Raw genomic sequence first — 285,863 nt, forward strand, 5'->3', positions numbered from 1 at the left:
ATGAAAGTTTTGTTCCTTGTTGTTTAGTGATGATTATAACTGTACTGGCATGCATTTAACCATATGTCACCCATATGCATGATCCATCTATATAATATATATATAGAGAAAATATATGTTCGTATACCCTAAAATATATGTCTGGTCCTTTATGATACATGTTCATGCATGTCCATGTATCATATTTCTACAGCAGTGTTTACTGTTAAAATACTAATGATTCTTTTATCTCAGTGGTGAATAAAAACCTCAATTGTTGTTGTTAGAGCTTCCTTCTCGGTGTCCCCCCTGAGGCTTTGCATATAAGGTACGTAATGGAAAAATCTCAGTCACTTAAATCTACTATTCAGGCCCCTATGCACTCTGTCAGGATCTCTTTCCAAAGCGAATGCCTTTCCCTGGACCACGAAAGCACAAGGAGCCAAAAAAGAGAAAGAACAAAATAGGTAAGCGAACATCTTGGCAGCGTTCTGTGCACTGATTTAGCCTTCAAAGCTCTCTTCCACACGGCTTCACTCGGCGTTGCGAGGACGTAGTGCTTCTTCATGCCGTTGAAGCTAACGCGGGCTATACGAACGCCGAGAAGCTGGAGGAGATTCAGCATGTAGGTCGGCTGCTGCGACGACGAGGCTGCAGGAGGGGAAAGGAAACTTAAACGAAACAGCAGGCGAGGCTAAACTTTGCTCTATCGTAACGTGACTACAGTGAAAACTAGACTTTACCAAAATCCCCCTCCGCGGCTGACCCATCAGTCCACACATGAAACATGGTTTGAAGGATAACTCCACCAATTTTTCAAAATCTCTACACAGTTAAACGGTTAAAATATAAACGAAGCCTTTCGTGTTTGGTTTGGTTTCACAGTATGTTTTAGAAAAACTCACATAGGAACCAGGCGTCCACCTCTGAAAGCTCCCCCACGGAAAGTTATTACATGAAATAGTTGTGAATACGGTTTATGATAAAGTGTTGGGCTAAAATGTCTTAAACCCGTTATTTGAATCTAGAGAGTGCTGTGAGAGAAAGAAAGAAAACTTTCCAATAATTTTACTATCAGCATGCCATATAATGTGCAGGCTCACTGGTGCTTTTGGCTAATAAGTTAGATGGTTATAGTCTACACGTCCACGGTTCTCTACAGCGAACCGCTGTCCATCTAGCTACGAATGACCACCTCGCAGCGACGGAATTTGAAAAATGTGAAAAATCGACGGGATTCCCCTTTAAATGCAGCGGTTCTCGTTCTTGTTTTAATAAATCACATCCACCATCGCATCGACACTGTGCAAATGTACTTCAGCTCTGAGTTCATTTGGGCTCAGGCAACGTGACAGGGTCGTCGAGCTGTTTTTTGGTTCTCTGTGAGGGGAGCCAGGTTACTTTGGGTGAGCGAGTCGCTGTGGGCGGGAGATGGGACATGCTTGAGCATCAGAAGCCTCAGAGCAGATGTGCGTGAACGTCGTCCTCTCCAGCACACCGAACACAGGTAAGCGAACCAAACGAGCCCGTTTCGGCAGGCTTTGAATTACGGCGCTGACACGAAGCTCAAGTCAGCTTATTCCCCAGCTTTTTGTTCGAGTTTTACCGTTCCACCTTAAATGGTCCAGCAGTTACTTTCTGGCGCCTATTACATTCTGAACGTAAGGTGGAACGGTACAGCAACTCGAACGAGAAGCAAGCGAATAGGAAGCCGACTTCAGCCTCGTGGTGCTGACTTCGAATTCAGCCACGATACGTGACCGTTAACCATTCTACTCTGAACCTGATGTAAAGATCTCTGCGATGTTAGCTTGCCTTATGTGACATAAACTGATGAAAATGTAGCTTCCCATCTTTGGTCAGTTCATGAGCCAGCTCATACTAAGAGCCATTTAGGGTATTTCATTCTCGAGTTTTTGCCTCAGTGTTTAGTGCATGATGATGAAGTCGCTGTTATGTTAAGTGTAGAAAGGTCGTTTTTTGGGGCTGAGATGCACTTTGTGAAGAATTGTCTTCTTACAGACCTTCAAGTCTTGCCATGGTGTATTACATTACCTTTATTTGTTAGAACTCACAGATCTAAATGGAAGCAAATCTGCTGTATCGTAAATTCAGTGTATTCAGCTGAAGCTTACAAGGTCTTTTGCTGCAAACTTAATAGTAGGCTGCTAGAATTCAGGACTTTACGTGTTAAATTTGGTCAACTTCAGACTTTTCACTTTTTTGAAAACTGCTCCTGGGACAACAGACAGAGATGGTCATTGGCTGGGAAAATTCCGTCATTGTAACCCCATGTGCAGCACGTTTTTCGGAAATGCATCTTACAAAAATATAGTCTAGCCAATGTTATTTTTTGCAGTTGCTCAGTGTATAGAAGAGCCTGTAATCTAGACAGTCCTAATAAATTGGTACAGTAGCTTACATCTGCTCTTGGTGCATGCTGGTATGGTTCTAGAAACTCGTTTTTAAATTAGGCATCTGTTAGTACTAACGTTCTTGCTGCCAATCATTAGCTTAGTATACTGCAGGCTATCATCATAAATCAGCGATGGCAAATCATCATAAACAAAGATGCAACACGATGCCAGAGTGGAGTGTGCCAGGCCTTCAGAGGCTGATGTTGGAATTTCTTGGCTTGACATTTACTAATAGATCCTCACAGCCTGGTCAGTGGTCTTCGTCCATCTATGTGAATGGACGTGTGTTTTCTAATATCTGAATTTGTCTATCTGTTCATGCAAAATGATGGAAGTGATATTAGTTAACGTAAATTATTATGATTTTCTGTCATTTATGACTATCAGCACACTTTACATACAACAAAAGCTGAACAACTTTGCTAAAGTCGTTACAGGTACAGTGGTACACCTCCCTTCATAATGGTTATATGCTTATATGGTTGCTGACAACCTCTGGGTGTCTTCAAGCCAGATTACTTTATGAAGATCTCTGGCGTTTTGCCTGTTTGAAAGGATTTGAAGCTAATGGGCATGATTAATAGTTCGTTCAAAAATGTAATGGTTTTAGGGTCATAACAGCCTGCATATACTGTGTTAGTGCTAAGTAATAGGCAGGGCATACATGCCTTCTGTAGTTTTGTTTTAGACCCAGATATTTAAAACTAATAAATTAGCATTATGCTATCTGCATGTTGAGCTTACCAGCTAAAAAATTGGCACACTGTTGCCCTTAAATACATTTTTGAAGTTATACCAAAATAAATGTTAGGATTTTTTTGTGATTGTGTTGTTCTGTTTCATACGTAGTTGTAAATACTTTGCATTTGATGACCAGCTAAAGATATCACCAAACAATGGATGTCTTCCCTGTTGTTGATCTGTGAGCCGCGTAATGCAGCCATTTTCGGTTCCTGCTTCTTTCAAGAAAAGTTTACCTTCAGCCTTGTTTTTAGTAAGTGAAATTCATGCGCAATGGGATTCTGGTCAGATGATTTACTTGGTCAGTGAATAACATTCCACTTTTTGGCCCCCAAAAAACTCCATATATTCTTTAGCAGCATGTTTGGATTCATTGTCCTGTTGTGAGATAAAGTGCATTCCAATAGATTTTAAGATGTTTGGTTGGATCTTAGCAGTTAAGATGCTGTTACACTTTAGATTTCATCCTGCTGCAGTCATCAGCAGACATTTAATCAATGTAGACCAACCAATGCTACTGGCAGCAGAACATGCCTCAGCCATGACAGCACCTCCCATCATATTTCACAGATGAAGTGATACGTTTTCAAGAGCAATTGCTTCTTTTTCCCCCTACACTTCCTCTTGCCATAATGCTAACACAGGTTAATCTACCTCGTATCTGTTCAGAAACCTGTCCCAAAGTTCTACAGGCATATCAATCTTACCCGGCCTTTCTGCTTTTGAGGCTTACCAGTGGTTTCCATTTGTGATGAACCTTGAACCAGATTATGCTGGTGGATTTGTCTCATTAAAAACATCTACACTGTTCGCTTGATTGCACGTTTCTTTAAAGAAAGCTTTTTGGAGCAATAATGGAATATCAGTATTCTTTAAACTTAAAAAAACTTTTAATACTCACAGATTTTTTTTAACAAAAATTGTTCTATTTGGTGGTTCTTTAAGGAACCAAAAATAATTTTTTCTAGTGCATTGTTCCAGACAAACCTTTTGGCATCTTTTTAAAACTATTCTTAAGAGTTATACATGAGCTGGGCGATATGGCCAAAAATGTTATCATGATAAAAACGTTTCACATCGGTTGATATAGATACATATCGCGTTAAATGTCAGATCATTATTTCTTTCAAGCTTGAAGGCTGATGTTTGCTCCTGGGTGATAAATTGCTGTTTTAGTCTATGCTTTATGTTCAGAACATGACAAACACTCTCCAGACAGTGAAACATTATGCAGATCTGTCATGGGAGAGTAGGAGAAAATTTCTGGTTAGCTGTTTTTATCAGCTGTAAAAGCCCAGACGCAGTTTTCGTAATTGTTATAATTTAAGAAAGAAAGCTGACTTGGTAGGTCATGGATTACACCACCGCCTTACTGCTATCACTCCTACCACATCAGAGCATACCCACTATTTAGACGTTGCTAAAGTATATTTGGCGACTTGTTTTACTCATCGACCCCCCCCCCCCCACCAGTCACGTCAAAAACTCGTAAGTGTGCCCTTTCCTGGTGACAGCAGTGTCGCTGTAGAAAACACTGTCGCTAGAACATGGAAGTGTGAGAATGCTCTATTATATTGAACATTTATCAAGCATTTCTTACACCAATATCAAGGAAAGTTATATCGCGATGATTATCGTTATCTTTTTATCGGCCAGCCCTGTGTTATACCTATATCTTGGAATATGTTGTTCAATAGATCAGTCAGTACTGAAGCTCATTAGTCCATTCTTGATTTTTAACAATGTGCCAAAAAGTTCATTCTGACACTTGTAATACTTAGACTCTGTCTGATTGATAGTCTTCTTCATTATAGCCTGTGTTACTGATGTTGACCCTTCTGTGCTCCTAATGTTAACCCCTTAATTCCCAAGGACCTGCATTTTGGCCAAGATTGTAGTTCCTCACTGTCATACCTGTATAATTCACAAATTAATGCCATAGTAGTTATCGAACAAGTTTTAAATTTAATAACAGATCAATGAGCCTACTCAGAGAAAAAATGTCTTTCTTAATACTGTCTCAAACAAATAAAGCAGTATTCTTCTTCTATACTGATACACTCCTGAAAGAGTTCTGTGTTATAGAATAGAGCTGTACAAGAAAGTGATGACATCTTACACTCTTATGAAGATATTATTCAGTTAATACTGGGGTGAGATGAGTCAAAGACAAAACTGTTTATCCAGATATATGACATGTATTTTGATCAAAGTGATATCTAAGGGTTATTTCTCAAATTTCAGAAACATGAGAAAATGGCTTAAATCTCGCTCTGATTTCAACCGGGACTTAACCATGTCTAAGACTTAAAGAACCTTTTGCATGATTATAGGTTTCTTTGCATCGTGAAAGTGTTCACCAGATTGTTGGAGAATGTGCTGTAGATGGTTCCATTTAACACCTTTTTAAAAATGGTTCTAAATAGCACCAAAAAGAGTGCTTCTGTTGTAATAAGCCTGACAACATAACAATAGAAGAACACCTTCATGATGCAAAGAACCCTTTTTAATCTAAAGAACCTTTGAAGAACCATCATTTTGTAAGCATTTAGAATGTAATAGGGTTCAAGGGTTTAAAAATATCAACAGACTCAGGATGCCACATCTAAAGTCAGCTGTAGCCCTTGTAGCTTTCAAAGAAACAACTGAGCACCTATGGGTTTATGTTGTTTGGATCTCCTAAAATGGGTACACAGTATATAAAAAGAACTCTTAATTCCTATGTGGTTCACTTGATATGGACCTACATCCCGTCAAATTAAAGCTGGCTTAACTTCATAGTCATCGTTTGTTTCAAACTACAGTGCTGGAGTAGTGAGCCAAAACAACAAAAACAACGTCGCTGTCCAGATACTTACAGACCGCACTGTATGTGTGCTCTTTGTTGTATTGCTCACCGGGCACAGTTGCTAGGACCACATAATCTGCATAAGAATTCCACACACATAAGTGTAGAGTAAAAAGCTGTTAATAAGGGCGCCTGTTATATTAATCTCTGATGACATTTGCTTGCTGGTGAGTTGCTGAAGAGAACCATTTTTGTGTGTGAATGTTTTGAAGTTTTAGCCAAATTTTAGAGTATATGGATAGAGAGTTGGCCCAGAATTGAATCTAACTTGAATTGACATCAAAATATACCTGTCACACACACACACACACACACACACACACACACACACACACACACACACACACACACACACACACACATTACAGTTAGTACTGTAAATGGTCATTATAAATGATTCTGAACACATTGTTGCATTTGTGCCAACATAGTACAGTTAAATGGCCAGGGCCCACTGGCAGGCCCAAAGATTACATACTTCTATAACCTAAGAATAGCTCAGCCAATTTGCAATGAAGTCCCTGTAGTTTCTGATAACTACTAGTGATAATTACTAATTAGCCTTAGTATGTAAAAAGCCTGAGATTTTAAGGGTTTAATATACGAAGGCTGAAGGTTGCTGAAAGCTAAAGTAATTCAGCTTTTGCTACTGTAACAGGATACCCTGAAAAATAGTGTGCACAGCTTAGTCTAATGCTGCCAAATTCATTAAACAGCTTAATAAAAACACCAGAATTCTTGTTGCCTCTTTCTGCTAACTTAGCTTTCATGCTAACTTATTTTTGCTACCTATTGCAAAGACTTGGAAAAAACCCTGCATATCCCAGCAAAGAAAAGTCACCATTCTCTTGTAATCACTAAGCCATTTTACTGGCATTATATCAATTGAACTTAACCTGCTCAGCTCCTACTTCAGTCTAGAAGCAGCTGCTTATGCCTAAGTTAGGTGCTTGACTGCAGTTATTCAACATTTCTGCATGTTGTCACAGTTTTTCACTACAGTATCACAATGTCATTATGCATTATTGCACCCTGTCTAGTCATGGTTATAGCAAGTTTATTAACTTATTCAGAAGTAATGTATTCATATATTCATGTATTCATGTCCAGTTATAGTAAATATAGTATGTGCTCTTGTTTGACTGGCTAGATATGAAGCTGGCGTATAACAGTGCTCTCTGATCTTTGTGCTATGCAGTCAAGTAACTAAACTTCCATAACCTGGATCCTACAGTCTTTTAGAAACATTCAGTCTACCTGAATATATTTAAAATGCAGATCTGTTGTTAAGGGTAAAGATTAGTCAGGTTAGAAAGATTGGAAAGGCTTATAAAAATGTATCTGTTGTTGATAATGACAAAATAACTAAATGTCTTATATATCCTGTAATCATAAGCATTAAAAAATTACCCAAGATAGTAGATTATGCTAAGGCCATTCTAAAGTAGCTTAATGCTTTAAGCAAGTAATGAATAATGCCAAAATCAAGATCCCAGAACGCATGAATAATTATGAAGAATGCATTTTGGTGGCGAAGCCCTTCCTTTAAGTGTATTTGTTAGAGCAGCAATAACACAGGAGAGACTTCAGGACCAGAGTTGTGAACCAATGCTGTAGGCAGCCTGCTACTACAGTGGTGGACTAGGGATTAAATGTAGCGTATCCACACTCAGTGTTTGTTTGTTTGTTTATGTAAACAATTATTTTACTGTATGTGTACATGTAATGTGTTCATGCAAAACGACACTCATATCACTATGATATGATATGATATGGGGTAAAATGCCTCATTGATATAAGTTGGAAGTTGAGCTTTGAGTATGTTTATTGTTGATATGTAAGCAATGGAACACGAGAGGAAGTGTGTTATCGCAAAATAACATGGTGGCTGTGATTCGGTCATTTGTGATTGCTATTGTGATTTGTGGGCAGCAGTTCCTTCCACCAAAGTATAGTTCCTTAATGGGCAGCTTGTTGCTACGTCAGAGTAACAAGTGCTGCTCACTTGCCACATAGCTGGCAGTTCGTTCTCCAGCTCCTTACCAAATTACAGTTTCGGAATTTAGTCTAGCCTGATCTTCAGAGTCTGACCAAATCAGCTGTCGGTCAAATGTGATCTTCAAAATATCAATTTTCTGTTTGTGCGCAAAGTAAGAAGTAAAACGTTCAAATGGCTTAAGCATCTCCTATGGCTGTCAAAGTCTTTGCTTAACAATGGCATCTCAATAAAGTGATACAGTGTTGGTGAAAAACCTGTCAGAGGTCACACACTGATGTTGGACGAGAAGGCCTGGCTTGCAGTCTCCACTTTAATTCATCCCAAAGGTGTTCTGTTGAGTTGAGGTTAGGACTCTGTGCAGGCCAGTCAAGTTCTTCCACACCAAACTTGCTCATCCATGTCTTTATGGACCTTGCTTTGTCCACTTGTGCGCAGTCATGCTGGAACAGGAAGGGGCCAACCCCAAACCGTTCCCACAAAGTTGGGAGCAAGAAATTGTCCAAAATCTCTTGGTCTGCTGAAGCATTAAGAGTTCCTTTCACTGGAACTAAGGGGCCGAGCCCAACTCCTGACAAACAACCCCACACCATAATCCCCCCTCCATCAAAATTTACACATTGGCACAATGCAGTCAGACAAGTACCGTTCTCCTGGCAGTCGCCAAACCCAGACTCGTCCACCGGATTGCCAGATGGAGAAACGTGATTCGTCACTCCAGAGAACACGTCTCCACTGCTCTAGAGTCCAATAGTGGTGGCGCTTTACACCACTGCATTTGATGCTTTGCATTGCGCTTGGTGATGTAAGGCTTGGATGCAGCTGCTCTGCCTTGGAAACTCTTTCCATGGAGCTCTCTACGCTGTTCTTGAGCTGATCTGAAGGCCACATGAAGTTTGGAGGTCTGTAGCGATTGACTCTGTTGGCGACCTCTGTGCACTATGTTCCTCAGCATCTGCTGACCCCGCTCTGTCATGAGTTGCTGTCGTTCCCAATCACTTCCACTTTGTTATAATACCACTAACATTTGACTGTGGAATATTTAGTAGTGAGAAAATTTCACGGCTGGACTTGTTGCACAGGTGGCATCCTATCATGGTACCGTGCTGGAATTCACTGAGCTCCTGAGAGCGACCCATTCTTTCACTAATGTTTGTAGAATCAGTCTGCAGGCCTAGGTGATTGGTTTTATACACCTGTGGCCAAGTGATTGGAACACCTGAATTCAATGATTTGGATTGGTGAGTGAATACTTATGGCAATATAATGTATATTAATTGGCAGTGCATGATAAGAAGTTGATGATATTAGCTTGCAACACAGAGTAGGCTGATTAATCTATAGTTTGACTGATAAGCATTGCAATTTTAGAAGGTACATTATGTGAGACAGCTAAATGCACTCATGCTACATTTACTTGGTTTCCTGTTGCTACTTTGGCTAATAAAATGTGCGAGAAAAAGATGTACTAGGAATGGGCAATTTAATAATTTGCTGTTCTAATTTCAGTTTTTTTTAAAGGAAAAGTATTGACTGACTATCTCAATTCATCCCAATGAATGTTTTATGTTGTATCATTCATGTGAACCACCCTTCTTCACTTGTTTGTAGCACTGGTGGTGCTTCTTTGTTTCAATGTAATTACAGAAAATTCTCACTTGACAATAAAAGAAAATGTTTATTTTTAATTATTTGGGCTCTTCCGTGTATATTTTAGGAAGCAACCAGCAACTTTGTCTAATGTAACTGCGCTACCTAACTAATGCGTATAAATTAATTAACCACCAAAATCCCAAACTTATTACATCATAAGGCTTATTATTCAATGACTACGTGACTGCAGTGCAAACCAGCTTACTGGTTACTCTTAAGTTATAATCAAAGAACCCCTCCCCCCCTATTTAAAGCATATTTTAGTCACAGTCTTAAAATGTGACGCACCTTAACTGCATCTCTTCCTGTAACAGATTGGCTCAGTTGGGTACTCCACAAAGGTGCCAGTGTTGGGGATTTTACATCATTAGCGTTATGAATTAGCAGGGACTTTGCTTGTACGCTTTGCTGCACTGTTGTGATGTTGTACAGCCTCGTAATTCAATCTCTTCTTTTGACCTTGAGTCAGCCACAGTGAAGATTCAGTGTCATCTGTATGTGGCATCTCAACCTCCTTTATTCACTGAAAGCCTGATGTGATAGCATGCCACTACTACCTGCTTTCTTCATCCACCTTACTATGCTGTGTCATGGGATCCATAGGGCACTGTGAGTGCATGAGCCTTCTCTTATAGTTTACCTCGACTTTGATCAAAATCCACACAATATTGCTGTTGGTACTGCCAGCCCGCTGAGCATATCTTTTGCTCTTAACAATTGCTTTTGAAAATTAATAGAATAAAACAAGTGTTTTGGACTGTGCTTAATTGGTACACCATTCCTTAAGCAAAATAACTTCATAAGGGACATCTTTCTGTTGTGTTTTCCTGCCTCTGTTGTGATGATACAGCACTTTATTTTAAAGCAACCTGATCTGATTGCTGTCCTCTTTTTCAGGAGCTCATTAATGCTAGTAGGGAAGGAATGACGATGCACCCTAAACGTACCCGAATTGGCCAATCAGAATAAGCCATGTTCTCCAACAAATTTAAAAAATACAACGAATTGATGGCAATAATTGAACCAAGCTATTCTGTCAAATGTATGTCACTCATTCTTTATTTATATATGTACACCGAATATCTGTTTCAAAAACTAGCATCTCAGTGCTACTTTTTTTATCGCTAAAATTTAGAGTAATCAGATTGTAGCATGAGCAGTAGCAGAAACATTATCTAACACTGATGCTATGTGGCGATCACTCTCAGGTATTGTTTTATGTTGCCTGCCTCATCAATTATCAATTTGAGTAAATTATTCAACCTTCTTACTTCGACAAACTGACTTTTGTGGTAGTACTACTCAGTAAATTAAAGGAGTGGATCATTCATATTATGCCTAAATGATATGGAGACTTACCACATTTTTTAGCATTGTTAGGTTTTGATTTTGGCAGCTGTAACGTTTTGTCTACTTCCATAGTAATGCACTCTGCTCACATTGTAATTATTTGCTCTTTGCATGATATTTAAAGATGGTGTTGGAGTCATTTGTTAAATGAGTGTAGTTAACAAACTATGGGAAAATCTTGCTATTCTCTTTCGAAAGGAGGGGTAAAGAAGTGTTGACTGGTCATTTGCAGAATATTCCATGTTCAGTATCTCTGTCAGCCACCATTTCCTCAGTGCCTACCTTACATTACCTGCAACTTCCTATAGTTACAAATAATTGGAGGATAAAGCCCCTTGGTATAAGACAGGTACCATGGCAAGATTCCACACCAGAAATGTGGGCTCCCAAAATTGATTTTACATCATGTTTTTGACACTTGTCTTCTTTTTTTTTGGTAGAATAAACCAGGTGTATTCAATTATTGGCCTGGAGGGCTGGTGTCCAGCTCAGGGTGGTGTTTTCACTGCTCTATCACACCTGTTTCAACTTGTGTTGTAATTGTCTGGCTTAGTAGATGTGTTTGAGCAGGGGAATCACCAGACTTTGCTGGACACCAGCCTTCAAGGATCGGAATTGATACCTCTGCAATGAACCATCCATTATTTACTTCGCCTATGCGAGCTCCTCAGAAGCCTCAGCCTGCCAACTCACTGTAATTACGAGTTAATTTGCTTTGGATTTTGGAACATCATTTTAGAAAGATATTTCTTCCATCAGTCATGGCTAGTTTGTTTTTTTGTTGTCTCTTAAGTGTGTAGCATGACACCATGCAAAATATGACATGACGTTGGCTGACAGTAATTTTATTAAACATCACATCAGATTTAGTGCCATGTTTGCAGTGTGAAGAGATGGGAGCTGGTAATGATGTGCCACAACTTCAAAGCTCGACTATCAAAATCATATTGATCTTACTGACTTTTCTTTTTTACTGTCAGTTGTAAAAAGTATGATTCCTGTCATTTCGGTTTGGGGACTGTGCAGCTCTGCTGTCAGCTCGACCAGGCAGCCGGTTTGGTTTGTGGATTGGTACTGAGTGTTCTTACAACAGATTCTCTAAAAGAAATAAACCGATAGTTTTCCATGTGAATGTAATACCTACATGTAGTTCTGTAATGTCTTTGTCCCTCCTTTTTAAAGTAGTTTGCTGACTCCATTGTATTACAGACTGTTCTTGTGCTTGTGTGTTTCAGTCATGTGACCTTTTTTTTCTTGCAGTGGTCATATTAATGACCCTCTTCTTGATTAAAGTATTTAGCAGAACAGACTTATTCAGGCACAAACATACTGCTGTAAGTTACAAATACAAATTCTTTTGCGCAACTCACGCTTTACTGGCCTGCTGAAAACTTGTAATGTTTTCATACATGTAAGTATATTTAGTGCACAGTCCATACTCTTTTAAAAGCCTGACCATTGCTAAGAGTAGGCTACTTTGGTGCCGTCTGGGCAAGCAGTAAGAATTAAGGAACAGAAGAAGCTGTGTGTGGAAGGGAGAGTGAACGCGACGTTATCTATAAATGAAAGAGAAACATGCTTTTTTCCTGAATTTTCCAATGTTAGGTAGATTTGGTGAGTAAACTGTGTGGTTGGTCTGCAAGGTTATGTGTGGCGATTGTGTTAATCAGTATGATAAGTTCAGGTAAGTTTTGTATAGTAAACATGGATGTGATATTACTTTCTAAACTCTAACACAGAAATGCAGTGAAACTTTTAACGTTTGTTTTTCTGATGGCTGTTTTTGCATCAAACTGTACAGCACACAGAGTGTATCTTGATTCTCCCAGTCACGAAAATGACGGCACAGTTATACAGTGACTTTACATAAGACAGATGAGTAGACTGCCTCGTTTTGTTATTTTGTTGATTTCCATTGGTTATTTACCTACATTTAGGTAATTGGTTAGCTTTAAAAGTGTACAAAGAGAGCAAATATAACATTCATGAAATTTCTGTGTACAGTGGCGAGTTTATTTGCTTCTCTTTGTTCTCCAGTGTATTTTTGAGAACACTAATCTTCTTTGTTTTGCGCAGAAACAGATGCACGCACATTTCCAGTGTGTGATTTGCTCATTAATATACACATTAAGCCATTAAAGGGTGTCTGCAACATCACAGAGTTGTCTACATCATTGTATTTAGCCAAGGGCAGCCAAGCGTCAATGACCCTGTCATGCACACTACAGTGTGACTTACAAAATAACCCAGATTAAACTGACATATTTTCCATCTTAAAGGGCTGGTTTCCTGGACATGGATTAAACCTAGTCTTGGTTGCAGTGCAGTGCCAATGATGAATCACCATTGGGAACATTTTTTTAGTCTAGGCTTAGGCTTAATCTGAGTCTGGGAAGTTTTACAAGCATATAAGGCAGTATGTTAAACCTTTTTGCATGTAACACATAACTGGCACATAAATGTGGTTAATTGGCCTTTATGAGCATCACTAGACCACATCTATGTTTTGATATGTTATTAAGATACACCTCATAAACATAAATACAATGCTCAAGATCCTTTGATTGGTTGGTGTTGATGTATTTCTTATGACCGCAGTAGAATTTATTATTATTTAATCTGTTGTCTGACGGAATGTTTTTTGGCAGTGGAATGACAGATGCAACATCTTACTTTAATTACCAACCAACAGCATGTCTGTTCAGCAGGGAGGTTTCATAATCATATGTATTGATTTGTTTTTAAATGAGATTTCTTCTCAGCCGTTTCAGTCACTCCATTATGAAACTAAATGAGGAGTTTTGGTTTTCAAAATGGCACTTAGCTTTCTGGAATTGATTGGACATTAATAAGCAAAGGCAAACTGCAGTGGGACGTTTTCTCATAAGGAGAACTCTGACTAATGGACATTCAGAACATCTGAACGCGCTCGCTGTAGCCTCCTGTAGTATTGACATGGGATAGGCCAAATGTCACCCAATAATGATTAACAAGCAACGTATTGTAGAGATTTGATTTATTGGCTCTAAATTTCCATGCATGGAAACTATCTTTATGAACGTTAGTAAAGCCATTCATTTATATACATGGTTTTCATGGATATGAAAAACCTTTTTTCCCCTGTATAGTTTTGTAGGTTTTACCTACTGCTGCATTTTCCTCTTGCCACAGTCTCTATTTGATAACTGGCACTTTAAACCTTTTGAATTAATATTGCTCTTTGTATCAGAAGAACAAGAATCAGAATCCTGCCGTTACAGTCCCCTCCAGATCTATTGATAGACCATTGGAAACAAAGCGTGTGATTGCTTAATTAAATACCCACGCGCACTTGCGCAATTGCCGTAATGCCTATTCTCTGACTGTGTGAGTCTATTCTTAGTCTCTGAATGTCGAATGAATGACAAGGTACAAATCAGTTTGACAGGCACCTCGCCAGGACCTTAAGCAGGTGTGCCGCACAACAATGGGGAGAAAAATAGAAGCGTTTATTTCACGCCCGACTGAGGTGTGAAATTTAAGGAGATTACGCCAATCAAACAAAGGGCACGCAGCTATGGTTCACTTGCATTTTTTTCCTTTTAAAAAAAAACAAACTCCTACTCAGCGGCATCGGTGCCGAACATAATTTTCCATCTATAAGCAGGGGACATTTCAGTCAACAAATGAACAGCTCTGAGAGTGCATTTATCCAGAATGACATGATATGGAGAGAGCGAGTGTGTATTTGCAGAGGAGGATTTACTAGGACACTGGCAAACCTCTGTGTGTGCATTGCATAGCATTTAGATTGCATCCTTACGACAAACTGATGATCTGGTTTATTTGTCAGTTTGGTACACTTATAACCCAGCATAGATTAAGTTCTGGTCTATATTTCAAAGTACAGTACACCTAGAAAACTGCTGCTGTAGATCAAATGGAATGGAATGGACTTCGGTTAAAAATAACCCGTAAGTCTATTTAATATTTCTTTAGCGGGGAAGACTATTTTCACTAAAGTTGTTTTTTTCTTCCTAAATGTTTCTCATCATTTTCTTGGAGATGTTAACGCGTATCTGGAGCGGCTGCCTAGCACACAGTCTGTGCGTAAATGGTGTAGGCACAGCAACGTGGAACGTCTCTCATGGGGGGCGTTTGATTTGGCCTAATTAAATAGAACATCTGAGGACCAATATTGATGTAGCAGGTGGTTTGACTCCGTTGTAATGACTTGTTCCGGAGGCAGCTGGTGCTGAGCTGCATAACACACCTGATGAATAGTTAAAGTGAGAGGTGAGTTTGTTAGTACAGAGAGGGTCCAGCTGCTGATGTGTGGCCCTCGCATGGAAGGAAACGTCATCTCCCTGCACCCCACTGTCAGTCCAGCGGAAGATTAAAGGGACACTCCAGTGGACATGAAATAAGCCTCCGCCTTCTCTGATGGCGCTCCCTGGCAACTGGCCAAGTGGCAAGGCTCAGCTTTGTTTGAACGGACCTGTCGTAACAACCCCTTTGGCACCGCTGTTTTGAAGGTTAGCCTACTTTGAGCTTTTTGGGCGGTTTAAGACCACCCTTTGTTTTTGCCTATGTGCCCAGTAGCTTTTTATTTCAACGATAATCACTCCAGCAGCCTGCAGAGACTTCATTTTAAGAGGCAACAGGAGTCCTCCAACAATGCAGTCAGCTAATGGTCTATTACAGTGTAGGGCGAATGGGAGAAGGGCTTTGTAGTTCAGGGTAAAAATTGTGTTCAAGGCTCTCAGAAGGGGGCAGTATGAGCCCAAGGCCAAGAGGCCTAGAATAGGTTTGGGGAATGACTTTGGTTTCTCCCAGCCTTTGAAAATTAATCTTGAGTTAGATTTCTGTAGCTTCCTGAGAAACAGACCTCAAGTCACTTGTTAGAAGCCTGAAAAACTCAACTGTACTTGGCTTTCTATATTTTGATCACACAGTCTTTCCTCTTTTCTCATTCGTAGATTGAAAAGTCAGAATTTTGCAAATGCAGATGTTCAGTTTGACACCTGTAATCCGTATTTGTTTTAACGTGAATTGATATTCAGGACAATCCTGGCCTAAACATTTCCTAGAAGCTGACAAAAAGAGCTCCTCCTGATGTTGTGACATAAATAATTCGATTTCTGGGAATTTTATAACTAGATTTAAGCAAAGTAATACAACACAAAAAATCTATGAAATGGACAGCAAAAGCTCTAATATTAACAAATGATTTGTTTGTAATTTGAATAATAAGGCAGTGGTATATAAAATAAACACATACATGCCTTATACCTGCTAGAAATTGCATATACCCACTTAAAATGCACAGTGATTAATGCACAGAGGTGTGAAAGTAAACACGTTAATAGCAAAGTGGAAAGGTCCAGTTCCACTTGAACAAGTGTAATGTAGCGGTATGAGAGCTAGAGCCTACAATCACAGAGGATTTGAAACATTTACTTGAACAGTAACATGCAGTTTATGTTTTCATTGGTGATGAAAACTGGAAACTGCATTCACCCTGTTTTTGTGTGCACCCAGTGTTCATGTGATAGTCATGTTTATGTGACTCCTGCATTCACATGATGTAAATAATGTTATTAATTATTTCGAATATTAAATATATTCTGACTTTGCATATTTTGTCCAGCTATATAGCTATAACAAAATGTATTACTTCATAACTGGAAGAAGTTCTTTAGAGTCAAATTTGGGCAAACAACTGTGATTAATTTTGATTAAATGAATAAAAGAATGTGACTAATTGTGATCGTTTTAATCCTTTGACAGCCCTAACAATGATAGATATTTGGCCTTTTCTATCATTGTGTGAAGAACGTGTCAAATACCATAGAGATGCTAGTGGAAATTAGCCTTACTGCAGAGCTGAGCTGCTTATAAAACAAAGAGAGGATCTCTGCATCACATACCACTAAATAATGACATGTGCAGCATTATATTGACTCTTCTGATACATGCAGATACTGGAGTAATACATATTATTAAAAAAACTTACTATGCTCTTTTTATTGTACTTGCTTTTTCTTTAAATACATATTTATGTCTACTTAACTGGTAGATCCCAATTGCAAATATAACCAACAGAGAGATGCCTAATGTCATTTTATGCTTTGAACAATTTTGACTGAACGTTTTAGCAACAGTTTCTAGACTTATTGTACTGAACTGACTGAATTGCACTCAAATAAGAAGAAAAAATGAAAAGAAAGCTCTCTAGAGAGGATTACGTGTCATTGTGCAATTGTTTTTTGATTCTGTGCATTAAAATGAAGCCTCCCAGATATAATCATTTTACCTGTAAGAGTCGTGACAACTCATATACGTATTGAATCAATTTGCTGGCTAAAAATAGCAAGCTCTTCGCACATGGCTTTCATTATCAGCCACCAGGTCATTTTACCAATCTGACAAATGGTCATTCAGTTGTGACACACATGCTGTCCATACAAATCAGAGTTCCTTCCCTGCCATCCCACTATTTCCATTGGATAGTCTACATCGCATCAAAATCCATACCATATCGACTATATTGACTGGTCTTTCTGTGAGCCACTGGCAGTGGCCCGATATTTGAGTAACACCACTTGCACTTTGTATAATGCAGGCGGTTCTACTACAGAGTTTTACTACAGCATCAAATATAAACTGTTACATGTTTTTGGGCAGAAACCTAACTTTATAAGGATAGGGGTCAAAAAGGTGAATTGAGAGGCACAATATTACAAAGGAAATAGTCCTAGTTGTTGAAAATCAAATTAGCTTTAGCTTTTGAACATTCTATCCACGCTTCATGTTAATACAATTGCATTAAAGTTAGCAAGTCATTTCCGGGTGGGGGGCACAAGTAAGATTCCTTAAGAGTCTTTAGCCACGCATTCACTGTTTGAGTGGAGCGACCGGCGATCTGTTCTCTGTCACCAAGTGTGAGTGACGAGTTCAGTGGTGTTACTATACTGGCTTTAGAGTGAACTCACTTCTTTCTGTACATCCCAACAGCCTTTAGCAGCGTTAAATCCCAATCTTCACAACTACAGCGCTGTTACAGCGCTCAAAAAGTCATATTTTAGTATTAGTGCATTCCTAAGCAACAAAAGTGAAAGAAATGGCTTCATGTTAGTTACAGCCCTGATTTAAACGAGAGTAAACTGAGGAAGGCTGTGAGGCACTGGAAAGCGGGAGAGCGCTGTCTTTCCAGGCTAGCCATTTTTAGCAGCTGGCTAACTTGAAGCAGCGCTCCATCACTCACACAACACGGTGAATTGATGATACTGTAGATCAAACAAGACACAAAAGCACCGCTTTCAGTTTAAACATACCTAAAAGGAAGACTCTGTTTGTCTGGTGTTAGATATTTTGCGGTTCACTCCTCAAACTACTACAATAGTACACCGCGTTGCAAATTATTATGCAAATGATATTTTACCCTCATTTTCCTAAATGGTTGATGCAAATGAGTCAGTATAATAAAAGTCATCACCCGGTAGAGTATAAATTGAATTTTATTGAACAAACCTCCCACTGATAACAGTATGTTCTTCAAAAATAAAAAAAACTCAAAATGCACTGTCCCAAATTATTATGCACAGCAGAGTTTCAAAACATTTTATAGGTTGTAAAGAACTGAAAATGGTCATTTGTTGAATTTGCGGCATTAGGAGGTCACATTCACTGAAATCAAAAGCTATTTCATTCAAAAACATCCTAACAGGCCAAGTTACATGTTAACATAGGAACCCTTCTTTGATATCACCTTCACAATTCTTGCATCCATTGAACTTGAGTTTTTGGAGAGTTTCTGCTTAAATTTCTTTGCATGATGTCAGAATAGCCTCCCAGAGCTGCTGTTTTAATGTGAACTGCCTCCCACCCTCATAGATCTTTTGCTTGATGATACTCCAAAGGTTCTCTATAGGGTTGAGGTCAGGGAAGATGGTGGCCACACCATGAGTTTCTCTCCTTTTATGCCCATAGCAGCCAATGACACAGAGGTATTCTTTGCAGCATGAGATGGTGCATTGTCATGCATGAAGAAGATTTTGCTTTTGGTACCATGGAAGAAAGTGGTCAGTCAGAACCTCTATATACTTTGCCGAGGTCATTTTCACATCTTCAGGGACCCTAAAGGGGCCTACCAGCTCTCTTCCCATGATTCCGGCCCAAACGTGAATCCGCCACCTCCTTGCTGACGTCGCAGCCTTGTTGGGACATGGTGGCCATCCACCAACCATCCACTACTCCATCCATCTGGACCATCCAGGGTTGCACGACACTTATCAGTAAACAAGACTGTTTGGAAATTAGTCTTCATGCATGTCTGGGCCCACTGCAACTGTTTCTGCTTGTGAGCACTGGTTAGGGGTGGTCAAATAGTAGGTTTATGCACCACAGCAAGCCTTTGAAGGATCCTATACTTTGAGGTTCGCGGGACTCCAGAGGCACCAGCAGCTTCAAATACCTGTTTGCTGGTTTGTAATGGCATTTTAGCAGCTGCTCTCTTAATCCGATGAACTTGCCTGGCAGAAACCTTCTTCATTCTGCCTTTATCTGCACGAACCCGTCTGTGCTCTGAATCAGCCACAAATCTCTTCACAGTGCAATGATCACGCTTAAGTTTTCATACCTTGTCCAAGGCATTGCACTATTTGACGCTTTTCGGCAGCAGAGAGATCCATTTTCTTTCCCATGTTGCTTGAAACCTGTGGCCTGCTTAATAATGTGGAACATCCTTCTTAAGTAGTTTTCCTTTAATTGGGCTCACCTGGCAAACTAATTATCACAGGTGTCTGAGATTGATTTCAGTGATCCAAAGAGCCCTGAGACACAATACCATCCATGAGTTTAATTGAGAAACAAAAAAAATGAATCTTTATGACACTTCAATCCAATTTGCATAATAATTTGGAATGCGGTGTATAGAGAATCCAGTTGTCTGCTAATTGGTGTTTGAATACAGTGATGTGCTCTGACATGGCTGTGTTAGGACTGATGGCACTAAGACAGTGTGATCCATCACTGACGTACTGAGCCAGCTAAGGTTTGCTGTTCGTACTAAATTGACATTGCTGAGAAACTGTACAGTTTAGCACTTTTGATTGCCACTTGTTTAGCATTTAACAGGATAGCTGAGAATTCGTCACCAGACAGCTAAAATAATCTGTTTTCTTTCTTAAATTATGACTATTACAAAAACTGTGGTCGTGCTTTTCCAGCTGATAAAAATGGTTCACCCATTGTCCCATGGCAGATTTGTGAAATGTTCCACTGTTTGTTGAGTATTTGTCATGTTTTCAACATAAAGAATAGTTTAAAACACCCAGGAGCAAAAATCAGCCTTCAAAATTTAAACATTTATCATGATATGTAACAATATGAATTTTGTTTATCTTGATAACATTTGCCATATTGCCCAGCTCTATGCTGATGCCAGCAGTATCAGTAATTGTTCAGACTGGACAGTGCTTGTGGGAGAACTATGGATAAACCAATTAGAGAAAACTAACAAAAGCAATAGAAAGTGGAAAGTTCCAGTTTCCCTCAATATATACTCTCATTGGTTGGAACATGCAGCCACTGTTGCTCTCACTAGATGTCAATGCTGAACATTGGAAATAATAAATACATTCTGATTAAACTTGTTATGTCCACTTAATGCTGCTCGAAGGTTTGTGTGAACCTTTTATCATTTTGTGTGTTTGTATGTGACCTAAAATATGATCAGACATTCGTTTAACTCAACTACTCTATAACAGTAGATAAACAGAACCGAATTACACAAATAACCCCAAAAGTATATAGTTTTTCAATCATTTATTGAACTAAGAGATTTAGCATTAAATGTCTTTGCTTGCAAAAGTATGTGAACCTCTGCTTTCAGGTACTGATATGACTCCCTTGAGTAGCAATGACTTCAGCCATACGGTTCCTATCACTGTTGATCAGCCCTGGCCCCTTTCTCCTCAAAGAACTGCTTTGCCCCTGTTATGTTGCATGAGCGCCACACTTTAGGTTCTGCCTCAACGTTCTTATTGCGTTGAGGTCTGGACTTTGATTAAGCCGTTTCAAAATGCAACATTTCTTCTGCTTACCATTCTTTTAGCCTAGCTGGTGTTTTTAGGGTCGCTGTCTTTCTGCAGGACCCATCTTTTGTTGAGGTTTAGTTCAGGGGTGGATGCCCTAACCTGTAGATTTCCTTCATACAATCCAGAATTCATAGCTTCATTAAAAGTTAGCAAGCTGTCCTGGTCCAACAGCAGCAAAACAACCCCAGTCCTTGATACTGCTACCATCGTGTTTTAAAGTCGAGGATGAGGTTCTTATGCTGGAATGCAATGTTCAGTTTTGGCGACCATGAAGTCTCTCATATAAGCAATTAAGATAGATTTTTGCCTAATGTAACATTATTTTAGCAAACTTCTGGTTCATCCATATGGCCTTTAGAAAACTTTAAATATGCAGTCTTTTCAGAGAGAAGTGGCTTTCTCCATGATATCATTCCATACATACTATCTTTCAGTATTTGCTTGATGGTTGATGTTAGCCAGTGTAGGAAAGGCAGGTATACCCTTAGATATTACCCAGTGATTCTTTGTGATCTTCCAGAATATTATATGCTTTACTCTTGGAGTCATTTTTGTTGATGCCCACTCCTGGGAAGGATAATAATGGTGTTGAATTTCTTCCTTTTGTACACTATCTGCCCGACAGTAGACTGGGGAACTCCAGACTCTTCAAAAATAGTTTTAGAATTTCTTCCAGCCTAATAAATAATTTTTTTCAGGTCTACAGAAATCTCATTTCACTGAAACATGGCAAGCAGTAACAAATGTGCATGGTGAACTTTGAATGTAAAGATTTTTTAAATAGGGAAGGGTCAGCCACAATCACACCTGATTGTCATACCAGTGACTGAACCTCCTGACCCAAATTATCACCTATACCAAACTGATAATTCTAGAGGCTCACAGACTTTTTGCAACAAAGATGTTTAATGTTGGATCACTTTGTTCAATAAAGGGATGAAAAACTATTCTTTGTGTTATTTGTTTGCATGGGTTTTCTTTGTCTTACATTATGAAAATTGAAAATCTCACTGTATTTTAGGTCACATTTATGTAGAAATTCATGAGGTAATGAAGGGTTCACAAACTTTCAAACAGCACTGCACATAGCTATTGGTTTTTAAATGGGGAAAAACTTGCTTCAGGTCAAATTTGACTTTATTAATCATGATTAACTGTAGAAAAGCACATGACTAATCAAGATTCACTATTTTAATCTAATATAAATCAATGAATATGACTGAATTTGCATCCATCCATGGAAGGATGGATGGATGGATGGAAGCTTAAGTATTTTACTTCATATTAGATTTCCACCCATCAGAAAGTTAATAGTTTGTTTCTCAGTCATAATTTATAATTTTCCCACAGTAATTTATTGGCACTTGATTTGACAAATGTGTGTTGAGGGAACATGTTCCATTTCTTTGCATCAGCAGGATTTTTTTTTTGGCAAGTCTCTTTTGTGAGAGGGATGAACCCATCATGCGTCTCGTCTGCTTTTGGGGGGTGGGGTGGCAGACAGAAGTGACGGACAATCTATTTGCTATTAGACTCACGTCATGTCATATTGCATCAGCGTCTGGGCACTGATGCATTGCTGCCACAGCCATGGGCGGCAATTACATTCCTGTAGAATAGTATCTCTGTGTACAGTCGTTCATGCTGCCTGCTTCCTCAAGCTGTTTGAGCTTGGTGAAATTACTGAGGAAAACATGAGTTTTTGTACTGTACTGCTCCACATAGATATGCTGTATTTAATGGCAGCTTAGTCCATACATCATTTCCATATTCACAGCTTAAAGTCAGACAGTTCACAAAATAGGATTATGAGTGATGGATTCAGGAATTGTATGTTTTAGAGAGTTCCAGGTTTTGGTTTTCTACACAACCCACACACTCAGGTGTGCATTTTTGTCAGAATGTGGCTCTTGTGAAATCTTTAAGCTGGGTATCATGAAAATAGCATTTGGTCATGGAAGGTAATGATTACCATTATTATTAAAGACTGATTTGATGACGTATTTGTTTGGCTATAATACATTTGTGAAACAGACAGTTCATAAAATGATTGATAGCTGCTGGAATACAGACAGTGGGTAAGTAGAATACACAGTAATGTTAGAGAAAGAACACGGACAGTTCAGAGAGCCACATAATTCAGGCAGTGGGTTGACCAGCTGACAGTGATACAATCCTGTCTAGTTCAATGGAAGTGGATCTTATAATTCTGAGAACTGTTAAACCCTTAACCTCTGAGCTTATTATTCAGTTAATATTCAAGCTTATTTTTCAGTAACTACTAAAATGATTCAGTAACTAGCTACTGTGAAACTAATCTGTAAATTCTGTAGTTACGAGAGTGAAGAATGGAAGTCTGGATTTAAAGGGGTTAATGTGGAGTCTTTTTAGTCGAGCTGCAGCAACCAGCATTTGACAAAACAGCAACAGTTTATTATTGCAAGTTTGTTTTTGCAGACAGCGAGTATCTCAGAATTTTCATGGATGTGGGGTTCATCCAATATAAATGCAAACCATTCCACAAAACAAAGGGGAGGGACTTACTGGATCATCTGAAGATCAGATTTGCCGTCCAAACAAAACCGCACTTGTTTTTTGTCTTTCTGTGCCCAGCAAGTGCTGACAGAGCATCAGTGTTTTGCAGTCTGACGTCCACCACAGCAATCTGCCATTCGTTTTAATGGAATTCAAAATGCTGTATATTTTGAAATGCATGATGTGTGGATTTTGGGATCTAATTTTCTCACATGAATACCCACCACACAAACACATGCAATAGAATATCAGTATATTAAATAGATCATAACAACAACGTACATGCTTTTTACATTTTCTTCATGTTTTGGGGAAAAAAAACTTTGCATTGACAGTAAAATCATAATAAAAATCCTACATCAAGATGTCTTATACTGTCAGAGAAAAGGGTATTGTTCAGGCACATTTTTTTATCAAGGTACAAACAATGTAAATGCACCCTCAAAGGTACAGTAATGGTCTTACAGCCCAAGTAAGTTTCTTATTAACATATTAAAATAGAAAAATTAAATAAAAAGCCTAGAGGCAGTACAAGGTGTATTGAGTCAGTGCAACTTAAAAATATATGACTGCAATGGGATATTAGAGGTGCATGTGAGAGGTACTAATCCAGTGACAGTGTGGCACCTTTTTTCTGCTTACTGGTCACAGTAAAGTCCAAAGATTAGTGCATGGATGATGAGCTTGGGGTTCAGGGGGTGAATGCAAGACTTCCCAACATTTCTCCACCCTATACCTGAGAAAAAGTGCCATAAACAGCAGTACAGTAACAAAGGCCTATGAGAAAGTCTTGAGTCTCCTATTTAGCTCATTGAGAACTTTGGAAAGTGCATGCAGATCGCTAATAATAGCTGCGGTGGGAGGACAGGCTATATAAAGCCAGCGCAGCCTGTGGGAGATGTCCAACTCTAGCCCAAAGGCCATGGGAAGTCCGCTTCTCCAGTTGGCTTCACATGTCTTCTCCATTAAGACCTTAATCTCTGACGATAGGATGCTCGATCTAGCACTTCAGGCAGGGAGGAGGTCCATCCTGACCCCAACCCTTCAAATATTATTCTCCTGGAGGCCAGAACATGAACCAGGGCTGCGGTAGCAGTGAGGATATGGCTGTCCGCAAAGACGTTTTTAATGTGCCTGGTGGATGCTGCACTGGAAAGCACAAGAACAACGGGGGCATTGCCTCACTTGAAGCTTTTTGCCTCACTCGAAGCGAAGATTTGCGCATGGAACCAAGTGCCATGCAATGCGAAGTTTTAGCTATTTATTTCTATTTTTGTTTCTACTTTGGTTCAAATAAGGACAGTGCATTCCCAAATATCGCAACGAAGAGGACTTAACAAAGACTCAAACTCCTTCTAATATGATGAGATGCTTGATCGGGCACTTGCAGTAGTTATTCTCTTTGACTGGACAGTGCATTCCCCACAATCCCAAAGACGAAGATGTTCATAAACCCTCAAAAACCCCTCACATATGAAAGTTGACATCATGAAATGGATACGTAGGATTAGTTTCCACCGGCCCAGCAATTCTACAATCCACTTTGCCCAATAGTTCTGGTGTAATGACTTTTGAGACGCAGATTATGCCGGATTTGGGTGAGGATAATACAAAGAACTGTTTTGCCAGCACAGGCATACACTCCCTTGAGAGAAGAGCGAGAGAGAGAGAGTGAGAGAGGGGTTGGGGCGGGGTGGGGGGAAGAAAGACGGTGACCACGCAGTCACCTGCTGACGGAGCCCCACGCAGCTGTTCTCCCGCTCTGACCTTATGCGATCCGAGCACACTCTTCAGATCTAGCCGGGGCACGCTGCGCCCCGCCATTTCACCCAGAATGTCACAGGCCTCCCGCTCCTGGCTGGCAGGGCCTCCCCGACGTGCTCCTCTCATGACAAACGCATTGGGCGGCATGGAAAAGCGCCGACCAGCGCTGCCGCTCTACTATTTTTAGTCCCTCAGCAGCCACAGGATGTTCATGTAAATGGTACCATGGGTCTCAGATGCTCCAGAGTAAGTGTTTTCTTTATTTTTTTCCTGCCGAGTTGGACTTTGTAAGAGATTAGCGAGTTAATGTGTTAATATGTGTTCAAATCAGACTATTTTTCCTTCTATTAGTTGTTTGCTTTTGTTGCCTGTTGGCATTGCGCTTATGTTTTCATATGCACAAGATGTTTATGTGCAAAATTTGGTTGTATATGTATTCTAATGTGCTGAATGGAATATGAAAAAATCTAAATTACTTGTGAAGTGTTCTTAATCTTGAACTCATGGTATTATTTTATCATTGTTTTTCTGTATTTGTCTTTTTTTAGTTGCATTTCATAAGATGTGCTCTCAGGTGCTGACGCTTGCCCTTTGTTTTGCTTCTGTTCTTTATAATCCAAAATGAAATGACAGTAAAATTACATAAGATGCAAAGACAGGCAGTTTAGGTGTCATAACATTGCCTATAGATAAAGCTTTGTGTTGTAGGTTCTAAAACCAGCTATTTGGGGTGAGGGACAGTCTGTGAGAAATGACCCCAATCTGGCTATAACACGTGCATCTGTGAGATTTGTCTGAACGTTCTCTCGAGTGCATCCTAGGCCTACTGAACCTAACATTGAGGTCATTCTACAAAGCTAAACATGTATAAAGACAGAATGAAGACCTTTCGCTCTTAGGCTGTTCCAAATTAGTATGACTGTTTTCCTATTTGTATTTTTCGTGTGGAAATGAGTAGAAACTTTTAGTGGCAGCTTAATATCTTTTGACATAGAAATTAAATTTTAATGCAAGCCTTATTTGCTTAAAATGTTCTCAAGGCTTGATATGAGAGTTGTGGATATGACTGCAGACACTTGACTAATCAATCAAGTTCATTTAAGGCATTTTTAGGTTAAAGAAAATGTAACTAAATTATCTGTTTGAAATAACAAAAACAGCTGGTAGTGTTTTAATTTATTTTATGAATAATTTATTGATTTGTAACAGCATTTCTGGTTATATTGTTTGTTACCCCCCCCCAGGCCTAGTAAGCATACGACTCTCCTTGAACACGGGAACTCACACAAACGGGGCGGGGGTGTTTGGAGCCTATCCCAGCGGTCATTGGGCGATTTGAATTTGATCAGATTAATGGATAACTTGAGAGATTTATCTTCTTCTTGCCACTACTGATACACCAAAGTTACCAAAATGTGCAACCAGTTTATGGAGCACAGGCAGTCAGGATTAGAGTGGCCTATACAAAAACAAACAAACAAATAAAAACCAAGGCTACAGAGGTCAAAACTAGGCACTATGTGAAAAAAATAAAACAAGGAACTAGGAGCTGGCAAATAAGAGAACAGGGAACCAGGAATCACAAAAGTAAGTCTAAAAAAACAGGGAACTAGGGGCACAGCATATGACTCAGCATTGTAGGAAAGAGTGTACATATAAGACCTGCAAAGGCACAAATGATCACAATGATTTTGCATACCTGACATTAAAGCCACACAAAAAGTGATGCCTTGAATTTACTTCTGTCAAGTGCGTCCATTATTTACAGCTAAATATAACATAGTAACACTATTAGGTCTTTCTGTTTGCTTATTTTTTGCAGTAATTGTGTTGATGTAATATTTTTCATTCATGTAAAAAGTATATACACTTTATGCCCGATGATAGCACAAAACTTTTTACACTTTTAGTGGTCTACATGAAAACTGGCTTTGCTTCCTGCACATCCTTGAAAAGCACAAGTTGGTTTGATGAATGACATGCTACATGTTAAACTGTTGACTCGTGGTAGATCTAGAAAAATCCAGAAGTGTACTTTGTTGTTTCGGGTTGAAGAAGGAGTAAACTGTCTGTGCAATGCAGGTGTAGCCACTCCCCCACTAACCCTAAACAGTGCCAAAGAACTCTGTTAGATGTAGAAGAAGCCTAAAGACGTTTTATTGTCTGCAATAAAGCAGTTATTTTTCTCTAAAACCGAGAGTACGGGCCCATAATAATATTGCATCAACATAATGAAATGTCTTTAGCCACTCTGCTAACATACACTATATTGCCAAAAGTATTCACTCACCCATTCAAATAATTGAATTCAGGTGTTCCCATCACTTCCATGGCTGCAGGTGTATAAAACCAAGCCCCTAGGCCTGCAGACTGCTTCTACAAACATTTGTGAAAGAATGGGTCGCTCTCAGGAGCTCAGTGAATTCCAGCGTGGTACCATCATAGGACGCCACCTGTGCAACAAGTCCAATTGTGAAATTTCCTCGCGACTAAATATTCCGTCCACAGTCAGTGGTATTATAACAAAGTGGAAGTGATTGGGAACAACAGCAACTGTGCGTAGAGAGCTTAATGAAATGGGTTTCCATGGCCGAGCAGCTGCATCCAAGCCTTACATCACCAAGGTGGACGAGTCTGGGTTAAGCAGTTGACAGGAGAACGGTACTTGTGTGACTGCATTGTGCCAAGTGTAAAGTTTGGTGGAGGGGGGATTATGGTGTGGGGTTGTTTGTCAGGAGTTGGGCTCGGCCCCTTAGTTCCAGTGAAAGGAACTCTTAATGCTTCAGCAGACCAAGAGATTTTGGACAATTTCATGCTCCCAACTTTGTGGGAACAGTTTGGGGATGGTCCCTTCCTGTTCCTACATGACTGCACACCAGCGCACAAAGCAAGGTCCATAAAGACATGGATGAGCAAGTTTGGTGTGGAAGAACTTGACTGGCCTGCACAGAGTTCTGACCTCAACCCGATAGAACAGCTCTAGGGTGAATTAGAGTGAAGACTGTGAGCCAGGCCTTCTCGTCCAACATCAGTGTCTGACCTCTCAAATGCACTTCTGGAAGATTGGTCAAAAATTCCCATAAACACACTCCTAAACCTTGTGGAAAGCCTTCCCAGAAGATTTGAAGCTGTTATAGCTGCAAAGGTTGGGCCGGCATCATATTAAACTATGAATTAAGAATGGGATGTCACTCAAGTTCTTATGTGTGTGAAGGCAGACAATGTGAATCCTTTTCAAATTGCTAAATACAGTTTTAATCAACCTAGGCAGGGTTTATTGAGGGCTCCGAAATATTTATTGAACAAAACTTTTCAATTGCGATAGTATTTAAATTCAACAAAATGCTTTAGTTCCCCTGTTTTCTCAAAATTCGTGCTTAGTGTAACTCAATGGAACAGGATTTTTTCAGGCCAAACAATATCATTTTGGTGTAGCTTTGTCATAGGCTACCCAAATCTGTATTTATTATGATTGGCCCTTACAATCCCAGACTTGCTACATACTAGGGCTTATTGTTCACTTACATTACTTATTATTAACCAAAGGGACTTAAGTTATTCTTAGGTTATAGAAGTGTGTAGGAAAACGTTGGGCTTGCCAGTGGGTACTGGCCATTTAAGGGTTAATGTGAGACAAGATTTTGATTTTATTGCTTGTGCCTAATAAGTGCCGTGATGGGCATGACAGGCTTGGTTGGTGGAGGCCCCTGGGAAAACTCATGTCTCTATGGACATGATCAAGCTATCATGTAAGGTCACTGGAGGTACAATCAATATTTCCTCTCCAGCAGTTGACAGGGTCCCAGTGATGCAGTTAGATAAGAGTGCTGTAACACTTTTGTAATACACCCCATCTGAGTACCCAGAGGTGACATTGTAGTTACGTATTGAAACATTGTGATACTGTGCGCATAGTGCTTCCATACCTTGGCATGACCATTCACTACTTAGTATAGGTGTTAAGAAAGGAAAAGTGGTGATGTTCTGCCCACTTAGTGTTCCTTGCTGTAGTCATGCATTAAGCTGCGTTCATGTGCACTCAATTGTCCTGGGCTGCTTGGCATGCTTCTAGCACAGATTAACTCAATGGACCAGCAAAACTGCGCTACCCCTGGAGCAATTCACACTTAGTAAGACCAAGCAATGTAGAATGGTAAGATGAGTTGAACATAGTAGAATTTATGTATGTAAATGATTTCAAAACTGCAGGTTAATCCTAATATTTTATTAATATTAAAGCCAATACTGGATTGCTGTTGGCATTTGAATGAATGGTAGCTATAAGTGTATTAATAACACATGTCCATGGGATCAGTCCAATACCTATGTTTCTGCAGTTTATTGGGATGCTGATTTTTGTGAATGCTTTTCTTTAGTTTTCAGTGGGTAATGAAAATGAATGCAAATGACCCACTTAGAAATCAAACCATTTTTTTTTCAACTGGGAGGGTCTGTATAAAGAACATTTGTTGTATCTGGACAGTCGTGAATTGCTGCATGCATAGCTCATGGTGTCGAGAATAATGGAAAATCACAGCTAGCGGTTTCTGACATTCAGAGCAATGGAAAATGCAGCCCAGTGGAAAAGAGCCTTGGAAAGTAAATAACTTGATAATGCTAATGCCCGACTCAAAAGAACAGCTTAGAAAGCCATTAAAGTGCTAGATGCTATCAATGCAAGCCAAGCAGACAGAACTGAGGACATGGGAGCAACCCGCCTGCAAGTGGCCAAAAGAGGGCTGCCTCCTAATAATAGGACACCAGCAGTCCGCGCTCAGGGTTACTCGGTTCAATGCGAGCGTATAATTAATTGGCTGTTTATAATAATTACATAAGCACTGAAGTGGCACCCCGGGAGGCAAAAAGCTACATACTGCAAAATGACTTTGTGGGCCTTTAGGGACTGCCCTGATGTACATTAACATTATATTTCACATTAGCTCATTGTGTTGATTGTGTTGAGTTTCAAAGTAGATCATTGATTAGGGCTTTCAAGTTACATTTGAATTATTACCTCATTATTTCATATTCATATTTTATTTGAATATGTAATCTTCCCTGTTGTCTTGCTGTGTGTATATTGTTAGTAATGTCTTTGAGACATATTGTCTGGATTTAGGGTATGTATTACCCAGAAGCATCGATAAACAAATTCTTTCTTGTGCAGTTCACTTTATCATGTTTACCAAGGCAAGGTGTGATTTTAGCGAGACGTGATTTACCAGAATTTGAGATTTGAGAAGACACATTTGCATAGCTTGTTTACAAACCTTTTCAGCAGTGCTCCACTGTAATCCTATTTCACAGCGAAAACTTCTGGTCTAGTAGGCCTGTAGAGCAAAGCTGTAAAATCCCACATGCTTTGTAGCATCAAATAAGATCATGCATTGGAGAGTAAAGCTTGGCTGACCTCCCTCCATTGCTTGGGAGAACTCCTGCCATTACATTAATATGAATATGTCTAACAGAGAGTATATGGTCACTGGGCCTCATTCACCAAAGGTTTTTTTAAACTTCTATGTCTACGTCAGATTTATGGAAAAATTGTTCTTACCTTAGTGCTCTTTAGTACCTAATAAAGTGGCCGATGAGTGTATCTTATGCTTGCTGTGTAAAAGCATTAGCCGCAGTGTGAATCTCTCACACTAGACAAACAATATCCCCCTTTTAAGCATGTTTAAACTGAAATCAGTGTTTTTTTGGTCTTGTTTCTACATGTATCTATAGTATCATCAATCCGCTGTGCTGTGCAAGTGGCAGAGCTGTGCTTCACATTAGCCAGCTGCTAAAAACAGTTAGCTTGGGAAGCTAGCGTTCTCCCACTGTCCAACGTCACACATACAGCATCCTCATTTTACTTTAGTTTAAATCAGTGCTAAAATTAATGCACTAATACTAAAATATGTCTGAGGACTGTAACTGCGCTGTAGTTGTGTGGAGTTGACATGATTTAGCGCTGCTAAAGCTAATTAGGATGTTTGGAAAGAGGTTAGTTAGCTCTGGCCCAGTACAGTTATGCCACTTGTCGTTCACACTTGGTTACAGGAAAACCAATCGCTCCACTCAGACAGTGAATTTATAACTACATGTTTCAGACGTTGCCAAAGTATATTTGGCAACTCATTTAACTTTTAACTTGTCCCCTCTCTAATCATGTCGAAAAACACAGAAGTGTGCCCTCTTATGGCGACAGCAGAGCAGTGTTGCTCAGTGGTCCTCAAACTTTTTACCCAAAGGGCCAGCTCACTGTTCTTCAGTCCGTCAGGGGGGCCGGACTGTGGGTGAAAGAGGAAAAATGCAGAAAAAACAATTTACCATGTTATAATGGACATATTATTTGGGCTTTGAAAGTTTGTTCATAGTGATAACGCAGACATTATCCTACCTCATAGTCACTATGACATAGTGTTTCTCCATTAATCAGTGTGAACTGTGAGCCTGCTTTTGGCTGACAAGACAGCCAATGTCAGGTTCCATGTTGGTAACTCCCAGTCGTAACAGGTGATGCAAGTGTTCATCAGTGAGTCTGGATCTGATTGGAGATTTGATGTGTTTCAACCTTGAAAATGTCTGCTCACAGATGTAGGTGCTCCCAAAATGGTTGTCATTTTGAGTGCATGTTTTTTGAGACTGGGGTAGGTCTCATTGGGAAGAGAAGCACAGAAATCAATCAAAGCGCTTGACGTGAATGCGTCTTTGAGGCTGTCAACATTTTGTAATTTGGCCAATTCCAGCTGGTAAATTGGATCGACACAATCAATGTCTGCTGCAAAAGGATTCTGGAAAAGTCGGATGTCTTTGGTGTGGATATGAAGCTCTCGAAATCTCACCTGAAATTCACTTTGCAAAATATCCAGGGCCTCAGCACACTTTTCAGTTGGGAATGATTGAGATGGTTCCTCAGCTGCCAGTTTCTGAGTAGTGGGGAGATGGCAGAAGTTCCTCTCTTTCACATGTTTAAGGAGAAGACCCAGTTTTACTTCAAATGCTTTTACATACGAATGCATGTCGCAGATGAGTCTTCCCTTGCCTTGGAGCTGTACATTAAGACTGTTGAGTAGCTCGGTAACATCTGTCAAGAAAGAAAGGTGCCATTTCCATTCTGCATCGGTGAGTTCTGGCACAACTTTGCTTTTGGACCGCATGAAAGTGTTGATCTCGGGGAGCAGGTCGTTAAAACGCCTCAAAACTCGTCCCCGACTCAACCAGCGGACCTCAGTGTGGTACAGCACATCTCCGTAAGCAGCATCCAGCTCAGACAATAACTCCTGAAACTGCCTGTGGTTAAGAGCATTAGCTTTGATGAAATTAACACAGGATACCACGACTTTCATAACAGAATCCCACTTAACTGCTTTGCAGCACAGTGCTTGCTGGTGGATCAGGCAGTGTATGGTGATCGGACGAGGGTGTCTGCGTTCACTCATCTCTCTGTTTATGCGCACAATCACTCCTCTTGCAGAACCAACCATGCTCGGAGCACCATCGGTTGTCACACTCGTTAGCTTAGCCCAGTCCAGACCTAAATCTGCCACCGTTTGGCAAACTTTTTCGTAGATGTCCTCTTCCGTTGTCGTTCCTTTGATGCTTTGTAGTGCAGCAAGCTCCTCTGTGACCTTGAACTTTTCATTAATACCGCGGATGAAAATCAACAGTTGTGCCATGTCATGCACATCGTTGCTTTCATCGAGTGCCAGTGAAAAACAACAAAGACTGTTTGTCTTAGTTTGTAATTGCAGATGCAAATTGTCTCCCATTTCTTCTACTCTTCGTGTAATTGTCGGTGCAGACAGACTCACCGCACTGAACGAGTCTGTCTTCTCTGGGCACATCTCCATGACAACCGCGGTCAGGCATTGTTTCACAAACTCTCCTTCTGTGAACGGCTTTCCACTTTTAGCTATTAGCTTAGCCAATTGAAAGCTAGCTCGAACCGATGATATATTTAGTTGTTTCTGTTTTAAAAAAGAATTCTGCTGAGTTGTCAGTACATGTTTCAGTTTAGCTATTTTATCTGACCTCACCTGCCCCGTCAGGCAGTCAAATTTCTCCTTGTGGCACGAGTCGTTATGGCAGCGCCCATTGTATTACTTGAAAACAGAGATTGACTCCTGACATATGAGACAGACGGCCTTTTCCTTACACTGCACAAAAAAGTCATCCGAGGTCCACTGTTGACTGAATATCCTGCACTCTGAGTCAATTTTCCTTTTTTTCGACATCACATCAGGTATGCTGGTCTCAAAAAGTACACGAAGCGCATGAAGCGAACGCTAGTATCATTTATGTCAACGGCGGGAAAGAACCTCTTGCGTTTTTTTTTTTTTTTGTTTGGAATGCGTCTATGGAGACTCCATGTGGCCAATTTTGTTTTTTACTGTTTATTTTCCAATACAATACAATTAGTACTGTTTGAAGAAGGCCAGACAGCATGCACTGCTGTTGTAGTTAAAGGGGCCAGTAAAATGAAAGCAGCGGGCCGTAGTTTGATGACCCCTGCTTAAAACCCTTAATGCTTAAGCACAAAGTTGCATCCTTTAGATTAATCAGCTTGCCAAGCATAAACTACTTGATAAAAGACATCCATAAGCGTCATGGACTCTTTAAACTACTCCAGAAAACACCAACTTGTACTCTCAACTTGTACTATTTCAACAAAGATGTTTACAAGCATCTGTTCCAGCAAAGATGTCCATAAGTATTAACAACATGTGCTTTTGTTGCCTTTTATCACATAACAGTCAGGCGGCAAGGAGGCCCAGATTGATCTATCATCTGTCTGTCTTCAACTGCTGCCCTTAATCTTCCAAGCTCTTTGGCTCTCAGCACCTTTTAACGGTGTAACAGTCTGTACTTTCTGCATTATTGAGTGCAGCATCCTGTCCTAATAGTATCTCTATGCATTACCTACTCTATACACTTGTTTTGACAAAGTTGACAGCTGGCAAGCTTGGTCCTTTTCTGGCAAAGTCTGAAATTGAACCATTATGTTCATTTCTCGCAGTTTTTAATTGCTTTATGATTGACTAACTAGTGAAAGGAGTGCTAGACCTTAGGGTATAGGCCACATATGGATGCTAAATATAAATAGTTTGACGAGCCAGTCATGCCGTTATTCCACTTATTGGCGTATTGAGTGACATCTTCTACTACAAATCATTGCTGTAATTTATATATGCACTTTCCACATGTTCCTGTGACATACTGTATTATTGATATATTGAAAACCAATATATCTGGTTCCTTCACACCATAACATTTCATCTGGTTCTTAATGTGGAGATAAATAGTCATTATATTTCTTTTAATGACCTTAATATCCTGATTTATAAGTTTGCTAAACTGGACAGGTACGCTACCGATAATTCCCAACTAAATAGTCTTCTAATCCATAGGCATTGTGGTAAGACGCTGCTTGAATAAAGAAAATGACATTCAAGAAGTTATATGCTCTGTTCTTTCCAATAGATGCAGTTTTCTCTTTCTTCCTTTTGCCTAATTTCAAGCAGAGCTGTTGTCCTCTAGCTATTGTGAAGAATGAGCAGCTCAAAGAAAACACAGGCCTACTATTAATTTCAATTAAAAACCATCCACCTTGACTCCTAAAAAGTAGTGGGCGTGAAAGAAACGGGTAATTACATTTATTTTGCCTCTAAACACCAAGGGGGAGCCATTAGGCCTAAACTCTAGATGGGCTGTTTGGATGTAACAAGTCTCTGTTCTGTTTGTGCAGTGGGATATGGTATGCCCTTATGTTTGTGATGACATAGCAAATCCAGTAGCACTTGAGAATTTGTGATGCAGCCTGGTGCAGTTCTGTATGCAACAAATAACCAGTCCACCTACTACATATCAGTGTACAGTCACCCTGGAGCAAGAGTGTTTTTTGCAAATGTGCAGTAATCCCAAATGCCTGAGCTACTCATAGCAGAGTTTAGCCAGCATCTACGCTACATATCCAGTTATAGCTTTTAGAGAAGAGATGGGTAAGTGTGGGTGTCAAATCAGTGTTAATTGTCAGCAAATTTGATGTGGAATCAACAGAGATTTGTAGAGGTAGTTTTAAAAATGGAGTTGTAATGGCAAAAATGCAGCATTTTGATTCATTTAGACTGATTAACTTGTACTTATCAAAGAGTTTTCCCCAAGGGCTGTGACTGGTTCATGTCATATAGTGTAGGCGTACCTGCCAATGTAATTTCCAGTGGTAGATTACTTGAAAACCACTTTTGAACACAAAAGCTAAATTTAGGACAGTAGGTGGGAAAGCATCGAGGAAAGTACGGCAGGGGCCATTCAAATGTACTTTATGAAAACCTGCAGTTTGTGTGTGTGAATTTTAACGCTGTTTGGTGCACTGAGAGACTGACTAAATATTTTTTTTTGCCAGAGATTTATTTGAGAATATTGAGAGTATGCAAGAGGTATTCTGGGGAAACAGATTATTCTGCTAAGTAGGGCAGGATGGGGCATTTATAGCCAATGAGAACAGACCAGAGGAGGTCTAATTAAAAACTCTGTGAACTCAGCACAATTCGGAGTATGTGAATGGTATACCTTTTGACCCCATTTACACCTGGTTGCTTCATATTTCGGGTATCTTGATTGTTCCTGATAAGATTTTAGCCACCTTCATGTACACTTTGTATTCAAATGCATCTCCAGTTACTTGGACTGAAATCTGTTGTGTGGGAATATGCAGATCTGCTCATTACACTGCAATGAATTGCTGTTCATCCCCTTCCTATTCAGCCTCTTCTTATGCTATGCTAGTGATGGTTGCTGTGTTTGTCCGTATTGCAATTAAGCATTTTGTTTCATCCAGTCCATGGCCATGTGCGTTCTTCATGATCATTTCCTCGCACACACGGATCACGTGCCCACTGACAGACTACACGGGGAGGAGTTTTGGTTATACTATATAGAATGTGTTAACGTGGCTCAAACACGTCTCACATCATCTCCTGAAGTGCCTTGAGTGATCGGATCTGTATTTGTCACTTGTGTCTCCAGTCCAATTACCAGTCCTTGAGGCTGGCTATTTTTTCTATTCCAGCTCCCAACACTTATACATAGAGCAGAAATGTGAACTGTCTGGGGAAGATGCTTACATTACACATGATGAGGACACAGCAGGTCACAACAGGTTGGGTTGTTGTTGCCAACCCAAGATTAAAGTGAGTGGTTAATGAACTGTGGGCAAATTAAAAAAATGTTGCACATCTTTGCTACAGGTGTTGCAAACAAATAAGTCCTCCACCGTTACTAGCAGGTCTAGTCAAGTAGCTCTATTCTTATGTCCTAGCATCTCCAGAGGGTCTTTCTTTCTTAGAAGCGCATAGCAGTTACTTCCATCATATTTTTCATTTTGTGAACCTGCTTTGACTTGCACACCTTAAACTACTGAAGTTAGTACAGCCCCAATTCCAGTGAAGTTGGGACGTTGTGTAAAACATAAATAAAAACAGAATATGATGATTTGGAAATCCTTTTCAACCTATGTTCAATTGAATACAAAAGGGAGCATATATAAACGGAGCATTCCTGAAAGGTTCAGTCGTTCACAAGCAAGGATGGGGCAAGGTTCACCACATTGTGAACAACTGCGTGAGCAAACAGTCCAACAGTTCAAGAACAATGTTTCTCAACGTGCAATTACAAGGAATTTAGGGATTTCATCATCTACAGTCCATAATATCATCATAAGATTCAGAGAATCTGGAGAAATCTCTGCAAGTAAGCGGCAAGGCAGAAAACCAACATTGAATGGCCGTGACCTTCGATCCCTCAGGCGACACTGCATTAAAAACCGACATCATTCTGTAACGGATATTACCACATGGGCTCAGGAACACTTCAGAAAACCAGTGTCAGTGAACACAGTTCGTCGCTCCATCTACAAGTGTAAGTTAAAACTCTGCCATGCAAAGCGAAAGCCAGATATCACCAACACCCAGAAACACCGCCGGCTTCTCTGGGCCCAAGCTCATCTGAGATGGACTGACTCAAAGTGGAAAAGTGTCCTGTGGTCTGACGAGTCCACATTTCAAATTGCTTTTGGAAATCATGGACCTTGTGTCCTCCGGGCCAAAGAGGAAAAGGACTGTCCAGATTCTTTTCAGCGCAAAGTTCAAAAGCCAGCATCTCTGATGGTGTGGGGGTGTGTTAGTGCCCATGGCATGGGTAACTTACAGATCTGTGAAGGCACCATTAATGCTGAAAGGTACATACAGGTTTTGGAGCAACATATGCTGCCATCCAAGCAGCGTCTTTTTCAGGGACGTCCCTGCTTATTTCAGCAAGAGAATGCCAAGCCACATTCTGCACGTGTTACAACAGCGTGGCTTCATAGTAAATGAGTGTGGGTACTAGACTGGCCTGCCTGCAGTCCAGACCTGTCTCCCAGACTGTTGAGCAACTGAAGTTGTACATAAAGCAAGAATGGGAAAGAATTCCACCTACAAAGTTTCAATAAATGAGTGTTGTTAAAGGATGTACTTTCTGTTAGAGGATGTACTTTCTGCGGCAGCTGAGGAAAGCCAAACTGCCAGCGCAGCTGATGGTACAGTTCTACACGGCCATCATCGAGTCCATCCTCAGCTCCTCCATCACAGTGTGGTATACCGGGGCCACTGCCAGGGACAGACAAAGGCTGCAGCGCATTGTGCGCTCCGCTGAGAAGGTGATAGGCTGCAGCCTCCCATCTCTCCAAGACCTGTACATCTCCAGGACTGTGGGGAGAGCGGATCGGATTATAGCAGACCCTTCTCACCCCGCACGCGGACTATTTGATCTACTCCCCTCGGGCAGGAGGCTTCGGTCCATTCGGACCAGAACCTCCCGCCACAGGAACAGTTTCTTCCCCTCTGCCATTGGACTCAAGAACAATATATAATCACGTCACTTACCTCTTTATAACCCTGCCTTGGTCACTTTACTTGAATTGCACTACTCCACGTGCACTGTTGTATATAGTACTGTTGTACATGCCTTTTGTATTTTTATTTTTATTCATTCTATCTATATTTTATATTTGCATAGAGTATTTATTTATGTGGACTTAATTTTGCATGCCTATTACTACTTGTTTTTATGTTGCACCTTCATGCCGAAGCAAATTCCTAGTCTGTGAATCCTGTTCATTGACAATGGCAATAAAACTTCTTCTGATTCTGATTCTGATGTAACACAGTGGTAAAAGTGCCCCTGTCCCAACTTCTTTGGAACGTGTTGCATGCATCAAATTCAAAATTAGTGAATATATGAAAAAAAACAATAAAGTTTATCCGTTTGAACGTTAAATATCTTGTCTTTGTAGTGTATTCAATTGAACATAGGTTGAAAAGGATTTGCAAATCATTGTATTCTGTTTTTATTTATGTTTTACACAACATCCCAACTTCATTGGAATTGGGGTTGTAATTCAGTATCTTCAAAAATTGGACAGGAACAAAATAAATACTGTAACAATCAGTTTCCCAAAAGCATGTTAGTGTCTAAAGAATCTTTATGCTAAGTTACACACACACACACATATACAGTGGTGTGAAAAAGTGTTTGCCCCCTTCCTCATTTCCTGTTTTTTTGCATGTTTGTCACACTTAAGTGTTTCGGAACATCAAACCAATTTAAACAATAGTCAAGGACAACACAAGTAAACACAAAATGCAATTTGTAAATGAAGGTGTTTATTATTAAAGGAGAAAAAAATCCAAACCATCATGGCCCTGTGTGAAAAAGTGATTGCTAGCCACACCCAGGCCTGATTATTGCCACACCTGTTCTCAATCAAGACATCACTTAAATAGGAGCTGCCTGACACAGTAAAGTCCACCAAAAGATCCTTAAAAGCTACACATCATGCCGAGATCCAAAGAAATTCAGGAACAATTGAGAAAGAAAGTAATTGAGATCTATCAGTCTGGAAAGGGTTATAAAGCCATTTCCAAAGCTTTGGGAATCCAGCGAACCACAGTGAGAGCCATTATCCACAAATGGCGAAGACATGGAACAGTGGTGAACCTTCCCAGGAGTGGCCGGCCGCCCAAAATTACCCCAAGAGCGCAGCGACGACTCAACCAAGAGGTCACAAAAGACCCCACAACAACGTCCAAAGAACTGCAGGCCTCACTTGCCTCAGTTAAGGTCAGCGTTCATGCCTCCACCATCAGAAAAAGACTGGGCAAAAATGGCCTGCATGGCAGAGTTCCAAGAAGAAAACCACTGCTGAGCAAAAAGAACATTAAAGCTCGTCTCAATTTTTCCAAAACACATCTTGATGATCCCCAACACTTTTGGGAAAACATTCTGTGGACCGATGAGACAAAAGTGGAACTCTTTGGAAGGTGTGTGTCCCATTACATCTGGCGTAAAAGGAACACTGCATTTCAGAAAAAGAACATTATACCAACAGTAAAATATGGAGGTGGTAGTGTGATGGTCTGGGGCTGTTTTGCTGCGTCAGGACCTGGAAGACTTGCTGTGATAAATGGAACTATGAATTCTGCTGTCTACCAAAAGATCCTGAAGGAGAATGTCCGACCATCTGTTCGTGAACTCAAGCTGAAACGAACTTGGGTTCTGCAGCAGGACAATGATCCTAAACACACCAGCAAGTCCACCACTGAATGGCTGAAGAAAAACAAAATGAAGACTTTGGAGTGGCCTAGCCAAAGTCCTGACCTGAATCCTATTGAGATGTTGTGGTATGACCTTAAAAAGGCCGTTCATGCTCGAAAACCCTCTAATGTAACTGAATTAGAACAATTCTGCAAAGATGAGTGGGCCAAAATTCCTCCAGAACGCTGTAAAAGACTCATTGCAAGTTATCGCAAATGCTTGGTTGCAGTTGTTGCTGCCAAGGGTGGCCCAACCAGTTATTAGGTTTAGGGGGCAATCACTTTTTCACACAGGGCCATGATGGTTTGGATTTTTTTTCTCCTTTAATAATAAACACCTTCATTTACAAATTGCATTTTGTGTTTACTTGTGTTGTCCTTGACTATTGTTTAAATTGGTTTGATGTTCCGAAACACTTAAGTGTGACAAACATGCAAAAAAACAGGAAATGAGGAAGGGGGCAAACACTTTTTCACACCACTGTATATATATGCTGCTGGAGCCTATCCCAGCAGTCTTCGGGCGGAAGGCAGGATACACCCTGGACAGGTCGCCAGTCCATCGCAGGGCAGACAGACAAACACAGACAGTCACTCACACACTCACACCCAGGGGCAATTTAGCACGTCCAATTGGCCTGACTGCATGTCTTTGGCCTGTGGGAGGAAACCGGAGAACCCGGAGGAAACCCACGCAGACACGGGGAGAACATGCAAACTCCACACAGAGAGGACCCCGGTCACCTGGCAGGGGAATCGAACCTAGGCCCTCCTTGCTGTGAGGCGACAGCGCTACCCACCACGTCATCACCCAGGATCTGGTTTGGCTCATTAATACTTAATTAAATTAAATCAGATGTGCTGCTCATGGAATTTAACTAAATCCTGGGGTGGCTGGGGGCCCTAAGAAATCTGAAACCAAATCTGTGCTCAAAATGTAAAACGAATCAATTAAAGTGAATGTAAATTTTTTTTTGCTGTGTTAATGTTTGCTTGCTTTTTTCAATTTATTGTCTAAATGAATGGTTTTAAATGATTTGCCTTGGTGTCATTTGCACAGTATTATATATAACTATATATAGCCTAAAAACATGAATATGTTTTTAATAATTTTAAGATATTTTAATCTGATGCCTTGTGAATAATGAAGAGTAAAATATCTTAGTACTGTAACTAAATGTGTTTTTGCCTACAGAATTTTGGAAAGTCAATATTCTCAGTGAGCTTGAACATGCACTACTTGTTCTAATCAACTGGTCATCTAATTATCTGCAAGTAAAGAATGTGGTGACGCAGTAGGTAATAATGAAGAGGGTATAATGAATTATTGCAGTGAACAAGCAGAGATGATTTTAATTCACTCTGAGAGACAAACTGATTAGCCTGACAAAAGGTGAGCTTAAGAATAAAAGCAAAATGACTGTGTGTGGGTCACTACATAACTGTGGGGATTTGCTAAAGTTACCTAAAGCAGCATTATGTAATATTTTTGTTAAAACTGAAAGACGTGGCTTTAATGAGTATGGAGCAAAACGATCCCAGTATATTATGGTGCGTGTGCAATGCTGCAAGTCACTGTGTAAAACTGAAATAATCATTTAAAAGTCAGAGGTACTTTCACACCACGTCATATGTCTACATATTAACGTCACACGCAACAGAATCAAAGAGAAGGTCAGACTCAAAGTTTTGGTCTTAAATGCAAAATCAACATTATGCTGATGAAGATATGATGACAACAGTAGATAATTTAATCACATTCTCAGAAGACTCGTCCTTCGCCGAGTTTTGACTGAGTTGTCATTGAATACTTTTTCAACACACTCGAAAAGTCAGATTCACTTGTTTATGGGTGTCCGAAGCACAACAACGTTACAAAAGGCTCTTCTGTATGTTGCATGCAATTACAAATTTCCACCAGAGAGGTCCCCAAATCCCCAAATTCTACAATTTTGCTTAACATTTTAAAAATCAGATATGTCTTACATAACAGGATGCAAGTTTAGCAGGTGCAGGATTTTATATTTAGTCACACGTTGACTTCCCTGGCTGCATTGGACATGTTGTTTATTCTTGTTGACCATGAATATATTGGAATGTCTAAAATGAATTAACAAAACTGAACTGAGCCCTAGTGTCATTGTATATGACTATGTGCAAGAGCCGAGGGGGTGGGGGAGACTGAAGAAAGAGAGAGTCCTGGATTGAAAGCATGCTCTGGAGGTGTTATAACTAGGTCAGGGACATTGGGGGAGTTTTATATTCCTCTAAAAACAAAAGAGCTCAGGGTATTAACAATATTAGCTATTTATAGGCAATGCTGCTAATTGGGTCATTACTGCAGCATCAAATAACAGCAAACAATGTATTTATTTAAACAATGTATGTATTTAAGCACACAGAGACTTTAAATCTATTAGAATTATTACGGTAACCAGGAACAGTTAAGCTGCTTTTACTCTGAAGGCATTTCTAAGGACGCTGTCAAGTCATTCAAATTAAGCTACAGATGAGTAGCTCTAGTCACACGCTAAGTGTGCTAAATGAGATTCTGAAGTGAAATCCCCACCACAGGACTTTTGTGCTAGAATCACGTCCTAATATTCCTTAAAGACTGAACTTACTGTAGAAACAAACGTCAAACACCATGATTAGACCTTTAAAGTGCATTCTCCACAAGTGAGAAAAGAAAAAGAAACTGCAAAACACAGTATGAACGCACTACTAGCCTCCTTAGTGTATAATCAGCCGAGCTAAGACATTTAGAATTTTACTAGAACACCTCCCTTGTAGCACCACCCTGCTGGTGTAGAGTTACAGACTGTTGATGCGCAATTAGCCATCCTCTAGCCCAGGGGTCAAACCACCTTGACACAACAGTTTATGTCTAATTTACCATCTTGGCTGTAAGTATGTCTCAGTATGTGCTAATGTACTTGTATAGCATGTAAACAGGAATGTAGACTTTGCCCTGCTTTTAGTCTTTAGCTCAGCTATAGCTGCTTTTCTCTCATCTCTGGCAGGAAACCTTTCCACAAAAGTAGAATAGTTTCTTGTAAAATGTCTCTGCTTGCCATCTTGTTAACTATTAGCTATGCAAGACTGTTTTGCATTGCTATGGTGACCAGCAGTCTGCATGGCAGTCTTCAGGGTTAAGCGATGGTGAATTAGCAGTTACAGGCTACTTTAACTGTGCTAGACTAACAGTAGAGCTTTATTTTACTGCAAAGGAGAATTATTCCTAAAAATTAGTGTCTCTTTCAGGAAGGCCACCTCACAATTTCTTGTAGGTGGTGTCCTTCGGTCTTTACCTACATTATTTTTTATTAAGGATGAAGTGACCTCAGCCGCCTCCCTTACTGGCTGCCCTTGATGTGCCCCTGATCCAATTTACGGCTGCAGCAGCTCCGTGGCCCCAGCGGCAGCAGCAGAGGTGCTTGGCTAGGCTGCATCTGTGCGGTGAGCTCCCAGGCTCAGCTAATGCAGTGGGCTCCTGCTTTAGCATGCAGAGCAGCTACTTTTCCCCCACCGTCTCTCTTTAATCACACGCTCCATTGTCATTTAGGCTGCAGTGCTGCGCTTTTAGCCCCAGCCAGACTGCTGCGTATGAGCAGCTAGCTAAAAACTGCCTGTCATGTAATCTGCAGAGACAGAAGCCTATCTCATTTCTGCTACTCTTAGGGCTTTAAAACACACTCGACTAGTTTGTGCAGGATGGTCGTGTAAAGCACATTATCACCCATAAATGATACAGAAATGCCAAGGTACAGTTTGGGCAGTTTTTCCAGCTTCTACAAAGGTTGAATGGTTTAGCTTTACCCACACAAGTACAAGTATGGGATGATGATGGGGGAATATGTACCAAGTTGCACAACATGTCTTTATTTTCAAAGAGGTTGAATGTGCATGTTTATGCAATCGTAACTATAAGATTATATACTTGTACCTTGACTAATTTCCCTAATTCTTGATGTTCATGAAAGTGGACATCTAGACTAGACTAGTTCTTAATATTTATAAAAGTGAGTTTTATGAACACTTAAGTGTGGATGGTTCCGTAGAGTTCCATATTAGTATTACATTAGTAGCCTAATGTCTCAGATAGACTCCCAGGGACAGGGTGGCATGCACTTGATGGCACTTGAAAGTAATTTTATTACATAAAAAAAGGAATATATCTTTAGTATCTTATAATGGCGAAGTGCAAAAGCAAACAGCATCATGAAGTCCAAAGAACACACCAGACAGGTTAGGAATATGGTTTTGGAGAAGTTTAAAGCAGGCTTAGGTTATAAAGAGATTTCCCAAGCTTTGAACATCTCACGGAGCACTGTTCAATCCATCATCCGGAAATGGAAAGAGTATGGCACCACAGTAAACCTGCCAAGACAAGGCCGTCCACCTAAACTTACAGGCCGAACAAGGAGATCACTGATCAGAGAGGCAGCCAAGAGGCCCATGGTGACTCTGGATGAAATGCAGAGAGCCACAGCTCAGGTGGGGGAAACTGTCCACAGGACAACAATTAGTCGTGCACTACACAAATGTGGTCTTTATGGAAGAGTGGCAAGGAGAAAGCCATTGTTAAAAGAAAACCATAAGAAGTCCCGTTTGCAGTTTGCCAGAAGCCATGTTGAGGACACAGCAAACATGTGGAAGAAGGTGCTTTGGTCAGACGAGACCAAAATAGAACTTTTTGGCCACAATGCAAAACGCTATGCGTGGCGGAGAAATAACACTGCACATCACTCTGAAAACACCATCCCCACTGTCAAAATATGGTGGTGGCAGCATCATGCTCTGGGGGTGCTTCTCTTCAGCAGGGACCGGGAAGTTGGTCAAAGTTGATGGGAAGATGGATGGAGCCAAATACAGGGCAATCTTGGAAGAAAACCTGTTGGAGTCAGCAAAAGATTTGAGACTGGGGCGGAGGTTCACCTTCCAGCAGGAGAACGACCCTAAACATAAAGCCAGAGCTACAATGGAGTGGTTTAAATAAAGAATATTCATGTGTTAGAATGGCCCAGTCAGAGTCCAGACCTAAACCCAATTGAGAATTTGTGGCAAGATCTCAAAACTGCTGTTCACAAACGCTCTCCATCCAATCTGACTCAGCTTGAGCTGTTTTGCAAGGAGGAATGGGCAAGAATTTCAGTCACTAGATGTGCAAAGCTGGTGGAGACATACCCTAAAAGACTTGCAGCTGTAATTGCAGCAAAAGGTGGCTCCACAAAGTATTGACTCAGGGGGGCTGAATACTTTTGCACGTCGCACTTATTAGTTTTTTATTTGTAAAAAATGTTTTGATTCATGCATAATTTTCTTTCCACTTCACAATTGTATACCACTTTGTGTTGGTCTTTCACATTAAATTCCAGTGAAATATATTTATGTTTGTGGTTGTAATGTGACAAAATATGGAAAAGTTCAAGGGGTATGAATACTTTTGCAACCCACTGTAACATAGATGGGATTGTCGAGCTGTGCTGCTTGAACATGCTTGGCAGGATGGGTCAATGTCTGGCATTGCTGCAGGCAGACATCATGCATAAACAGACACCTTTAGTGTGGTGTACATTCAGGATTTATTTACAGACAACAAAGTCAGGTTTCAGACAGACAAGAATGACGTGTTGTGTTACGACTGGACATCAGGCAAATGGCCTCGGACTAAAAGGCGTCAGGGTGAATCCATTTGAGAGATGAAATAATTAATCGCGACTTGTCTGGCACTTGATATTCAGACATAATGGCTTATATCTTTATCCATTATTTCAGGACCTCTGATCAGCAAACATATTGAAAGAAAAGGCAAAACAACTAGCAACATGATGGAATACATTAGGACTGAAAGAAATACACACTGAGCTGGCTTGGCTTAATCATCAAATCTGTGTCTTAACACACCATCCATGTAATGTATATAAGACAACATCTCTGTTCAGCAAGCAGATAAGATGCAGAAATGAGGGAAGGCCATTGCAAAGTCAACAAATTAATCAATTAATATTTATTCATATTGATTTCAAGGACACAGTTTAGTGAGTATTGGTGGACTCAAACAGCATGGCCAGCTTAACACAAACCCTGGCCTGTATGATAATGTGACAGCTATTACAAACAGTAATGCCTGAGCAATATTTACATATTCAGAGTGACACTGGAGAACCTGATAAGATATTGAAAGGGTTTACATTTAGATCAGACAGCGATGTTTTATTACCAGGGCTTAAAAGCTTGTGTCACTGAAAAGTCATCATGACATCAGTTCCACTGAAAATGTGTTACAAATGTGAAACAATGCCAATGCAGTTTTCTTATCTAATTAGTTTTCTTCATCTTTGCAGCTTGAACAGTAAACAATTTACATACGCTAACAATGACAGATGGATAAATATCCAAAATTGATTTAAATATTGTTCTTTAATCTTCATGAGGCTTTGACAGTATGTATTTTTTCATACCTTAATACATTCCTGACATTTCACAGGGGTGTACAGTATATGAAAAGTCTCTGTTTTGGGTTTGCTGTCTCGCCTAGTGTTATTTCAAAATCGAAAAAGTAGTTTACATGACACGGTTGCCAAATAAGTGAGCACAGTGCACAATTTTCAAGCTGTCATTCAAGAAAGGTCAAACTGTCTATATAACAACTCATAAATGTTAAACAGTGCTGCTAGAAAGGAGCTGGTTAGTGTTAGCTTTGCTGTCATGGTCATGATATTTACTTATTTACTATTTACTTAATCATTAATTAACTGAGCTTTGGTTAGGCTTGATAGTTTGTTTTTTATAAAGCTGAAGTTTCCTTCTTGTTTGCCTGCTTTCTGTTCCAAATTTCCTGTTCCACCTTAAATGCTGCAGCAGTTACCTTTTGGCACTTCAGGCCTTAGAATGTAAGTGCTGCACCATTTAATGAGGTACGGTTCCAGCTTCATTGGTTTTCTGTGCTCTACTGCTACAATCCTACTCGAAGGTATTACAGGACAGAGCGCCCGTTTAGAGGAGAGTGCAAAGTCAAGTGTCTGGTGTTGGAGTGAAAGCTGATTTCAAACGTGTCATAATTTTGAAATACTGTCATCATTTTTTCTCTGGTATACTGTATTACTGTCATACCACCCAAGCCTAATCTGCATTTCTGTGAAAATATTTGTTATTTTAGAGCCAAATACAATTAGCATAATTGTATTATTGTAACTGTAATTTCAGTTTTGTAACTCAAAACCAACTTAAGGTCACTCATGTAAAATTTACATGCATTATTTTTTCACTGTAACAGTCAGTATGCATTAATTGTAATACTGTACAATTCACAAAAAAGGAAACATAAAATAATAGATTTTGTGCTTTAATTAAAGTTGGTTTTACATGGGCTTATTATGTTTGTAATGATGCATATTACAAATCTTATTTTACTGTTCGAAATTGTACTAGTTTATTGGTTTTTGCCTGATCTGAAACCTAGCAGAAGACCTAAATGGCAGGATGGTTCAAAGCTCTTTTCTTCATGTGAATTTGTATTAATTATTAGCTCAGTGTACCATTTAGAAAAGCGAGAGTACTGTTGAAAATAGGCCTAGCTAAGATCTTTTTGAGCTGTGCCACAAGCATCATTCACAATGCTGGGGCTGGCTTGTTGCTTAGCAACTGGAAGATTTTTTTTCCCGGCTCCGAAACCTCTCACCAGTGGAATGTGTCAAGCAGACACATGCAAGAAGTATGAAAATCCCTGCAAAATTTGTCACTTTTGTGGGGTTGTGCGATGTCAGGTGTCTCCCTGCTTTCTTAAGTGACGATTTGAACATTGAGCAGCAATGCTACCATGCAGCTGTAGAGCACTGCAATAGCCCATGATGTACATGCATTATTATCATACTACTGCCATCACAAGCAGATTGTAACATGAATCAAATGACTAGAGATTCAGAATGTTGGCCTTCTGGGCTTCTATGTTGTTGCTGTTTTGAAGGGCAGAACCCACAGCTGAGTAATGCACCAATGCAAGTACTTTGGATCTCTGTGGTCAATTCCCTGGCTAATACTTGGCAGAAGAGTAGAGCTTCTGTAAAAGCTTCCAGGTTTAGTGTGAATTTGCAAGAGGAAGCTGAAGTGGAGAGTTGTCTGGTAACATCCCGCTGTGGAGAACTGGCACTGCAGGCTATGATTTTCATCCAAATCAACAGAGGTCCTGGACCAGCTAGAATTGTTAGCCTATTTAGCAAAAAAAGACACAGCAGAACCCTCAGCCTTTTTCAGTCATGTCTGTAATAACACGTTCTTGACAGTGTGTTCATGTTCAGGCATTTCTTTTTTTGTAGTAGCAAATATAATTAATTGCAAAAAGATCGTATTTTACAGTTCTGGTAAAACATAAAATTGGCATCTCACTGAACTATTCCTATGCTTCCTGCTTCCTATGGTGAAACATAATGAAGGCCTGAGTGGTGATTCTGGCACCTTGAATGGTTGACCAAGTATTTGAGTATTTGTGCACATCCCTACTGCCTAAATGGTTTGTGGTTTGTAACAATCTAGAACATTTACATTATGTGGAGGTTCTTTAATCTTTAAAAAAGATTCTTTTAACACTCGCACAACATTTTTAGTATGAATTGATTCTCATGGAATATTTTACTTCATACATAAATAATCTATGAGTACAAACACATTTGCATTCCTAGTAATGTGCTAGCACTCAACTGATATATTGTAGGTTTTAAGAATCATGTTATTTGGGATTTGTGCGAAAATGTATGGTTGCTTTCCTGAGCATTTTGCCTCTGTATATGTCCTTGGAGGTGTTAAGTCATCAGTCAGCATGTTTCATATTATTGTATTCATTAAGCCTTTAATGTACTAGCCTTCAGTAAAGAGCAATTAATAAATATCAGGCAAACTGGCTGTGTAGAAATAGGAGATTGACCAATAAAGTTCAAGATCGATGCACTGCTGCTCTTATGGCATCACCTCAAAAAATCTGCATCATCATAGTTAATATTGAGAGTTTAGAATGCCCAGTTTTCTAAACTTGGACCAATGATTACAAGGAACTATTAATATATATATATATATATATATATATATATATATATATATATATATATATATATATATATAGTTCACAACCTAGCCAGATTTCTGAATATATGGGAACTGGATCCATTGCATTTAGACTTCCTTATTGGATTCAGGGCTGCACTTAGGAGAGTAGAAGATCTGGGCCTTTGACTTCTCTAATATCCAAAGTGTTTTCTGTCTTGATGCACAGGCTTTGTTCCTCAACTGACTCCACACTGTGGCTAATGAGCTCCTTAGGTACCGGGCCCCACTCACTCATCTAATACCTCCTTGTGATCGAGAAGAGTCAATAATATCTGAGAGGAATACGCATCAGTGCGAAGAAGAAATTCAAGTCATCGTTGTGTGGTGATCGTTTCCATCACTACAGCCTCCGGAGCCTGGCTGTCTTGTAGTTCCCTATTAGAACAGATTACAGAGTGGAGTTAGGATTAATGGTGCAGACGTAGAATTAAAATACTCTGATGGGATTTTGTTGGTTGCGTGGTATTATATTCCGTCAAATTCACTTAAAAGCTTCAGTTAAGTTTGCTTTGTGGTCTAAAGTACTGCTTCATGCAGTGGTCCATCATCTCTAATGAAGATCAACCATTTAGCCACAAACTAAGGAGGCATGCCTTTCAGTTGGAATCAGTAAGTACATCAGTTGTATACATGTTGATTGTATTTACAATGTAGCGCAGATGGAGAAGCAGAGGAAGTTGCGATAAAGTTTCAATTGTGGGCGAAAGTGCTGTTGGGGCCTTTGAGAAGATTCATATCTATGTAATATTTGCGATAAGGCTTGTAGATGACTTTGCTGTTAATCCTTAGAAGATATGCAGGTTATTTTTTAGGATGTGCATTCTGACTAATTTTGTTATTTATTTTTATTTATGAGTATCCACAAGAGTTGATTATCAGGTATTTGATTAACCATGGTGAAGAAGAAGAGCATGCCATGTGTTACCCCAGGAGAAGGAAGGAGGCTTGAGGCAGGGTAGATGGTTGCAGCAGACCAAAACTAAACCAATATTAAACGGAAAACTGCCACTTTTTAGTGGCCTTTTACTCCACCTTGAATTTCAAACCTTATACCAACACAAGCTTTTCAGCTGTCGCTTCTCCAGTCCACTGGCTGTCTTTTCTGTCTTGGTCGCTCTTCCTTTCCTCTCTGCTCCTTTTATAGGTGCCTGTGCTGCTATTGCCAAACCAGTGTCAGTTGGCTCTTGTTAGTGGTATCACGAGCACCTGAGTCGAGAGGGAGAGAGAGGGCTTGTTGCGCCGCTTCCCACCCACTCCTTAGCACGGCCAGTTAGGTTGGTTCAGCATCAGTGTAGCTCTGGAACAAGAGGCAGGCCCAGAAGATGGCTTTTGGTTTGGGTGCTGTTTGCCGTCTCTTCAGCTTGGGTTTTTGATGCTGCCCTCACGGCTCTGATCGGGGCTTGGGGCTCGGGCTCTGGCTTCACGGTGCCCCTCACTGCTGTCGTTGCCACCTAGCACCGACTGATATTATTGCATTGTAGCTCTTACGCACAATACACATACGGTAAATTTGAACAAACCGGCTAAAAAAGGGCAAGGAATATTTACCAGCTCATAGAGGCAAAGTATATCTCTGTAAATGGAGATATGTTTTATACTTAAACCTCTTGATACAGAATAAAATATACAATTAATAATGTAACACACTATGTATTTAATAATGTAATTGCATCTAAGTCTTATATAATGTACATGTAAATGTATAAAATGAAAATGTCTAAACCGACAACTCTGAAAGCATCTACACACGGAATGTAATTTACTCGTTTATTCATACGACAATAAATTAATTGTTGTGTATAACTGATGATGTCTTGCACATCAAAAGCAATTTTTGAATGGCGAAATTGCAACATTATTTGATTTGCCCTCTGTTCCATTTTATGTAAACTTTTGCAGGTGACATGAACTCATGAACCAATCACTGCTGTCTCTGGCATTAGCATGGCGTCAGCCAAGATGAAGGACTGGTCGTACTGTGTCCCAGCAACTAACAAATGTCAAAAGGATTATTTTGCCCTCAGCTTTGTCATGGATTGAGTTAGCGTATTCCAAAATAGTTAAAATGGGGCATACACAGAGCTATGGTCATCTGAGCTGTATGTGGAAGCACTCAAAGTTTGTTTTTGAATGTAGAGGTGAAGTTCTCTGCACTACTTTTACTTTTCCTAAATGGAAATCAGCCTGACTAGTGTCACTGTTTGTCACTGGCCTTAGGGGTTAAATATGTGTGATGTATCTTTAAGAATTATGGACTGAAGTGCTAAGAAGTGTGTTATGTATAATTTATGGTATACTGTCTAAAACAAAATCAGTCAGTGTGCTACACACCAACAGGTGATAACACAGTATTCAGCAGTACGACTCATAAATGTCAGTTAATGTTCCTCTTGTTTAAATGAGTGATTAAAACTTTTTGGAGTTCCCTCATTTCAGGGCTTCTGAGAAGGCTGTTTTGGTCATTCGTCAGCCACTGATTGTGACACGATTAGCGTCACAAATGCAGCTGAACGTAATGCCTGTATTTTGGCTGCCAAGTTGTTCTTGGAAATGTACCCAGCAGGCAGCATTTTGATCATTGCAAATAACAGGCTCTCCTCGGGTGAAATTAGCCCCACTGACAAGTTTGCAGAGGAGACCTTGGGAAATGAGGCGTAATAAGAGATTAATAGGTAGACGTTCTTGTTACCGAAACTTTTTTTTTTTATCCCCACACGGTTGGTTTGCTCTCTGGAGCACGCTGTCATGCTGTGTCAAAGAGCGTGTTGGAATGTTTGCTGGCGTTTGGTTATGAAGCTTAACTTCCTTTCTGCAGTGAAAGCACAGGCTGCCGGTGGTTGTGGAAAAAGGACTTTGCAAAACCAGACTTGACCAAAGGCACAGAGTTAGCGCACCCATTCACTACAGACGGAAAATCAATGTCACATGGCCTCTCGTAACTCTCAGTCAGAGCACATGTGCCGTCAGAGCTGTAGTCAACACGGTTCTGAGAAATGAGAGAGAGGGAGAGTGAAGGGGACAATAAATTTGCTAACAGCAATGCAGTGGTGCCACCTATGTTTTTTGGTACTGTATACTAAAAAAGTAAAGCACTGAATGTGTGCAAAATTTCACACTGAACAGTGAAGTGAGATTCCTATAGTACTAAGTTACTTCATTAAAGATTTGTGCCACAACTACATTTTTATATCAGAGTGAACACCTGTAACTGCCTGATCGTTCTCATTATCTGTTCCATGTTGACCACATGAATTAAAGTGAAGCCCACTATTGTGTTTGTGTGTCACTGGAAGGTGTTGCGGTGGCGCTTGTGCACTGACAGAATGTCATGTCGAGGACCCTGTCATTCGCCAGTGGATTTGACTTTCGCATTTGGCTGACAGCTCCCCTTGGGATGCTAGATAAAGTGGGCAATTGCAGCAGCGCTCATTTCCCCCACCCTGCCCACTCGTACAGTATCTCTGCCTTCAGCTGCAAGGTCAGAGGGAGCGCTGCGGAGGAATGGGATGGGATGGAGGGGGATAAAAGAGCACAATCCCGTCAGGCATCTTCACTGCAGTCGCCACTTTTAAACCCTCTCGGTTTCTCTCCCCATTCATGATGAAAACTGTGTGATCATTACACAAACCTGGCTGCTTTTAAAACTTCTTGAACTTCATCTCCTTACTCCCAACTGCCTAACTTACACATTTTCATAGTGTACATGTTTTTTTACAGTTTTCTCAGCAAACAATGAAAATATACAGAACAAACCAATATAATAACATAAGTGAATGATCTGAAATCTCTTTCCAAGCAATGCCGAAATAACAGCACCGCCAAAAATAGGAGAAAAATGGCGTCTGAACACCAGTCTGTACGTACCTTAATCTAAGGCAATACAGACAACGCTGCAGATACAGTGTAGGTTTGGCGTGGAATGTCGCAGCGATATATGACACCCAATGCGGCATACGGAATATTACCAGTAAGCTGAGTTTTTAGTTTGAAACAGAATTTTTGGATATTTCAGACTGTTGAGTTTTAATACAAATAACATTTTTATTGTTTAACTGTGAGCTGGATAATCTCTGTAGTACGTAATTACTGTGCTGTTCAGTCAAGACATGTTCAGAAAAACAAATGAAAGCATTTGAAAATCAAATCTTCACCTAAGAATCAAAACACCTTTAGAACCTGGAAATATTTGTGTAAGTACACTGCTACATGTAGTCCAACTGAAGTAAATGAATTTGGTCGAAATAGTGCGGACCAGTCTTTAACCATGACACAATATTGATTCTCAAATGCATTTTAATATGTTACAGTCATTTTTACACCATGTGTAAAAAGAGTAATCACAATAGTACCTTATGCACATAGGATTCCTATTGGATAATAAACCCTAAGATCGATAACAGAATATTAAGCCTGAGGGATTAAGGCTACAACACACCTACAGCAGTATGTTCACACATGCTGGCAATGGAAAAATCAAACTGTTGTTCTGTGAACTCAGGACACATTACTAGTTGAATATGCTAATAAGCTGGGACTCCTAGTTTTCATTGAGTGAATAGAAAGCATTTTTAGTTTGAGATTGCTGTGCCCACAAGTGACCATTTCTCTGTCTGACTTTTAATTTGAGTTGACACAATGGCCAGTGGTGTTTCAGGGTGAATCATGCTGTTGATTATATCTTACTGCGCATGCCACTATCACCGCTCAGGACAGACGGCTTAACTCTCGTTAATCATGGTTGTTGTACTGTGAAGCTGAATCAACAAGATGAATTATCAACCCACATTATCAACATTCAGAATCTAACTAGGCCCAGTGCATTAACACCATACTTTTACACACTGTTTGTCCTTCATTGTTAGTGACAGCTGGCTGGGTGTGTAGGACTGTGTTGTAGTTTGCATAGTTCAAATAAGGTTTTAAAATATGCTTCGTAAGGTTTGCTCATGGTCTGTCAGAGCTCCTCCTGCGGCTTCAGACTTTGTCATTCACAGTACATCATGAGTGCTTAGCATTTGCAGGCTTTATTTCACAATATTGTACTTTTTATTGTAAATTGTACATTTTCAACAGAGTCATTGTGCAATACAGGAATGACAAGGACAGCATGTAGTCCTGCCCCTAGCATGTATCTTTCAAAGCATGTCTTGTCAGATCTGTGGTCTCGACACTATGAATTAATCTTTCTTCTGAGATCTGCCAATGTTTAGATGGAGCTTTGCAGTGCCTGTGTTTCGAAAATTAGTTTTTTACTTTGAAGTGTTTATTGTTGATTGTTGAGTGGGTTTTTTATCTATTCTGTTCTTTCTGATAGACACTGTGAACAATGGATTGAAATACTGCAAACAGTCATTTTGTCAACAGAACAACAACATTTTGTCAACAGTCAACAGAAATCAAACAGTGCATTAAACTGAACTTTCCAAGATCTGGTTGCTAGTAGTTGGAACTATGAAAAATGTATATTTTGCACTGGGCACCACAAAAACTAACACTTACCTACAAGTTGTCACGCCTCCCTCTAGCCCGGCTGAAACTACAGCCAACTCGGCCGTTTTGGACTGCAATTCTCAAAACCCCTCACTCCATCACATGAATCAGGACTTTCCCAGATCCACCTATTACCGTTCTAATCACTTTCATCTGTCCAGCTGCATATATAACCAGTCTACTTGCAATTTCTCTTTGTGAAGTATCCTCCCCTTTGTTGTGCATGCTGAGTGTTTTTTCATGTCTGTGAACCTGTTCATGTGTATGACCTGTTTTCTGATTATGACCTTGCTCTTTGTCTCGGCCCTTTGCTCAATTTTGGATGTCGGGTTTTAACTCCCTTTTTTCTGTTTCATGGCCGTGTTGTGGGATCATCCTTTTAACATTGAAGCTAACTCTAGACTCCTCTGCAAGCATCTGGTGGCGTCTGCCACCGTTACACAAGTAAAATGTTGGACAAAAAAGAACAACAGCTGTATATTACGGAAAATAAACATTTTTGTTTCTCTATTACTATCTGTGATATTAATCATAATATAACATTGATGTTTATTTTATGCACAAAACCCACTCACAACATCTAATAAAGAAAAGAAAAGTGGTCTGTAATGTGTTTGGGAAATAAACCCTTCAGTTGTAGAGAATAGTGACAGAAAAAGTATTAGTTATGTGCTAAATGTACCGCTATAAATTGAGGGAAAGCACCACATTGATATACTTTGATTCATTTGACTCGTTCGTTTTACTCTTCCTGCACATTCTTTGCTGTGTTGAGATTACACAGAAAGTTAGGTTCAATATGTCCACCTTGTTCTTATCCAGCATGCTAATCCAAGGCTCAGAGGTACAGAAAGATTAGTTGGGATTTGCCATTTCATGAAGGAAAAAATGACTTTATGAATGCCAATTTATTGGCTGGATTAGTGTGAAACGGGGATGACACGGGACTCAGACAGCATTTCCATTCTTCACTGTCTCTTTCACTTCTTAAGCATAGCAGTGAACCCTCCAAAAACCTGGAGGCTCTTTGGAAGCCGCTGAACTCAGTTCGGTCCGATAATGCTAAAGGCTACATGCCACACTCCCATAAACCTTGCTCAAAAGCTGGTGGAGTGCAAGTGGGAAACAGCATGAGTTGTGTTTAATCTTGTGAGTTAACAGTGGACAGCCCAGATCTTTAGCACTTTAAATGGCACAAATCTTGCAACACCAACTAATTGGTCAGTAGTTTAGTCTTTTCTCAAATTAACCCTTAGAAGTTGCCTTGTGGAACTATTCCAGTGTAACTGTATATTTGACTGCACAGTGAGTTATGCAATCAATTATATTTAGTGGTAGTGGTTGGTTAGTGTAGTGGTTAACACCTCTGCCTTCTACACTGTGGATTGGGGTTCAGTCCCTCATCAGGGCAAGCGCCCCACGCTATACCAATAAGAGTCCTTGGGCAAGACTCCTGACATCACCTTGGCCTACCTGTGTAAAAATGATCACACTGTAAGTTGCTCTGGATAAGAATGTCAGCCAAATGCCATAAATCTAAATGTAAATTTACATAGAGCTGGGCGATATGGCAAAAAAATTTGTCATGATAAACAAAATTCATATTGTTCAATATTGATACATATTGTGATAGATGTCAACTCGTTATTTCTTTCAAGTTTGAAGGCTGGTTTTTACTTCTGGGTGATTAATTGCTGGGTGATTTAAACTGTCCTTTATGGTCGGAACATGACAAACACTCTCCAAACAGTTGGACATTTCACAAATCTCTCATGGGCCAGTGGGAGAAAGTGTCTGGTGAACTGTTTTTATCAGCTGTTTAGCAGCTATTAGTTAGCCAGCTGCTAAAAACAGCTAGCCTGAAAAGAGCGCGCTCCCACTCTCCAATCCCTCTCTTCCTCAGTTTACTCTCGTTTAAATCAGGGCTGTAACTAACATGAAGCCATTTCTTTCACTTTTGTTGCTTAGGAATGCACTAATACTAAAATATGACTTTTTGAGCGCTGTAACAGCGCTGTAGTTGTGAAGATTGGGATTTAACGCTGCTAAAGGCTGTTGGGATGTACAGAAAGAAGTGAGTTCACTCTAAAGCCAGTATAGTAACACCACTGAACTCGTCACTCACACTTGGTGACAGAGAACAGATCGCCGGTCGCTCCACTCAAACAGGGAATGTATAATTCCGCATTTCAGCCATTGCTAAAGACTCATCTTACTCGTGGCCCCCCCTCTAATCGTCGAAAAACTCGGAAGTGCACCAGCAGAGTAGTATCGCTTTCCTTTCCTTGTCCTCCCTAGAAAATGCCACCAAGGCTGTCGCTAGAATGTGGAAGTGTGAGAATGGTCTATTATATCAAAAATTGATCGAACCTGTCTTATCGCTCTATCGAGGAAAAGTTATCTCGTGATAATTATTGTTATTGTTTTATCGCCCAGCCCTATATTTACATTTTATTTGTATTCTGTATTGACTGTTCAACTCTAGATTAAGAGTCTTCTCTTTTACTTGTACAGGTGTTACTTGCGAGTGTGGTATGAATTGAAAGTTAAAAACCCACACTTTCAGTAGAATTGGTAGCTGTGAATGAGATTCATTCATATTCATATAATTCATATAAAATTTCCCTTTTTTTATTGCTGGTGATAACTGTGACTAAGGGTACTGTTTAGTAGACGTAGCTTACATTGCATATCATATACAGATCAGGTATGTCCTCCAGTTTGTCCACTGTTCATAACACAGTGAATATTTGTATGCAGGAAAATGTCAGATATGAAGTACTTTGCCACATGAAAAACTATTCAGATTCTTACACAAACGGTAATGCACGTTTTAGAGTCAAGCTACAAAACACCATTCGCAGAAAACTCAAGAAGCAGGCATGGTGAATTTAGCTTTTGTTTTTGCCAGATTTGCTATTAGAGGAGCTTTTCAGAAGCTTTTCTTTTAGAGGTCAGGTGTAAAAATACTCATTAACCTTGGCGGAATTAGAGCCAGAGTTAAAACCCATTTATATTAGCACATTACCTCAAGCTTGGCTGTATGGGTTTGTAAGACTGGGAATTCCAGCAAAATAAGACAGCGGATGAGCAACAAGGTCATATTTTATGCTTGTCCTTGTGTTGGAGAAGTTGTTTATCATCCAGTGATAGCCCTAACGACCTTGAGGTGTCATCGACCCAAAGAAGGGAGTATTCCTTTACTGAGGTCAGGGGTCAAGTGACACCAGAGTAGATGGTCCTTCTGAAGAGATTCTTGTGTTTACTCCCTTAGACCTTTTTGATTCAGTCAGTTGCCATTTCTTTGCATTATTTCTTCACATTAGTGTGCTGTATAATGTAAATCTTTCTGAAGTGTACTTACAAATATTAAATTCATCTGTGGTGCAACTTTCTCTGTGATTTGTGTGATGCTGAATTTTTACTGAAGTCTTGCAATCAAATTTGATGAGAATATTATTTGTAAAAAGGGCAAATGGCATCATTTTTCTGTCTCTCTCTCTCTCTCTCTCTCTCTCTCTCTCACACACTCTTTCTCTCTCCTGTGTCACACACAGACGCACACACTTGACCTAGAATGACCAAGTGTACCTAAATACCATCTGTAGTCATGCTGATGGTAAATGACCATCTATAGTCATGGTGACACGGTGTATATTCTACAGTGGAGAATAACAAAAGCTAAATGGATGAAATGTAAAATGACATTAGTTAAAAGTAAATTATGTTATTTAACAGAAATTCTTCTTACTGTGCCTGTACTGTGCCAGCTCAGGAACACTGCACCTTGTCTCATAATGCAAACATTTTTTTTCTCATTTACATCCCTGTGATGCACTTTTTGCGGGATTTTCTCAAAACATCGCCAGCAGACTGCAGATTATTCAGAATTCATGTAATAGATATTATGACAGACATAATGCATCCCAAGCCTTGACCTAATATTAAATGGAAGTTTATTAACTTCTTCAGGAATAAAATACAAAAAAAAAGTGTGAAAGAAGCCTTTCACTCCCTTTAAATATTCATCAGACACCCTCTCTTATGCCCTTTTACAGTCATTTTTAACGTTGCTTTTTACTCTCTTTATACTTTTTCATTACTTCTTGTGTCAGTGGTTTAACAATCAGACGCCTACATTCCCTTTCAGTCTGCTTAAGATAATTATTTCTGCCTTTTGTCATACTTCGGATTCTTCTGGGTTCTCTGCAATGTACCAAAATATAGTAAAGTGTGTTCTTTTGTTCCAGAGCCCACTCAACTGGTTTAGAGTATCTTTTCTTTATAAGACCAGTTGACATCGGCATTATATTAATTACATGAACATTATATTAATGTCCATGTATTTTATTTTTATGGTAACCTCTTTCTTAAACTTACAATGTGTTGTGTTAGACTGTGGTGGTGTCTTCAGTAGTGAGTACACTGTGAGTAGCTGTTAATGAGACTAGCACATGCCAACATTACATAACCCCTCAACTAAGTACATGATCAGTAAAAGAGGTCAAGAGTGGGCAGATATTTTTACAAGAAGAGAACATGATGATGTGTGATAGAGCTTCATAAATTTGAACCAGCTCAGTTTTATAAATTGTTGTCATGCTTTAAATTTTATTTAATTTAAAATTGATTTAAATAGCTCACTTGTAGCACATCATTTCAGAGATGTGGTGGCCAAAACAGGTCGGGTTATAAATTAAGAAAATTCGAACAGAATAGAAAGGAACCATTGAATTGCCATTGTGTAGTACCATTTTAGTGGTCCTTGAAGTCACAGTGAATGTTTGGTGTTTTTGCACTTGTGTTCTAAAGGCTGTGCGTCAGGGGCCATATTACAGAAACTACCTGTCCTTTTGTCTTAATTTAAGACCTGACAGGTCAAGATAAGGTCAGTTTTTTATTACAGAAGCAAATTTTATCTTAATTTGGGAATTTTATCTCATCTTACAACATCTTATCTCAAATTAGGAAATCTTAACCTGCTTGATCGAAGTCAATAATCAACTGTCAAGCCTGTTACCTAGCAACCGACCATAAGGCCTAATCTAAATAATCAAATTAGTTAGCCAGACAGCTAATGTTAGCTACCATTACTTATGTAAAATAGTCAGACAAAAATATAAACGTTTAAGTTAAGAATATTGCGGCAGTGCTTTGTGCTGTTTATCAGGCCATTGTCACTGTCCAGTTTCAGTTTCCCAAACACTTTAGCCGAGCGTGCTAACATTATTCCTTCTAATAAACAGACACACGTTCAGCTCTTGTCGCCTCATTATTCACCACCGTCACTGTAATATTTTATCATCAACATTAACACATGAAGGTAATAAAAGGAGCGGTGGAGATCTTGTCTAAAATTTTTAAAACACTGTTAGAAAAAAAACGAATTAGTCAAAGCACAGTTTTCATCTAGATATGTAAAAAGAATGTAAATAAATATGGAGTCATTATGCCAGTTATTGTGAACTATGCTACCTGTCTAAATTCAGTCCTAACTGAAGCTGTCCTAGGCTTTATTCACAGACCAAATAAAAGTGGCCCAAATCAGATTTTCTCATGAAATCTGATTTTTTGTTTGGCTGTTCACATTATCTTTTAAGTGTGGCCTGTATGTAACATTAGTCTGAACGGATCAGCTCCTAAACGGACCCACATGTGCAATAGAACAATGCTTCACGTGGCTCATCCAGAGGGAACAATGACTTCGAATTAATGCCAGTCGCTCCCGGAGCTTTCAGTTTCATCTTCACCAGCATCACAGGAGTGATCATAAAACTTCACTGGCTGTGACAGCTGTAATGTGTCCTCAGATTCTTTGAACTTTGCTTTCAGACTTTAACTGTTCTTTGAAGGTGTAGCCTCACTCTCCTACAGCCACTGGAGGGTTATGAATAAAGTCTCTTTTAATTTTTATGCACCACATTCACCCCAAATATATATGAGGTCTCAGCAGCATAAAATTATGACACATGTTGAGTTTGATTGATGTGAAAACCGCATGAATTCTGATCTGGCTGCTCAGACCGAGTTGCATTGCCGCATATTGGATACGGATTGGATTTCAGTATGAAGGCATCTCAAATCAAAATTCACACTGACGCACAGATGACACAGTCTGAGTCACATATGAAGAAAAAATCAGATTTGGGCCACTTTTACTTACTGTGTAAACGTAGACAAAGAGACTAAACAAATAAGGTAAGATTTCAGAGATGAGAAGTTTCTGTAATATGGCCCCTGAAGAACAAAAAAAGGGAGAAAAAGACCAAGAGTGAGTTTTCCAAGACTCTCATGCTGCATAGCCCACAGCTTGCTAGAATGAGTATCACTCAATGCTTTCTTTAATTATGATGTGTTTAGGAAACTGGGGTTGTGCCAGTTACAGTTGTACAGTTACAGTGCCAGTTACAGTTGTACAGTTACAGTGCCAGTTACAGTTGTTAAATTGAAATATTTGCGATTGAATTTAATGTGTATGTCTGTCTGTCTGCCCTGCGACGGACTGGCGACCTGTCCAGGGTGTATCCTGCCTTCTGCACAGTGACAGCTGGGATAGGCTCCAGCACCCCTTCGCGACCCAGAAGGATAAGCGGTTTAGATGATGTGTGTTTGTGTGTGTGTGTGTGTGAGAGAGAGAGAGAGAGAGAGAGAGAGAGAGATCATTTTCAGATTTTCTTCAGTAGGTAGTGTTTGTTGGATTAAATCTGATTGTGTTGCCTGTTTGATGACTGAGGTGATGCAGGTGAGATGACTCATAGCTGTGAGTGGTGTGTGAGTTGGCGGATGGTTGGCTTGTGTACTGAGGTAGAGATGGTACAGAGCAAAAGTAATGGTCTGAAGAACTAGTGACTTGATGATGTCCTGTGAGTATTGCTCACGTTAAGGTCTCTCAGCCATGCACATCATGTGGTGATTCCCGTGCTCCTTAAAAATATTACATAGTGTTGCATGAAACGCACTGAATTTCTTGCTGCAGTAATTCCATACTGTAGATCAGTAGTTTTAAAACTATGACACACAACCAGTGTATAGTAACTGCATAGCAACAAGCAGATTACTGATGATGTCAGCCTGTTTTAATGTAGCACTGCAGTTTTTCTGGAGCATTTTACCCATTACAACTTGTAAAGTTCTGGAAAGTCTAAATCTCATGTATCTTGAAAACGTCTTCAAGTATCGTAGGTTTTTTTGCCATATAGCTTTAGCCCTTAGCTTGGGGAAATTTTTTGCTTTGCTACAAACGTTCCAGACCAACATGCTGTACTTTAACAAAATAGGTTTGAATAATTACAGAAATTTTGTGATTAGTATATGTTCTTACCACTTGTCTGATTCAGGTCTAGTGTTAGAGGGATTTGATGCACTACTATTACACTGTCAGATACTTTAGAGGCCTTTAGGATTTTTCTGAGCTCATTTCTCAGTTTCATATTTGAATAGATGTTAAAGCTCCAAAAGCACAATATCCAGCCTGAGAAGCAGGAGTCCAGTTCCTGGTGGCTCTCTATTAACTTTATTTCCATTTATGGCCATCAAACTAATTTTGGGACTGTCTACATTTGAGTGTCGTTGCCAGTGGAGGGGTCACAAGTCCTTTCAGCGAGTCCTTCAGATGGAGGCTAAAGTACAGGAACTGATAGCTCTTTATAGAAGTTCCCTCAGTTCTTTTTTTGCTGTTTCTGCTACCTGAGTTTTTGGTGCACTGCAGCCCTAGGCTGAGGAAAGAAGCTGCATTGATATGCAGGGACAGCCTCAGATCCTCATCCACAAGCGCAATCCATCTGTCCTGCTACGATACACTCAAGCTACTCACATGCCCTCCTCATAGCTAGAATTATAGAGCTAATTACATCGAGTTCACCACTTTGGCTTTATAGCTGGATTTCTTTTGCTCATTCCATGTTGCAAAGGATCTGCAACATCTGACAGATGTGTGCTATCAGTTCTCTCTATTAGCTGGTGAACACTAATTCGGACCTGAATCTTCAGATGTGCAGTAAATAAGAAAAGTGGAGCTTAAATCTAACAAAGCTAACTCCCCAAAACTTCAAAGATTTGTATGTGGGTTCACGTTTCAATTCCTCACGGTCTCATATCTATATAGTTTATTTACTGAATATTTCCTAACAGTCACTTACTAAGCCTTCATAACGTCATAACTTCTGCAGCAACTTCTACCACAGTAACAGAAATAGTCAGTGAAGTACTAATCATAAATTCTTGATTGGTATCCATACTGATTTTTATACTGACTGTATTAAATGGGTTGCATATCAGCCACATATAACTGATGTATATTCCATGCAGTTTCTTGGTCCTGGTCGTTTTTAACAATGTTATTACAATAGATAAACAAACATTACCTACCTGGCAGTCAGAATGCTGCAACAAGAAACAACGTAGTCAGTTCTTTTTTCAGTGTTATTTAACACACATACACAACAAACCATTGAGATCCGATGCCAAACATCTTATAGAACAGAACAGAGCCCGCTCAATAAATCGGTGTACTGGTGTTATTGGCCGATATGAGCAAATTGCAGATAAATCTGTATTGTTGTTAATAATGACAAATAAATGACAAAAAAGAAATGGAGACGACAGATTCTTTTTTTTTTGGAAACATCTTTTAATCTCAGCACATAAGAAAGTCCATTTTGTACATTTCAAAAACAGTATTTTCCAATTTCTCAACAGTCGGGGGTCTTCCTTAAGCCATTTGCATGTAATTGCTTTCTTAACAGCTGCTAACAAGACATTAAACAAATATCCCTTTCCATCTGGTGTTGCCCAACTCTTGGGAATGTATGAATGGAAGATATTATGTTTGAGATCCAACCTCTTCCCAATAGTTATGAATTTTGTGACATTCCCAGAAGGCAGGAGCGTGTTTTATGTTGATAAATTCTCAGTGTCCACAGCTTGGTTGGGGTAGGCAAATATCATTTCTATGAAGAACCATAATAGGTTTCCCAAACATAATTCCCAACCTTCTTTACATTTACTGAAGTCTTGAGCATTGGATTATAGGCTTTTTACCATTTCACATAAAATGTGAAATTCGATTATCCAATTTGGAAATTCAGCAATGAGGAACTTCCAGGTAGAACCTGGAACCTTGGAAATCATTCTTTTTAATGGTGTCAAGTCATGAATTCATTTCCAGATGGTTTAGAGACTTTTGTCCTAAGTATTCTTGTTTTTGTTTTTTTTTCTTCCTAGTTGTTTGGAACCAGAGTAGCTCCCTTATTTTTCCAGCAAGTTAAATATCTGACAATAGTGAAATTTGATATGGTCTCTCAGCTGTGTTGGTATGTTTTGTGACTGTAGATAATGTTATTTAGCTACTGAGGGACATTGAATGTCCTAGAGTCAGATTCTCAGTTCAGATTGCTGCATCTCTGCACAGTCCTGCTTCCGTGTGCTCTAAAATGTAGATTTCTAGGTAGGTGTTTTGAGCTTTTTGTACTGTATGTGATAAGGTCATGTGAGTCAGCAGCTCAGAAGGCGATTTGGGACAAATGTGGTGAAGCACTGGAGTTGGCTGTGAAAGGGGGGATAGGATGGGATGGGGGTTGCCCTGAATGGTTTAGCCACGTGTTATTTAGTTCTTACTGTTCACAGTTTATTATCAATTAGCTACTATGAATTATTCAGTAACTCCTATGAAGCTGATACATTAGGTATGTAGTCACAAGAGAAAACTGGACCTGCCAGCTGGTCTCTAGAGTTTAAGAGGATGTCCTTGAAAGTCCCTCAGTCTCTCATCCCTCTCTCCCCCTTTCAAAAATGAAGTGGCATCTTCCTGCTGGTGTTCCTCCTGCTAGCACCTTCATCTTTGGGGATGCTTTATCACTGGTGGGGGGGGGTGAGGGGGCTTTGGCATCAGGTTTAGCACAAATGTCCTCTCTTTTTCTCCTCTGCCCTATTCCTCTGTCTCTTCCACTCTACCTCTTTCTGCCTCTCCAGCTCACCCTCTGCCAAAGCGTCCATTTGAATGAAGTTGTTTTGTGGTTTTCAAATGTTTTATTTTGCCTTTCAATTAAGACACCTTAAAAGCCACCCCCCCCACCACCACCACCACCACCACCCCAGCTCTCTTCCTTCTGTAGGGCTGCCTCCCTCCTCCCTTTTCTTGTCTCCTTCTCACTCCCCTGTCGCTTACTAACATGGTACAGGCTGCATGTGCAAGCGCCTCCTGCAATCTAGCCGGGGCTTGCTGAGACTGTACAGATGCTGAGCAGTGATTACTCCTCCCTATGATTGAAATCTTTTAAGATTTGACATCGATCGTCTGGCTGAGTAAGTGAAATTCTCTTGCACTTTTGTCATTCAGTAGCAAGTCCCTTTCTGTTTTTTTTGCTGGCAGGATAGAGCATGATCACTGTCTACTGAGATTTAGTGTTGGGAATTGCCTTGTGTTCATGCATCATGTGTGGCAGACAAGTTTGTTCTCGTGCAGTCAGGGTTAGCACCTTGGCAGGTGGCGGTAATAGTCCATCGAGGAATGTGTGCTTGTTGTGATCGCGCAAGCCCTGCCAGTTTTCAACCCCCGCCAAGCTTTGCCTCCCTAAAAATAATTCTCCCCCTTTGCCTCCTCATGCTCTATGCTGTAGAGTCAAGTGCACACAGAGGACGGCTTATTGTGTGGGCTTTGACGTGATGGTGCACTGTCCTAGAGTACATCGAGAGGACCTCCTCTTTTTTTTTCTCTCACAGGGAGCTCAGATTACAGTCGAATGTGATTAGTTCAAAACGTTTTAAAATACATAACCCCTCAAGCGTAAGTGCCCTCAAATGTGCCTGAGGGAGGATTGAATCTGTTGACAGATGACGACAGGGAAGGTAACCAGCATGAGAACGCACTGTTGAGCCAAAATAGAGTGTTTGAAGGTGCACCAAGCTGCAGAAAGTTTCTCCTCCAGATGAGGTCATGGCTTTTTTTGGTGGAGACCAATGGCAGTTGTAGCTTCAGTACAAAAAACAAAGGTGGAGGTCTGTCGTATGAGGTAAGAATGAGGCACTTTCGCAGCATGTAATACATCTGGTACTGCGCATGAAGCAGCATTTTTAACACAGTTTCTTACTCAAGTGCCATTAATTCTGATGATATGAAGGTACTGTGGGACATTTTAAAATTATTGAAATTATTAGTGTCAAGAGATTTGAGACCAATTAAGCTCCTGTGCTCTTAATTGGCAGCCTACTCTTCCTGCTTCTTTTTGAAAAGGGTGTTTGATTGTTCTGTCAGGATACTGTTGGATTTGTGTGTTCCAGAGGTCATCCTTCTATAAAGCTGACTCACAAGCCCTTATCTAATTCTTTGCAAGAGCTGCCTGGCTTGGCTGCTTCTTCATCAGCTCTGAAGCGCGGAGCATACTCATTGCTTAGGCATGAAACCAGCATGCATCATTTTATCTGAAGGGAGCTGGGAAACTGGCTGCTTTCTAACACGTGATCTCAATGCATTACATATGCATTGGGCATCCATAACAGCCCTGCTTTGCTGGGAAAGGTATCACCATAATCCCGTGGTGCGGTGCTGCGTGTCACATGAAGTAAATCTTCCATAGCTGTGATTAAGCATTTTGTCCTACTGGGATGTTTTGGATTCTGAAATATCAAAAGTTTTTTTGTGCTTGCAGAAACGTGAATCAGTGCCTCAGGGGTTAACAAAATCTTTGCTTTCATCCATATCGATTGAATTTTGAGGGCAGCTGTAGATGCATGATACATAAGCCAAAATTCGAGTGATTTAGCACTGTGAATTTGTAAGTTGCATTGCTGCTGTTGTGAGTTGCAGATTTTTATCATGTAGATTCATGGTTTTCGAGAAGATACAGTGGAGTATGAAAAGCACAAAAAACATAGCTTCAACAATGTGATCTCAAATGCTGTACTGTGAAACCATGACCTGCTAGTCTCATCATTTTCAGAAGTACTTTTATTCGCTGCAGAGTCTCAGCATTGTATATCCTGCATTGAATAGTATCAATATAAGTGCCCTGGATGAGAAGCATGTTTTAGCCACCTAAATTTAACCTCATTTAAGGACATTGCTTTTGTAAGCTTCCTTGCAAGCTCTGTTTTGCAAGATATCCTTATTGCTGCACAACAACAGCTGTTTCGCTTCCTTATCCCCTTGTTCACCTGAGCTGACACAGATGCCCAAGATGAATGTCTCTGGATTACTTATTCACATTAGCAGGTTCAGCTTTAATGTTATTACTGAATAAGGGATGTCATTTAACTAAATTGAAATTAGGCCACAAACCATACATGCATTATGTTTTTCTACATATTTGTTTATGTTTGGTACACTAACTAAGTGCTCAGCATTCAAATTTAGCTAATGCTGTAATTATAATTTTGTGTATAATACACTTATATAGTAGTTGACATCAAACACACAGGTTGCCCAAGTGTGAAATACAGTGTACTGAAAAGCTGGAGTGAACTTTCATTAAATCGCATGTTCATTCTTAAACTCTATTATGAGTTATGATATATTAATAATTTACATATTTATTATTAGTATATATTTACTGTTGTAACAAAATAACAAAAACATTTTGGATGCTTTATAGAACTTTATAGAAGAAGAAAAAATATTCTTAACTTAATGTTATGATAATGTAATGAATATTTCTATTCTATCAATTAGCCATTAAATTATTTTTTAATTTTAAAAAGTAAAATAGAAATGAGAGTTTTTGTTCTGACAGCCGTGACCCAGAGGGAGAAGTGGCTTGAAAATGGATGGATGGATGGATGTTCTGACAGCAACAGTATACTTGCTTTCAGTATTATTTATTAATGTGTGGTCTTTTCTTTGCTAGGTCAGTGAGCTGCATCTTCAGATCTTACAATTTGCTTTATTAATTATATACCATGCATTTAAATAAATGCATTTGCTCTTTTCTAACCACAAGTTAGGTTAACTGATTCAGTAGTTATTTGTTTTATTCGGGGGCAGTCGTGGGCTGGAGGTAAGGGATCTGGCCCTGTGACCGGAAGGTTGCCGGTTCGATCCCCAGGGCCGACAGTCCATGACTGAGGTGTCCTTGAGCAAGACACCTAACCCCCAACTGCTCCCCGGGCGCCGTGGATAGGGCTGCCCACTGCTCCGGGCAAGTGTGCTCACTGCCCCCTAGTGTGTGTGTTCACTAGTGTGTATGTGGTGTTTCACTTCACGGATGGGTTAAATGCGGAGGTTGAATTTCCCCGGTTGTGGGATCAAAAAAAAAAAGTATCACTTAAGACTAAGTTTAAAGTCTAATGGTTTCTAACAAGCCCATAGAATGTGGGAGAATGTTATGAAATAATCCATTAGAAAACTAAGACTGTCTAATTAATGTATCAGAGCTTAACTTCTGGACTTTCTCATTAGCAATTCATTATCTCCACAAACTGGTCAGAGCTGGCAGAACACCCGCATCTGTAGCAAGACGTCCTTGAGCATGAGTTTGCTGAGTCGTGGACTAAAACATAGGAAGACAATACACTGTTTGGATCTTGCATTTCTCAAAACAACTTGACCTGTCAAAGCTTATCACAGAGCAATTTAAAAAACCGACCCTTTCCGTGTTGTGCATGACTCATATTATGTAACTTCTTTCCTTTCTTTTTTCCCAGCATGTTGGAGCGCTTGGACGGCGGTACTGTAAAAATCTTGTTGTCAACGTCTCCAGTCAAAGCTGTCAGGCAAATGGCTTAAGAATTAGTCATGGCCCACTCATGCCTTTGCTAAAATCCTTATGATCACGAAGCACTGCTAAAATTAGGATGATTGATGGTGGTGAGGGGTAGATGTGGTTGAAAGCTATATTCACCTTGTCACCGTTAACAGTGGAGCTCCAGTATAGTGACAGGGCATGATGGACACTTTGACTGCTGGTCAGGGGTGATGTTTTGTTATACCATGTTAAAAAAAAAAGAAAAGTGGTATTGTAATAGGACAGATGTTCAGAAAGAGTGATACAGAACCATTATTATGTGTAATTATAGATTCACCTGTGGTTAAGTATGGTGATGTCAGCATTTAGTGACTGATGTATTATACTAAAGCCTCAGCAAAGAATCTGCTTGGGCAGTTTGCCTAAACTTCCTATCCACCTTTACCTCTTGTAGGTTTAACCAATTCGTTAAATAGTGTGCTGTAGAGTTGCATTTAGGCGTACCACGTAGACAGAAATGTGCATATTAACTTAGCTATGCTGGTAAAAAACATTGTAGTTGCACTATGTACTTATTACTTGTGTTGTTTAAAGAAGAATATCGTACCATTTTTCACATACACAACATTCTGGTTAATTAAGTTTTTGAGATGTAAACAAAGTCATTCTGGTTTGATGTGAAACTCTCTATTCTTGTTAACGGTAGCTTTGTTAAGCACCACGAGCTGTTTTACAGAAGCTTTCTTGTGTTGAGATAAAAATCTAACAGGTCAAGATGACATTTTTCACATATTTATGAAAAGAAGCAAATTTTAATTTATCTTACAGCATCTTATCTCAAGTTAGGGAATCCTACACTTCTCAAATGAAACTGACGATCAACTTTTTTTTTTTTTTTTTAATCAAGCAACCATCATATGCTTACAGCTGAAATGTAAACCTCATCAAAATAATGTTCAAAATGTAAGTTACATTTATTGTTACTGATAAGCTATACTGGTAAAAAAACTAAAGTGCAATAAACTGGAAGATAAATATGTTGTGCTGTTTATCAATGTCGCCACTCCCCTGTTTCAGTTTCCATTTCCCAACTACTTTAGCCCACTGCGCTAACAGTTTGCCTCCTAATAAACAGACACTCAGCTTTGCCTCCTCATTATTCACCAACATCACTGTAATGTTTAATCTGACAAGTTTTCATCAGCATTAACACACAAGGTGGTAAGAGGGGATGGTGGAGATCGTGTCTGTAATGTCTGGGTTTTTTAAAGAGTTAGAAAACGAAAACGCCTCACAAGTGAAACCACTGTTTACAATGCAGAAAAATGTAACGTCGTTATGCTAATAGTGAACTGCACTTCTGAAATAACTGCTGGTCTAAATTCAATTCTAACTGAAGTTGTCAGTGACTAAACAGATAATGTAAGATTTGACAGTCAGGATGTTTCTGCTATGCAGCCCAAGAAATGTTTTGCAAAGGCCTAAAACATGTTTAAAACCTCTTTATAGCAGAATGGTACATTCAGGTTGTTTTCAGGTAAAGTAGTCCCTAAAACTCTCCTTTTTTCCTAATTTGCCACCATTTTACCATCACTAATATTGCATATAAAAAATCAGGCTCTTGTACATTCATTGGTGGTTTTGAATAGCAATTAAAATGGATATATTTGTGTTGTAGACATCTCAACCTCTGGTTCTTATCAGCACAGCTCTAAAGAAATTACCATTGGTAAGTATTTCTACATATTTCACATCAAACCACTCTGAATGGCTGTGTACTTTTCAGACTCAATTATGCTTAAAAAACCTGCAAAACTGGTGGAAATTGTATGTGTTTGAGCACTGGCGTCCGGTCAGTGTGTTAATCAGTTGTTTTACATTACTAAAGATATACACTTATTATTAGTACTGTTATTGTTAGCACTAAGGGTCTCTTCACCAAGACATCAAGCTTTTAATTGACAGCTTGTTCAGACTAACGCAGCCTTTTGAAGAGGCTTTAGGCATCTTCACATGAAGGTATATGAAATTAATGTTAATATGTTGAAAACAGTGTGAATTTCTTTAGCATTGTAGCTGGGCAAATAAAGTGTTTAGGCATGTAATTACATTCAAAGCTATAAACATTGCACTCAAGCTTATTAACTAGCAGCAACCGGTTACTTTGGCTTCATGTGTCACTTTCGACTTGCTCTCAATACGCTGTAAAGATGTCACAGCATATGTCATTTCAGTACCCCAGGCATGTCCTCTGGGCTTCATTTTTTCATTCCTTTTTACCACAAAAGAGGCATCATCAGCTACCCCCCTTCCGCTGCATGCTAAGACAGTGCACCGAATTTAATTAGAACAAAAGCTCCCCAATGATTTTTACACAGTGATGTGGAAGAAGGAGAGGGCAGCTCTTTGCCTCTTTGCTTTTAGTTGCTTCTTTTTTTATTGCACTCTCTTTGAACGACCTTGCAGTTGCTAGACGTTCCTCTTTTTTCCCTTCTCTCTCCCATTACATCTTATTTACTGTGGTTATGTCCATATGAATATGCAAGGGAAATGCTTCGTTGTCTGGCTGTGCAATCTATATTTGTATTCCTTTACAGCCCAGGCATTGTAAATGTCACTGTATTTGTCAGCACACATAAATAGACAGGGTGTTTATGCTCCGCCGTGCCATATGTTCATCTCTGGAAAGAGGCTGCAGTGGTAAATGTTCCTTGATGTCATTTTATGTCAGACACAAGGGACCTCCCCTTACTAAGTATAACACACTTTTTAACACACAGTTAAAACACAATTGCTCTTCTAATACTTTTTAGGATCATTTTCCAACACAAAACATACATTTTTAAACTGGAATAATATATATCAGCTAGGGTTGCGTGATAGAGCAACAGTATAATATGATACTTCAAGACATTTTCACGACATACGATATGTATCACAATATTGAATTTTTCTGAGGTTTGATAAGTTGGAGCTGAAAATAAACTGTACTGCTGTAATAAAAAGTACAATGATCCTTATTCAGTGTTTCCCAATTAAACAGGACTACTTATGCTCTCTTTGGAATGAAACATGTGTCAGCGTTCTTTAACCTTTTAAAGGGCCAGGGCCTGCTGTTGGGCTCAAAGTTTTAATACACACTTCTAGAATCGTAAGAATAGCTCAGCCAGTTTGCATCGAAGTCCTTGAAGCTGGTGAATAATAAGCCTTAATATGTAAAAAATAAAGACTTCATGTGGTAAGAAGTAAATTAACTAGTGTCATTCAACATAAATAAGTACTTTCAATGAAAGTATTTTTTTAGGTTGAACTGATGAGTCATTTGTACAGTGTAGATAAGCTAAAAATAAATTGGTATATTTTATTCATGTAAAAATTATGGATATATATTTGACTCAGTTAAATTCTGACCATTATCTTTTCGCTACACTGAAGACATTGTAACACCCACATATCTTTTTAGTAACTCAACACACTGTTATAAGAAACTCAGATAAAGAAGCTTTTAGGTTAACCAGATATTTCAATCTGTGTTGTTACGACAGATGTTGAACCTCAGATGTGAAGTGATGCAGGAAAAAAAGAGTGACAGATTGTTAGTGAGGGGCTTGTTCCCTACCCCGCCAGAGCCGTCAGCCTAGCTTCTGCGTTTTTGCTCATGTTGCTGGATCACCAGCAGCTGCCTAATAACTATGCTGTAAGCCAACATTGTGTTCTCAAGGTTCTCAATGTGTTAAAATGAATTAGGGACCAGATTGCTGAGTCAGCATTATTGTAATGCTGTTATTGTTTCTTGATGAAGGATTAAAGGTTGAACACTCAGTGCTTGCCTTTAAGATAAAATAAGATAGTAAGTATTATTTTTAGAATCTTGTAGATTCATTGTGTGTCGAAGTCTGTAGTGTATTTCATTAATGTGGAAATGATGCAAACATTTGTAAATTCAATGCATCATTTTATTCAAAATAAAAGGAAAATAGTGGGAGTTGGAGGTTTCTGGTGGCTTTGGTGGAGGTGGAGTGTTTTGTCTGCGGCTGAAGCTCCGCGCCTTTGACCGCTGACCTGTTGGGAAGAAGGGGCTGAGTAGCCAAGAGCAAAAGACTGCGCGACTGCTGGCTGTTGTCCCTGTGTAGCATTTAGTGACTCACACACACACAAACACGAACACTGTCACGCTCCCTAACATGCACACACACACACTAGGACTTAGTCATCCACACACACACACACATGCACTGTCTTACTCATTGGCACTCAAACACATATATACACTCTCACACTCACACTGACACACCACAGAGAGTAAATGCTCACTTATAAACAAACGCAGACACAACATACACATACAGACTTGGACTCTAAGCAAAATAATACTGTATTATAATTCTGTTGCTGCATATTGGAATTGTGATATGCCTTGCAGTGTATTAAACAATACCAATGAACCATTAGTGTAAATTTATCACATTTATTTGTTTTTTAATTTGTATTTTTGTATTTTTTTATTGCACTGATTTGCACACTTAAATAGTGTCAGTCTCTGCGAAGGAGAGCACTAGCATTGCAAAGCAATTTCTTGCACTTGCATCCACCCCAGTATATGGAGCTTAAACAATCAAGCAATGCAGGATTATTTCACATTTGAGGCAAGCTGTAGTGCAAATGCTCATAGCAAAATTTGTAATGCCCACATATCGAGGGGCAGCAGTTTCTGTACATGAAATTTAATTAAGATTAATTTTAATTTCAGTTTTAAAGAAAACCATGTTAAATAGCACAGCAACTGTGTGTAGCTCTGAAGGCATTCAAATACGAAACTACCCAATCAGTAAATGCCATTCATTCAAACTTATTGTGTTGTATTAGTGTTACTGAACACTGTGTTTACCAAAATACAGTATTTGAAAAGTGGAATAATAAAAATACCAGGCTTTATAGGTAGCTATCAAATAGGCCAGATTATATTAGAGTTGTTATCAGTACTCTATATCTGAAGGGAAACATTAATATCAATACATCCCTAGCAGGATGACCATCATTACTTACCAATTAACTGTTATCCAAAACGCTTAAAACCAAGGATGTGATTCAACAAAGTGATCAGTTATAGAACTAATAGTTCTGGTTTTGAAATCTGACATCAGCTAGCTTCGGCTCAGTGAACCTCAGAAGCATTCAAAAGACATTGTTGTCCATCTTGACCTTCTCTGTAATTTTGCACACGACTGAGCATCACACTTCTTCTCTCAAGGAACATGGACGAATTTCTTGTCTTGTACTGTCATCCTTTCAAGAAGTGCTCCTGAACACCACTTTTTTAGCTACGTTTCAGTTTATTGCGCCTTCATCGTGCGTAGAATTCGAAAACCTTCTTCAGGTTGAATAATAACCTCTGGCATTCACAGGCAATGTTGCCTATTGGCATTTAAATACAATTAACATTTGAACATTTTAACAATACATACTTTTGAACTATGCATAGTAATACAATTAAGACTTCAGTCACATTTTTAAAAAAGACTTGATGGAAATGGAAAATATCAAATTAAGCTAAAGTTCACATAAATATTTTCGGAAGATTACCAAAGCTGATCTGATGCAGCAAGTTATTATCTGACTGCATTTGCCGAGTACATGTAAATTATGTCAAGAATGAGAGTACAGTGAAGTCATTTGACTGAAGGCAGCCGATATGTGTTTGTGCTTTTAAATGAAGCACTTCACTTCAGACGAGCATCTAAAAGTAGACTATCATGCTGAAACTGTTCACTCTGCTTCCCCACTGGGAAGAACTACAGCTAACAACATCACATCACACGGTGTGAGGGAGTGCTATTTTAGGGTAGATCTGCTATATGACTGGATCACATTCATTCTTTTTTTACCTCTAATATTGCATCCGGCATTTTCTGCTGATATTGGACCGACAGCAGTACCCTTAGTTAGGTATTGTAAGCCTCTGCAGTACCAGTCTTGCAGAGTTGTTTAACAAATGACATATTGTGGAGCCTTAATTGCAGGCATATACTCACAGCATGGAGAGAAAATGCATATTCACACATACACAGCTTCTCCATGTGACCAGCCTTTGCAGCGCAAGCTGATGCAGCTTCTCTCACCATGCTTGTTAGTGGCCCAAAGAGGCAGTCAGCCAGCAGGTGTGCCCCTGGCAATATGCAAGTTTTCACAACGCAAGCATGTGTAAATTCAACCCCCCCACCCCCCCCAACAATACACTAACAATACCTTATACCTTCCCTTTATGGTGTATCACATAGTATACAGTTCAGCTATAGATGCATTAAAACAGCTAGTACTCCTGCTGAAATATCATATTTGATCATGAATATTAGGCCCCCTTTTAGTAATGGTAATACTGCCACAGCCACGCACAGAACATCAGGTTCTAAACAAGGGCATCTCTACTTTCAGTCGAAAATTGATATCATTAGCACAGTATTTTAGATGTCAAAAACATTTACTCAAGCAGAGTAACAATAATAGGTGACTATTGAAGTTGATCCCTGAAGTATATTCCTATGCATTTATTTGATTGCTCAGGTTTATGAGAAACATTATGAATTCTTGGCTTTGTTATTTTCATTAAAAAAAAAACAGTACTGTGTAAAAAACAAGAAACCTTTATTCCAAGAACAGAGACATTTATTCCAGTCATAATGGCTGTGAAATAAAAGCTGCTTTTTGTGTTTTAGCATCAGAAAAAAAGCAGAACATATATTTAATGGAAAATAACACAGACGTCTTAACAACCAAATATATTATCCTTTTTTCAATATTTTGCAGCTTTATTACAGCTTCTGTTCTTTTCAGGAGAGTTTTTAAAGAACCCTGCAGACACGTCTCCAAAGCTCAGTCTTACAAGTTTCTTTAGCATTTCTCCCAATCCAAGTAATCTAATCCCACACACATGATTCAATAATGCTGAAGTCTTGGCTCTGAAATGTTGGAACTCCAGTTTTGGGAACTCAGTGTTTTTTCATTTATTTTGCTTTGGCTGGTCTCTGCACAGTCCTGTAGGTGTGATGACAGCATTTAGAGATTGCATTACTTGTAAGAATAATTCATTAAAATTCAGAATTTATTATTGTCATTACACAAGCAGATTAAACACTTTGATAGCTCAAGAAGCTACACTTTGCATCAAAATCAAAAACAACTCCAAATCAGTTCACATATTAGGCCGTGTGCACTGTGAGCTTGTATGTGCGGCAGGCTGCAGGTTCAGACTTCTACCGAACCTTAAAAGACACGAGGCTCTCAACTGAGCTTTCCATAGGTCACCCCCAGTGCAATCCATATCTGCAAAGCAAAGGTGACAGCCTCCGCAGTAGATCAATATGCATCGTCAGCACATGATGGAACCCTAGGGACTCGCTGCGGCGGATAGCACACAGCGGAGCAGGGGACATCTGACATCTGAGAGGGCTTTCACCAAGGGCTCTCCAGTGGTCCCCTTCAAGAGGGGCGGACAGCTGCAGGGAGCAGTCTGTTAGGCGGGGGTGGAGGAAGTGAGATGTCCTCTGTTCTCTCTGAAACAGAACCCACTCGTGATAACAGCACGCAGCTTGCCACTTTCTATTAGAGGACAGCTTTTTAGAGAATCATACAGCCACGAGTGACAGTGGTGCTTAAGGAAGCTGTTGGTTACGTCACCACTACTTGAGTAAATTGCTGTCGCTGACCCTGCAGTAAATGTCAGAGTATGACAGAACATTTCTAGTGGAGGAGCATATTAGGAGCAGCCTCTTTTCTCTCTGCTACATGTAGCCTGTAGCTTCCGCTTTCTGTTAAATGTTTGTGCTGTGCGTATGGCAGTCTGCTAAGGGGCTCGCTGCACTTAGAGAGACTGAGCTGAGAGCAGCATAGCTGCATTAGCATAAAATAAAGTGTGGAACAGTCCAGTTTTATATACCTTTGTAAGTTCATCTAGCTGACAGCTAGATACAAGCTTTAATGCTATAAATATGTTCTAGCTGCATGTGAGGACGTATCAACGTTTAATGCAGAAACCTTTAAACTTTTTTTAAGTAGTCTTTGTTTATTCAGAGACACTATAAAGGAGTTCACTGGTTGAAAAATGCACAGGATAACTCAGAACACTGGCGGCTGTAAAGTGGGACATCCTGCCTTTCAATAAAAAGAGTCAGTTACCTTGTTGGTAAAGGTGTAAATGGGAAAAGCACCTCCTTTTTGTGCAAAGTAGTGGGAACAACCTGAAAAAAACTATTTTTGTGCTCTATTTGCACCAAATGCTTTTAACTACATATGCTATATTGTTTGCCAGTGATTTCAAATCTGTTGTTTAATCTGTGCAGGGCTTGCAGTTTAGAGTTTATAGGTCTCTCCCCATTTAGTGAGGTAGAAGTATGGCTGGAAGGGCTTTAGTTCATTCTATTTATCCTATCCAATACTACAATAATGCTAATCTCTGGTGGCTCCTTTCTATAGGGCTGCAACAACTGGTTATTTTGATCTATCGATTATTGAAATGAATGATAAAGTACGAATTACTCAATTAATCAGCTTTTAAATTTAGCTTAAGGTTGGTTAATGTGTTTGCTAACTAACAACGAAGACAATAAAGATGAATACCTTATTAAATTCACTCTTTTAATGAACTTTCCTGCTAATACAAAAGTTTATACAAATAAACTAATAGTTTATTAAAATACAAATTTAATTTGATTTTTCCTGCCAAAATTTAAAATCAAGAATATGCAACGCCACCAGGTTCACCAACCACACGACCATGTCTACACAAGTATCACACAAACTATAAACATCACACTAACAAGTGTGCGGATCACTGTATTCTCTTTAGGTTATATATCTTATTTTCTAAGTGCAATATTCAAACTTGTTCTCTATGAACAGTTAAATTTGAGCAATTTCAGTTTCAGCTTTAACTCTTCATCAGGCTGCCCTGTATGTTTGTGAAGAACTACCTACTGAAACTAAAACTGCTTATGAGTGGTGGCAAACGTGCGAAAAACAGAAAACACTCATGATGTTGTCACCAACTAATAGACTATTAAATGAGTTGCCAACTAATTTGGTCGTCGATTTTAGTCGACTAAGTTGATTAATCATCGCGCCCCTACTCCCTTATTACAATTCTATCACTACTTTAAAAGATGTGGAAGAATTATTTTATCAGTGGATACACAGTGACATTTTCTAAGCGCAAGTTAGAGCACAGTTAAATTACTAAGCACTTATTAATGTTATTTTATTTCATTTAATTTATAAAAAGCCACTGATGTTTGAAAAAAGTTCAAAAAATTAGTTTGTGACAAAAATGATGACATCGTTAGTTATGTACATATTAAATGCAATAACAGCAGAAATTGTGTTATTGAAGGAGAAGAGTACAATAAACAGAATGAGATGTCACGTTTTTGTGTTGACACTTATAAACTGTGCGGCTTTATGTAGTTTCATGTTATTTGCTCTGTGTGCTGTCCTGCATTCAAAAAAATAGTTTTGGCCATATTGTTTTTGTTTTCCCTTTTAATTTAAACCAGATGTAGTTTCAGTTCAGTTTCAATCTGAATTCTTATGGTTTTGCATGTCACTAGTTGGGCTACATCTTTGATCTGAACTTTTCCGAGAAAATGCTGTGTCTTGGGTTTAGTGGCATCAGAAGGTCACCAAGGTCACTCACCTAGACATGTTTCAGGTGATTTCGTTTTTTTCTTCTTGTTAGAGGCAGACCTTTCACAGGCTCTGATATTGAAAGGCAGGGTGCATTAAGGCTTCAGTGGCAACAAAGGCCGACCGCTCAAGTCGTCCACAGGCAGCCATGTGAGAGACATAGCGTGTAATCTCTAGCTCTCACTGCAAAGGCCTAGCGAGCCTGGAGCCATTCGTGCTGCCATTCTTCAAAAGCCCCACTCTCACTGCAGACAAAAGGAAGACTCTTGGGAAGAAAGACAGCATGGCTTGCAATCTCTTTACCCTTTAAACCAAAATGACTTTGAGCTGTGCTCTTTGGTCCACTGCTGTTTGTTTCAGAAATAGTCACATCTTGTGGTGTCATTCAGCACACTTGATGTATGTATTCAACACAATTAGAAATCACTGTGGTTAACAAAGAAATCCCCATTTACTACTGTACATGGAATATCACACTGAGCCTTACTGTTTGTGGAGGGGAAAAAGCAGCAAAAGCAAACAACATTTCGATTTTTATTCTTTCCCTTTTAAATATATCTCTAAAAGCATATTTGATAATGTACTACCATAGTGACAAGGCCTGTGTTTTTTGAATGGTTGTAAATGCAGTTTAGGGTTTTTAATGACATCAATGGTCACATTAAGGCAGTATAAACTTATTAGAGTTGAAACAGTATGATATCAGTATTATTGCGGTATTGTTAAAATGTGCTGAAAATGTTCAAAAAGTACTGATAAACAAACTGCAGTCATTTTAGTTTTATAGTAGTAGTTTTATATGGAAAAACACAAATAAAATTCTGAGCACTTTGCATGTTTTGCATGTGTAAACATTCAAATAATAGTCAACCATATCAGATGTGCATTAACATTAAAGGAGGCATCATGTGGCTATGAGAGAGGTTCAGACATGAGAGCATTCAAATGTTTTATTGTGTTTTGATGTTAATTACAGTACAGACACAGTTTAATATTACAACTTACCTCCTGATAACCTGATTTAGGGTTTCATCCATCCATCCAATTTCTAAGCCGCGGGGGGGGGGTGCTGGAGCCTATCCCAGCAGTCTTCGGGCGAAAGGCAGGATACACCCTGGACAGGTCACCAGTCCATCGCAGGGCAGACAGACAGACACAGACAGTCACTCACACACTCACACCCAGGGGCAATTTAGCATGTCCAATTGGCCTGACTGCATGTCTTTGGACTGTGGGAGGTAACCGGAGAACCCAGAGGAAACCCACGCAGACACAGGGAGAACATGCAAACTCCACACAGAGAGGACCTGGTCACCCGGCAGGGGAATCGAACCTAGGCCCTCCTTGCTGTGAGCCACCGATTTAGGGTTTCAAAGTATCCTAATTATTTAAAAAAACATTTTTTGATGGTAACAACTTCTGATAAGGACCTTTAAACTGTCAGACTATCTTGCTTGTAGTTTTAATATGAGCCTGATATTGGCTTTCTCCTCACCAGGTCCTTGTTCGAATTTTCCTGTTCCATGTCAAATGGTGCGGCAGTTACATTCTGGCACCTCAGGCATTATAATAACTGCTGCACCATTTAAGGTGGATGAAAAAATTCGAGCAAGAAGCATGTGAATAAAAAAGCTGACTTCAGCTTTGTAGTTTTAATGCTGGTAGGCTTTTTTTTATTAGGTTGATTTAAACTATCAAGGAATCCTGCCTAAATTTGTATGTACGGCGCTACCTGTAAATATGCGCTATGGTAGGACATTTCAGCAAGGTAGCACAAATTGTCAGCGCTCATTCTCTACAGTGGGTGGACGTCATAAAGAGGAATCACAGCGATGTTCTTTCTGCATGGTCTGCAGAAATGGTGACTGCCTTCAATCAAGTGTCCCTCTGCACTCTTATAAAAAACTTCACCACACTTCAGACTCTGTCCTCAGAAGGCTGAAAATTCTCCGCGGTCACTTGCTTCCACCATGTATCCTCTGACACGAAACCTCCGTTGCGTGTTGCGCCTGCACGCCTGGGAGACAGTTGCTAACTTTGGTTGATGCTCGACAGTATTTAACATGAGTTACATGAGTAAACGACCACTGCTTTATTGATAATTCAAATTGAAAACTGTTATACTAACTGTCTGGAATGTTACCATAAAAATGGTAGCTGTTTCATCACTGCTCCATGTAGTTTTTGGCCATTTAGTCTTCTCTTACAACATGTGCAAAAACGATTGAGACATATTGCACCATAAATTAGAACCAATGACTTTTTGACTTTTTCTCCTGATGCATTTTAAATATAATTATCATGGATTGTGTTTGGGATGAGATCAGTGACTGACCTGGATTCACCTCTCTAACCAGACATGCTAATTCAATTTATTTCCATTGTCTTTATTATGTAATTCCAGAATGCATTGTAGAATTTCGTTCTGTCATGTAGTCTTATAACTTAATGTTTATTATATAAAACATAGAACAGAATTTAACAGGGTTAGATAGCTTAAATACATTGATAATAACAATAATGTCATTGCCAGCATTGGGTGTTTTTCCCTTTACATTCTTCACATGCTTTTTGTCCACATGACCTCTATAGCTGAGGGTTGCAGAATGTCTGCAGAGAAGCATCTTACCCATAGGAGGTGCTGCAAAACATGTGGTCACTTTGAGGGCACAAATATTTCCTCTTAGACTTTTAGATCTGTAAAAATGTTATAATTAACATATAGAGGGGGACATTTCCAACTTCAAAGCTAATACTTCAAGAATGTTTAGTGTCAGGAAAACGAAATCTGGTTTGTATTTGATACTGCACTGAGAGGCAGGCTTATAGTTTTTGTTCACCTGCCACTGTGGCCAGTGGATCTACCAGCCATGCAATTTTAACCAGGCACTTTCTTGTTTTAAATAGCGGTGTGTAACTGCATGTGAAAAATAATAGAAGACCAACATCTCTGTCTCTCTCACTCACTTTCCTGAGCGTTCCTCTTCCCCTCTATTATTTTCTCAGTACTGTCTTTCTTACCTTGATGTGGCATTTGGATGATTTGTGGTCTTTTATGGCTTCCAGTTTTTGGTTTTTAGTCCCCACAATGGAACTATTAGTTCTCTTATTAACAGTGAGTAACTAAATGCTCATTACCCTGGACCACATATTGCGTACATCGTAGTTACATCATCCGCTCAGTGTTTAACAGCTACAACCACAAAGCAATGTTATAAACACATCATGAAAATGCTAACGGCTAAGCACTGATCATGGCAACTGCAAACTAATAACTAAACCACACCTGTGAAAGTGAAACTAACTCAAGTACATGACTAAGAAGCATCATGCATCCCTAAACAACAAGATAGTAAACAAGTAAACAGCACATGATAACGCAATGAACTCTACTGTTCATAGTTTCCCCCTCAGTGTCATTTGATGTAGCCTTTGGGAGGTACACATCCCACTGGCTGTGTTTACATGCAAAGATTTTTGCCAATCCGATTTAATACAATCGGATTACAGATTCAGACTGAGGCGTTTTTATGCACACTGTATTCAACGGTCTGATGGAAAATCCGATGCAAAATGATGCGCATGCGTGGAGTAGCGCTTAGAGTAAACGTTACCGTGACAGCGAACATCACGTGAGGTCCAGTCAGCGTGAGATGAGTTTCCAGTTGGCGTGCGTGTTTTTAATTGCTTTAAACTGACGTCAGACTCAGAAAAACGTCCTTCACATGTACTTATTAAGGAAGCGGCGAGAGGAAGACGTCGTGTTCTGAGACACAGAAGCTGGACGTCCGTCCCACCGCCGCCTTTTAAAGATCAGAGCATAAACTTCGTCTCCTCTGCAGACCAGTTTCTGCTCCGCCATGTTCTACATGCGCAGAACGTACTTACACGTTCCAATTGGAGTGTAATCAGATTCAGGCATTTACATGGCTGTTATCCTTCTGTTTAACGGATTGTTTAGAGGTTTATCCACCTTGTTCAATCGGATAGAAATTGTATTCCGAATGGCCTCAATCGGACTAGAGTATTCCGATTGAGGTGTTTACATGGACGTATTCTATTCGATTGAGCTATTAGTCGGATTACTAACGGTTTATTAGGCTGCATGTAAACGTGGCTGCCATTTGGGAACCACTGGCCTAGGCTCATGCAGTAGTCTTGTGATTTAATCCATGGTTGGTGCCTGGGGGTGGGTGCTAATTTCCAACCCTGCTGAGAGCTGTTCTTTGCTGTTTAAGATGTTACTACAAGCTCCTGTCATTCAGGATGATATATGTCTTTTCTGCCATACATAAATGAGGAAATCTTCCAGCACCTTCTCTAGATTTTGATATAGGAAAATCAGATTAAAATATTCACCCAACCAAATTTTAGAGAGAACGGCTCCAAGAATCATTTACACTGGTTGATATGAGTTTTTTTTCATCTGTAACATCTAAGGTACATGATAAAAATACCTAGGTCACCTAGGTGAAGCTGTGGAACTCAAGATCAACTGAGTGAGCACAAGTTGCAGGAGGTATTAGCAGATTAGAATTTATTAAAGCCTGTTTTAAGGCTTTGAAGTAATTTGAACACAATTTAAGCATACATCACGTGCCTTTGTTCTTTTTAAGCCAATGAAATGTGTTACATTAAAAACTTAAGCCCACATCAATTATTAAAATGACTGCTCTTTCCCCATGAATGCACTCTGGTATAAACTGTTATATTACCCATTTAAAGATGGCCAGAGAGAAAGAGTAATAGTTAGCGAAAAGGAAGGATGAAACAGCACTTTTGCCTGTTTGAGTTGATGGATGAGTCTGGATGGTTCTTCTCACTCCTCATTGCTAAAGTGCTAATTCTGCATAAATTGACCCTAAATGTCCATGATCAGTTGATTTTCAAGGCCAGAGTAACACTGTGTACACATGTTCCTTAAACCGCATTGAGTTAAGTGATCTCCACTAAACCTACTGACTGTGGATTCTGACAAACAGGTCATACTGGAGATAACTCTGATAATAGGGCACGCTGGAGGTATTACAAGAACTGGTACTTTGTGGCCAAGATGATGCTAAAACACATTTCTATCTGACTGCACACACAAGAAAACTTGGAAATTCCCTTCAATGTGAGACCAAAAGAACATGACAGTACGGTATATATGTACTGCTGTGGTGTTGGCAACAGATTTTTGTTTGGTTTTGATCTTTTTTGGTTTTGAGACAGGTGTTAACAGTAACATTGTTCATGCACAAGAAAACAGTCTGAAAATCATGTTATTGATCATTTCAAACCAAAAGTAAAGGAGACAACTCATTAAATTTAGAGAACCGTCATTCACACTGATGATTACTCAACAGTAAGTGTTATTAATGTGTTCATAGTGTTCCAAAATGCATGTTACTGTTATTTTTATTAGAAATGATTGGCATACAATGTTTGATTATAGCTTTGCAATTTTCATAAATTTCATAAACTTCAGAAATTTTTATGACTTAACCTAAAGGTTTAAACTGTAGTGTTGACTTTGTAGGTAACGGCATTGTATCAGTATTAACTACTAAAAATTCTGGTATTGTAACTATTGTAAGGGGATATCGCATAAATTAGATTCTCTCAATCTCTTTAACCTTTTTTGCTGCACTATTACCCCTGTATGGATGACCCATCACCACCTGAGCCTCACATGCTGGAGGGAAACATGTTTGTGACAAAATTTATAGGGTCATATTTATCTAGGTCGGTCTCTCACTGGGTATAGCCTGCTTAAGGGGACCATTGAGGCCACATTGGTAGCCTCTTCAGCTCCATTAGATCAGCTCTAGTTAATCAGCACTTCATGTCATTGTGCTTTACTGGGAGGAGAATAAAAGCAGGAGACCAGGCGGAGCATTGCATGTTTGGCTGACCCTACGGTTAGCAGTGGGAAAGATTTAGAACACACCCGTGATAGCACATATGCTGTTTTCTTGAACAGTGGATACATACATGTTTCTTGATACATTAGTATAATTGATGATGGACAGTGAGAAGGGTGTATTGAGTTTGTTCAGCTTTCTACTGTAGTTTTACTGCACTTGTTTTTCAGTTAGTTGTTTTAAAGTGATGGTGGGTTTTGTTTAGTTTCCTTGAATTACTTTGTACTAGGAAACCTTGCAGACTTGTTTAGCCAAGAGAACAGGTGTTATGCTATCCTTTATAGAACTCTTCATTAAAAAATCTGGCAGCAGCATAAGCAGTAGCAAACATGATAGCCAGCTGTGACTTCTCCGCAGCTGGGTTTGAAATTACAGCTCCAGTAAAGTGGCGAGGTCACCCGTACGATTCATACAGCTCTGATTAAAGCAGCTCTGCAGACAGTTAAGGCTAGACCTGAGCTTATTGCCAGTGGTCTGATGCCATGGGTTCCAATAATCCACATGTTAAAATCACATGGGCATCACTGAAGCGTTTGATTATTAGTTGAAATTCACTTTCTTAGTTGTTGACACAGTGTTTTCAGTGTTTTTCAGTGAACCGATTCACAGGCATGCGGTCATGTTATTAGGGATTCGATTATGATCATATTGTCGGATCTAGGTGTATAATCTGTTAATGTAATCCAGTGTTAAAGTAGATGTCTGTTGTGGCTGAATAGATGATGTGCTTTTGAGGATGTCATTTCTTCTTAGCTGCCGATTCAGGCAGATTGATTTCCTTTAGAGGACTGTATGCGGAAAAATTACTTGAGCATGTCTCTGCATGTGGTATTCAGAATGCTGACCACAAGATATCAGTTGGGTGTTGGAGTGCTCTCACCACAGCAGTGACACTGGCGTGGTTGTATGCTTGTGTATAGTGATGTGGGCAAAGGCACAGTGGTGATAATGGAGATTTTACACACATCAGTTTTGCTGCTAGCTTGGGTGTTGTTCACTGCCCAAAAGAATCAGCCAGAAATGGACTATTAGTGAATGGCTTGAGGATGACGAACTAAAACCACAACAGATGGGCTGCAGTGTCAAACTGTATACTGGCAATGTAGCCATACAAGACCAACCCACCTTCTTTACATCTACTTTGCTGCAGAATGTTGTCCCAGCAACATCTAACATGCTCTACACCCCCACATAGTGCTTTCCCTCTCAAAGAGGTTCTCAAGTCCATCACTGAGCCACCTGTGCCTTTCACAGGGAGGTGCTTTTGACAAATTATATTTGTCAGAGCAGCAGCGTCGTGCCAATAGACACTTGGAGGATGGCAAAAAGAAAAAAATGGCTCAAGTGCTGAAGTTTGCAAAAGTGCTATGTCATGCTTCAGGCACAAAGACAGCACTCTGGGAGTTGTTTAGCATTTCATGTAGAATCACAGAAATTTAGAGCCACAAAAGTCTTATAGCTCCTTTCAAATCAGCAGTAGTAATAATAGCACCTGTGTTAGTTTATGATCAAATGGCTTAAGAATGATTTTTGGTCTATCAGTACCTTGAAATGAAGTGTTACTATGACCCAAGTGTATTAATATTTATTGCTGTTAGTCCACCTGTAATGTACTGGTACAGCTGGATGCAGCATGCAAAGCCACAAAAAAAAGAAAAAAATTCCACATAATACCAACATTCCACATAAGGCCGTTTATTGGCCCTTTTGCCCCAGAACATTGAGAGCCCTTACACACACATTGCAGTGTTTAGAGTAGAGTTGCTTCAGCCTGCATTACATAATTCCTTTAACATTTCTATCCACACACATCCCCTCCCGCCAGCCTCAGCATAATGTGCCATGTTCTTGATGTTGGGTCTCTGGATCTTTTTTAGCCGGGGTCTTTTGATGTTCACTGTGACCCGGGCGCCCCATCCCGCTTCCCCCGGCATAAACACTCTACTATAACTTTAATCCATGGCAGTCTCTTTATTTATCTTTCTTTCTCTTTTTTGCTATACTGTTGAATATTGATGTATTTATGCAGTTAAATAGTTAATTACATAGTTCCACAATTTACATTTTATTTAAAGTCTGTATTGATCATATAGTTTCCATCTGTGTTGGTTCAAGAGTTTTTTTCTTATATGAGGAGGTAGGGGAATGTTATTTTTACCTGTGTTTCTCTGTGATTTCAGTCATTATTAGTAAAAAAATGCCTTTTACCTTCTATAAAATTGGTGGTAGAAATAAGGTATTTTAATCCTGTAATCCTGTGTGAGTGAACATGTCAAAATGCTGTCATATTCTGTGAAGAAGGGGTTTCTTAAATATGGAGGCACTTGATAAAACATTTTCTTGTGTTTCTAAACTGTTTATCTCAGAACATTAAAACATAAAATTTACATTTACCTTTATGCAGTGACGTTGACTATTGAGTGTGAATTGCAAAACCATTGACAATGCTAATGACGCAGAGCATTCACTTAAGAGATGTTTCATCCTTTGCAAATTGGTCTTATACATTACAGGTGTCCTGTGGTAACTACGCCACCTCCACATTGAAAACTGTTCCCGTCCGAATAGAGTGGAAATAGAAGAGTGAAATAGAGGAGTGAAAAGAACTTACAGTGCTTGTTCACCACTGGTAGTGAATTTTACTGGATGGATAGACTGAATGGCTTCTTTTATGTTTGGGAAATAAGCTTTTAGGGTTTAGGACACTTTAAACTCGAAGGACCTTCATATATTCCCATACTCTTATGCATTAAATTTATTCTAGTTACCAAATAACAGTAACAGTTTGTAACTCAAAAATGATGATTACAAAAAGAATTATAAGCCTGGGACTGTATCACAGAAACCTGGTTAAGATCTGGCAGGTCAAGATAAAATTTTTCACAAATTCATGTTATGGAAGCAAATCTTAAGTTAGGAAGTCATAAAATACTTGATTGACGTCAATAAACAGTTGTTATGTCTGATAATAAGCAACTGTCTTCATATGTGCAAGGCTGAAATGTTAAAAATCTAAGTTAGTTAGCCAGACACTTTTAATAATAGAATAGCAGTTAGGATAACATTGCAGGTAAATACTGTGGAACGGTATTAAGGATTAACGGTATTTTGTCTAGTTAGGATGTTTCTGTTAGACTGTTTTCTTATTTGGAGGTAATGGATAAAATTATGAATGTAAGAACTGTTATTCTGTAATAGCTACTGTCCTAAATTCAGTCCTAACGGAAGGTGTCAATGGGAATAAACAGATAAGATTTTAGAATTAGGATGTTTCTGTAATACTGCCCCTGGAGCTGAAGGGGTTAATATTCATGAGGTCCCACGTTTAGTCACCGACCCATTGTGGCTTAGCCTGACCTGGGGCAAGATGGCTGGATGGACAGCCTCCGCTCAACACAAACACACACCCACATGTACGCCCCTTCCGAGGATGAGCACCGGTATGCTGTCGCACAGCTGTCAGCTGAGTGAGACGCAGCCACGGCGACACCACAATGAGGCAGCCTCTCTCTCTCTATCCCTCTGTCTCTCTCTCTCGCCGCTCTCACTTTTGTGGCTCTAAGATTCACTTGCTCTTATTTCTCTCTCTCTCTCTCTCTCTCTCTCTCTCTCTCTCCCTCTCTCACTCGTCCACCCCCATCCCTCCCTCCCTCCCTCCTACCCTCCTTCTCCTTCTCTCTCACTCTCCTTCTCTGTCTCTGTCTCTGAAGGAGTAATGGAGAGGATCACCATGTAGACAGCAGCTGAGCGGAGGACGGGTAAGAATGGGAAACCACGTATGGAGCGACGCCGGACTGCAGCCGTGGTGAGCACGGGCATCCTCCTCAGGACCTCAGCCGGGCTTCCCTGGACGGCTGGCTGGACGCTCTGCTTGTTCTCCTAACGCTGAAGAGTCTCTCCTTCAGTCTCAGACACTGGACTGGATTGTTTTTTTTCTGTTTTTTTTGTCCCTTTTTTGAATCATTTTGTTTCTTTAATTTCCTCCATCTCTTTCTGTTTGCCCAAAATTTTTTGTTCCCATTCTGTTTTTCTTCGGTTTGTACTCAGATATTCTTTACCCTAGCCGTCCCTAGAGGCTCACTGGCCGCGTGGCAAGCCTCTTGTTTTCTGATACCTTCACAGCGAACCTTTGAAGCAATACTCTGCCACCATGGGGGACATGAGGAACAGCGATTTTTATGCCAAGAACCAAAGAAACGAGGGCAACCATGCCGGGGGCTACGGCTGCTCTCTGATGGAGCTGCGCTCTCTCATGGAGCTCCGTGGTACGGAGGCTGTGGTCAAAATTCAGGAGGACTATGGAGGCATTGAGGGACTGTGTCAGAGGCTGAAATCATCTCAGACAGAGGGTAAGTGTGTGGACTTCTTGTCTTCTTCTTTTTACTAAACAAATCCTGTCCCCTCCATTCTCCCTCTACCCCCTACCCACCCCTGCACACTCTAATACTCTCAAGCGCTGGGTGACTCATTCTAATGATAATTGATTTTTCTTTGCTTGGTTCTCTTGTATTTGTGTGTAGCAAGAGGTCTTTTGTCTTTAGTGTTTTTTCCTGTTTCATAAACCTGCTGCTTGAGCTGGTTGGCTGTCTGGCACAGTTATTAAGCAGAATGCGTCTCCCAGGCAACAGCACAGAGGTCAAACTAAATTTGATACTTCTTAAAATGACAGTGCTGTCAGGTGTGATTTGATTTGTGAATCTGACGGCCACTTCTGCTCTCTGCATGGAATTCCGAGGTGTTTCTTTTAAATCAGGAAGACTTCTTGTCATTGAAAAAAAAGGAAAAAGACACTTTTTTTTTACCTTGCACCTTAGTGGAAAGTGATGCGATCTCTGTGTGTGTGTCGTCATGACTTACCAGTTATTTGATAGGTTGCTGGTAGACCATCGGGGTTCCACAGTGTGGGCCCCATTTAGGTCTTACTGATCAGCGGTAGAGACAATAACAATGCGCTAATAATGCCATTATCTCACATGATGATGAAGCACATGGCTGTCCGTGCTGTTGCAAAGTGATATGTCAGGAATTTTACCACTACAAATTATAATCGCTTTATAGCTTTGATGTATAAACCCCCTTTCCCAGGAGAGGTTCTACTAAGCATGCCTTTGGTTCAAGCTATACATAGCTAATCATCTTTATAGACTGTGATGAAGCTGACCTGATTCTACTCAGGACAGTGATCTCTTTATCTCCTAAAAACAGACAAGCTGTGTGTGAGCCAGCCGCCTCTTGGTGAAAGGCTTTGGTGCAAGAACCCTTGAGAGGTAGTGGCATCTGACCCTGTAGACAGCCGAGCCTTTCCTTCATCTCTTTGCAAACACGACCGCCTGTGCGCTTTTGGAGGGAGGAGCAGACTGTGGCTCTGCTCTGCTAGAACGACTCAGGCTGACACCTGTGCGATGTGATAATGAAGACAAATGGTCACATCTAACCTTGTTAATAAGCACTGCACTGCATTTTCCCACTCAGGGAACAGTCACCTTCATGTACCCAGCAACTGTCTTCATTCAGTGCCACATAACCCGCTGCATTCTAGTGAGGCATCTGTAATAAAAGTATGCATGGGGCATTTTACTTTCTCACCTTCAGATCATTTCATGAGTCTAATGTGCAGCCAGGTAAAATTTTATATGTTACGCATGTGCAAGTCTGACCTGTGAGATTGCAGTAACAGTAACTGCAGGGGAAAATAAGGCAGAAGGGTTAGGTCACAGGGAAACAAGAAACCTTGTGGGCAAGTACCAGTATCTTTATTATGGGCGAACAGAAATACCTTAAGTAGGCACTGGTAAAAGCTGGAGTTAATATGAATATTTAATGCAATTGATTTAGCTATTTGGAGAAACTTAAGGAAGGAAAGAAAGGGTTTCGATGCAGCAGAATGCATCAGGAAGGCATTTTATGTTCTCTAAAATGTCAGCCTAATCAAATATGCTTGCATTGTTTCATACTTCAATTCATTCGATTACTTTTCCAAATTACTCAAGCTGCAACCAAGCTAACAAGGTTGTGTGCATGCATGGAGAATTTCCAGATGTGGGCTGAGTAGATTGGTCTCCAAGAATGGCATTATCTTCTTATTACCTGTATCCTGAGTGCTGGCAATATGTGAGTACCACTGAACAGCCATGTTGCTAGCATTCATATCCTTCCCTTTTCTGAAATCTTCAAGGTTACCAGCAACTGGAAATTGAAAAAGATTTGTAAGAAACTGGGGACCTCCCAAGGAAAGCATTTTTCTGATAGTGGTATAGCAAGTGCAAGCATTCAGCAGAGATATCTCATGATGTATAACACAAACACCTTGGATCATGTGGTAGAGGGGCTATAAAAAACACGTCTGTTCTTACTTCATAGCTGAGGTGACATCAATAACATAACCCATACATTCAGACCAAGAAAGAGACATCTCGGTCATGGCTTCAACAACAGTAAACAATTTGCCTGAGAAAGGCCCTGGGGGACGACTATGTGAGATGGCTATTGTATGCTAATGGAACCAGTTTGCTGTGCCCTGGCACCAGCTGCAAACCAGCCAGAATGTCCTCCCCCATGACTCCCTCTGTTCTCATTTCTATTTCCGTCTGATGGCCCACCTTACTCCAGTTTAGCACCCACCCTTCCCCTCAATAAGCGCACGCAGAAAAATAACCAACACTTTTGTGTTCCAGGTCCCACCACTTTTTTAGTATTTTCTTCATGTGCATACCAGTTTCTTTATTAGAGGCTTAAAATTAGTACAGTCACTTCATCTTATCTGAATCTAAAGTTAAAATGCAAAAGAGAAGGCCGAGCGTAGGCGTGGGACATTTAGCTTCAGCTTCTTTCACAATTCTTACTGCTGGGAAGCAAGCAGGAATGGTAGATAGATGTGTGTCCAGTGAAGAACTACATTTATTGGGAACGAGACGCTCTGTGTAATCCGATGCCTCAGCAAAACCGACAGAGGGGCTGAAGGTCAAAGCGAGCTGGCAAAACACTGTGGGGTCCAAGCACCAAACACGACATGACCACAGTGCACACGTGCGGAGTGTGCTGCTTGCTAGTGACCAGTATCCTCTGTAGCAGCTCCCCAAGCCCCCTAGACTACTCGGTCGGGTCGAAGCCAGAGCTCATATTGTGGTAAAAGGGAAAATTTCTGGAGTATAAAAGAAGGGTGCTGGCTACCTTTGTCTTCCCACAGTTCTCACCAGCTCTGTTTCGGGTGGCTAGTTAAGCAGTGTACCACCTCAGCGTGCTGGCACCACCCTCCCCCTCAACCCCTTGATGAGCATGCTAATCTAGTCCGCCTGTCCATGTGCTCATTCCCCTCTGACACATCCTATTTAATCTCAGGCCCACTAGGAATTGCTCTGAAGGAGCACAATCTCCTCTAATAAGGACACTCTTTTTTGCTCGTCAGTATTGCTGCCCTCGTTCTGGCAGCCATTCTTAAAAGGAGAAAGCATTCCCTTTGAGAGTAGATTATAAATGATATGTTACAGTTTTTCCCCCCTTCGAGGGACAGATGCTCCTGAATGTATGACCTTGGATTGGAGCTGGAGTCAGCGATAGCAGTCTTTGACACTGAAAAGTAAGAACAGGTCATATCAGCAGCTTCAACAGACTAGTATGCGTAGAGGTCATGATTTCGTACTTCATACAGGGTAGGTGTCCATGGTTGTGCTCTTGTTTTAAACCACTGAAATAAGGTCTATATTGCAGAGGGGAGATCACTCAGTTTATCTGATTGTAATGTGTTTGTAAAATGTCATGACTCATCTGTACTCCCAATTCTCCACCTGAGTCTGGTTCCCGCCCAGGTGCTCTTCTCCACACACCTTTTGTTGAGTCAGGCCACGTTCCTGGGCCCCAGATGAAAGGAGGACGGTGCTCAGAGAGGCACGTTTCACCACACTGGCAGCAGGCAGGTGCGCTGCGCCTCGTGAAGTGCGACAGCTGACTCCCCCGTTTCAGACCTGTGAAGCGTGTGCCGCCTTCCCTTGCCTAAGCCTCCTCATCCGTCATTCCAGCTCACCACAGCCTCCTTGATGCCTGCTGAGCACCCTTAGCTCGAGACGGGGTGTTTGCTGACTAAGACGTGTTGCTTTGTTTTGTTGGCGCTGGCTCCTTTGACATCCTCTCGTTTCCCTGTTGACCTGTGGTCCCTGTTATGTGAGTGTATGCAACGTGGCTTACAGCGTTAATGCTGTATTGCCTTGTCCTTGCTTTAACATTGAGCCGACATGTCAGAGCAAATCGGTTTGCTGGCAGACACGTGGGGCTGGGTCCTAGGACTCTGGCAGGTAGCAGTGTCTGAGCAACTGCATGTCCGAGCTTGAGGACAAAAGCTGAATGTCTGAGAGAGCAAACAATGCTGGCTGACTTGAGGGAGATGGAGTACTTCTGGATCTTTTTGTAGCTCAATGACAGCACAAGGTCATATGAAATAGGAACACTTTGAGAAAATGTAAAACTACTAAGGTCAGATTCATATGCTGAATGAAATACTATTGGAAATGTGTTAATCCTATTAATCCCAGATTATAATGCACTTTTTAGCTGTGCACAAAACATTTTTAGGCCTTTGCATCTTGTAGAACTAAGACATAGCATGTATCAAACACATTAGATTACAGAGTGTTTTTCACTTGTAAGCTAAAAGTAGCCATTTTCTCCTGTCAAGATGCAGCACGCAAATCAACCTACCAGTTGTAGGACTTCTTCAGGGGCCGTTAGTCATACACTTGTATCAAATGTCAGCACATCTCACCACAGTCGCATAATAAACCAAAGTTTAGTCAGACTTTTGATTGTCTTCTTGTAGTTGGAATCTGGTTTCTTGGGCTTACTAGATAACTAGATAGTTGCCTCGCTGAAGCAAGCTGTGATATGAACATATAAAGTTTAAATGATTGTTTTCTTATATCTTTTAAAGTATTGATTTTTTTCAGTGGCAGTGGCGATGTGAAGCCGCCAACCTGGAAAATGTAACAACATTTAAAAAAGCAGATCTAATTTGAATCAAACTTATTTTGGAGAGCCAGAATGTCTCTGCCATTGATTACGTGAAACATGGTTTGTAACATTCTCAAGCTATACATATATGTCTCTTACTCACCCTTATGAATTTATTGAGGAAATGCATGCAAGGGAGTCACTTCTCAGCTCAGCTAAGTACAGGCGTATTTCTTCTCATAAGATTGACATCAGTGTTCGCCATGATACTTTTGCTTATAGCTGTCAACGCTAGACCCAGTGACCTCTCTGAATGAGGCATTGCCAAATAAAGCTTCGGATCTATGTTGAACTAGGGCATATTTTTCTGTCATATCTGTACTTCAGACTGATGCTACAAGCAAATATGCCAAGGGATTTGCCCTTGGGGAACTGCAGAACCTATGAAAATGGTTTCAGCATTATTGCATTTATTCTTTGGCCCATCCAAGCATGGTCATTTATGGTCAGTCAGCATTCTGAAGCTTAGTCGCTTCAGAAAATGTTTTATCTGAGGTCTTTGTATTCCTGCACTGAGTTTTGGCCATTTAATCATTCGGTTTCTTTTCTGTACTGCAGCTGCATGACATAGTATCATTCCTTTTTTGTTATAATCCCCCCCAGTGACTGCATCAATGTCATGGACATGTACTCTTTCTACAATATATATTGTGTAAATTCCATGCGGGATGTAAAGATTTCATATTATCAGAAGCGAGGCATTTTTCTTTCTATGACTGGAACCTTATCGGTCTTATGCAGTAACACAATATTTCATTGCTTGTTCATTTCAGCAGTATTGCAGAGTAATTTGATGATGGAGTGAAAAATCATAAGGATAATCTTTCCAGCACACTGAACAGTGTGAACAGCATCCCAGGCCTTACTGATGACAAGCATTAAAACCGACTCACCTGTTGGTTGAGAGCGAGCGAGAGAGAGAGAGAGAGAGCGAGAGAGAGAGAGAGGTTATATCCCTTTTGATCTTGCTTTATAGCGTTTTATTTGAGGAAAAGCTTGCTCTCAAAATGGTAAGCTATATAGAGCAAACATCATATTATGGTTTACATCACTAGAATTACGCACAGAGATGAATGTCCTTTTCGAACTATATAAACAAATTTCATACACGACCGTTTAAAGTGGCCGGACCAGATAAAGCAGTTTGAACCCTGATCTGTATTAAATGTACGTCTCCAATGGAATTGAGCGATATTTATTTTTTAAAGTGAATAAGTCGTTTTGAAGTATCCCAAAAAACGGTATTGTAATATTTTTCTGTGTTATCGTAGAAAACTTTATCATATATCCCTAAACAACGGCATTTTCATAGTGCATTTTTATCAGAACACTCATAAAAAAGTGAATCACAGTCTATAGGGTTCATTTTAATCCTTTAAAACTCAAACTAATAACCTCACCACATGCTGACCCTGTATGGTTTCCTGCAGTGCCAGCTGACAGTTAAGTGTGTTGAACATTGCCTGTCTTTCAAAGAAACTTTCTCCCCTGAGAAAACTAACTGGTTCTTTCACAGTGTATCTTGTCATTGCATTTGTGTATCTGAGTCTAAACTTGTGAATGGCTTTTTTCATTCCATAAAACATGCGTGGGCAAATAAGTTGCCCGTCACTGTCTCAATGCAAAAAGAAATGCCATTGGTCAGGACTGTTCGCACTACAGTGGTATCATCATCAAAATCACCCAAGTCTCCAAGTTGTGATGCAACAACTAGGTGTAACTTTTTGCCTGATCTAAATGAGAGTTAACTAGTGTCACTTGGAGTCTGCTTCTCACCAGACATGCCCTTAAACACATCCCTTTACGCACTGTGAAAGCTAACTGCATTCTGCAGTCCTTGCTCCTACGGAACTGCTACAAGGAGCCACACCAGGGTTCCAAATTCAGTACGTGGTAAAGCTGTCAGTCTCCATTCCATCTCTCTCCTCCCTACGCTGTGGGAAACTGCTGTGATATTTGACTGTGCAGCATGATCATGATCCAGTGCCCTTCACATTTATATAACAACATGAGCCCTGTTTGTTTAATGTCTTACATGTTAAACAAGATTAATTTTAATGTTAGCATTAAAAGCAGTGAAAGCGCAATTTATTCCAAAATCTGCAATATTTGCTGAATATTGTCTTCCTTGTCATCTACTAAATATTGTTTGATTGTTTAATCTTATATTAGTCATTAGTGTATTTAACCCTTAGAGGATTTTTTTTGACCTTTTTTGTACCATTTAAATGTGATTGCACAATTACATGATTAATTATGTAGTTGTAAAAATACATTAATTATATTTGATTTCCAGTCTATGTACAGGTTCGAGAAGTGCTTCTGACTTTTTCCCATGTGCTTCAATGTCAGAGTGACAAAAAATATAGGCAAAAATGTTAAGGATATTTTTCCTTTCTGCACAACAATAACTTTACATTTTCCTTTTGTTAAATGAACTGTGAGGGGAAAGTAATTCATAATAAATAATGCCATGCTTTTGTTATCACCATCAATAGATTCTTCTGAAGGTTAGATAGAAATATCTTATGGGTTGGACATTTACGCAACAGGCCTGTAAAGCTGTCTATTTCAGGTATTCAGACATACTGCTCATCATCGTGCATCATAACTTTTTCATGAACTTCAGGGACTCCACAGCGTTGTAATGGGCGCCATTGTGGCCAGTGTACATCCGAGCCCTTCATCAGTAACTTGAGACTGACATCTCAGCTGGGTGAGACAGGATGACCTCTGTCACTCTTCCTTACATGCACAATACGTCAGTTTTCTTTTCCGAAAGAACACACACAGAAGCTTGGATATGATTCTCCAAAGCACACCAAAGCAGCGCTGTCATCACTCTACTCAACCCACTGCAACATGCATGTGTGCGTTTGTGTGTTGTGCCTGACAGGACAGTTTTCAGGCTTTGTGCATCAAACTGCAAAAAAATATGGTCATATGTGTGCATCTTACGACCAAATACACCACAGAGACACAATAAGCAGCTTAATTGTATCATGAATTTATTTTATAGTCAGTCTATAGTTACATCTATTTCAACTAACTGGATTTACTCTGTTGTTAACCCGAACCGAAAAAATTGAGATCTTTCAAAACAAGCTATGTTAAGAAGTTAAGAACAGAAGTATGTTTTGTGAGCACAGTTTTATCTGTTAAAATAGAAAGCAGATGTATTTAAAATTTATAAATGTACATATTTTATTTACTTAAACCTATTAACACTTTTTACAGTGTATACTGGCAAGCAAAAAGAGCATGTCTTATGTACTTGGATGCAATTGACCTTCCATACACAACACAACAATGCTTTTACATAGTGTATTTGTCAGCTTAGGAGAGTAATGATGGAGTATTGGCAAAGTTGACCTAGTAGAGTAATAATATAGCAATGCTATATCGCAGAACGGTGCAATATGCAAATTAGCCTTTCTAAACAAATTTGAATATCAGATTTTACTGAAATGTAAAATCGTAGATTTGAAGAATCATGGTATTTATGTACCCCATCAAATGTGAATTATTTTGGTTGAAATAATTCAGGTCGGTCTTTATTAGTATTTATTAGTACTGTATAATTAGTTATCGCTGCATTTTTGATGTATTGCATATCATATTGCAGTCACAGTGTGTAGCCATGTAATCACAATACTAGCATTTTGTCCACATCATGCACCCTAAGTGTGTTCTCCTGGAAAGAAGCACTGCTTTATTGTACATGTTCCTCACGAGTGGGAGTAAGTGAGGGCAGTCAATATATGAAGGGTTGAAGTGCAGTACCATCCTGGCAAGGAGACACTCAGGTCAAGACATGCTCTCTCTCCTCACCAGCTGTCTAATTAAGTTCAAACAGCAGGGACGCCACTTCCACTTCAGCATCTTAACAGATGTTGGGTACCTCTAATGAAGCCTTACACACCTGTCCTCCGTGATGACCAATGCCTGCTTGACAAATTCACTTTAAGACAAGTTCTCAAATAATTGTTAAATAAGTTGTTAATATTCTATTATTTTTACAGTATGTTGCCTCATTTCTAATGGAAGACCTTTTATCCATTTTCAGAACAAATTTAGGCCGACATCTCATATGTATCATATGTGTACCATTTAAAGTGTTTGATGCAAGGACTTTACAGTTGTGGAGCACTGAAGTAGCTGTCTTCTCCTGGCAGGATGTAGCAGGCTAATCAACACATTATTCACCACTGAAGGCTATTACTCAGGTATTGATCTCTTGATAAACCAAAGGAATGTTTCCAGTAAGTTTTCATGTCAGATTTTCAAATGTAATCTGTTTTCCTTGGCTAACCAGGTGAGCAGCTCATAAGAGAACGTTTTGTTTAATGGATTTTACTAGATTGTGTTGAGTGCCATATATCTTAGACATGAAAAAATTTGTACTAAAAGCATTTTGAGAAGCTATGGGTCCTCAAATTTTTGACAGGCAGTGTACATGACATTCTTTTTCAACCTGTAATTGTATAGGCCAAGAATGTTTAGTCCACTGGTCCAAGAAAAACTGCGCTGCGGTATTCATTCCAGAGCCTGTGCAACACTATTTGATTTCGCTAATGGGGTTCGGTTTGTTGGCTCATTTGTGAAATCGGGTGTCATTATACAGAACTTGGAGAAATATGTGTAGGCACTGTGTCCCTCAAAGGATCAGGTTGAGTGCTGCTGGGTCTTGTGTACATTGCCAAGTCTGCCCTTCCTGGCATATCTGTTTTTGTTTCTTCGGTTAAACTAGCAGCTTTATGTGGCTCATAAGTCATCGGATGACTCAGAATATTGATTTATGAAGTCATATCTCAAAATATGCTTGCAGTACACCTCAGTAATTTAACGTCTGGCAGCAATTAGCCACCATATTTCTAGAGCTGAGATTTATACAGTGAGAATTTAAAAGATAATGTTCAGTATTACACAGTATCACAAAGTTAATGCATTTTTTTAGCCTTTAATCCGTCCATCCAGCCGTCTATCCAGCTACCCATCCCCTGTTTATCCAGCCATTCACCCATCCTCCTTTTTGTACATTCATGCATCAATTTATTCATCCATTCATTCATCCACTCATCTGTCCATCAGTGCATTTATTCATTAATTTGTCCATAAATGTATTCCTCCATTCATCCATCCACTCTTCCATCCATCTGTCCATCCATCCATCCATCCATCCATCTATGTATTCCTCAGTTTATCCATTCTTTCATCCACCAATTGTCCCTCTCATCAGTTTATTCATCCACTCATCTATCCATCAGGGCATTCATCCATACATCCATAAATATATCCATTCATTCATCCACTCATCCATCCATCAGTGCATTCATCCATTCATTCATCCATCAGTTTATCATCCATTCATCCATCCACTCCTTTATCTATCTGTCCATCTATCTGTCCATCTGCCCATTCATCCCTGTATCCATGGGTGTATCTGTCAATCCATTTATCCATCTGTCCACCCATTCATCTATCCATCCATCAATGTATTCATCCAATTCATCAGTCCATTCATCCATCCATCCATCCCTCCATGCATTCATCCATCCATCCATTCATCCATCTGTCAATAAATTCATCCATCAATTAATTCTTTCCATCCATTCGTTGATCCATTTATCAACCCATTATCTTTAAATCATTCACCCTGGTTCTGTGCTTCAATATTTCAGCGACTCCTATTTAACTGTCCCAAAAATTCCCCCGTTAGTCACTGCAGCCCCGCATGTACTGCATTAGAGTCGGGTTTTTTAAACTCCTTTGCTTAGAAGCAGGTTGTCTTGCTGGAGGTTATGTGTCTCTGACCTCATGGGCCACACATCCCTCCTCAGGTGACAAAATAACAAGCTGGCTCAAATTATAACCGATAAAAATCCAATGATTTGTTTGGATGTTCCAAGAAATCCCCCCACAGTGGTTAGCAGTGGATGTGATGTCTAATCCAGCGAGTGTCAGGTTCCATCCACAGGTCTCAGCTCAGTGTGAGGAGCGTGTGCGTGTCTGTGTGTGTTTGTGTGTGTAGCCTGGACTGGTCCTTGGGGACCGGCTACACCACCAATTCATCTGTGTTTGTCGACAGTGGAGCTGTGAGCTGGAGGTTTTTGATTGTGGCCCAGCAAACCTATAGTGCCTCAGCTGTGCTAGTGGCCAGCAGTGAAACATGTGCTACGATATGCATGATTTCTCTTCCTCTCTTTGCTTACTAGATCTTCTGCAAGTCTGGCCCCTCAGGAATTAGGCCTTTTGAAGTCGTAGTTATCCTCAGGAATGAAGCCTTTTGAAGTCGCAGTTATTGTAGGCAAAAAGACAAAATCTTGCTGTAGTTTGATATTTAAATGAGTTAATTTACTTACAACAGGCTTCTGCACATGAAATCCATACTATATTTGTGTTTTTTTGAAGAGTAAATGTTTTGAGTTGAATTTGATGTATAGTTATTGTTGTGTACAATTGTTTTACTGGAAGTCCTTGTTTTTGTCATTTCTTCATTGAAACAGACAAAAGAATATCAAAAGTCCAGACGTGAACCTTTGATACTGAATGTAAATTAAAAGTAAATTCATTACATTATTGTGTAATTATTTGAAAATTATTATTTAAAATTAAAATCATTATGCAATGTAAATCAAATGTATATTAAAATGCTAAAGTAACCCTAGGGTTAACTTGTGCATGTGTAGGAGTACTTTGAGGAGGCGGAACCCTTTTAGGAACGTTGATGTGTTGGATTTGATGCTGAGTAATGCTGCAGTCTGGCTTAAAACGTGTGGTTAGTGATGAACTTTGCAACATCATTACCCTGTTTGCTATAAGTCAAACCTGTTTCTTGCACTTAGCATTCACTTGTTAGTTGCTCCCACAACTCCCACTTTCATGCCTGTGATCCCATTTGTCATCACCGGTGGCTTCCGTGAAGCTGCTGCTCCAACGTAGTTGCAGCTTGTCCTATATCAAGGGCTCTGACATACAGTACATACACAGAGCATGCTGAGATATCGATTCAGCACCACATCAATATGGCATAAGGCCTATCACAAGTGGTTGCCATGGAAACTAGTTTTGGACATATCACTGCATCATGACAAACGACTCTATCTTGGGTGTTCTGTGATGGAGGACCTTCCGAACAGCTCGTTTGACAAGAAACAGTGCCTCGATGTGTAAGTTCTAGTTACTTTTCCTGTTCTAACCTACAGTGGATTTCAGGCACCTCAACATTTCCTCCTGCGTTTTGATGAGGGACTGCAAGGGGATTACCAAATGACTGCTTTCCTCAGCTATCAGTCTGCAGAGAACCATCAAGGTTTCAAATGAATGCATTTCAAGCATGAACTGGAAGATGAAAGCCTGCAGTCAAACTCCTAATGAATATGTGGCATGGAGCGATTAAGCACATCAGGTGCCATATCAGAAAGAGCGATATGAGTGCTGAGATAATCAGATACTCAGTTAACTGTTTCATTTGCAAGTCAGTTTCTGAGAGCAATATCTGAATATGTTTTATGGTGCATCATGAGAAATAAGGAAGAAAATATATAGTGTTGTAAAAGAAAAGTCACAACTTATTTGCAATAATTATCTGACAGTCCATGAAGCTTTTTTAGTATTATTAGGCATACATAACATATCGGCAGCTGATCAAGTTCTTTCTGAATTAAAGTACATTTTTATTATCAGTAAAGCCAATAATCACAACTGATGATTTAGCTTCCTGTTTTTGTGCACATGCAGATGCACATGTAATCAACAGTGCTGGGAAAATCCCCATTTTAAAACTCAAGTAGATGTGTAAGCAAGTGCAACAGTGTCCGTCAATGGGAAGGACACTACTGCAATACCAAATAGCAGGGTGGCACCAATATGGTAAACAGAGTTGGGGTTGAGGAAGTGCCGTACCACAAAACAGTAGATGGAACTGTACAACACAATGTGCGTTGGCAAGCAGTAATAACACTCATGCCATTGTCTGAAATGTCAGTATTTTGTGGTAAGGAAATAGTAGTGGGTGCAGTACTGGTTGGAATTCTTCATGAGATGTTTGTTTCACCAATACCGATAGAGTAAACATTACAGAGTCATATAGAAGCAACAGCTGTCTCTTGGAGTAAGCCTATAGCCTTGGTTTAACATATCCGCCTGTGTGTGTGGCAGGCTCTGATGCTTAGAGATGCAAGTGCGTGTGAATGGGATGCACATTAAAGACAAATGACTTGACAAATTCAGATGTGAAACAACGTTCAGCACCATTTTTGCTGAGCCAGGGAAGCTGCTACATGTTTACATGTACAGACCACAGGTGTATCTAAATAAAAAAATATTTTATTTTAAAATAACATTAAAATAATTTAACATTAAAATAAATGTATCGGTTCTAACATGTAGAAATGGAGCTTTCTGTGTGCTATCATGTTTCCTATCAATGTATACAATATGCATGAGGCTCTCTTATTGGATGTACTGTAGGTTTTTTGTGAGTTTTCTTTTGAGTGAGCGCTTAAGCTCGTTATTATTATTATTATTATTATTATTATTATTATTATTAGTAGTAGTAGTAGTAGTATCCTATTCATGCGTTTAAAATGGTTGTTTGTGACACATTTCGTAAAAAGCATAAACATAAAAGGCGAGGAAGCCGAAGAATCATGGCTATGTTCAGTTGATATTTATGATGTGTTGTAATTACACAGTCTGCCAGAGATACGATCTGTTCTTATGTCCTGACACAAAATTTATTGATTAGTTGATCATTTTTCATGAATGCCTGTGGTTAATTGATTAGGTTCATTAAAGGTACAAGTCTATTTTTTATTCTTACTAGACCCTCACTCTAGACTGCAGATGTAGCGAAACATGCTGAAAAATCCCATAGCAACAAAGCACCTCTGACGTCGTATCCGGGTGACATATGTCCACGGTGCAGTGCCATAAGGAGGGCTGCAGAAGGCGCTTTGGGCAACACCGAGGCACGATGCATCTACGTTGTGGAAAAGATCTGTCTGTAGTACTTTTCAGCGGTGGTACGAGTCACGGCGGAGTTCACCCACAGCCTACACGCAGCCTGCATGATGTGTAGGGTTTCCATGGCAATCTATTTTTAGCCCTGCAGAGGGAAAAAAAAGAAAGAAGGGGGGAAAAAAGCCAACTGTTAAAATATGCAATATCGCTGTCTCCATCTCTACCCCCGCCATCAAATTCAATTTTCCGTCTGCGAGACGGGGAAAATTCTTTAATATTGTATTTTGAATTGGATAAAGATCCAGGTAAGCGGATGAGCTGCTTTGAGGAAGCCACACATGTTCGTAAGTGGTGTGTAAATACAGAAGGAGGTGGGCAAAGCTGGCTGCCTTTAATGCGTACCAAATAGCCCCGAAGATCAATCTTTGATCTGTATAAAAAGCCTTACTCCCTTTTCCCTGCCGCACGTATGCCGCCTCATTATTGGTGTATGGTGCCCTGGTTTTACACCCAAATTAATGAGAGCAGGCTGGTGCAGCAAAAGTCTTACGAGTGGTTAGAGCCTCAGTTGACTTAGGCTTCCATGTCCCTCAGTTGATCTGTGGAGAAGACTGCACAACATCTCTCTCTGCTGCTCTCTCTCTTTCCTTTTTTCTCCTCCAGCATAAACTTAGAACGACCTTTTACAGAAGCAGTACCAGTCCATTCATATAACCTGATAGGATTCAACCTACTGCTGTATTTATACCCAAATAATGAACAGTGTAATTGTTGTTGCATCAGGTCATTATTTGCTAATATCCAGCAACTATTAAACTGTAATAATTAATGTTAGATGGGTAATGGATTAACTAGTTCAGAATGATCTGTTTATCATGGGACATTTTAAAAATGAGTACGCTCTATTTTTAGAATGTGTACTGTTGTAAGCTATTACACCATGATTTTACATTTGGCATTTGCTAAATTGCTCCTAAATCACTTAGGATCCATTTCAGTTGCACACTGAAGTTGCACAAGTGAAGAAATGAGCTGAGCAATAAACAGTGGTATATAAATGTTCCACGGGACTGGGTCTGTGACCATATTTCATATTTGTAGCTATGTAAAAAACAACAGCCTACCAAGCAGGTGTCAGCTGTCAAGTGGTCTGAAGATGGCACAGTTTTATGCAAAAAAACATGCTTCTTGCTACATAGTGTACTATTTTAGTATAGGGAAGTTGTGCCCTAATACATAGTGCATTTCACTGCTGTTGGAACAAAACCTTGTATTTTTCAGTTTTTGACTTAAAAATTCCTGTTACCCTTTATATAATATTTAAATTTCATGATGAATGGGCCAAAAGAAACAGCTCAGAATTACGTGGAAAAAAGTCTGGTTCCCCTGGCTTACATTAAAGTGAAGTACTTTTTTTGGTTCTCCTGTACAGTTACTGTTTTGGAGATACGCGGTTCTGTTCCTACAACAGCGATTAGTTCACCAATCTGTTTTGAAAATATGATATGAACATTGTCAAATTGGCACACACTACCTAAGCTATAGTTTACAGGGCACCTAAGCTATAGTTTACAGGGCACCTAAGCTATAGTTTACAGGGCACCTAAGCTATAGTTTACAGGGCACCTAAGCTATAGTTTACAGGGCACCTAAGCTATAGTTTACTGGGCACCGTTGCGTCATGTCCTCCAGTAAAAGGAAACTCTCTAAGGCTTTGTTGATAATTAGGATTTAAATGGTCAGACATCTAAATTTGCATGTATTCAATAAACACTGAACTTTTTTTATTATTTAGTAGCAATATCTTCAGCAAATCTCTTTATCAACATATGTCATTCTAAAGCTCTTACTGTGTGTTTAAAAAATATTTGAAAATTTAACTTAACAGAAAGTGTAACAATTTCCAGACCCTTTTTGTTGCTATATAGAACCATTTTTAAAATATTGTTTAAAGAACCATATACAACAGTAATTATTTCCTGTGAAGAGTCATTTAACTATTCACATGATTCAATGCACTGTCATTGTTCTATATATAACCACTGTCTTGAAGAACACTTTTTAGAATCTGTATTGATGGCAGTGGTGGGAATAATCAAGTGAACCACTGCGCGTGAGAGTTTTGGGCTGCTGGTGAAGCCGACTAAAATCTTTGCTCGAGCTGGACCACGCACCGATGCAGTGCAGTCGGCCTCCTCCAATGACGAGCAGCGGTTGGTCCCTGGGGATATGAGCCGAGGGAACCACGCACACGAGATGTGAGGCAGCACGTGGGGGGGGGATCGATGAGGACCAGGCGCAGAGAGCAAGCCTTCCACACAGAGGCACAATTAAAAGAGAGTATTTAAAGAGGCTTTTTTTAGCTGCCTGTGCTATTTGCAATCTGGGCATTCTTTTCTTTTTGTTGGAATCATTTGAAGCTTTCCCACAGTTCATTTTCCCTCCCTCCCTCTCTCTCTTTCTCTTTCTCCCCTTTGAAACAAATATATTTTAGTGTACAATCCATTAATTCTTCCTTCACACATCTCTCTCGCGTCATGTTCTCAGAATCAGACACCATTTTATTTTTTGTTGCTTTTATTTGGTGGTGACATCATGCCGAGTGTTGCTTTCAGTCACATCTAAAAATAAATATCAAAATACGATGCGATGGAAATCATCCCAAAGTCAAAGCTACTGAATTTGCTTTTGATGGTTAGAGTCATTATCAGTAAAAGAGCATCAAATCTCATCAACATAGCTGTTTGTTGCTGCTTTGGATATTTATTTGATGTGTTTTTGTGAGCTGTTCTGTGCCAGATAAATTTGATTTGCTTCCTGTGGCTGAGAGCAGTGCTCCTCTGCAGTTTGCTCTCCTCAAAAGACCACTGCAAAAAATGGGTACCTGGTTCATTCAATAGCCCTAATGCTCGAAATGTCTTAATAGTAGTACAAGCGAACAGACAAGGTCAGCTACCTGCAGATGTGGGCCAGGGTTTGGGCAAAAAGGGACTCAAAATCAGTGCTGTACAGCTGGATGTAGGGACCAGCTGAACTAGCACAGTCTACAGATCCTGTTTACCGAAGCCCCTGGAAAACAAGAGCTGTGCCCAATCACGTTTGCCCAGCTGCTGCTGAAGGTCTGTTGCTGCCAGTGTTGCCCCGATTGGCTGCTCAACAGTGTGGGAAGCCTGTCCATACTAGAAGTAAGGCTTGTTCTTCAAAAGGAGATCTCTACATTTCATCATCAAAGGAAGCAAATCAGTTTTAAATAATTTCAAAATTTTTAAGTGCGACTTTGGGACACAGCCTTACAGTAGTTTGAAATTACTTTGATCTTTCCTTTCCTCAAAATGATACTATGAGGCTATTGCTGCAGTTGTTTATGTACCAATATATAACCACATTACTATTATAGCCTTTGTTAAAATACTAAAAGGTAGGACGTCATGAAAGTCCTATCCCTGACCTTCTCTTAGTCCCAACTAACAAACCATAATTCAGGTTTAGGAAATTGATTGTCAGTTTTTAGTGTATCATATGTTTGGCTTCATGATTAATCTATCCACAAATCAAGAACTTATGTTAATCTCCTTCATTTAGACTGAGATTCTGTTCTGGGAGTCAATCTGATGACTCCAGTGATCAGTCATGTCAGTTTCATTCTGATCTCCATTTTAATCATTTATGGTGACACTGGATTCAGAAGTCTGATGTCCAGTATTTCTACCTGCTAATGGAGTGGTCAACTACAAGAGCCCCAAGCCTAACGTTCAGATATCTGACAAAATACTGATGCTTCTATTTTCAGCCAGCCTTGGCTATGAGTGGGAGTTTAGTTTAACATTTTTAAGGCAAATTTTATAGAATGCCAACAAAAGTATTTCCAAACTCCAAGTGTTACAACTAGCACTGTGGAACATGCAGATATCATCTTTAAAAGCCAACGTAAAGTGAATCAGTAATCTATCCCTGCTCTCACCATTATGGCACCTACATCACTGGACTTACTGAAAAATAGCTACGAATGCAAAAATTAAATAATAACTGTCACAAATCAGTGCTATGGGTACCTCAGACACACTTATGAGTAGGTACCACATCAGAGTTGAATGTAATGGTTAGTTATTGCCACACTCAAAGCCCAATTGCTCTCCACTCACAGCTCTATCAACACAAAAGTTAGCACATTCCTCTTTCTTGCTTTTCTTGTCTAAAATAACTGTTGGCAGTTGAGTCACAGGAACAGCACGTAGAACGACAGGTGCTGAAACCTGAATCCAGACCTATACCTAGAGCGCATCTCTACACTGCTTTTACTGCGTGTATCCTTCTGGGATCTTGCTGGCATTTACTAGCATAGTTTAATAGTGTGATTGTTTTTGAATGGATATTTGAAACAAGCTGTTTCTTTGTAACTTGCTCATACCTCGGGTTCTCTTTGCTTATTCAGCGGGGAGGAAAATGCTCTGTAATTGGCCATTGTCACTTAAAATACCTGTTTTGTAGTTCAGCATGTCTTTGTTTGCTGCCCGAGCTGGAACATGGCCACTTCATGTTGGAATCAACTTAATGAGGCCCTTTCAGGCACGACTTGCCTCTGTGACACCAAAGCCTGTGTAACTTCAAGTATGTGGTTAATTGTAGCTTGCTAATGTTAGCAAAGCTTGGCTTGGATGAAACCGGTTACAAATTTGAAAGTGTAGTCACAGGCAGAAATGTCCTCCTCGTGTGCTTGTGTTGAGCAGAAAGTGACATGAATTAAAACACAAGGCTGAAAATATAATTTCCTTGTTGCGGAGGTTCTTTTGTCTTGGCATGAATGGTTCTTTTTCCTGCGCTCTGATGCACTTTGTGATTTATTTATCTTCTTGCCACAGTTGCCAATGTCTTTTGCTATGATTTCTGGTTTACCAGTCTACTCTTTTCTCTGGGGAAATGCAAGTGTGGCTGTGATACATCTGTGGAGTTGGCCTGTGCAGTAAACATTACTGGGCAGAAGTCAAAGCCGACCATTCATTTCGTTCATTTCTACTCAAAATGACCTTTAAGAACAAGTTGGAAGGGGAATGTCACAGGAAAAGGAGTCTCCAAAATGAAGCTACAGAGAAAGTGTGACTCCTAGCAACCACCTGGAAGACCTGATTGACACCAAAACTGCCCCCCATCAAATAAACAGCACTTGAATCTTTGAGAGAGAGGAGAAAATCAAGCTGCTTCAGATCTGAAAACATCCACAGGTGTTTCTGTCCATCCTTCCACTGTGAGAACACAACTCAGCGCTATGGGTCTGAAAGGACATACTGAGAAAGGAAAATTGACAAATCAAACAAACTGGTGTTTTCGGAGCAATGGACTGACCACCCCAGAGTCCAGACTGCAGCATCATTTAATGTGTTCGGGATTACTTGGATTATGAGAAACAGAAAACGCAAAACCAACATCTAAGGTGTGGAACAATGCCCCTACAGATTAGTTTGAAATACTGAAAGCAGAAAGCCTGGAAGCTGTAAATAAGGCAAAGCGCGGACACACTAAGCAGTGAAAAATGTCACTTTAGAATGGAAATGAATAAATGAAGTAGTGCATATGATGTGCTAAGGCCATCAGTCTTTATACAGCGCTAAAAGTGCAAATGTGACTGAAGCAAGGCTGCGGTGGTATTTTCACCTCATATGCAGTGTCACTGTGCTCTTCTGCATATTTTCATACAGATGCAGTGCTGATGCATTCCCACTTTAGCTACGCTGCATGTAATATGAAGAGTCTACGGGTGCACTGCATACTCCTCCCTCTTGTCTCAGACCTTGTTTGAGAGGGAGCTAGTGTTGTTGAAGTTGACTAAAATCACTATAACATCATTTCCCCCATATTTCCTTTAGTAACTTTTCTTTCAGGGCCACTTTATTTGCAGGATGCCATTTATAGTCTAGCGTAACCTTTTGATTGCGTCGTGATGATATTGCTTATCCTGTTTAAGTTAGGGGGCAGGTATGGGGAGTTTTCCCACAAATTTCAGCTGACGTCTACAAAACGTACCATCTCAAGACGATGTGAGGGAAGAGTCGGTTAAACTGTATTTTCGTTGCAGTGCAGCGCTAGCTGTGATGGTGAGCACTCTTACTGCAGCTCGAGTAATGTCAGGATCATTTGCATGGTGCACGGCAGCTACAGAGGAGGGAAGGGCGCTAGGTCAGGGCCTTACTCTCGCAGAGGGCTTTATGTAAGTGCGGAGCACAAGCTGTGCTGTGAGTCAGCAGGGTAATTGGAGACCGTGGGTGACACAAGGGCCCAATCTTACACGGGGAGAGCGCTGGATTGCTCATTTTTCATACGTGGGCACAGGATGTTGGTACTGTTTTTGGAGCAGCTAAAAGAAATGTTAGCGATTTCACAGCAGACGCTTGGGGGCAAATCTCACAGTATGCAGTTCTAGGTTTGGGCATTGTTATAAAAGAAGCTGTGAATTACAGTATGTGACAAATTGTGCTGACTTGATGACTGACGTTTTTGAGATTGTAGCAAGGAAAAGTTTGCCAGTTGACCTTGAACGACTAGCAAGATTAGCACCATCCCTGTGCACAAGATATGACATAATACCCAAAACAATTACTGTTATTAGGGCAGTTAAAAGACATGTTAGTGATTCCACAGCAGGCTCTCATGGGCAGTTGCACAGTGTGCCATTCTAGGTTGTTAAAAAACAAGTTGCCGGTTAAAGCATGCGCTAAATTCTGCTGAACTGATGGCTACCGTTTTTGAGTTGTAGCAATGGAAAGATAACAGTTGACCTTGTAAACTGCAATATTAGCACCTTGTTTATATGAGATGCCACAATACACATTTTGTAATTCATAGTTAAGCACTCACAAGCTGAAGTAAGTGATGTAATCTCAGGTTCACTTACGATTCTTTCTTTATTTTTAACAGGTCTGACGGGGGATTTAGTCGACCTAGATAAGAGAAGAGAAGTCTTCGGGCAAAACCTTATACCTCCAAAGAAGCCAAAAACTTTCTTACAGTTAGTGTGGGAAGCACTACAAGATGTGACCCTTATCATCCTCGAAATCGCAGCCATGATCTCCTTGGGACTCTCATTTTATCAGCCCCCCGGGGAGCGCAGTGAATGTAAGTATTCCCACTATTTTATTTATCTTCTCCACTCGCTTTGTCTTTGATAACCTTGCCCCGAAAACAGCATGACTCCACTACTCGTGCTCAAGGATTACTGTGATGTTATTTCCATTTTCTGTAAACTTAATTGTATTTCTGACAAAAAGAAATTAAAACCCTGTCAACACCCAAATAATTTCACAATAGCAGTTTTGCTTAAAGTGGTATTCCACCATTTTTATAAATGTAAGCATATTTCAGTAGTTAAGATGTAAATTCATTCAGAGTGGTCTGGTGTGAAATGCTTCATTGTAGATAAACTTGCAGACTCAGACTTCTTTACAGTGGCTGTAATAGGAACCAGAGACAATGTATCAAATACATAGACTATGTATCAAATATAGCTATTTGATTTAATATATAAAACCACCAGTGTCTCCTGAGTTTTATATGTAATGTCGATGATGATAAAATTGGCGATAAATCAGAAAAAGATTTTTTTGCCTTACAATGCCTTGCATGTATCTTATAACCAATTTTTAAATAAATTGCAAAACAAAACTTTCTCAAAACTACTGTAAAACAATATCTTGGACACCAGGCAGTATATTCATGATCATTTCCTGTCGTACCTTTCTGTGAGGGAGCATTAAACTCTTCAGATATCCCCCTTAAAACAATTCTGACTCAGTAAGTTTCTCTAGAACTTTCTCTGGATTCCACAGCAAAACTCTGGATGACTTTGTTTACATAATTTTATTATACAAAAATGTTTAAATATCATTGGAATTCCCCTATAATAATTAGAATTATATAACTATTTACTATCTGCATTACATTTTTATGTCATTTTCTTAACAGTGTTGTGCCATGTGTCGAATAGTGTTCTCCAGAAGTTGAATATTTCTGTTTTTGAAAAAAATAATCAAAAGATCAAATAGGGATTCTAAGAAGTGGAATTTTGGATGGTTGACATTCACTCTGCACTATGCTCGACATTTACCGCTTCAGAATCACCATGTTAAGTACTATGATTTTTTTCAGAAAGTCTAAATATCACTAGTTCTAAAATAACCATGGTATATGTCTCTATGGAGAAAATTAAAATGTAATAAAACTGCCATCGTGGAAGTCCTGTAATGACTGCACCAACTTCAGCTTGCATTTCTTTCCCTCTGCCTGTTCGGCCCTCGTTAACAAGCATGACTGTGCATTCTGGGCCTCTCTCAGATGAGGCAGGGTAGTGAGGGAATCCATTGAAAGGACGATTTCCAAGGACCCAGAGTTAATGAAGTGTGCACCAGAGGAATAACCTTTAGGTGAAGGCCATACATCAAGCCTCTGGGCCATAAAGCACACTGTGAAGACAAAGCCATTAAAGCGAGTGTGGAAGAGAATGCTGAGTAAGTAATATCAATCATCATAACAGTCCGGAATTCAATTACACCCAGGAATGGAAAATGATTGTTAATTTGAAAGTATTCCAAGCAGAGGTGCTTTGGAGCTCTGCATACTGGAAGACGAGCATCACAAACTTTTTGCAGAAAAGAGTTTTGTGGAAATTTATACAAATTTGCAAAGCTGTGAAAGAATCTTGACAGGGCAGCCTGACGATTAACATGCAAATGACCTTGTCCATTTCAGTGGGGCATTCATGTTCACCGTGCAGTTTTATAGGTGGCAGATGTGCTGTTTTTATGGTGACGGACAAACTGCAAGGGGTTTGAATGTGCTAGACACTCCCACTTGCATTTTTGCTCTCCTTCATTTTTAACTCATCTACTCATTCTTTGTATGATGAAACTATAGTGATGTAATTCAGCCGAAAAGCAAATTTTGTCACTGATCTGTTTTTAGCTGAAATCTTTAAATATTAACTAAATGCAATGACAGCACTGAGGCATCTGAGACATGTTTTTTGCGGAGAAAAGAACAGATTAAACAGCAGAAACAGACACTATTTGTGTTAACCTAGAAGTGTTCCTCATTGGAAAACAGGAATGATGAATTTCAAAGGTCTTGCTTCCTAGCCATGCTGTATTTTAAACTGCAGGTACTCCACTTTCATTTTTTAATAATCATGAAAGTGCCAGCGAGACTTACGACCTCACATAACGATTTGGCCACAGAGTACAGCCAGGTAAGAAATAACACCATAACTAATGCCGACACCTCAGCGCTATATAGTCTAAAGTGAAAACAGGAGGAGAATTTATCTGCAAGCCTGTGTGTGTTAAACAGTGTGGGGCATAATTTTATCTACTTTAAGTTGAATCATGAAGATCTAACTGTGTCCACATTGCTGCTATACTATAGACATCAGGCAGTCCCTCTTATTGTTTCTTTATTTTTCTTACGGAGGAGGATGACATTGTCTATGTCTCTTAAGGAAGATTAATTGCGGTGCCTGTCTCTGTGCCCAGACATCCCTGGTGTTCAGATTGAATTATGCCATTACAGTTTTTCAGCCTGCAGCGTTCCCATGCAAGATAAGCACCGGCACCACTGGGATCAATAGACAGAAAAATCTCACTTTTCACTCGGCTTAGAGGCAAGTAAGTCCAACAACTGCAGGGAACTGGTGCTAAATGATTAATTGGAGGTCCAAAAAAGGCAGCAGTTTCTAATGATACATGTAATATTTTGCACAGTGATATACATTTTTGATACAGAAGCAAAAAATTTTATCCAGTTAAAACTAGAAATGTAAATGATTGAACTGATGAATTTAATTGCATTAAATTTCTAATAACAACAGTTCCTATTTATGTATTATATTAATATTTATACATTATAGATTCAGCTCCTTGGTTTAAACAGAACCGAGTTCTCATGGAGGGTTTGTTTAGATTCGGGTCCTTATTTCATATACACACTGATGCCTGGCCCCACCTTTCTGTACTGTGTTACGTCGTCAGTACAAAGAACACTGTAATGTTTCAGTGCATTAATACAGCATTCAAGTTGATTCATGTGTGCGCTCATAAGTCTGTGTACATCAGGTATTTTACAGCGACTTTAAACATAGTTTAGCTAATCAGATTTCAGAACTGGAACTCAGTGTTTCATAATTGATATTTTGATAGTTTGTAGCCTTGATTTTGGCTTGTGAGTAACAGTTAATCATTGACTTATGATGGTTGATTATTGGTCCTATTATTAAATTTGCCAAAATTCACATTTGTAGTCATAACAAGACTGCAGGCCCTGGTGAAAGAACAGTCAACACAAACAAGTCGTTTTCTTAAAATGCAAATTACACACATGTAAAAAAAAAAAACAATAGAAACCATTCCAGTTTATGTCAATATATCTGATATCAGATATTTTCCATCACTATATTCAGTTTACAGTGCTTATTATCTTTCAACTCCCATAAAAAATGATGTTAAGAGTAGCAGAATAGCCTTAGCACATAGTCCACTTTTAGAAACACATGTTGGAAGGTATGAACACTCTGCCAGAGTGTTTACATTGTAGGATTGTGAGGATTGTGGGTTGACAGGAGCCTGCATGGGCCTGGTTGGTTAAGCCTTTTGCTATTCGTATATTGTTGTGTGATCACTAGAAGTATGTCAGTAGATTAGAGTCATTTTATTACAGGAACTTTATATGCATGTCGTGGTGCATAGCTGTGTATTTAATAAAGGGCAAGTTCTTTTTCTTTAGCACGCCTCCCCATTCCGCCTTCAAATCGAGTCCTGATCAGACCTAATACAAAAACAAAACCATCACAAGACCTGCTTCCAGGGAAAGTGCAGCCGCAAAATTAAAGGCGTTGTATTTGCATTTCAATGGGCTGTAACAGCATGCATTAGTGCGCCTGGCTTGTAGGTTCAATCATAAAATGTCCTGTCAGGCACACTAATTATGTTCGGTGGTTCCAAACGCCTGGGCACAAATCTCACCAGAGAGTGCGTTTGCAGTACTTGCCAGTCCGTGCTAGCGTGCAGCTCTCAGAGAGTCACGAGCAGTTATCTAACACTAGCTGTCTGCACTTCAGGACCATGGACAGAGCCTGACAGACTCTGTGACATTTTGTGCCCAGAAGTGCCATACAGTATGAAGTGCCTTACTGCAGGGGGATTAAATCAAATTAAGCCATCTCCAGTGCCCTCCCTTAGTGCTGTGCCAATGAAACAGAAATAATGATCAGTCTGTTTAGATTGGACTTAGTGCTACAGTGTCTTAAAGTGATAGACTCAGTCTACAGTGACATACCCACGGCTGTGCGATCAATATGTTCTTCATCCATTTGTGTCGTAGACTCTTTTAAAGATCTTTTAAAGCTGAGAAGTTGAAGTTGTAATTTGATTTCAATTATTTGTTTAGTTGTAGTTCTAATTCTAATTCATCAGTCCACACCACATCTGGGTTTAGTATAAAAGGATAGTTTTTTTCATTTAATACAGTTGAGTACCGTTATTTTGTACCAGATTTTTCCTATTTTTTATAAGACAAAACAACATGAAGTGAAGCATGTAAGTGAAACATCCATCCATCCATTTTCTAAGCCGCTTCTCCGTCAGGGTCGCAGGGGGATGCTGGAGCCTATCCCAGCAGTCTTCGGGCGGAAGGCAGGATACACCCTGGACAGGTCGCCAGTCCATCGCAGGGCAGACAGACAGACACAGACAGTCACTCACACGCACAGGGTGAACATGCAAACTCCACACAGAGAGGACCCTGGCCGCCCGGCCGGGGAATCGAACCCAGGCCCTCCTCGCTGTGAGGTGACAGCGCTACCCACCACGCCACCATGCCGCCCTAAGTGAAACATGTACATGTATTTTTTGAGTGACAAACTATGCAATTAAATATGCACTTACATAATAATAATATTGCATTCAGCAGTAATGGCTGTTGCCTTCTAAGGGTTATCCTTTCTTGCTGTGGCAAAAAGCCATGATTCTGATGTTTAATCTACTGTTCTGATAACATAATCTCTGAATGCTGTACTTGTTTTGAAATGTAAAGAATCTAATGAATTTAACATTCTTATTTTTTGAGGTCTCAAACTACTGCGCTGAGCAAACATTTCATACTTCATTTGCCTTTCATTGTTTCTCTGATGAATCAAATAAATAATAAGCATTCCATAGCGATATGAGTATGATTCCTGAATGTGTGTGCATGCTCGCTCAGGAACGATCACAGTGCATCCAGCAATAAAGACAGCACGGAGCTTCATTTATACAGTATATAAAGTAAACACAGTAGGGCTCAGACAGCTTCCTTCACCTGCTGATCCATTTTACTAACATTTGCTAACATTTACAAACATGGACATGTGCGCTCAGCAGTTAATGTGGGGGCGGATTTTGATCAGTTAAATGAGATGTATTGATGTTGACATCTTGGGTGAAATATGAGGGAATGCCTAATCATGTAGTATTTTTTTGTGTTTTCACTCATAAACTTGCTGAAATACTTTGTCATTATGAATTGTTGAGTGAAGTGACTGCACAATCCCATTTTTCAGTTGCATTTACTGTCAGGTTTAAATATGAATGCCTGTTGTTAGCGTACTGGCAGTACCAGGAGTAATAACAGAAACAATGTCATTTTTCTCTCAGTGCATAATATTCTCTGCTGTGTTATATTGTATTCAGCAGTGGTGGGATCATTGTCACAGTAGCATACATGGCTGTTTTAGCTAATAAGATAGCATTATTGCCCTCATGCTTTCATCATCTTCCACCTCTGGCTGTGAATTGCTGTTTAACTGTGACTCTTAGTTAACCATGCAGAGATGAACAAAATTGCTGCTCTGCACCCTATCAAAGCTCATGTAGTGCTCGTGCTTTACAAGGTAGGCCTTTTATTCTGAGAATTCAGCAGGCAAGCTACCTCCAGCAGGAAGACCATTATGTCTAGATCAAGGATACACAGAGCTGCATTAAAAGAAAATATTAATTTCCTTTATTAAAATGTGTACATCATTGGTAGACAAATATTACTGCGGTCCTCTGCACTGCAGTCCTGCACAGATTAGTGATTTCTCTGCACAAACACACTGCCAGCTTATTACCAAGCTCACCCAAGTTACATCATGTGTGTCGGACCAGGTAAGACATCAAAGCAAAGCATTTTATGATACAATATACTATTCATTAAAACATTAAAATAAGTCAGTCAACACTTTCTATTCTAACTAACTGTTCCTGTGTTCGGCCTGCCATTACACCACTTTTGTTACAGCTCTGTGGCCGTTATATCTCAGTAAAAATGCTTAGTTATATACATTTTCATAGGGTCATATTATATATGTAATACAATACATAGATATTCCATAGATGATACTTTGCATGGTGTGTGCCTCGTTATTAATATTAGGGAATATTGTTCAGTAATTACTATATTGTATTTGGTAACTGCTATGAAACTAATGTGCGAGTTCTGTTTTAAGGCAGTGAGGTATTGAAGTGTGGGCCTGCATACAGACACAAGGAATTTAAGACATTAACCTAGCCAGTGTTTTCGCTTTGGTCAGTCATTTTCCACCAGTTGGTCAGTATATCAGGTAAAGAACAGAATTGAACAAAACCCTAATCAGTTTAATAAAAGCATAATCATAAGATTTCTTTGACAAACTGAAAATAAGCTTTCACCCTCACTGAAATAAATTCCTGAAGCTGTAATAAAGGTAAAAAAGCACACAAAAAATCATATTTAGTTGTCGAGGCCTCTGTGTAACTGTTTTGTCTGCTTTTTTCCTCAAATAAAAGGAATACTTGATAGCCGTTACATAATTGGAGGTTGGTCTCTGATTTTTGCACAGCGCTGTATGAATCATTGATGAAGACTTAGCTTCCAATTTTTCAACTCTTCTAACTCTTTCTTTCCCTCTGAAAGAGTACAAACAGTGGCTTTCTTGAGGACAGCCTCAAGTCAGACCCACACCTTATCTGTTCACTACCTTGTACCTCTTTTAAACAGCATTCATTAGTTGATCTCGTGTTTGTTCGTCTTTAATATGCTGTATCTGGTCTGTGATGTTGAATTAATAAATATGATAAAAAGCATCATAATTAGCATTGAACATACAAAGCCCAAACATACTACTGCTGTTTCACTTAAAGCTAACAATGTTTTCCATGTTTCTCTTCTCAGCAGCCTTGTTAAGTGTTTTTCAGAGCCCTGTGTGTGTGTGTGTGTGTGCGCGTGTGTGTGTGTGTGTGTGTGTGTGTATGTGTGTGTGTGTGTGTATTTGCAGAGGCATATTTGCTCATAAGTTCTTCTACAATGCACTGGAGAAGAAGGTTGTACAGTTATTGCTTATGTATACAAAATTGTCTGACTAATATTCCCTTTAACTGCCATTGTATTGAAAGCACCTTCCTGTATATCTATAGCCTTGTGTGTATACATTAGAAAGCTCTCTCATGCTCTGTCTGCCCACACCAATCTGACTTTAAAGTGCCAACTGGGTATATAGCTGTTATATTCCTTTACGTGTGTATGAGAGTGTGAGAGCACGTGTGACCGTATTTTTGTGTGCAAAAATTTATATGCGTACACCCTAGAGCCGAACACTACATTATTTGTTAAATGTTGTCACGAAATTGACCTTTGTAGTGCTGATTTTGCAGAAAGCTGCACTATGCAAATGAGCCCTTTAACCAATCATCAAGTGTTTTACTGTTTTATGTTCAGCCTGACCAATCACTTATGCAGATTTGTGCAGATATTGTATTTATATTGATATATATATTGTATTTATTTGGATATACAAATTTGAAATAAGTAAATTTAATGCAACATGCTTCAGTTTCAGTTTACAGTTATAAATATTGTGTTTTAATTACTGTTGGCACATGAAAACACGTTTAATAAAATCATATTATTTGGGTATTTAATTGCAGTTAATCATACTTGGTGAACCTAAACCAAGCCGTTTTTGTTATTGATGTATGAGTGCACAAAATAAGCCTCACTGAAATGTATTTATTACTTTCAGTAATTGAATTACATTATTTTCACGTGAGCACAGGATTCCAGCTCCTGTGTTATTGTAGCCTCTTGCTCTCGTTGGTACAGCTTGTGTATTCTGGTTACAGGCTCTTAAATGGAACTGGAACCAGTCTGCTGTTGTTTTTGTTAATTTGCTGCTTGTAGGTTGTAGCTGTTTGCGCTATGTGGTGGTTTAAAAGGTCAAACTAAGAAAAAGCATTAACAGTATTACAAAAAAATTCTGCCTTGTTAATGAGGCATTTACACTTTAACAGCCCTAGTTTTAATGAAGTACGACAAAATCAAATCATCAGAACAAATCAAATTTATTTGTATAGCGCTTTTTACACCTGATGTTGTCACAAAGCAGCTTCACAGAATATAACAATAAGAGAAAACAATATAATAATTGAAAAAGCAGTGTAATGTAAAATAATGGTATAGTAACAGTAATCTATTTGTCAGATTATTAACAATGCATTTTGTTATGGGTATATGAGTTGACAAAATGAGCTTCATCAGAATATATTTATTTCAATAATTTTCCTGAAACCTGGACATAAAGGTGAACTGCATTTTTCATGACCAGTGAGAGCAACAGTGGCTGCATCTTTCAACTTGTGATTGTAGCCTCTGGCTCTTATATGTTATGTCTTGTTTTGAGGGGAACTGGAGCTTTACACTGTTGCTTTTGTTAGTTTGCTGCTCTTGGATTTATTCATAGTTCTTCTGTGAGTACTGTCTAGCGTAGTTTGCTGAAGGTGGTCTAATGTTACTGATGTTGCTTCATGTGATGCACTTTGGTGATAAAATAAATTTACTCCACAGCAGTAGCTGGAAATAAGTCATCAGTGGAGCCATCAGTGGAACTCATTTAAAATCTGTATTTGAATGAGAGGGCTACAGTGGTAACACACAGTATGTGAATTCAGGCTGGAACAGGAACAGCAGATTTTTAGAGGGATCAAACTAGGAAAAAAGCATCAACGGCATTAAAATAGTGGTGTCAATGATTTATGATGTAACAATATGGAATTTTGTCCTTAGTGTACAGCCCTAATGCACCCATTGTATTAAGAATAGCTCTGACCCTTTACTTGATGTCTCTCCTCAGCTTGTGGGGCTGCAAACGCTGGTGCGGAAGATGAGGGAGAGTCGGAGGCTGGCTGGATTGAAGGTGCTGCTATCTTACTTTCAGTGGTTTGTGTGGTTCTTGTCACCGCCTTCAACGACTGGAGCAAGGAGAAGCAGTTCAGGGGTTTACAGAGCCGCATCGAACAGGAGCAGAAATTCCAAGTGGTGCGCGGAGCACAGGTCATCCAACTCCCTGTGGCTGACATTGTGGTCGGCGACATCGCACAAATTAAGTACGGTATGTATTGCTTCATTTGCATTTGCATAGTACTTCTTGCAGTACAGTTCAGTAAAGGGTGGGTGATATGATGTGTTATCCTTATTGTGATAAATGACATAATAATATCTTGTTTGAGTAAATTATGGCTGTGAACAGTAGTTCTTTCCTTATTTTCCTTCTCCTCTTCCTTTTTAAAAAGTAAATGTTTAATTTATTAAAAAATAATTTGTAGTTTCTCAGGAGTTGTATAGTTATATGGTTATATAGTTTTCTTAAATGTGGCGCTAATGTGTTGCTGGTGCAAAAAATATAGTTGTATTTTCTCCAATAAAAAATATAAATATCGTATTATCTTAGTTTAATGTCACTTGTAGTATGCTGATGTCTCAGTTGCAAGCCAGCTCAATTTCCTGTTCCACCTTAAATGATGCAGCTGTTACATTCTGGTCCTTCAGGCATCAGAACTGCTGCACCATTTAAGGTGGATCAGGAAAATTCTAACACCCGATGCTGGCATATAGCTGACTTCAGCTTCATATCACTGAAGAGTTAGGGGTGGGTGATGATAAATAATTGTCCTCTTTGAAGGCATATGATTCCCTAAATATAACTAAAGCCCAGCAGTGAGAAGCTGAACTTTACCCTCCTCTGCTAACACTGGAGACTGGCAGGATCGCTTACAGAGCAGCGTTAGTAGCGTGTTATTGAAGTAATGTTCTCCTTTGTTTGAGGGTTGCCCTGTTTTGTAAAAATAAGATTTCAACCACTTCCCCCTGAAACTTAGTTCCCAGAGGCAGGGTGACCCTCGAAAACAAGGTGTAGTGTTAAAAGTAAGAAATGGGATTTGGCCTAAGCAAAGCAGAATTTTTGACCAAGGCAATTTCAATTGCCTTGATTCTTTCATGCTACCAAAGTGGGTTGCTTCTGATGTGCTGGCAAAGATGTTTAGGTCATTATCCATGGTGTACTGATGGAGTGGGAGGTAGAAAATGTGGAGCTGTTGACAGTGACAGATAGAGCCTGTGGGGGAGAAGACTTGGCAGTTTGGAAAAAGGAATCCATCTTGGCTAGTCGAAGCTTAAAGTTGATGCGTGCCATTCTGTGGCACTCTATTATTTTTGAATCTGAGCGGGTGTGGAGAGAAAATTATATGCATGGCAAGCTTGGGCGAAGGAGGAGGGCCATGTGAAGTTCAGCAGCAAACTCTGGGGAACTTGGACAGGAAAGTTGTTGGGCTTATCAGACCAAGCACTGCTAGCAGCCTTTGGATAATCAGATTTAATAGTACGATACAAGCCAAACGAGAGATGCTATCATTTTGATGTTGAGGAATGAGTCTTAGGACCAATACATTTAGAAGAACCCATAACTCAGGTCTGTATAGTGCGATAGCTAAGCAAAGTCAACTGTTGATGCACTCACATGCATGCCATACTTTTTAATGTTGTCATTGGGGTTTGATAAACAAGTGTAGAAGACTGGATTCACCACAACAGCTTACTGTAACCTCTTCGGTTTAGTTTTAGCCTTAGAGTTAGCTCCTGCACATTTGAAGGAGAGGAGCAGCCTCTGTCATTCAAGCCTCCTCCTCACAAAAGATTTCCGTGGTTTGATTTAGGTTAACATGGTTTCCATAAGCCACATCTCCATGTTAAAACAATTCTGCATGTTTTGAAAATAAATGTAATTTTCCAGAGCTTACACATCTATATATGTCATTTTAAAGCTGTGATGTTCAAACATTTAAGACTTGATGTCGTCTAATCTTGTCTCAAGTGCCTAAATCTTACTTGATTCTTGCTTATGCTTGCAAATTGAGAACTTCTGTGTCGTATTCTCATGTATCCTCTTCCAGGTGACCTACTTCCAGCTGATGGAATCTTGATACAAGGCAACGATCTGAAGATTGATGAGAGCTCTCTAACGGGAGAGTCGGATCACGTCCGAAAATCTGCAGACAAAGACCCCATGCTTCTTTCTGGTTAGATCCTATTCTGTTACTACATGTCACTGATTATTAGAGGTAGTATCGGTAGGATCTGAATGATGTGTCCTAAAAGGAATATGATGCATTGTAAGTGTTTATATGGTTATACATAACATTGGACAACAAATGTGTGTGAAAAAATGAAACATTTTTCCACTGAACACTTACGCTGCTGTCATATTAACGCCTGCTGCTATTTTATTCAATAATGGTTATACGGTGTAGATTGAAATACGTCAGGCTACATACCAGTACATATTTTAAAATGTTTTATTTAATACTCCAGGTTGTTTTGGAGAATCAAAAGGTTATTAAATTATAAAAAAAATATTATACAATACCAAACTATAGTTAATGTGATCACCTCATTTCCAATATAAAGAATTGTGTATATTAATTATTATTCATCTCAGTTATGTAGCTTTCTCAGTCATTATGAAACGGTCTACAGCTTTGTTCATCATGCTGAACACGTTCATTTTTTTAGCTTCCTACTAATTAGTTGACATATCTGAAATTGTAAAGTGCTACAATCATTTTAGAGATTTATCTGCAACAAAATGCATTGAATTTCTCTTCATTAAAACTTGTGAACTAAAGTGTATATGAGGTGCCAAATGATTTAGTAACGGTCACGTGGCTCATTGGAATATAGTTAGACAGAATCCAATGTCATTTGAAGCTAATGCAGTGAAAATGAATATGAAATGACATCATTACAGATCACTAATTCTGGAGGTTTTCCTTTTGCTTGTTGGCTGACAGACTGACGAACTTTGTTGAAACGTGCATGCATGAGGAATATAGCCCACCCAAACACCAATCGTCCAGATGACAAAGCAAATGAAGTAAAAGTAACATAGCTAGCAGTAGCTGACAAGGCTGGTTACTGAGAGGAGAAGCAGCATTACACACCACGGCTTTAGCTGACCTAACTCTGTGTGGCATTAGAAGCCAGCGTCCTAGTGGTGCCGGCTTGGTCTCTCGCTTTTCATGCTGCACGGCGTAAGGTAAGCTAAAGCTGATATGTTCCATGAAGGTGTGTGTCCTTGCTTGAAATACTGTCCTGTGGTTTAGTGCAAGCTGAGAGAAATTCTTTACTGGCTCTTTGTGAGCTCGAAAGAAATGAAAGAAGAAAGAACACATAGCATGCAGAGTAGTAAAGTGTTATGACCAGGGACAGGCATTCTAATGTTCATATTCATAAACACAAAATATTTGAAGATTAACAAGAAAATTCTTTTGCATTTTTTATCTAAAATGGTGCCCAAAGAGTTCAAATTAAACTAAGCAACAAACCTGAACCTACAACTGTGAGGTGTGGGGTTTGAGGGGTGTCATGTTCTAACAGCTGTGTCCTCATCACTTTTAAAATCGCTGTTTCTCTCCTGCTGCTATTTAAAAGTTGTGTGGCCTGGCGATCCAGCAAAACTTGGCTTGCCTAGTCTTGTTTCACTTCAAGTTAATGTCCTTTTTACTTTATACTTTTCGAACTTCCTGTTTTTTTAACTCAAAATAAACCTTGTAGTTTGATTACGCAGCAGTGGCTGTACCCTTTGTACCAGCTGTTTACATGCATTTCTTAGTGTTCTTGCATCTTGTGTAGCATTACTTCTTTCACACACGTTTGCTGTGCTTGTCCCAGCACAACCTTCGTCCCGTACATTCTGTGCTACAGATGGTTATCTACGATTATTTACCGTATCTGCCTAAGTATCTCTCATCGTCCTGCTAGCATTACTTACTGCAGTGTGCATCCTGAATTACCAGGCACCCATGTGATGGAGGGCTCAGGTCGGATGGTGGTCACGGCTGTTGGTGTGAACTCTCAGACTGGGATCATCTTTACCCTGCTCGGTGCTGGCGGTGAAGAGGAGGAGAAAAAGGAGAAGAAAGGTACAGTATGTAACAGAAGCCTAGTTCCTCAGACATTTTATAGCAGGCTGTGGCCAAAGGTTCTGGTTCATTTGTGCACCCGTACTTGCTTCCTATAATTAGATTCTGTTTTGTTTGCTTAACCCTTAGAAGTTAACCCTTAGAAGAACCCACAGCTATGTCCAGCGATAACCAAAGCTTGTTGTTATTCTATAAATTCCATTGATTCTAAACTTAACTAAACTATTAAAATAACTTATTTTGGTAGTTAAGAAAAAACTTTATTTTTTTGCGAGGTTCTTGTCTTTGTGACTTTTGAAAGTTTCAGCAGACTCAATCTTATCCATACAGAATCTAAATTGAACGTTTGAATTATCATTCAAACGTTTAAACGAGTGTTTCAATTGAAGCTGAATTAACACAGCCATCATCTCAGAATTAGTTTTTTGCAAAATGTATAAAATTGACAGCAAAATTAATTTTTGAATATACAATGAAAAACAAGTGTGCACATCAGAATTGTTTCTCTTTGTTTTACTTAGTTTAGTTTGTATCTACACCAGATATAATAGGAAGATTTCAAACATTTATTCATGTAATTTTTTGCTGTTCCTAATAATATAGTTCCTATAATAACCTAAACAACACCACAGTGAGGTAAAATTGTTTTTAACCTCTTGGACTATGCAAAGTTATGTACCACATACTTCTAATACTAATGCAGTGATACTTTGATGGGAGGTTTTACAAATCTACCTGTTTGTTGTTGTTTTTGTGAGCAGCAGGTTGCTATTAACAAGTTGATTGCATGAGCATTGCTAAATATACATGAACAAATAATGACTAGAAGACAGAAGTCACTGACGTATAGTGACTGAAACTCAGAAATTGTTAAGTGAATAGGCTACTTTTACCTGTAAACAATGTGAAATTATTATTAATTAGTAAAAATGATCATAATTAGTAAATAACAAAGAAACAGTTGATTTTGATTGCTGTGCTAAAGCAAGATGAGAGCTCAATATGAGAGAAATTTGCTAAATAATGAAAAACACGTTTCTTCCTAACCACGTATGGTTAGTACATATCAACAAAGGTAGGTTTGTTATTATTTTAGGCTCTAGAATTAATCATTTTTGATCTCCTCTAACATGAAGACTGAATTGCTAGACTGGTTTGTGTTTGCCTTTTTCCTTCCTTGTGATTGCAGCCGGCAGGCTTCATCAGTATATGTACCAAATGTACTTTACGCATTACAGAAATAATATACACTGGTTCAAGCTCCAACCGTGCCATGTACTGCCTGTAGTCAGGGGCCTGCAACATTATAGTTGTCTATGTTCTTGTTGGGATTTAAGGATGGTAGGGTTTCTCTTCTCTGTTTCTAAATGACAGTGGTCCGCACAGCGTTGTTACATTGAGTATAGTCTCATCCTTGCCCCTGTCTGTTGAACAAAGAGCTTTTTGTCTTATTTTGTCTTTAATTGCCTAAATCTATAAATCTAGTTTTATCTGACATCATGTGCCTTGAATATTTGCTAGGCATTTTTAGGCAAAATCATTGATTCGATACCAACAATGCAAAATGGCACTTCTCCAGAATTCCTTAGAATTTAGAATTTAAAGGACATGTCATGGCAAATCCAATTAGGTTTTCTGCTTCATCACTTGTTTTATTCGAAGCATTAACTGAATGATTGTTCATGCATTTGCGGACCACTGCTATGTGACATGCAAGCAACACAGGTATCTTCTTAGCCAGTAGGGCCATATGAATTGCTGATGTTAGTGATCTGTCAGTGCAAGGCCTTATGTTCTTGTTATTCTGCAAACCACAATACAGGTCAGGCAGTGAAGGATGGCCAACAACTAGCAGGTAGAGTATTCCTCTATGTGCCCAGACCCTGTTTTACCCCAGGTATATCCAGCAGCACAGTGTCCCCTTTAACCCGTTTAATACCCTACTAAACTCCCTCTCCCATCCTCAGCCCAGCTTTGATCACAGTGATTCTTCACTTAAAAAGAGAAGCTCACCCAATGCATCTTTTTAAGTACACAGATTAAGTGCATTCCATCTATATTCCTGCATAGATGTGCTGATCAATGGGTCGACCGAATCTTCTTTTCAAAACAACTAACTTCATGCACGATCAATTGAGAGCATACATTATTTACTAATAATTGGATTGTAGTAGAACCACATTTGTAGAACCAGATTACTTCTAGGTTTGTCTTGTAGGTCTATATTAGACTTTGATGTTAGGAGAGAGTGTGGCACAACCTAATGTAGGTAAACACATAAGTAAGCACATGCTTTTGGTCGTCTTTGAATTTTGACAGCTGTCTGATCGAGCCTATAACCAACTCTCAGAAGGCTCGCCAGGCTAATATACAGCCTCCACATGGCAGGGCTAGCTTTAACAAGCTTTTACAACCAAGCTCCTCAAAACAAACAAAAGGAGAATCTCAATATGATTTCAAAGCAGCTGATTTTTTAGAAGTTTTTTTTCTCCACATTTAACAACATCAAACTGTAAATTTACCAGACTTTTTCAGTGACTGTTACAGCTAGCTCCTCATCCTGTTGCTACTAACCCCGCCTATGGGTATTGGAAGTTGTTACATTTTCATTTATTTTCAACAGAGATGTGTAGGTTGCTTGTATAAAAATGGTTGTGGGTATATTTGATGTAACGTTATTTACCTGAAAGCAAAATGTGCTAGGTTGTGCAACCCTCTCTGCTACTCCATATACAGTTGTAGTGACCAGAGGATGCCCATGATTTCTGAGACTAGCCTATGTTATGCATATGAAAAGTTTGCAATTCATGTGGTTCATGTTATTTTTTCTCTGGTGAATTATTTAAAGGCTATGAACTGCTAGTGGTTTACTGAAAGTGTTTGACCAGAAACCACCAAGGCCTATTTTAATAAAAATGTCACTCGAGTGTTGTAGAATCATAGAAATCTGATTGTCTAACATCTAACATGGTGCAATGTGCAGGGTAGGTGGTTGACGCTTTTCTGGTCCAAAAAGATGTGCTTAACATCAGTCGCTCCTTATTCTGCTTTTCATAACACCAGCATAATTATTTGATTTCCATAAAACTGGAAGAATCTGATTTTTTTCAGATCTTTGTATTTTATGGTAGATTTACCAAACCACTACTGCTCTGGTGTCTGAAAACTGGTCATTCCTCACTCTGTTGTGCCATTGATGATGGTGTTGTTTTGTGCTTCAGTTTTGTTTGTCTTACCCATGTTATGTGTGAACTTGTCTTATGTTGCATTTTGAATGTTTTTGCCCATTGATGCCATTCATTTGAATCTCCTTTCAGTTGAAAGCAGCATATTTGAAAACTGTACTAAACGTGGTAACAACGCTCTTAACCATGCTGTTTTTGTTCACTGTTATTTTTTATTTTTTGCCCATTGTTATTCGCTAGACCATCCCTCCTCCCACCCCATCGCAACTATAGCTACCGATGGTGCTGCAGGCACAAATGCCCCTGGTAATACCAGCCTAGTCAATGGTAGGTTGAGAAGACCTCCGTTGTCCCTTCCTCATGGCTCCATCCTTCTCCCTCTTTTCTTTCTTTTCTCTCTTTGTTTCTCTCTTGACAGCCCTTCTACTGCATGTGAAATTTGTGAACTCCTGTTTTTGCTCTTCTGTTCTACCCTTTTTTTGTTATGGTGCCAATGGCTATTTGTGTAAAGGAGTAAACTGTATTGGCAAGGCTTCAGATGACAGTGTCAGGGTGGAAGATATTAACATTCTGTTACAGGACTAAGGTGAAAGGTGCGTGACATTAATCCACAGGTCATGTAGTCAATTACAGCACACAGAGACAGAAATCTGAAGGAGATTAATCCCACTACACACTGTCTGTTGCCTTAGGAAAAGCACATTCATTCTAAACAGGCATTCCCAACAACTCTGCTGACCCCTTCCTCTATACATCGCACTCCTAATTGGACATTTTCAGTGTACTAGGATTCCAAATGCATTGAAAAGATTACTGCAACCTTCAAAATTGTCTTCTTGACACAAATTCTGGCAGAAAATGTAACAACATGTAAAGAACAAGAATGATATTTTTGACTATTCTGTGTGCGCATCGCCAGTGATAAAATCGCTCGGCCTCTGTTGGTCTCTGGTGGGCGTTTTGAGTCAAGAGAGGCAGGCAGCAAGTTCAACTGGATTGCGTGATCATTTTAAACATATATATTTAAAGGAAGGGAGCTAGTACAAACCAGTGTCAGCCTACATAGGCCTTATTTGTTCACTAACATTACGTGAGAGAAAAATATTTGAATGTGGACTAATTTATTCTCCACCTGCCCAGAATAGCCTAGTGGGCTGAACAGTTAAACTCTTGTTAATACGTGATGAGGCATAACCTACATCTGTCTCAGGAAAGCATATTGTAATGTACTTCATTATCTGTGCATTGAGCAAAACAGTTCTATAGCCTAGAGCATAGTCACAGTGAGGCATATTGTCATACTTATTTAAAATTAAAAGACACACCTTTGAACACACCTTTTTGAGATCTCTCTATATAAGCTTTATCACTGTTGTGAGCAGCTTGTCATATCCAAAACGGTAACTTTACAGGAGAAGGAAAAAACCTACTTTACTTTGAATGTAGGTCAATGGAAAAATACATTTTTTTGGCTGTTTCTTTCATCATGAGGAACAATGTAAAGGGCAACAGGCATTTTCAAATTTTGTAAAAAACTAAAAAATACCTGGTATACCTGTATGTAGAAGTGCTTGTGACAGCAGTTACTGTGCTGCCTGCCACATCGCATCGCTGCCTCACATTAAAATGAAATGTCTTCCAGCTGTCCTGATGCTTTGTAGTTGGAGATGTGCCCCCACAGTCATAGACCTTCTCCTTATTTCTGTCATATAAATCTGTAACATTTGATTCATTTTCATTAAGTTGAATAATTTAGTAAAAATAATAAAGGAATAGTTTGGCCAAATATAAAAAAAAACAATTACACAGATTTCCTTGAAATATTATCAGGCAGCAAAAGACTTGTTTGGTGTCTGACATTTGCTTCTTTAGTTTTGCAATGTAGGCGTCACAGCTATTAGCTTTATGCATGGCCTAAGTAATGGCCATTTTGCATGAAAAGAAATAAGTGAAGTATGAATAAATTGACAAAATGAAAGCTAAAAGCATTATTAACCACCTTGAGGCCTGAATTTTGTCTGTAATGTAGTCCATGTTTATAGATAATAGTACGTTATATAGTGACAGAAATTTCATAATAAAGTCTGTTTAAGACGACTGAACAACTCGGCACAATTTGAGGCAAGTGTGTGCTGTCTAGGCATGGTGTTAGCACAGTGCTAATTGGGCATGTTAAGTCTTCTATTGCTTGTTAACTTCACACAGCAACCATCTTGGCTGCTAATACTTTTAGTGGAAATTTTTGTAAATTTGATTCGTTTGACGTTTTTAATGTCAGTTTCTATTTTTCTTACAGAAACATTTTGTCATCTTTAATAACTTTTATCTTTTGTTCAGGTGACTCTGTATGAGTATATATGTATAGTATGGGGTGTCCACTCCTGTCCATAAAGGGGCAGTGAAGCTGCATATTTTCATTACAATGAAGTAAAAATTCTCCTGATTTCACGCGGTTAATCAAATTATGTTTTAAGGCAAAATGGTTTACACGGTGCTGTTTGCTTAGGAAAACTCTTAATCATTGTGTTGTTGGTTCTGAGACCCCCCCCCCCCACCTCCCCACCCCCCGTTTGTGATGATGCAACACGAGCCCTACACACCGCATTGTTGTTTGTAAGCTTCCTGAGATGACAAAGTTCCTAATTATACCTATGACAGCATTTTCAGTTGTAGTTAAGTTTCGTTTAGTTTGTTTGTCATACTCTACTTCCAGCTTTGGTTTGTATGAGGTGAGCTCCTGCTTTGTTGGAATGAAAACCTGCAGCGACACCAGCCCTTTGTGGATCAGGTTCCCTGGGAATAGTGTATGAATATGTAGTAAAGATTTTTTCTTCTGTGAAAATATTACTTCATATAACTTTGATAACTGAAGGGGTGATAGACAGGCTATATATATATATACGACAATACATTCTCAATTCCAGGTAGTAAGAGACATAAGGAATTTCCATACTACATAATGAAGTTACCCTAAAAGCCTTCTTCCCCTTGCCATCTGTGGTGTTGCATGCGCATCCTGATGTTAGTCTCCCCTGCATGTTGTGTGGTTGTGTATTGTTGCCCTATTCCTTGTTGTTTGTGTTCTGTGTATGTTTGTTCTATTATCCCATGGAATATCTGAATGGCTTTTTCTTGTATCGTTGATGTTTCAAACTCTTGATCACTGAGGAGTAGCTCGCATTACTTCTGTTCACTTAGAGCGCCAAACCATAACACATCATTTGAGAAACAATCTCTAAAATATTTCTCATAAGGACAGTGTTTGTAGTTTGTAATATTTAGATAATAGAATATTGTCTAATAGAAGATTAACGCTGAGAAGATTCAGATATTCTGTGGCATTTCCTTCAAAGCACTGAAATGACGAACCCTGAGTACAATTTAGATTTTGTTGCCACTGATTTTGTAACCTATCTGAAATTATTCTCACAGATGCATATGGAAAGTAATGCTGAGAGCATAATGAAAGCTCCAGCCATTCTGCAGAGTACGCACCATAGTTTATCAAAATGTAAAATAGTTGCAGCGTTTGCACAAGCTTAACTTTTTTGGTGCATCGAATGCATTTTTGCTGAGTCATGACTGTCAGGCATTAGAGCCGCTCACCCAAAACCCATACTGTACTTCAGTACCTCATTATGAGACAACTGTGCGTTATGTATGTTACTGTCACTGAGATGTTGATGAAATATTCATTTTCTGTCTTCCTTTTTATTTTGATTTCACCGTTTACGTCCTTGTGATGAATGTTTTATTGTCTGCTTTCTGTTATTTTTGTTACGTGTCTCGTATGTCTTCATCATAGGTAAAATGCAGGATGGAAATATGGAGAACAACCAGACCAAAGGTAACCTACTTTCACTTTACCGCCCGGTTTGAGCTCTCATGGTGTTTCTTTTCTCTCTTTTTTTTTTCTCCCTCAACGCAGTGCAGATTCCAGCCCCCGTCCATTAAGCCTGACGTCTGTTTGCAGTGTTGTCATTTTTCGTTTCTGGCTGTCTATTGCTTCTTCCGAGTGTGTCAGGGTCTCTTGATTATCTCTAAGCCTCTCTCTGTCTCTCACTCTGTCTCTCTCTCTCTCTCTCTGAAGCTTTCTGTAGCACTTTCATTGGGGTCTGTTCTGAGACATAGATTGTGTAGTCAGAACTGTGTATTAACACTGAGCTACCGCCTGCTTTGTGAGAAGGTCAAAAATGAAATAGGCCTATTTAAAAATGAGCATCCAAGCCAGGTGTAAAAACACAGTAAACGCCAAAATTATTGACACCCTTTATGGAAATGAGCTAAAATCAATGTATTAAATAAACCACACATGTAATTAGTGATATTTTGGGCTCAAATGCAAATGAGTAAGCTGTGTTTTTTTTTTCAGTTCCTTTATATTCTCGGGCCTTTGCTTGTGGAATGCCCTCTTCAGTACACATTGCAGGTTCCCAACTGGGTTCAAATCTTGAGACAGGGCTGTTGCAAAACTTTGATTTTGTGTTCTTACTCCTATTTCTGTGTGTTTTGACTTTGTGCTGGGTCATTATCTTGTTCTAAGGTTCAGCCATGTTTCAGCCTTCTGGCAGAGTCAGACAGATTTAGAAAAATCTCCTGATATTTATTGGAATTCATTATGCCAGTGATTTTCACAAGAGCCCCTGGACCACTAGCAGCAAAACAACCTGGATGTGAGGTGCTTTTCATTGTATACAGTCCAAACGTGACAAATGTTTTTTGCCTCATCTCACCACATAACACAATTCCATTTATAGTTCCAGTGACCTTTGGCAAAGTTCAGACTTGCTCTTAGAAAAAGCTTCTTCCGTGGAACTCTTCCGAAAAAGCCAGTGAATTTTTAAATTTGAATACCTCAAGAGTTTCAGGAGACTAGAAGCAATAAAAAGCAAGTGTTTTTCCCCAAAGATGCAACTTTATGGCTGCCAATTTTGCCCAATTTGTTTGTAAAAGAATACACTATTCTTAAAATAAAAGAAGAACTCATGTAGGAATGATTTCTTCTAGATAAATGCTAAGCAATTTCTCCAAATATTACTGATGAACATTTGAATTAGTGTGTGTTGTTTATTTTAAACGATTGCTTTTGTCAAGTTTCTTGAGGGGTGCCAATAATTCTGGAGTTGACTGTATTGTTGTGCAAAGAAACAAAAGCAACAAAAGCAAATATTCAGCTGCTGTGAGTCACAGAAATAATGGGAGATTTTGAAGTTGACATAAGCTTGCATAACTTATTAATGTTTGCCAGTTTGAATTCTGCTAGTACAGACCGTTCTAACAAAGCTGTCTCTTAAACGAAAGGCAATTTCCTGACACTTTGATGAATATGTTCATCTTGTAGTTTCCAATAAGTTCCTGGGAATACTTATTTTCTAAAACTGCAGCATTGCAGTGGTCCTCCGCAAGACATGGCATCCAGTTTGTTTACCATATGGTGCTATCAGGATAGGCTCTTTTGAGTTTCAACGTCTGGGGACTGTTTGACAGTATATTGACTTGTGTTCACCTGTGCATTTCTTACTGTAGTTTTTTTCACAAAGTCTGAACTGAACTTGAGTTGACACTAACCCTGGATGTTACCTTTTATTAAAAATGTTTTGTGTACTGGGTGACATGTAGTCCATTTAAGCATCATTTACATGAACCTAGGTATTGCCATGTATGTGAATTTAGGTAATCACGTTGTTTAAAGATATAGTGCTGCAATAATCTAATCTATGCATTTTTCCCCTGCGATCACCCATAGAAATAAAATATTATTAGTTAAAACAATGTCTGGAATGTCCTGATCCAGCAGTTCTAAAGAGCAGCGAGATGTCCTATAATCAAAATCTTTCCCCTCTGACCGTTTCAGTGAAGAAGCAAGATGGTGCCGCTGCCATGGAGATGCAGCCACTGAAGAGTGCAGAAGGTGGCGAGACTGATGAAAAAGAGAAAAAGAAAGCCAATGTCTCCAAAAAAGAGAAGTCTGTCCTGCAAGGCAAACTGACAAAGCTGGCTGTGCAGATTGGCAAAGCAGGTACTTTCCTTCCAAAAATACTGAGGCTGATGAAAGATGTTGCTTCATACCACATATTTTCTGCAGCTGCAGATGTTATTGAGATATGCAAGCACAGAACAGTGGAATTTCAGTCAATCACATTATATTACAGCTCTGAAAACACAAATTTTAACATTATCTGTAATGATTTATCATAGAATTATCTAATGCATTATAATGTATCATCTGTTCTCAGGTTTGGTGATGTCTGCCATTACAGTCATCATCTTGGTGCTCTACTTTGCCATTGACAACTTTGTGCTGCAGAAGAGGCAGTGGCTCCCGGAATGTACTCCAATTTACATTCAGTACTTTGTCAAATTTTTCATCATTGGTGTTACTGTCCTGGTGGTAGCCGTTCCTGAGGGCCTTCCATTGGCTGTTACCATCTCTTTGGCCTACTCTGTTAAGGTATAGCTTAACATTTGTTTAGAAAATAAAATACAAGAAACAAATACAGTAAATCAGTCTTATGCTTCTGTATCTTTTTTCCTGAAATGTAATGTAGAAAATGATGAAGGACAATAATCTGGTACGTCATCTGGATGCCTGTGAGACCATGGGCAATGCGACAGCTATCTGCTCAGATAAGACTGGCACACTGACCACTAATAGGATGACAGCAGTGCAGTGCTATGTGGGAGATGTTCACTACAAAGAAATCCCAGAGCCCAGCTCCATCCCGCCCAAAACCCTGGAAATATTGGTCAGTGCTATATCGATCAATAGCGCCTACACAACTAAAATTCTGGTAAGAGATCATTTTGTCCTTCTGCTATTTAAAACAGTGGCTGGGTTTAAATGCAAAGACATTTGCCGATCTGATTGAATGCATTCTGATTATAGATTAAGACTGAGGTGTTTACTTGCTCACTCTTAATAAGCAATCTGATGAAAATCTCCATTTTCATGCACACTACAAGTAATCCAATCCAAAATTACACACGTGAAGAGAACCTCTTAGTGTGGACATTACCGTGACAACGAGCATCACGTGAGTCCAGTCAGAGTGAGACGAGCAGCAGTGAGCAGTGTTTGTGCTTTTAATTACTTTAAAATAATGTCAGACTCAGGAAAACAAACTTCCCACCTGCCCCACTGCTATATTTTAAACATCAAATTGCAAAGTCTTCTCTGCAGACTAGTTTCTGCTCCCGCCATGCTAAACGTTATAAACTTTTATTATGACATGAAGGCACATGTGCACAACATACTCATACTTTCCGATTGGGAATACGTGATCAGATACAGGCATGTACAGTGGGTTGCAAAAGTATTCATACCCCTTGAACTTTTCCATATTTTGTCACATTACAACCACAAACATAAATATATTTCACTGGAATTTAATGTGAAAGACCAACACAAAGTGGTATACAATTGTGAAGTGGAAAGAATATTATACATGAATCAAAACATTTTTTACAAATAAAAAACTAATAAGTGCGACGTGCAAAAGTATTCAGCCCCCTTTTCCCTGAGTGCAACCAATTGCATTCAGAAGTCGCCTGATGACTGCTAATGACTCAAAAGGGTCCACCTGTGTGTAATCTAATCTCAGTACAAATACAGCTGCTCCGTGACGGCCTCAGATGTTGGTTAAGAGAATATTGGGGAGCAAACAGCATCATGAAGTCCAAAGAACACACCAGACAGGTTAGGAATATGGTTTTGGAGAAGTTTAAAGCAGGCTTAGGTTATAAAAAGATTTCCCAAGCTTTGAACATCTCACGGAGCACGGAGCACGGAGCATCCGGAAATGGAAAGAGTATGGCACCACAGTAAACCTGCCAAGACAAGGCCGTCCACCTAAACTTACAGGCCGAACAAGGAGATCACTGATCAGAGAGGCAGCCAAGAGGCCCATGGTGACTCTGGATGAAATGCAGAGAGCCACAGCTCAGGTGGGGGAAACTGTCCACAGGACAACAATTAGTCGTGCACTACACAAATGTGGTCTTTATGGAAGAGTGGCAAGGAGAAAGCCATTGTTAAAAGAAAACCATAAGAAGTCCCGTTTGCAGTTTGCCAGAAGCCATGTTGAGGACACAGCAAACATGTGGAAGAAGGTGCTTTGGTCAGACGAGACCAAAATAGAACTTTTTGGCCACAATGCAAAACGCTATGCGTGGCGGAGAAATAACACTGCACATCACTCTGAAAACACCATCCCCACTGTCAAATATGGTGGTGGCAGCATCATGCTCTGGGGGTGCTTCTCTTCAGCAGGGACCGGGAAGTTGGTCAAAGTTGATGGGAAGATGGATGGAGCCAAATACAGGGCAATCTTGGAAGAAAACCTGTTGGAGTCAGCAAAAGATTTGAGACTGGGGCGGAGGTTCACCTTCCAGCAGGAGAACGACCCTAAACATAAAGCCAGAGCTACAATGGAGTGGTTTAAAAAAAAGAATATTCATGTGTTAGAATGGCCCAGTCAGAGTCCAGACCTAAACCCAATTGAGAATTTGTGGCAAGATCTCAAAACTGCTGTTCACAAACGCTCTCCATCCAATCTGACTCAGCTTGAGCTGTTTTGCAAGGAGGAATGGGCAAGAATTTCAGTCACTAGATGTGCAAAGCTGGTGGAGACATACCCTAAAAGACTTGCAGCTGTAATTGCAGCAAAAGGTGGCTCCACAAAGTATTGACTCAGGGGGGCTGAATACTTTTGCACGTCGCACTTATTAGTTTTTTATTTGTAAAAAATGTTTTGATTCATGTATAATTTTCTTTCCACTTCACAATTGTATACCACTTTGTGTTGGTCTTTCACATTAAATTCCAGTGAAATATATTTATGTTTGTGGTTGTAATGTGACAAAATATGGAAAAGTTCAAGGGGTATGAATACTTTTGCAACCCACTGTATATGGCTATTATTTGTCTATTTACAGGATTAACCACCTGAATCAGTTGGATAGAAATTGTTTTCCAAATGGCCTCAGTCAGACTAGTCCATTCTTATCGAGTTGTATACATGGACATATTCTATTCTGATTGAGCTGTTAAGTGGATTATCAGACTGCATGCGAATGTGTCTAGTGTTCTTTCAAGTCATTGTGAACTTAAAGTGCAGTGTTGACAGTTGGCTTTAGAATGCCTGGATTTACCTGGTTTTGTAACATGGCAGAATAACTCAGATGCTCATGGTAAAAAAAAAAAAAAAAAGTGAGGCTTTAATATTTCAGCCGTAATCCAAAACCGTGGTCAAAAAACAGGCAAAGGTCGAATCCAACAAAGAGAAGAGACACAAGAAGACAAACAATGCAAACAATGAGCAAAGGCAAAAAGGGCAAAAGTCAAAGCAGCAAACAGAGTCAAAACTGGAAAAATCACAATCAAAGAAAACCTCAGTAGCTCTTGAACAAGAGCAATACCTCATACTGGTCTAGACCAAAAGCCCAAGCTTTATACTAAGCTAATTATACCAGAACAGGTGTAAATGGAGTCCCTAGAGACCTCTGAGTCTGAGGGATGCGTGACAGGTTTCAGTTTGTTGCATGGGTTTAGACTGATTCTCTCATTCTAAAAGTTGCAACAAATCAAAACCAGGTAAAACGTCATCAGTCAACCAGTAATATATAATGCTGAGTTGGTCTGCATTGAGCTTTATTTGAGATTGAATGTTCTAGAAATCATACCACAATGACCTATGAACTTCCAGTACTTTCTCAGACAGTGATTTTTTGAATATTTATTTTATTTGTTAGAATAAGCTGAAAATTGTTCTCTAGTCCAAGCGTTTTATGCTCTGTGTTACCAGTACTGTACAGAAGCTTCAAAGTAGCAGAATGAAGACTTGACAGATTTCTATAGCACATTCATGGAACTCTGAATGCTCAGTGCGATTTAAAATGGCAGTTCACAAACTATTTAGAAATGTATAACCTACTTGACCTAATTGAATCCAAGCATTGTGCTTGAGCTGAAATTTAAAATGTAAAAACATGTTTGAGTTAGTTTATTATAGTAACAAGTGGCACACTGTCCATTAAAATCTCACCACAGCTGCACCACAGTAGGAGATTGAACGCTCTCCTAATAGGGCAGCTTTGGCTGAATACCTGAGGGCATGAACGCTGGTACAAAAAATCTGAAATGGCTAATTTAAACTACTGGTCCCTGATACATTTTGCAAATTAAGCGGTGCATTAATTATGCTGATCCTTCTCAGAATCACATTACAAAATCAATATGTATGCATTCCAAATTAGAAAGTGGCCCTGAGCTTTAAAAGTGTTAAAATAGAAGTGACTTAAGGTCCAACTAGTTGCTCCATATATACAGAAAGCGGTTCTAGCATGGGAGATGTCCTACATTTGGCAGCCCACAAATGAAATTGTGCTAATTGGAATAATCACTTTCCAGCCATCTGTTTAGCAATTTAGAGCTGCATGTCTTTTGATATTAGACAGGGATTTATTAAAAGAAAAGTTTTTTTTTTATCCTTTTGGTGGTTGTATTTTCACATCGTATATTACCATCTGTGTGGTGTTTTTGGATGTTGCTGCCAGTGTGTGTTTATAAGTGATTCATGTAGTGAATTTGTATTAGAAGATGTGATATGTTGGTATATCAGTGGCTTTTTGTTGCCCTTAAATCATTCCAAATCTTAAAAAAGAGCCTTCTATGTGTTATTGCAGGATCCAAGTTGAACATGTTAGATGTCATAAGAATAAAAGATATTACATTTATATCTTCTGTTCTCTAATTCCACATTATAATGTAATAAAAATGTAACATACTGCATTACATAGGTGTGCAGTTTGTATTTATAGGTAAAAATGTCTTTTACAAAGACTGTCTCCAAAGAAAATCTGGGAATCATCTCCTTTTCTGAAACGTTGTTTGCAGCTCAACACTTTTTCCTGTTTTTATTTTTCTTTTATACTCAAGCTGCACCTCGGTAGAAGAACTTGGAAGTACCTTATTTGCAGTTGTTTACAAGCATTGGACTTTCACATGTAATCTCCTCGGCTTTGGAATAACATATTTTATGTCTTCTTTATGTATGCTCAGGCTAATGTTTTAAAAGCTTTAGCTAACGTTGGGCCTAGCTTTAAAAGAAACCATCGCAGTATAATCTTTCTGGGTTTCTATAGAAAACCTCCCAAGAGAAACACAATCTGTCTTTATACTACAGATTCAGTAGGTCTATGAACTAAAAGTAGGTCCTCTGGAGTGTCCCTCCCAGCAGTAAAGCAACTTGCATAACTCATCTCTGGAGACAGAGCAGAAAAAAGCTTTGATAACTGCACAAAAGAAGACTTTGATATCTATATCATTTCAATTGTCTGCTTAATTCAGACTGAAGTCAGCAGAAGCCTCTTCACTTTATCCTTGGAGAGGTTCCCAAAGCCTGCACAGTTCCTCTTCTGTAATGTTTTAATGCAGCATTATGTAATCAATGCATGACCTGCTCTTCACCCGGCAGCAAGTGTTCTTTTTATAAACTTTCTGCAGTCTCCTCAACGGTCCTACTTCATCTTTTTTTCCGTGGTGTGATAAAGACAGAAATATTCAGTCACTCCAGCTACAAAGAAACTCCACACTGCAATATGTGGCTTATAGGACGTGCTTTGTGCTTGGCATCATATAGGCAATAAAAGCAGTCTCTTAATGGCTTCCACTGTAATCCATTTGCCTGGAAACCTGCATATAAACACACATTTTCAAATTTATAATCACTTTTATTGTCACATTATGCTTACATGGGTGTGAAAGTGAGTGAAAATATTGGGTGTATAGCTCCTCGATGCAGTGTTAAAACAGAAAATATCCACATTATCACACACACTGCAGACAGTAAACATGCATAATGTACAAGCTATACACAAACACATTATCATACATAAATACACACTGTATGCAATATATACTATAATACACAGTACACATAACCAGGTAATCTGATTGACTGCATTCCTATGCAGTACGGAAAAGTATGGAAATTGATTTTAGTGATTTCCAGGTCTGGATAAGTATGGAAAAAGAAAAGAGAACATGTAAAAAGAGCACTGCCTCCACTCCATTTTTAAAAATATAAAATTCTGAATTTCTTAAAATAACTTGCTCATACAAGCAGACCTTTTTCCATGCCATTGGGAAGAGGCAGCCAGCGCAGCCAAAATGTTTACGAATGTGTGAGAGCGCGGGCCAGAGCTTGATGTAGTCGAAAGCAAGGCAAGAAGTATGGCGTGCAACTGAAAACACACTCCTACGCAGAGCTGCCTCTACGCCTCTACGTCACAGCTGGCAAAACGGCTCTGCCCCAAGTGCCTTATAATTGTACCAAGTCCAAAGACTCACGTGTTTGGATTAACACAAATTAGGTCTTTTATCTTTTAATAGCATATACACATAGCATTACAAATAACCAAATATTAAGTTTGTCTAAACATGCAGAGTAATGCAGTGAAGCAGTTATCAGAAAACTAAATTACTTTTTTGCATAAGAAATCCATATGACTGCATTCATCGTTGTTTCCATGGACACAATGAATAAACAAGACTGCATAGAATCACTGAAATTCAGATTATTTTCAATTAATTTTTGGTTCTTATTTATAAAAGAGACTAAAATGTTGGGGGAACAATAACATAATATTATTAATACAAATTAATACAAGTAAAATAATACACGTATAAATGATTAGCACCAATTAGTTTCCTTCATCTTTGGACAGAGATGTCTGACAGTGCAGTGTTGTCCACCTTTAGAGAGAAGTGTGGACTGAATGACCACAGTGGGTAAATGCAAGTTTTTCTAGGGCTGGAAAAGATCTGAAAGATCTACTACGTCTGGAAAGTACAACATTTTGAAATGTTTAGGAATCCCAATATTTTAAGTTTGTTCCTTAAGTTAATGTCAAATAGCTTCTCAGAGGGCAGCATTGTTTTATTTATTGCGGTTGATTAAAAAAAATGCAAAATATGATTGCAAACTGTTGACACGGATCAATAGTGATGTCCATATTAGCACCTCTGGATCTAAGAACAACAATGGGTGGTGTTTTCAGAAATCGCTGATATTTTGCCCTGTCGTAGACAAAAATATTGCAGAGCTGCTACGTTTTTCTTATATGGATGTTTTTACTCTGAACTAGCAGTTAAATGACTCTTTCAACATACAACTAAAATTGCTACACACTGAAATGGCATTATAAAACTGGCAAAGTCAACAAAATACAGCAGGTTTTATGCAAGCTAGGGCTGTGCGATAAAACCATAACAATAAGTATCGAGACTTTTCCTCAATAGAGCGATAACAAATGTTCAATAAATTTTCAATATAATACACCATTCTCATACTTCCACGTTCTAGCTACAGCCCTGGTGGCATTTTCTACTGCAAGGAAAGAGACACTACTCACCAGGAGAGGGCGCATTTCCAGGTTTTTCAAATATACTTTAGCAACATCTGAAACGTGGAGCGACCAGTGATCTGTTCTCCTGTGACCAAGTGTGAGTGACGGTGATCAGTGGTGTAATTGTACTGTCCTAAAGTGAACTCACCTCTTTCCTAACATCCTAACAAGCTTTAGCAGGTGGTTGGTTAGTGTAGTGGTTAACACCTTTGCCTTCTATGCTGTAGACTGGGGTTCAATCCCCCAGCAGGGCAAGTACCCTACACTATACCAATCAGAGTCCTTGGGCAAGACTCCTAACGCCACCTTTGCCTTCCTGTGTAAAATGATCTAATTGTAAGTCGCTCTGGATAAGAGCGTCAGCCAAATGCCGTAAATGTAGCAGCGTAAAATCACATCTGCAGCGCCAAACCATCATATTTTAGTATTACTGCATTCCTGAGCAACGAAAGTGAATGAAAGAAATGGGTTCATGCAAGTTACAGCCCTGATTTAAACTAAAACAAAACTGAAGAAGCTGTGAGGCATTGGAAAGCGGGAGAGCGCTGTCTTTCCAGGCTAGCTGTTTTTAGCAGCTGGCTAACTTGAAGCAGCGCTCCATCACTCACACAACACGGTGAATTGATGATACTGTAGATCAACCACAACACAAAAGCACCACTTTCCGTTTGCTAAAAGGAGGATTCTGTTTGTCCGGTGTGAGAGATTCACACTGCAGTTAATGCTTTTACTCAGTGAGTGTCAGATATTTTGCGGTTCACCACTCAATCTCCTACGATAGAGTAGAGGAATCCAGTCGTCTGCTAGCTGGTGTTTGAATACTGTGCTGTGCTCTGACATGGAATGGTAGGAATGACGGCAGTAATGTGGTGTGATCCATCACCGACCTTCTGAGCCAGCTAATGTTTGCTGTTCGTATTAAGTTGATGTTGTTGAGAAACTAAGTAGTTTACTATTGTTGATTGCCGCTTGTTTAGCACTTGTAATGGGATAGCCGAGCACTTGTCACCAGACAGCTAAAATTAACTTGTTTTCTTTCTTAAATTATGACCATTACATGTGCTTTTCCAGCTGGTAAAAACAGCTAAAAACTTTCTCCTCCTGTCCCATCACAGATGTGTGAAATGCTCCACTGTTTGGCGAAGGTTCGTCATGTTTTGACCATAAAGGATAGTTTAAATTAACCACACAGGAGCAAAATCAGCCTTCAAACTTGAAAGAAATAATGATTTGACATTTACTGCAATTTGTATCAATGTTGAACGACAGGAATTTTTATATGCAAGCTTTGTGAAATGTGGTCATTTGGTTCTTTTAGCAGTTTTAGCCTACAGTTTAAGCTTGATAACAGATTTGCTTTCATGCTGTGTCATTTCAGAGCGCAGGAGTGCTTGCTTGTAGTACGCATGTACCATTATTCCTATTTTGGATGCTAAACGATCTTGTGCTTCAGGTAATCCAGTGACATTGCACGTAGGACAAACTGTACCTGGTTTGGAATGTTTAAGACTTTATTAAAAAGACATTTAAAAAATTAGTTGGAGTGAAGTGTGGTCATGAGGTCAGGTTGGCAGATTTTGATCAAATTTTTCTTAGTTTACGTGAACTGCTTACCATCCATGTCTCTGCATCTTGATATTCAGTATTGCTCTGAATTCAGCAATAGAAGGTTTTGTGGAATTCTGAAATTGGACCTGGGCTAACGGCTGAAATTGTTGCTTCCGTGTACTCTGATACTCTGAACTGTAGTCTGAGCTCTACACAGGCTTCCTGGACTGTTACTCTCGAGTTGCCCCAACCACCTGTTCTGTCAGACCTTCAGGGCCTCTAACTGGAGAGATCAGCTCGAACACTGATGTCACTTTGACTTAGCACCATGAATCTTTTATCAGAGGTTAGGTGTACATACGTGGAAACCTTGTGGTTTGGAGAGGACAGTTCTCTAGTTCAGGGACTAAGGAGTGTATTTTTAAAAAAGGCATATTTTCAACTCATATGTTCATTTCTCTCCGTGTTTTAAACCAACCTGAGTTGCCCTTAGTGGATATACCACAAAATACCTTATGTTTTGTGGTCATTGAAGCAGAGAAAGTGTGTGGAAAGTGCAGATTGTACTCTTCAAATGCATATCACATTTGTGTTTTAAGAAGAGGAGGAGATATCTACAGTCTTGTTTTGTGTACAGTAGACCATGTTTTTGTCATTTCTTGTTGAAACATACAGAAAAACAGACACATCATCAAAACAGCTTATAAAGAATGCAAATTAAATGTGAATATAACTCAGTGCATAACCAAATATGTAAATACTGATGTAATTACATGTAAATTGCAGTGCAGTGTCAGTAATATTTTGGAGGATTAAGGACTCGTACAAGGAGGCTTAATTACGCATGCATCAGAAGATGTGTGGTATGAACTTACAGTGAAAAGTTGTTACAATTAACAGTTTTTTTAAGAGATGCTAACATGGGTGCTCATTTAAATAATAGCATCATGTGCTGTAGGTCCATTTCATATGGTCACTTGAACCAGTATAATTACCTGAAGTGAGGTCAAGAAAGGGGTCAGTGACATATCAGCTTTCTTTTCTTTACTTAATTGGTGACTCCCCAGGCTTGCTGAGCTGCTGTCAACTGAATTTTGTACACCCCTGTGCACAGAGGTCTCAAACAGCTGTACAGTAGCTGGAAGCACAGCTTGTGTTCACTCCGTTGAAAATCGCCACTAATTGGTAGAATTGCTTTCTGCAAGTTGAAACAGCAGTAGTAATTTTGATGCATCCGTACAATAGTGCTAATTGTTTTGTGCTGGACTACACTGAGTTAGAAATGCTGAATAAAATGTGAGCGTTGGTCTTTGTCCAATTGACTGTAGCCACATTATTTATCCCACATTGCAGCTGGCACCAGTAAAAAGGATTTAAATGTACTTGAAGTTCTGTACTTAAGCTAATGGAGTGTAATGATTGCACAGGCAAAAAATAATTATTTGCTAGAAATAGCTAGCACTGGCTGCCAATGACAAAGCGTGCAAGTGTATGATTTTAGGAGATGGTGGTTATTTCATATGACCAGATTCTGTCGGGGGCTCTTTTCACACTACCCCTGTGTTGAGGTGAAATATCTCCATGTAGCCTGGAAATTTATCAGGTGTTTTGGGCAGAGTTGCACGTCCGGCTGCAGCAGCACCATGTGGCCCAAAGCGCTCGCCAAAACTTCTGAGATGCCTTAGGCTACGCTTTCCTCGTTTATCCCCCCGTCCAAACAGAGGCTGTCACTTTGAGTACTGGTAAAGGGGTGAAATCAAAGAGGTGCCATGACAATGACCTTATTGGGGACACGGAAGGAGGGGAGCGGTGGGGGCCCCCGCAGCTTAGACAGAGTTGGAATGGGAGCCCCGTGTAGTGCGGCGCTGGAAAGAGGAAGTAACTCTGCCAGCTCTCGCTCTGCCATATGCCAAGACTCGCAGGAGCGTGTGCTGACCGGGGAGAGGACAGCCGTTCGGCCGGCCGACGTGTGCCAGCCACTGTCCTCGGGGTGTCTCGAAGCCTGCATCAAATCAGGCGACCGCACCCTCCTATGCTACCCAGAGTGACTGTGGTGGTCAGAGTGTAACACACAAGGACAGACTGCACGTCTGTTAAATTAGAGAACTTAAATGTGATATAAAGGTGCAGACTCCCACCCTTGAAACTTGAAGCCATCACAAATGTTGAGTCAGCCAAGACATACTGTTACCTATAAAACAGGTAGAAGTAAAAGACAAAATGAAAGCCTTAAGATAGCTGTTTAGGCTCATCATTCGTTTTTATTTCCATTTTTTTAAGAATATGTTCAGTATACGTTCATAAAGTATCATAAACCTCAGATTTTTTTAGATCACACTATGTTGAAATTGAAGTCAATTTAACTGACACTATTTATGTTTGTATATAGTTGCATGAAAAACGTATTTTGATCATTTTCTGAGTGAAAATAAGCTGTTGCTTATCATCTAAAGAGAACAAACTTAAATATAACATTTTGATGCTAATTTCAGAGCACAAAAAAGGATAAAATGTCAAATATGCCAATATTGAACAGCCCATATTTTATGCTGTATTTTGTTTTCCAATATGTTAAATTCAGCAAATAACCAGTAATTGTGTGTTAAAATGTGCAGAAGTGTGTTCTCTGTGGAGGATGTGTTCACTTATTTTCAGTGGTGACCAGACCATTGCATACAACTGTGTTTTTGTCATTGCTGATGTCTGAGTTAATTTGAATAACCTGTCATGAATATTGTTTGCTGTTTTTGTGTCTAACCTCTACCATTATGTGCTCTGGTTATTTCAGCCCCCAGATAAAGAAGGAGGTCTCCCCAAGCAGGTGGGCAACAAGACAGAATGTGGTCTATTAGGACTGGTCCTTGACCTAAAGCGTGACTACCAGTCCATTCGGAACCAGATCCCAGAAGAGAAGCTTTATAAGGTGTACACATTCAACTCAGTCAGGAAGTCCATGAGCACTGTAATTAAACTTCCAGATGGCAGCTTTAGGATGTACAGCAAAGGAGCCTCCGAGATTGTTCTCAAGAAGTGAGCATCTTTTGGTCTTACTGTCCTTATTTCGCTTTTACTTAGCTTGAGTCCTAATTTGATGATTAAATTTTCAGATTATGTCAGAGGGTTGTATTGTATAGATATATATGCTCGAGATTGGTGAACATGATAATTATGAGATTTTGTATTATTAGTGATTTAGAATGTTAGTTTTGGACACTGACCTCATTGACCTTGGTCCAGGTGTACACGCGTCCTGAACGAAGTGGGTGAGCCCCGAGTTTTCCGGCCCCGGGACAGGGATGAGATGGTGAAGAAGGTGATTGAGCCCATGGCCTGCGATGGACTTCGGACAATTTGTGTGGCTTTCCGTGAATTCCCTGCAGACCCTGAACCAAACTGGGATGACGAGAACAACATTGTGTCGGACCTGACGGCAATCTGTGTGGTCGGGATCGAAGATCCAGTCAGACCTGAGGTACGGAGTTTTCTCATTTGGAGATTTTTTGGGAACAGTTGGTCAACTGATGAAGCCTGTACCTCACAGTGTTGTGTGGAAACTTTTAGTGTTGGAAATCTATATACATTACACTGCATATTGCATGTTTATGTCTGCATTTAATTGCTGTGTGTGCAGTAAGTGTCACTAAAGATATTTGTCTTGAAGGTTTTACTCTTCAATGACATAGATTACACCCCTCTGAGCTGCTTTGACATAGCAATTAGATGAGAGAAATGGAGGATACTGCATCAGATGTAACACATTATTCTTGCCACCGTTTTGATCGTCTGTCCTCAGTGCGTACTTTCTCTGCTCCCACAAAGCGCAAAAAAACACTGACTCCACCACTGCATTATTTAGCCGCTTGCTTTTATCTCTCCCCGTTTCTACGCTCTTGCTTTCTCTCCCCTCGTCTCTAGAGCCATACTGTGTAATTGTCGGTTTGCTGAAGACCTCTTAAAGAAGGCAATACTGACAATGAAACAGAATTACAAGGGAGTGCAAAGCAGAACATTTGTTTTTTATTTTGTGACCTTGAAATGAACATGCAGTTTTCAAGACCTTGTGAACTGGCCTTTAAGCCATTTTGCAGTTCAGTGATCTCTAATAGATGCCTTATCATGTAGAGAGTGAAATCATTTTTGTTAATAAGATATATTTAAAATGTGTCTTGCAATTGGGCACCAAAAGGCTTGACATGGGTTCCTCAATAAAATGTGATTATAGCAGAGATACGGAATATCTTAATATAAAATAATACGGAATGAACCTGATGATCTGATGATCTGTTTAATATGAATTCTAGTACTTGAAATCACTGCTGTGTTTCCATTTAAGCCACTTGCTTGGACTAGTATTACGAAACTCTTTGAGATGTATTGCTTCCTGGCGTCAGACTTTACTCACCCCTTTTTGCTAATAAATCAGGAGACACCTGAGAATCCGTAAACAAATCCATTTGAGTTAATTGTCTAATGTTACCAGTCACCTTCCTCTGCCACTGTCCATTATTAATGAAGCTCTTCCTCTTCAGTCTGTCCTCAATGAGTTAAGTGGAACTTGACTGTTGTTTCCGAAGCCCCCCAAATGGCTTGACGTCTGTCCAACATGATAACATCTCTGGTCCCGTTTAAATGTCTAGACCGTTCCCCGTTTTCATTCCATCTTCTTCTGCCATGCTAATTGGATGTGGCCTAATGAATATTACATATTCTCTTGCCTCTGTCTATAAAACAAATTTTGTTTTGTGTCACCAATCCAGTATCTTCATTTATCCTTGGCAAACAACATGTGTAAATAATAAAACCAGGGTTTTTCAGCTCTGATGGTGTGAAGTTGGTACCCATGTGAAGGGACATTCCATACCTCATATGCACCATGGAAATTGAAAAAACTGAAAAAAAGTGCTGCATTTATTTTCACTTGATTCACTGGGTTCAAGTGTGTACATAGTTTTCAAATCATCAGCACAGTTTTGTCAGTAATTGCGTTTATGTGATATCATTTTTTCATGTGGAAATTATGTACATACTCAAATTAAGTAAACTCCAACTTAAATTCCATAAGAACCTTGGATTTTTGTTCTCCTGTTGGAAAGTCTTGTCAGTTTTTTTCTTCTTTGTATACCAAACCTTGTTCTCTGTTATTACCTCATTCTGTGTCACGGCCTCTGTTTTTTTGTTGTAGTTGTGATTCTTTTTTATTTCTTTTGTTCATGATTGACCATGCTTTGTTGAAATGAGTATGGATTGTGTATACTGGATTGTAGATTCTATAGAGTGTCCTGCACATGCATACTGGATTTGTGTCTAGATTTGGAGTCTTGAGTACAGCAAATGTGTTAGGAACTGTATCAGATGGCCATCATGACAGACGTATATGCATCATGTGTCTTTATTCAACAGGAACATCATTTTGAATTGTCAGCGCTGATCAGCACTGGTATGGATGATGTAACATACTTACACTCTGACTCTCTCCTAAGGAGCCCACTAACCAATTTTAGTGTGCTGTGAGCATCCTGACCACTCACAGTTCTAGATGAGTTTCTGAAGGTGTTTCGGTGAATATATTTTAACTATATCATGCAGCCCTGATACAATAGACATAATTCTTCCATGTATTGTGCATAACTAAACTATGAGAGCAAGAGGGAGAGAGAAAGAAGGACACATTAAGGTAAAGGGAGGGTAGAAAGGGCTTGTTGTGTTCTGTATGCCTGCGCACTGCGGTGGTGTACTCGTTTACCGCAGCACCGGACTCCTCTGACCTGTGAGCGCAGGCGTAGGCTTGCGGTTTGTGGAGGCACTCGCACTGACCTTTTTCTCAGAAGGTAGAGGCTTAAAGCACTGAATTAGGGCCTGCTAGCTGGCAGTAGTTCTTCTACTAGGGATGTCCTGATCTGATAAACTCATATGCATAACAATCAATGGATAATTTAATGGATTCATATCGGCCTTATTAAGTCCAGTCTAATCTAATCTTTTATATAGGCTGTTTTATCCTGTTAAACTCACGCACTCAGTTGACAGAGATGACAAAAATGGGCGTTAACACTCAATAGTGAGGCACGGTTTCACTAATAGCTACAATAGTTAGTATAACAGCACGTTCAAAACAAAAAAGAAGTACCTTACCTATATTAACGAGAGCTCAAAATATAAAAGTACCATATTGAAGATTCCATTAAATGGTTATTTTTCTAAAAATGTGTGTCACACAATGCACATACTAAATGTGACATGATTTTGCAGGAGCATTTTAAAATGATCAGCATGCTGGCATATCTGGAACTTCAATGTTCTGGAAGTGGCTGAGACTAGGATTAGGAGTGGTGTAAAAAAAAAAAAAACTTGACCAGGGACCCCCCAATCTGTAACTCAAATAATTATAGTTCTACATCAAAAATAATCCAGCATTGTGTCCTGCAGGTGCCTGAAGCCATCCGGAAGTGTCAGCGTGCTGGAATCACTGTGCGTATGGTAACTGGAGACAATATCAACACAGCACGGGCCATTGCCATCAAGTGTGGCATTATCCATCCCGGAGAGGACTTCCTGTGTATTGATGGCAAAGAGTTTAACAGGAGGATCAGAAATGAGAAGGGAGAGGTATTGCATATTCACTGATTCACAGGTCGCTAGAGACCGGAAATATGCATATAAACATTGACTTACCTCGACCAGAAAAAAGAAGCACTTTGCAAGCGCATGATTATGCTTAATAGTCTATAAAACTGGACCCTTGAATCTTATTACTGTGTCTGCTGTTAGAAGTCCTGCATTTCCTGTATAGATACACTCTTCTGTCTATATCTAGTATGCTGATAAAGCAACTTTGGAGAAACTTTTTGCTGCACTGTGAAAATGTGCTAAAGTTGCTGATATTTGTTGTAAGAAATAAGATTATCAGTTCTGTAAGTGGGATGTATCTTACTAACTGTTGCTAATCAGATCATTTGATCATTGATCAATAATTAGCCAGTGAGTAATCACAGTGTAAGAAGTCACTCTGGCCAAGCTCACTTTTACAGCACCATCTGAACCGTATTATGCTAATTACGCTAGCTCATGCATGTGCTACTCAGGTATGGCCTTGTTTATCTAATCCTGTAATGATTTCTTTATGTATTGAGTTATGCAGGTTTATGACTCCTTAGCATTAGTGTTGATGAAAACTGCCGTTATGACTGATGACTCTCAACAGAGTTTACATGTTTTCTGTAGATTGAACAGGAGCGGATTGATAAAGTGTGGCCCAAACTCCGAGTTTTGGCCAGATCCTCTCCAACGGACAAGCACACACTTGTTAAAGGTGCGGCCTTGGACCTCTATTGCTTATATTTACACTGTCCTGTGATACTAATATACATACTAGTTATGCAGACTCCTTACTTTTTCTTTACATTAAGACGTGTTATGTAACTCTGGCAAAGATACCACAGAGCTGTTCTGAAGCGTTAATAATGACCTTTGATGTGATAATTCTGTCACAGGAATCATTGACAGCACCCTGGTGGATCAGAGGCAGGTGGTGGCTGTGACTGGCGACGGGACCAATGACGGACCTGCATTGAAGAAAGCAGACGTCGGCTTTGCCATGGTGTGTGCTGCTGTGCCTCTAAACTCTGCTAAAAGCAGACGTCTTGGATTCTCAGCTTTTTATCTAGAAGCAGAAAAGCAGGCCATGATGTTGTAATTCCATCCTCCAAGTCTGTGCCTGTTCCTCCCAAATTCAGGCTGTCCTCATTTCCCAGCTAGCGTCATTCTGACACACACCATCACGCCATCTCCTGCAGACTCAAAAAGCACAGGAGTGCCCCCTAGTGCAAGCTTTGGGTAGTGTGCTCACCTCAGATGACCATGGCATAAAATTCGTCCTTTACTATCCTTGTGTTGATTTTGGTCAGGTTTGCATTTTGGCATTTGTGGTGCCCCACCATCCACATTTTTTATTGTTAAATAATAGTCTTTTAGCTTTTCCGCTGAAGAAATATTGCTTTGGTCAGCACTCTCTTCAAATTTCACCCCCTCCAACCCCAGGCTTAGTAAAGCATGAGAGGGACACTGCCTGCAGGCTGCTTTTTCTCTGTGTTTTTCCAACAGCACTTTCCACTGTCAGACATCTTCGGGGAGAGCAAGCCCCCAGGCTAGTCTTTGAAAAACATAAACACGTTGTGGGCATGGAGAGCAGCAACTATGAAAGGGTTCAGTCAGACACTGCTGTCTTTACATAGATGCTATTTGGTTGTGTACTTTTCTTTTAGATGTACTATCAGTGCATTGACTTTTTTCTTGTTCATGTTTTGTCATTTCTTTCTTGTCCAAAACACTTTTATTTTTTTCTCTGCGCTCTGCTTCTGATGTGGATACCTAAATCTAACCGTAGACGGCTTGTTGATGAAGTAATACAAAGCTCCTCTCTTTGACAGGGAATCGCAGGTACAGATGTGGCCAAAGAGGCGTCAGACATCATCCTAACAGACGATAACTTTACCAGTATTGTGAAAGCCGTGATGTGGGGACGCAACGTCTATGACAGCATCTCTAAGTTCCTGCAGTTCCAGCTCACTGTCAACGTGGTGGCTGTGATTGTGGCATTCACTGGGGCCTGCATTACACAGGTTAGAGTCAGCTCTCTACTGAATGCAGCAATATCCCAGTGCTTACCTAGGCCCATTGTACTCGCAAGGCCAGATTCCCTGACCCAGATCTGTATTTTCAGTGCTGAATCACCATTGGGATTTGCAGTTTAGTCCTTGCTTAGATTTAATCCATGTATTGAAAACCAGCTGACAATGTGTTGAACGTGTTTGCATAGCATTCATTCCATGTTACCTCTTATCTGTAGTTGAGCAATCAAAGAACAGCTTTGCCTCTGAAACCTAGTCTCAGAAAGAGTCCATAATATATTGCTTGGCCAAGGCTGATGACCCATTTCTGCTTATCTACAACAACTTATCTAAACAACTTTGTTTAATTTCCTTGTGGAACACTGGCCTAATAAAAAATTGATGCTCCTCATGAAAGAAGGTTAGCTCCTTGAAAAAGCTGGCTCAGTTCAGTGAGGTTTAGCTATCGTCATAAACAGAAAGACACAAACAATCCATTAGAACATACTGCCTGGACACAACACTGAAATATATGTAACGCTCTGATTTAGGGGAGAAAACAGCAAAGTGTAGTTTTAAATGACGTATACTTCAAAGTCAAGTTTATCTCCAAAGCCTGTTTTGACAGAATACAGACAGTTTCAACTTTTTGCTTGTAGGTTCGTTAGCAAAAGACACTTTTTTGAATTTCTAATCTCAAACAGCTGATTCAGCCTGTTGACTCATTTCCAAGTGCTTCATGAACTGAACCAGGTTATGTTCACACTTCAGACAGTTCCAATTTGTTTGATATATCTGATCTATTTTCAGGGAGTGTGTCCATCATTTGTTGTAGCTATACTGGCTAATGTGGTAATGATATAAGTGTGTGGAACAAAAGCAACTCAGAATCGGGCCGTCTGTGTAAACACAGCTTTAGAGCAGGGAAAATACAGATTGAAAATTTGCTATAAAATTATGTTCCTGACCACTTTCTAAATAGCTGTGTAAGTGTTGTAAATAAAGTGTAAAGGTCAGATACTACTTTATTATGTTTTGAGTATGTTTCTTGTGTGTTTAGACATTACAAAAAATGTTTTAATTGTACACTGGAATTAGACCTCTGCATTTAACCCATCCATGCAGTGAAACACCCACTAGTGAACACACACGCTAGGGGGCAGTGAGCACACTTGCCCGGAGCAGTGGACAGCCCTATCCATGGCACTTGGGGAGCAACTGGGGGTTAGGTGCCTTGCTCAAGGGTACTTCATTAATGGACTGTTAGCCGAGGGGATCGAACTGGTGACCTTCTGGTCACAGGACTGGTTCCCTAATCTCCAGCCCACGACTGCCTCATGACTGTGTCTCATTTAACTAGATTTTCCTTGTTTTTACAGGATTCCCCCTTGAAAGCTGTTCAGATGCTGTGGGTTAACCTGATCATGGACACGTTTGCCTCTTTGGCCTTGGCTACGGAGCCACCCACTGAATCCCTGCTCATGAGGAAACCTTATGGCCGCAACAAGCCCCTCATCTCTAGCACAATGGCAAAGAACATTCTTGGCCATGGCATTTACCAGCTCATTATCATTTTCACTTTGCTGTTTGTTGGTATGCAATTCCTATAGTAAACTTTCTTTTTTTAATCCTTTTATTCTTGTTTATTCTTGGATAAATCTAAACAAAGATATATAGATGATTCTTGTCATTTGTCTTTTGGCAAGAAATGAAAATGTCGTTATTTTAAGACATGGAATAATAATTTTACAATGTAATGAATGAGATCTGGAGGACATTTGATGTTCTCAACAGTGCCTCAGTACCTTCTATCTTCTTATTATTGTATTAAAATAGTATTATTATGTCTAGGCTACTGATTGTATTAAAATAGTATTATTATGTCTAGGCTACTGATCGTCGTTCTGGTGTTTTTGTGCAGGTGAACAGATCTTTGACATAGATAGTGGCAGGAATGCCCCACTGCACTCGCCTCCATCTGAACACTACACCATCATTTTCAACACCTTCGTCATGATGCAGCTTTTCAATGAGATCAACGCTCGCAAGATTCATGGAGAAAGGAATGTGTTTGATGGCATCTTCAGAAATCCCATCTTCTGCTCTATTGTTCTGGGGACATTTGCTATTCAGGTAGTAGCAAATTCAGCTTCAACAGACACAAGTACAGCTTAAGTATGCATGACATTTTTCTTTAATAATCAGGCTTTCATTAAGGCTACTTAGCTCTTTGTGACTTGTCTACATGGCAGTAGCAGTCTTACATTTCTTTCACAAAGGTTATGAATGAAAGGTTGTATTACAGAAAGTTATTACATAAGAAATCCTATATTTTTATTCACCATAACAGCCTGAATTTAGCAAAATTATTATTACAGAACTTATCCTCAGCTAAAGCTTTTGGGAAATGGAAACTGAAACTGGAGAGCGGCAACGCTTTGATAAACAGCAGGGGGTGTTCTCACAATATTCTTAACAAAGTTAATCACATTTTAGCTTTATTTATCCTTTTTTATATCAGTAACGAGAGCTAATGTTAGCTGTCTAGCTAACTAAATTGATTATTTTAAATAGATGTTTACATTTCAGCTGTGCCCATATGGTTGGTTACTAGGTAACAGACATGACAGTTGACTGTCTGCTTTGATTGAGTAGATTAAGATTTACTGATTTGAGATAAGATTTGCTTCAGTAATACAAATTTGTAAAAAAAAATCTTATCTTGACCTGTCAGATCTTAAAACAAAAAGAAAGTTTCTGTAATACAGCAACATTTGCTGTAATGGTATTATGATGATGGTTTAAAGCATCTTAAGGGAATAGTTCAGCTAGCAATGCTAAAACTGCAAACAATTAATGTATAGTCCGGGCGACAAGTGTCACTTGACAAACAATGACGTAAAAGACAATTTGTGTCGCAGACCTTCTCACATATATTAAAAAATAAGGTACAGATATTGTCGCACACTCCGATTGGATAGAACCTCAAAGTTCTATGTTCTGGAGTGTTACCATGGTCACAGTGTTTGGCTGTGTACTTTCTTGCTGTTTCACTGCTTTTAGAAACAGAACGGGTTGCCAGCTATTCAGAACTGGGATCCATATACATTTATAAGATTATTTTTTGTATTTTTAGTTTGTTTAGATTTTAGTGTCCATGCAGAAAACCTTGCATGACGGGGAAAGAACCTGTGAGTAGACACAATTAGTATTTCTGTTTGCTGTAGCGATACTGCAGCTTCAGACTCCTACTGTTAATGCAGTTTAAGTGTAGCGGATGTTTTCAGACTGTTCATTGCAGTTTCACTAGTGTGTCATTAACGGTGTTGTCATACAAGTCTATAAACTACAGATGATGTTCTGTTCCGAGGTTTTGCCACTGGCATATAATTGTGAAAGTCTACAGCGCTGCGACATCTGTTGACCACAGTTTTTTTTTTATTTCTGAGCAACGCTTGTCATCTGGAATATAAATTGACCTTTAGTATGCTTGATATCACGTTAGTATGCCTGGTCATACTGCTGCTTTAAAATTTATTTCACTAGAACTAAGCTCATAAGCGAAGTAGACTGAGATTTTTTTCATTTCAATGTTTTAGATCGTGATTGTGCAGTTTGGAGGAAAACCATTCAGTTGCTCTCCTCTTGACTTGGAAAAGTGGATGTGGTGTGTGTTCCTCGGGCTAGGAGAACTGGTCTGGGGACAGGTAATTCATCATGCACATAACAGCAGCCCCATGAATCAGGGCTCTTAAGAAATCCAGACTGAACTCTTTGAAAATGACCAGAATTCAATTCCTCACTGTGACGTAGGTGATATCGACGGTTCCAAACAGCAAGCTGAGGTTCCTAAAAGGAGCAGGTCAGTTAACGCAAAAGGATGACATGCCTGAGGAGGAGCTAAACGAGGACCAAGAGGAGATCGACCATGCTGAGCGTGAACTGCGGCGAGGCCAGATCCTTTGGTTCCGCGGCCTTAGTAGAATCCAGACTCAGGTAAGAGGCACGGCCAGAAGATCTGTTGACATCATAGTGGGCCTGCATGAATGTGCAAGATTTTTTTATACTTAGCATTTCTTGCATTTAATTAAGTCTTTGTTGGAGCTTAATTTAACTTTGCATGGTGTAAACTGGATGAAGATGAACATTGTAGGGCTTAATTCAACACTGGCGATTTTACTATAATAGTAAGTACCCTCTCAGTTGCCTGGCAACTGTTACAGCTTGCTAGTTTAATGTGCACTGTAAAACTGCATGTGTGGTCAAGTATACTTTAGAATGGATATACCAAGAACGATACCAAGAAATACACACACACACACACACATACAAATATATATATATGTATATATATATATATATATATATATATATATATACACACACATATATGTAAACCTGATGAATGCAAACTAGGAAATACAGTCATTTAAAATGGCATGCAAAAGTACTCAAAATGGATTTTTGAGAAGATTGCACATTTGCATGATCTGGACTGTTCATTTAGTTTTACTTTTTTGATAATTCCTTATGTTAGCAATGCAGTCCTGTAGTGAGGTCTACCTCCAGATGACCGCTAATGAAGACCATTGGACAGACACTCTTCTGTCACCATCATGCTGACTGATTAAGCTTCAGGGAAAAAAAAACATCAGAGCTTCAAGCCTTCTTAATTTACGACAATGGCCTGTAGCTTCTAACCCTTCTCATGCTTCTTTGTGTGAGATGCTGTGTCATTTCCACGTCATATTCTCATCCCCTTGACTTGGAATGTCACCTTAACCAAATGTGGTATGCTATATGTATTTTCTTTACCCTTCTTGCAGATCGAGGTTGTGAACACATTCAAGAGTGGGACTTCCTTTCAGGGGGCACTGAGGCGCCAGTCCTCCACCACCAGCCAGAATCAGGATGTAACCAATGTTTCTAGTCCTAGTCACATGTCCTTGTCCAATACCCTTTCCTCTCCTACCAGCACTGCTGCTGTTCCTGCTGGGCGTGAGTGAGAACTTTCTGTGTGCCGCTTGTCAAGGATGCCCTCTCCGAATACGATTCATTGTTTGCACCATGCGGAATAAATAAATAAGGCAGATAAAAAAAATAAGAATGAAACATACAGTTCATGTCCATTTCTAAAAATACAGTAATTCACTTTCTTGTCTCATTTTACCAAAAAAAAGACAACAAAACTAAAATAGGAATATGTATCCCTTTCTACAATTTTTATAGTCATGAACTTTATTTGGGATGCATACTTTTGAGTCACATTGACATTTGTATTGACATTTGAGTCTGCATTTGTAGTGATTTCTGTTTTTTTAATAACAAAAGAGACAAATATGTGACCTTTTCATCAAAATCAAATTATAATGAAATATCTCTTTCTGTACAGATTCTAAATGTGAAAGTTAGTTTCTGCATTTTTACCAGAAATTGAAAAGCTACTAATGAATACTTCCTATCAATCTAAAGCAGGAATTTGTTATTGCTGGCAAAAAATGCATCTTCTAAGAGTTAAATAGTACTCATTTCTAACAATGCAGAATAGCAATACCTTTTGAGAAGAAATCGTAAATATTCCCTTCATCACAGTTTGAGGAGGTGATATTTGAAACTGTGGTATGTAATAGCCAGTAGTACAAACTACTTCCATTATTACTAGAGGGCAACTTTGACCACATTTTCTGCTTCTTGTCATTTTCTGATGGTCTGCTCTTGCTCTTTTTTGCAACTATTTATCAATTAATCGTTTCCGTTTCCTCGAAGGAACTGTTGTCTCAATGTCCCATGTGTTTGTCTCCCTCAGAGTGCTAAGAGCCCTGGAGTAAGGGTGCAGCCTACGGAGTGAATTTCAGGTTGTGAGTCCCTCCACTGTCCGTCGCAAAAAAGTTGATGTGAACTAATATTCCACAAACAAAACTCACCAGGCTGGGTAAACATTCAAGTATAAGCCATCGGTACCATCTCCCGCTGAGCCAGACGTATTTGCCAAAAACGTTTTGGCTGCAGTTGTTGACGTTGCGTCTAATTTTTCTTTTTTATTTTGAATATCATGACTTCTCTCTGCACAGCGATGAAGACGTGTGAAGAGAATGCCGTTTCCTCCTCATAGTCTCGTCCTATCTGTCGTCTGTGTGGTTGTAGAGCCAAGCCCTCAGAAGGCCCACAGCGACTCATTCTTGTCTTGTGGCTTCACACTGTTGGTCATGTAGTCCACTCTGTGCTGACTGGAGCAGAGTCTCGCTGAGCATTAGGCCAGTTCCCATCGATGTGATTCGTCCTGACATTTGTTCTCATCTGTCATTCAGACCAGTCCAACTTTTTTGCCTTTGTGTTTGGCGTGATCGCCCCTTCTTAGCTGATAGGAGTGGAAGTTAAATTTGAATATATGAATAAAAAGGCACTAAATATGTTTTACTGTAATGGAAATAGTTAAGGGTACCTCAGATAGTTTACTATGATATAATTCAAATTCAATTATTTGACCAAAAATGACTATTTCCTAGATTTATGTTTATTAAGATGACCATGTATGTTTGAGAAAAGGAGGACAGATGCTTTCTTTAATTAATAGCCTCAAGAGCAGTAATTCTAATATTGATTTTGTATACTTCAGCGTATATATTTTAGTTTTCTGCAGAACTTTTAGTTTAGTTTTTTTTGGCTGTACTTCTGCCTTTGGTGAAAGCAAACATGAACGTGAAATTTGTGGCCTATACTTGAGTGTTTACACAGGGACGCATGGAGTTACTGAAAGAACAGACTCTACGTCTGTTCCTGGTTTTTCTCATTCTGCAGTATGTGTGTGCCTGTGTTCATTTGAAACGTCTTCACATTGGTGTTGTCCCGAGCTGCATGTTTTGTTGTGTTGTCTGACTGACTTTTTAAGCTTTGGTCTGCCTCCATCGTGTTGTGACCCTATGCTTCATTAAGCATAGGCCTCATTACCCCACATCTTCTCGTCCCAGCCATCTCACCGTATCCTGTGCTTGTATTGACTCTTTGTGGACTTTTTTTCCTGTTTGGTTTTGTCTCCTCAAAAACTCATCCTGGATCTGAGCTCTTTTCCTCTTACCTGTTTACCACAAAAAGTTTTCAACTTGCATGTTTAATTTTTTTTCCCATTGCAAATTAACATGAATTGTCTCTAGGTATACAACATACTGGATCTTACTGTATACTGTATACTGTGCCGTTAAAAGAAAATGACATTTGCCTGTGTTTTCTTGGGTGGCCTTTTTCTTTTTCTTACAGTTCCTTTTTTTTACCTTCAGTTTGAGTGAGCTTTATTTTCTAACATCTCAGTGCACGATAGAGTAGTGAACTGTGAATGCCTCCCAAGTTTCGAAGCTATAGGACTGCTGATAATGGCGGTTCCGTGGCCTCTCTGTCTTTTCCTGTTATCTTCCCCCACGCTGACATTTAAAGTGTCTGCACCAGTAACTTATTTCGTCTTGCTCTTATCCTTTCCGCAGATCCGTGTCGTGAATGCGTTCCGTAGCTCGCTCTACGAAGGCTTGGAAAAACCAGAATCCAGAACCTCCATCCACAATTTCATGACTCACCCCGAGTTTAGAATAGAGGACTCCACCCCGCACATCCCTCTCATAGACGATACCGACATCGACGACGAGGCCGCCAGGAAGAACTCCAGTCAGCCCTCGTCGCCCAACAAGAACAACAACGCCATCGACAGCGGCATAAACCTGACTACCGACACGAGTAAATCTGCTGCTTCATCCAGTCCCGGGAGCCCTCTTCATAGTTTGGAGACGTCACTCTAGCCCAAGTCGCTCGGGAACATCAAATAAATCACTACGTAAGACAATACATAAAAAGCGCAACAAAATAAAATACAGTACATGTCAAAACAGAACATGTGCTGCTAACTGAACACGTGGTTGGAACTGCGTTTTTCCTGTTTTTGTTTTTCATTTCCTCTGCTGATACGTTCAGGAGAACTAGACTGATTTAGGATGTTTCTGGAGTGACTTGAAAAACAGTATCCAGTTTAAACGGACCACTCCCTTTTCCTGATAACACGACAACAGACTGCAAGAAGAGTTATTTAAAATCAAATTCAACTATTAAAATTGCTCCTGCATGAATGTACATTACCCGAGTTTTTATTTGGAAAGAATTCTTTTATTTGACTTGATTCGATTTGATTTCGGTGGGAAGTGCCGTGGACTGCTATTTTAAGACAGCTTATCCAATTCACTGATCTCTGAGTATCGTGTGTGGCATGTACCTAACTGTATAGATTTATTTGGTTATCGAATAAAGTGCGGCAAGGTTGCAGGGCTCAACTTGCACAGTAGATTTGCACCTGTTGGAAATGAGGAACATATGGAACATAGCATTTATTGAAAATACTATATATATATATATATAAATATATAAATATATATATATATATATATATATATATATATATATATATATATATATATAAAATATACATAAATATATAAATATATACAGAGTTTATCTTTGTTGGCATGTTGCCTTGTTTCTGCTTTAATGACTCTAACTACTTTAACTTATTTATGTCCTAAAGAGAATGTAATTTGTTTACAAAAACCCATAGATAACGTTCTGGTTTCTTTGTAGGGTTCAAAAGCATATGGCAGACATAGTTGGAAAGGACTCAACTTGTTGAGTACTCCTGTAATATTGGACTGTAGGTGTTTTATTACAAACTGTGTGCTGGACTTGCCTGCTATTTTGTCAAATAATGTAGATATTTTTAGAGGATTACAAAAGAAAACCAAAATATAGTGGGATTATATAATTAATGTGGCATCTTAGTAGTATATGATTGATTGTTGGGGATCAACTCTGAGCGGCTCCCTTTTATTTCCAAACTCGATTCTTAAGATGACGGTTTAATGTCTTTACTCGCTCTTTTTTTTTGTTCTTCAATTTAAATTTTTTTCAATTCAGCGCTTGATATGAACTTTTGGTCTGTCTCAAAACAAGAGCCTACATTTCAGGTTGGAATATCTTCTTTAGGTACACAGCTTATTTAACGGGAAAGAAAATATATATTTTCAATTTTGTGTGACAATGAAGGCTGCGATGAATTTTTATGTTGGACGACATGTAAACTAAGTTATATTCGGCTTCTATGTATGGAAAATCGAAGTTGTGTTGAAAATCTTGTGAAATATTGTGTTGATTCTTCTTCTTTTTTTCACTTTTCCATTACTAGATTTGCTTTCTTTTCTTTGAAAGAACGAATCCAGCTCTTCAGCTGTCAGAAACTTTGAGCAAGCGAAAAACATACAGAAACAACAAAAAACAAGAAAACAACAAAAAAAACAAAAACAAAATGGAATGTTGCTTTTGAGTCTTTTTCTAAAAAAAGATACCTATATGATCATCTTCTGCACTATCCAGATATGAATGAATTTTCTGTGGTGTAAATTTAGATGTGCTTCTGTGTGTTAAAATCAAGCTTGTCTTCCTGCGGCCAGTAAATATACTCTAGCATCTCAAACAGTATTCACTAGTTGTTAACTATTTATTGTGCTATAGAGAGGACAAACTGATGGCTATTTCTGAAGGCACACTTGGAACCAATGTAACAAAGACCCCTGAAATTTTTACGATACTGTTGTAACATTTCCTGCTAATTGGCACCATGGGGAAGCATGCTATCTTATGCTTAATATGCAAGTTGATCTCACTTGTCAACCCTGATTTTCTTTTTCCTTGTGTTTTCTCAGTTTCTTTCCTCATCATGAGATGGTGCACAAGCTTTAACTGTTAGCTCAGGCATGCGTATAGAAACTCAGCAAAGTTCTATGTCAGAAATCCATCTTTTTTTGTACGGTAGATCCTCCTGCTGAAGTTTTGCCCTTTATTCTTTTGACTCGTTCCGAAGCGAAACGATTCATCTCTACTGTTTCTAATGTGAATGAGAATGGTGGATAGTTTGTATACAGTGAGGACTGTAGTGAAGATGCAACTTCATCCTGGCTCGTGTGGACGCGGCCTCTCCGCTACTTTTCGCAGTGCGACTGGCCTCGTTCCATTTTGTCCCAAAATGACCACAGGTCAAGTCACTCTCCCAGCGGCCTGAGCTATTGGGCCGAAACACGGATGCGGTCAGAAACGTGTACCAATCGGTCGAAACGCTGACAGTTCTCAAGCATTCTAATACTTATGAATAATAATATTTCTTGCAATACATCAGCTTCTATGTACTGTACCTAGCAGCATGCATTTTGTGGAACAAAGAATAAACACGCCACTGGTACTTTTTGGCGCTCTAGCAATTTATGGGTAAATGATTAAGTGTTCATCCATCTTGTTTTTATGAATTTTTTTAATCTATACAATAATTGTAAATAAAGAATTCAATGTCTTTGTTCATTTAATACTATGCAAAAAGTCATGCTTTCTGATTGTTTATCCACCTACCCTAGAGTGTGTTGCTGGAATGTTTGTGGTTTAAAAAAAAAAAAAAAGTAAATAATGTGATGTAAATGATTTTCTAGCCTGACAAACATTATGAACTGTGACTCTTGCTGCTTGACTGTCTGTAACACGACTCCAGACGGGGGCACAAGTGGAAAAATGAAGGAAAAAAAATATATATAAAAAAAGAAAAGAAACGAAAAGAAAAAAACAGCACTTAATAAATTCCCAGAGCAGCATGAACCAGAATGGTGTCTAATCAAGAGTGTGGAGTCTTGTGTGATGTTTTCCTCCGTTACACTGGAAACCTGATGAGCTACAACAGGAATCAAGGAAGTGGTCTCATCTTTGTCCTTGGATCTGTTTACCATATCTGTAATGAGCATGAGGAGGTTTTTGGTGTTGACTACAGTGGCAAAAGTTTAAAATATGTATTCTATAACCTTAAAGACATTCTGGCTAAAGGTTTGCACTTAGGGTACAAGCTTAGACGTAGTAAAGTGGATGTCTATGTAAGAAATTATTTTTAAAACTTCCCAAAAATAATTTTTAGTTAACAACACCAAGTGCTGAGTGAATTTGTGAAGCTGATTCAATGTCAAAAGTGTTGTCTAAGGTCCTGTTTACAGTTTGCATTTACATCCAATCAGCAGATTGTGTTGAGTGAATCTTCATCCAATCAAGATGTAGCATTTTTACATATGCTCCTTTCAAATGTGGCTTTTACATCCAGATGAATGGGATCTCATGTCCCAGCACAATCTTTACAGAGCCTATACAGGCCGTGCGGTGTTTAACGCTTTATAAAACATTTTGCTGTTGTGATACAGAGTGTTCCCGGGATTTAAGCCACGAAGAAGGAACAGAAGGTGTGTTATGTTTGTTTCGCTTAGCAGCCACGGACCAAATAAAAATATGAGTTAATATCATGCATTTTTACATTTTCATTTAAATACACACACAGATGGCTAAAATAATGTTAAATAGGAGAGTGAAAGTTGCGGGTGACAGGCATGTGATGTTAAGCTGCGAACGCCACAGCAAATGCTTGACTACATCAGGATCAGGACAGCTAGGTCAGATCAAAAGACAACATCCAGATGTGGATGCACTTTAATGTGAAGTGTAAAAAGAGCCTAAAGGTTTTACAAGATATAAGGTTTTAGCAAAGCACCTCATACACCTAACCTGAGCTCATGTTTAGCAGGCTGAAGATTCTCCACAAGGGGGTGCTCTTAGCACTCAAATAGCTGCAGGTGCTTCATAAGAGCAGATCTTTGCATGAAGGACAGTCGGGCTGAATTCATGAAAGTGTCTTAAGAAATTTTTGAAAATCTCAAATGGATGCTTTTCTCTTAACTTCATTCTTAAGAACAAAGTTACAAGAATTTATTATGACTTCTTAAGGGCTTCTTAATGCATTTCTGAGGAATCTAAGAACCATTAGTATTCTTGAAAACATGTTCTTAAATGTTTTCTTAACCTCGTGACAGACTCACGCTCATCTTAGGCTATAAGAATTAAGTGATACTTTTTTTAATCCCACCTCTGCATTTAACCCATCCGTGAAGTGAAACACCACATACACAACAGTGAACACACACACACACTAGGGGGCAGTGAGCACACTTGCCTGGAGCAGTGGGCAGCCCTATCCACAGCACCCGGGGAGCAATTGGGGGTTAGGTGTCTTGCTCAGTCATGGACTGTCGGCACTGGGGATCGAACCTTCTGGTCACAGAGCCAGTTCCCTAACCTCCAGCCCACAACTGCCCCAGAGTTGACAAGATTTGATCTAAATATCAGTTATTCACGCTACATCACCCCACAATGATCAAATTTACTAAGGTGGATTTTTTTTCCTCTTGCCTGTTTCGTCTACCATCACCTCTATTTCCATTCACCTCTATTGTTTGCTATTATTTTAATGCTTGGTTTGATGTTTTTCTTCTATTTTTATCTAAATAACTGTATAAATAAACTAAATAACAGAAACGGTTAGCACAAATTCAAAATATATCTTATGTTTATGATAAGCTGTAAAAAGCACCAGAGCCTGAAAACAATGGGGATTTTTTGTATTTGGGCATTTATAATTTATTTTTTTGAGAATTGCATTGAAGAAAATTCTAATGAACGTCTAGTGTTTGTTTTAAGAACCTTCACAGTTTTTTTCTTCACAAAGCTTTTATGGGTCTGGCCCCTGTCTGCTAATTCAGTCTTTCACAACTTGCTACAAAAAAAACACAACAAACCCCCTGTATGACTGTGTCCAAACTTTTGACGGGTACCGTACATGTTAGCCTTCGCGCTCAGAGATGTTCAGTGCCAGTAGACTACATTCCAGTCTCATCATTGCAAACTTGTAGGAACTTGCAGGAGCCACATCGTGTACAAATATTTCGAACGATCAAGCCTGAGATCTTGGGGACGAAGCTTTTCTTTTGGTTTTGTTTGTAGGAAATGAACATTTGTACGACTTTTCGGTGTTACATAAGCAGGTGGTGAGTGGAGACACCGCGTTCCCTGAACTCTTTATAGCAGCTACAGTCTTGACTACAAAACCCTTTGAATGTGGAATGGCTCTGGTCTGATCTTCTTGGAGCTCTACAGCACCTTCATTTAGTTGCATCCTTAAAGGAAAAATCCACAGATTATTACACATAATCAAATCCTTGAGGTGGAAACAGAATCATTCAGAGTGGTTTGGTGTGAAATGGTTCAGATTTTTTACAGTGGTGACGATAGGAACCAGGGGTCGCCATGACTACAACACATATACAGACATTTTATTTCCTATCCAAAACCACTAGTGAACCTACACGCATCTTCTGAGTTTTATGTTGAATAGTCATAAATCTGAAGTTTTTTCGGGGACTATTTTACATGTACCCCTCCTCCATGAATTCATTATTAAAAATCTGTTTTAGGCCAAAATCTTCTCAAAACTATCGCAAAACAGTGTCTCAGGCATCAAGCATAACCAGTTCATGTAATAACTTTCTGTAAGGGAGAGTTTTGAAGTGGATGTCTGGTTCTTATCACCACCACTGTGAACAGTTCTGACTCATTTCACACTAAACGACTCTAAATGACCGTTTACATCTCAACCTATGTGACTACATTCGTCACGAATCCTTCACAACCTGCAGTGTCATATATGATTCAATTTCAATATCCATTTCAATATTATTTCAATATCTGTATTTCATCAAAATATGTATGTTGCACAGCAGAGCTCTCAGAAATATATTGTTACTGTCCAAAAAAAGAAAGTGTCTCCAAAGTGGTAGCTTTAGAGGAGAGAGCAAAAACTTTATCTACCTTTAATGCAAGTTAATATAAAGATTTTATTCCGAGTCATTTTGCAGTGTGAAGGACAGATGCTGCGTTCAAATGATGTAGAAAAATAAAAAACATTGGGCCGTGTTCACCAACCGTTCACCAACCGTGCCTTCTTAAAACACTTTTTTTTAAGATTCTGACATTCTCCAGTGGTTTTCTTATTTGGGATTTGTTCTTCGGTAAGAACAGAATCTACACACACTCAGGAGCACAAAGGTGTGAACAGTTCTGCAGTTTAGGAACACATTTGAGAAAAAACCAAAAAAATTGGAGGATGAAGTCAAATACATTTTTTTGGACAGTGGCGATATGTAACCTTATTTACCCAGTGGCACCCGAAAGCTAAATATGTCAAGTAATTTGCAGGATATAAATAGGCAGTCTAACGTAAACACTTAGGTTAATGTTATACAGTAGCTGAATTTGTTTATAAAAGTCATTTTTGTGTAGTGCATTAACTTTCTATTTCTTACTCAAGGGCCATTAAGATCCTAGTTGCAGCGCTGTTATGAATATTTGTCTTTACATTATAACATGTATTAAAAAAGCTAAAGGCCACATGTTGCCAGCATTTGTGATATCAGCACCCATGAGTAGCTGAATCTGCCCAGGTGTTTAAACCACCTCTGGGACAAAAGAATCACAAAATTTCACTTGTAGGCCTCCTAGTACAAACCTTTAGCCAAACTGTCCAATCATTACTAAAGCAAAACCTGCTCTTCAATTCAAGGAAGATACTTTGATGAACATGACACTGAGTGCTGATTAAGTTGTGGGCTGGAGGCTAGGGAACCAGCCTCGTGACCGGAAGGTTGATCCCCAGAGCCAACAGCACATGACTGAGGTGTCCTTGAGCAAGACACCTAACCCCCAACTGCTACCCGGGCGCTGCGGATTGGGCTGCCCACCACTCTGGGCAAGTGTGCTCACTGGCCCCTAGAGTGTGTGTATTCACTAGTGTGTATGTGGTGTTTCACTTCACGGATGGGTTAAACGCGGAGGTGAAATTTTGAAATTTCTGCTTTTTGAAAGTACTTTTCTCACTTTAGCTTTGAACTTTAACGGTCAAAAACATTACTTAAAAATAATTTCGGCCCATTGAGAAGCTTTTCCCCACATGCAGCACCAGAGGGCAGTGTGGAGTCAGAAATGTTAAGGATCTGCCCCGCTTAAAGAATCTGACACTGTGCAGCTGCTTCTTTGACTTGCAGGGGCTGAATTGTTATGCTGAATGTCACACTGGCTGAGACATCACACTCACATTTAGTAGAGGATTAAAAAAAAAGTGCAATTATTGTATCATGTGAGACGGACAAGAATGAAGAGAGATGTACTTTTGACAAAAGTGCTTTTAACAAGAGCCTCTGAAAGAGAAGTGCTCCTCTGCCTGTCATTAGAAATGCGGAACACAATGATTTGAATGACGTTTTTATTCTCTCAGCACTCAAAATGTCCAGCAGATTTTTCTCTTCTTTTATTTTCTTCTATTTCTTCTATAGGTCACATTAAACTGTGTAAAATAGAACACTGTTTTGTATTTGTAGCAATGCCAGATATTCATTTTTCCATCCAGATACATGTTACATAACAGCAAATGAATATTCAGCATAATGAATCACTCATGTCATTGCTTGGTTTCATGTTTTACCTCATAGATAGACCAATATTGGTCTATTTCAGTTATGTACATGAACTAAATCTGAGAATTTTATAACCTGCAACTGTTTAAAGATATCTTTTAACTGGTCTGCCTGGCAAGGTAATGTTAGTGTGGGACTGTGCTTTTAACAGGGGATTGACAGGGTCATATTCAGGGTAAATTAATCTTCAGTGTACATTATGAAATATCTGTCAGTCATAGTTAAAGCGCATTGCTTTGACTTTGTATATTAGGTAGTCATTTGCGGTTTTAGTCGTAGGATTCCGTGTCTAATCAGTGTTGATGATGATGGCATGCATATTAGAGTATATTTGAAAAATATGATTAACATACAGTACAAATAGAACCCTTACATTTATTTAATTCCACCCGAAGTGGGTCTTAAGGACAAGTTATTTGTTTTTTTTTATCATTAAGAAAAAAACAAAAAATTAAATGTTTTCACTGCGTCACTCTTTACCTTTATTCCAGCTTCCATTCTATTCATTATTCTGTTCACTTTCAGTTTCTCAAAGAATCTGCAGACACAGCTCCAAAGTTCAGTCTCAGAAGTTGGTTGATCATTTTCTGAAGTAATCAAACACATTCAGTGGTGTTGAGGTCTGGACTCTGGGGTGGTCAGTCCATGGTTCAGCTTCTTTGTTTGATGTGTCTGTCTCATTTTCTCAGTGAGGCTTCTTGACAGCTACACATCCTTTCAGACCCATAGCGCTGAGTTGTCTTCTCACAGTGGAAGGATGGACAGAAACATCAGTGGATGTTTTCAGATCTGAAGCAGCTTGATTTTCTCCTCTCTCTCAAAGATGAAAGCTGTAAGTGCTGTTTATCTCATGAAGACAGTTTTGGTGTCTACCAGGTCTTCCAGGTGGTTGTTAGGATTCACATTTTCTCTGTAGCTTTTAATCATCTTTAAGACAGTTGAGTAAATGTTAGACTTTCCGTTTTGTAAGTTGACTGTCTCATATGTATCTTCTGAAAAATGAATAATGTAATTAATGGCTGTAATTAATTGACTGGAAATCTGACTTTTTTCGCACTGCGTTAAAAGAGGGGATAGAGTATTCAAGTTGTTGCACAGTTACTTTATGATCTGATACTTCCTTTATGGCTGTTTTTTGTGCTGCTTTAAAGTCAAACTAGAACTTACTAGTAGGACTACAAATGTTTAGCCAACAATTAGACCAACTGGGCCTTCCAATTTGTGAGCAGCAGTTGTGAATCTGAATGAGATTCAGCAGCTCTACCACAGTACAAGCGCTTTTGATTCAGTTCTATTGAACAGCAGATTGATTGATTCTTTCTCTCCGCTGGTGACAAATTGTGCTCATGTTCAAGCATTGCATTGCTCAAGCATGATGAGTGATATGTGGTGATGGCCAACGTGGAACGTTATTAATCAGAAGATGTAAAAATGTCACTGTACGTGGTCACTCACAGGGCTAGTGAAAGCCCTCAGAGACCTCCTGTGGTCACTGCTGTGAGTACTGGCTTTGCATGAAATATGAAAGCAGGCTTAAACCTCAAAAAACATTGGTGTTTTGTGGGAAAGTTCAAGCTCCCAGCAAGAAGATAACTTCTGTTTTTTTTTCTTATTATTATTTTGAAAAGGGCTCTATGATTTCTATGCAATAGAAGGGGCAGTCGTGGGCTGGAGGTTAGGGAACTGGCCCTGTGACCGGAAGGTTGCCGGTTCAATCCCCAGTGCCGACAGTCCATGACTGAGGTGTCCTTGAGCAAGACACCTAACCCCCACTTGCTCCCTGGGCGCCGTGGATAGGGCTGCCCACCGCTCCGGGCAAGTGTGCTCACTGCCCCCTAGTGTGTGTGTGTGGTGGTTCACTTGCATGGATGGGTTAAATGCGGAGATGGAATTTCCCCGGTTGTGGGATCAAAACAGTATCACTTACTTACTTACAATGAAAATTAGGCGACTACAAATAAGCCAGACTGTCAACAAAGCTATTGTCGCTATGTACGGCTTTAGGTAACGAGAGGGGTATTAGCCTTCATGTCATGTCATGTTGAGCTGCTTGTCGCTTAGTTAAACAGCTTTTAATGATGAGAGATCTTGGGATGGCTTCACTAACTCTGCGTAGCGTTACAGGAACAGAGGCTGAGGGGGGGGCATGGGGCACGAGTTCTAAGAGTGCCATATTTTACATTGGTTAAAAATTGAAGAATGGCAGCAGGCAAGAGAGAGTGCTCCAACAGATAAAGCTTCTCCACGTCAGGAATGCTCCATTTGCATGCAGCGATGTGCCTGGCACGGCCGATGAATATTTAGTGGGCTCCCACAGGCGGGCCGAGATTAATGCGGAATGAATTCAAGTCCATGCGCGGGCCGATTTCCCCAAAGAATGGGCCTTTATTGAGGCCTGGTTGAATCATGCTGCTTTCCTTTTGCCCAATGGAGGTAGAGGTAATTGACAGTCCTTTAGAAAGCGCCAACACTGGTGCTTTTTTGGAAGGGGATTGATTTTGAAATTACATTGCCTTGGGGTCTTTAAAGGCTGGACTGGAAAATGCAGGCCTTTGGTAATTGTTCTAATGAGATCAGCGTACCTATGGTTCCTGTTAGGGAAGCCCGTTTGTGGGAATGACATGGGAAACTAAGAGAACGCCCCAACAACCCCCCCTCCTCCCCTCCCTCCTCCACACCAACACACACACCACCACCAATACCACCACAACCGCGAGAAAAGGAGGGTGAAAAAAGCAGAGCTGGTCTCAGTTAAGGAAAAGCTTCCGTTGTTCAGACTTGTTCACTATTTTCATTGTAGTTGCTCCAGGTTGTGGCTTTAGCATAACCTTTGAAACCTGCGCCATGAACTTGTTTATACTGTGAAAAAGCACACCAGCGTGGCTAGAAGTTGCCAGTAAGTACTTCCTCAAATCAGCTCTAAGGGGCCTTGAGAAGAAAAAGAAAGTCATCAGGACAAAATTTAAATATTAGATGTGATCAGTGGAATGTGTTTATATAGCTACATCTAGCCGGCTATGCAGATGTTTGAATGCCCTCAGGCAAATTACATTGGTTAATTTTCTAGGTGAAAATAAGTGAACACAGCCGACAGAGAAATCACTTAAAAATGACATCTTTTCAAGTTTTAGTGAATGATTTCTATTTACTTGTTGAGCTTATGACACTAAAGAGAAATGTGCCATAATGTTCAGTTAATTAAACATTTTTTCCCCAATAGGGTAAACTCAGCAAACAAACAGTAAATGTCTATTAAAATGTACAGAAGTTCTCTGTAGAGAATGTGTTCAATTATTTTTACTTAAAAAATCAACAACACGTCATTTAGGGTGTTCAAACTTCTATACACAACTGTAAACCAGGACAGGATTCACAAAAGCTTTCTTAATAAAAAAAAACTTGCACTAAGAACACTAAGAATTTCTAACAATGTTCTTAAATGTAATTCTCCAAAAAAAAATGAGCTTAAATATTCTCCTGAGAAAATCTCCATTGTTTTCTTTTACAGCTTCTGGTGCTTTTTACAGTTTACCATAAACCCAAGATATATTTTGAATTTGTACTAACCGATTTTCTGTTATTCAGTTTAATCAGCATTTTAAAAAATGAGTAAACATAGCATAGAGGTGATGGTGGAAAAAATAGGAAAAATATCTGCATTAGTAAATATGATAGATGTGGAGTGACGGTGACAGTGAGACGATGACCGTGTTGTGTCAGGACGACAAATGTTTACAGCGTTCCTGTAGTTTTATTAACATTTTTGATGTTGCTGTGAGCTGCAGAGCACTGATTAGTTTGGGTTTTACTGAGACACAACACAATGAATGAGTTCAAAAGGTCACATTTACTGAAACTTTGTAGTGCGGGGTCAGAATGAGGTGAAGAGTGTTTGGACTCCATCAAGCAGCTGAAAATGTTCTCAATAGCAAACGCTTCTAACAAAGAGGAATGCCTATTTTCATATAAATCAGGTCAGAAACAGTGGAGGGGGTGTTAAAGGGGCATTAAAACTATATTTAATGGGCCCATATGATAAAAAACCAAATGCTCTTCAGAATTTATAAAAACAAGATTTGATGTAATGTGTAAACACTGATATAAAGGTTTAAAATGAACCTTCACTCTCCAGTCTGAACTCACTGCTTTTGTGATTTTTTTAGTCCCCAATAGTATATCTTAGATCAGCTGTAGTTTTACAAAAGTTCCTTCCACTTTCAAGATCCATCTTCAGAAGGGAGTTTTCTAGTCTTCAAAATCCCACCCAAGATCAGGGGTCAGCAACATGCCACTCTTTTACTATCCTGTTGTGGCTCCACAGCAGAATTAACTATATAGGAACATCTAAATATAAATGAAATAATCCTCCTTTGCAGTAAAATAAAGATTTCTTGATCATTCTAACACAGTTTTAACAATAAATGGCTCTAAATGCTGAACTTAATGTAGAACTGGTAATTCAGTGCTTGTCACAACAGCAACGCAGACAACAATCTCGCCAAGCTAGGAGCTAATGAAAAAGCAAAGAGAAAGATTTGAGATAAACATGGATAATTTGGATTTGCATTTATAAGTTGGTTTCCTGATACATTTAATCTGCAGAGAAAAACTGTCAAACACCAAAAAGTCACAAAGCTGAAGTCAGTTTTTCAATCCCGAGCTTCTTGTTTGAATTTTCCTGTTACATTCTGTGGGATGGAAAAATTCAAAGCTCATCTACTTTTGAATGAAGGTTTCCTGCTGCAGATGTCAGTAAAGCAGCTATAGCTTTTTATTGTTTTTCTATACTAGGACATTAGCACATACTGAGACATATTTACAGCCAAGATTCTAGAACGCTCCTTCAATAAAATGGACGTAAAATGTTGTGGCTCCCAAGGTGGTTTGATTTTTGACGAAAGGACAAAATGGCTCTTCTTAACATTTGGGTTGCTACCCTTGGCCTAGAGACACTGGAGCACTTCTGTAGGAATAGGCTCGCTTACAGCAGATGTGATTGGCTAGTCCTTTTAATTGCAAACCATGTACAAAACCCTTCCAGATGCAGTTTCATAGAGAGCCCTGTTGGCTCATATCTCTCTATTTTTGTCTTAATTACCTCAAATGGACCCTGAGTGAGAGCTGGCGGTGATGATATTGATCAGCCTGATGCAGGTCATTCTATGCCTTCAAGTAGGCAGTAAACTTCATGTACTGTTCCCATCAGAAAACAATACTGATTAAGCTCCCTCAGCGAGACTAATTAAGTGATGATTCTGCAGCAGTAACCTCCACCTCATAGAGGATGTTGCATGACAGCCGATGTCCTGACCACCCGCCGGGCTCAAGCTGCTCCTCTCTGCTGCCTCTGACTGTACACAGAGCAATGGATGCGCTCTGTTTTCTGTCTTTGCCTTCTTTTAGGCATCAATACCTACAACACTTGTCATGTTAAAGGTTAAGACACTGGAATACAAATTAATTCCAAATGGCATTATACAGTAAAGCGTGTATTTTCATACATTTTCATATATATTTGATCAATCCATTTACATACATGTATGGTACATTTCTATGCATTATATTTCCCCATATATTATATAATAAATGCATTTAAAATATATTTGGTTAATATGGAAATATATTCTGAAATACATTTTAGTGTTTGGAGTGTTTTAGCATGGACTGCAATGTATTTGACATGTATTTCAGATATACAAAAATACATGCCCATAAATTTTTCCATATTGGGGGTGACAATGTTTCTTCAGTTAATTTGTCTTTACAGCTACTTACTGTTTATCTTGGGCAATGATCGCACACCATTCAACACTGGGTGTTAATCAGTAAGTGACTCGGTAAGGGACAGACTGCGTGGTCTACTGTAGCAAAGCCACTTTAGCTAAATGCTACTTTTATTGACATGCATGTCAGTAAGAACATCTTAAAGAAGAAATACTGTGTAAAAATTAACATTAAAACAGTTGATTCCAAATTGGGATTAGAGTTGGCTGAGGAATATGTAAACAAGTCCCATTGAAACCAAAAAAATTGAGATTTACAGTTAAGGTTTTACTTTAACTGTCGTGTTGCTGCTTTTCTTACTGACTTTCTTGTGAAAGTAAGCACATACTAAATAAAGTAATGAATACAGAGAACACACTTCTACAGATTTTAATGCAGAGTTACTGATTATGTGCAGAATGTAACCTGCTGGGGAAATCTAAAAGATAAAATGTGGCCTGTGTGAATGTAATGGTATATTTAATGTTTTATGTATTATTTTTCAAATATCTTAAACTCAATAAATAAATAGAAACTGTTCACTAACATTTGCAGTAAATTGCCATATTTAAATGTGTATGTGAGTAAGTGTGTCATGTATACCCTGATACTTTCGTTTCTGTCAGTATGTGCATGTGTGAAAACAGCTGCCCCAGAAACAGCAATCAACATTTAACCCATTAACATCTCAGGCTTATTACATACTACATATTACATACATAATTTGAGTGGGGTGTTTAAACCTTTGCATATGACTATTATCTTTTTCCTGTTATTCCCATTGTTTTTGCATTTTGACCTGTACATGATACAATTTTCACACAGAGCTCCATTAAAGAAAAGAAAGCAATATGATAAATTATTTCCTCAGGTGAAACGAATCAAGTCATGTAGTGGGTTGCAATGATAAGCAAATCAAGCAAACAATATTTTTAAAGGAAAAAAGTACAAAGACAGCATATCAAATGTTGAAACTGAGAAATTGTTTTTGAGAAATATATGCCCATTTTGATGCCAAAAACACATTAAGAAAAATAAAACTTGGGACGGGGCCATGTTTACCACTGTGCTGCATCAACACTCTGTAAGTGTGTTGTTTTTAAATGACACTTCTGTAAGTATTTGGGAAGTCACGAAACCAACTGCTGTAGTTTTGAAAGTGAAATGAAATGTTTGGTTAACATAGAATTTCAACTGTTCAACAGTTCGGATTTCATAATGTGCCAAATATTTTCACAGGGTGACAGGTCTGGACTGCAGGCAGGTCAGTTTAGTACCATTTTAATGCAGAGCCATGCTGTTGTAATACATGCAGAATGTGGTTTAACATTTTCTTGATTAAATAATCAAGGCCTTCCCTGAAAAAGACGTCTGAATGGCAGCAATGTATCATTCAACATTAATGGTGCCATCACAGATGTGCATGTCACACATGTCATGTGCACAAATGCACCCCATACCATCATAAATACTGGCAAAAATGAATTATTATATTGTATTATATGGTTTTTATATATATATATATATATATATATATATATATATATATATATATATATATATGTGTGTATAAAAGAGAATCATGGAACTGCATCTTAAATGCCAATCTGTAATGATCATAAAGTGTTGAAAAGTGAAGCATGTTATAAATGAGTGTGATCACCCACTGTTGTGAGCACTGTGACTTAATGCATCTATGCCTGCTGTTCTCATTGGGTGGTAGGAACCATATAGTTGTGCAAGTGAATTTAACTATTTAAACTGCATCCACTGCTCACACAGGTGTTCAACTGTACACATAAAACATGGATAATCTCCATAGAAAAGCACTGACCAATAACATGTAGCTCTGGAGCAGCCGCACATGAGCCTGAGGTCACCATGCCCAGTACCAAGCGTCTACTTGAGTTTAATAAGCACTGATGATGGCAAAATAGTGACACATTTGAAAACTGTCATACAAAATCTGAGCGTTTACATGCACATGATAATCTGATTGTGATTTCTGAGGTAATCTGATTATTCAAGTGGTTGTGTAAACAGCACACTCAGGTTTCTTAGATCAGAGTAAGGCCTAGAAACCTGATTAAGAAACCCCATAAAGAGAGCTGGATTTGAACTCATTAAAGGGGGTTTTCAGTGCATGTATACGCTTACTCTGATTTCTTTCATTTCTGACGCTGGAACCACACGTTTGTCAGAATAAACAATTTATATATTCTTCATTTTTAGATGAGGTCTATTTATATTTTCCGCCAAAGTAAAAAAAAGAAAAAAGTCATTTGAGTTTTTCCTTACATTTACACTATATCTTATTCTGTGAGTTTCTTGGCTGGTTGAAAAGCAGAAATCCAATTACGGCCTCATAATTCACTTATGAAGACCTGGATTCCTCTAGCATTTAATAGGTTACTCATAAAATCTGATTTCTTGCAGTCATCAGCTTATTAAGTGCATGTAAAGACCTCAATGTTTTAGACATCAGGCAGCATATTCCTAGCCATTTTATGTAATAACTTTCTGTAAGGCATCTTTCAGAGACATTGTATTTGACAGACGTCTGGCTCCTATCACCACTTTGTAAATGTGATAAATTCGGTAACTGCATGGGTAGCTTTGCACTTTTACTGTCCAAGTACATTTACTGCGATATATTACATGAAACAAGAAAATTCTTTGCAAGCAGTACAAAACTCAAAAAAATAAGTACATACAAACTGCACCCGAAGAGTATCAATGATCTCCAGGTGACAACAAAGCAACAGGTTTTTGATTGCTGTCATGCTGCAGCTGAACTAATTTTAGGCTTAGAATCTGCTGTGCATCTCACAAGCCCATTACGCACTGTAATTACAGGTTACCGTCACAGAGATCAGTGAAATGATGGGCCTCAACAGCCAAGCAGCAACATGAAGTCTACAGGGAGCGGATATGAGAATGAGGGAGATGATGAGATGAATGATACCAAAGCAGAAATGGCAGCAACAGATCAGCACAGTTTATATTCATCATATTCTACATTAGGAAAAATACATTTGGGACTGTTCCTCAAACTCTAAGTGGCAAAATGATGGCTGTATTTGTTCATTTTAGGAATATTGAACAAATCAAAGATTTTTTTGAGAGACATTGTATTAGTATTTGAAGTTTGGCATGCTTGTCAAGCCATATGCATAAGACGATGCATATATTTTGATAACTTAGACTCAATCCAGATCAGTAAATTCTCTTATATACTTAACAATCAATTAATCACAACTGCATTGCAATCCATTTGACAATATTGATAATTATCAAATATAATTACAACTTTGAATTCTTCAACCTTTTAAACATTTCACCTGTCATATTCTCATCAAACTGCATTTTATTTCCAAAAACTGTAATCATGTGTGAAGTATCCATTGTTTTTTTTGACAGACAACCAAAACTGACCCCATCAGATAAACAGCACTTGAAGCTTTCATCTTTGAGAGAGAGGAGAAAATCAAGCTGCTTCAGATCTGAAAACATCCCCAGGTGTTTCTGTCCATCCTTCCACTGTGAGAAGACAACTCAGCGCTATGGGTCTGAAAGGATGTGTAGCTGTCAAGAAGCCTCACTGAGGAAAGGAGACAGACGCATCAAACAAAGAAGGTGAACAATGGACTGACCACCCCAGAGTCCAGACCTCAACATCACTGAATGTGTTTGATTACTTCAGAAAATGATCAACCAACTTCTACGACTGAAATTTGGAGGTGTATCTGCAGATTTCTTTGAGAAACTAAAAGTGAGTCTGCTGAAAAGAATGGGAGCTGGACATTGAAAATCTGATATATTTATATAATATTTGTATATTTAGCTGTTGAGGCTACTGTGCAATTTTCTTTAAATTGTATGTTTTCTGCTTTTCTCCTGATGACAAATAATAATGTCCTTAATGTCCATTTTGACTGGAAACGGTGGACAGAACTGAAAAGAGTGGACAGAAACACCTGTGGATGTTTTCAGATCTGAAGCAGCTTGATTTTCTCCTCTCTCTCAAAGTTGAAAGCTTCAAGTGTTGTTCATACGACGGGGCAGTTTTGGTGTCTACCAGGTCTTCCAGGTGGTTGTTAGACGTTTTCTTAATAATTTTTTAACTCCAGTTTTGGAAACTCCTGTTTTTTGTCACTTATTCTCCCTCCTTATGGAAGTGGATTGCCTTATATCTCTCCTTAAAAATGAATAACTTCTACTTAATAGCTGTTTTGACTGAAACTAATAAGTTATGGGTGGTCTTTTACATAGCCCTCTAATTCATTCACCTTTTTGCCAACTCAAAAAAGAGTTAAAGGGCAAAACCAACCAACACTTATCCCATACTTTCTCATGACAGAATTTTCAAGCACTTTGCGAAAGCCTCTCTTTGATTAATACGCTATTGTGCTGTGATGGCTGTGGGAAATCATTGATGGATTACTAGTGCTGGATTACTGCTGAGCCAACTTTGACAGTTTTCAGCACAAAAGACACAAAAGACATATGCTTTGGTTCCATCTTTAATTTGCCCACCAGTTGCTTTCTTTGACTACATTTAAAACTAGGTCAGTACTCCATTGTCAGAAGCCAATGGTTGAAGATTTCGGATGTTTTGTCTCAGCGTCATGCTGAGTTATATTTACGTCTACCTTCTCTTTCAGTTTGAACATTTTTTCTGCTGCGTTTATTTCAATTCTATTTGCTTTGTCCTGCAGACTCGCTCTCCTTCTCGTCCCTCTTCTGCGTCTTTACTTTCCCAACCACTCTTTCCTCTCCTCGTAATTGCCCCACACATTGCTTGGGAGAATAAAGGAGCACAAGGGGTAGTTATTCTCCTCCCTGGAACTGAGATTGCCATAGAAACATAGTGTTTGTATTGCTTAACCTTGTTTTCAACTTTGTGTCTTTCCAGCGCCTTTAAAAGGCCCATTCTGAATGCCTAGCAAGGGGCCACCTTTTATACGTCACCGTCCACAGTGATATGTGTGCGTTTTCTCCCTGTTCCATTCACAGGCTAAGTTTCACAGCAGAGGAAGAAGTCCAACATATTTGACCTCAATTACACCCTATAGCGGAAACGGTGCTTTGTGTGCATGGATCATTTCTAATTTTTCGTCGCTGGGGGCCTCAGCAGTGTCCTGACAGAGCCTTGATTTAGTCATCTGAGGTTTTAGCAAAGGGTTTAGAGTCAATTAATCTTCAGTAGTCCAAGAATAAGTCTCTTAAAGGACTAAGCATATGCGCATGTTTAGCCCAAAAGTGTCCCAAAGAACTACAACCCCAATTCCAAAAAAGGTGTGATGCTGTGTAAAATGTAAATAAATTTACATTTTATTCATAATAGAACTTAGAACACATATCAGATGTGGAAAATGCATTTTACCATTTCATTAAAATAGCATTAATTCATTTAAAATGATGGCAGCAATGCATCTCAAAAAAGTTGGGACAGGGGCAACAAAAGGCTGGAAAAGTAAGTGGTACTGATAAACAGCTGGAAGAGCAATTTGCTACTAACTCAAATGACTGGATATAAAAAGAGCATTTTAGTGAGGCAGAGTCTCTTAGAAGCAAAGATGATCTTCAGGCTCTCAGAAAACATATGATTTTGTACTGGAAATCACTGCATGGGCTCAGGAACATTTCCAGAAATCATTGTCTGTCAATACAGTTAACTGTGCTATCCATAAATGCAGGTTAAAGCTGTATCATGCTAAGAAGAAGCCATATGTCAATGCTGCTGTCTTCTCTGGTTCAAAGCTTGTTTAAAATGGACTGAGGTAAAGGTGAAAACTGTTTCAGCGGTCTGATGAATCAAAATGTGAAATTCTTTTTGAAAGCCACGGATGCCGTGTCCTGCAGACTCAAGAGGAGAGGGAACATCCAGCTTTTTATCAATGCACAGTTCAAAGCCTGCATCTTTGATGGTATGGGGTTGCATTAGTGCCTATAGCTCGGGCAGCTTACACATCTGGAAAGGCTCTATCAGTACTGGACAGTATATACAGGTTTTAGAACAACATGTGCTCCCATCCAGACAGCATCTCTTCATGAAACAAAAATGTGTTCTATGTTCTATTGTGAATAAAATATGGGTCTATGAGATTTGCAAATCATTGCATTCTGTTTTACTTACATTTGTTTACACTTTACACAGCATCTAAACTTTTTTGTAATTAGGGTTGGACGTTGGGACGTTGTGTAAAACATAAATAAAAACAGAACACGATGATTTGCAAATCCTTTTCAACCTATATTCAATTGAATACAAAGACAAGATATTTAATGTTCAAACGGATAAACTTTATTGTTTTTTGCAAATATTCACTCATTTTGAATTTGATGCCTGCAACACGTTCCAAAGAAGTTGGAACAGGGGCATGTTTACCACTGTGTTACATCACCTTTCCTTTTAACAACACTCAGTAAGCGTGTGGGAACTGAGGACACTAATTGTTGAAGCTTTGTAGGTGGAATTCTTTCCCATTCTTACTTTATGTACAACTTCAGTTGCTCAACAGTCCGGGGTCTCTGTTGTTGTATTTTGTGCTTCATAATGCACCACACATTTTCAATGGTAGACAGGTCTGGACTGCAGGCAGGTCAGTCTAGTACCCGCGCTCTTTTACTACGAAGCCACGCTGTTGTAACACGTGCAGAATGTGGCTTAGCATTGTCTTAGTGAAATAAGCAGGACGTCCCTGAAAAAGACACTGCTTGGACGGCAGCATATGTTGCTCCAAAACCTGTATGGACCTTTCAGCATTAATGGTGCCTTCACAGATGTGCAAGTTACCCATGCCATGGGCACTAACACACTCCCATACCATCAGAGATGCTGGCTTTTGAACTTTGCGCTGATAAGAATCCGGACAGTCCTTTTCCTCTTTGGCCTGGAGGACACGACGTCCGTGATTTCCAAAAACAATTTGAAATGTGGACTCGTCAGACCACAGGACACTTTTCCACTTTGCGTCAGTCCATCTCAGATGAGCTCAGGCCCAGAGAAGTCGGCGGTGTTTCTGGGTGTTGTTGATATCTGGCTTTCTCTTTGCATGGCAGAGTTTTAACTTGCACTTGTAGATGGAGCGACGAACTGTGTTCACTGACAGTGGTTTTCTGAAGTGTTCCTGAGCCCATGTGGTAATATCCGTAACAGAATGATGTCGGTTTTTAATGCAGTGCCGACTGAGGGATCGAAGGTCACGGCATTCAATGCTGGTTTTCTGCCTTGCCGCTTACTTGCAGAGATTTCTCCAGATTCTCTGAGTCTTTTGATGATATTATGGACTGTAGATGATGAAATCCCTAAATTCCTTGCAATTGCACGTTGAGAAACGTTGTTCTTAAACTGTTGGACTATTTGCTCACGCAGTTGTTCACAAAGTGGTGAACCTCGCCCCATCCTTGCTTGTGAACGACTAAGCCTTTCAGGGATGCTCCCTTTATACCCAATCATGACACTCACCTGTTTCCAATTAACCTGTTCACCTATGGAATGTTCCAAACAAGTGTTTTTTGAGCATTCCTTAACTTTCCCAGTCTTTTGTTGCCCCTGCCCCAACTTCTTTGGAATGTGTTGCAGGCATCAAATTCAAAATGAGTGAATATTTGCAAAAAAGAATAAAGTTTATCTGTTTGAACATTAAATATCTTGCCTTTGTAGTGTATTCAATTGAATGTAGGTTGAAAAGGATTTGCAAATCATCGTATTCTGTTTTTATTTATGTTTTACACAACATCCCAACTTCATTGGAATTGGGGTTGTATTAATAATGCCAAAAGATTTTAATTAGATCTGTAATGATCATACCGTGAACTCCTGTAGATGTACACTGGCCCCCATAATGTGTTTGAACTTCAATGTTTTTTAGGTTACTGTTGATGAGCTACTGTTCACTGACGGGATAATGATCTCTATTGTGCATGACAACAAACTGCTCAAACGACAACCACACTGCAAAAAATTATATCTAAGCGCATAAAACTCTTCTTCTCTCTTCTTTCTTGCTACATGTTCAATAAAAGAGCATTGGAATTTAAAGTGCAATGTTTCCTGCATCTTGCTACAATATTTCAAGATTATTAACCTATTTTTGGTCACGCTTTATTTGGATGGTTCCCTATAGATGCTCCACAGATACCTAAAGCATTAACAAACTTTACGGTGATTGTAACGCAGAGCGATGAGGCGGACGCATGTGCGGAGGTAAGCGACTTTTATTAAGGGCAAATCCAGGGTCGTGGTCAAAACGGTCCAGGGTCAAAAAGCCAATACGGACAGATCGGGGTTCAGACATGACAAACTATAGACAGATTCAAACAGGGCAAGGACATACAACAAAGACCGATACATTCATACAAAGACCGGCAAACACTAAGGGCAAACACAGGGCTTAAATAACAAAGGGTAACGAGGGACAGGTGAACACAATCGGGGCGGAGCAACCAAACAGGGGGCAGGACTTAAACCAAAACGAACGCACATGGACAAACCAAAACAAAAAGGCACATGGAGTGGGAGGAGCCAATCGTGACAGTGATTTTCAGTTGATTAACAACAACATTATTGCTAGGCTTAGGGTTTGGAGTAGATGTAGGTTTTGTCTTGAGGTTAAGCTTAGGGTTAGATTTAATAAACTCTTTCACACTGAACCTTAAGATTTTTTGATGGATATTCTACTTATTATAAGTAATGTCATGTAATGTAATAAATAAAGTATAAAGATATGCTTAGCATTTACAAAGCATCTACATTGGATCATCCAAATAAAGTGTTGCCTTATTTTTATGCCATCTTACTTATTTAGGTCATTTTATCTGGTATCTTGTTTCATTTGCAGATCATTTTACTTGTTTGGAAACCTAACCTAACACATTTTTGAGTATGGCACAAATGTCTGTATATACAGTATTTTGGCAGAATGCAAAAACTATCCAAATGCTACAGGTGTTCAACTGTGCATAGCTTTAAGATCTCTATAGAAAAGTACTGACCAGTAGAAGCAGCCACACATGAGGTTAAGGTCACCACTCTTAAGTATGGTGTATAAGAGAGTGAGACACAAATTAATGTGGGGCAAAATGTAACATGGATATTTTATATAGGTTGCAGTATAACATGCTCAACATAGTCATTTTCTCACATTCTTATAGCAGCAATTTGACAGCAATCAGACAGATATTTCTCCAGATTCAATCTGAAGACCATAAAAGTCAATTTTTTGATTACTGAGCTTTGCGTGTAAGTCAGAATTCACTACTACACTGTTTTAATCTTCCTCTCAGTGGCTGTAATACAGCACTACATATAAACAGCTCACAGTGAGAGCAGCCAGGCTAAAGCACAGCCTCCAAATGGCAGGGTTAGTTTAACACTAAGACCCCCAAAGTAAACAATGTACAAACTGCATATTCCTCATTATATTCAAAAGAGCCTATTATAGGGATGTTTTATGCACAGATGTCATTTAAATTTATTGCATTTCAGTTTTTTGTGCTTATATTTAAAGTGTTTGACAGCTTCTCGTCTCTAATTCTAATTATTTTGATTAATATATTTGCGTGATTTTAGCCTGTAAAACTTGTCTAGTTCAAACACAGAACTGTATTGAATTAATTGCTCTTTGCATCGATTTTTAGTGATAGAACTAACCCCTCTATTTGTAACCATTAACCCCACCAGTGGAGTAAGTTATAACGTTTGCACACGCTCCACTTTTGGCTGAACAGTTCATAGACAGTAGGAGCTCAAACCTATTAAGCTTACATTTTCATTTTTAGCAGATGTGCAGGTTGTGTAAAAAAAAAAACTATGAATCCTCCTAAAATACTTTTAAAATGCTGTAGAAAAAACTCAAATGCATAGTGCCCTGTTCTCTCCTGTTCATTTGGCATGTGTCTGAAGGCTTCCTATTCAATGGGGTCAGCTCCGCTGAAAAGCTGTCCAGTAATCAGGCTAACAAATCTGACTCTAAAGCTGAACAGTCAGAGCTGGTCTTGAGACCAGCAGTCCAGATTTAAGTACAAGACTTTTCTCTGCCCTCTTGTTGTGTAAGAGCTGATTTGTGCGCTGGTGTTGGAGTGGGATAGTGCCTCCCACCAGGAAAGTGCATGTCTGAGTGTGGACAGAAAAGCTGAATGCTCACAGCGCCTCCCGAAGGAGATAAATGTGTAATCCTTGGGAGGCTTGGAAACTTTGGAGTACATTTTGTTCCATTGCACTCCTATATTTCATTATTTAGTATATATTTCATTACTTAATGCCACTATGTGCTTCACAAATTCATACATGTGCTGCTTTAAAGGAAATCATAGAATCTGATTTTTTATCTATATAGAATCTGATAGTTTTCCTTTGCCTTTGGGAAAAAAGTGTTTGATGTAGTATGTAAATATTGCAAGTTTCAAAATGCCCCATTCAGTCCTCAGTCCATTTACGAAAACTAAGCAAAAATGACTGTCACAAAAACCAAGACATTTACATAAATCTGCATACAATATTTTAACCCTGCCCACAATAGAACCATGAGGTTAGAAGGAGTGTTCTAGGTCAAGCTGCTTTTCAAATAAGTTGCAATACATGGCAACCAATCAGAACAGAGCTCATTTACATACATTTGCATAGCCTGGAAAATGAATTATGACTGGTACAGGGTTGCTATAGGATTTGGGCCTTTAAATGATATACATATATCAGCAATCTGAAGGAAAGGAACGTGAAAGCAAAGGAGGACACATCAATTTACTCTTGTAGCAGAAAAAAAAAAAGAAAAAAAGAAAGTGATGCACTTGTATCCTAGCAACGTCTCCATCCTAACTCGTCTCACATCTCGCCGCAGCGATAGTGTTCCCGAAGGACGGTCACACATTGGTCAAGCTGTGAAATAAAAGCTTTTTACCTTTTTCTGTTTGCCTCATGGAGCTTTCTTTCCGATTAAAAAACATGCACATGTTTAGTTTGTCCTTATTCTCTTCTTTCTCTCACTAAGCAGTCTCACAGTAATGCTCTAACTGAGAATAATAATAATAATAATAAGCTAATAAAAAAACAATCATAGCTCTCTTGATTAGGCAGAAAACCCCACCAGCTCATATTAGGTGACAGTATGGCAGACATCAACGTGCTTTGACTCAACAGAGTGCTCGCCAACATCTTTGGTGGCCACTCTCTATGCAGTGTCCTGCTTCTTTCAAGTTAAAATGACAACTGACCCTTAATTGAGCGGCGCATAGTGACTGGGTCACCCTTTTCCATGGCACAAGGAACACTGGGGGACCGAGGGGTCTCTTGCCATCCACGCAATTCTTCCTGCTGAGAGACGAAGCAATCAAGTGTGAACTAATCCATGATACTCATTAAAGCTGGATGGAGGAAACATTTGTTGACTAGCTACTTGAAGCTGGTTGTTATCCAAAGTTATCTTAAGTTTCAGAATGATGGAAGAAAAGGCAGTGAGAACCAAAGAGACCTGCTGTTATAATCCATATAAAGATTCTACTGTATTAGAATTCTAGAATCTGTGTGATACTCTCTGAGGTTCAGTCCTTCAGTCGATTGTAAAAATAAACATATCAAATATGCAAAATGCATGAAATAACATTATTTCTGTTGTGACAAAACCTCGTATCCCCGAAATGGTAACTTTACGGGAGAATTTAAAAATGCTATTGACTTTGAATGGAGGTCAATGGAAAGATGCTTTTTCGAGTCAATAACTGTAACAGAGATACAAGTTTTACACCCCCCTACACCCCCTAACAGTGACAACATGTTTAATAATATGTGGAAAGATGAGATTGTTATGAACTGTTTCTACGCCAAAACAGTGGGTAACACTTTCTTTTACAGTCCCCTATGTTCTAGATATTAATCAGGTACGTACGAGATACTTATTTAGTGAGTTCCATAACAGTTTAACTAATTTACAATGAAATATCCAATAGGGGTTCTAGATGATTACTAAGTAAGTCCAAATTGCTGTTTAATTATTCTGGAGAAAATGATAGACAGCCTAACTACATTACACTCAAACAGCACATTCTAGCTGTTAAGCTGATGAGGAACATACAGAAAAATCTTTATTTAGTTAGTGTAACATCAACACACTCATACAGAACATGAGCTTGATCACTTGATAAGTTATATGGCACAAATGATGAAAACAGTACAAAGATGCAAAGTTTATTAAAGCCACAGTAAGAGTTGTTGCTTTCTTTGACAGCCCAGATTCATTTTCATTTTCAGGTAATAAACTAAGTCTCTTTGTACTTCATTTGTGAACAGTCTTTTTACGTCATATAACTACCCACTGCTTAATAATTACATGGAACTGTGATGTTCCTACTGCACACATACCCCGTTAATATCTACAACCTGATTGGCCTTTCTATGTGATTTGATTTGTAAGTTTGGTAAATTTGTACCTCATACATGTCTGGTTAATACCTAAAACATAAGGGACTGTTAAAGAAAGCACTGTCAAATACAGTAGTGCCTGCTGATTACATCATCTACACTAGCACTTTTTGATATTACATACTGTGATACTGCTTTTCAGTTTTGGTGATTTAGCTGATGGCCAATGAGCATTATATCACTGTCATAGTAGGGATGTGCAGGGCTACTTGAGTACTTGCTTAATCATCAGAGGTGCCAGTATTCAGTAATACTGAAATCACTCTTAGGACGTTTACTGTGTTTATAAATGTGTGTATATAAATTGAATATCACTTTTCCACTAAGAAACATGATAGGATAAACATGTGCACACTGTCAAAAGTTGTCAAAGGTAGCAAGACTTTACTACTAATTGCTCTAGCTGATGTTAACTACAATGAAAATATATTTATCTGGTAAAATAGCATTTTGGCACACTGGCCACTAAGGAGAAAAAACCTTGTGTAGAAGTGTCCTCATCAGCATCTGATTAAGCTCATTAGCTCCTCTGAAGAAGCAGCCTCTGTTACTCACCTAACTCAATAGCATACTGGCTTCCTTTTGGGTATTTTTGAATAATAAAACTTTTTTATTAGCAGTTTTAATAGCAGTGCTATCAGCTAAAAAAATAAGCCTTCTTTGGCTGAAATTTGAATAAATTTTATCGCTTTTTGAGTGGGCCCAGAGTTTTATTACATATACTATACATATACATATTACATATTACTATAACCTGAGAATAGATCAGCCAGTTTGCACTGGAGTTCATGTAACAAGTCTTAGGATGTAAAAAGGCTAGGAATTTAATGTTATCTCTTACAAAGTCGAGACATTTTAGGCCAAAATATTATTTGAAAGCTATCGTCTCAGACGTCAGGCAGCGTATTCATAACCATTTACGAGGGAGCATTTAGAGCCTCTAAGCTCTTCAGATGTCTGGTTCCTATCACCTCCACTGTCAGTTGGTTAAGTTTCTCCAGAATGATGCATTTCACACCAGTCCACTCTAAATGAATGCATATCTTAATATCTTCAGTGTTCATTTGCAGAAATCTGGAAACATTAATGGAATTCCATTTTAAGGGCAGGAAAGAACCAAAACGAGCTGTACCAGGCTTGTAAAACAGAGTGGTAGCTTTGGTTATTAACTTATTAACGTCTTTGGCCCAATCCCATTTATTCTTTTTACCCAAACCGCCTTGTTTTCGAGTGTCACCCTAAACCCTTGGAAAATCTTGCCCTATGAAACGGGACAACCCTCAAATTGAAAAAGAAACACTGCTTCATTAACAGGTCACTTGCAGAGAAGAGAAAAGTTCAGCGACCTCACTACTGGGCTTTAGTTACATTTAGGGCATCATATGCTTTCTAAGAGGGGTATAAGACAATTATTTATTATTGTCCACCGCTAATTCTTTGGTGATACGAAGCTAAAGCCAGCTATTCACCAGCTTCTGGTTAAAATTGTCCCGTTCCACCTTAAATGGTGCAGCAGTTACTTTCTGGTGCTTCAGGCGTCAACACTGCTGGAGTGTTTAAGGTGGAACGGGGAAGCTAGTTAGCTAGCTAACGAAACTTTAGTATGCTATTATCTTTTGTGCTTGTTATGATGAAAACGACCATAGTACATTGAAACAACATTAAACTAAAGACAATACAATGGTTATTGTCATTTTTAACGTACAAAATACTTACATTTGTTTGATTTTTTGGTCGCTCGCGCAGCCATTTTGCTGGTTTTTCGTAACTGTTTGGAGCGCGTCTCTGAAAAACCTCCGTTTGGAGGGCCATGTAGCCTTAACCCCTCGCCCTACCCCTCTATCTCAACCCTACCTCTAGACGTGACCGCACAAAACAGAGGGCTAAGGGCCAAGTGGTAGAGGCGAGGGGTGAAATGGGATTGGGCCTTGTTAGTCTTATATCAGTATCGCTCTGCCGTATCGCTTCCACCGAGGCGGCGATAGTTTGGCGAGAACCTTTTAGCCTAAAACACCTTGTTAATCGATTATTTCTATGCCATTTATAGCGGAGGGGTGTTGTGGGGCAAAATAATAATAATAATAAAACTCTTTTTCAGCTTTTCCACTATTTTACCACCAGTATGCCATATAAAGCTCAGAGGACCCGTTTAGGTTCACTGGTGGTTTCTGGAGTTAATAAAATGGCTATATCTGTGTTGTAGACATTCCCATCACCACCACCCCTGCAAAGACAGCTGAACCAACCTTAAACCACTCTTTATTCACATCTCAATCACTGAATTATGCAGGGCATTCAACATTTGGGTGGAATTGCCCTTTAACAGTTTCACCTGCCGCTGTTGAGGCTCAGACGTGTTCCCTCAGCACCCGGTGTTAGAACTGAATTAGCACGAGCCTTTTCACTTTCCCGCTTTACTTCCACCCCTCCCCTCCACTCCTACCCATCCTCCTCCTTCTCCTCCTCCTCCTCCTCCTCCTCTCTCCCCCCCTCTCTCTCCCTCTCTCTCCTTTTTAATCCAACAAGTAATGCGTTTACACAACCGCCCGAAGACATTTTTTGAAGTAAAGATTCATTTGCTCTTCAGTATTGGCATGTGCCTCAACGCCGGCTCTAATAATCGATTTGTTGCAGGCTGTTAGGACGTCATGACAGCCGAAAAGACTATTCCCATTATAAATGGCAAAGCGGACGACGCGATGGACGCCGAGGCTTCGAACACCAACCTGGTACGCAGCAACGACAAGAAAGTGGTGAACGAGAGAGGACAGTGGAACAATAAGATTGAGTTTGTGCTGTCAGTGGCCGGAGAGATTATCGGACTTGGCAACGTGTGGAGGTTCCCGTACCTTTGTTACAAGAACGGAGGAGGTAAGAGTGGGCTCCCTTCACCACACTCTGACAATGACTGGAAGCCTTTTTGCTTGGACGGGTACCTCTGTAAAGCCATTGTAAAGGCAACAGAATCCACTTACAGTCCTGAATTAACACACAAAGTGGTCATTAGGGTCCGGCTGGTCCTTTCAGCTCTTGGGGAGGGAGCAGGAGGGATTTGGGATTTCGCTGTGCACCAAGAGAACAAGGCATCTCACTGCCAGTTGCTGTGTCTTCTGCTTCTCCAGCTGTCAAAACACTCACTGGGTTTGAAAGTTTGTCCCATGCCTTGTAGGGGTGGGCGATACAGCAGTGTGTGCATGACGATACTCGAGGCAGGATATTGGAGGTGGCAAAATGTAATACTGTGATACTTCAGGAAGTTTTTTATCACACACAATGTGTTATGATGTTAATTTTTACCTGACGTTTAAAATAAGTTAGAGCAGACAAAGCAGTGCAAAATTTTCAAAATACTACCTAAAATTATGGGTCAAATTACTTGCATTGAACATTTCCCGCATTGCTGCACTAAATCCCATTAAACAGGAATAAGTGTGCTCTCTTTGTAGCCAAACATGTTACTGGGAAGTGATTTGTAAGTACAGGTGATATCAACAATGTGCTCAGCATGTTGTGAAATATTGTACAGCTTTACATGACATGCATCACAATATTTAGTTTTTCCGAGGTTTAAGTCGGAACAAACAAAATAGATGCCAGCGGCACATAGAAATACAACAATAATAATAATAATAACAATAACAATAAACATACAGCTACAGAGATTTTTATTCATTGTTTTGCACTAATTAATCTAGTTAAACTGGCCTAATTCTCCTCTCTTTGTAGCGAAACACATAGGCAGTCAATGTTCTTTAAGATACTGACGATGTACACAATGTGCTCAGAAAAGTGTATTGTGACATAACTTGTCACAATAATGATAAAATATCGTGATATTGTCAACCCCTACTGCCCCGGTTAGTAGTTCCTCCATCACCACACATGTAAGGTCCGCTTATGGCCCAGTGCTTCCCAAGATATGACCTCAGTATTGTGGTATGTAAGAGGCACACCGATACAGGAATGTCAATATTTGATATTTTTAATGTGCATCTGCTGCTATTTAAACATTGACCATGAGATACTCATAGAACCTAGACCTTTGCATCTCGGTTTAACATGTTATATGACACAGTGAAAGAACTTGACCGGGGGTGTGTTCTGTGGACTTTGAGTGAACTGATGGCGTATTCAGTCATGTCAGTTTAAGCTTTAAAGCCAGTACAAAATACAACATGGTGACAGTGGCTTTTTAAATAAATCAGATCTTCCTCTTGTCATTGCTAATCATGAACGTTAAGCTGGGTGTCATGCTGCTGCTTAAGAATCAGCATTTTTAACATCTGACTATTCATTGTCTGTCTAATGAAAAGGCATAAAGAAGAGTAGAGAAGCTATTATCGTTGTAATATAACTCACACTTTTGGCAAGGCTGCAGTTGTTCCAACACTTGTGAGTCAGTCTCAGCCAAAAGACAGTAACTCACAGCTTTGTGGTGACACTCTTGCACTTGCAGGTGCTTTCTTTGTGCCTTATGTCATCTTCTTCGTCTGCTGTGGGATCCCTGTCTTCTTCCTGGAGACAGCACTGGGCCAGTTCACCAGTGAAGGGGGCATCACATGTTGGCGAAAAGTGTGCCCACTCTTTGAAGGTAAGTCCAGATGATATTTTGGACAGACTACATGTTTTCTAATTGTAAAACGATTTTTAATTAACACATCCATGCTACAACTTGTAGTGCACAATTTCTACTAAAAATTCACTTTTAATGTAAATTAATAAAACCACACATTTTTCCAGTTATTTTTTAGCCGTTTATTTTGGTCTGTTCATCATGAAATGTATACACAATGTAAAGGGCAACAGGCATTTTCACATTGTCACAAATTAAAAACACTGCTAAAATGGGAGATATGAGCTTTTGTTCCAACAGCAGCAATATAATAATATATGTAAATATACAAACATATGGAGGATATGTAATATAAAAATATAGAGAGGATGTCCTGTACAGAGGATGCGTTCACTTATTTTCTCTTAGAAAATCAACAAAACAGATGCTTAAGACTACTTCTCAGTGGATATCTTTGTGTTCTTTATGTTTATGTAAGGTATCGGATATGCAACCCAAGTCATTGAAGCTCACCTGAATGTCTATTATGTGGTCATATTGGCATGGGCGATCTTCTACCTGGTCAATTGCTTCACAACGGAACTACCCTGGGCCGCCTGTGGCCATTATTGGAACACAGGTAGGATCATCTGTATGCCAGTTCATGTGTAGAGGAGCGTTACTACTAATAAAATAGTATTCAGTGATTTCTGCACGGAGAAATGTGGATGTGTGTACTTAGGTGTGAAGTAAGGAAGTTAATATTCTATATATTTTCAGATTGGAGCATATACACAAGTGCTGCTTGCTATATTGACTTCTTCAGAGACATTCAGAGTGGTTTGATGTGAAATGGTTCAGATTTTTTTACAGTGGAGGTGATAGGAACCAAGGGTCGCCCAGACTACAACAATTCTTATGTTACATGTTGATGATGAGACCATTTTGCCCTACATGTATCTCTCCACCATAAATAGATTTTTAAAAATGTGTTTTAATCCCAAAACTATCAGAAAACAATGTCTCAGAGTATTCATAACCATTTCACGTATAACCTTCTGTGAAGGTTACTACTGTAAACATTTCTGACTCACTTCGTTTTTCTAGAACGGAGCATTTCACACCAAACCAAAGTTTGTATGCTTTTATTTAGCAGTTTTTGAGCTTTTGTCTTAGTCACTAAATATTCATACAGTGTGTAAAGGGCTGATGTTTTCAAATGATATCAAAAAACAAAGTGCATTCCATAGGTTTTTAATATGACACTGATGTTTATGCTTTAAGTAGTTCTACATTTTAGATTTTCCTAGCATAGCATTACTGATGTAAGACTTCAAACTAACAACAGTCCAAATCTCAGTATATTCTATATATTTGGTGTAATGCGTTGTCTTTTAGAAAACTGTGTGGATTTCAACAATGCCAGCATCGCAAACCTCAGCAACCCTTACGCCACCTCGCCCGTCATGGAGTTTTGGGAGTGAGTATGAACTTTGTTACCAAAGCTTTGCCAGGAAGGTAGAGGTTACTGAATATTTAAAAGCAACATATTGTTTTCCATTTTGAATGTCATACTTATCAAGCGTGTTGCTCTAGTTACAGCTGGCATTGCATATTGTCACTGTTGCACCAAAACCTCATATCTTTTCAATGGTAACTTTACAGGAGAAGGAAAACGTTCTTAACTTTGTAACTTTTGACTTTTGAAACCATTGTAAAGGACAGTGGGCATTTTCAAATTCTGTTAAAAAAAGAAAAGAAAAAAACAATAACAGCATGCTCAATAATATGGAAAGGTAAGCTTGCTATGAACTGTTCTAAGCCGAAGCACTGGGTAACATCTTCTTTTACAGTCCCCTAAGTTCTAGGTAGTGTTGCCATCCATAAAAACAAGCATCTCCAAAATAATAACTTTACAGGAAAAAACAAAAATATTCTTTACTTGTAAGATAATTTTTTTTCCCACTGGCTCAGTCTTCATTATAATTTGACACAATGCAAAGGACACTGTACTCAAATGAACAATTCTGAAAAATACTGAAAAATAACAATTGAAAAAATAGAGACGCTTCTGTTTTTTAGACAGTAGTATTACATAAAAGCACTGGGGAATCGATAACTTCACACCAGCGTTGTTCCCTAGAGAAGCCAATTCCAGGACTTCAAGCAACTTCCACTCACAATCTATCTGGTGTCTTCGATATAAAAGCGAAGGAAGTCACAAAACACAGTAACATGCAAGCTTGCCAGACAGCTTTTGGCACAGCACATCTGTTGAGCCATTGGCCACTGCTTACTATTCCGCAGTACTACGTAACCTTTTTCAGTGATAATTTGTCATTCTTTTTGCATTGCCGTTGTCAACAAGCATCAAAAGGGCACTTGCACAGCTAGAAATGGTATGGACACAAATTTGGCCCCAGCTGGCTGGTTTTTTAGCACAGAATTCCTGTTTGGTTGCCAAGGCCAAGCAGAGAGGAAGCAGCCAGGCCTTAGCAGTCTGAAAGTTCTTAGATGGTGGAAAGCCCAGACTGGCTCTGTACTGACCAGTCACGACCCTAGCGCTGCGAGGGATAGGGGTTGTCAGTCTTGAGACTGAATAGAGTAGGCTGGTTCTGATGGGGGTGCACTGCCCGGCGCTGGATCGCACCCAAGAACATGTCGAAGATGATGAATGGCAGCAGGTGGAAGGGCTAAGACAGGATCATGGCTTCTATCCATCTAACATGTGCCCCATCAAAATTAGATGGGCGACAGGTTTTAAGCAAATATTTCACACATCAGCCATTCGCTAATTATCAGAGGAATCAACACGCTTTGATTTATGGAGCTGATTATACCTGACAAAATATAGAAAGCATGCATTTCAGTGCATTAACCTCATGTATATCAGGAAGAAAGTGCTGTAATTTCAAAGTCATTAAGCTAATTTTACTCAGACCTTATTAAATAAGTGGAATGGTGGGGGCCTTTTATTCCATTTGATTCTCATTTGGCTAAGATCCAAGAAAGGAGCACCTTTAACCTCTGAGCAAATTAACCAGTTATTCCTTTCTGCATAGCTAAATGTAAATGAGGTAACTCTATTTTATTCACTTAGCATTAGGTTTGTGCATAGTGACCTGTATTAGTGCATAATTGGAGGTGTATTATTTGGAAATCACTAAAAATGCCATTATAATGCACAATAAAACACTTTATGATGTTGCTATGAAAACCATTAAGCCTGATATTTTATGTAGATTCACATACTGTTAGTGTTTTGGCAGCATTCAAATCTTGTAGGTTCTAGATAGTCATGTGACCTGTTATGTATTGCTTCATCACTTGTTGGAGGCTAAAACGTGCTACGTTTCAATTCAAGTCAATTTATCCTCTTTTTTTGTAAACATGGCATTAAAAGCCAAATATATGCAAGCTGGAAATTTTAAGTTTAACCAATTTTAATTACTAAATGTGACAAATTTAACTTATTTTTTTCAATTACATAAGCATATAAGCAATAAGCATAGAATGTAATACAAACAGACTTATTTTGTGATTTGTAGCCTTTTACTAGCATAATAGTAATAAACTGGATTGAATAAGAATAAAACGTTGCCAATTACGCACTAGAAAGATGTGAATTTAGGTCATAATTCATGCTCAGTAATTTCAAAGTATTCACTGTTTATTATTACTAGTAGCACAATTATCACATAACACACCTCTAAATATGTACAAATGCAGATCGATGAATACATTTTTATACATAATGACTAAACCATATCAGGCTTTATTGAACAAAGAACAAGACCTTTTAAACCCCCAATATGTGTTTGTTAAAACAAACTGTTATCATAAATGATAAAACTATGAATTATTGCTCATAATTTTATCATGTTGTTCCCTCCTCAGGCGCCGTGTCCTCAGTATATCCGGTGGAATTGAGCAGGTTGGGAAGCTGCGCTGGGAGCTTGCCCTGTGCCTGCTTGTGGCTTGGATCATATGTTATTTCTGCATATGGAAAGGCCCAAAATCAACTGGCAAGGTAAAAAAAATGTGTTATTTTTCTTTAAACTTGAACAGTGTCTGTGTGAAGATGAGAGTTAGTAGATTAGTAAATTACTTCAGACATCAAAACATGCTGTACAGTATCATATTTAAACTGTACGCTGACTAACTATATGTTTCATTATAGAGAGAGCATAATTAGTCGTGTTAACTGGATTTATTGCAGTAAAGTGTAAGAAATGTTACATTAAAATCATTGTATTAATAGTTTTTCATAGTATTTTTTAAAATTTGTGACTGATGGTTCTTCTTGTGTCTGTTGTAATGTATCCCACCACAGACACTACATACTACATATTATATGTATCATGTATAATGAAAATGTCTGGAAGTATTGAGATAATGATAATAATGATAATTTTGAAATATCACCCACCACTAAATTTTAGGGCCGTCATGGTCCTGTGTAGCATTTAAGATTATTCAATGACGAATTAGATGATGGAATGTAGACTTCATCAACATGAATATGATTAATTTTACATTAGTTTTAGACATAATTCAAAAACATATATAGCTACTGGCTGTAACTATAACTGTAAATTACTGTAAAAAAAGATGTAAGATGTAAACAAAGTCTAGTTTAGTGGTTTAGTGTGAAAGTCTCTGTTCTAGAGAACTTAGAATTAGAATTACTGTGGTGATGATAGGAACCAGACATCCACCTCTACATGAAATGGTTATGAATACACTGCTTGATGTCTGAGACACTGTTTTGCGATAGTTTTGAGAAGGGTTTGACATTCAACCTAAATTTTTTATCCATTTTTATTGGAGCGGAACATATATCATCATCAACATTCCATATAAAACTCAAAAGATGCACGTAGGTTCACTAGTGGTTTGGATAGTAAATAAAATGTCTATATTTGTCTTGTAGTCACGGTGACTCCTGGTTCCTATCACCACCACTGTAAAGAAATCTGATCCATTTCACACCAAACCACTCTGAATCACTCTGTTTACATCTCAGGCACTGAATTATGTAGAAATCTTGAAAAGTCTGTGTCTTTTAAGTTGGTCACAATCCAGCAAAGGTAAAAGAAAATGTAGATCAGTAAATGATTCAAACAAATGCTACTACAAAAAAAAATCTACATAATGGAAGAAAAAAAAGTTGTGAACACATGTGCAACCAAAATACAAGCCTGGCCTTCCTCTACCTCCACCTTGTACTCACAGTCTGTTGCATTATGAGGGCTTTCATGCCTCTGCCAATCGACGAAACTCAGTCACAAGCCTTCTTCTGGATGCTATTCTTTTAGCAGCCTTTAAGAATGTCTAACAGACTCAATGAGCCAGAAAGAAAGCGAGGAAAAAGGAAGAGGGATGTGTGGGGAAAAATAAATGGGTTCACATTGTACAGGTCCAGGAGAAAAGAGCTCGGCAGCGAGGCCTGTATCTCCTGAAGTGGCTTTTGTTTGGCCATGAAGTAACGGGGAAGAATGCTTCTTCATGGCGAGGCTTTAGCAGCCAGTCCAAGATTGATTTCTGTATTCACTGGGAGAAAGTAGAGCGTTCATGAGGAGCATGCAGAGTCCCTCCGCTCGCCTCTTCCCTTCTGTGAGGAATTATGGCGGCTAGCGAAACGCTTTCTTCCTCCTGTTTGACCACTATGCAGATTGGAGCATTCAAGGGGCATTGCTAAGCTGTTCGCCACAGGCCTTTTGTGGCCGTTTGTGAGTGCCGGTGATTCTCACATAGGCCGGCAGTAGATTTATGGCGTGGGGTTTGACCTGCGAATTTGAGGGCTTAAACGTTCACCCGGGGAGAGTTGGAAGAAAGTGTTTGAGCGACTCGCGCCGAGTCTCAGCATTGTCCCATTCATTTTGTAAAAACTACACACATGCTTTCTGAATGCCAAGCAGAGGATTTGCCCGCTGGCCGTGGTTTTGTATATGTAATCATATTATTGGACTAATTGAAAAGGATATGAATTAGGAGGCGGGTAAGCTTTCCCCAGTCTCACGCTGAGGAGTACATTTGGATTAAAGGATCTTCTTGCTTCTTGCTAATGTAACAGGCTTGTGTTGTAGTTTTTAATCTGCTGCATTCTTTACTCCAGTGAGGGTCAAGATGAGAGAATAATGTTAACAGACTTCATTTAAATTTGCTTTGGAATAAACAGGATGTAGAATGGACAAGAGAACATGTAGTACTGCACACTAAGTCTCACTCTTCACTTAATTCATTACCAGTCAGAAGTATAAGTTGTTCATTTTCTGGTTATTTCTGAGGAGATGTTATGTAAGATAATCTACTTGTTTCCAGAACTGCAGTTCAAAAAATTTAAAAAAGCAACAGAGAAAATGGCTCCTAACAACCACCCAGAAGACCTGGTAGACACCAGATCTGCCCCCATCAGTTAAACAGCACTTAAAGAGGAGAAAATCAAGCTGCTTCAGATCTGAAAACATCCACAGGTGTTTCTGTCCATTTTTCCACTGTGAGAAGACAACTCAGCACTATGGGTCTGAAAGGATGTGTAGCTGTCAAGAAGCCTCACTGAGAAAAGGAGACACATCAAACAAAGAAGCTGAACAATGGACTGACCACCCCAGAGTCCAGACCTCAGCATCACTGAATGTGTTTGATTACTTCAGAAAATGTTCAGCCAGCTTCTAAGACTGAACTTTGGAGGTGTGTCTGTAGATTTCTTTGAGAAACTGAAAGTGAGTCTCCTGAAAAATTGGAAATGGAAGCTGTAAGAAAGGTAAAGAGTGACACAGGCTTTTGTGTAAATTAGTTTTTTCTGAAACTGAAAAATGTATTTAATGGCTGTTTGACTAGAAAATGAAGCCCTTTTGATTATGCAACTGTGCCGATGGCATACTTGTTAATTCTGGTTAAGTAGCATTTGTCGTCTATCATTTCGTATAAATGTAGCCTAAAGTACAGTAAATGGCCGAGGTCAAAGTGAAGGCATCGGTTATTGTAAGTTGCTTTGCCACACATTTTCCCACACTGCCAACACATCCCGGTTGGGCTCCTTCTGGAGGGAAACAGGGCAGAAGGCTTTTGTGTCCAAACCCTGTCTTGTCCTCGTATGGTCTTGACTGAGCGCCAGAAGAACAAGAACCTAGTGCAGCCCCCCAAGGGCGGTTTTGTTCATACGACTGAAAGAGCTTCAGTATGTTGAACTCATTTCTGAGGACCTTGAAAAACTTTCGGCAAAAGTATTAGCTACCAAAACTAGGAAATGTGAAGTTTACCAGCTCACAAGTATTCAAAGGTTTGGACTCAGTTTGGTTGCAGAAAATAATTCAGATTTGCTAACAAAATTTTTCAACAAAGTTGTTGAAAAAACAATTTCTAAAATTCATCATATTTTAAAACTGGAGATCAAAATCTCAAGTCAAATAACTTGCGAAAAAGTAGTTAATTACAATATATAATTAATTATTTTAGTCTTCTTGTTCACAGAGTTCGTTAAATATTGAAATAAGCATCAGTAAAAACTATTTGGTGAAAAACTTATAGTATTTAAATTCACAGTTGAGAAGTTATTATTATAGAGTTGTGTAAAAAGCTTTAGTTGAATTTTCTAGGTAAAAATAAGTGAACACATCCTATACAAAGAACACACTTCTGCACGTTTTAATACATAATCAGTTTATTTGCCGAATTTAACACATTGAGGGAAAAAAATAAAACAAAATGTGGCCTCTGCAAAGTTTACGGCATATTTATTGTTATATATGTCAGTTTTATGAGATATGTTGAACATAAACTCAGCAAATGAATGGAAATTGAGCACTTAAATCTGCAGTGAAATTGGCAGTTTAGTTGATGTTTTAACTTATTTTCACTCAGAAAATCAACAAAACATGTAATGTGACCCACATTTTTCCCATGGCTACATATAAATAAAAAATTGTAAATATGGCAAGTGATTCCAGACTCTTGACGGCTTTTCGCTGTTTGCACATGTGCTTCACTTAAAAATCCCCCCCGCACCCCCCTCTCCCCTGTCTCTTGGGAGACAAAACTCTTGCAGTTGCTGATAATGATTTTGACTATGAACATCATGTTGACAAGTCACAACCTGGTAGCCGCTTGGGTATTCTATTTCTGTCCACAGAATTGTGAGAGACATGGTGCTCGGTGCTTTTCCATCAGAACCTCTGGCTCAGAGCTGAACCTCTTCCTTTCCCCTGAGAATCAGTCTTTCAGTCTGCTCTCAATTAGGCTTTTCGGAACAGAACCTGCCTGCTTGGCATGGTCTCAGAGCATTCCTTAACCCCTTCTCATCACCTCAAGAGGCTCCCACCACTCATCTCCTCTCATTCACTCAATTGCCATTCACTGAAATCGGGTAGAGGAGTGAAAGGAGTCCTCCTCCTGTATTAATTTTTGCTGGGTCCTCCTTGCTTTTGCTTGTTGTGAAGTGCCCAAACCACCTCCTTTAGAGGAAATGACATTGCATTTGTACGCTTAAACTTAAAGGTGGCGAGAGTTCTTTGGAGCGATGCTGTAGAAGAACCACTTTTGAAGATGAAATTTATTTTTTGTTACTAATTCACCACAGCAATGCCTCACCTAACTAGTAGCTAACAAAAAGGCAAAGAGAAAGATTTAACATAAACATTGATCATTTAAAAATTCTAATAAATGAATGAACTTAGCATTCATAATCACTCTAGCTGGTTTACTGAACATTTAATCTGTAACAAGAGACTCTCAAACACTAAAAACTCACAAAGCTGAAGTCAGATTCTAGGTCGAATTTCCCCAAGCTAGAGAATGAGCAGCTGACTTCAGTGTCAAACATTGAGAGACATTTTAAAAGAAACTGCTCTACTTTCGGAAAAAGTTTCCTGCCAGAGATGCGAGAAAAGTGGCTCTAGTTAAGCTGAAGCTTAAAGCAGAGCAAAGTAAGATATTTTTCATCCTATACTAGCACATACTGAGACATATTTACAGCTAAGATGGTAAAATGAACATAAAATGTTGGGGCTCCCAAAGTGGTTTAATTTGTGCTGAATGGACAAAGTTGCTCTTAGTTTTTGGGTTGCTGGCCCCTGCTTTAGAGTATGCAAACATAGGAATGGGAATATGCTAGTGATGTGCATATTGCCTTTGGGCCCTGTAATTTCTTTTTGGGATTAATATCATTCTATCTGTCTGTTTAATGAAAATAAGTTGGCACATTCTCTACAGAAAACACAGTGTTAACATTGAACAATATATGTATAATGTGCGACAACTTTAGGCCCCATTTATGTTGTTTTTTTCTTATTGTAACACCGGGGAGTGAGGAGTCAGACACATGTGCTGAGATAAGTGACTTTTATTGTGGGCAAATCTAAAATCAGGGTCATAACGGTCTATGGACAAAGAGCCGACGCAGAGAGAACAACAGTCGGACATACTGAAAGTAAATGGGTCAAACAACCAACAAGGCCGAAAGATCAAACATAACACATCACACTTCAAACATGAAAAATAACAAACAAAGACCAGCAAGACATCTAACGACAAACAAATGCCTGCAAACGCAGGGGAAAACACAGGGCTTAAATACATGAGGGCTTACTATGGATCACAAAACACAGGTGGAAACACAGGTGGGAACAATCAGGGGTGGAGTAACTAAACAAGGGGCCAGACTGGGATCAAAACAAAAAGCACATGGACTAGACCAAAACAAAATGCATGTGGAAGACCAGAAGGTAAACAAAAAGCACATGGACCAGACTGAGAGGGGCCAATCGTGACAGTACCCCCCCAAAAGGGGCACAACTCAGAGGTGCACCAAAAAAAACAAACAGACAACAAGGACCCAAAAACGGACAGACCTAAACAAGGACAGAACCCGGAACACGAGGAACAGAGAATGGAATAAGCACAGGAACAGACGTAGGACACAGAACAGGACCAGGAGGCACAGGCACATGAACACAAGCAGGAGCAGAAATGGGCGCAGAAGGAGGGTCAGAAACTGGCGCAGAAGCAAGGACACGAGAACAAGGAACAGAAGATGGAACGCGAGAACAAGGAACAGAAGACAAGGGCACAGACAAACAGGAGACACAGCATCAGACACAGGAACAGAAGAAACAGCAACAGAACGAGGACAAAAAAACGTAGGGAGGATGAGGAGCCACAACACAAAACGATGCCGAACGAGAGACGACTGGAGGCACAACAGGACAGAAAACAAGAACGGACCACAGACCACGCAAAAGACAGGGAACAGGAGACAGAAACTGGAACAGAAACTCACACACAGTCAGAAACTGGGACAGAAACAAAAGGAACAACAGGAACAGGAACGGGCACAGACATGACAGAAGGGAACAAGACCACACCAGGAACAGACGAGGGCAAAAACGAAGGGACAGACAAAACAGGTGACACAGAAGCAGAAACAGGAGACCCACAGGGAACAGACGACACGGGAGAATTGGGAGACCCACGGGGAACAGCTGACACAGGAGAAACAGGAGACCCACGGGGAACAGACACAGGCGAGGGCGGGACGGGCGGAAACAAAGGGGCTACAATGTCCACGGAGGCAGGTGAGCCTGCAACGACGTCCACAGAGGCAGGCAAGCCTGCAACGACTGGCCACGGAATCAGGAACGCCACGGGGTGTGGCCACGGAATCAGGAATGCCACAGGGTGTGGCCACGGAATCAGGAATGCCGTGGGGTGTGGCCACGGAATCAGGAACTCAGGCTGGGGACAGCTGCTCCAACCTGGAGGAACACACAGAAAGGGACCCTCTCGGCCGTTCCCAAGGTTCACTCAAGCTATGGGGAGCTCGCAGTGGCGCTTGAAAATGAACCGAGTACCCCAGTACCGGTTATCTGTATGCTCCATCCGTCTAACCACGTCTTGCTCAAGATGGGCAGACGCAAGGCACTTACCTGAGCTCTCGTCGTCCAAACTGAAGACGGGATGTTCCTTCGCCTTCCTACAGGAATGACGAGATGCTCTTGTTCCCTCAGTGCCAGGGGATTTGCTCTCAATGGCGTGGTGGCGTTGGGACGCGGGTAACTCGGGTTGCGTGCAAACAGCCGGAGTTTTGTCCCAACGGAACAGCCACATGCCAGTGTGCCGCTTACTCGCTGCGTCCTTTGGCGGCTGGTCTTTCTATAGCAAGGAAGCAAGGAAGCGGACGCATATATACGGAGATAAGCGACTTTTATTGTGGGCAAATACAAAATCAGGGTCATAATGTTCCAGGTTCATATAGCCGACACGAAGAGCAGGAGGGACAGACTTGTGAAAATGAACGCAGAACATGTTGCTTATAAAACATAATGCATAAGGCATAACGAAGGACAGGCGGAAAACAGGTGGCGACAATCAGGGGTGGAGTCACAAAATAAGGGGCCGTACTAGGAAACTAAAACAAAGAAAACATGTGGAAGATCAAAACAAAGGGGCACGTGGACAATCAGAAAGTAAACAGAAAAAGCACATGGAGTAGTGGGGGGAGCCAACTGTGACACTTATGATGTTAAATCCAACAGATAAACAGAAATTGTGCATTAAAATATGCAGGAGTGTGTTCTTTTTTTCACTTAGAAAATCAGCAGAAAATGTAGTTTGACTGGGGTGCCCAGACTTTTGCATACAACTGAAAGTATTACACTGTGCTGCCCTTAGGGTGGTCAAGGATGCATTGGTAAGTATGTGACTGGGAAGGCAGCTATAGTTTTAGCTCATCTAAAGAGGCAGCCTCCTTCTCTTCCAACACAAAATCTATTGGCTTTTTTGAATAATAAAACATGCTTTCATATGCATTCAGTTTGCTGCTGAATATTTATGCTACTTGTAGCCTTGTAGCCTCCAGCAGTTCTGCCTCCAGGCAAACTTTAATTTTAGGGAAAGTTTTTTGGATTGGATTTTGCACCAATTTTTTCCCCAACCAGTGCTAGGAGGGTAAAGGCTACCACAGACTTCCTACGAGATCCATGAAGCACCACCATCTTTTCAAGCTGCTGCTAAAATGTCATTAGACAGCTGAACACATTCTTAAGCAACCAAACACAAGTTCAGTTACGTCAGCTAACAGAAGCTTCTGCTGACTAGCATGGTGTTGAGTGATGGGAGGAGAGAGCGGCCGCCCAACCCACCCAGAGATCGAGAAAGCAAGGCCAGTTGTGCTTTTCTTTGGACTCCCAGCCATTGATGGCTGTAGCATCACCAGGGATCGAACTTGCGATCTCCAGATGATAGGGCCAACACTTAGGTTGCTTCTTTCAGGACTTACCAACAGTTAACCGAATATCCTTCTTGCAGATACTTGAATATCAAAATTATTCAATGCAGTCAAATTTTATTTGTACTCAGCCTGAGGAACTCCATTTCCCAGAGGCCCTATGCTAATCAGCACCAACCAGACACACCTGTAGACGTCATATACTCGCAGTACATTTAAACCCTTTTCTCATAGGTTGTCCTCTCGGTGCTTGGGTCGTTCCTGTGACGGCAGGACTCTTGTCTCTGTGTACGTGAAATTTTGTGACTCTGTGTTGAGCTGCTAGAGAGCAGTGATGGATGAAATGGGAGAAGAACCCCTTCTATGAAAACTATTTACAACTCTCCACAAAGATGGACAGAGATAAAACACACAACTTTCTTAATATCAAACAGTCCTGCATAACTGACACAAACAAACAGCATTTAAACACCATAACAACACTTTTAGAAATGGTATCTTCACTAGACAAAAGAGAAAAAGACAGATCACTTCTGTAATTTTTAGTCATACAAATTTCCCTCTAAAGATATTCCGTTAGTGTTATTGCAGAAAGAATGCATACTACAAAAATTAAGACCTTCAAAACAGACAGAATTGGATTTTATGTGAGAAAAGTTTAGAGAAGACAGTGCACACAAACTGTACATTTTTATGCCAGTAAGAGGATTTTTACTAGAACCATCCAACAAGCCAAGAAGCTATATATTTAACATTGTATGCAGAAAATAGTTTTTATAAACTCATTATTTTCTTCATTTTTGTTAGCTCAGTTGAATGGATGAATGCCTATACCACACATTCAGAATCTTTTCACAACTTTCATTTTTTCATAACCTTTACCAACTTTAAAAATACTGAAGATCCTCAATTGCCTCTTTTTCTCCAGGTGGTTTATGTCACTGCTACCTTCCCTTACTTCATGCTGGTGATCCTGCTTATTCGCGGGATCACACTGCCTGGTGCTGCAGATGGAATTAAGTTCTACCTTTACCCTGATATCTCTCGGCTCTCGGACCCACAGGTAAGAACCTAGCTAGATCCTGCTCACTCACTTCATGCCACAGTGTTCTCAATAATTTCAGTCCATACTCTACTTTTGTATCCAAAGTATCCAAAATGGTGCTTGTAAAATAGACATTGCTAATGATGTTAGCAGGACTTTTCAATCATTGTCTTAATAAAAGGTCTTGAAACTAATTTATATTACTGCAAGGGTTCATTACAACAGCAGCAGAGACTTTCAAGTGACAAAATTGTTTTAAGTGAGAGCTGGATAATGTGTGATGTTTTTCCATATAATGTGATATTGATAATTAAGCTGTTGCAACAACAAGCAGAATCTGACTTTTTTGTACAAATCATATAAGCACTTTATGACACTGGTTCATGCTCTGTATAAATGAAAGGCCTCACAAAAATGGAAGTAAGGCATAGTTTGGCTTTTTAATGTAAAGGGTTGTAGAGGATATAATATAAAATAAAATAACTGGTAATCCAGAAAACTGTGGAATTTTCGTTGGAAGGGCTTAATTATTGATGACCATGCAAATCATGTGATTTGTAATGTCAGAGTAGTAATTTAAACCCTTATTCTGCTGAAATATAGAAAATCATTTATAAATACTAAATAAAATGTGCAATAAAATGTCTTGCTTGACTTTTGGTGACTATACTAAATTGAGGAATGGTATAATTTTCAAAAACATCTCAAAATAAAAATGTTTAATTTTACTGAAAACTAAAGTATTTTGATTTTGAATCAGCTTTCTTTACAGCCAAAAATAACAGGTAACCAACTTTTATTAGCCTTTTTTAATCTGAAGCTCACACTGTTCGGGGGGGCTCGGGCGGGGTTGAACACAAAATACACTGGCACTTTCCAGTACTTTTGATTAACCAGACTTGCAATATAAAAAACATTTTGCTTACATTTGCTCACATTGTTTACATCATAAAATTGCTATGCAGATCTGCTACAATAAAACAAAATCACAGATTGCTAAAGGTGGTGGTGCATTGTTCTGCTGTGAAGTGTTGCTTGCACAGACATGATCTGCATGAAAAAGTCTTAAAAAGGACGCCTTACCTGCAACCTCATAACAAAAGTCAATGTATAAAGTATGCAAAACACCTAGACAAGTGAGAGTCATTTTGGAAACTTTGCTTTGGACTGATTAAGTAAAAATGGGCACAGTCACCAAAAGTATGTTTAGAGAGCAAAGGAGCAGCATTTGATGAAAAGAACGCCTTGCCAACTGTTAAGCAGGGAGTGGATTCCACTAAATATGAGTAAACAGTCTCCTGACTTGAATGCCTCTGAAAATCTGTGGGTAGATCTTAAACATGCTGTGTATGCAAGACGACACAAGAATGGTGCAGAACTAGAAGTGTTCTGTAAGCAAGAGTGGGTGAAAATTCCTGAATCCAAGTCAGAAAAATCTAATTGAGAAGTAACTGTACTATAACATTTGAAAAATGTGATTATATAAAATAGTTTGATGCAGAGATTGAGTTTTGCTGCGTTTCACAAAAAATATTAAGCTAAAATTTTATTACCAGTGATTGATTGTGCCTATGTTTAGAATAAGTAATAACGCTGGTTGGGGATTAAATATTAGCAGTAACTTTAGCTATAAGAATATGAGAGGAATGTGAAATACTAGTGAAAATGTAGACGTGAGAAGACATGATAGCAGAAAAACATTTCAAAGAAAACTGTAAATGATCTGGCTTCATGTGATATGCCAAGAACAGACATGAAAAGCTCCTGGAAATGTCATCAGATGTAATCTGATTCCCTAGCTGACTATACCATCCAGCCTTGAGGTGGAGCTTTTATAAACCATCTGTAGTTTGTTCATATTCAAAGTTTGAACATATTACATTTGGGTAAAGCTAACACATCCTTTGTAGAGGACACATAAATATTAATACACAGTTTTAATTTATTTGCTTTGCTTCTTATGGTTGGTGCAGTTTAATCATTCACCCTTTTGTGTTTGTAAGTAAAAGAGGAGTTGTTCTATTATGATCTTAATTTAATGATAACTTACTGTTTTGTACAGTCTTGTGGGAAGAAAATACAAAAGAATGAACAGGCAAACATTGGAGCAGTTGATGTGAACTTGTCACTACAGAATGCATGTAAATGTAAAAATATTTACTTACATATAAATTAATTGCGTAGTAATTAAACATTGTGGCAGAACAAGACTAATAGCTCCATACTTCTAAAGGTTGAAGTTTTGTTTTTGAGTAATAATAAATCCTTTTTGATTGCTCTCTCTGGGCCCATCTCATCTGAGATCACCCTTAGTGATCTGCTGAGATGTCTGCAAAATCAGTGCACACAGAGGTGCTTAAAATGTCTCCAGTACTAAATGAGATGCAGTGATGCTCAGTCTTAGCTTTGAACTTATTAAAACATTTTACAGCATATTATTATTATTATTATTATTATTATTATTATATATTAAAACATTAACATATTTTTTGCCTGTGATATCACAAATGAAATTGCCATTATGCTAAAGATGTATAATTACAAATTGCATGTTACTGCTATATTGATATACAATTGAAGGGTATCTTGCAGACTTATGCCCCACAGACGACAAATTCTGGTAATGAGCGTAAATGTTTATGTAATATTTTAAAGAGAAAAGCAGATCTTCTGAAATCTGCAAATGTTAATGCACAGTTACTTTTAAATTTGATTAACTTCAAGAGAAAAATAATTTTTCACAATTTTTGTGCAAAAATTTGGACACTACTCCAGTTATAAAGTCTCAGAACTTGATTAACTTGTAATGCCTTAATTGACTTGGTACTGGCATTAGGGCTGTTTAGGCAGGTTAAGAACTGTTATTATGAATTGTGAACTGATGATAGTTACAGAGTGCACTAAATTGAATGTTCAAACAGTATAACGATGAGGTTCTCCTAAGAGCTTGCTGAGAATCTGAAAATTAAGCTAATTGACGCCTATAATGCAGGAAAAGACCATAAATAGATAGAGTGCTTCTAGCTCACATTTCCACTGCACAGAGTATCATTAAAAAAATAGAAGTTAAGGGGAACTGTGGAAGTCAAGGCAACATGTGTTAGGCCAAGGAAATTCTCGGATAGAATTGCTTGTATGCTGGCCAGAAAGGCATAAAAAACCCCATATGACAGCAGTAAGTATGTAGATGACACAGGTTGGTGGTGCAGTTTTCTACTGTAAAGTGTTGGTTGCACAAATACAATCTGCATGAAAGAGTCTTAAAAAGGAAATCTTAGCTGCATCCTCGTAACAAAAGTCAAAAGTCTAAAATACGCATAATAAGTGAGAGTCATTTTGGAAAGTGCTGTGGACTGATTAAGTAAAAATGGCCACAGTCACCTAAAGTATGTTTGGGGAGAAAAGCGGGCAGTATTTGATGAAAAGAATGCCATGCCTGCTGTTTAGCATGCGGGTGGATCTATTATGCTTTTGGGTTGCATGGCAGCCAGTAGCATGGCGAAAATTGCATGTGTAGATGGAAGTATGGATTCCACTAAATATCAGCAAATTCAGGAAGCAAGTATGACAGTCCGTTAGAAGAGTTTGGCTACAACAGGACAGACATCCAAAACATACCTCAAAATCCATCATGAGTTGTTGCAAGAAACACAAGCTGAAGTATTTGGAATGGCCCTTATAGTCCCCTGATTTGAGCATGCTGTGCATGCAAGATGATGTAAAAGTACATCTACAAACGTTCTGCAGGGAAGAGTGGGTGAAAATTTAACAAACAAGTTTAAAGAGGCTTCTCCTCTTTCTATTTTTAAATTAACACAAAACATTGCCACATTTCCAGCACTTTTTATTAACCAAACTTGCAATATAAACAATTGCTTATATTTGCTCACTTTAGTTACATAATAAAATTGGCTGCAACAGAAGTGAATAGTGTGAAGTATGCAACACATCTAGACATGTGAGAGGCTGTAGACTGATTAAGTTAAAATTGCCCCTCACAAGAGGTATATTTGGAGAATAAAGGAGCAGCATTTGATGAAAAAAACACCTTGCTAACTGTTAAGGATGGGTGGATTCCACTAAATATCAGCAAATTCAGAAAGCAAAAAAAAAAGAGCCTGGCCTCTACCACAAGACAGTAATCTAAATAAATAAATAAATTTCAAAATCCTCCCTGAGTGGCTTCAAGAAACACAAGCTGAAGCCTGAAATGGCCCTCATAGTCCACTGGCTTGAATATCATTGAAAGTCTGTGGGTAGATCTCAAACATGCTGTGCATGCAAGACGGCCCAAGAATATTGCAGAACTAGATGTGTTTTGTAAGAAAGAGTGGGTGAAAATTCCTGGAACAAGATTACAAAACCTCCTAGTTTTTCTATTTTTTAAGTAAATCAAATTGAAAAGTTCATACGCACAGTTCATACTGTCTATGAATATTCGCAGATATTTTTTGTTGAAGTATGTGGTAGTATTGCTTGTGTTTTAAGTCTTATCACTTTAAAAATCAATAAAATATTGCATTAAATTTACTCTCATTTCCAGAAATTGTCCTAGTAGACCATAATTCTGCAGGACTTGTTTCTACAATTATATATCAGGTATATCTATATAGCAGTAAACTGCAAATAAAAGCTTTAATTATACAGTTTTAGTGTAATGCTGATTTAATTTGTGATGTCACCTGCAAATATTCAGTTAAATAATATCTTCTGTTATAACAGCACTTCAGAAAGTGTAAACTGGCCAGTGGTGCCCAATGTTTTGCATTGATGATGAGTATCAGCATCAGCCCAGTTTCCCATATCGATGCATTGCTAAGATTGCTCTGTCGAGTTTGTGAAAGCGTAACCTTTGCTTAACACTGTTGAAAGATGAAAAACAAAAGGTGAAGATTGTGGGATTTTAGGCTGTGACCACCAGATGCACACACAGATTAGAGCTTTTTCATCTTATTAGTCGTCAGTTTCATCATCGCAGCTGAAAGAAGGTGAGAGGGATATGACATGCAGAGGTGAGAGGAGAGTGAGAGGACTGAGAAGTGGAGAGAAAGGCAGGGCGAAACAGCAAGCATGATAAAGGACTGCTGTCTGTTGGGGAGAGGCTCTGACACCAGTGTTTAATTAACCTACAGTGCAGACAATAAGTGGACTGTTCAGACTCTGCATGGTCTGTTGTGTATTACCCACCCCGTCTTACTCTACCGTCCAATTTTCTGCACCCTAGAGTCTCTATTATTCTGTTTTAATTTAGACATCTCTCAACAGATGTGTTAACCTTGGCTGCTGGAAAAGAGAATGGTTAAAAAACTAATCTGTGTCTAGAGATGCACCGATTGCTGGCTGATTATTTGTGTGTAAAAGTTTGAACACTTTGTTAAATTTACTGAATGAAAATAAGTTAAACACATTTAAATGTGGCACTTACGTGCAAGTCTTAGTTTCTGTTTTATTTGCTAATTTTAACATTGGAAAACAAAATATTAAATGTGCCAAGACTTTTTCACAGGCTACATTTTCTGTTTAATGTATTTTTTTTTTGACATACCAGTAATTTTGCATTAAAATATGCAGTTCGCACCCCGGATCTGTACTGTTTGACCTGTTGCCCTCAGGAAGGCGGTACAGATGCATCAGGTCAAGGACAAACAGACTTAAGTACAGTTTTTTCCCAAAAGCAATAACATTTCTCAACTCACAGATGCACTGATAGTCTATCCCCAGACTTCCATTACCCCACCTACATACCAGTCTATTCCCAGACTCCATTACCAGCTACTGTGCAATACTCTGCATACGGAAATGTGCAATCATACTGTACATGTGCAATTATACTGGAATATATGCAATATTTAGCAATGTGCAATATTTAGTGACACACAATACAGCTGTAAATATCTCCATATTTATATCTTGTAAATACATAGTTTTTTATTTTGTTTCTATATTTATTTCATATACATATATACAAAACGCATAGAACTGTGCACAACCCCTTCCCATTCTATTCTGTGTCATTTGTTTACATTGTGTGTTTGCACTGAGATGGAGTTGCTTTTAATCTCATTGTACTGTGTATAGTGACAATAAAGGCATTCTATTCTATTCTATTCTAGAAGTGTTCTCTGCAGAGGAAGTGACTTATTTTCATTTAAATCAGGAAAACATATAATTTGACCAGGGTTGCCCAAATCTTTGCATGTGACTGTGCAGATCTGTTGCTGCCAGTGCGTAAACAATTATGCAATGTAGAAACTGGGACTACACCTACCTGGATTAGCCTTGCAGAGAAATGTAACATGTAGGATTACAAATGCAGTAAAATGAATAAAATACAGGCATTTTAGTGTAATACACCAGAGTCGCCTGAACCTGCTCTTCTGGAGTTCAATAAATATTAGTTTTATGATAGTCAGCTCTGTCCAGTGCCAGTTTTTTTTCTTTTTTTAAGCAAATATTTATTAAAACTGACATAATTCTCAAAGTGCATCCATAGCTGTATAAAGCACACTCCTGCAAATTGAAAAATAACCATCAGATAATGAAATATCCCGAAGACATTGTCTGTAACTCACTCCTTCTGTAGAACGCCTAACAGGCTCTAGTGTGTTCGTGCCATTCCTGGAAGCGTACTGCATGAAATGTTCATGCTCCCAAAATCCCAAAATCCATTAGCCTTCATCTTTAGAAGCAGCATCGGCAAAACCTGTATTAATTTTGAAACACTGTGGAGCTGAAAGTTATATTTGTCTTTCCATTCTGAATTCACCATGAAATTTGTATGTGAGGGACGCCAGCCAATTTACACTGAACCAATTCATTAAAAGAATACATGTTTGTTCAGTCATAGTGTGAACGTACACGTTTTCGCACTCATTTACACAGGATACTGAAGACAACTTAGGATTCGAAAATAACACCTTTATCAAGCATGAAAGACTGCAGAACTTTCCCTTGCTTCAAATTGCATCTGCCAACCCAAAACAAGACAAAACAAACCTCCAAATTAGCCACAACATCAATAAGCAACTCTTAAATAATGTAGCGTCATGTCCGAGTACAGCCAAGCTAGCGCATCCACAGTGGTCTAGTGTGAAACAGAAAGGATGTAAATGACCATCCCCATAGAATGGATGTTCTTGGAGGGAAGCTGCTCTGTGTTTGTGGGGTCAGAGGGGTTGCCCTGGTTACCCGCAGGAGGAAGCAAATACTGTGAGTTGTCAATTGTTTTCCCAGTAAAGGAGATTAGTGGCTCAACGGTTATGTGAGAGCATTTTAAAGAGGTAGTGCCTTATTTGCCGTCAGCTCACGGGGCCCTATGGGCAGATTTTTACAAGCTCTTTGCACAACAGTATAAGCAGCACATTTGCAGCACATTTAAGAATTTGGTGCAAATTTTAGAATAATCTGGAAATATGCCTGAAATAACTGCTTGTAGATTAAGTTAAAGTCCAAACTACTTTTGTTGTACACAGCACTACTATATATATAATGCTATTTACTGTGCTGCAATGTGCCAGTAGGTCAAATAAATGTTATATGCAATGCTGCTCAAATGTCAGAGAAAAACTTTCTTTAATTTAATTTTTGGGAGATGTCCCCTCAGAAATACAATACACTTGCATAAAGAAGAAGAAACTAAAAGGAAAATAACTGAAAAAGAGTTTCCTATACTGGAGTTCAATGATTGATTAAAAGCTACAGAGAAAATGGGATTCCTAACAACCACCTGAAAGAGCTGGTAGACACTAAAACTGCCCCATCAGATAAACAGTACTTAAAACTTTCGTCTTTGAGATGGAGGAGAAAATCATACTGCTTCAGATCTGAAAACACCCACAGGCCTCACTTAGAAAAGGAGACAGATACATCAACAACAAAGAAGCTGAACGATGGACTGACCACCCCAGAGTCTGTCCCTCAATATCACTGAATGTGTTTGATTACTTCAGAAAATAATCAACCAACTTCTAAGACTGAACTTTGGAGGAGTGCCTGCAGATTCCTTTGGGAAATTTAAAGTGAATCTCCTGAAAAGAATGGAAGCTGTAATAAAGGTCAAGGGTGGACGCAGTAAATACTGACAAAAACTATATAGTTAGTTGTTACAGCACCTGTTAAATATATGTAACAAGCATTACTCACCGCTGTCCACTAAAGGGTTATTAACAAACATCACATAGACAAACATTACACTCTGCTGCCCTCTAAGGGTGTTATAGCACCAGTTAGGGCTTTAGTTTTGTTAAGACTCATGCTGAGTCTCAAATGTTCTCAGTAGAACTCTGAAAAAAGAATCCACATTATTTTTATTGATAAACATATGACTGTGAAAGCAAAGAACTGTGGAAAATGATGGAGGTCAGCTTAAACAAGTGCAATCATCTAAATGATTTTTTATTGATTATAAAACAATTTAGGCCTAGTGACAATGTCTTAACAATCCATAATAAGAGATGTATCAGGAAAGTAATATACCAATACTTTGTCTCCCACACAGGTTTGGGTGGACGCTGGAACTCAGATCTTCTTTTCCTATGCTATCTGTCTGGGTTGTCTGACCGCTCTTGGAAGCTACAACAGCTACAATAACAACTGCTACAGGTGAGATTTGCCTTCAGTGAACAGTAATAGTATAAGACGAGGATGTTATTAGTCCCATTTTTTGTTCACTGCTGGTGCTCAAAATCGAGGCCTATACTGTGGCACCAGATGGTGTACAAAGAATTCTGAGTCAGGTTTCATTAAAACCATTTCGCAGATTTTAAATTCAGTTATGTTGTCTGGCAAATTGGTTAGTCAAGCTTAAATGAAGTAGCTGTTGCAGTAACTGATCAACTAGTTAAGTCTTAATTTGTGCAGTCATTCCAAGTCATGCTCTCAGGATGTATGGCATCCTGCCAGCCACACGGAGCAAAGCTCCTTTGTTCTGCTGTGGGGAGGTCCTTTATATTCAGCCATTGTTTAGTAGCCACGACATCTACAGCCAAAAACAACAATATGCTAATAACTATCAATCTGTCACAGAGGTGGAATGAGTACAGAGAAAGTCTGGGTACTGTGTCAAACTGTTTGGCCCAAACCCATTTCTTATTTTTACAGCTACACCTTGTTTGCAAGGGTCACCTTGTGCCTTTGAACTGAGTTACAATGGGTAGTTGTTGAAATATTCCCTGTGAAATGGAACCCTCAAATAAAAAGAGCATTACTTCATTAACAGCTACTAGTGCTGCTCTGTAGACGACCTTGCCAATCTGCAGTGACAGCTGAAAGTTCAGGGTAAAGTTCAGCTCCTCACTGCTGGGCTTCAGTTACATTTAGGGAATCATATGCCTTCAAAGAGGACAATTACTTATAATGACCCACCATCATTCTTCAGTGATATGAAGATGTGCTTCTGAAAATCCTCTGTTTGGATGACCATGTAGCCCAAACACTTGCCCTACACCTCTATCTCAACAAGAATCGGGATACCCTACCCCTAGCATGCCACACAGAGGGCTAAGGACGTAAGTGGTAGGGATGAAGAGTGAAACAGGATTGGGCCATACTCTTTTAGAAGTGTCACAATTATTACATAATCACCTGATTGCAATAACTTATGCCAGCTTTTGCATATATTACTGCAGAACAAGTGTTTTTCACTAATATTTTCAGTCTTAAGATAAAATGCGTAAGCTTTGAGCCCATTTGGACAGGATTAGTTTTACATGGGGAGGTGGGGTAGTGTAATTATTATCTGCTTTTCTCAGTGATTTTAGTTCCGTCCAAAAGCGCTGTGCCAGTCATTTTTATGGACTGTGCACTCCTGCGTCATTTTTTGAGATTTTCAAGATTGTGGCGTCTTTTATCTTACGAACCGACATGTTGGTAAAAACGCCATCATATCCTGTGGAAAGAGGGTTTCTTAAGTATGATGGCTCAAAGAAGCACTTCTTTGTGTTCTCTGACAAAGCTGAAGTCACTTCTTATTTGAATTTTCCTGCTCCACCTTAAATAGTGCAGCAGCCAGAATGTAATTACAGCACCATTTAAGGTGGAACAGGAACATTCGAACAAGAAGCTGTCAAATAAGAAGCCAACTTCATCCTTGTTGTTCTCTGTGGCTGAAATCAAGCCAATATGTAATGTTCTCCTGTGTAAAAAGTGTAAAAACTTGAGATACTACAGTACAGTATATCATTTCCTGTTAGCATGAGCTAGTGTTAGCTAAAAAGGTAAAGACAGCTACAAAGCAATATAGCTAATCAGCTGATTAAGCTGCTTTAGTTGCATAAAGGGAACAAAAAAGACAATTAAATCATAAATTATTTACAGGACAATGAGCTGTCAGCTAAAATTTCATGAATGTGGCAGGCTTAGTAAATGGTAAAAGTCAAAATGATACTTACATTTAAACATTTTACTGCTATAGTATATAAAAAATAAACGATTTAACAGTGAAATGAGATGTTATCTGTTTTTTTTATGATGCAGAGATTAACACAGATAAACTGGAATAACTGGGGGCAGTTTTATTTCTCAATGATATGAAATTGATTTGATATTTTGATTTTTAAAAAATGTGCTTGAACTTGACTAATCTGTAACTGAAATGGACTTCAAGATTTTTTACAGGTAATTTGAAGAATTCAGCTTCAGTTAACACTGAAAAGTACAGAACAGCCAAAATAAGACTTAAAGTTCTGCATTTTTCTTGGATTTAATTTTTATCCATGAGGTCCACTTATGAAGTTTGTGTGGTTTTGAATCCCAAAATAGTTGTAATTTGTTTTTACATTACCGTTTTCTAATGTCTTTATCCCATGTAATTATACAGGCTGTTTTTGTTATTGCATCTAAGACTGACATATGCAAATTAATTCTGTTCTGATTGGCTGTCCAGTTTTTTGTCTTATCCAGGAAGCACTCTGGGTTAAAACACTCCTTATAATGTCAGTGTGAGTAGGCGGAGCTGAACTGCTGCAGAATAAATTAAGTGGATATAAGTAAATGAGCTGTGTTCACAGCTTAGCGTCTATATGTAGACTGTATGGAGTGATGAGTGGGTAGGTTTAGAAGCTCTGACAAGGTTTACAGAATAAACTTTTCCTCTAAAAAATTGTGGGAAATCTGGGCCCTTTGAGTATAGTTATTTTATCATTTTAGTATTTAATAATCATAATGCAGATTGTTGTAGGAATGATGCTAACAGTATCAAAGCAGTTGTAGACCTAGGCAGTAATCTGCCAGTCCTCAGTGTTCCTCTGCTCACATGGAGCTGTCTGTGCTCATTACAGGGACTGCATCATGCTGTGCTGTTTGAACAGCGGCACAAGCTTTGTGGCAGGCTTCGCAATCTTCTCCGTCTTGGGCTTCATGGCATATGAACAGAATGTGCCGATTGAGGCTGTGGCAGAGTCGGGTGAGTGTGACTGCGTGTGGGCGTCTGTAACTGTGTGTGTTTGTCTGTGGATCATTTCACTGAAATCATAAAGTGCTGTGTGAAGAAGCCGCGCTGTGAACTGTATGCATGTTCAAAAACACTTTCTCATTCTATGACTTATTCAGCACGAGTCATCATTACTTATTTACCACACTAGTGCACAACTGAATCTGTGCATTTTAGAGGACGACTATACATCTGGCTTTTCCACAGTTATTTATGGCTGTTCCAGGGCTAGATATACATTACGTAATATTTGTGAGACTTGCTGTTCCTCACATTACACAAAAAGAATATGGAATGTAAGTTTTAGTGATGGACTGAGAAGAAATTCCTGGCTGAATCCATGCATTTTAATTAATTAATTGATATTTTATTTCTGCTTTTAAATAAATATAGTAAACATAAAAAACTACAAGTTAATAAACACAATATAATTTTATTATTAATAAAACCTGTCTGCAATAGAGCAAAATTGAAAATATAATAAAATATTGAAATGATTATGCTATGTAGGCTCCACAGTATGTGCACAAAATCCAACATCCTCGAAAACAGAGAGCGGTTGATCATCCAAGGCAGTGAATCCTGTTATATTTTACACTTTGTACTTTTGCACACTGCATATTTTGACTGTTGTTTGTAAATTTTTTTGTGTACAAAAAATGTCAGAGTGCTCACCGATACTTTTCTTTCTGCTTCTCTTATTTTGCTGTGTTCTGCACATCCAGCAGGATGTCATGTTTTCAAATGCAGTGAGACTTTTAATGAAATTCTCGAGCGTCACACTGTTTCCTGACTCAGGATGAACAGAAGTCTCATACCTGCTCACTCCTTGTCATCCACTCATCCACTGAAGGAACATTAGTCTGAACGTCTGTCCATGGAGCTAGGGGTGGTTGGTAACCTAGGATGCACTGGAAGGGAGTCATACCCGTGACAGAACTGCTTAAAGATTTCTGTGCTATTTCGGCCCACACAAAATATTTGGACCAGTCAGATGGGTTTTCATGACAAAACAATCTCAGGAACTTGCTTAGTTCTTGATTCACCCATTCACATTGACCGTTGGACTGTGGGTGACACCCTAAAGATAGGCTAATAGAATCCCCTATATGTTCAAAGAATGCTGCCCATACCTGGTAGGTGAACTGTGGTCCTCTGTCGGGTACGATGTCATGAAATAATGCTTGTGCTGTTTGCAAGGCACTGAGAAGTGTGTGGTGGTGAAGGGCACAAATCTAACTCCTCTAAAGAATCTGTCAACCACCCTTGTGATTCAGGTAAGTCAGTGACAAAGTTGATTGCGATGTGGGACCAGTGCAGGTATTAATGGCATTAATTTCCCAGCTGATAAGGTCTTTGCTGTCTTACATTGGGAGGAAATCGAACATCTTTAATCATAGATGCCCACCAACAACACTGGGGAAGGAGTTTGTGGGTTCGTATTTCACCGGAATGTCCTGAGGTTAAAGTGGAATTGGCCCAGGTTATAATCTGGTTTCTGTGGGGGGCATTGGCTGGGTATTTCTAAACTGAGCAGCGTCCTTTCAGTGTCTTCATCCACTTCCCTTTGGATCAAAGAAATGGTAACCTCAGGGGGCAGAATGCGTTCTGGGACCTTGGGCTCGGATGTGAAGTTACCCTCTTGGTAGATTCTGGACAATGCGTCTGCCTTGGTATTTTGATACCCCAGTCAATTCGTGATGTTAAAATGGAAGAATGACAAGAAAAGGGACCATCTGGCTTGGCGAGCATTGAGTGCTTTTTGCATTTTGAAGATTTTCCAGATTTTTATGATCTGTCAAGACGGTGAAGGGATGCTTGGCTCCCTCCAGCCAATATCGCCATTCCTCCAAGGCTAACTTTACCGCCAGTAGTTCTCAGTCTCCTATGCCATAATTTCTCTTCGTTGGTGCTAACTTATGGGAATAAAATGCAGTGGGGTACAGTTTTCAAGGGGACCCAGTTCTTTGAGATAACACAGCTTGCACCCTGGTTTCTGAGGCATCAACTTCTACAGTAAAGGGCAGTGTAGGATCAGGATGTTTCAGAATGGGTGCTGTTGTTAATGTGTCCTTGAGACCCTTGAAGGCCTTCTCCGCTAGTGTGTTCCAGGAGATTTTCTTGGGTGTTCCTTTTAGCAGGTATGTTAGTAGAGCTGCGATACTACGAAAATTTCTATTAAATCTATGGTAAAATTGTATAAATCCTAGGAATCTCTGAAGTTCTTTAATAGATGTGGGTGTGGGCCAATGAACAACAGTGTCTACTTTATGGTCATTCATGATTACCCCTTGTTGACATGATATATCCCAAGAAAGATACTGACTGCAAATGAAACTCGTATTTTGCTCCTTTTAATAACAAATTGTTGTCTAGAAAGTGTTGAAGGACAGATCCTACATGTTGGACATGGATCTCTAGGTTGGGTGAATATACAAGGATGTCACCGAGGTAAGCAATTACATACTGCCCTAGCATGTCTCTAATAACATCATTAATGAAAGTTTGAACACAGAGGGGGTAGAGAGTCCAAAGGGCATCACCTGGTATTCGTATAGCGCCCAGGTAGTCAGTGCCCCCTGGTGGGAAGGCCGTCTTGCACTCATCGCCTTTCTTTACCCTAATGAGATTGTAGGCGCTACGTAAATCTAATATTGTGAAAAACCTGGCCTTTGGAGTTGTTCTAAAGCCAAAGAGGATGGGGGTAGGGATTTGATATCTGATTAAGAGCTTAGTAATGTATGCAATGGTGTAGCCCACCATCTTTCTTTTTAACAAAGAAGAAGCTGGAAGCGATAGGGGAAGTAGATGGGCAAATGAAACCTTGGTTGAGGGCTTCCTGAATGTACACATCAAGGGCATTTTGCTCTTCTTGGGAAAAACAGGATTTTGTGTCAGTTCGATCGCGCAATCATAAGATCTATGATGAGGCAACTCACTGGCTTTTTGTTTAAATAAACAAAGTTAGAATCTAAGTACTCAGGGGGAATGACAAATGTGGCATCAGCATTGGTGCTTTCTATCGAGGTGGACCTAATGGACATAGAAGTAGTTGTTAGGCAGGATTGAACACAATAGTTTGACCACTTACTGATGGTATGTTCGGACCAGGAAATAGTAGGGTTGTGTTTCCCAAGCCAAGGTAGGCCTAGGATTAATTCAAATTCAGATTGTTTGAGAACTAGGAAGGATAGGATCTCATTATGGAGAGCACTGGTCTGCAGTTCTAAAGGAGTCATGACTTTGGAAATTGTGCCCACTCCTACTGGTCCTCCGTCCAACGCAGCCAGTTTAAGCATGGTCTGGAGATTCTTTACAGGAATTTGCAGCTGCTCCACCAGTTTGTTGTGAAAGAAGTTTCTTTCTTCTCCTTAATTGATCAAAGCTGAAAGAACAAGCGAGTGGGGATGACAGTAAATCGTCACAGGTAACAGGACAGATTCCAAAACCAACCTCTTTGTGGACACACAAAGGGGTTGGAGTGAACTCTATGTGCTGTCCAGGGGTCAGCGCCTTGCTTTGTTGTGGTCTGGCTCGACACTGGCGTACTTGCCACAATATAGACAGAGATGGTTATTTAAACAGCGCAACCTTTGCTCTTGAGACAGCTGCAAAGAATCACGCTGCATGGGTTCTGTGTGTTCTGATGTCTCTGGAGTGAATCATACTCGAGGGAGAGTTCTTCTGCTGCTTCTTTGCCCTTAGCTTTGGTAGTAGCTTTTGCACAAGAGGGTCTAACTTTATAGCTTGTGTGATTAATTGATCTAGCGTTAAGTCATCGTCCTTGCTAGCCAATTCACTCAGTATTTCATCATTCAGTCCTTGGCGAAAGATAACTGCTCACGGCATGAGAACTGATCACAGCGAGAGTTCGAAACTCCAAATAATAGTCTACCACAGAACAATTCCCTTGACGTAACTTAGATAATAATTCTCCACTAACCTTACCCTCATAGGGATTATCAATCACCGTCTTAAATTCTTGAAGGAACTGTGCAAAGGATATTTGGTGTATCTACTCCAGCTGGCAGTGGCCCATTCTAGCGCTTTATCAGCTAATCGTAAAACAATGAAAGATATCTTAGCTTGGTCAGAGCTAACAGGAGAATTTTCAAAGCCTTAGAGCTTGTCAAATGTGTCACAGTTACAACGAAAGAAAACAAAGGAATGGCAGACAGCAGTTGAGAAGTTGAGAAGTTGAGACTGGGCTAAACGCAGTCACTCCGTCCACCCAAAAGCACTGCTGTGACCAACTAGCGCTGGTTTTCACCAGCATCTTCTGGAAGTTTATTCTGTTCCCACATGCTTTAAAACCTCCACTGTCAATTCAGCCCCCAGAAAACAAACATTACTAGACTTAATGAATACAGGCCAGTAGCCTTGATCTCTATAATCAGGAAAGTCTTTGAATGCCTGGTCCTAAAACACCGGAAGGCCATTACAAATCCTCTGCCGGATCCCGTGCACTTTGCCTGCAGAGCAACCAGGTCTGTTGATGATGCCTTCAACTTGGCCCGGCACTTTGCCTGCAGAGCAAACAGGTCTGTTGATGATGCCTTCAACTTGGCCCTGCACTTCATACTACAGCATCTTGACAGACCTGGAACCTATGCTAAAGTTCTGTTTGTGGACTTCAACTCAGCATACTGCTAATAGATTGGAAGACAGCAGGTGAGATGAGAAAAACACATAAGACCCCCCCGGACCCTCAGTACTGTTGTGAACTCAAGTTCCTGGGCACCACCAAATGGGGGATGGAACATGGTTTCCATCACCAAGAGAGCTCAGCAGAGAATGCTGTTCCTGAGACGGCTGAAGAAATTCAACCTGCTGCAGAGCCTGATGATCCATTTCTACACAGTTATCATCGTGTCCATCTTCACATCTATAACCGTCTGATTTGGATCCTTCACCTCAAATAAACAAGCCAAATTCCAGCACATAATCAGCATACCAGAGAAGCTCATGGGATGTATCTGCCAACACTTCAGGACATCTTCAGCAGCAGGGTGATTAAGCAAGCCATCAGAATTATAGCTGACGCCTCTCATCCTGGACATCAGCTTTTCAGAAGCTTCAGGACCATCAAAGCCAGCACAACCAGACATGCTGCTTTTTCCCCAAACCCGTAGAGCTCATGTATTATAGTAGTGTCTATAACATAATGCTAATTTGCACAACTGTATAGATGCTACATTTTTACAAATGTTCACTTTATAATATTCTGTATATAATATATTATATTATAGTAGATTTCTACTCAGATCTGCATATGTGTAGATATTATTATCAGCATTTCTCCATGATCCTTTAATCTGTATGTTATATTCTTATTTTATTTATTTTTATTTTATTTGTCTCTTAGTTGGGTGGTATGGTGGTGCAGTGGGTAGTGCTGTTGCCTCACAGAGAAAAGAGCTTGGGTTCAATTCCTGGCTGGGCAACCTGGGTCCTTTCTATGTGGAGTTTGCATGTTCTCCCCATGTCTGCATGGGTTTCCTCTGGGTGCTCAGTCCAAAGACATGCAGTCAGGCCAATTGGACACACTAAATTGCTCTTAGCTGTAAATTTGTCTGTCTGCCCTATGATGGACTTCCGCTCATTGACTGCTGGGATAGGCTCCAGCGCCCCCTGCGGCCCATGAGGATAAGTGGCTTAGAAAGTGTGTGTGTGTCTTAGTTAAAGCAGTCTTGTTAACAGTCTGTGTGATTGTCTGGTTGTTACATGTCATACATGCATGACTCACCAAGACATTATATGTGTAACATACTTGGTGACAAAGTAAAAAAAAAGTAGCACAAAGCTGAAATCAGCTTCGTGTTTGCCAGCTTCTTGTTTTAGTTTTCTTGTTCCGCCTTATATGGAGCAGCAGGTACAAGCTATAAGTTTAATCTAGCTAGCTATATTTACCTTGTGTATAATCTGTGTGTATATGTTTGATGATATCTGTGTGTATATGTTTGATGAAGTATAATGTATATATTGTGCTAGCCTAAATTGGCTTTGAATAGTTCCAGCACGTTCGGTTGTGACTAGTCAGGCCGTGTGCATTCATCTGTTTTGGAAGGAGGGCTGAAAGAAGGGTTGGGATTTTCTCAATTGGATTTTTTCAAAAACTAGCTAACATTTCATGGTTTTTACCGAATCATAATCTCCAGCTTTAATCACCACTTTATGCTCCATTTCCATTGGGTTAATAATGTAATTGGTTATTTTGCATGTCAGTCAAATGCTGCAAGTTGTTCTTGGCCATGTTAGGCTAGGAAACCAAGTTAGGCAGAACTGGACATTGTGAACAGAGCACAGGACAAGAGGTTATGTGTTCTATTTCAGTGTACTAGATATCCTGCAGTACGTACTCAATGCTGCAAGAAGAAACAGCACAATCTCTGAGAGGTACTGCTGCTATTGATTCAACCCTTGAGTTCTCAGCATTCTCACTGCCTGGCATGGTTCCAAGGCTGGCAGTTGTTGCATGTTGATCACAAAATCATTTCCCCTACTGTTCAAAAGCCTGCTTAGCCTCGCTTGCACAACAGGGCACAGACTGGTGACAGAAATCAGTCCTTATTTGCAGAGACAACAGCCTCTAAGAAGATGAAAGAAGACCATCTCAGAGGAGTTCCCCGCAGATGTTAAATTCATTGCAGTGACAGTGTTTCTTAGCTAAACACATTCTTGCTTGTTCACATGACTAGCAAACTGGGAGTAAATAAGAGTACCAAAGCTTCAAGATCTTGGGAAATTTCCTGAAATGTCTCTAAGACAAACTGAGAAAGTCATGCACATGATCATAGTTTTATGTTGTGAAGCATATTTTGTAAAAAAAAAACACTAAACCAGGGGTCGGCAACATGCAGCTCTTTTACTACTCTGTTGTGACTCCACAGCAGAATTGTAGGTAACATGAAACAACTTTTTTGCACTGAAATAAAGCTCTGCTGATCATTCTAACACAGATTTAACAATATAAAGTCTTACACAGTTAATGTATAACTGCTAATTCACCCATTAACCCTAAAGGTTGGTGCGCAGACTGCTGGTCACCATAACAAGGCAAATAAAAGTCTCACCTAGCTAGTAGCTAGCAAAAAAGCAAAAAGAGAGATTTAGGATGAACATAGATAATTTGGAGACAGAAGGACTTGTTTACATTTATAATCACTCTAGCTGGTTTCCTGATACATTTAATCTCCAATGAAAAACTGTCAAACGCTAAAATGTCACAAAGCTGTCAGCTTCTTGTTTGCCAGCTTTTTGTTGGACTTTCTCCTGTTCCACCTTAAATGGTGTAGCAGGAACGAGAAAATTCAAACAAGAAGCTGGTGCACGAGAAACTTCAGACTTCAATCCAACATTCAGAGACATTAAAGAAGAAGAAACTATTCTACTTTTGTGGAAAGGTTTCCTGTCTGAGATGTGAGAAAAGCAGCCATGGTGAGCTAAAGCTAAAAGCAGAGCAAAGTAAGTCTTTCATTTACATTGTATTTTTTTGTATATACTAGCACATTGGCACATGCTGAGACATTTTTACAGCCAATATGGCAAAATGCACATAAAATGTGGCTCCCAAGGTGGTTTAATTTTTGTTGACAGGGCAAAATGTTCTTAACATTTGGGTTCCCGACCTCTGGCCTAAACAAAACAAATTTCTTTTACATATTGCTGTTTTATAGAATGTTCTTTAACCAGTTCACAAACCTGTCAGCATTATTTTGATTTATATACTTTTCCATGCATATAACGTACACCAAATAAAATGGGATACCTTTGTTACCTGCTGGGTAGTCTCAAATGCTCCGCCCACACCTAAACAGAGCATCTATAGATGTTGCACGTTAAACTGACCATAACTATTGGATTTTTGTCAGCTACGTTCTGCAAACACCTGCGCACTGTAATGAGTATTTCATAGCGATATAAGGTCACAATATTGAAAAAAGTGAATTTCACATTTAAAATTTATTAAAGAATTTTCTTAATAGCTGGAAAACGAAAGGTTCATGTCTTTTCCAGTTCATACCACTTTGTTTACTGGAAATGTCTTTTTGTTGTAGCCTGGTTGTGAAAATCATCTATCCCTATGTGTCATTCACAAACAACAGTCTGTGTTTGGCTCAGAGTCAAACAGCCCTTTCCAGTCAAAGTAGGTGGTTTTTGGCTGTGTTAAGCGACAAAACGCCCCAGACTCTCCAACGATTGGCAGAAATCTTGCTTGTAGATGACCTGCTGGGAAGTGTGTGGTATCTCCATTTTGCACCATACTGTGTCTCTGTTCATAATTGTTTTCTTGTTTTTAATTTTTCATGACAATTACACATTCCATGTGTATTTCAGGACCTGGTCTTGCCTTCATTGCATATCCTAAGGCTGTAACCATGATGCCCTGGGCTCCTCTGTGGGCCTGCCTCTTCTTTATGATGCTCATCTTTCTCGGCCTGGACAGTCAGGTGATGAAATATGTATATGTAGCATTACACGACAGTCATCTGACATATAAGTGATACTTTATATGTATATATATATATATATATATATATATATATATATATAGCATTCATGAGAGATGGGCATTGACAAGATATGATACATCGCCCAACTCGATGTCATATCATATGAAAGGAATAAGCATGATATTGTATTACATTCTTACATTTAATACATCACATGCAAGATTGTATTTCATATATCAAATGTACACACAACTACATTCATTGCATAGTCCAACCTCTCAACATGTATGCCACCTAGTGGTGTGAGGCATTCATCAATGTTTTTTTTAAGTACTGTATCTACTGTTTTAATGGAAAACAGTGATATTACCACTGGAAATTGCATAACCATCTTCCACATTGTAAATAACATCTGTATGCAAATGAAGGTTTATAAATTGCAGCACAGACAAGTATCCAGAGAAGAAATCAAATTATATTCCACTTAGATTTGATATTGGAAGTTTGATCAAAGTAACAATAAGATTCTTGTGATATGAGGTAAGTTACCACACACTTGTTCTGCGATTAGCATTTGTTGATGAAAATCTGTAAACTTTCAGGCAATATTGTTTTCATACCTATCTAAGTGCAGTTATGTTGGTTAAAAAGAAGAATAGTTTTGAAAAGTAAAAGTAGCTGTTAAGTAGGGGAGTGAGAAATGCTCAGAATTGTTCACAGTGGTGGTGATAGGAAACAGATGCTTGAAGAGTTTAAATTATTACATGAAATGGTTATAGTTATGTTGCATGATGCTTGTGACATTGTTTCATGGTAGCTTATGAAGATTTTGGCATAAAATGTATTTTAACATCTATCCCTTATGGAGAGATACATACAACACTCCAAATTGTGTTCTCTTGTCAAGTAAAATGATCTTAAAAATAGTCAATAAATCTAACATTTCTCCTGTAAGTAAGTAACATTATCTCGCTATATTGGCAGATAATTTTGCTTGTTTTAAGAATTGTGCTTGAAACCACCAACATTATCTGCCAGTATAGTGAGATAATTTTAATAACATTACCTAAAATGAGTAAATAATGTCTAGAAATGAGCTAGATAATCTAAGTGCACCCATCTGGCAAATGTTTGTTATATATCAGCTAGATTAAGATCATTTCACTTCACAAGCTACCATTTTTTTTGCAGTGAATGATTTGGAAGGCAAAATACTCCCCAAAGGAAACTTGTTTTATTTTTCAGTTTTATTGTTATTTTCTATGGTAATTATTACATTACTGTTGTCGGAAGAAAACCTTGCATTTCCAAAATGATATTTTTACTGTAGAAGGAAAAAACATACTTTACTTTTAATGTAAGTCAAAGGAACCAGACTTTTTTCTTTCTTATTTCTTTTTGGCAGTTTATTTTGGTCCGTTCATCATTAAATGTACACACAATGTAAATGACAACAGGCTTTTTCAAATTATGTAAAAAATTGAAAAACGGCAAAAATAGACAAAAATAGAGGTTTTCCTGTGACAGCAGCGATGTATACAAACTCATGGTTGTGATAAAAATAGTAATATATTTATTTATAGAGCACTTTTCATACCCGTGGCAGCTCAAAAGTGCCTTCCAGACAGGTGATAAACCTTAACAGGAATAGAAGGACGACACGTGTAGGTTCACTAGTGGTGTTGGATGGTTAAGATGTCACACAAACTCATTCAGAGTGGTTTGGTGTGAAATGGTTGACTGTAGAAATTTCTTTACAGTGTTGGTGTTAGGACTCAGGGGTCACCATGACTGCAACACAAATTTTGTTGACATTTTATTTACCATTGAATTATCCATTGACACAGTGATTGTTGAAATTGGTGTAATTCCTTTTTAAAGGTAAGTGAAATAATGTCATGCCAACGTAAGGTTAGAAAAAAGGTTTTAATACAGGTATCACATCTATTAATGCAATGTTAGAGACATAGCTAAGGACATCATCTTTCTGACTTAAGCATTAATATTTCCTAAACACTCATCCCTCCTTCTTTCTCTGTATAGTTTGTGTGTGTGGAAAGTCTTGTGACTGCAGTGGTGGACATGTACCCCAAAACCTTCAGAGTGGGCTACCGTCGAGAGCTGCTCATCTTAGGGATGTCTGCGGCCTCTTTTTTGTTGGGTCTAACCATGTTGACAGAGGTAATTTTCTGTTACACTGCAAAAATAATGGCTTGACCAATAAAATCATAGTTTTATTAAGTGAAATTATCATCATATGGGTAAATAATTTAGCTTATTTTTAGAAATATGCTTGAAACAAGCAGAATTATCTGCCAGTATAGTGAGATCTTTTGACTTAATGTACATAAGCATCTAGAAATAGGTGAAATAATCTAATAATAACAACCATGTCAAAATGAAAAATATTAGATATTTAGACTGGGTTTAAGATGATTTCGCTTGCAGTAATCCATTTAATATGGTCTGTTATAGTTATTAAATATCAGCATGATTGTATTGATTTTTCCTTGATCATATGTTTATTTTGCATAAACCAAATGTAAACTGGGTGTGGCAAATACATAAGTACAAGATAAAAAACATCATCATTGCAAAAAATGATATCTAAGCAAGAGAAAACATCTTCAATATGTCAAATATTTTTCATTCAGAGACTGTTCGAACAATTTCTTTGCTTTTTTACATGTTTTAAGTAATTTTATCTAATGAAGTAATCATATTCCATTGGCAGATCATTTTCCTTTCAAAAAATAATGCAGATAATTGTGCTGTTTACAAAAAAAAAATTTGAAACAACTTAAGGCGTCTGCTGAAGGAACAAAACACGCTACATACAATGACTTAGTACTACAAATATCAAGAAATAAGTTAAGTAATCTTACATTATTATTATAGTCTCATAAAAATAAATATTAGACAAATAAGTGAGATTTAAGGTATTTTCACTTGCTTACGTATCAATTTTATGGTGATGGGTCTTATGACAACAGCCATTCTAACTTCTGCCTGGTGCTACATCACCTTTAGAGGGCAGCAGTGAATAATGTTTGTTTATTTGAGTCTGTGTGTTCTTGAACAGCTAGGATGGACAGCTAGGAAGTTACTTAATTAGTAAATTTGGGCACTTTAGGCCTGTTCTTGCATCCAGTGAGCAGAAAAATACAATGAAATTGTTCGTTGCAATTGTTTATATGGCAGTTAATCATCAGGTAAACTTTTATGACAGACCTGCTTACATTAAAATTTACATCCTAGAACGGCACGTTATTGTGCTAGAGAATAGTTTCTACAGTTACTGTGGCCTAATTTACATATACTCATGGTGCTCCAGCTCTTCTGCAACTTGTTTTTACTTCAGTCTAGCTCTGCCACACATAACACAGCTCATGAAATAATCATTAAGTCCTTTGAGACAAATCAGGTGTGTCAGTGTTGGAGAAAAATGCTGCTGTCAAGGGCAGGAGAGCCAAGAGAGGGGTTCAGAATAGTGTATCTTTACAGGGTACGATCTTGCTTGAAGTTGTATTTGATGCAAAATACAAACCTATAAAAAACACGTCATCTACAGCTGTAGCTGTATTGTTACTTAGGGTGAGCTTTTAAGGTTTGGTGGTGTGTAAAAATAGGCTTGAATTCAGCGGTACAGTAGCAGAAACTTTCAGTCTGAATAATGTGCAGTCAGGTGAACATTTCCACTGTAAAGCAGGCCATGAATAAATCTCAAGTGGCTCCAGCTATAAGAGGGATGATACTTTGAAAAGAGTCTAGGGCAGAACTGGAGAAATGCTGTTGCACCAGTGAGGCATCATGTTTGTTTTGTCAGTATAACCCTTCGTGGCGCTCATTGTGAGAGCAATGTTTAAAAAAGTTTGATTCACTTTTCTTGCATAAAATTGATGAGATTATTGAAAATGAGAGTTTTGAAAAAACCTGAGCAAATAAACACTTATTGTCCAAATAAATCTAATTTTGGATGTAAAAGGTGCCTAAATCTTTTGCTCAGTATTTGGAATGAAATAGAGTAACTGATCAGGCATAACAATATGACCACCTCCTTGTTTCTATGCTCACTGTCTATTTCATCAGCTCCATTTACTGTATAGGTGCACTTTGTAGTTCTACAATTACAGACTAGTCAGTCTTTCTCTGCGTACTTTGTTAGCCCCCTTTTACCCTTTTATCCATATCTATTCCACTCTCAAACATTGTTGCTTGTAGGCAACATATATGTTTAAGCAATACAAGTAATTTACGTGATACTTAATGTTAAAAAGCAAGTAACTTCACACTCCAGCAGATTGACAGGTAGGGGGCAAAAAAAAAAAAATTTTTTTAAGGAATCTGCCTGGTACAAAAACATGTAATTGACAAGCCCCATTATGCCAAAAGACAATAAAATACCACTAGTACCCACTTTTGACCAAGTAGAAACTTTTTTTTAGTTTATTTAAACTCTATTTATTACCAAACATTTCATTGGGATTTAATTACAGTATACTCATTATCATGCAATTGTAAAGTAAGGAAATTGAATTTGTTGCCCTGAGGCAACATCCTGAGATAAGGGTTAAGATACAGGTCTAATATACTGCCAAAACACTTAGAAATGAGTGTAGTTTTTGTGTACTAACTAAAAAGGTTCTTATAAAAGTACTTGGAAGATAAATGTACCCAGTATCCCACTTTTAAGAAGTTAGACAGTTGTTTAATTTGAAGAGACACTTTAGGAGAGCACTGCTGCTGGCACTCAGAAGTTATAACCAAACTATGATTTGTTGTGAGGTTTTTTTAATCAATAATGTAGTGCCACTAGAGCAGTAAGTGCATGATGCGCAGAGTTTGATTTGAACTACTTTACTTGACTGAATACTGTTTCTCTCCTCTATTAGGGTGGGATGTATGTGTTCCAGCTGTTTGACTCTTACGCTGCCAGTGGTATGTGTTTGCTATTTGTGGCCATCTTTGAGTCCATCTGCATCGGGTGGGTCTACGGTAAGGCATTCTTCAGCTCTTCCTAGTCATCCATTTTTCATAGTAAAGTCACACATCACTGACCACTCTGCGTGTTTGGAAAAAGGCAGCGCCTTATGTATTCAAACTTGTGATAAATTATTGAAAATATCAGGACAGTGGAGTCTGTTGCCATGTGATGGTATATTTCTGTTGCTGCTGTGCCATCTGCTGGGAAGAGGCTAGCATTGCAGATTTCAGCAAAATTGACACAAAATCAGTGTGAAATCAGAATCAGAATTCTTTATTGATCCCAGAGGGAAATTGCAGTTGTTACAGTTGCAACCATTTATGTAAAAGAATAAACACTTTAATAATTTAAAACAAAGATAAAGAGAAATTTGCAATATGTACACCAGATTTAAGTTCTTATGAATATAGTAAAGTGGCGGTGACTGTGATAATAAATATCAAACATCTAGTAGGCAGTTCAAATTATTGTACCTCTTATTTTTATTTTTAATAGTTATTGCACACAATTATTATTATTACACATATGAACAGTACTGTTAGGTATTGAGTTTTGCACAGATGAATCACACACTGAGGGAGGAGTTAGATGGCCACAGGTAAGAATCACTTCCTGTGGCGCTCTGAGGTGCATTTCAGTAGAATGAGTCTTGCACTGAATGTGCTCCTTTGTTTCATCACTGTGTCGTAGAGTGGGTGGGAGCCATTGTCCATAATGGCCTGCAGCTTAGACAGTGTCCTCCTCTCTTACACTGCTGTCAGCAAGTCAAGCTCCTCACCCACAACATCACCGGCCTTGTGGATCAGTTTGTTGAGTCTGTTGGCGTCTGCCACCCTCGGTCTGCTTCCCCAGCGTGCAACAGCACAGAGGATAGCACTCGCCACCACAGGCTCATAGAAGATCCTGAACATAGTCCAGCAGATGTTGGAGGACCTCAGGTGCCTCAGAAAATAGAGACGACTTTGGCCCTTCCTGTAGAGGGCGTCAGTGTTCTTAGCCCAGTACAGTTTATTGTCAATATATACACCAAGATATTTGTAATCATCCACAGTGTCCACACTGACCCCCCTGATGGACACAGGGTTCACCGGTGCCTTGTCCCTCCTCAGGTCCACCACCAGTTCCTTTGTCTTTGTCACATTTGAGGTGCAGGTGGTTCCGCTCGCACCATGCGACAAAGTCCTTCACCGTCAACAAAGTCCTTCACTGGAGAAACAATTTAAATAACAGTTTCTCCTTATTAAGATACATTTATTTAAATGTCTGAGTTATCAATGAGTATGTACTGTGAAACATAGGAACGTAATGGTTTATTGTTTAGAGCAGAGGTCACTAATAGGCAGACCGCAGTCAGAATCCGGACCCAGATGCTGTGATATGTGAACCTGGACCTATAATCGATAAACTATAAAGAATTATTTGTTTTCGACAGATGGTCATATTTTAATCTGCATATCATTTCTAGTCATTATGGTACTGGTTTAGTGGTCCAGGAAACCAATCACATGCCTTGAAAATGTCACACATTATGCTACTCAGCCAATCAGGTCTGTGCATTACAATGAGCACAGAGACTCAAGTGAGTGATGCACACATGGGGCGGGACAAGGCGAAACACAGCCGAAGAAGAAAGTGATTATTTTACAGGTGTGCTCTGAAAAAGGAAAGGGACAATAATTGTTGTTGAAATATGACTGAATTGTACTTTATTTGGTTGGAAATTCAGTGGTTGACTACATAATATGGTTAATGTACCTACAAGGCTACTTCAGTAAACAGTATGTGGCACTGAATCATAATGCAAGTTAGACATTATGATGTTCCGGACATTTGCTTGAGGAAATTGTCTTTAACTGGACCTTAGTGACTTTTAATTAAAGTTTATTTTTAATTAAAGACCCCTGGATTAGAGGTTTGTTTGATTATAAATATTTGATATCATTTTCAGGCAGCGACAAGTTTTATTTGAACATTGAGGACATGATTGGTTACAAGCCCATATTCTTCATCAAGTGGTGTTGGAAGATCCTTACCCCCGGCATCTGTTCTGTGAGTCTGAACCTAAAAGTGCATACTTGTTTTTATTTTAGGGATGCACTGATATGGGAATCATGGATCGATGCCGATGTCCAGCATTTTTTATGTACAATTTTGCTGATGTCATTGCCAATATAGATACATAAACATTTATATAATGTAGACATTGAGACTGGTTCTGCCTGGATTAGCATTACAGCATTAATATTCATTTCTGTTGGATCACAAACACAGTAATATAAATAAAATGCAATGTTTTATCATTGCCTAAATAATCTACTCTTCCAGATATCAATAAATACATCAGTTACCAGTTTGAAATATCAGTCAAATCTCAACATCTGTCCTATAGAGAGAAAGACTCCAGTATCATCATGCATCCCAAGCGATTTTACACAGGCTAAAGATTGGATTGCTTTATTTTAACATTATATTTTGAAAAAAATATTGACCTCTTTTGGATAACCTTAGCACTGTGAATCATCAAAACACCCACAGGAACTCATCTCGAGCTCCTGAGTTTGTCAGGGATGCTGCATTTGCTGCTTTTTTCAGTATTGTAATAACAACAAACAATATATTGTTATTTTTTAATACAATTGTCAAACAATAACAATTAACAAACAGTATATTGTTCAGTTCCACTGTGAATATGAACTGAATGTTGCTCTAGCAACTTTGGCTTATGTGAATGGCAAGAGAGACTGAGCTCTTACTCTATAAGTTGATAGAAATGTAACTTAGTCTTTGTGAAAACTATTCAATGTGATAAACCACAGAAATAGCCAATATACACTTGTGTGTGCTCCTTCTAATCTCATGGTAATTAATTAAAAAAAATTTTGCCCGTGTTTTATATAATTTAATGAACAGCTCCTTTTTTAAATGGCCCATCTTCCTTTTGCTCTGCTGCTTTTTTCCAAGTCAGCTGTAACTTTGTTCTTTCTGCTATTTTAACTTGCATAAAGTAGTTTAATAATGTCTCATCCTTTGAGTAAGCTTTTTTCCCCCCTTCAATTCTAGCTAGACACAGAAAACTAAATACAATCTTCAAACACTACTCCTGTTGAATGTGATGGGAATTTTAATTCTACTGATGGCCGATGTATATGACTATAATGTTTATTGTTTTGCAAAACTGAACCACAAAATACTGAAATGCTTGGAGTTGAGACAAAAAGACAGAAGGTGTATCAATGCCCAGAACTCAGTATATTAACTAAAAGACTACTCTGAACAACACCATTACCATCAAAGGACTGACCACAGCACCTCCTAAAGCCCAGTTTAACCCAGGACTGCATCTCACCCTTATGATTTTATGTCCATTATTCAGCTTAATTAGAAAATGTTTTGTATCCATGTAAGTTGTTTTATTCTGGTGTATATCAGTGTCAGATGGTCTTATGGTCTCTAGGAAATTGTGATGAATGTGTTGGTGAGCTGATAGGGGTGTGTGGGGAGCCCTAAGACAGTGTTAGCCCAGGGGCCCCAGAATGGCTTAATACAGCTGTGCCAGTGATGTGACTGTAATTGTGTAAAGTTCTTTTGTGGTATAGTTTGATAACTATTTCTTCTCCCTCCTTTAGGGTATATTCCTCTTTTTCTTGATCAAGTATAAGCCTCTGAAATATAACAACGTCTACACCTATCCAGACTGGGGCTATGGGATTGGGTGGACGATGGCCTTGTCCTCGATGGTCTGCATTCCTCTGGGCATTATAGTCCAGATCTGGAAAACGGAAGGAACCTTCATGGAGGTACATTTTATGACTGAAATCACACTGTAAAATCACACTGCTTGTGTACAGACTATGTAGCTCCAAAAATAGCAACAGGCATACAAGACTTTGTTTAAACAAATAGTTTCCCCAAAAAGGGAAGTAAAATTAATAACTGACCGAGTTAAATAAGGATGGACGCTGGTGGCTGGAGATATGCAGCAGCATGCAAATTAGATGATGCTTACAGTTTAAGCAAATAGGCACACTGTAACTTGCCCAAGTACTGATTATTCGCCGAATTTAGATATTTAAAAAATAATCAAAGAAACTGGTCTGTGCTAAAGTTACGGCACATTTTATTTTTCCCAATATGTTGAACTACAATACAAATTTTGCACAAAAAATTGTGTTGTCAGAGCATGTGTTAATTAGTGTTAATTTGGTGTTCAAACTGTATCCGTTTTGATTAATATTGGTTACACCATTAAAAAAAGAGGTTCTTTGAGGTTGTTTCAGTTTAGTCAGTGGTTATGTGGAGAACTATGGCAGTTTGAATGCATAAATGGTTCTTTGCATGGTTGAATGGGTCTTCTCTATGATGAAAACTTTCAGTATATGGTTCATTTAAGCACCATTTGAAATAGTTCTGTATTGCACCACAAAAAAGAGTTCAGCTTTTCTGAAGTCTAGGCATTGAAAATTCAATACTTTTGTTACCGACAGAATAACATCAATACTACACAGTACTGAAAAATTCCATGATGATCAAAAACAGATTTCAGTACCTAAGTAGTTGGTCTGATCAGCACGCAGATCAACACATAGACCACAGATGTCTAAATTACATCCTGAATGCATGCTATACATGTTAGTGATTCCTGATTAAGCTCATGTATTGGCTGACCATTTTTAAAGATATTTAAATGTAGCATACATCAAATATGTAAGTAATTGCTTTGTTTGGCTGTAAAATTTGAAGAGCCTCTTTGTTGTTAGCCTTGTAGCTGTTAGCATGCTACGTTGCCAGTTAGCAAAGTAAAATAATGGGTTTGTATTAGCAGTCCTGAAAAACAGATGGAGTATATTTCAACCTAAATGTCAGGAAATGAAATGATATGGTTTTGAAATTGTATTCATTGCATGGAAATGATTTTTGGGGGATTTCTGCTGCTCAAGCTGCCCATTTTCAGTTTTGTCTTTTAAAAGAAGGTATCAGAAAATAATATTCAGGGGTTGGTATTGGGGTGTTGTCATCAACATTGAAACATTTGGAGCAGCACTCAGCCCTAACAGTGATCTGACAGTAATTCTCTGTTTAGGGTATAGAGTTCAGACAGAAGTCTGGCAGGACAAAATTCATAGCCAACCTACTCTTAGAAAATTACTTCATGTGGAACCATGACAGGCCAGAGATGACGGTTTCTGCAGCACAGCAGGGTTGGAAATGTATTCTGAGTGCAGTGCAGAGTTGATACCATATTTTGTGTGTAAGTGTAAGGGAGGCCTTGCCCTGATCTGACCCCATTGTGCCACGTCTTATTGACTGAGGAGTCTTCAAAAACCATGAAGCTGCTTGGTTGTATGTGTTGTTTACTCTGCTTGTCTTGACTCTAGCTAGCTTCGCCAGGTATTAGCATTTCAAATATAAAGTAGGAGATACATAACTTGAAATGTACACATAGAAAGACAGCCAGGTTAAAGTTTTTTAAGATAAACAGACAAAGGCCAAGTACCCTGCTCAAAAAAATAAAGGGAACACTTAAACAACACAATAGAACTCCAAGTAAATCAAACTTCTGTGAAATCAAACTGTCCACTTAGGAAGCAACACTGATTGACAATCAATTTCACAGCTGTTGTGCAAATGGAATAGACAACAGGTGGAAATTATTGGCAATTAGCAGGACTCACTCAATAAAGGAGTGGTTCTGCAGGTGGGGGCCACAGACCACTTCTCAGTACCTTTCTGCTTTCTGGCTGATGTTTTGGTCACTTTTTAATGTTGGTGGTGCTTTCACACTCATGGTAGCAGGAGACGGACTCTACAACCCACACAAGTGGCTCAGGTAGTGCAGCTCATCCAGGATGGCACATCAATGCGAGCTGTGGCAAGAATGTTTGCTGTGTCTGTCAGCGTAGTGTCCAGAGCCTGGAGGCGCTACCAGGAGACAGGCCAGTACACCAGGAGACATGGAGGAGGCCCTAGGAGGGCAACAACCCAGCAGCAGGGCCGCTACCTATGAGAGCTTTTTTGTGGCACTGTATATGCAGTGTAGCTGTGCTGCTGCACAACACTTCTCATGTTTGAGTGACCAGAAAAGAATTCTGAACTAATACTAGAGCTGGTTTATGTTTATATACTTCATATTTCCTGTTGTATCAAAATATGATTGCAAAAAAAGTCAAGGCTGCCCACAAGTGAGTCCTCAACGAATGGGAGTAAATGGAGTTAAACAGCTAAAAATGTAAAGTTAACATAGTTTCTAACCACTTGTCCAGAACTTTCCATTCATTTTAGAAAGTAGAAGGATGTACTTCATTAAAAAAACGAAGATGTTTCTATTTTCTACAGCAGCCGGGTTTTGGGCAGCAGGACGGTAACATTACTGCTACAGAGTGCTGCTCGTTAGCGAGCAGAGCAGCTCATTAAGGATGTTATGGATGTCCATGAGGCGCCATTTTAAACTCCTTTTACTTGAGTTCAAAACTGCCTAAAAATATGACAGTGGTGTTAAAATGTTGTATGCTGTTCTGTGTTCAGGAAATGAATGCATTCTTTTACAATAAAAATGTTTAAGTATTTATAAACTATGATTTCGCTCCATCTTAGCCCATTCATTTTGGACTCGCTCGGGAGCACCCTCTAGTGTTCAAGAGGATGTAATGCTGATGTTCTCTTTGGGATGTGTTCCTGATTCCAGAGAATCAAGAAGCTCACCACTCCCAGCTCTGATCTGAGGATGAGAGGGCAGCTCGGTGCCAAGAGTCCGTACGCCATCAACGACGCTGATGCCAAAATGAGGGCGGACGGCAAGATCTCCACCATCACAGAGAAGGAGACACATTTCTAAACCAGTACCTACCAAGACACAGTCACAACCACCAAGAAAGAAAAGAACTTAAAGCTTGCCTTTATTTTTGAAGAGAGAAAATTATTGTCACATTCTTAGTCTTGCCCTTTTTGCACAAACGATTAACACATCCATCACAAGTTAACATTATTATTAAAATGTTTTGTATCAGAGTATATCAAAATCTAGACTGTTAAAAGGTGATCTTGTAATTTGTTGCTATTTGTGACACTAGTTTTTACTGTACTTAGACTGAAGCCAAGGTGAAATGTGCTGTAAAATGTTTCTACATTTTGTCTCTTGGCATTATTCTGTAGAGAACGTTTCTAATGTGTAGAACCATTTTGGACCATTCCAAATTTTGCAGGTATGTTTGTAGAGGATTCTTAGAGGCGAAGGGTCATCAGACATTAATGTTAACCCTGGCTGTGGTGTATTTCTCTGTCCTTTTGGCTGACATTGCCTCACAGGACGAGCATGACGAGTTTAATCGAACCTGACAGACTGAACACAATTCCTCACTTTTGCTATTTTATCTTGGCTGGTTGTCCAGATAGCCATCTTGACTCATTCTTTAGGTCAGTAAATGTCTTGTCCTTTTACTGTTATACTGTAGTGGTGACTTCACACTGTCAGTGTTACAAGGGCAGTTTGCTGATAAGCTGGTGGCCCAAGGGTGGTTGTTCGTAAAGAAGATGAAAAGAAAGGTCAGCAAATATTCAGAATATGGATGCTATGTAGATTTAATTGATTTGTCAGTGCTGGAACCATGTTAAGTGAAAATGGGCCTTAAGATAGATGTCTGAAGGTAAGTAGGTTGTAATTGAGATCTATTAGAAAGGGTTTAAACCTTCCATACTTTGTTGGACTGCCTAACACACTAGCAGCTATTATACAAAAATGATACCAGCTGTTTTGAGATATTTGAGGAGGAGATTTTGTCATTGATGCCTAAGTAGTAGGATTTAGACTGGAAACATAGAACATAGATTTCTAATTAAATAACGGTAGGTGTAGCTAGTGTATTGACCTCATTAAGCCAAGAGTAAACCAAGTGTTGATTAAGGAGAGGTGAAGAGAGAGTTCTGTCAAGATTCCTGGGATGGGACCCAGCTATTTCAACACTGTAGAAGTACTTTTATCCAGTTGTCTTGAATCCACTGTGAACCCTGTGCACATGCATGTACATTTTTGGTATGGTCTGTTTTCATCATGACATTGTCAAAAGTGTTTCTCGGAAAACCTTTGATATGTCGTTCAACATTGTGTTTATATAAAGATTTAGAGACATAATGCAAATGTTATATGTGCTGTTTACACAGATTTTGGTATTCACAGGACATAAGAATGATCTGCTTACTCATTTTTAAAAATAAAAGTTAAAAAGAAACTCTTCTGTTTCAGCCCTTCAGTGATCTTAGCATTAGGAATTTTTCTCTGGACTATTCCGGATTATTCTGTATTATGTTGCAGTATTGCAATGCAGTTGTGTTTTAAGTTCTAAGCTTAGTTGTTTATGTTAGTCCACAACTCAAAGACTTGATTAGAATCATCGTACACCTGCATCTGTTGTGTAGTTATCTAGTTCATCCAGTCCTTTGGCATCAATGCAGTGCATAAAATCAAAAGCTTTAGTTAAAAAAGTTCACATAAACATCAGAATAAGGAAATAATCTTGATCTAACTCTGGTCTCCTGGGATTTTCACATGTAACACCTTGTTAAAGAGTGAGGTCAGTGGAGAGCCATTCTTTATGATTAGATTAGATTACAGCTGAAAGATTAATTGTTTTTATATTAAAAATTGCAATTTTGATTTTTCATATTATAGCCCACACTTTTAAAAATGATGGTTCTAAATAGAACCATGAACTCTCTAAGACCCAAAACTCTTTGGTGCTATATAGGATCATATACAAAACATTCTCCATCAATCTGAAGAACCAATCACCATGCAGAGAACCATTTAAGCATGCAAATGGGTCTTAGAGAGTTCATGGTTTTATATAGAACCACTGATCTTCTCTAAAGAACCCTTAAGGAGCCATCTTTTTAAGTGTGCACACTGTCAAAAACGCTTGAGAAATGCCTGTAGATGAGGTAGATTAATCAGCGAGAACCAAACCTCCATGTTTTGTGACATCACAACCATGACTTACCGTCAGTTTGGCAATTCAGGGATCATGCCTACAAAGGTTGATATTCTGGTCTTCTTGGCCAAAAAAAATCAGGCCTGAATCTCAATTTATAAAAAATAATTGCGATGTAAGTTAGAAAAATCGCAAATAGATGTTTTCTTCATATTTTATAGCCCTAGTGGTGAATCAGAGAAGCATCAACAAAAGCTTTGAACCTTGAGGTGGATGGGCTACAATAGTAGTAAACCACATCATATTCCTCTCTTTTCACCCAAGAAGAGGAATCTGAAGCTAAAGTGGGCAGAGGCTCACCAGAACTTGATAATGGAAGACTGGAGAAATGTTACCTCGACTGAAGTCTCAATTTCTATTGTGCACACAGATGGTAGGCTCAGAATTTGGTGTAAACAGCATGAAACCTGCTTTTTGAGTGTTTCTTTGGCATACTTTTTTTGCACCTGACAAATCTCATGTCATCATAGACCACAATTATTCAATCCATGCCTTGAAGAATTTAGTACACCGTATTAAAACATTGTTTCTAATAAGGTGGCCTGTACATGTATATTAAAAACATCTAAACAAATCCTAGAAAAGGTGTTCAGTAATATGCTTTACATGAAAAGTCAAGCTACAAAATGTCAACATGTTAAACATTTTGCGGACCAAGTTTCTCTCAAAAGTATGTCTCTCTGGTGCAGCTAGAAATGCAACCTCTTTGCATCATCAGATGAGGTAGTTCATTGACCTGTCCTTTTATGATGACCATGACATATCCCTTCCAAGACACATGTGACCTCTGCTCCTTATTTTCTTTATCAGACCAGTGTCATCACTCTTCACATCCAGAGGCCCTTCAATTACTGGCCTGAACGAAGCGAAGGTCCAAGAGGTTCTCATATTCACTCCATGACAGGCACTAGATTTAATGATCAGATCACTGTTTCTGTTCAATGAATCTTATTAACATATTTCTGTGGATGCCTAAGAATGAATGACTTTTGAGGAATTGAGTCTCAGTAATTGTGTTTACATGCAAAGATTTCTGCCAATTCGACTGAACACATTCTGGTTATAGATTAAAAGTGAAGTGTTTATATTCTCTCTCAACAAGAAAATCTCAATGTACATTTACACTACAAGTAACCAGATCCAAAATGACCCGCATGTGAGTTCCACTTAGTGTAGACGTGACCATGACAACAAGTGTCAGGTGAGTGCAATCAGAGTGAGATGAGCAGCAGTGAGCAAAGCTTGTTTTAATTACTTTAAAATGATATCAGACTCAGGAAAACATCCTTCACATGTCCTTATTAAAGAAGGCCGAGAGGAAGACGTCGTGTTCTCAGACACATAAACTGGACGCCCGTCCCACCGCCGTCTTTTAAAGATCAGAGCATAAACTTCGTCTCCTCTGCAGACCAGTTTCTGCTCCTGCCATGTTAAATGTTACAAATGTATGCTACGACTGTCATATGCGCAGAACAGACTTAAACTTTCCAATTAGGAACGTAATCGGATAAAGACGTTTACATGGATATTATTCTTCTATTTAATGGATTATTTACAGGATTACCCACCTCGTTCAATCGAATAGAAATTGTATTCTGAATGGTCTCAATCAGACTAGACTATTCCAATTGATGTATTTACATGGACATATTCAATTCCAACTAAGCTAATAAGTTGGATTAACGGATTATCAGGCTGCATGTTGGTTTTGATTCTGACCAAGCAGGACCACACCTGACCAATTCTTTGAAGATAGAGACGAGTTGATTATAGAAGTGTCTTCTATATGCTTGTCTTGAATGAAAACCTGCAGCACATCAGCCTTTTGTGAATAAGATGGGCACCCTTGCTTAAGACCCAAGCAGGGGAACTTAGATAACAGTTGTCTGTGTTAATGCTACTACCTACATTACATGTTGTTATGTTGATAAGGCTCTCATTGTTGATGTTCCACTCCTGCATCACAGTGTTAAAAGGTCCTTGTCATGGTCTTTGAAGATGAAACTGTTTCAGGACATTGAGGTTGCAGTTTTCAGTCAGAGGTTAGAAGTGAACTGTGAAGCTGATATATAGTTCAACAGTACCTTCACAACTCATCCTGGATTATCAACAAAATGAACGGTTTTAGGGCAAGGGTGCACAACTCTGGTCCTGGAGTTTAATTTCAACCAAAATCTATCACAACTGATCCATTTCAGGAGCACTTTAATATTAGCTTTGTTTGAGGTGTTTTAGTTTCCAGGACCAGAGATGGGCACCCCTGCTTTAGGGGATTACCACCTTCTGCCATGCACAGTGACAACCAAGGAGATTTGTGTGTACACTTGTTACATAAACCATGACCACAGAGTGAACATAAAGCATTCTCCTGTAGTTGATCTCCCAGTGATGTCAAAGTTTAGTATGACTGAAGTGTTCCTCTGGATTTATGATTGTTCATATTTTGTCATTCCCCAAGGGTGTACTGTAGGGTGCTGTTCATAAGGCTATGTGACACCTACATAAGCTTGTAATAAGAACTGATATAACCCTACATAATTCTTTGTAAATGCTTATACCAATAGGCATTATCTGTCATAAAGACTATAACTTTGATCAAAATTGGCAAACATAGCCTTTACAGCGAATGATGCCTATTGCAATAAGTATTTATTAATATTTATGTAGGGTTATGTCAGTCATAATGAACAGCACCAAAGTGGAAAACATATGACAGTCAGAACCTGGTCCAGTGGTCAGCAACATGAGGCCCCGGAGGCTCTTTCACTGCTCTGTTTTGGCTCCTTTATATAATTATATTTTAATTTTAAAATGATGCTCTACTGATCGTGCTAAAATGCTAGGGTTAATGTATAACTGTTAATTCACCCTTTATCCCTGAAGATCAGCATGCAGATTGCATAGCAACACAGACAACCATCTTCCCTAGCCAGTAGCTAATGAAAAGGCAAAGATTAAAGACCAGCATTGATTATTTGGAGATGTATGGACTTTGCATTTATTAACATTTATAAGCACTCAAGTTGCATATGATACAACATGGTAAGAGTGATGAAAAGTGTCTGTGTAACATAATTCATCACAACAAATGACAAGCCTCTGCAGGCATCTAGCATCTGGATCTGCAAAAAACTGAAGATGGGAAGATTTACCTTACAATACATAAAATAATGATCCAAAGTCTTCTGCTGGTGACATTCTCAGTTTTCTCAGGTTGAGTATTGCCCTGAGTTTGTCTTGAAGGCACATTGTTAGATAGCTAGTCAAATGATCCTTCAGCTGTAATTAAAACAAAAGGAACATGCAAACCCTAATCCCTCCTTTGCATCCTTTTTCAGTGTTTTCCAGAAAGCTAAAGCATCTGTTATCCAGATACTGCAGGCGCATGTTTAAGGCCAAAAGGCATTGCTTTGAAATGATAGAAACGTATAACAAGTTTTAAAATAGGAAACTACAAAACGCTGGAAAATTTGGTCACAATGTACTGTAGGCAGTTTTTATAAGGCTACATAACACCTACACAAGCCCTTTAAACTGACATATAGTTACATAAACATTTATAACATGTATAACATATAAAAAACTACAGGAGGACAAAATGTTAATATTGATTGCAACAAATCACATCACATTATAACACTATATGCATATGCTAAGTCATGACAACCACATGTAATAAATAATGCGTGTTGTCAGATTGACATCATTGTTGACAAAAGCAGCGTTTATGACAGACAATGCTAATTGGAGTAAGCTTTAATAAATGTATATGTAGGTTTATGTCAGTTGTTATGGCTTATATAGGTGTTATGAACACTGCTCTTCACTACAGAAGAGTTCAAAGTCTTGTTTTTCAGCTAGGACTATTTGCATTTACAGAAACAGTGTTTCATGTGTATGTTTGTATCAGTGTCAGATTTTCTCGTATCCTGATCGCTTTTATGTGCATTTCAGGCCTTTGGTTTTTTTCCAGCATGTGATGTGTGAAGTCAAGCTGTGATCGTCTCCTGCCTGGAGTCAGACGCATGGTTCATCAGCTTACTCAAATTCATATGTGGATCGGCACCGCTTCAGGATAGATCTGATATTCGTACCCTGTGTAACTGACAGACAACTGCAACCAAAAGCCTTTGCCCAATGTGTTGCCTAAAGATGACAGCAACCTAGATTTTACTTTAGATATTTTTAGCTGAATGTCAAGGGTTGTCAGGGTTTTTATTTATTTTTTTAACCTCTTACCAGGACAAAGTTTGTTACACACTTTTATAACACGTTACTCAAAGGGTGTGTATATAACACATTCATAACATCTCACATAAACATTTCATATCATGTTCATCAATGCTTTAATCAACATTTATAAAGTATACATATTTTGCTTGATGTTCATGAGGTACATTTTTCAAAATAAAAGTCCTCTTGCGTTTGCAATGCAGTTTAAAGATCCACATAACATTAAGCATTAGCATTTCAGTCTGGTTAGCTTCCATCACTTTTGAGGTAAAAGCAAAACAGAAAATGTTCATCTTTGGCATAACAGTGCAACAGTTAGCCTTAAAGGGTGTCAGTTAAGTGATACTTTTTTAATCCCACAAACGGGGAAATTCCACCTCCGCATTTAACCCATCCATGCAGTGAAACACCACATACACACTAGTGAATACACACACACACTAGGGGACAGTGAGCACACTTGTCCAGAGCGGTGGATAGCCCTATCCATGGCGCCCGGGTAGCAATTGGGGGTTAGGTGTCTTGCTCAAGGACACCTCAGTAATGGACTGTTGGCACTGGGGATTGAACCGGCAACCTTCCAGTCACAGGGCCAGTTCCCTAACCTCCAGCCCACGAGGGTTAACTCCAAGAGGGATAAACTGAGGATAAATAACATTTCCTCAACGATGTACAGATTGTTAAATTGACCCTTTGGCATACAATATGGAAGAAAACAGAGTAAAAAGGACAAAGAATAACAAATATATAATAAGTGCAAACTATGGAAGAAATCCGTAGTTCAAAAGAATCTGACAGTATAGATGTCAAAGCACTGACTAAAGCGCTAGAGCAAAGATATTTTAATTTTGGCTGTCTAGAAATGAGGCGTTTCACTGGCAATAATCTAGTTTTTCAAAATAAAAAACGAGGACTATTATTTAAAAAATAAATTAAATGACGTAGTAATCCATATTGATATCCTGTAAAACATGTATGCTTTATGAATGTTGATTTAAACATATATGAATATGTTATGAACTGTTTATGTAAGATGTTATGAATGTGTTATATAGACACCCGTGAAGACAAGTCAAGTCAAAGTTAGTTTATATAGTGCTTTTTACAACAGGTGTTGTCTTAAAGCAGCTTTACAGAAAAATCTGGGTCCAAGCCCCCAAGAGCGTCACCAGTCGTGACAGTGGCAAGGAAAAACTCCCAAGAGCAAGAGGAAGAAACCTTGAGAGGAACCAAGACTCAAAAGGGGAACCCATCCTCCTCTGGTCAAGATAGCAAACAACATTAGTATAAAATATTAGAATACAGGTAAAGTGTTACTAGAATAGCTCCGTTAGTTTGCACTGAAGTGCCTGTGTTTAATGAATGATAAGCCTTATTATGTAATAAGCCTGGGATTTTAAGGTGTTAAGCTCTTCTTTTTCTCTTTCCACACTTTTTGCATTTTGCAAGCGTTCTATCTTGTCTTGATCTGACCTGAGCATCTAAATGGGGTGCACAAAAATATAGTGCAGTTTATCAAGGACATTCTGTGTTTGTGTTTATGGAAGCTGTTGAAAGTAGTACATCCAGCCTCCGGTCATAAATAATCGCTAATCAGAGCATTTCCACCCCTTTCTCCTCTGGAAACATGCGCGTGATTTGGAAGTGCTGGGTATTCACTATAGCCGGCATATGCAGAGGCGTATGAAATAATCCTGCTGCATAATGGGAGTGATGAGGCTCTGGCAGTGAAGGCAAAGTGAGTGAACTCTAATGGAATGCAAATGACAGCTAACAGAGAACAGAAGGAGGCCAAGGGAGTGGAAGAGCCAGTGTGTTGTCAAGTTACGCTTGCTGCTTCTGCACATTGCGTCACAGTACAAATGCCCTTGAGCCAAGTGAAGACCGGCAAGTAGGGAGAGAGGAAAAGATAGAGAAAGGGAGGGTGGAGTGCACGAGGAGGAGGAAAACGAGGACAGAGAAAGAGGGAAGGCGAAGGAGACAGACAGAGAGAAATGGAGAAGCAGAGAGGTTAGGGGGGAGTAGAGAAAGCAGAAGGGGTGTGAATGTTCCCTGAAAATTGACCATGAAGTTGCTATTTCTGGACAGGGGTTCCAGTGAGGGTATTGGAAATGATTGGCATCATTAGAGGCATGGCTGAGGCAGATGCAGACCAAGGACATATGACTTTTCTTTAAAGAAACCCCCCAATCCAATACCTGTTACCTCAGAAAAACAAATTATATACGTATTTTTGAATTAGAAATTGGAATAGCAAATGAGCTGCTAATTATTGAGAATGACTTTTTTTAGGCAATTTTTAAAATTCCCTACTTAGATGTTTCTAGAAGCAGAAAAGCAAAATTTTGACTTTGTTTCTCAAAATAATGATTTATTATATCAGAATAATGACTGTATATTATGGTATCTTATAATATCAACTCATAATGTGAAAATCTGACTTAGTATTTCAAACAATGACTATGTCAAGATTTTTACATAGCATCTTAAAATAATGACTAAATGACTTACTGTCAATATTTTGAGATACTAAGTAAAAATGTAGACATAGTAAGTCCTTATTTTGAAATACACAGTCAAATATTTTACATGGTCATTATTTTGACATGCTAAATCAGATCAGGTAAGTCGTGATTATGAGATGTGAAGTCAAAATTTTGACTTAGTCATTGTTTTGAAATATTCTGCCAAATGACAGCTGGGATAGGCTCCCACCACGACACTGAAGGATAAGCGGTTTAGAAGGTGTGTGTGTGTGTGTGTGTGTGTGTGTTTTGAAATACTAAATCATAATTTTGACAATATTTGAATAATTAATAGCTCACAAGTATGCTTTACTACCTTAAAATAGTGACTTATTACATTTCAAGAAAGTAAGTAATTAATTTTGAGAATGTCAAAAATATTTAGAAAATAAGACATTATTTTGAAATACATCCAAGTAATTGAGAAAATACACCACTATTTCAACATAGTATATATTCATTTGAGAAATCAAAAGTAAAAAAGTCATTTTTTTAATAAGTAACAATTCTGAGAACATAAGACTATTTTGAGAACAGATTCAAATTTTTGAAAGAAAAAGTCATAACTACAATACACAAAGACATATTGTTGATGTACTGCTGCCAAAAACAAGAGAAAAACAACTCTTCTAAAATATTTCTCCTCTATCTGGCAGAATGAACGTCCGTACAGCAGATAGCCCAGGTGACAGTGCATTTCAGTAAGTGATCTTTATCTGACTTTGATTTATCCATATGACTGAGTAAACCAGCTAAGACTGCACACGCTTGACAGAGTGAGACTGCCTCACCTCAGAAATCAGGTCTGCTTTTTTCCTCCACAAAGAAAACAAAAAAAGAAAAGATGAAAGAAAGCCCTGCTGCAGATGAAGTGCTTAAGCAGCTGAAGGGGAGGATGTGAATCAGCACTCCAGTCTCTTCCCTCAGAAATATTTGCCAAATGTATAGATTTTTCTGGGCAGTACTACACGACTGATAAGGTTAGCACTGTGCTAATCGGACACCAATGCAGCTTTTGTTGTTTTGTACTCAAGTTGAAAACTCAAAAATTTGAAAAGAAATGAAGAATATTGTCCGGTTTGTACTGGATTAGTTTTACATGTAAACTGGCTTGAACATCTGATGTTTATGGCCAGTACACAACACCAGGCACTGAATAGCCCTGAGTAGCCAGGCCTGTAAGGCAGCCATCTTCAGTCTTAACTGAGTCAAATATATTCCCTGAGAAATTCAGGTTGGTAGATCTGAGTTGATCTGTAAACAACTTTACACTTTTAGTCTACTAGCTTTGGATTTTGGGTCACTTTCCTGATGCAAGGAGATAACGCAACTGAATTTTGATCTATTTGGTTGGATAAATTGGTTTGGTTTGGTAAAATCTTTCTGTACACTTCAGAATGTGTCAATCAACAGTCATATCATTAATATTGGCAAGCAAAGTATTCCCACTGGCATATCCACACCACCATGTTTCTTGCTGTGGATCATCAGCTCCACCTTGCCCCTTTTTGCTCTTTCCATCACTGCAGTACAGGAATATCCTCATCTCATCTGGCACTAAGACAGACGTCTGCAGGCTTTGAAATGTAGTTTTTAGTTAACTGTAAGCTGGCCTTTCTGTCAGGCCTTACCATCTGGCTGCATCTTATACAGCCGCCGACTCCAGATGTTAGCAATTTTTGTTATCACACTCAGACATGAACTCATAACTCAACAACATATAGCTGACTTTCTAATTACTTATCTATTAATCCATTGAAATTTGGGGACTACATAAAATAACAGACTTTCACTGAGGTTCACCAAATATGTCTCTCAAATCTATGTTCATTTTTATAGCTCACATTAAGTCATACTGTGCTCTAAACCAAACGGGCAACACCTGGGTGTGTTTTTAGCAGATTGGGAGAAGTATTGAGGGTCTATTTTTACAGAAATCATTTTGGCTATTTGGGTGGTTATTGGGTTCTAGTGTTTGTAAGCAACATTAGCCTTGCAGCTCCAGTTCTAAAGTAAGGAAACAAAATTTAAAACTCCAAACAATGTCTTAGCTCATCGCCTACATTTTGGGTAAGTGGAAAATTGGGTACACTTGATTTTTTGTCAAAGTGTTTCTGTTAAGCTGCACTTTGACCTCATAGTCATTTTTCATTTAACAAAACATGCTTTCTGTTCAGTTGCCTATAGGCTATGCTGAATAATGTTTCAGTGTGCTGTACCCTTCTAAGTGTTGCATAAAGCATGATAATTATAGGGCTAATTGTGATTTCAGGGCTAAAAATATACACCTTTATATCCTCAGTGCCAATGGAGTTCATGTATAATTAAATTGTCAGAAATATAAATTCAGCCTTCAGTCAAAACTGGTTTAGACATATGAACAGTGATAACTAACTCGTATGTTCTCAGCCAGCAGGAGGCAGCAAACACACAAAATCAATGTGATATTACAAGATTAGTTCACTAGCAAGCTCTTAAAGCCTGGAGTGGTGACATCAAAGGCATGAAGGCATTTTTTCAGTGTCATCTTAAGTATTTCGTTTTACATTAAAGGCCTTTGAACCCCTGGTATTATAAATGAATTTCAAAGCAGTGCTATCGCACACTGTTATTTGTGAATAGGCTACATGCAGTGTTGTCATAGAAACTTCAAGGAGACACAGCACAGGTAGAAAACGCTGATGGAAAGAATAATAATACTAGTAATAAGAATAATAAGCGCTTGAGCTTTGTCAAATTTAGACTCCCGAGCTGTTTATATTCGGTCCCAATCATATTCAGACAAAACAAAATCACTCAGATCTTTTTGTTTGGACAGCGCTGAACTGAACCTCTCTTGTTCTTCTTATACATTCGGCTTGTTAAGCATAATGTCTTGTAGTACAACAGCATCATTAGGTTGTCTTGTCCTTTCACAAGGTGTCTGGCAACCGTCCACTTACAAAGAACAGATTTGTGAGCTCTGGTTTCTATAGAAACTGAACAATGCAAGAAAGAAGAGGAAGAAAGACTCAATTTCCTATATAAATGCTACAAGAATTGCAAAGTAAATAGGAGAGGGACCTTGGACATGTGCATTAGGTATGAAATTGTATGGGCTTGAAGGCACTGCTTTTTATTCATCAGACTGAGAATGAGAAATGAATACATTTTCCTAGATACAGACAGAAAAAAGCACAACTAAAGAAGAAATAACCTTTCAATGTTTAGACAGTGACCTGTCCAGGGTGTATCCTGCCTTCCACCCAGTGACTGCTGGGATAGTCTCTAGCTCTCCCAGCTACCCAGAAGGGTTAGTGGTTTAGAAGATGTGTGTTTAGACAGTTATGTATTTCTGTGTGATAGTTGTGTTATAGAGGATGTTAGAGATTTTCTATTAACACTCTTAATAGAGCATAAAACAAATACCATCGACTAATCCTTGAATCACAGGCCAAAACTATGAACCTATCCATGATCCACCCAAAAATGAGTTCTTACGAAACCTACATTCATAGCCAGTTATTCATTCAAACTGTACAGCTATACAACTCATTGAGCTGAATGAGATCCTTAACAGCTTGTCAACAGTTGCTATGTAAGAATATATTTGTGGGCGGAGCATGGATTGGCTTAAAAAAATTCCATTGTACCGGCCAGACTCGTTTCAGTCACTGACCTCCTCATGTCTGTACAGCAAGTGCTTCATTCGTAGGTCAAAAGCCTGAGACCTCCAGGCACGTTATTCAACCCATAGAATTTTTTCCTCATTCAGTCTAATGAATAAATCTCTGAGTTGGCCTATTTTTAGCAAATGAAAAGGGGAGACTTCAAAGAGATGGCACAATTACTTTTGAAGATAGACTTGGAGATAGTAATATATTTTGAGATTAAACGTGATTGCAGCTAAAAAGAATTCGCAGCAACGACAAACCACGATGACAAGAAACATTCTGTGCATATAGGAAATACGAAGTGCTTCTACGTTTGTCTACACACAGTATTAGCACAAAAACACGAATGTATACATGTTGAAAAAGGACCTGCTCTAGTTATAGCACATAATAACTGTGTAGTTGCACAATAATATGTGTTACAACCGTGTAACTGCTTGTGATATATTCACTGTTACAGATGGACTAACTGGAATTGTTGAATGTAATGTAATGAGCGTTTGGATTATTCATATTGATCCATTTGTCATGAAATGATCATGTAATTAAAAGTGCAGCTGGCATTTTCCAATGGTGCTAAAATATAACAAAAACAAAAATGTTTTGATATCATATTCCTAGTTGTGCTGGGAATTTGAACCTTTATGAATTAGTTTAAGGATTTATATTTGCTGTAATAATATTAATTCTGGGAGGGGGGCTCAGCAGTCACTCATTATGTGTACCCACCTCATGCAAAGAAATCAAAACCTGTGACATCAATAACATTGATATTGTGTTTCAGATGTGTATTATGCTCTATGGTCTGTACAATAGTGTACCTGACAGAAGCACGTCTATTGGATGATCATCAAACATACTGCTAACTATAACCATGAATGGCCATTTATTTTGTGTCATTCCTCTTGTCTCAGAAAGCTTATCCAATTGTCTTGTTTACTATGAGTTTATCCAACACTAGTAACTGTTTAAATGGTGTTTCTGCTGGTAGATGAAGAGTCACATTGATTCTGTTCTATTCAGAACGGATTCTCCTCGGGGTAATAATCAGCTGATCGATGGTGAAGGATGGAGGTCACGCTGAAAAGCAGAAAACAAAGAAATCCAGAATCTAGAGTTGTGCGTCATTTGGGAATGACATTAATCTGCTTCAGGTCCTTTATTCTATTGATAAATTATATTATTACACTACATTTATTTGATGTTTTGTTGTAAGCGCATGATAGTATATTAGTAGGATGTGTAGTTCAAGTTCAACAAAAAAGACCAACGTATCTGGGTTTGGATGTCCGTCCAAACTAGGGACACAAATATTGGCAATTTCAAATATTGGCAAATAACTGACCAACATCAATTGCCAATTAATCATTAATCTGCAAACCTAAATTCAATGACCATTATGAAATGGTCATTAAGATTGATGGAAAGCGTGTTGGAAAGAGTTCTGAAAGCACCAAAAAGGGTTCTTCTATTGTTCCAAGCTCGATATCGTTACAATAGCAGAACTTATTTGGGTGCTATATAGAACTCTTTCCAAAAAGGTTCTAGATAGAACTATCTACATTTTCCATCAGACTGAAGAACCACTTCATTATGTAAAGAGCCCTTTAATAATGCAAAGGGTTCTTTAAGCATTCATGGTTCTATATTGAACCATTTTCTTTACTAAAGAACCCTTGAAGAACCTTCTTTTTCAAAAGAGGGTATTTATCATTCATTACTAGCCCAAGCTAAAATGAACATAAATACTATGACCGGGCAGCTGTGACTCAGTGTACCACATCCTTCTCTATAGATGTTCACACCCATGTGTGATTTCTTGACAGTGCTGAGAATCAAACTCTCTGTCAGAGAACATGGACCAAATACTTGCCTGTCCTATCACGTGCACGTGTTTCTTTTCAATATGATACATTGTTGTACTTGTGCTCTTAAACGCCACTATTTTTATGTGTGCATTTTAGTAGTGTTTTTAGTATGGATTGCATGCATGTATTCATAAAACAGACATCAGTGATCTGTATTCAGTCCAAGTTACATTTTAAAAGGACAGAATTCAGAATACAGTTAATTTGTACAAATTTAGGAGAATGATTTTAGAATATTCACTCACTAAATGAAACAAAACCAATTTTCTAAAGATGACATGTTTTTTGCTATATTAATCATTATGATATCTAAAGAGAACCTAGGTTAACAGCAATGTGATCAGTTATTAATCTCAGTGTTACTGAGCTCTGCTACAGCCTGAGTAGACTGATAAATCAATGTGATGATCAGTTATTAATCTCAGTGTTACTGAGCTGTGCTAAAGCCTGAGTAGACTGATAAATCAATGTGATCAGTTATTAATTTCAGTGTTACTGAGCTCTGCTAAAGCCTGAGTAGACTGATAAATCAATGTGATCAGTTATTAATCTCAGTGTTACTGAGCTCTGCTAAAGCCTGAGTAGACTGATAAATCAATGTGATCAGTTATTAATCTCAGTGTTACTGAGCTCTGCTAAAGCCTGAGTAGACTGATAAATCAATGTGATCAGTTATTAATCTCAGTGTTACTGAGCTGTGCTAAAGCCTGAGTAGACTGATAAATCAATGTGATGATCAGTTATTAATCTCAGTGTTACTGAGCTCTGCTAAAGCCCGAGTAGACTGATAAATCAATGTGATGATCAGTTATTAATCTCAGCGTTACTGAGCTCTGCTAAAGCCTGAGTAGACTGATAAATCAATGTGATGATCAGTTATTAATCTCAGTATTACTGAGCTCTGCTAAAGCCCGAGTAGACTGATAAATCAATGTGATGATCAGTTATTAATCTCAGCGTTACTGAGCTCTGCTAAAGCCTGAGTAGACTGATAAATCAATGTGATGATCAGTTATTAATCTCAGTGTTACTGAGCTCTGCTAAAGCCTGAGTAGACTGATAAATCAATGTGATCAGTTATTAATCTCAGTGTTACTGAGCTCTGCTAAAGCCTGAGTAGACTGATAAATCAATGTGATGATCAGTTATTAATCTCAGTGTTACTGAGCTCTGCTAAAGCCTGAGTAGACTGATAAATCAATGTGATCAGTTATTAATCTCAGCGTTACTGAGCTCTGCTAAAGCCTGAGTAGACTGATAAATCAATGTGATGATCAGTTATTAATCTCAGTATTACTGAGCTCTGCTAAAGCCCGAGTAGACTGATAAATCAATGTGATCAGTTATTAATCTCAGTGTTACTGAGCTCTGCTAAAGCCCGAGTAGACTGATAAATCAATGTGATCAGTTATTAATCTCAGTGTTACTGAGCTCTGCTAAAGCCTGAGTAGACTGATAAATCAATGTGATCAGTTATTAATCTCAGTGTTACTGAGCTCTGCTAAAGCCTGAGTAGACTGATAAATCAATGTGATCAGTTATTAATCTCAGTGTTACTGAGCTCTGCTAAAGCCTGAGTAGACTGATAAATCAATGTGATCAGTTATTAATCTCAGTGTTACTGAGCTCTGCTAAAGCCTGAGTAGACTGATAAATCAATGTGATGATCAGTTATTAATCTCAGTGTTACTGAGCTCTGCTAAAGTCTGAGTAGACTGATAAATCAATGTGATGATCAGTTATTAATCTCTGTGTTACTGAGCTCTGCTAAAGCCTGAGTAGACTGATAAATCAATGTGATCAGTTATTAATCTCAATGTTACTGAGCTCTGCTAAAGCCTGAGTAGACTGATAAATCAATGTGATGATCAGTTATTAATCTCTGTGTTACTGAGCTCTGCTAAAGCCTGAGTAGACTGATAAATCAATGTGATCAGTTATTAATCTCAATGTTACTGAGCTCTGCTAAAGCCCGAGTAGACTAACGCACACCCTGCAGTCTCTATGCTCTTGTCTTGCTGAATGTGTTTCTAGAAAACAAATTGCAAATCCTCATTACTTTCAGCCATGATCTAGAGGAGGGGGAGGGGCGTGTAACATATTTACCTTGGTGTTGTTGAGGTAACAGGCTTTGGCAGCTGTGTAATTTCTTTTGATTTACTCTTGACCTATGATGACTCCTTCTCTCTCTCTCTCTCTCTCTCTCTCCCCACTCCCACTCACTGTCCACCACACATGCATCCAATCCTCTAAAAACTGAAGTGAGACCTGTGTGTGAGGTGTCAGTTCAGCTGGCCGATAGACACATCACAGTCCGGCCTGTATGATAATGGCCTTTCTCTCCGGGGGCCGCGCTGTCATATGCGATAAGAGCCCAAACAGCAGCGGCAGACTGCAGACACGTGGCTCCAGACGCAAAACGAGAGAATTATGCGCCTCCGATTAAAGGGATCCAGTGCATAATCCGGAACGTCTGAGACAAAATGGGCTGGATAGAAAAAAAAAGGAAGCAGAAAGATGAGAGAGGACATGCTCGCTGATGCTGACAGGGAGAGAACATCTTGAATATCCTGCATAGATTCAAGTTCAAGAAAGAAAAAGGCCAGATTTCATTGATTTATTCTTCTTTTTCCAAAATGAAAAGATACATACGGCCTCCCAAGACCTTCAAACTATGACCACATGCCAGATAGAGTACTAACAATAAGAATGTGACAAGAAAATACACACAAAATAGTAGACTGATAAATCAATGTGATCAGTTATTAATCTCTGTGTTACTGAACTCTGCTAAAGCCTGAGCAGACTGATAAATCAGTGTGATCAGTTATTAATCTCAGTGTTACTGAGCTCTGCTAAAGCCTGAGTAGACTGATAAATCAGTGTGATCAGTTATTAATCTCAGTGTTACTGAGCTCTGCTAAAGCCTGAGTAGACTGCTACTTACAGACAGGTAGACAATCATAAGCCTTTACCAAAATGGTTCTTATAAAGCCATCACTGAAAAAGAACATCTTAATTTCTGCTTTCTTTGAGTTGTTCGTCTCATTTCAGTTCCTAAAATCCTTTATTTGTTGCATAAATTAAGGCTGCACCTTTTTCATGATTCATTTAAATGAGGCCTGTTAACGATCTAAGCAAACTTAGCTATCACAGTAGTTCCTCACTGAGTGGTCTGCGGATTTTGACCAACGGCCATTGTTATAATGTTTATGGTGGTCCTGGATCAACATTAGTAAATTTATCTAGGGTCAAAATGAAGATGATGGTTCTGGAGCAACATTAGAAAATCTGCGTAGAATCAACATGAAGATGATGGTCTGGGATCAACATTAGTAAAATTATCCAGGATCCATATGAAGATTATGGTCCTAGGTCAACATTAGCAAATCTATCTAGGGTCAAACATGAAGATGATGATCCTGGATCAACATTAGTACAGCTATCTAGGATCAAAATGATGATGATGTTTCTGGATCAACATTAGTAAATCTATCCAGGTTCGACATGAAGATAATGGTCCTGGATCAGCATTAGTAATTCTAACACACAAAACTGAATAGATATGCTGTGTAATAGTTAGCTTTCCTTGTGTACAGTGCAGATTGTGTTGCAGTAATTCTGCTGTAGATCTTAGCATGTATATATCAATATAAACATCAATTTCTAAAGATATTCTATTTTTAAATCAGCTTTTGGTATGTTGTGATAAAACAAATAAAATGCATAGGCGTAGCTCTTTTTTCCCTCTCTGTAAGCAAATGGAAGGTTCCGTAATAAAGTACCTGATATTCGTTTATCCAAATCCCTGCAGCATGTGGCATGTGTATGCTCTAATCTTGAAGGGCTTCACTCCTCCACTGACACTCTCTCCTACTCAAGTGTGAAATGTTATTAATCTCTTGCATATTCCATCTCAGAGGAATAAGAGGATAATGTAACGGAAGCAGACCATACGCAATTAATGCACTTCAGAAAGCATCTCTGAAAGGCCTTTGGCATCCCATTAAGTTTTGGGAAATGGGTGTTTGATTAATTTTGGCTTATTTCAGGAAAATATATTAACTGTTTGGTTTTCTAAGTGAATTTGTTATCAACTACATTAGATATTTGTCTGTGCTGTATTCCTGCTTAGATTAACCTTTACATGATTTATGAATTTATATTATAAAAATTGCATCAGTGCATGGGCCATGTTCCGTTCCTCCATTGTTGAAGCGGCTGACTGTAGCTGTGGCCGTAAGGTAGTTGGTACCTGTCGGGGCGGTAATCCTTGAACCCGGTGGTGGACACCCCAGGTGAGAGATGCCGTCAAGCTGAAGAAGGAGTCCTACCGGGCATGGTTGGCCTGTGGGACACCAGAGGCAGCTGGCAGGTATCGACAGGCCAAGTGATCTGCAGCTTCAGTCGTCGCCAAGGCAAAAACCCGTGTATGGGAGGAGTTTGGTGAGGCCTTGGAAAATGACTTTAAGTCGGCTCCGAAAAGATTCTGGCAAACCATCAGGCGACTCAGAAGGGAAAAGCAGTGTGCCATTAGTACTGTATATAGTGGAGAAGGTGTGCTGCTGACTTCGACTGAAGACGTCATTGGGCGGTGGAAGGAATACTTTGAGGACCTTCTCAATCCCACCGACACGTTCTCCAGTGAGGAGGCTGAGTCTGGGGACATGGGAATAGGCTTGTCCATTACTGAGGCCAAAGTCGCTAAGGTAGTTAAGAAGCTCCTTGGTGGCAAGGCTCCAGGGGTGGATGAGATTTGCCCTGAGTTCCTCAAGGCTCTGGATGTTGTGGGGCTGTCTTGGCTGACACGCCTTTTCAACATTGCGTGGACATCAGGGGCAGTGCCACTGGATTGGCAGACTGGGGTGGTGGTGCCTCTTTTTAAAAAAGGGGACTGGAGGGTGTGTTCCAACTACAGGGGAATCACACTCCTCAGCCTCCCTGGTAAGGTCTATGCAGGGGTACTGGAGAAGAGAGTCCGGCTTATAGTCAAACCTCGGATCCAGGAGGAGCAGTGCGGGTTCCGCCCTGGTCGTGGAACACTGGACCAACTCTTCACCCTCTCCAGGATTCTGGAGGGTTCATGGGAGTTTGCCCAACCAGTCCACATGTGCTTTGTGGATCTGGAGAAGGCATTCGACTGTGTTCCCTGGGGTATTTTGTGGGAGGTGCTTCGGGCTTACGGGGTACATGGCTCTTTGCTACGAGCCATTCAGGCCCTGTACAAACAAAGCTGGAGTTTGGTTTGCATAGCCGGCAGTAAGTCAGACTCTTTACCAGTGAGAGTTGGACTCCGTCAGGGTTGCCCTTTGTCACCGATTCTATTCATAATTTTTATGGATAGAATTTGTAGGCGCAGTCAGGGGATGGAGGGTGTCCGGTTTGGTGACCTCAGGGTCACATCGCTGCTGTTTGCAGATGATGTGGTCCTATTGGGGACATCAGGCCGCGAACTTCAGCTTTCGCTGGATCGGTTTGCAGCCGAGTGTGAAGCGGCCGGGATGAGAATCAGTACCTTTAAATCCGAGACCATGGTTCTCAGTCGGAAAAGGGTGGAGAGCCCTCTCTGGGTCGGGGATAGGCTCTTGCCTCAAGTGGAGGAGTTCAAGTATCTCGGGGTCTTGTTCACAAGTGATGGTACAAGGGAGCGGGAGATTGACAGGCGGATTGGTGCTGGGTCAGCAGTGATGCGGGCTCTTTACCGGTCTGTTGTGGTAAAGAAAGAGCTGAGCCATAAGGCAAGGCTCTCGATTTACTGGTCGATCTACGTTCCCACCCTCACCTATGGTCATGAGCTTTGGGTAATGACCGAAAGAATAAGCGGCCGAAATGAGTTTCCTCCGCAGGGTGTCTGGATTCTCCCTTAGAGATAGGTTGAGAAGTTCGGTCACCCGGGAGGGACTTGGAGTAGAGCCGCTGCTTCTTCACGTCGAGAGGAGCCAGCTGAGGTGGTTCGGGCATCTGGTAAGGATGCCTCCTGGACGCCTCCCTCGGGAGGTGTCACAGGCAAGTCCACCTGGGAGGAGACCCCGGGGAAGACCTAGGACACGCTGGTGTGACTATATCGCCCAGCTGGCCTGGGAGCGTCTCGGAATCCCCCTTGGAGAGCTAGTGGAAGTGGCTGGGGAAAGGGAGGTCTGGGCCTCATTGCTTAAGATGCTGCCCCCGCGACCCGAACCCCAGAGAAGCGGAAGATAATGGATGGATGGATGGATGGATGGATGGATGGATGGATCAGTGCATTGAATCGATTAATTTTGGAATATTGGGAATTATTCCAGGTGATTCTAATAAATTGAAAAAATAAGTAAAATTCATTTTCAAAAGTAAAGTTCTTGCTATGTAAAGTGTGCTGTTTTTATAATCTAAATTCAACTGCAATATATATATATATATATATATATATATATATATATATATATATATATAAAATAAATAAATAAAATACAGTTTTTACACTAACTAATGATGACAGATGATACATGTAATTGAAAATCTCGGTTTCTCTGAGAGTGAAGTGTCTCAGAAGAACAGCTAGCCAAGAGCAACAAAGTTGTGAATGTGGATAGCTAGCACAGAAGACAGGCCTGTGTCTTCTGACTTTGACTCTGAGTAAGCACAGAAAAAGGTCCTCGTGGAATTCGAGGACGGCCCAAAGTTTGAACCCTGAGGAACCTCACTGTCTTTGCTGTGGGTGTCTTGTATTTTGAGGTTTTCTAAGAAGCAGTTGTCACAAAATCTTAAGCTGTACATTCAGGCCCCTGACTGGCAAACACCAACATCTACATAAAATGTAGAACTCTGGAACGGCAATTAAAGGCAATTAAAACAAAATATTTTTTATATTTTCATATAAAAAAATATGTGAGATGACAGAATGAGGAACTTGTGTTACTTAAAGAAAACAGTTGACAGAAATAGCCATTTTTGCCTTTGAATAAGTAGTCTGAAGAAGTTATGCTGTAAATAAGCTTTCGTTCTCTTTAAAATTTGCAGTACAAAGACATAGAGATACTGTATTTTTTTTAGATGTGGCGAGAACAGAGGTTGGTTAGCACAGGTCTTGGTCGGCACAGTGTGCATCCTAGGTCAGTGAGGGGAAACTCACAGATAAGTAACATAAAAATGATTGCAATGATGTTACATCTTGTGAGTAAATTCACTATAAACATTGATCTAGTACAGGACTGTGTTGTACACTGTAAAAAATCAAAAAGGTTCATCAGTTCAACCTAAAACTTACTTTATAATGTGGTAACTAGTTTTATTCAACCTAAATAAAGAATGAATGATTCTTTCAAACAACAGTGTTGCTGTATTAGTATGTTTTTTTTTGCATGTGTACAGCATATAATATAATGTATGTTAAGGAAAATATTACTGAGATCAAAGTTATCCCCATAATGTGCCCATGTTGGGGCTGCTTGGCACGAGTGCACTATATGAATTCATTTATGAATATACTACTTCCAGGAAATATTTTTTGACATTGAAAGTGCCTTAGCTAAAATGTTCATTTGCAGCTTAGTTACAGGGTTTTGCATACTGTATATGATAACAGGAAATATCTCACACACACACACACACACAAACACACACACATACACACACAGACACACACACACACACACACATTTTCTAAGCTGCTTCTCCCTCAGGGTCGCGGTGGGTGCTGGAGCCTATCCTAGCGGTCATTGGGCGGAAGGCAGGATACACCCTGGACAGGTCACCAGTCCATTACAGGGCAACAGGAAATATCAATGGACATATTAAGTTTTGGGATGAAAGAAATGTATTTTTGTCCTGAACTTAGTTCTGTGTCATGGCTGCTGTGCAACAATCCAGACTAATCTGTCTCCATCACACAAAGGGATGTTTAAGTGTGTAGCTCTTTGTTACAAATTTAAAACTGGAATATTTTAAATACAAAGTAAAGCAAATAAACATCCCTAAAATTCAGATTATATTTAAAATGGAAATATTAATTTTTAAGAGTAGAATTGAGTGAGTATTCAAGTACTCTTATACTTTAAAGTGCTGTTGTAGGCAGCCCTCAGCCTGAGGTACACAGCAGAGAGTGAAAACTGTGCCAACCAGCCCCGCTTTCCCCTTCACCATTTAGATTTGGTCTGTTCTAGATTTAGAACACTCCATCCACACACACTGTGTGCATACGCTTGCGAGTGCGTTACGCATTGTCATTCACGCATTTTATCCTCAGGCTCAGAGAACTCATTTCCTGCTTTAGTTCAAGCAAAAGATTATTATCATCTTTCTGTTCAACTCAGCCTCGCATTTAATGATGCTCTTTAATGGCGTCTATAATAGCTTTGTGTTTGTTTCAATACCAAAGCCAGCCGCAGTCAACCATCCATGTGTAGCTAATGCTTTTTCAGAAGATAAAGCCATATTTTAACACTGCTTCATAATAATGACATAACCATGCCATAAGCATATCATGAGAGATGACATAATGTCTGAAGTCATGAGTGTTAACCAGAATATATGGTAACACTACCGTAGGGCTACCGTAGTGTTTACAAAGCTACAAATGATATAGACCTATGAACACATTTATAACACTTATTCCAAGAAGCATAATCTATCATAAAGAATGCTTCGGACAACTTTGATGTGAAGTTACACATGGGTAGCACATCAGGTGACCATTTTTTTCTGACATTGGGTAGCTTAATGTTTATTACAGTGTCATAATTTCATGATGAAAAAAAGCTTAAATCTTACAGTTTTAAAAGATCTTTTTAATTTCTTTAAAGTAACATTTGTCATGAGTTTCATTTTTAAAAATGAAGTTTTAGTCAGTGGGTGGAGCCTCATTTTAGCCACACCCCTGCATTTTAGAGCAGAAGTGAGGCTGCATCCCTGTCCCCCATTTGGACACATGGTGAGTTAGATCTCATTGTTTTGAGGTAAATGTGTCCCAAAGTCTGAAAATCAGTGCAAAACATTTTTGTATTTTACAATATGATGATTTTAAGTGTGAATAGCTTTTTCAAAGCTGTGTTTTCTAGTTAGGCACTGACTGTACTTTGAGCTCAAAATGAGCTAAAATTGTCACCACCAAAACAGTCACTACTGAAAAATTTAGTAAAGTTTCAGTTGTAGTATGATTGTTACGGTAGTGACAAAATTGAATTTTGACCATTCATTTTTAAAAAAATAAACATAAGTAAGGTTTAGGGTCACTCAAAGCTAAAGCATTTGAACCTAAAGTCCAAATAAATTTTTCCATAGTTCTAAATGTCCAGCATGTTTTCAGCGCTATGTCACTGAGATACACTGAGCTACAAAGCCTTTCATTTCACTACAGAAAGTGTCATGATGCAACGTAATATCAGAAACAATAAATGTCACCTGACACAGATAAATGATACCTATTGGAATAAGTGTAGCCTTATGTCCAATAGTATAGTGTTACTAAGTCCACATCAGTACATAACATAAGCTATGATGACAATGTCATCTGTCATGACAGTTAGTATCACTGGTATCATACACGGTTACTAAACATAATCGGTCATGAAAAGATCTACGGCACTCATGGCATGGTTATGTAGGAGAGCTCCAGTAAAGCTTTACTGAAAATAGGAGTGAACCTTAAAACAATAAAATGAATGATAAAAATAGGTAATAGTACAAAGGATGAAAAGGCAGCTATATTGACATTGTAAATATATAATATCATCAGTATATTTTCTCAGTATAGAGACTCTATAAATGAACACTCATTTTCCCACATAGTCACTGTTTTTACTGGCAACTGTGACAGTTTGATCTATGTCTCATTGTAATTCTGCTAAGTCTCTAACAGCAGCCATCAGTTAATCTAAAGTCCTAGATTAGGCTGATAGGCTGATCTCTTTTCCTTTTCTTAATATTCAATACTGCACATTAATTGTTAAATATTATCTTCTGTCCATATTGTTATTGTTGTATTATTGTTGTCGACCAGAGGAGAATGGCTTCCTGTGAGTCTTGGTTCCTCTCAAGGTTTCTTCCTCTTGCTTTTAGGGAGTTTCTCTCGCCACTGTCACCCTCAGCTTGCTTATCGGGGACTTGGACCTGGATGTTCTGTAAAGCTGCATTGTGATAACGTCTGTTGTAAAAAGCTCCATTTAACTCAATTTTGGCTTCACTTGAAGCTGTGTGGAAAGCTTCCTACTCTGGCGACACTATCACTATATCCAGAGTATGCATTCCATACACACGTGCCTGGATACATGTCATGTCATCTTTCCGTGCGATCACTGCCCCTCCCTTTCTCTCAGATAGCGAGGCAACGCAGCTAATGATTCAGCAGATGCACTCGTCTGTTAAAATCCACAAACCTCAAATCTCTGTCTTCGTCCTATTTAGGCTGCTGTTTGAGAGGGAGCTGTGTGCGAGCCTGGCAGGCAGGCTTGTCAGAACTCGTAACGTTAACCTTTCACTGATGTGAACATGTGATGAGTGAGCCGTCAGCGCTGCCCGCTCTTTCATTCCTCCTCCTCTCTCTCTCCTCAACCGCCCTGTCTCACGTCCTTCCTCTCCCTCTTATCACTTTACTAGCAGGAGGGGACACTTCTTCAAGCCATGGTTTGGCTTAAACTCAAATTGTCCCTCACATGTAGCTGATAAGAAGAGACATGTTTGGTGTCTGAAGTTTGCTTTATTGGTTTTGCACTGGAGTTAGGCAAAAGTAGCTGAAGAGTAATTGATACCCCACCAATTAGCACCATGTAAACAGCATGCCTAGAGCATCAAATCAAATTTGGCAAAAAAAGCCAGTTCATGGCGTCATTTTCATCAGATAACGAGTCTGATCCCTGGTGATGCCACAGCCATTCGCAGCAGAGAGTTGAAGAAAGTGTAATGAACATAGTTTGAGAATACTACAGAGACAGCATATGTTGAAACTGAGAAATATTTTTTGAAAAATATTTTTAAAATATAAAAAATATAAAAAAATATTATTTTTTGAGAAATATAATTGAAAAATATATGTACGTTTTGAATTTGATCCCAACAACATGTTCCGAAAAAGTTGGGACAGGGGCAACAAAAGCATAGTAATGTTGTGTAATGCTAAAAAGAAACACCTGGTGGTTAAATGGCAACAGGTCAGTAACATGATTGGGTACAAAAAAGACTCCCAGGGAGTCTTTCAGAAGTAAAGATGGGGAGGAGTTCACCACTCTGTGAAAGACTGCACAAGCAAATAGAGCAACAATTCAAGAATAACATTTCTCAACATAATATAGCAAAGAACTTTTGCTCTTCATCTACAGTATATACGGTGGTGATGGGAACCAGGGGTCACCTTGTGTATGACACAAATAAAGCCATTTTATTTGCTATCCAAAACCATCAGTGAACCTACATGTGTCTTTTGAGGTTTATAAGGAATGTTGGTGATGGTAAAATAGTCAAAAATGGTCAAAACATTCTCAAATCTATTGCAAACAGTGACATCAGACCATGTATCGTAATCATTTCATGTAATAACTCTATGTGAGGGAGCTTCTAGAGGTGGACATCTGGTTCCTATCACCACCACTGTGAAGAACTCTACATTTTTCTAGAACTGTGCATTTCACACCAAACCGCTCTGAATGACCTTTCATAAAAATATCTTAACCATTTAATTCTCCATAAATTTGAAATAAATGAAAACATTAGATGGAAGTTTGATCATTTGTTGGTGAAAAGGAAGAAGCATAAATTACGTAGATAAGTTAGCATAAATTGCTGTGCTGGGAATATATACATTGCCCTAAACGACATGAAAGCTGGTCCTCAAGATTAATAGCCTTCATCAATCTTGCAGGTCATAACTAGAGTGACAAAAACATCTCTGTTAAAAGGGCAGAATGAAACTGTCGACTGCAGCTGCAATTTATGACAGCCAATTAACTCGTGTGGACTTGGATCAATGTCGGAATCCAAACAAAATCAATCAAACATCAAAATGCATGCTTTAACTGCTGGCTTTCACATGCAACACCACATGAAATATCTCAGAATATCATTTCAAAAAAGAACTGAACTCCCAAAGAACATTAATTAACCTACTGAGATGCCCAAAAAGGGTTACTTACACTTTTTTTTTTAATGAAATCAAATTAAAGCAGATGTCTTAAGGGAATCATTCCCCATTTGATGCACATCCAAGAATACTGCAGACACAATCCTAATGAGATAGAGGCTCTGGAGGATGGTGGGGGTCATATATAACAATATTTATTAGGCTACATGTTTTTAATCACACATATTTTCTGTGGGGAGATGGTATAAGCATCCTTTCGTTTGGGAGTGAATTAGCTCACAGTGCTGTTTGCTTTAAGACGTTAAGTACTGTTGCTATAATGATTGTGGGTCAGTGTAAACAGCAGTATGTAATTTGACATCTGTGGAAAAGACACACCCTGTGGCAGATGCTATACATTGTTACAAACAGCATCTTTACTGTTTAATTATTGGCTTAGGGGGTGGTAAATAGTTGTGCTGCAAGCTGTTCGCTATTATATTCAACATTAAAAATAACAAAGGGAAAAATATCAGAAAAAGCATACCTTAAACAGAAAATTAGACAACTAAACAACTCAACAACTAAATAAAATAAATATCTTTTCAGTTTTTAATGTTTTTACCTTTATTACAGCTTCCATTCTTTTCAGGAGGCTCACTTTCAGTTTCTCAAAGAATCTGCAGACACTCCTCCAAAGTTCAGTCTTAGAAGTTGGTTGATCATTTTCTGAAGTAATCAAACACATTCAGTGATGTTGAGGTCTGGACTCTGGGGAGGTCAGTCCATTGTTCAGCTTCTTTGTGTGATGTGTTTGTCTCATTTTCTCAGTGAGGTTTCTTGACAGCTACACATCCTTTCAGACCCATAGCACTGAGTTGTCTTCTCACAGTGGAAGGATAGACAGAAACACCTGTGGATGTTTTCAGATCTGAAGCAGCTTGATTTTGATCTCTCTCTCAAAGATGAAAGCTTTAAGAGCTGTTAATCTGATGGGACAGTTTTGTTGTCTACCAGGTCTTCCAGGTGGTTGTTAGGGAATCCCATTTTTTGTAGCTTTTAATTATTATTTGAATTCCATTTTTGAAAACTCATGCTTTCCTTTGGACAAACCTAAAATCCTAAAATAAACTGTAATTTTTAATACTTGGTTGCAAATACTTTGTAGTCACTAACTGCCTGGAATCTGAAACCCATAGACACCTTACCACATGCTGGGTATCTTCACGATTTACGCTTTAACAAGCTTCTACTGGAGCAGTCGTCAGTTCCTGCTTGTTCTTCGGGAATGTTACCTTCAGCTTTGCCTTCAGTAAGTGAAATGCATGCTTGAATGGATTGAGGTCAGGTTATTGTCTTGGCCATTGCACAGTATTTCACTTCCTTACCTTAAAGAAGTCTTGGGTTGCTTTCGTAGTATATTTCCAGTTATACAGTATGGTAAATATACTACTACAGGTTTTGCAGTATGCTTCAGGTTCAGGTTCAGGAGATGTGAAGCAACGACTTCTTGTAAAATGTCTCAATGTTCGATTTCTTACGAAGATAAAGTCAGCTTCTGATTTGCAGCTTTGTGGTGGAATTTTCCCATTCCACCTTAAATGGTGCCTCAAGCACCAGAACATAACTGCAGCACCATTTAAGGTGGAACGGGGAAATCTGAACAAGAAGATGACTTCAGATTTGTGACTTTTTAGTGTTTGACAGTTTTTGGTGCAGTTAAATGTATCAGAAAACCAGCTATGTGAATATAACTAAGTAATTTTCTCTGTTTTTTCATTAGCTACTAGCCAGCTTAGCAAGATTTTTGTCTGCGTGCCAACCTTCAGGGTTTAAGAGTGAATTAACAGATACAGGCTAAACCATTTATTGTTAAAACTGTGTTAGAACATTTAGCAGAACTTATTTTACTGCAAAGGAGGATTGTTTTATTTTTACCTAAAAATCAAATTCTGCTATAGAGCTGCAACAGGACAGTAAAAGAGGTGCGTGTCCCTGCCCCTGTCTTTCTAATTATAAATAGTAGCAATAATTTACCCAGCATGTCCTGTGATGTGTTGAGCAGTGATACTGATAGACATAAAAGCCAACTTTTAAACTATATTTTTATTAGAATCGTGAGCATCATGGCACTTTTTGCAGAGCAGCGACAGGAAAGGATATTTTGATATTTACTGTTGGCAATGTGGTAGAAATGGAAAAAAAAGTCTGCTAAACACTTCATATTTCCTCAACCCTGTTTACTCTGGATTTTGGCACAACTTGGCCTTGTGTTTGTGCGTTTGCTTTGGGGCACAGTGTGCTGTCTGCCTTGATTTCTGCTGACTGTACATGGCTACCTGCTTCTTGTCAAGGTCTCAGCACTTCTGCGAGCTACAGTGGTGTGCAGGCATTTGCAGCATCACATGAACTGTAGCAAAATTATATGTTTACTGACATACAGTTTGTTTTGATATTTGCATTATTGTAGACATGGAAAACAATACAATTCAAGTACATATATCTTGACATGGTTTTCAAACAGGTTCACTGCTATCCAGATAGTCCTCCTACTGAGTGAATTCAGGTGCTTTCAGGTACCACCCATTGCTGACACAGCTTGTATAATCTCTATAAAAATCATTGACCAGTAGAATGGGGGACAGTGGAGCAGCTGCATGAGTCTTTCGTTAAGTTCACATTACAAGCCTTGTTGCTCAAATCCGATTTTTTGCTCGAATCCAATCTCTCTGACATTTTGACACACTTGTTCAGTTAAGGCTACATTTTTTGCCCTAATGTGACTCAACTCAACAAATCTGATCTTTTCAAATCCGACCTGACCCACTTTCATATGTGTTCCTAGAACGGATACGTAACCGATCCATGGCCATGTGACCTTAATGTGAACGATCAGATTGGAATTCATGTGCTCTTTATTTCACTGCACATACACCATCATTCAGCATTACCATGACAACAGTGCCAAACAGAAATTAAAGCCAGTACATGGTGGGAAAGCAACACATCTCATCTTTTTGCCTTCGTCTCGCTCTAATAATGCACAGCTGACAGCAGATCAGTTTAAGGCTTGTTCTTACAGTTCATCGGTTTGCTGATGATGCACGTGACACATGTGATTCATTCATGTGACCTTACTGAGTAAGATGTGCGCATGCGGAACATTTCAGGATGCTGGTTCGTTCACATTAATGACATATTTGAGCCGCTTACCTAAACGAGTGTGAACCGACGTGTCAGTGAGATCAGAATTGAGCACTGAGGCTTGTAATGTGAATGTAATTTAAGTGACTCAAATCTGGCATAAATGTGAAGGAACTGGCCTCCTGAAGTGACCCATATGCACACATCCTTCTCAGTAACGTCATGTGATCAAATCACATGCATCATGAACAGCAAACAAATGTGTCCACATATGAAAGTGGTATAGGTCGGTTTTCTAAAGATCAGATTTGTGCATACACAATTCTGAAAACATCAGATCTGCGTCACAATAGGGCAAAAACCTGGTAATGTGAACATAGTTTAAGGTCACCATCCTATAGTAAACATGAGGGTATAAACCCCCCCTGCATTGGAACTGTGCTCTCTGGAGTGATGGAGCTCCATCCAGTACCTTTGGGATGAGTTGGATTGTCCAGAACTGACCATCCAACATCAGTACCTGATCTCATTAATGCTCAGTCACATCCTGCCAATGTTCCAACATCTAGTATGAAGCTTTCCCAGAAGACTGGAGTATCTTACTGTGGCAAAGGAGGACAAACTCATTATAAATACCCTTCATTTCAGGAGAAACACTGGATTCTCAGGTGTCTACAAACTTTTGGACATCTAATTCACTTTTGAACACATGCCTCACTGTCATAGGTTTTGAATAATGTCCATGTAAGTCCACTCTACAACAGACACAAAAAATATATCCAATAACGATGCCTGGATGGTATTGGATACACCAAGAATTTTGAGGGCTGATTCATACTTGCCTTCATCTTTAAGACCATGCAGGACAACTTTTCTCTTCAGACACTGCGGCTAGGATCAGTGGGCTAATGCACTCGAGCAGTCATGCATGAAGCCACATCCAGTGACCTTGCACCTCCAGAGCCTCAGGGTTGCCTGGTCTTTGGGCTGGTCTGATCTGACAGCTGATGACTTTCCATCAGGCAGGCTGGATTCAAAGTCTCTTCCACTGAAGCTGCTATTGAGTAAGTTGCCCAAGGTTAGATCATACTAGAGCTTTGTGTGCAAGTCAGGCACTATGGGTTATACTGATCTATACGTTTCTTTGTAAAGTACTGCTGAAGAAGTCCTGCTAAAACAGTGCAGATGGTGCTAACAATGAAGTTAGTATTGCTGTAATTGCTGGTCAGTTAAGGAAGCCCTTTAGGTCTCATAAGTGAACATAAGCAGTTAGTACTAATGTTTGCACGCTGATTGAATATGTGTGCTTCAACATGTCACGTTTACATACATTTTGATTTAATGGCTTATGATCAATAATTAACAGATAATTATTACATCTTACAGATTTATTTAGACCTTCAAAATCGTATCATTCTTCTAAGGACAATTGTTTCTATTTCAAGAAAACACAAACACACTCTCGTGACTTCTGGCCATTCCAGGCCATGGGCTCGTCTCCCGGTGATGCATGACCGTTTACCAGGTACGATGGCTACAATAGAAGTCTATCGATTTTAGCTTGGTGTGACCAGAGGCAGAAACTTTGTACTTTGTTTACTGTTCCATGTGACAGTTGATTGATAGCGCTGATAGCGCTTTTCAGTGTTCTACAGACTAATTAGTGCAGCTGTTCTTGCTGGGTTCTGCGAGGCCAAATTCAAACACTGTGGGCTTCAATTGCTCGTGCCAAAGCTTATCAATCAGCACAAGAGACCTGCAATTGACCAAGTGAAAACTGGAGTGGTCGATTATTATAATCTCAGCTTGTCTCAGTGCTGGAACACTTACATACATTACAGTACATCCTTATATCAAACTGCATGTACCATATAAATCATGCATTAACCCTTAGAGGTGTCGAGGTATTATTGTCGTTTTGCTAAACATTTACATTGCAATACATCATTATTTGATGAACTTACATAATTAATTAATTGATTCATGTTGTATATTCTATATTGTTGATATTTGTTGATATTTTCTTTCTTTCTGCAAACCAAGACCAAATATTTACCAGTAATTTTGATTAAACTATTATATGTATAATCAATCTAAGTATATTATCTATAGGCATAATGTAATACACTATTATATTTAAATAATATAAATCATAATAAAATGTGTTTTACTAATTTTAGCACAGTTAGTAATAGAAATTATATAACATAAGCAAAAGTATTACAAAAAGCAAGTAAACAAAGAGATATTATTTTATACTTTATTAATGTGGAAATGATGTGTCTAGTAAAAACAATGCATTACATTTTTTCATGTACAAAGAGGCATTTGCAGTCATCGGCAAAAGTCTGGGCACCCTCGTTGATTTTCTAAGCTAAGAAACACACTTTGGCACATTTTGTGCAGTTAATGTTTAGAATATGGCTTGTGCTAAACATACGTCACATTTTATATTCCATGCTTTTTTTCAAATGCAAATAAGCACATTTTGCTAAAGGAGCTTATTTTGGAAAATTTATAAAATGCAATTTGAGCAGAGGTGTTCAAACTTTTACAAACAACTCTACACAAGACTGGCTTTATAAGCTGAAACAATTTGTAATTTCAATGTAATTTCCATGCAACTTGACAGCTACACTAAGAAAGTCAAAAAGTTGCATGCAACACATTTAGTTACTCCACCAGTTATTTGTGAGACAACTTATCATTCTCGCTATAAAGACGCCTACATTTTAATTTACATTCAGAGCATAGATTTTGTTGTTGTCAGAACAAAAAATACATGTTGCCCTCTACATTTTATATAAATTTTGTGATGAATATGCTAAATGACCCAAAATGACTTGGAAAAAACTTCCATTAATTTACATTAAAAGTAAAGTACGTTTTTTCCTTCTCCTACAAAGTTAGCATTTTGGAGGTGCAAGGTTTACTTCCGACAACAGTGATGCAAGGTATGGTTAGTATGAGGGGTGAAGGGGCAGTCTCCTTTTCAACTGCCCAGGGAAGTATGTTGTGATTATGTGATGCATATTGATTGTCTGTTGCATCTCAATTTAAAATAAGTTTCATGACTACAACACTGGCTAAGTTGCACATTATTTATGCCATGCAACTCAAGTGCAATTTAATATCATGTAGGTTTCAAGCAACTGAAGTTGCATGCAAGTTTCATAGTGTAAAGCCCGCCTAAGAGGGATAATGGGGATGTTTACGGCATAGATATGCAGATTTGACACATTGTTTTAACACGAGAGATGTTTCACTGATTCTTGAAAGGATATACGAAGGTATGGGTACACAACGGTTAATAAGCTGAATTTCCAAGAATATGTAGTGTTGAGGTGTGCTGAATTATTTACATTTGTGCACATGATAGATGCTCTTATCCAGAGTTTAATCATGTGATAGAGGTAGGAGAAAGTTAGGAGTCTTGTCCATTGGTGTCCATGGTGCTTGTATAGTCTGCCAAGCAGAGGGCATTGGTGTTACCCATTACACCACACCAAATGTAGTGATTACATCCAAACATTTAGTGAAGCTGATCACATTTTTGCTGCTCTCATCAAGAGAATGAAGTTACAGTAAAAACAAGGCATTCAAGATTTATGCTAAAATATTATAAATTATACTTGCGGTAATCATGCCAAATTCATTGTGTAGTCCTTAATGTCACCTTTAAACGGCCTCTAATGTTTTGACTAGTAATATCTCCCTATCTCAATTTTTACTTCCTGCTGTCAAAACATTTTGATTTAAGGATGAAGCTACTTGATCTGTACACTGGCATTTTGGGGCCTAACCTTTTCGTCCTTTTTGCAAGCGCTGAGTAAAAGCGCTCGCTCGTGTGCTCTGTCATTTGTGGAATGACACCAATCACTGCAGTCCAGCAATCGAGCTGCAGCTGGTTTCCATAGTAATGAATAGGGTGAAAAGAGGGGTGAGTGAAGGCGTGTGGAGAGAAGAGATTGCAGACACCTGTGCTGACAGACTCACGTCAATGCCCCAATGGCAATCTCTTATCTCTTTTCTGTGCGGCTTGTTCTCTGACTGACTGGTTATATGGCTTTTTACAGCACATTAAAACATGTTTGTTAAGCAGATTCGTCCTGTTCTAAAATCAGATTGGCTGAGCTATGTTCAGAACAATTGTGCTGTTCAGAGAATTAGCTTTGACTGCTAGGTTGCTTGGCAACCAGTGGCTATTGTTACTGATCTAATTCTGTCTGGGTTTGTGAACGATAAGCATTAGTTGAATGTCAGACTTAAAAACAACACTGCATTATGAATGCCACCTTTATAAAAATATACGATGATGCAACAATTTACATCATTTCAAATCATATATGCTTATTTGAGTAGACCAGCGATACTATGACTGCACAGTCCCCACACAATTACTGTGATGTAGCTGATGTAGCTGTAGCATTCTGCTGCACACTTACAGTTATAAGCTCTAACTAAAATGCAGTAATCTGTATTTTTACAAAACAACTGTAAAAGTAACACAACTCAGCAGTGCTGACTACATTGTAAATTTACATATGAAGAACTTCCAATTTCATTTTTGCCAGACCTACACACTGTTCTTCAAGGTTCTTCAAGGGTTCTTTAGTAAAGAAAAATATTCTATATGGAACCATGAGCACTCAAAGAATGAGTTTGAATGAGTAATGGATTCTTTGCACCATGAAAGCTTTCTTCAAATGAAAAGAGAATGTGTTCTACATGATTCCATATGGAACCTTTTTGAAAAGGCTTCTTCATAACAACAAAATGGGTTCTTCTATCGTTCCAGGCTTGGCATTGTAGCTAAATTTAAGGTGGAATGGAAAAATTAGCTGCACTGTAAAAAGTGGCTCATCAGACCTACTTTAAAGATTTACTTTGTGTTATTCAACTCAAAAAATTATTTTGAAAGAATTGTTCACCAAAGTATTTATTTAGTTTGAATAAAACTAGTTAATTTACTTGTTACCACACAAAGCCATTTTTTAAGTAGATCTAATGAACCATTTTTTACAGTGTAGCTAGGTACTGACACATCAGCATACTAGTGATTTGTAATGCTTGCTGTGAAAAAAGGACTATAATTCATTGAAACGACATTAAACAAAGATAATATAATGGTTATTTGTGGGTCTTTTTGGTTGCTTGTGCAGCCTTCTTGCTGGCTTTTCTTTTTTTCTCATATCACTCCATTTGGAGTGTGTCTCTAAGAAGCACAGAGGGCCCTGCAGTCCTCACACTTCACCCTACCAGTCTATCTCAACACTTCGCCCTACCAGTCTATCTCAACAAGAAAATGTGAAGGCAAAAAACGGAGGGGTAGGATTAAGTTGTTGGGGTGAGGGGTGAAATGGGTTTGGGCCTTAGTAACAGTGAGCTCCAGTGAAAGTGTAAACTCACTCACCCCAGATAGAATGATATAGATTGCGAGAATGTCCTGTTCAATCCAGCAGTTTGTTTAAGGAATCTTACCCAATTTATTCATTCAAAGAAAAATGTGCTCCCACTTCATATTAAGTGTCTCTAATAACTGTGTAGCTACACGTGAACAACATATGCAACATCAATGTAACTACTAATGATTTAGTCACTGTTATAGATGGATTGCAGTCACACACTTTATGTAATTACACATGTGTATCAACACTTCAGTTTTGCCTCATGTAATTACACAAGTGTATCTTAATAGATGTAACAGCCCTTCTCTCTCATGTAATTACACAAGGGTAATAACATAAATGTAACTACATTTGTAATCAGACTGGAACAACAGTTTTTTCTTTACAGCAGTAAAAGGAAGTATGTAATAATTTATATTAAGACGTTTCTTACATCTGTATCTGCCAGCTTTCCTAACATTTAGCTAGCTTTTATGTTGCTAGTGCTGCAACATAACTGTAACCAGTTCCCACTGTAAACCACTCTGTAAAGTGACAGTACAACAGACATTCCCTTATTTTAAAATGTAACTTTTATGACATTAATTAAATGTGTTGCATTAAATCCAAAGCAATATCTATATTACCACTACTTTATTACTTAGTACCTACATAATAACTACAAAGGAACCATCCACTTAATTTAAAGTGTGAATTCAACACTACACTACAGGAAAGTTCCTGTTAAGCTGATGCACTTGTGTAATTACATGAGGCAAAACTGAAATTGATACACATGTGTAATTACATAGGTTGCATGTCTGTAATTCATGTGTAACATTGACTAAATCATCAGTAGTTACGGTGTTGTTGCATATGTTATTCATGTGTAACTACACAGTTATTAGAGACACTTAATATAAAGTGGGACCAAAAATGTTAGCAATGCTTTTATGTGAGGTCATATATTGCTTAGTCTCTCACAAATACTTCCTAATTGGATCTGTATTATAAATAAGTCTTTCAGCATGAATGATTAGCCATTCCATCCTGCATGATTTCTTCTGCGCAGGCTCTTACGCTCAGACAAAGCATGAACCCAGACTAAAAGAAATGTTAATGATGTTCCTATGAAGCCCTCAGTCCTCATGGACACCACTGCGTTCAAAAATCTGTTACTTCTCAGGGGATTTGATCTGTAGAGCAGAGTTAGATTGGACCATTACATGCCTAATTAGCCCGACTAAGTATATATAACAGGGGGAAAGAAAAACACCTGCTCAGGCTTCAGCGATGAGCTGGAAATGATTTGAACACACAAGAAACAAAAGGAGAAGAAATGAAAAGACATATTTAAAATGCTGTCACTCTTATGATGTTCGTGTGGTTTCATTTCATTCATTTTACATGACCGTTTTCTGACCTCTCTTCATCCCTTAGAATTAAGCAGGCTGTTTTTATTACTGTGGCTTTATGACTGATATATGTTCATGAGCTCTGTTCTGATTGGCTGTCCTTTATTGTTTCTCATTCAGATAACAATGTGAGATGAAACATTCTTTATCACTTCCGCATGAATGGGCGGGGCCAAACTGCTGTAGGCTGAACAGGTGGACACATGGACTGTGGAGCGAAAGGTACATACATGAAATTTGATCAATTTTAATTCATTCATTTTTAATTAATGTTAAAATAATGCACCAGACTCTTATTTTAAAAAGGCGAAGAGCATTCGGTTCTTTATGATATGAGTCCTGATGGGCCTGAATATACCTAGCTGGCATTTCTGATTTCCTTCTCTAACCAAGGAAATTACACTGTGGACAGGAGCAAAATCATTTGCAGGGAGCAGAGTGGTTCCACTGTTTACCACCTTCTGCTACTTGCAATTTTCAAAATGTCAATGCTTTTCTGTGTCATTTTGAGGTCACATCTCCTAAATTGTTGACAATGCAAGAAACAAGCTTTATTCGGAGGGATCTGTGAAAGCCTGACATGTCTACCAAGCTCTGACCGACACCTGCACTTTACAAGCCTTTTTGCAGGCATAAGGATAAATTAATGAACTTTTAAATGAGGTTAAAATGTCCGTTTTCATGCCATTTTATGTGAAATGGTAAATTTGAGATGTTCCTTAAGGCACGTTGGGCCTGCATGATTTCGCAAATGAGCACTAAAAGCCTGAAATGTGCTTTCTGGAAATGAAAAGGCTACATTAGTGCACCAAGGCACAATTCTATAAGAGATCAACCTCAAGAAGAGTCCATTGAGGGAGAATAGCCTTTATTCTTAACAGCAGCAGCATGTTTGACTGAAGAGCTGAGAAAAAATGTACCCAAACTTCTTTGCATTCCTTCACATACAGAAAAGAAGTACATGAGCATGTATTTTCCTATATGTGTGATGTGTGGCTGAAAGTGTGTATGTGTAACAGCCCTCTTAATTATTGAGTTCAGGTGTTTCAGCCACACCCATTGCTAATAGGTGTATAAAATCACATAAAAACACATAGCCTTGCAGTCTCAATAGACAAACACTGGCAGTAGAATGGGTCATACTGAAGAGCTCAGATGCCACCTCTGCTACAAGTTTGTGAAACTCAAGGTGAGTTTTAGAAATGGATAAATAAATGCACATGCATACGACACACAGCAGCTAATCAAAAAAAAGTTAATTGCCTTACAGGTCTGAGGGGTTTAGAGACTGTGGTGACAGCATTTATACCAAGAAAATAAAATAATGAGAATAAGTCACATGATTATTTTAACAGCAACAGTAATTTAACTGGAGCACCATTGCAATCTAGATTGTTAAAACAGCTCATTAAAAGGTTAAAAGCATCTTGCACTCAGGTCTTCTACAGCTTCTGCACTGTCTACACACTCTGATCCATCCAGGGAGCTGAAATAGCCTTTTTTTTCTGAAGAGAGGCTCTGTGCCTGGCAGCAAGTCACTGGCCCCTGCACACTGCCCATTGTGCAGGCTGATGATAAGGGTGGTGGTCACTGGGTAGTGTGGCGCATTGCGGAAAAAAATAGCCTCACAGCAGCTCTGCTCTAAAATGACAGAATGAGGATTATATAGACACTCCGATCTGGGCGGGTTTGAGCTGCTACACACAACATGCCAAACTCACTGCACACTTCAAATATGTCCTCAGTCAGGGATGGACCAGTCAGGGCAGGTCATTCAGGCCTGGCACAGTCAGGGCAGGTCAGTCAGGAATGGATCAGCGAGGGCTGGTAACTCAGAGTTGGTAACTCAGGGCTGGGTCAGTCAGGGCTGGTTCAGTTAGGGCTGGTAACATGGGGCTGGGTCAGTCCGAGCTGGTCAGTCAGGGTTGGTCAGTCAAGGATGGGTCACTGAGGGCTCAGTTAGTCAGGGATGGGTTAGTTAGAGCTAATCAGTCATGGCTTGTTATGTAGGGACTCAGGGTCACTCAGGGTTGGTCAGTCAGAGCCAGTCAGTCAGGGTTGGTCAGTCAGGGATGGGTCACTGAGGGTTCAGTCAGTCAGGGATGGGTTAGTTAGAGCTAGTCAGTCAGGGCTTGTTACGTAGGGACTCAAGGTCACTCAGGGTTGGTCAGTCAGAGCCGGTTAGCAGGGCTGGTCACTCAGGGCTGGCCATTCAGGATGGGGTCAGTCAAAGCAGGTCACTCAGGTTTGGTCAACTAGGGATGGGTCAGTCAGGACGGGGTCAGTCACTCAGGGTTGGTCAGTCAGGGATGGGTCACTGAGGGCTGAGTCAGTGAGGGATGGATTAGTTAGAGCTAGTCAGTAAGGGCTGGGTCAATCAGGACCTGTCATTTAGGGCTGGGTCAGTCAGAGCTGGACACTTAAGGCTGGCCACTCAGGACTGGGTCAGTCAGGACTGGTCATTCAGGGACTTGGTCAGTCAGGGTTGGTCACTCAGGACTGAGACAGTCAGGGCTGGTCACTCAGGGCAAGTTCAGTCAGGGCTGGTCACTCAGGGCAAGTTCAGTCAGGGCTGGTAACCTAGAACTGGGTTATTTAGGGCTGGTAATTCAGGGCTGGGTCAGTCAGGACTGGTAACTCGGGGCTGGTCAGTCATGGATGGGAAGTGTGTTCTCTATAGAGGATTTTAACTTACTTTCACTTAGAAAATCAACAAAACACGTCATGTGACCAGACGTGCCAAACATTTTCATACAGATGTACATTCTTTTCCTCTGGTCCTAAATATGTTCCCTGTTTTACTACTTTGGTTTAAAGTTGAGGAAAAATGCTTAAGTAGTAAAATGGCAGACCAGAAGGACCACACAGATTTGAATTTTCACACCTACGAATAAGGGCAAATTAATGATAATGAACCATCAAAGTCTATTACAATATTGACAAGGTGTTTAACTCAAACGCAATTAAATTGACGAGTGTATAAAAGGCAAAACTCTCTCAGGGTGTTAAAGTGTAGGTCAACCTCAAGGCCAAATAGTACGAGGTGTTTCACAGTAAGCTTATGTGAATTTGAATTAACTTCTGAGCCCTAATCTACGAACTTAGTGGAGATTCTGTAAAACATAATTAATCCTGCTTCAGCGGCAGTGGTGCTTGATACCCACAGGAGATAACACTCACACAGACCTCGACACGAAGGCCCGGGTGGCCTGTTGCCTAGCAACAAGTGGATGGTGTAGTGTAGTGGGTAACACCTTTGCCGTCTACGCTGTAGACTGGGGTTCAATCCCCAGACTAGACAAGCATCCTACACTATACCAATAAGAGTCCTCGTCAAGACTTCTAACACTACCTTCGCCTACCTGTGTAAATTAATCAAACTGTAAGTCACTCTGGATAAAAGTGTCAGCCAAAGGCTGTAAATGTAAATATTTAAACAAGGCTTTAGGCTTTACTGAATGAAAAACACAGCCTAATGTAACTGATGTGACTATAGATATAAACACACTAAACAAAACTGTCTGAGGTGGTACGTCTGCACGTCCACCATGTTGGACTGGTCAAGATCTGCTTGTAAACAAATACACATGTAGTGAGACATGATGAATTCTCATTATTAAATCGTCCATAACTTCCTTATTACTCAACCGATTTTCACCAAATTTGTTTGCTTATCCTCAGACATAGATTAATCTAGGTTGTACAACTGCTCTCGGTATCTATGGTCATGCTGGTTTGCTGGAGCAGCAGGACAGTATTCAGTCTGCACCTGATGTTAAAAAATGAGTTGATCTGGAGTTCTGGTAGACATATTATCTCACACACATCAGCAAATCAATCAATGTGTGAACCAATTCTATTCTTAATACACATAAAAAGTAAATAAACCCATGTCGACAAGAAAGACAGAACTAGCTTCTTCTTTGAATTTAGCTACATCCTGGTGCCCCAGGCACCATTTAAGATGGAGCAGGAAATTTCAAACAAGAAGCTGGCGACTGAAAGACTGACTTCAGTTTCATAAAAATCAACTGTTGAGAGACATTTTGCAATAAATTGTTCCACTTTTGCAGAAAAGTTTCCTGCCAGAGATGTGAGAAACGCAGCTATAGCTGAGCTAAAGCTTCTAAGCTTATATCTTCAAAATAGTAATTTTACTATATAAAAAAATATTCTTAAATTTCGATGTAAGCCAATATATTAAGATTTTATTCCAAACATTTTGTGCATTTCTTTTGGTCCATTCATCAAGACATTTGCACATAATATGAAAGACAGCTGACATTTTCAAATTATGTCAAAAAATTTAAAACAAAAATGTGACGCGATGATACATCTATTTGGTTCAAAATACACGTAGATGCATACATAGATTACACTTGCTAACCTGCTATCTCTGCCATTTATTCAAACAGTGATGACAAGAATTTTATTTCAACAGCTGTGACCGTTAATCTGAATGGAATTCTTAAATATTAATGTTTAAATTAAGTCTGTTGGTTGAACATGTTACTCGCAAATCAGGCACTGAACAGTATCTTCTTCATTAAACAGACTGTCATGAATAGCCTTGGCTAAGGAGGAGAGCAGTGGAAAAGAACAGCGTTTTTCCCCTCCGCACATTTGTTTTCGTCAGTGAAGCGGTGAGGGCAGGTGGCTCGGGATCCAGAAAAAGTCATTAACTCCTGATATAAGCCCAGACTGGTGAATCCATTTCTGTCCACTTCCATTACTCCAAATAAAGAAAGCCAGCAAGACTCGCCCAAGGGGAGCCTGCTGTCAACCAATCAAATCTGCACGTTCTCTAAAAAAAAAAAAGGAATTATGAATCCATGTCATATTGATATTTGACATCAGTGCTCAGATGCATGATTATTTTTCAACCACTGAACTGTATTCTGTAATAAAATATAATCTCGTAAAATCGTAAATTGTGATCTGTTATAAATTCTTACCTGCCTAGATTGGAAAACATATCTTGTGAAGTGAAGTAAAATGACCTTAAATCTAGTCAATATATCCAATATTTCTCATTATGACACTACTGTAAGGATATTTCAAAGTTATTCAACTTTTTTAACACGTTTGTTCTTGTTTTAAGCTACTGTAATTGTCATATTACATTGCCAGATCATTGTGCTTGTTTGAAGTATTGGTAACACTTTATTTGAAGGCTACCTACATAAGGGCTTCATAACACATTCATAAGCACTGAATAATGTGTTTATGAAGCACTACTTGAACATTTATTAAGTGCTTATGTCAGTTCTCGCAACCTGACATAAGATGTTATATATGAAATAAATTACATTGTACTGACATGATATGAATAAACGTTGACAATATTTACAGCACTAAACACATTTAACTAAACACTATACATAATTGCATAAATCATCTTATCTATGCCATGGAGGGAAGAGGGGGTGGTTTCCAGGCATATTTCACCTGATATCAGTACAATGTCATCTTAAGAATGCTGACATAAATATTAATGTATATTGTTTAGTTAAATGTATATATATATATATATATATATATATATATATATATATATATATATATATATATATATCATTATATACACTGCTAGAAAAAAATAAAGGGAACACTCAAATAACACATCCTAGATCTGAATGAATTAAATATTCTCATTGAATACTTTGTTCTGTACAAAGTTGAATGTGCTGACAACAAAATCACACAAAAATCATCAATGGAAATCAAATTTATTAACCAATGGATTTGGAGTCACACACAAAATTAAAGTGGAAAAACACACTACAGGCTGATCCAACTTTGATGTGATGTCCTTAAAACAAGTCAAAATGAGGCTCAGTATTGTGTGTGGCCTCCACGTGCCTGTATGACCTCCCTACAACGCCTGGGCATGCTCCTGATGAGGTGGCGGGTGGTCTCCTGAGGGATCTCCTCCCAGACATGGACTAAAGCATCCGCCAACTCCTGGACAGTCTGTGGTGCAACGTGGCGTTGGTGGATGGAGCGAGACATGATGTCCCAGATGTGCTCAATCGGATTCAGGTCTGGGGAACGGACGGGCCAGTCCAGAGCTTCAATGCCTTCATCTTGCAGGAACTGCTGACACACTCCAGCCACATGAGGTCTAGCATTGTCCTGCAAAACAACCGCACCAGCATATGGTCTCACAAGGGGTCTGAGGATCTCATCTCGGTACCTAATGGCAGTCAGGCTACCTCTGGCGAGCACATGGAGGGCTGTGCGGCCCTCCAAAGAAACGCCACCCCACATCATTACTGACCCACTGCCAAACCGGTCATGCTGAAGGATGTTGTAGGCAGCAGATCGCTCTCCACGGCGTCTCCAGACTCTGTCACGTCTGTCACATGTGCTCAGTGTGAACCTGCTTTCATCTGTGAAGAGCACAGGGCACCAGTGGTGAATTTGCCAATCCTGGTGTTCTCTGGCAAATGCCAAGCGTTCTGCACGGTGTTGGGCTGTGAGCACAACCCCCATCTGTGGACGTCGGGCCCTCATACCATCCTCATGGAGTCGGATTCTCACCGTTTGTGTAGACACATGCACATTTGTGGCCTGCTGGAGGTCATTTTGCAGGGCTCTGGCTCCTCCTGTTCCTCCTTGCACAAAGGCGGAGGTAGCGGTCCTGCTGCTGGGTTGTTGCCCTCCTACGGCCTCCTCCACGTCTCCTGGTGTACTGGCCTGTCTCCTGGTAGCGCCTCCAGCCTCTGGACACTACTGGCAGACACAGCAAACCTTCTTGCCACAGCTTGCATTGATGTGCCAACCTGGATGAGCAGCAGTACCTGAGCCACTTGTGTGGGTTGTCGAGTCCGTCTCATGCTACCACGAGTGTGAAAGCACCACCAACATTCAAAAGTGACCAAAACATCAGCCAGAAAGCAGAAAGGTACTGAGAAGTGGTCTGTGGTCCCCACCTGTAGAACCACTACTTTATTGAGTGTGTCTTGCTAATTGCCAATAATTTCCACCTGTTGTCTATTCCATTTGCACAACAGCTGTGAAATTGATTGTCAGTGTTGCTTCCTAAGTGGACAGTTTGATTTCACAGAAGTTTGATTTACTTGGTGTTATATTGTGTTGTTTAAGTGTTCCCTTTATTTTTTTGAGCAGTGTATATTCAATTCAACTTTATTGTCATTATACAATACAGGGTAGTACAGTATAGCGAAACACTATCGGGCTACTTTCCCACTGCAGTAATAAAAGATGCATAGTAAACAGTGCAAAGACAAAAGACAGAAGAAGAAAAGATAAAATGTGTATAGTCAGTAGGTACAGGTGTCGAACGTCAACAAAATCTGCATAGGCAAAGGTTATAGCAGGTATATTGGACGTATAGACAGTATGTGCATAGTCAGATATTCAAGTGTATCAGGTGTATAGACAGAAATGTGCTGGTGAATTGCAGTACAGTACAGTAAATGCAGAAGTACTATTGGTAAAAAAAGAGATGTGATCTGTATATAAAGTGTACAGTGCAGGTAGAGAGTAGCAGAATAATGTTCAGGTAACATCTTAAATAAACAGTAACAGTATAAATATATAAATATACTAGAAATAAGGTTTAGTCAGAGATGAGATGCACAGCATACAGTCCTCTGATCTAGTGGAGCTCAGTGTGTAGTGTGCTGGGTGATCAGGCTGATCAGTAACAGACTGTGGTGCTGTTGTTAAGCTCAGGTTGACGCTGTCGGTGTGACCAGTTTGACAGCTCGGGGATAGAAACTGTTCTTGAACCTGGTGGTTCTGGCTCGGACGTTCCGGTACCTCTTTCCGGATGGCAGAGGTTGGAACAAGGGGTGGCTGGGATGTGTGGGGTCCGAGGATATGTTGACGGCTTTCCTCTCACATCGCTTGTCATATGTGTCCTCTGTGGGTGGGAGGACAGCTGCGGTGATGTGTGGAGCAGTTTTGACCATCCTCTGCAGGGCCTTGCGTTCAGCAGCAGTGGTGCTGCCGTACCAGACGGTGATGCAGCTGGTCAAGATGCTCTCCACTGTGGCTCTGTAGAAGTTGCAGAGGAGCTGTTGTGGCAGGTTGACTTTTTTAACCTTCTGAAGAAGTGAAGGCGTCGTTGGCTTTTCCTGACGATGTGGGATGTGTTGAGTGACCAGGTGAGATCCTCGGATATGTAGACACCAAGAAACTTGAAGCTGTTTACCCTTTCCACCATCGTCCCCTCGATGCTCAGTGGTGCATGCTCTCTACTTCCCCTCCTGAAGTCATTAATCAGTTCTTTGGTTTTGCTGACGTTGAGGGACAGGTTGTTGGTGGCACATCACTCTGTGAGGAGCTTGGCTTCCTCTCTGTATGGTCTTTCATCATTGTTGGTGATATTGACTATGATTGTGGTGTCATCCACAAATTTAATGAAAGTATTGGAGCTGTGTTTTGGAGTGCAGTCATAGGTGTACAGTGTGTAGAGCATTGGTGAGAGGACACAGCCTTGTGGACAACCTATGCTGAGTGTGAGGGAGGGGGAGGTATGTTCACCCATCCTAACACACTGGGGTCTGCAGGTGAGGAAGTCCATAATCCAGCTGTACATTCCAAGTGTGTTGAGCTTGGAGACGAGTCTGGAGGGGATGATGGTGTTAAAGGCGGAGCTGAAGTCGATGAACAGCATTCTTACATAGGTGTGTGTTCCTTCCGGGTGGTTGAGTGCAGTGTGTGTTGCCAGAGAGACTGCGTCCTCAGTAGATCTGTTTGCCCGGTAGGCAAACTGGTGAGAGTCCAGGGTGCTGGGAAGACTCCTCTTTATGTGAGTGAGGATCAGTCTCTCGAAGTACTTCATGACTGTGGGTGTGAGAGCAATGAGGCGGTAGTCGTTCATGCTTGAGATGGTGGTTTTCTTTGGGATGGGATGATTTTATATATATATATATATATATATATATATATATATACATGTAAGACAAAATAGTTGCCAAAGAAATTCATTGTTTCAGACTTTCCAATATTTACCACCATCAACATTCCATATAAAACTCAGAAGACACATGTAGGTTCAATGGCAGTTTTGGACACTAAATAAAATGGCTATATGTGTGTTGTAGTTATGGTGACCCCTGGTTCCTATCACCAACACTTTAAAGAAATCTGAGTCTCTACAATCAACCATTTCACACTAATTATGCAAAATGATGAAAAACTAAGTATAATATAAAAACTGATTGGGCCAGTAAATGGCATCACTAAAGCAAATTTTACTCTAAAAGAAATTATTTTGAATACCTTAAAGGTTCTGGGTAACATAAACATTAGCCAATCTATGGCATAAAAAATGAGCAATAAGCTGTTTTTAATCGAGATTTGTTTTGGTTCTTTGATAGCTTATTTTTTAAACAGCAGCTATTACCATCAATGTCAGGTGTTCCATTCCAAATCTCATTATATGTCAAACTAGGATGGAATGCAATAACATACTTATTTCCTTGACATATGGCTTGATAGATGGTGCTTTGGTCTCAGAGGGCTTATTGATGTTGGTTGAAAATGATTTATGTACAGTGCCTGAGATCTATAAAGACATGCACAGGCAATATCCACGTTCTCAAACCTGCACCACGTTCTGCAAGAAAGATGTTTGTAAAAACAAGAAGAGTGTGTTGGGTTTAAATGGACAAACTTTTGAATATTCCTGCTTCCATTTGTTTCCGGATGTCAGAGCCTTGGCTTGAACATATACACACTTTAAAAAAGATGGTTCTTCAAGGGTTCTTTAGTAAAAACAATGGTTCTACAACATTCAAACAACCCTTTTGCATGATTAAAGAGTTCCTTGCATGGTGAAATGGTTCTTCAAATTGATCAAGAATATGCTGTAGATGGTTCTATAGAGAACCTTTATGAAAAGCATCAAAAAAGGGTTCCTCCATTGTTACAAGCTTGACATTGCAACAACAGAAGAACCCTTTTTGGTGCTATATAGAACCATTTTCAAAAAGGCAGAACCGAACATAAGACCATCTTAAGATGGAGAATGTGCTGCATATGGTTCTATATAGCACCAAAAAAGGCGTCTGCTATTGTCACAATATCAAGCTTGTAGAACCATTTCTGGTGATATAGAACCATTTTTTAAAAAGTTCCATATAGAACCATCTACAACACATTCTCCGTTAGTCTGATGATCCATTTAATCATAAGAATGCAAATGGTTCTATTTAGAAAGATTCCCTTTGCAGAAGAAGACTTGAAGAACCATCTTTTTAGTGTAGCTTCTATAATTTGAAGACTTTTGCAATTTATTTCACGTGTTTTGCAATATAAATAAAGTGACAGACATAAAATAAATTTCTATTTTTATTTCTATTTTTCATGTTTCACTTATATGCAGAATGGCAGTGAGGTTTATAAACAAACCCAAATATTAAATATAAGCCACAGTTGCACATCTCAGTTTTTATTTGTGACAGGTAATTAGTCTAATAAAGGAAGGCTCTAGAATCAAGTTCTAGATATTACATGGGGTAAATATGTATTCTGTAGCTCCTGTGTGTAACGTTGGGGAGCGAGGAGGCAGACACATATACCGAGATACGCGACTTTTATTATGGGCAAATCTAGGACATGGTCAAAATGGCCCAGGTTCAAATAGCCAAGATGAAGAGATTGGGGTGCAGACATAATGAGAAACACAGGATAAATACAATGGAGAAACACAGCAAACAGATCAAACACGATCAAACAAAGACCAGCACTAGACTAAGGAAAACACAGGGCTTAAATACAAGAGGGTTAACGATGGTCAGGTGGGAAACAGGTGGTAACAATCAGAGGTGGAGTCAGACAGCAAGGGGGCTGGACTGAACCAAAACAAACACACATGGATGAAAAAGTAAACAAAAACAAATGGACAGGACTAGGAGGGGCCAATCATGACACTGTGTAGGCTTGGTTTTGTGACTTAATCTGAAATGTTTTTTTGCATGCTAGAGCACAGAACTGTAAGAAAAAGTTCAAAGTAAACGATTATTCAGACTTCAGCATTTATATATACACAACCCCATTTCCGAAATAGATAGGATGCTGTGCAGAATGTAAATAAACATAGGACGCAATGAAATGCAAATCATGTAAACTATGTTTTTAAAGGAAAATATCACAAAACAACAATCAGAGTTGAGGCTGGGAAATGTTATTGTCGTTAAAATATATACCAATTTTGAATTTGATGCCAACAGCACATTCCAATAACGTTGGGACAGAGGAATGTTTACCACTGTGTTTCATTATCTCTTCTTTTAACAACACTGTAAGCGTTTGGGACCTGGGCAAAAGTTCTTTGCCATTTTACATTGAGAAACGCTATTGTTGAATTGTTGCTTTATTTGATCATGCAGTCTTTCACAAAGTGAACTCCTCTCCATCTTTACTTCTGAAAGACTCAGCCTCTCTGGGATGCTGGGATCATGTTACTGACCTGTTTCTAATTAACCACCAAGTAACCAACTTTCTCAGTCTTTGTTGCCCCCATCCCAACTTTTTTGGAATGTTTTGTTGGCATCAAATTCAAAATTAGCAAATATTTTTCAATAAATAAAATTTCACAGTTTCAACATTTCATATGTTGTCTTTGTACTATTTTCAATGAAATATAGGGTGTAAATGATTTGCACATCATTGCATTTTGTTTTTATTTACATTTTGCACAGCATCCAAACTTTTTACTTTTTTGGAATTGGGTTTATATATATATATATATATATATATATATATATATATATATATGCACACACACACACACACACACACACACACACACACACACACACACACACACACATATATATATATATATATAAACATTATTCCAAAAAAGTTCCTCCCAGCGCACTGACCATTCCACTGGCGCAATGGAAACGGTCTTGAATATATTTAATCAATATAGTTTAACAATGTATTGTTCTGCCTATCTCTGTTATCAGATGGACTAGGACTCTCTGTGTGTAACATGTTGTGACTCTGTGTTGAGTTTTCTTCATAACAAATAGTCCTGCACAATGGACACAATAAACAAACAGCATTTAAACATAAAAAACAGCACTTTTACAAATGACTTTCTTGCTTACCTGTGAAGATGGAAATGCAGTTTGCTTTTGTAAATTATAAACATTTCCATCAAAATACCACTTTCCATCAGCATTATTGAAGGAAAAAATGTGCAGTTCAACTGAGGGCATTTCAAAACAGGCAGTAATTGCATTTTTTGGCTACTGTTAAAAAGGGTTAAGCAAGTTAAGTATGCTTTGTTAAAAACACTCAAAGTGTACATGCTTCCCATTTCAACAGATGACCAGCTAGGCAAATGCTCATTGCTGAAACTGTTGAAATCCTCCCATATCCAAAATGGATATTTACTGAAATGTTCTTAACTTTAACCCCGTAAAGGAGCAGGACCTTCAATCAGGCCTAAAGTTTTATTACACACTTCTATGACCTAAAAATAACTGGTTTATAGCTGGTTTGCACTGAAGTCACTGTAGTTACTGTATAATAACCCTTAGTTCGTAATAAACATGGGATTTTAAGGGGTAATTGTGAGGTTTAGTTCTAAGTATTTTGAATTTCAATTTCAATCTGTCCATTTTTAATTTTTTGACACAATTTTTAATAGTCAGTTTTCCTTCATGATGTGTCAAAATTTCATGAGGATTGGGCCAACAGAAATGCTCCAAAATTACTTGGAAAACATTATTTATCCATTCACTTCCATTAAAAGTTGTGAATGTTTTTACTTGTCCTATACACTTTTTTGGAGATACAAGGGTTTGTTCCAGCAGCAATGATATATAAAATCATAATCTATGGGGTTTCTATTGGGAAGTGTCCCCCCGCCTAACCCCTAAATTCACAATTGTGAAAATAATATTTATGTTTTTATCAAGATTTTTTAAATGTATTTTAAACTGATATTGAAAGATTTAGATTGATCATAACTATAGAAAAATTAAGATTTATGAATAAAAAATGCTGTCCCAATTCTTTTCTCTATAACAATGAACTAGATTTTCAAATGTAGGGCACAGTGATTTTGGATACAGCAAAAGAGTTTTAGTCTGTAGGCAGAGCCTTATTTTTTGCCGTGCCCTTGCATTTTACAGCAAAAAGCTGTATCCCTGCATCCCTGTCCCTCATGGCTACATGGTGAGCAGTTAGACCCCATTGTTCTGAAGTAAATGTGTTGCAAGGTCTAAAAATCAGTGTGAAACTTAAAGCTGTGTCACTACCAAAATGCATATTTTCTCCAATAAAGTCTGATTGCTTTAATAATGACAATAGATTAAATAAATATAATTTAGTTATAGGATCACTCAAAGTGAATTAAATGATTTTAGTTAAAAGTCCAAGTCAGTTAAAAGTCTGAAAGTGTTGAACTCTGAAAATATTCAATAGAATCATCCATATCGCTGTTGTCGGAAGAAAACCTTGAATCTCCATTTTTGTTGCTTTTCATTTTTTGACATAATTTGAAAATGCCCATTACTCTTTACATATTGTGTGGATTTCATGAAGAATGGATCAAAAGAAACGGCCCAAAATGACTTGGAGGAAAAAAGTCTGGTTCCATTGACTTACAGTAAAAGTAAAGTAGGTTTTTTCCTTCTCTTGTAAAGTTGCTGTTTTCTTACAAGGTTTTCTTCCACCAACAGCGATATATAACAGTAATGAAATATAACTCAATACTATTCAATACAAAAATGAATAATAATGGTAATGCATACATGGTGGCATGTTAATCTGTAGCACTGATTCTCCACTGTGCAGTCGAGACTTTGTTCAGTTTATATCTACACCTGCATTTCTTCCTGTCTTTCATCTTTCCTACCTCTTCCCACTCTCTGTAATTGACAGGAAGGTGCTGAGGCACCAGCTATGAACATATGTAGGCCATCCAGGACTATGATAAGGAAATCTTTCTTATTATATTATATAGAATGAATGCAATCATAAACTACCACTCAGAGTGAGCCCACGTTTGAATAGCCGTGTCCTCTTTTTGCTTGCTGTCAGCACACTGCTCCAGGGAGAAGCACAGATTTCTATCACTCTCTTCATTACAGTGATGCTGTTTCAACAATAATTCAATTTTCTGTGTTAACATAATGTACAACTGTAAGCTTTTCCTAGCAAATGAATTCTGGCCATCAACTGCTGTAAAATGCCTGTAGTACATTATACTATTAATTACACAGTGAACAACGGTGCATTGATTACCAGAGGTTAAAATAACACATATGCATAGGGATCTACATACTTTTGATGGTCCCTTAGGTCCAGCTTGAAAAGTGGATATTGTTTTATATTCAATCACAACTTATAAAATGTAGACTTAAAAATGATAAACTAGCCCGTAAACGGTATTAATGAAAATTTTACTCAGTACTTCAAATATTTTTAGGCATCAACAAAATTTTTATGTGAACAGTTAAATTTCATTATGTATTCAGAATAATTTTCTAAAGTTTTCTGCCTTAAAGTTTGACAACTGCTTTTTATATACCAGGCATTCTGGATATTGAGTTATTATAGAGACTTATTAGTCTACAGCTCTGTTCATGGTTCATGGTTCATGACCAGGGGTCCCCAACCTTTCGCAACTCATGACCTTCACAAATGGCCACAAAAGAAGACTTACCAACCAATCTGGGCCCAGTTTCCCAAAAAGTAGAAAGCACATCGTAACTGGTGTTCAGTTTGAGAGCATTCACTTTGATGCATGCTTTACCCCTTTAAGAGTCATTGTTGTGCTACAATGTTTTCAGGAAACTGAACCCTGATCATTTTTCCTGACTTACCGACAGAGATATTGTTTGGAAGCTACTGAGTGCTGGTCATGTTTCCTGACTTACCGACAGAGATATTTGTGGAAGCTACTGAGTGCTGGTAATTTTTCCTGACTTACCAACAGAGATATTGTTTGGAAGCTATTGAGTGCTGATCATGTTTCCTGACTTACCGACAGAGATATTGTTTGGAAGCTACTGAGTGCTGGTCATGTTTCCTGACTTACCGACAGAGATGTTGTTTGGAAGCTACTGAGTGCTGGTAATTTTTCCTGACTTACTGACAGAGATATTGTTTGGAAGCTACTGAGTGCTGGTCATGTTTCCTGACTTACCGACAGAGATATTTGTGGAAGCTACTGAGTGCTGGTAATTTTTCCTGACTTACCAACAGAGATGTTGTTTGGAAGCTATTGAGTGCTGATAATTTTTCCTGACTTACTGACAGAGATGTTGTTTGGAAGCTACTGAGTGCTGGTCATGTTTCCTGACTTACCGACAGAGATGTTGTTTGGAAGCTACTGAGTGCTGGTAATTTTTCCTGACTTACTGACAGAGATATTGTTTGGAAGCTACTGAGTGCTGGTCATGTTTCCTGACTTACCGACAGAGATATCTGTGGAAGCTACTGAGTGCTGGTAATTTTTCCTGACTTACCAACAGAGATGTTGTTTGGAAGCTACTGAGTGCTGGTAATTTTTCCTGACTTACTGACAGAGATATTGTTTGGAAGCTACTGAGTGCTGGTCATGTTTCCTGACTTACCGACAGAGATATTTGTGGAAGCTACTGAGTGCTGGTAATTTTTCCTGACTTACCAACAGAGATGTTATTTGGAAGCTACTGAGTGCTGATCATTTTTCCTGACTTACCGACAGAGATATTTGTGGAAGCTACTGAGTGCTGGTAATTTTTCCTGACTTACCAACAGAGATGTTGTTTGGAAGCTATTGAGTGCTGATAATTTTTCCTGACTTACTGACAGAGATGTTGTTTGGAAGCTACTGAGTGCTGGTCATGTTTCCTGACTTACCGACAGAGATGTTGTTTGGAAGCTATTGAGTGCTGATAATTTTTCCTGACTTACTGACAGAGATGTTGTTTGGAAGCTACTGAGTGCTGGTCATGTTTCCTGACTTACCGACAGAGATGTTGTTTGGAAGCTACTGAGTGCTTGATATCAGGCCGAAGAAAGAAAAGTTGCAAAGTGATGATGTAGCTCTTTGTGAAAAGACCTCTGAGTGTACAGCACAGAGCAGTTAGGTAGTTGGTTGTTTTCAGTTCCTGTGCATGTGGAGCGCTAACTACTCACTGCTGTAACTTCTGTTTAACTTGTAAGATGTCCAAGCCTTGAGGTCTTCCCCTTTAAAGACCCTGATATTAACAATGTATCCATGATGGATGAATTCCATACAATTGTGCAACTTTTCACATTGACTGGCACTGAAGACATAAACATCCAGATCAATGAGCTCAACCTAAATATTTTATTTTTGCAAATAATTATTTCAAAGCTGCTTGTCATACTTAAAATAACATTTGATTAAATGCCTACCTCGTAATAAATTTTAATGGTTAATAAAATCATGGCTAAAAAGTGCCTTAGCAGTACCACCGTGGCCCAGTGGGGGGCCAGGGCCAACAGGTTGAAAAACACTGTTCTAGACAAATCACTGGCTTGTTATTTCACACTTTGTAAAATTTCTGAATTGCTTAAGTTTTGAGCAATACCCATAAATTGTTAAACACTTCAGTGCCATATTATGATGAAATTTTAAGGGAAAGCGATGCTTCCTGTTTCTTCTTAAAGCAGCCACCACTGATGCCTGTGTAGTGACGTTTTAAAACAGTGAAACATTATGTGGGATGTTATGTGGATGACAAAGCAATTCCAATATTAGCTTAACTATGTAAAAAAGATCTGTGGGACTTTACGAAAATGTTTTTTAAATGAGTGCTCATTGACATAATTTCAAATAAATCTATGCTGATTTTTTTGCATGTATTTTTGGAAATGGTTTGGGTGACTATTGATTTCCAATGTTTATTAGCACTGTTAGCATAACAGCTCCAGTTCTAAACTAGGGAACAATTTGGACTCAAAATATGTTTTGGCTGATCAATGTATTTGAGGTAAGTGGCAAATCATGTTATGAAACATGAGCCTATGACATTTAGATAACAAATGCATTTTATCCTGTCCTGTATGAATGTTGCTGCGATATTCCCTGCTAATCTCGCCTGGTGAGAATAGACACCTGCTTGTTTTGCTTTTCCTATTAAGCTTTTGAGTTTTTTTCCCCTCTGTTCAAGTGGCCTGTGAGTGGCTTTGTTGATTGCCCAGCAACAGACACGCCAGCCCTGTCTTTAGCCTTTCAACGAAAGCGGAAACCCAGCACTGAGCCTCTTCTGGAGGGGCTTGATGCAGCCTACCTGACTGCCTTACCAATGAAGAGCAGCCACATTCTGGGGCCTGGAGTGTCACACATAAATGGATGTGACATTGCAAGCCTTGTTTTCTCTGCATGAATGGAAGAAAAGGACGATTTTGCTCTGCTTTTTTTCTGGCCTTGCTGTGTCATATTCCCATAGCCATGTTCAATACCTCAGCCAATGAAACTACAGGACAAATTAGCAATAATCTCTTTAGCACACAGGAATGGCCATTGTGCTTCCCTGCAGTGTACTAATCTGGCACTGGTCAGAGTACCGTATAGAG

General features: G+C 39.1%; 2 protein-coding genes across 12 annotated transcripts; both read left to right on the forward strand.

Moving 5' to 3' along the window:
- Positions 1 to 325: 325 nt before the first annotated feature.
- Positions 326 to 157,119, forward strand: atp2b2 (ATPase plasma membrane Ca2+ transporting 2). 11 transcript variants are annotated; one of them, XM_017704758.2, is made up of 25 exons: positions 1,327 to 1,486; positions 87,540 to 88,178; positions 108,703 to 108,900; positions 117,953 to 118,210; positions 120,048 to 120,173; positions 121,950 to 122,075; positions 123,898 to 123,930; positions 125,501 to 125,587; positions 129,066 to 129,107; positions 131,115 to 131,279; positions 131,497 to 131,711; positions 131,809 to 132,051; positions 143,004 to 143,245; positions 143,453 to 143,687; positions 146,642 to 146,821; positions 147,437 to 147,524; positions 147,706 to 147,812; positions 148,642 to 148,833; positions 150,201 to 150,414; positions 150,743 to 150,954; positions 152,421 to 152,528; positions 152,635 to 152,817; positions 153,648 to 153,734; positions 154,628 to 154,679; positions 156,297 to 156,435. In XM_017704758.2, exons 2-24 carry the CDS (start codon positions 87,980 to 87,982, stop codon positions 154,667 to 154,669), a joined length of 3,582 nt encoding a protein of 1,193 aa, XP_017560247.1. In that variant the 5' UTR covers positions 1,327 to 1,486; positions 87,540 to 87,979; the 3' UTR covers positions 154,670 to 154,679; positions 156,297 to 156,435. The 11 variants fall into 11 exon arrangements, with proteins under 11 accessions (XP_017560242.1, XP_017560247.1, XP_017560246.1 ...); XM_017704757.2 differs by having other exon boundaries at positions 154,628 to 154,676; positions 156,297 to 156,434; XM_017704755.2 differs by having other exon boundaries at positions 153,648 to 153,819; positions 154,628 to 154,676; positions 156,297 to 156,392.
- A 27,792-nt stretch (positions 157,120 to 184,911) lies between these two features.
- Positions 184,912 to 233,325, forward strand: slc6a11b (solute carrier family 6 member 11b). Its single transcript, XM_017704749.1, has 14 exons — positions 184,912 to 185,286; positions 186,872 to 187,006; positions 187,467 to 187,607; positions 188,366 to 188,447; positions 190,865 to 190,997; positions 200,122 to 200,256; positions 208,736 to 208,839; positions 211,515 to 211,639; positions 220,004 to 220,116; positions 222,163 to 222,300; positions 225,012 to 225,114; positions 227,052 to 227,152; positions 228,730 to 228,900; positions 231,786 to 233,325. Exons 1-14 carry the CDS (start codon positions 185,064 to 185,066, stop codon positions 231,933 to 231,935), a joined length of 1,854 nt encoding a protein of 617 aa, XP_017560238.1. The 5' UTR covers positions 184,912 to 185,063; the 3' UTR covers positions 231,936 to 233,325.
- The last annotated feature ends 52,538 nt before the right edge of the window (positions 233,326 to 285,863 follow it).

Source organism: Pygocentrus nattereri, chromosome 21 (assembly GCF_015220715.1).
Source record: "Pygocentrus nattereri isolate fPygNat1 chromosome 21, fPygNat1.pri, whole genome shotgun sequence".
Lineage (NCBI taxonomy): Eukaryota > Metazoa > Chordata > Actinopteri > Characiformes > Serrasalmidae > Pygocentrus > Pygocentrus nattereri.

What these genes read in the sequence shown, in the direction of transcription:
- slc6a11b (XM_017704749.1), top strand. Translation starts at nt 185,064, where the DNA reads ATGACAGCCGAAAAGACTATTCCCATTATAAATGGCAAAGCGGACGAC. An exon ending in TTACCCCCGGCATCTGTTCT is followed by an intron (nt 227,153 to 228,729) that starts GTGAGTCTGAAC and finishes TCCCTCCTTTAG; the next exon opens with GGTATATTCCTCTTTTTCTT. An exon ending in CGGAAGGAACCTTCATGGAG is followed by an intron (nt 228,901 to 231,785) that starts GTACATTTTATG and finishes TCCTGATTCCAG; the next exon opens with AGAATCAAGAAGCTCACCAC.
- atp2b2 (XM_037532391.1), top strand. Translation starts at nt 87,980, where the DNA reads ATGGGGGACATGAGGAACAGCGATTTTTATGCCAAGAACCAAAGAAAC. An exon ending in TCAGAAATGAGAAGGGAGAG is followed by an intron (nt 146,822 to 147,436) that starts GTATTGCATATT and finishes TGTTTTCTGTAG; the next exon opens with ATTGAACAGGAGCGGATTGA. An exon ending in CAAGCACACACTTGTTAAAG is followed by an intron (nt 147,525 to 147,705) that starts GTGCGGCCTTGG and finishes ATTCTGTCACAG; the next exon opens with GAATCATTGACAGCACCCTG.